Source organism: Rhamphochromis sp. 'chilingali', assembly GCF_963969265.1.
Source record: "Rhamphochromis sp. 'chilingali' genome assembly, chromosome: 7".
Taxonomy (NCBI): domain Eukaryota; kingdom Metazoa; phylum Chordata; class Actinopteri; order Cichliformes; family Cichlidae; genus Rhamphochromis; species Rhamphochromis sp. 'chilingali'.
The window spans coordinates 33,949,786-34,238,143 of NC_137934.1; the positions used below are offsets into that span (position 1 = coordinate 33,949,786).

A 288,358-nucleotide genomic window follows, 5' to 3' on the forward strand; every position below is an offset into this window, starting at 1 on the left:
TCCCACTTAGTCAAAGTGATTTAAACAAACTGCTACACTTTGCCACCCTACTTTTAAATATTTTTACCGGACTACACAAGACATCTGCCGTAATTTGCTTGTTTTGAAAATGAGTCGCAAAGAATAGCGCCGTGCGGCAGGGGGCGGGAGAGACCTTCAAAGCTAGGCACGCTGTATTAATTGAGGCTATTCGCTAGTACGCGAATAGCCTCAACTGGTTTATTAACAATCCCTGACTTCCAACGACGGATAGTTGACAGTGGAGGTTTACAACCGCCCTTCTGCAAACGTCACCTCAAGAACTTTTTAACGACGTGATTGGTCAGGTTACAGCACCATTGCCAAATATTTCCCATGACACTTGAAGGCAGCAACCGTGGAATCCTAATTGGAGTCAGATTTTGAGCTCGAGGAGTGGCTTCGACTTGTGCTTCCCGAGACACCAGAGTCATCTTCCTCCCAGATGGACGAGTGAGTAGTAACGCTACTGTAAACAACCCGGTGGAAAACAAAACAAACACTTTGGAAGATTTTTGACTTGACTATTTTCTTTACCGAGCTGGAGCCATGTTTGTGGTGTATTCGCGGACTTCACTTTGAGGTAGGTGAAAGAAACATCTGGGAAGTTTTGGTGTCGTTTGGTCATGGTGGTTAATTTCTAGAAACAGTCGTTTACACATATAAGGTAGCTTTAGTCTCTGTGAGACCTTCATACGTTTGGACTGTCACAATAGCTTCTATAACAAGTGACACCGTCTGCCGTTCAGTCAGACAGGGGGCATGTGAGGGCTTGCTCAGGTTTAACTGACTCATTTCCAGCTTTCTAATACAGAATTTCCTAAACATGACCAAGGCTGTGTCATGAGTTTAGGGAAGAAATGTAGCGTGAGCCAGTACACGGACCAAACAAATGGTAGCTTTAGGTGTTAAATCGTAGCACAAAAAAAACCCCCAACAACAACAAAAATAAGTTTTGTTTTTTAAGTAGTGTATTGCTACAGCTTTGGCTACATGGTGAAACCCACTCAACTAGTTTAACATAAACAGTAATTACAGGGCAGGCAGCAGTTATGATGTTGAAGCTCAGTTTGCTATTTAAATAGGCTGCGACCCATTTTCCCATGTAGGGCTGGGTTTAAGTCTCTAATGATGGTTTCTGGTGAGCTTTCTTCAGGGGAAAAAGAAAGAAAGAAGCTGTTAGCACTTCAGAGAGCATCACTTAATTGGAGAGAGATTGGCTGGGCGTATTTCTATGGAAATTATTTTTGGATGTCACTTTGAGCTCTCTTTTTTTTCTTTTTTCTTTTTCTTTTTTAATGCATGGGTGAGTAAGAGGCTTCCAAAGAGCAGCGGTGGGGTGGTGCTTTCGTTTGTAGTTGTCCACACTTTCTTTGCAAAATGCAGCAAAATTAGGAGGATTTGTTGTGTCAGCTTTTTTTGTATTATGGGAAATTAAAAGCAGTGGGCTGGGGGTTTTTTTTTCTTCTTTTTTTAAGGATGTTTTAAAAAATATTTATCACTGGATCTTCAGCAGAGAGCTGTGGTTAAAGGCTATGGAGCTGCTGCAGGACTGCACATTGCTCTTATAATTCTTCAGAATTATAAAAATTCATATTTAAAGCAGCGTTTGACAAATGAGATCTAGATTTAGGCCAAACTGGGTGGAAAGTGAAAGAAAACTGGACTTATTTGGCTGCTCATTGTGATCAGTTTTGGTTTTACTGTGCCGCACTTCCTCCTGATTGTCATTTACTGTAATGGAACATTGCACATGTATAGTGCTTGATCTTGAATGTTTTCCAGTCAGCTGATTTTTTTTTTTCTTCATTCTACTCTCAAGAAAATCTGATGGCTTTTTTTTCACCCCCTCTTCTTTTAAGCTTTAAAAAGTAAAATCTCAGTTTGACAGGTATTGCTAAAAGTGCGACGCAGAACCGACTTTTAAGTTTGCTCTCGATTGTTGGCAGACGTCATGGTCCCTGCATCGGAAACGACTTTCCCTTTGGGATCCGTGTGCACTGCAACACTGTCAAAACTTTAGAGCGCATGATGATGCTTTCACCCAAAAAAAGAGGGGGAAAAAGGAAAATGGTGCAGTCAGCTGGAGTGCCTTCTCTGAAAACAGTTCAGTCAGTGAATGAGGTCATAGGATAAATGGATCCATTCAGGCCAACAGGGAGGCAAACAAGCCTAGTACAGCTCAGTATGTGCAAAATAGGTCAAAAATCAAGAAAAAGAGCATCAACGGCAGCATGATCAGAAAGACAGGAGGTGTGAAACTAGTAGTTGGATTTCGAGTTTCTGTTTGGACACGGTCTTGGGAACTGGGCATGAGGAACATGAGCACTTTCTCATTGTTTTGAATGTGAAGGGATTTTTCTTGGCATACGATTGACACTGAGTAGGTGAACATCATTTTGAATGCAGTAGCGTGCCCATTGCATTGTGTGCACTGTTCATGACAAATCCCCAGTCATTTTTTAAGCATGAAAATCAAAGAGCATGCCACAGAGCAGTGGTACCCAATGCAAGCTCTTCCCCTTCGAGACAGTGTCTGTGTATTCTGTTTATTTACCACATATTGCAACTTGAGGAGAGATCGCTATTGCTTTGAACAAGTACGTGAACTGACAGCTTCCACAGAACTCCTGGCAGCATGTGCAGCTATGAAAATAATTAAATTATAAAGCTCTGCTGATTCAATTGTCTCCCCATCTGTGTCTCGTCAAACACCCTTGATTGATTGTGTTAGTTTTTGCTTGTGAGTTGGTTTTTGTTTTTTTCTTTACATGTGTGCATGACAGTGAGTGTTTTCTCTTGCACCTCAGCTCTGGTTTCCAGATAAGAGGTGGGACAGAGATGGTGCGACAGCTGAACCCATGCATAGCAGCATGCGGGCGTTCTCCATGAATCTGTTGCATGTATATTTCGTGTCAGTTAGTTCCCAGATTTTTCTTCAAAACAAAAAAAGCTTGGCTCACCTTGAGCCGAGGAGTTGACAGGAATACATAATGTGGTTCAGTCTCTGGCTCCTTATAGGACTGCTTGGCTGACTGTCATGTTTGGCAGCTTTGCTCTGCAATGTGCATACGACAGAGAGCATTTACTCCATGTGCGCCTCAGGTAGGCTTGTGTTTGCGTTTACTTAAACTGTGCCATGCTTTTGTGCCGTTCTCTCTGAATATAAAATCAGAGAGATTAGAAGAACACGACTGAAGAGTAATGGAATAATCCACATTATTTGGCGTGGAGTGATAAGAGCTGAAAATCTGAATGCTGACACGCGTAAGAGCTTCCATACTGAATGGCACAATTACCTCAATTTGAAGTTACAGCTAATTAAATGCTTTACTTTTTTTCCACAATAGTAGTAACAATAATAATACTACTACTAATAATAATTAAGGAAAGAATCACTCACATTTGTATTTATCATTAGTTTATCTGCTAAGTTTGTGTCTGTGTCAGTAACATGAGACCTGATTGGCTAGCTGATGACAGATTCTGGATGGCCCACAGGAGGTCCTCCTGAGCCACGGTGTAAATATTTCATGGCAGGACCGAAATAGTTGTGAGAAAATGAACCTGATTACAAAGCTGTGCTGTCATGTTGTTGACTCTGACTCTCATGTTTAGCTCTGCATGTAACTGATATAGTATATGACATATATTTTGGGAAACGGCGTAGGGTAGAGACATAATTGAGCTGCATGCACAAGCCCAGTCAAACCGGTTTGCTACTGGCATATTTTCCTTTGAATGAATTCCATTCTGTGTGTTCGGCAACAGCTAGCATGCAGGTAAATAAGACAACCTGATAATGGAGATTTTCTTTTACTTTGAAGTCATAGCCATAGATGAGAAGTAGCAGGATAATAATTTATATATTATTATTCCTACATAAGTAACTCATAGCTAATTAGGAGAATTTTACTAATGCATTTTCTTGTCTAATACATTTCTACGTGCACCAACGTTCACCTCTTTGTATAACAATTGACCTGGCGTTTGGTCAGCTGAGGTGGTGGCTTTAAAGTCACATGGCTTGCTCTAGTGGTCGTGGACAAGGATGAGGAAATGTCCACCCCAGGGGTCACTTTGGTCCAGCCTTCTTAATTCAGACAAGTGGATTTCTTCGGATCCGCAACAGCTGAGATACGAGAAGCTTTGGTTAAGGGATTGTGAAGGGGTGTGAATTTATTTTTGGCTTTCTGTACCTAATACATCTCTATGTTGTCCACTGTGGGATTTGCCAAAAGAAATCACAGAGAGTCATTCTAATAAAAGATGTGTCTTATTAAAATGAACACTATTGTCCAGGTAAAACATTTTTATATGTTAATAGTAGAATGTGTGTACATCCAGACTGCATGCTGCAGAATGATTATTTCATGCGGAGTCAAGCAAATAGCCTTAGGGTTCACTAGAGCCACTTAAAGTGACTATAATTACCTCGCAGGTCTGGCCTAATTGGAAGTGACACATACCATCAGGTGGATTAGATGTGCAGGTTACCAATGGCTAAGTGAGAAATATAACAATCATTTGAACATGCCAGCCTCGCGGACTGCTCTAACTTAAATCATATCAGCTCTGTAACAGCCTGCTGTTAATCCGTCTTCACCTAAACAAAAGGTCTCCCAGCCTTTCACCTGGCCATCGAGGTCGACGTGAACGCTGAGAGGATTAAGTCCTTTGTTTTGCTGCTACGAGTTAGCGGGGCGCACGCAGGGAAGGCGGCCTATCCGTGGGGGTTTTCTTTATTTCTTTGAAATTGAGACACCGTAGCTGTGTGCGTTATGTGTATGCACGCGAAGGTAGAGAAGATAAAGGGTGCAGTGCTGAACGAGCTGGGTTTGCTCCTGAGAGTCATTGAGAAGCTTGAAATGTCTGTCGTGTCAACTTGTCTCGAGTGCATCAGAAGGGGAAGAGGCGACAGGTATGTGAGCCAGGGTATTGGATTGTCACTTGTCTTTGACCGGGAGCAACAAAATGTCCAGTTACATGTCAGAAAGCATGTTAATATACAGGAAACACTGTGGTACTCTGAGGTCCTACATTGTACACATACGTCTCAACAGCTTACAGTTAGTGTTTTTGTGGAATTTAAAGTCTTCAACATATTGTAAACAATAAAGACATCCTTTTTTTTTTTTTAATGCATTAGTGCTTTAGTAAGAAAAGGTTTAGTTTATTTACATTACTTTTAACCTTTTGAAAGAACATCTCTGCTCTCTAGCTGAGATTAAATACTTCTATTCTTGTAACCAAAGTGTGCTCAAGTAGCCATGGAACATTCAGAAGAGGAAATCTCTAAGTTTAGAAAGTAAATGCAGCACATCACAGATGAAGATATATTAGTTTGTTTGTTTATTTATTTATTTTAATGAATCCTATGAAACCACATTTAGCCATTCATAAATTACTTGTTAATTCCTGAATGGAGCAACCTAACAAACCAAATAGTATTGCAGACAACACAGCAGAATGTGGTTTCATTTCCTCAGAGGGCTGAGGGGGTTGAGGGGGCGGGGGATAACTGGTATGGTCTCTTTGGGGGATGGGGTCACAAGCGTGCAAGGGTAATTATAAACCTGTGATTGTTCTGATTAAAAAGAAATGCCTGCATGTGTGTGCTTTTCCTGTGGCAGACACACAAATTTTAACCCAGTTCATGAAAGTAAACCGCTTTGTTTTAATGCAGAGCAATATTGCTGTTCCTCCAAATTTAGTATCAATCAACAAGTCAAGTCATGTTAATGCTGTAGTTGTGAAACTGTTGCAGCCGTGCATGACTGGATTTGTTTTACAAATTTATTGTGCATTTGCTCATGACAGATTTTTTTTTTCCCCTCTCGGTTTTGTTTCATTGACAGTTTTGAAGCTGAAAAAAGTAAAAGATGATTGAGAGTGCAAAAATGTTAGACCTTATTAGTTTAGCTAATGTCATGGTTAAATGTAAAGTACACGTTGTCATTTCAGGGTAAATGTGGCAGTTTAGGAGTTGGACAGGAAATGCTTGGTCCTATTTTGGAATTATAGTTGTTGGGTCTGGTTTCACAGACTGGAGGGTTTTTTTTGTTTTGTTTTGTTTTTCCTGCTTCTCATTTGGAGTTTCTCTTTCTTGTGTTGTGTGGTCATTCGACTGTTAAAAAGGGATCTCCACAGTGAGCCAGTGAGATGAGTTCATGTGTTAGTTGAGTGATCTAACCTCCAGGTTATTTGGCCCCGTTTCAAAACACAGATCTCTCCGCGGTGGCACTTTAGCTTATTTCTTTGTAGTAAAGGACATTCGTGCAATTTAAAAAGTGGTTGTTTCAGATTTTGCTTGAACAATTTGTCAATTTGTTGTTAAGTCACTTCAGAAAGGTTTTTGCTAAATGTGATCTGTTGAATAATTCAAACAACCAAAATGGAATTTTTGCCATCTTTTTTTTTTTTCCCCTCGCTGGCAGCAGATTCTCTTAAATGATAATTTTCTGCTCTTTTACATCATTTTTGAGTAGATGAATATTTTTTTCTAATATGCTAGGAAATTGATTTGTTAATCAAAACCTAGTCAAGAGTAATCCGTTTTACCGGTAGTAATTTGGAAGAAAAAAAAATCAGTACCGTACATTTGAATGGATGAGTGTGTCCACACTTATGTTCGGGACTGTGGACGTGACAGAGTATTGAGTTGTAGTTTTGTGGCTCAGCATGAGTAAGGGGGAAGGGGAGAATTATAACTGGTTTGTCATCCTTCTGATTTAGTAAGGTATTTCAGCCTTGTGATTAAACACACTGTGATTTCTCGCCTGGTCCCGCCTCCCTGCAGGATGGAGTCATCATGTCTGGACCTGGCTCTGGAAGGTGAGCGGCTCTGTAAGACCGGGGACTACCGAGCGGGTGTGTCCTTCTTTGAGTCTGCCATCCAGGTTGGAACAGAGGACCTCCAGATCCTCAGTGCCATCTACAGCCAGCTGGGAAATGCCTACTTTCACCTTCAAGAGTATAATAAAGCTCTGGAATACCATCGGCATGACCTCACACTCACCAGGTGAACATTTTTAAAATATGGTTGTTAAACAAATCAACCTAATCTCTTCATTTTTAAGTCTTTTGAGTTGATTGTACAACTGTTTTGACCTTGGTCAGCCTACACACACACACGCGCACACACGTATAGTCTAACAATACATTCAGGATTAAGTGCTACAACTTTTTTTTTTTTTTTTAAATCACTATATCTCCCCTCCTTGATTAAACTGCTAAACTAGACTCCAGTGTATTACTGCTTGCAGCTGCAAATTACTTTCTTGCCTCTTGTGTTTTCTATCTAATACACATAAGGAATACACTGATATTCCAATCTAATTATTTCCTAATGCTTATTTTTTTTTATTTATTTATTTTAAATCTTCATTACAATCCCAGAACAATTGGAGATGAAGTTGGAGAGGCCAAAGCCAGTGGTAACCTTGGAAACACATTAAAGCTTTTAGGACGGTATGATGAAGCAGTGGTTTGCTGCCAAAGACATTTGGAAATCACGAGAGCCATATATGATAAGGTGGGTAATGTTTTATTTATTATTTCAACACAGGCGGAGCATCCCCCAGCTGTTTTTTATTTCAGCAACATAAGATTAAATTATTTTCACTGTTTTGTCATTTAGTCTGTGACTAAATTGCTCATATACTGTGATTACCATAAATGGATCCAAATTTGTTACAACTGTACCACGTAACGTGCTGTGGAGCCACAGAACACTTCGCGCACACGTGACGACTGCATTGACTCGGTGTACCAGCATCTAGAATAGTTCTGCAGGCTGCATGCAAGCACCAAAGTCTGGTGTCTGTGTATTTTAAGTATGTAATTACAGCGCCGGTCACTCTGGTTTCCGTCTGTGAAAATCTGTTGTGCGTGTTGTAGGTCGGGCAGGCTCGAGCGCTGTATAATTTCGGAAACGTTTACCACGCCAAGGGCAAGAGCATCTGCTGGAGCGGAGCAGAGCCAGGAGAGTTTTCAGAGGAGGCAAGGATAGCCCTGAGGAAAGCTGCGCAGTACTACGAGTGAGTTGGCATCACTGTTTACCTCTAAGCATTGATTTTGCTTTGTTTACTGCAAAGGTCCCAATGAGATATGACTAAGACGCTGAACTGTGCCACGGTTGGAAGTTGCTTAAAAAATGAGCTTGCCAGAATGGATTAGATATAGAGCTTAAGACAGCTCTGAGGTGCTAGGGTGGTGTATGGTTTTTTGTAATAAAGTTGTTTAATAATCATTTCCATTGCCTCACATTTCACTGACTAACATCAATGTCTTTGCATCAGTGGCAGGCGATATTTATATAACTGAACAGTTTGGAGTGGCATTGAAACTGTTGTGTCCCATGCAGCTCTAATCAAAATTGTCATTTTTGATTGTTTGCTATTATTTCATTATGCAATGACCACCATGCACATGTAGACAAAGACGATTTGTAGAAAAAATGGTATGTAATCTTCCACTGATCCATTCAAATGATTTAAAAAAAAAAAAAAAAAAAAAAAAAAACACACACACACAAAAAATAAACTGTTGCTAAAGTTACTTAAGTTGTTGGGTGGTTGTGCTATCAAGATGTAGGTCATAAGATGGTCCATCAAGAGTTTTTTTTTTTTTGTTTGTTTTTTTTTTGTTTTTTTTTAAAGTAGCAGACAAGCTCCGATTGGCATTAAACCCAAGTCGAAGCAAATCTTCGTCTGGCTGTCCAGTGGCCGGCGCAGACTGATCAGTTTCTTGTTGACGACTAGAAAAACAAAAGGAAAAGTGTCTTTTTGTCAAATCTCAGTCAGTCATCACAGAATCACCCAGGAAACCTAAGACAACAGCCATGTGTTTCTGCCACAGTTTTCAATTATAAGTGAGCATTTTCTTGTTATTGTGAACAAAGAGCAAACCTGCACCTGGTGACGGAGCTAGGCGATCGAGCGGCCCAGGGTCGTACCTACGGGAACCTTGGAAACACTTACTATCTGCTAGGAGACTTTGAAAACGCAGTAGCTGCACATGAAAAGGTAGGTGCCGAAGTACTCACAACGCTCTTTGATGCTTGTTTAGGAGCTTGGCCAGTATTGTTATGATGCTTAACTCATTCTTTAATAAGATAAGAGTAACATGCACCCTTTTTATTCGATAGCGCCTTCTCATTGCTAAGGAGTTTGGGGATAGGTCTGCTGAGAGGAGGGCCCACTGCAACCTTGGCAATGCACACATATTCCTCAAACAGTTTGACGTGGCGGCCGGTCATTACAAGTGAGGCTCATCATCTTTCTCACTTCATTTGTGGCATGACAGAAAAAAAAGAATGCTGAAAGCGCACTTTTTACTTTTAGGGCTTCTCTTTGTTCTCCTCTTTGTACCATAAATGCTACATTAAAACCTTTTACACATGAACAGACAGCTATAAATGAGTTAGGTTTAAACTGATTCTTGTTCTCTAAGTGATTTACACTGGAGGATGAGTTCATCCCAGCAGCTTAGGAGGAGTTTTTTTGGCTGCACTTCCTCTCTAGTTTTTATGAGCAGCATAGTATTTTTTAATGACTTACTTACAGGAACACTGTCAAATGTTGTAACTTGTCAGTCTGTCATTCCAGCACTTCCTTGACATGGATGTCCTTGGAAAATGAGAACAAAGAGAACAGAAAAGAGCAGATAACAATCATTGTCCTGCACCCGCCCTAGACATTCTTTGACCTTCCTCCTCTTCTCTTTCACCCTCAGGAGGACTTTGCAGCTGGCCAGGGTTTTGAAGGACAGGGCTGTGGAGGCTCAGGCCTGTTACAGTCTGGGAAACACCTACACGCTACTGCAGGACTATGAGAGAGCTATCGATTACCACCTCAAACATCTGGTCATTGCTCAGGATCTTAGCGACCGGTATACCACTGAAAGCCTTTTGTTGTTGTCAGCTTTGCTGCCAAACTGTCCTCAGAAGTGTAATCAGATTGTGCACTTAACATGTGGGTGGCCGCTGTGGTGTTAAAACAAACATCCAAAAGGAAAAAAGTCCCAAGGAGCAGCATTTACAGTCATTTCATGTTGTAATTGGTTAAGTGTTTATAGATGAGCTTTATATAAAGGCTCTGCAGAATATTTGGGAACAATGGTTATTTTATAATGTGCAAATGTTGTGTTGTTTTTTTTTGTTCTTTTTTTTGAGGGGGGTTGATTTTCTTTTTAGCCTTGTAAAAAGATGTAAAAGGGTTTAAAATAGGCGGTGCTGAGTAAATCTTGTAGAATGTTTTTTGGGGTTTTTTTTTAAACTAGCTGTCATTAATATGTATAGATTTTAGCAAATTGTGCGTGGAAATGTTAAATACCCACTATTGTTGTGAAATACACATGAGCTAATTTTAGTCTCAGCTGTTGTAATTGCAGTGTGTGATAATTTGATGTATGACTACCCGTTATTGCATAATTTCACATGAAGTTACTCAGACTGTTCTGTCTTGCTGCAGCGTCGGTGAAGGAAGAGCTTACTGGAGTCTAGGAAATGCCCACACAGCCCTGGGGAATCATGAGCAAGCCATGCAGTTTGCTGAGAAACATCTAGAAATTGCCAAAGAGGTGACTGTTTACAGTTTTCCTGCTCTTTTAGGAGTTTTATCGGGCCACACCTCCATCTGCTGGTTGAGTAGGGAACAACAGGAAATAATTGCATATGTATTTGTAAAGCCAGATGTAGAAATAGAAATATATCGTATGCTCACAGTAAACTGTAATGTTGTCATTGGTGCAGACCGGAGATAAAAGTAGCGAGGCCACCGCCAGGATGAACTTGTCAGACCTACGGTTGGCTGTAGGCCTCAAGTCCAACCCAAACTTTCATCCCTTCCTCTTCGGCAACACCAATGCAAATAGCTCTGCTCTGACAGGATGCTACCAGGGTTACCCCAGCATACCAGGTAAATCTGGACTTTGTTAACCAGTTCATTTTTACACTTCTGCATGTGTGTAAATGTGCATGAACAAGAGTCGAGTCCTCTTTAACACCAAACCCATGCTGCTAAGATTTAGAAATCCATTTGCTTGTGTCCTGTAGCTTTATGCTGTGATGCTTCACTGAATCATTGTTTTTCCAGAAATGTGGCCACACTGGCTAATTTTTTTTTAATTTTTGTTTCAGGGACCAAGTATGCATCCTTGAACAGAAGTAAAGAAGAGAACTTGGATTACAGTCCAATTTCCCCCAAAAGTCAAAGGGGAGATTTGCCAGCACACCCGGTACGTAAAACTAACTGTGCTCAGTCTTATTTCAAAACTGGCCATAACAAATGAAATGGTCCAAACTCCTGAGCTTTAAATTAGGCTAGCCAAATTTTTAGTTTTATTAGTTTTACTATATTCACTATTTTTAGGAGACAAAGTGGAACAGAGTAACAAAAAACAGCTGTTCTGACAATGAAAACACATTAAATACAAAAAAAAAAGAGTTAATTTTACATGAAAAATGGTCTGCAAAGAATGGTACTTTCTGCTCTGTTCACCCAGCCTGTGCTAGGTAAAAAAAAAAAAAAAAAAAAAAAGACTGATCTTGTAATTCTGTCAGTAAGAAAGTCGTATGTTCTGTGTGTTTTTATATATACAGGACTGGGGGGAAGATGCGTTCTCTGGGTCTTCAAAAAACAACTCAGTCAAGGCTTCCAGTAAGCTTTTCCCCTTCCCCTGGACAAAAAGCAAAAGGCAGAAGGATGACAAATCCTCTCTGGAAGACCAGCACAAAACCTGCACCAAGGACACGGAGCCTGAGCTGGAAGCACCAGTGCCTCAGAAGGTATGTGTAAGTTAAAGCAGGCAGAAAGACGTAACCCACTCAAAACATTTTTGGAATCCTCGCTGAGCTTCTGGTCAGTGATGATTCAGCCTAAAAGTTCAAAGTGAGCATGTAGCCTGTGACACAACCTCACGCAGATGCCTTCCCACAAAAGTGTTAATGCTGTGGGAGGAAGTTTCTGTGTAGCAGCATGGAGTCATAGTTTCTGTCTTATGTTCATTGTTGTTTTTCTTCCTACTGCTTCCAAGTACTTAAAGGGAAACGGTTTGTCTGTACAATACAGAGTCTGTTAAAATACAGGCCGTTTCAGATTTAAGTGAATTTGTAGCAAAATGTAACACTTGTAGTAATAAACTGTAAACTAGTGAATCTAAGCTTTTGTCCTCTGTGCCTGCAGCTGTCTTGGAGTATGTTGATATCATAAGACAAGAAAAATTGCTACACAAAAAAGGGGCTTTCTTTGTAAAAATCATCCACTCTGCTGCTAGTACAATTATCCCAAGTTGTGATTGGTCAGATGCTGCTAGCAGCACTCTGGGAAACCCTGGGCTAAGTTGCTGAGTTCATAACCAGTTATATGTAACTGCTTATCCTGATTCAAAGATATCCTATGTATGTTGAACTCTCTTTGTAGTACAGGACCCTCACCAGATGAAATTAGATGTGCCACCTCAGAGAATCTGTTGTATATTCAACTGCATCGCAGTTGGTGTAACAAACTGTGTGCACCAGATGAAGAAAGGCTGTGTTAACAAAGGGAGCCGAAAACCACTCAGGATACTTATCTTATTGTATTCATAGCTGTTTATAGTATATTGATGCATAAGTATCAGTAAACATCTACTCCACTCTCTGCCAGAGTGTAAAGGTTCATCTCTTGTCACACTTGCCTTTTAGTCAGTTTTGCCTCTAAAATGTTGGAAAATAGAGAAAGTGTTCATCAAAATTTCCCAGAACACAAATGGCATCTTTATTAAAATGATTTAATTTTCTGTCAAAGGTCAAATTAACTAATTGTTTTAGCTTTACTGTTTTGTTTGTTTGAGTACCTCCGTTATCTGCAGCGTTTTCTGTTGTTATTAAACCTGCTTCATTATTTATTTATAGATTTTTAATGTTTTTGTAGCCAGAAACACGGGACACTATCGGCGAGGACAGCTTTTTCGACGTCCTTTCTCGTTTCCAGGGCAACAGAATGGACGAGCAAAGGTGTACCCTGGATGGCAACAGCCATCTCCCTGCCCATCCCTCTCCCTCCTCCGTCCCACCTGTAGCTGAAAAGAAATGTGAGTCAGTCTTGTGTCCTTACTGATGTTCACGCCATATCTAAAAAGGTGCCAGGTAATATACGAGTGAACTACAGAGAAGGCACTCCCAGTGTTGGCGTATTGTGGTGTGAATGTCACAGAATTATCCTTTTACATGTTGAATGTTGCTTTTCCTCATGGCAGAGATGACCTTAAGTGATTCTCCACCCAAAAAGCTATATTTGTGGTTTTATCCTTCAGTGAGCACAGTGGCGTTTATGAGCCTTTTTGTTATCATTGCACTCATCTGTAACGGCCATGAGTCCCAGCTTATCACACCCGACAGTCTCTATGAAGGGCAAATTCTTTTCAGCCAGCTTTCAAACCTCCGAGGAATATTTGAAGCGGCACACTTCATTTGGGTGGAGGATTGCTTTAAGATACTGCCCTCTTTTGACGTGTACAAAGTCAAGAGTAAATGTTGGGTTGAGTAGCTAATTGCCCAACTAACAGTTAACTCACTTCCATTGGTTACTCACACACATAATAATTATGTCTGTTTGTAGCTGTTTCAGAGCGCGAACGACTATACCAGGATCCTGGTCATTTCCTGGAGCTGCTGGCCAGCTCCCAAGCCCGCCGTCTGGACGACCAACGGGTCAGCATGACCCCTTTTCCTGGCTTACGTGTCAACACCTCCAACCAGCCTTGTACACCCTCCACCTCCAACACAGATCAAGTCCAGTCACAAGGTAAAGAATGCAAGGAAAAGCCCACTTTTATCCTTTCATTACTCCCCATAATATCACGTAAAGGGTTTCTGGTTTTCTTCCTAGTCCCAGTCCCCACTGCAAATACTACTCGCACACCCTCCCTGTACGGTCGTCTCGAGGCCAGTTCTGAGCAGCCCGAGGGGGATGATGTCTTCTTCGACATGTTAGTCAAATGCCAGGTAAAGAAAATTCATTGCATCACGTCCTGCCTTGTACATGCCCTTAAAGTTTTCCATGTGATAACACTTAGATTCTGGGTCTATGAATTTAGGTCCCAGGAAGTAGCTTTGATAATTTGAACATGGTTGGATAATTCAGGATTATTTATACTAAACAAGAGACTGCTGTACACCGTCTTCTCATGCTGACTGTGCTCCAGGTTAAACAAGGCATTGCCATTTCATTGAAAGTGCAGGGCAGTCCTTCTTAATTGGCACCATATTACCCAGTTCATTCCACGAAATATCCAAGACAAAAAGGGACTCATGTATGTACTTTTCAACCAAGTTGGGTATTTGAAAAGTGAGTTAATGTCTAGGTGTGATAGGCAGTGTAATGCAGTCAAGTGAGAATTTTCATGGGCTATGGCGTGGCAGGCCTCCCAGCCAAAACAATCTACTGGACCTCAGAATAGAAAATATTAGGCCACTCATTTCTAATTTTTATCAGTTTCCATGCTGCACCACTACCCTGGAAATGAGTTTCCTCACTTACCAGTTTCTGCTTTATGCCTAATAAAGTATAATCAGGGGTTAATCAATTCTGATACGTGCAAAGCATCACTAAACACTTCAGTTGGTATAATTTAACTCTCGATTGTGTTTTAGGGTTCCAGACTGAATGACCAGAGGTGTGCTGCTCCACCACCTACAACTAAAGCATCGACTGTTCCTGATGAGGATTTTTTCAGTCTCATCCTGCGTTCCCAATCCAACAGGATGGAGGAGCAACGGGTTCCACCTCCCTCTGGAGTAAACCAGTCCAAACTAGGCTGACGCTGACCAGCGGGTTTTTTTTTTTTTTCATATTAAATGAAGTAACAAGCTCTGGCGTTTTGCTTTTGGGTTTGTTTGTTTTTTTTGGTTTTTTTTTTTTTACATTTAAGGAGAGTTTGTAACCTGTAGGAATTCCTGCCTTTTTGGACTGCCCTGACTGATTTCCTGTGCGATCAGGAAGAATACAAAGCAATCCTGCGAGGAAGTCAAGCTCTCAAAACTGGCATCGTGACTTAAAAATCATGTGAAATTTATGATTACAAGACTTGGGAATTTATTTTATTGAAAGGTCACAACTTTTTTTCTTTTTTCTTTTTTTTTAAATATTGGTGATGTCACTGGTTGGCTGCTTATATAAGAGACCTCTCTACCAGTGATGTCTGTTTACTCTGGAAGTTTGCATAAAGTCACTCCTGCAAACAGATGGTTGTAGTGGTCACTGGTGGCTGGATTATGTATTCCAAAATCATAAGCCAAAAAGAAAATAATGGATTTTGGCTTCGGTTTCAAGGCTTCAAGTTGGATGGCATATTCGATGAAAGGAAGATGCATTAAAGCAGCGTGGAGTGTGTGTGGTCTGTTTACAACTTCATTAAATGCAAGAATGGAACATCTTTGTTTGAATTGATCTCTGACCTCTCCAGCAGTAATTTGTCAAAGGAGCTCAACTCTTCTCTTGGTAAATAATCCACTGCTACAGCACCGTGGAGCCATATACAATATCTGCTTGCGGATATTGCTTTTAAAGACACAAAAGACTTAATTATTTTACTGTGCTGACAGATGTATGGGTTGTCTTATTACCGTGAAATGAAATGGGATTTTTTTTTTTTTTTGAATTGTAACAAGATTTTACAGAGGATTAACTAATGTGAAGGGTAAAATGCTACAATATTAGCTTTTATACTAATACCTTCTCCTGATGATGGGGAAATAAAATCATTTAATACACATTTCAACTTATTCATTGAACCTTGATTTATTACCTAGAATTTGCAACTTCCAGTATGACGTGCTTGATTTAAAAACAACATTTTCATACAGTGTTCATATGAAACTAGGAGAAGTGCATCACAGTGCTTCACTTCTAACCAGATGGGTTCAGTCAGGTTAAAAAAATCCCTGTAGCTGACTATAACAGGATAAAGTGCACATTAATTATAATTTTTAATGCGTTTCCACAATGAAATCATGTCACGCCTCTGAAGTCAGCCTCTCTTGAGTTCGATACTTCCTGCATCTGAAAGGAAGGTGGGGGGAGAGTCTCTGTTACAAAAATATGACCAATTTTCACTTGCACCTCAAGTTTAATTACCAACAGACATCTCTAGTAAGCGGTGCAATATCAACTAAAGAGCAAAGAAGTGCTGTAGAGCAGAAGTCTAGATTTACCTGTTGTTGAAGCAGTTTAGGAAACAGCTATTGTTCTTGTCAAGTCTGTATGCCCCAGAGTTTGGCAGGTCTTTACATTCTGACAAGAATCTCTGCAGCTCTGATGTTGGGGTTCCACTCTGCTGCTGTTGCTAAATGATGCAAGTCGGAGAGTGACAGTAGATACAGAGTGCATGCTTGTTAAGCGTTTCAGACACCATTTCAACTATTAAGGCTTTCTCAGAAACCTTTTGTTAGACCTGCGCTTAAAACTTTCTTCTGCAGCATTCAAAGCAGAATGTGCATTTAAAAAACACAAAAACCAATGACAGAGTTAGTAGAAAGGTAGCAATACCTTGATGGTGTCATAGGTGTCAGTGATGAGTGTGATGAAAAGGCTGAGGATCATGTAGATAAAGAGTGACACGAAGGTGTAGAGGTAGACCCTGCTGAACATCCACACCAGGCTGTTCTTCTGCTGCATGTTCTTAAAAGTGGGAAACATGTCGTCTCCATTGATCAGCGAGAACAGACACTCTGACACAGTGTTCAACGTCCGGAACTGCAAAGACATTTACAGAGCACCACGTTAATTTTTTTTCCCCACTGCATTGATTTTAAAAAAGTTAATTTGGCCTCAGTAAAGTAAAGCAGGCCTTTTTTGTGTTAAGTACAATGCTTGTTACCTTCTCATGATACGGGCCTAGGACAATCCAGCCACAAAAACAGTAACTCAGGTAAATGATTCCCGCGCAGCAGATGAAACGAATAACATTTGGGAAAGCTGCCCGGAGTGTCAGGATGAGGATCTGGAAATGAACACATGGTAATGCATCTAAAAAACACATGTGCAAAAGTGTGTGAATCATTCTCTCTTCGAGAATATCTTCAGGTTTACTGGGTCTAGTTTTCCCACAACTGGCCATTCAGAGACCTTAAAGTATTCTGAGGTCCTATTAAGCTTTAGTCTTTCACACACTGCCGTTATGCACAAAGACAATAAGAAAAGCTGCATCTTCTTTTCAGACCTATGAACAAATATTTCTAATTATTTAACCCTTTCTAATGAATAAAAAAGGATTTTATACATGTTTAATCATGTCTAGAGATCTATTAAAACAAAAAATCTACTACTGTGTGACAGATTTACATTATACTTCTTGAAGTATCCCATATAACGGATCACCCCCATCCAGACAAACATGGTGCCTGTGCCAAGGAAGATGCTGCACACATCATAGCTGGTGAGCACCTGGAAGGAAAAAAAACATGAATGATGAACTCAAAAAAATACTTGTAGTATCAAACAGAAAATAATAACGGCTAGCACAATTGAAATGACGAACTTACTAAAATGTTATTACCTTTGTTTGGATCGCTATCTTGAGAAGGGAACCAATGATAGTCAGTGTGTCGCTGACGATAATAAGGATATACCAGCTGTTCACAAACTCTAACTTGTCAGACCACGACAGCTCTTTGCTGAAGTGTTTCCTGCAGTAACGGCTGTACTCCTGTTTAAAAGAAGAAACGTGGGTTGTAATTTGAATCACTAAAGAGAATTAATCACTACAGGTTTTTGTTTGTGATCTAAACGCAAGCACGTAAAAAACTAATAACCAGAATAATGAAGATCAGATGATATTAGAACTGGATATTATTAGTTCTGAGAATGAGATATTATGATAACATATGTAGGGAGAATTTGAAGGAAATGAACAGGTGACACAGAAAGGTGGACACAATGTTCCCTTTGATTCGTAGTTTTGGTACTGAAGAGTGGTGAGAAAAGTGTTTATGCAGGACATTATCAAGTCAAAGTTGAGCTGAACTTCGGCCATAAGAAAATTTCATCTTCATCTTTATCATTTTCTTCAAGTCAAGCTCAGCTGTAATCCCAGCAATTCAGCTGATCTCAGTTCCAGCCCACATCAACTGATATAGCACATTTCTACAAATCCAACTGGCTATGAAATACAGAGACTGCTTGTTACAGTCAGTTGGATTAAGTGGAATTTCTGGTACAGTGGGGGTAGTGCGTTCACAGTCTAGGGATGTCCTGGCTACCTGCAGAGAGCTCTGTTATCGATGGAGGTACAGAGTATGTGGTACAACTGGTCTGTGAGCTGCTTTTGCCTGTGCTGTTGTTGGTCCGTCAGTCAGCCGTGGAAAAGAGCAAATTTTCCGCGACCTGAAGTGTTAGAACAATGAAAAGTGGCCACTGCGTGATAAACGCATGTACCATCTGCTTAAAGCACAGGTGGGATTTTGGCGGAGTGCATGCACGATGGGTGAAAACCCCTCTCTGCTCCATGTCTGAACAGAAATGTGCATGCAGACAGACACATTTGCGGGGACTGTAAATTCTGCTTTAACCTGTACACAGCTCGTGTGCATGTGCAACCTGCTTTGCACCCACCTCTTATATCCTACCTCCCCCCTTTTCATCTTGCATCTGACTTAATGTCGTATCCATTTTCCCTGATGACTGCTCTGCTCTGTTCTGGAGCTTTCTTTCCACTGCTCTCCTTGTCTCTGTCTTTCTGTGTCTGCTCACTGGAGGGTGGAGAGGTTGCAGAATACAGCTAGCTACTAGCTAGATACTCATTTTCCTGCCACAATAGTCATAAAGCTATATAAAAAAAAACTAAAAAGAAATACTTTTTAAGTATAGACAAGTGTTACTCATCTAACCCAAAGTAAAAACTGACAACGGCAAGCTCTTATCTGCCGTTATACTACAGAATAATTGTTTTTTTAGTAAAAGCTGCACTAGGCTGAAAAAAAAAATCCTGCAGTTGTCCCCTCTCTGTCCTAAGCCCCTCCTACCAGCTGAGCTCAGGCAGAAGCAAATACTTTGTATGAGCTAAGATAAGTCTGATTTGACTTCAGCAAGGATTAAAATCCCACTCACCCAGACACAAGTCCTCTGCTTAACCCACCCAACTGCTTAAGCTGCCACATCCAACTTCCTCTATAGACTTTCAGGACCCTAATCTGCTCTCTGATTGGCCAATATTACTCCCACTTCACTTCACTAGATCCCTTCACTTGAATTACAATATCTTTTTTTTCCAATGATGCCAAAAACATGTTGCCGAGCCTAGTCAGATGTAGAATCAGCTGTGAGCGTTCTCTTGCACTTGTGTACACAAAAATGTATCAGACAATCACAGCCTGTTTTAGGTCTGAGCAAAAGCAACCGCTTTGTTTTACTCACGAGCTGCAGCTGAATCCCAGTGATCACCGAGCGCGTGCACAGGGCGAAGGAGATGATGCACATTATAATGATGAGGCAGTCAAACAGCACAGTCAGGTATATGCTTCTACCATCTGAAAGAGGACAGGAATTCAAAATTTTCATCAAAATTAAAAAAAGAAAATCTCCAACCAGATGATTTGTACAAACTAGAATCTGCTCATCTAACTTACATGCTCCAGTTACTTTCCATTGCCTGCATTCATTGATGTCTACTTCGTTTTCCAAATCAACCTTTATCTGGCCACTGTGAGCTTGGTTGTTGAAAGTGATCTGTTAACCAAACAGTCGTATTTGGAGAAGAGGAAAGAGTAAGCACTCCAGTCTTAAAGCCACACTTGATAGCCAAGCATTTATCTGCCTGGCCTCAAAGATAACATTCATTATATAAACAGCAACTGCTGTGTAACTAAACTGCTCTAATTTGTTTACCCGAATGAACTTCAGAAATAAAGACTCTCTATACTTTGTTTAGGTACAGAGTCACAAGTAGTAACTGTCACGGTGAAGGGTTAGCGTTAGTGATACAACACATCAGATACATCGTATAACTGCTAGTAAGAGTCAAAGTCTGACGTGATCCACTCATGCTCACGGAGCCACGAAGACAAGTCAAATGACATACGATAAGAGTGAAGTCGTAGCAATCTGGCAGCTCTCGATGTCTCACTGTCTGCAAATTTATTGCCTTGAGAACAAATGTAATCTTGACAGATATTAACCTGGAAGACAGAGCAGGCACATGAGCTGACAGGAGGATTTAAATGCATATACAGCAACAACAGCGAGGGAACAAAGTCAAAGAAAACATCGAATGTTTTTTCCGTACCTTATGAAATCCAATTTAAAATGTGGAAGCGCTTCGTGTACTGGCTGGGGATAAACTCTGAGGCACTCTAGTAGAGACAGGCCACAACACAGACAGAAATTAACAAAATAAACCCATTAGACCTAATTGGATTTTTTTATTTTTATATCTGATTCCATTGTCTATAAATTAAACAAAGTCAAATGTGTTTTCCTTTTTATGCTGTTCAAAGCTTCCACTGTTTATTTCTCAAAACCACCTTCATGACTTTGTGTCCTGGAGCTTTTCCAGCGGTGCTGAAGGAGTTACCAAAAGTGCTGAGCACTTGTTGGCTGCCTTTCCTTCACTTCACGGTCCAACTCATTCCAATCCCAAACATCAGTTAGGTTTGGATTTCAGTGAAGGCCAAAGGTATTGATGCAGCCCTCAATCATGGCGCCAATCGGTCAAACACTCATTACAGAGCCTGGAGGCATGCTTTTGCTGACTGAAAACAACTGATGTTTCCACTATACACTGTACTGGGGAAATACTTCAGGAGGCTGAGGTAGTCAAAGTGTTACCTTGAAAACAAAATAAGCCACCAGCAGCTCCTTGATAAATTATCCTCCATACATTTTACCTGACCTAATGCCCATTTACTGTGCTTCTTGGACAGATAACATCTCCTGTTATTAGTCTTTCTCAGAGGTTTCTTTGGAGCAATTTGCAATTTGTGCAGGCTTCATCAACTAATCTGAGGTGCTGTTAAGTGATGAGATTACTTTAAAGGTGCAGTGTGTAAAATCTCACCACTAGATGTCAGTAGACTGCAGATTACAGTCAACTGAATTCTGTGTTCTTACTACTTCCAATTCCAGTGCATAATCCATGCTACAGTGGCAGCTGTAGGATAAGTGACTCTGGCTGCCATTCCTCTGTAGTGAGTGTAGTCGTTTAGTCCACTGTTTATCTTAGCTGTCAATATGTGTCAGTTATATATTTACTCTGGAAGAGGCTTTAGTTAGTTAGTTTTCTATAAGGCAAACCCAAACATCACCACGTGACTACTTCATGAAGCTGGTTAGGTTAAAATGAAGGCACTGTTGTGCAAAGTTTATCATTTTTGCTAACAGTGTCAACATCATTCTTTGTAGTTTCAGCACCTTATTTTTTCTACACTTTAGATAATTAGATATATAAATAGATATAATTTTATATTATTACAAATTGCAAAAATCTTTGAGTCCTTGTTTGAGTCACAGTGTCCAATCTTTCAGTTGGCTTATGTGTAAATCAGTGTATTTTAGCAATACTGTTATGAGTCTTTCCTGTAAATATTAATCATGCTTACCAGTGTCCACATGAGCATCAATTTCAAAGGTCTCATTTGAAGGGTAGATGGTCCCGTTCCTGTAGAACTCCTGACACAGTAACAGCGGGGTGTAGACACTGTGCTTTTCCTCATATTCATGATTGCTTAATGTGATGTTGTGCAGAAGCCGATACTGAAAATGAACAGTAGAAAAAGGTAGTTGACATTTTGCTAACATTTTACCACAGGAGGTTTATGTAACCGCCATGTTATTTAAAAACACATTTACTATATGAGCCATAATCAACACAACTAAAATACTGGTTCATGCGACATGACCAAAGTCCAATCCCATGACACGCTTAGCCTGTAAGACGCTTGGACATACGAGGATACAGAATTGTAAAATTCCAGCAATAATTAACAATAACTAAGGCACATGTAAAGCTGTGTTTTCAAACAACCAAAGTAAACCCATTTCACAGCTTCTTAGTTTATTTTCTTATTTATAGATAAGTTTTAGTCACCTGTTGAATGACGTACTCAATGTGATCATAAACATCCGCCTGTCTGTAAAGAGCATACGGAGCTATGCCTCCGTCCACATAGTCTTTCAAGAAGAGGTGCTTGAACGTCATCAGATTTTCATCCTTGAAAGTGACAACCATCTGGTTGCTTAGCCCAAATAAAACCAGCTGCAGTAGGGAAAAATTATAATATAAATCTTATAAATTATAAGTCTTATAAGGACAGTAGATCACAATAAAATGAACTGATCATAATTGTTTGGATCATGTTTGAGAATACCGTGTACCTGGATGGTAATAATGGCGATTTTGATGATCTGCAGTATGAGTTTCCATGGTTTACGTCCACGAGCGTGGTATTTCTCGCAGGGGTTCATGAAGTAATACTTGATCTTCCTCCTGAGGCGCTCCACTTTTGCCACGTCTTGCAGACACTGGTGGTGCTGGTCCTCCCAAGAAGAGGGGTCATTGGTCTCACGCACATCATACAAGTCACCGGACTCCTCCATATCTAGAGTTATTGACATCTGGGTGATATGCATGCAAGCTCCTTTATGAGTGTGTTTGTGTATAGTTTAGAGTTCATTTTATACTTCAGATACATGATGAATATTTTTAATGTGCTATACGGGATTAAATGCAGATTGTAACATTTTTGTCCAGCCTAGTGCTATTCATGAAAACTTAAAAGAATTAAAACACAGGCTGGGAAATAAATACTAGTCTTGATTTTTGTTTTGTTGATCCTTAAGAATGAAGAACAAACCAACATACTTGCCACAAGCTGAATGCATAGCTCTAGCTTTCACGTGATTAATGACTAGCTAACAGCTGACTGGGAAGGAAGGAAGAAAGGAAGGCAGTGACTTCTAGCTTACTTGTACTGCTGAATAATACAGACAGCTCAGGTTTACAGTCACGGTCGCCTTCCAGCATTGCGGGAACATGTAAGCTATTCATTACTCCTCGTGAAGGAGTGAACTCATACCCCGTAGATCCGGGAAAACAGTACATAACGTACATTAACAGATACTTACCGATATCCCGAAACAGGTTAATCAACTTGTAATTGCATCCCAACGCTGCGGATCCAACGACGCGCACTCGGTGTCAAAATTAATATATTCCTCTCAATTAAAAATCATAATTAAAACTGTTGCTTTGATTAGACAATCGCGAGTGACCTCACTGACTTCGACTGAACTTCTAAAGCACCAGACTTGTCTTTCCGGTAAACTCCTTTAACTATGTAAAATACCCAGGTAACTTTTAACCACTTCGCGAAGCCTCGTTGAGCTGGAATGTGATTAGCTCGTGCGAATGCCAGTCAATGTTCTCCCGCCCGCTCTCTTGTAACCATTGGCAACCCAGCGGTTCCCAACCCACTGGTGAGCAAAAACAGTGAGTGCGAAGAAGATATCAAGAAGATAGAAGAAGGTATCAAGCCTATGCGGTGTAAGATCACGGTAATATTGATTCATTCTTCTGTAAAGGGGAAAAGTTGCATCTTCGAGCATAAAATAAGCTGCGTATCCAATGTTCTTTTGATGACTTTAGCTATTAACTAGCTACACGACTAACTTAACGTAACTAGCCTGTAATAGCTAATGTCTTCTAATTTGTAATGCCTAAGTAAGCCTTAAAGAAAACAGGACGTTACGAGTTATACTTTATGATATTAAATCGAGACTTACATATTCTGGATTATACTGAGTGATAGCTATGTGGATATGATACTGGTACTACAGTGGACTAAAATTAAACTGACTAAAATACCATCCATATTTCAGGAAATAAATGAGACTATCATTAACTAGGAAACGCATAAAAACCTAAATTGACCATTGTCAAATAATACAAGCGAACTCAGAAAGTAATCTGTATTGAAAACAAACGTCAAAATGAAACAAAAAACTTTTTAGAAACTACAAAACTGTAATAATATTTTATCTTCGTGAGTTAGTGCATTTTATGGGCCCAATACTTTCCAGTTCCCTTTTTTGTGTATTTTTGTTCCAGAAGGAAATATTAAGTGAAATAATGTTAGTAAATTATTATTGTAAGTGCACACCCATAGTTTGTTTTTAACAAAATTTTCATTGAAAAATATTTGAGCTTGTTAAATTAGATGCTGTTAGAGGATATATAAAGTTTCCTAATATTACACAAAGCAGTAAAAACGTCCTCTTGGCAGAGCATATTCGCATCACTAAACATTATTTCCAGTGGGCAAATTATGTTGTTACTACTTTTGATGATTAGACTACATCCATCCAGGTCACCAGTCTATTACAGGCCTAACAGAGAGAACTAGTTAACCTAACATGCATGTCCTTGGAGTGTGGGAGAAAGCTGGAGAACAAAGGAGAACAACAGACTACACATAGAAAGGTCATGGATTTGCACCCAAGACCTGCTTGCTGTGGGGCAACAGTGCTAATTGCTGTAACTTCATGTTGCCCAATTAAATAAATTTTATTGATATGCACAAAATATAACACAATACAATAACACAAGTGTATAATAAAACTTCCTCTATCACTGGTTGTAATCTGTATTATAATTCTGATTAAGACAACTAAACAACAACTTATTATTGTCATAATAATAACTTTAACATGTATTATTTGGGTAAGTTGTTTAAATTAATATAAGCATTTATTCTCAGAGTTCACCAGCTTTTTTTTAAGTAAGCAGTGCAGTTCCCTTATCTGCCACAAGATGTCACCAGAGCTTTTGATAATGACATCAAGATCGCCTGAGCGGATGAGTTCTAATGCCAGTGACAGTGGTGAAAATTAAATTGAAAATTGTGTACAGAATGTGTTTGGTTGAAAAAAATGTGTAAACTTCCTCTCTTCCCTTTATAAATCTGCCCAAAGAGCAAAGATGGCACCCAAGAGGCAAAAAAGTCCATCAAGAAAAACAGGTGTTAAAGGAAAAGGTGAGTCCTGGAGTATTAATTTCTGAATTTAAATGCATTTGTTTGCTTTTATTGTATATGTCTCTGTATGAAAGATGTTCTTTCATGACATGTAAATAAAATAGTAAACGGATTTCCCAGAGCCAGGGTGATCCTATAATCCTTGATGCTTTTGAATTGGCCATTAAGTTTATGTTGAGGGATTCTTAACTCATGGTAACTGAATTACTTTTAATTAGTTTTGTAACACAAATAGCTGAGAAAAAAAATCTCAGAAAAAAAAAGCTATTTGCATTGTTTTAATTTGGTCTTGAGTGTAATGTTAGACAGCACAGTGACATTGGTGCTTGCAGATGGTTTCTGCTCAGCTGTGATTCCCCATTCTCAGTGTTTGGTTTACATTCACCATGCCACAGCTGAAAACCTGCATACAGTTAAATACTATCAGCACATCATTTTATGATGAGGTGATGGTGCCATGTCCTTGTTAAAGATTATTGTTCTCAGAGTTGTTCCTTTTTAAAATATCCTGTGTTACCCATTCCACCTGTCTCCAGCTTATAGCCCCGACAGTGTAAGTCTACATTGTCAAAACAATCTAAACAGGCTTACTTTTGTTTTTGATTTACCCTAACAACTAACAGTTACTTTCTATTCAGTCAAGGACAATCTGACACCTTCACCTATGGAAAAGCCTGGTAAGAAAAAAAATTATTTGTATTTTTTTTCTTTTGAAGAGAGAAAATTAAATTCGAACTCCTTATTGTGTTTTTACTTTTGCAAAAAGCTGGCTTTGTTCATTTTTCACCACTGTATTTTTATTCTTGAACTCAGAGAGCCTGAGCATTTGGCTCTCCTACTTATCTCCTACATATGTGCTGACTTTCAGCACAGCATATTAATCAGACCCTTATTATTCCGTTTCAGGTTTACCAGTAGCAATGCTCAAGTCAAAAGAACAGTCGCATTTTGAAGTAGTCCTATAATGTGAATAGTTATATATCCTTCATATGTGCATTGTTCTGATATGTTCTCAAGTGTACTGCTGTGTAACCTCTAATGCAGCGGTCCCCAACCTTTTTTGCGCCACGGACCGGTTTATGCCCGACAATATTTTCACGGACCGGCCTTTAAGGTGTCGCGGATAAATACAACAAAATAAAACCATTACCGAAAAAAGGAAGATTTATTCATAACGCACGTGAAAAGACCCAGGAAAACCGAGTTAACGATCAAAACGATAATAAAATAACACTGAAAACCAATAAAAACCCTGAAAACCATACATTTCACACCTGAGCCTCAACTCGCGTGGCCCGGTACCAAACGACTCACGGACCGGTACCGGTTCGAGGCCCGGGGACCGCTGCTCTGGAGCTCTTCTCTACTTGGCTCTGTGTCCCTAGATTTGGTTTTTTCTTAGACATACCAACCCCAAAACTTGTTTTTGATCAAGTGCTTGTAGCCATCAGCATAAGTAATGTTTCAATTTAGATTAGGTGATTGTGAGTAAAAAATATTTTTCCTTTCAAAATTTGCTCAGTTTTTTTGCATTTATTTATTCCTTTTAATCTTATACTTCCAGCAGTTTAAGTCCAATTTGTGAACGTGACAAAATTGAACATGACCTAATTAGGTTGAGCCCAAGCCAAGCCTGGGCTCAGCCTAAAATCTTGTCTTTGCCATAAAACTAATGGTAATTTTTTAGGAACCAGTTTAAAATCTTTGTGACAATAACAACACATTGGCCTTCTAGTTCAAATATAAATGCAGGTTTCTGCACATTGTGTGACATTAAGGATACGCTGATAAATGTATTTTGTTCAAGCTTAAATTCTTCACTAATATGAGCAGACTGGAAAACAAACTGTGCTAAAATTTCAATGCTCTGAGGTTTGGTATAAATATCTTGTGGTATGCTTTTAAAAATGCCTGGGTAAATTATGCAAGAGAAAAGAAGCTTAACAAATTAAAAATAGCTTTTTGGAGCAGCCAACAAATATAATTTAATTGCATTCTTGAGGGCTGTGGAACGCTGCGCATCACACTCTTTATGTCTCCCAAGCAAATATTTCCCATGAATACAAATGCCTTGGTTGACACATGACTCTGTGAAATGAAGGGTGTGAGTTTCCACTACAATGATTTGGCGTGAGGCCTAAGTGGTGTGAGTGGAAAAGGTTGACACACCCAGCTGGGAAGTGGTTACTTAAGCTGTACTTGAGCATTCCCAGTGTCCCCTTAGCAACCTTGTGGAAAGACTTTGAAGCGAGAGACCACAAGCAGGATGAAAACTATCATTATACAAAGCTTTGTTTACTGTACTATGCCCTGGACTGTGCTTGGCTTAGATATAGTAGAGTCTGAATGGATTGTTTATTAGGAAAAGCTTTGTTGTGGCGATGGTAAAGTACTTTGGCTTCGTATTATAACAGTCCTGAATAAATGTGTGTAACTGCACTTTATGTCTTGAGGGATGCCCTATTGGTTTTTACACATTCTGATACAAACGTACGCCTAGAAACATTTAAACATTGTGCACAGACTTCTCATAAGGACTGATATTTGTAGAGTCAAAGCAGGCGAAGGATGAGAGGCGTTCGCTGGGTCTGAGGGATGTTAAATTTCTTCATTGGAAGGTGAACACGAGGCTCTGCGTGGATGTACGCGTGCCTTATAGTTTGCTGTGACCACAAGGACTTGTCCCCATGGACAATGCACTGCAATGCACCAATTCTGCACACATTCTCCAGGCCCACTCCAAGCATATTTGAATAAATACATGTCAGTGGTCTTTGCAGCTGTTGTGCGTATCCACAAGCCAGTAAAATCCCAACATTTATACCAGAGTTTGCTTATCTGAGTGTTTACATTGTTTTGATATCAAAATCATTATTGTTTGATTATCTGATACAGTCTCATTCAATATTCTAAAACATAAGTAATTGGTTCTGAATTATTTATTATCATTATTCTCACTATTTTTATTATTATTTGTGGTAGTAGTAGTATTAGTATTAGTATTTATTTGAGCCGTCATCAGTCATCAGCTTTGCTTTTAGGGAATGAAGCCCAAAAGCTCGTTTTATCAGATAACTTCCCTATTTTTCTTCTCTCAATTGTTTCTGAACGCTCCTGAAGATCACCCTGATGACATCTACCCCATCGTCCTGACAACAGCCACCCAGGAGCTCTTTGAATGCTGCATTGATGAGGATGTCACAGAGCAGAGCCCTTACAAGCTGCTGGAAAAGGACGACATCATACAGGATATTAAGACAAGAGCCGCAGTGTCCGATTTCCACCCTGTGAAGCAGTTTGTGCTGGTTAGGCGCTGGTTATGCATTGTTGCATAGTTTACTCAGACAACAGCAGCCAGACACTGTGATGATGCACAGACCCAAGTTAAGAGCTGTGGGAAAAGACAAAGCAACCAGTTTAACTTCATTTTTTTCTCTGTCTGATCTAAATTCTTTTATGCATTTATGACAGAACTTTGCAACTTTAGTCATCTACAAATGAGACACCAGTTTTCCTTTCAGCCATTTCGTTTTTTGTGATGTTTGTAGGGTTTTGGGCATTTTCACATTCACTCTCAACCAAATTACTGGAGAAGTAGTTTGTACTGTGATGTATTCTAACACTCTCATAAAAAATTAATGCTGTGATTTTCACTTTCTTTTGACAGGACTACCCAGAGGATGAAATATTGCTTGTTTTTGATGTAGATTTCACCTATGGACAGAGTTTTTACCTGGTTCTCACACCAGAAGCCAAGGCTAGAATATATAATGTAAGCTAACAGTTTTGGTTACAGTAACAAGGTTCTCTTTTGTTAATATGTTTTTTCTTTCCTCAATACATGTTTGTTATTAGACAGACCAGGCCAATAATTAAAAAATGTATACTGATAAGCAGTAACATAACAGAAGTTTTATATTATTTAATTTAAAGGTCGTTAATTGTTTCTAGTGCTTTTGTGGCACCAGTTATTAGTAATAGTGACAGGTCATATATCATCCGGGGTGTTTCGCTTTCCAGGCTATTTTTCCGTAAAATTTAAGACTTTAAGTACTACTTTATTATCTTTCCCTAGCATAAGCATTTTGCTGTAAGTATGAATACATGTAAAGATTGCTAGTGTGTGGTGTTTTTTTTTTACTGTTATTTTGGCCTTTATATTATATATTCTTACAATTGTATTTAGGTTCTGCAGCCCCCACAACCTGAAATAATAGTGTTGGAGGATGATGTCAGTAAAACCCCAGAACCAAAGCCATGGATATCTCTCGGCAGTGAGCTGGAAGTAGATCAAGAGTCTGTCAAAGAGACCAGAGAAAAGGCACTGCAGTATATTCAAATTAACATTAAATGTTTATATCTGATCTGATTGCTTTGCTCATGAATTCTGTTCTGTCTCTTCTGTCATCATCAGCTGTGCTACAAGTTTGACTTAAAGCGCAGACCGGGGTTACCTGTCTGTTTTTCTGACCGCAACAGTACAGAGGCTGAGTGTCGCTCCGTGGCGTGTCCTTCCTACCAAGACAGCAGATTCAGCATCAAGCAGATGCAGAGGGACTGCGGGATGCAGGCTGTTCCCAAACTGCAGAGCAGCACTGCTCAGACGGAGCGGTAGGCCAGCAAATCAGTACACTTAAAATGGATTTGTTCTGTAGGGAGGGAAAGCACGTGCAGGTTTGACTAGCCTGATAATAAGACTGCATCTGTTTCAAATCAAGGAAGTAAGATGAAATCAATTTCAGAAATATTTTCTGCTTTCTCTACATACATATACAGTGGGGCAAAAAAGTATTTAGTCAGCCACCGATTGTGCAAGTTCCCCCACTTAAAATGATGACAGAGGTCAGTAATTTGCACCAGAGGTACACTTCAACTGTGAGAGACAGAATGTGAAAAAAAATCCATGAATCCACATGGTAGGATTTGTAAAGAATTTATTCGTAAATCAGGGTGGAAAATAAGTATTTGGTCAATAACAAAAATACAACTCAATACTTTGTAACATAACCTTTGTTGGCAATAACAGAGGTCAAACGTTTACTATAGGTCTTTACCAGGTTTGCACACACAGTAGCTGGTATTTTGGCCCATTCCTCCATGCAGATCTTCTCGAGAGCAGTGATGTTTTGGGGCTGTCGCCGAGCAACACGGACTTTCAACTCCCGCCACAGATTTTCTATGGGGTTGAGGTCTGGAGACTGGCTAGGCCACTCCAGGACTTTCAAATGCTTCTTACGGAGCCACTCCTTTGTTGCCCGGGCGGTGTGTTTTGGATCATTGTCATGTTGGAAGACCCAGCCTCGTTTCATCTTCAAAGTTCTCACTGATGGGAGGAGGTTTTGGCTCAAAATCTCACGATACATGGCCCCATTCATTCTGTCCTTAACACGGATCAGTCGTCCTGTCCCCTTGGCAGAAAAACAGCCCCATAGCATGATGTTTCCACCCCCATGCTTCACAGTAGGTATGGTGTTCTTGGGATGCAACTCAGTATTCTTCGTCCTCCAAACACGACGAGTTGAGTTTATACCAAAAAGTTCTACTTTGGTTTCATCTGACCACATGACATTCTCCCAATCCTCTGCTGTGTCATCCATGTGCTCTCTGGCAAACTTCAGACGGGCCTGGACATGCACTGGCTTCAGCAGCGGAACACGTCTGGCACTGCGGGATTTGATTCCCTGCCGTTGTAGTGTGTTACTGATGGTGACCTTTGTTACTTTGGTCCCAGCTCTCTGCAGGTCATTCACCAGGTCCCCCCGTGTGGTTCTGGGATCTTTGCTCACCGTTCTCATGATCATTTTGACCCCACGGGATGAGATCTTGCGTGGAGCCCCAGATCGAGGGAGATTATCAGTGGTCTTGTATGTCTTCCATTTTCTGATGATTGCTCCCACAGTTGATTTTTTCACACCAAGCTGCTTGCCTATTGTAGATTCACTCTTCCCAGTCTGGTGCAGGTCTACAATACTTTTCCTGGTGTCCTTCGAAAGCTCTTTGGTCTTGGCCATGGCGGAGTTTGGAGTCTGACTGTTTGAGGCTGTGGACAGGTGTCTTTTATACAGATGATGAGTTCAAACAGGTGCCATTCATACAGGTAACGAGTGGGGGACAGAAAAGCTTCTTACAGAAGACGTTACAGGTCTGTGAGAGCCAGAGATTTTCCTTGTTTGAGGTGACCAAATACTTATTTTCCACCCTAATTTACGAATAAATTCTTTACAAATCCTACCATGTGGATTCATGGATTTTTTTTTCACATTCTGTCTCTCACAGTTGAAGTGTACCTCTGGTGCAAATTACTGACCTCTGTCATCATTTTAAGTGGGGGAACTTGCACAATCGGTGGCTGACTAAATACTTTTTTGCCCCACTGTATATATAAATTATATATGCTTTCAGTGAATCTGCAACACATTTCATAACATATTGTTTTAAAAGTAAGGCAAGTTCCATGTTTTATTGTATGTGTTGCCTTCTGTCTATTTTACAGGGCGGTTCAGAGGAATGTGTTTACCCAGTATGAACCAAGAGAGCTAAGAGAGAAAGAAAAAGAAAACATCCTCAGGTCTGAGAAACTGAAGAAGTTTGTCAACTCAGTGACCCCCAGGTAAAATGAATTCTTATGGTATCGTCGTTTCCATCTGCTTCTTAACAACCCATGCTCAAAATATCAGCCATAGATAACTCAATCCCATCCAGTATTATGAATGCAGGAATATTCAGTGGAAATATGATGATGGTGTATTAAGACAATTGTGTGTACTTTATTCCTCTGCCGAGGCGAGAGAGAAAAAATGTTTCCAGCAGCGTTTGTTTGTTTGTCTGTTTGCTCCGCTGTCTGTGAGCAATGATACATAAAAAGTACCGGTCCAAATTTCAACAGGTACATTTTCACTTTGCAGGGTCTTGCATGCCCTTCAGCAGGCACACATAATGAATGTGTTCACTGATGACTTTAAGGCCTTGGGCATAGGAGCAGAAGCTTCTGACCAGTTAGTGATGGTTTCTGAAGGTCTGAAGCTTCAATGGACCTTCACAGACGAGAAGCGCGCCATGGGCAAGAAAATCAGCAGCGTCAGCTGGCACCCTACAATCCATGGTGACGTACATAGACTTCTACAGACATAGCATAGAGTACATTTATGATAAAGTCAAGATTTGTGTACCATAGAAACTTTGGACATTCATTAACATTGGAAAATAATCGTTAGAACCCTGACAGGTCACATTAAAATCATCATAATTCATTTTCTTTCACTTTTTAGTTGGAAAAATTAGGTCACTATTGACCCCCTGCACAGACCTGGGCAGGCAGGAGTTCGCCCAATTCTTGTTTTTTCAGCAACAGCAGCTTGTGGCGAGAAAGTATACACTTAGTGGGCAATGATATAAATATGTACAAATATACAATAGCCTGCCTAAAAGAAATTGAACTCCCTTTTCCTGTTATTTCAACTTCACTGACAAGCTCTGTAATATCTGTAATATCAACGTGTCACCTTAAGACACACATCGACGTCCACAAAACCAGAAAAAGAATATCAGTGTGATCAGTGCACATGCATTATCAATTTGTGGCTTCTATGTAAAGTAGAAATTAGAGTAGATCTACAGATTTTTCAAAAAAGGCTTTGTAAACACAGGTCTGTTTTCCTGTTGCTATGTAGCTGATACATTGTGGGGTGTGGTGTTTTTTTGTCTATGTGGCAGGTCTGATAGCTGTGACTTTTATAAAGAAACAGGAGGAGCAGCTGGATAAGTCCACTGTGTACATCAACAGTCCTGCTTTCATTGTCTTCTATGGCTTCCCCGATCAATCTAACCCCCGGGTATGAGAAGTAGAGGAGAGAAACCCATTAACGGGAGTCGAGAAAACATTTTTTTTAAATGTATGTGTTTGAGAGTTAGCTCTAAGTCTTTGCCCTTTACTGTAATTTTTCTTCTGCTGTAAATTTGAAAAGATCTATTGATTTGAGCCAAGCACTCAATCAATATAACCAAGCTGCTAAATCGCTCAAAAGTAATATGAGTTCCATGTGTGCCTTCAATGGTGCATGTGTCATGATTTGGTTTCAGCCTCTGGGACCAGTGGCACTTTGACAAGACATATAAATAACATAAATAATTAATATTTTCTACAAAAGGGAATAAAGCTAAAAAATGTACTGCATACTGTCTTTTTCCCCTTATGTCTAGTGTAGGCATATGAGAGACTAGAATAAATACATTTTTGCATTGGGAAGCTCCTTATACATGGAAACCTCTGCTTGGAAATATGTGTATGCTCATTTTTATGTGTTTTGATTTTTTTTATATATATATAGTTGCTCTTGGAGTGCCCAGATGACATTTTTGCCTTCGAGTTCTGCCCTTCGAATCCAAATGTTATTGTTGGTGGCTGCAGGAATGGCAAGGTGCTCCTTTTTCACTCAGCGTCTCAACTTCACAAATCAAAACAATCAGTTTCTCATCCCATGCCCCCATTTTAGTTCAATATAAACATGGTATCGCATGCTGTTGCCACTCTTCTGTCAGCATTTAATATGATATGTTTGAGGGTTTTTTTTCTAATGTATATATTTGTATATTATTATCTATAGTCTCAGGCTCAAATGATCATCACCACTAAACGATTTTATGTTGCTGATGTCTCAGGTGGTGTTGTGGGACATTTCTTTTCACATCCCGCACTTACAGGGAACACGGCCTAACAGTAAAAAAGCCTCAGACTCCGACTCTGACACTGACACATTTGTAAGTACCCATACTCTCTTTGAAATAGTCACAGTGCTGATGCAGTGAGACATGCTGCTCTGTACAATGTTAGTCAAGTTACTTGAAAAAAGTAATTAGTTACTTTTGAATAACATGATACACAACCTGAACACATAATAAAGCAATAGACCTTTCTGCCCAATAATATTTTTTCTGCATAATCCAACATATAAATTTGAAATGAATTTTGAATCAAATGAAAAAGTCTCTTTTTTAAAAATTGTTTTACTAATTTTAATCTTTTAACTTTATGCACATTGAATCATGCAAAAATTAAATGATATGTAAGTTTTGACTTTGTTTTGTTTTAGCTCATTTCAGTGTAGCTTTTATAGTTTTAAAATGTTTTGTTTTACAGTTTCTTAAAGCTTCCGCTTAAAGCCTAACCTGCACTGATATCTTCCAGCTGTATTTAAGTAGACACTCGTGTCCTATCATCTCTGGCCCAGATTTACCTTGGGTGTTTTTATTGCCACTACAGTGGAGCAGCTGCCTCCAGCCTTCTCCTTACTGCTTCCTTCTCTTTGCCTTCCCCTCTCCCACCCTCTGTGCCTCCTTCTGTTCTCTTTGTCATTGTTAGCCCTTTATTCACCAGAGTCAACAGCACCCACTCACATACGCCAGCTGTTACATAACTCTTGTTTCTTGCCCCCACATAGAAGATAACACACAGTGAAATCAGATCACTGCCCTTCCTGCTGTTTGCAGTGTAAACAGTGGCAGTTGTATCTACTAGAACGCTCTGTTAGGTGATGTGAAAGCTGTGCTACACCACCACCTGTCACTGGGTTGTCAGATAAATGAAGAATTACATTTTAAATTAACATCTTCTCTATCTACTTTTTTTTTATTCGCTCCATTGCACATAATAAATCCAATTGCAGGTCCACAAAACGACTAAGATATATGTTTAAAATTTGCTTGCAATACTATGAGGAGGTGTTTTAAACAAATTAAATAATCATATTGCAGCGATTTTATGTTTTTTAAGTGGCTCTATTGTGCCAGAATGTATTTGAGTGTATTTATCTGTGTGCTGTTTGTTTTTCCATGCACACATCGAAGTCGTCATTTGCATTTCATTATTCTGCTTGTGCGTTTTACAGTGGTTATTCAGCTGTGTACAGTCTTTGTGTCTAGATTGAATTTGTGTGTAGACTGAATTGTCAGAGCTCACCATACACATTACTGTCGCGTGTCTGCTTTCCCTACAGGACTTGGGTAACAAAAAAGAGAACAAGACTCCTGTCATGAGCTACTGTGCAGTTTCTTCCATAGAAAGCAGCCACAAATCCCCAGTTACTGATGTCCAGTGGCTGCCGAAAACATTTGAGGTACTGAGGGACTGAAGGGCAAAGGGGTTGGAGGGAATTAACAACTGTTGGGAATTACTTTTTCCACCAGGCGCACATGAGCCTACTCTGAGCCCTTCCACAAGGTTACTGCTGTTTAGCGTGTGGATAAAAGGTGTTTTTGTGTGACTACACAGCAATAGTCTCAGAAAAGCAATCTTTAGATCTCAGCCTCCCTAAATTATATCTAATACAAACACTGTGTCGTAATTCAACATACTAAAACCCCCAATCTCAAAATGGTAACAAAACACACACTTCAAGGTCAGGTCTCATACTGGCATACTGATTTCTCTGTCTTGTTTTGGAATGGTGACAGGTTAATGGCCAATTCACTATAAACAGGACTAAGAGGATGTAGGGCATTAGTGGGAAGTAGATAGCAAGCAGAGCAAATGTTACAAATGAGGGTGCGAGCACAGAAAAGGAGCAATGTAGAATATATGTTCAGAGGAAAACAAACCCCACAATCACAACGTCAAAAGAAATCAAATCTAAACTTATATTTATCTAAAGATATATTTTCTGCAGTAAGACTATGGTATTTTGTCTTTTACAAAGAAATCCAATATTAAGTGTGCACAGAAAATTACTAGCCATATATGTCCAGATTTGGTTTCCCACTTGTGCCTATCACTTACCTCTATGTAGTTACTTGCAGTAAATCACATCGATCACTTTCAGTTATCTTGATAAGTAAAATAAGGCAATCATCAAAGTGCCCCCAGGGGAAAATCCAACCACCCATACAGCTTCATGAACCAAGACCAAGCCTGATGCAGACATTTATTGATTTTGTAACTCCCTCTGTTTAGGTGACCAGGACAGGCGTTCCAGTTCAAAACATTTCTAACATGTCTGTTCAAGTTGTCACCTGCTCCCCTGACTGGTAAGTTCTCTACAGTTTAATGAAAAAAATAACTCCTGATACTTTTTCTTCTTACTTTTCACTGCTTGTCAGTATGTACTTTGGATGTTGATTCTAAGTGTGATTTTAGTGGCTGATAACATGTGTGTGTTTTTTAATACATACAGTTATTTGCAAAGTAGGCAAACAAAGGCCTCTGGTTACCTGATGGATACATTATACACTCACTAGATCCACTGTTTGCTTTATCACGTCCCCTTTCTCTCTCGCTGCCCTTGTTTTGAGTCTCTCTGGATTGTTGACATTCTAATGAAGGTCAAATACAGGGGGGAAAAAAAGAAAAGAAAGAAAACCTTTGGAAGTGAACAGCGTTTAGAAAATGGGTTTTAGTCATTTTCCCTCATCATAACTGACTTGACTTTGCCACACCTCTACATGTGCATAGAAAAAAGGATACATAAAATATTATTATGAAATTACAGCAAAACCTCGACAAATTTAGATAATAAGCAAAACAACCCAAATGGGAATACTATACTACTTATGCCGTAACATGAGCTAAATAAATACATCATAATTTAAGTTCCTTGGTGTATATATTTGTGTAATTCCAAATCAAACTGACTTATAACTAACGCTGGAAATTAAACACAAAAGAAAGCAAATACAAAGAATATAAGAAGTAGAAGTATTTATTGCTGAATTGTAAAAAGAGTAGAAACACAGTTGCAAGATACAGAAAAATTCAAGCAGTACCAGATCTCTTAGAGAAGATGGAATTCTAACTTCAGGCTAATGCTAGAAAGTTAGCAAGCTACATACCTAGCTTCGAGTATGGTTTTGGTTTTACTGTCTGTAGTTGGCAGACAAATTGTCTGGCTATTAGTGCCAAGTCACATATCAATTAAATAATGAAACACTACAATTTTGTTCAGATCAGTGACTTGGATTAACAAGACATAACAGCTACTAGCTAAGTTTAAAACATAAAATGTATATGTGTGAAAAAATCACCTATAAATTCTTCATAAAGATGAAAGGTATTTATATAGAGTTATTTTTTTTTCTTGTAGAGTAGACTGTAAAGATGCTTTTTAATACTGTAAAGTTGTAAAGCTTTCTATTGGTGAATATATATTATGGCACTCAAACACGCTGGATTATTTTTCCGGTTTCATCTTAATTCTATGGTGTAATCTGTAGTCATTCTCCTCTGGTTGAACATACTGAGCCAATAATATATTGAAGAGCTGTGCAGTTGGTTAAAATATTGCCTTTTGTAAACCACGTAAATGAGTGTATCTGGCAATCATTATATTTCTCAGGAAATAGCTATGCAGTCTAATTCTCACTAGTGTTTTTATGTGTTACTTCATTTTGCATGTCCTGTTATTCAGTTTAGATATGAAGTATCAATGTGAATACAGACTGTGTTTCACACTCTGCGTCATTAGACTGGCGCTAAAGGAGTTGCAAATGACAGAAAGATTTCAAAACACTGCTCCTGTTGTTTTTGGCAATAACCACATTTATATATGCAACAATCATGTTTGAATATGAACATTTGATGATAGAGAATTTTGTTAATTTTCAGGTGGTTCTTAATTCCACATTATCTTATTGTGTCTCTGTCTAAAGCAGTGTCATGTTTTGGGATCTGCGAGTGCCAAAACTACAGAACCAGTTTCTGGCCGACAGGAAGCAAGATGTGGATCAGAAGACCATGATGACACCCTATAGCATCCCCACAACTTTCAAACACCTGGACCGGACATGGAAACCACTCTTCAGGGTACTTTCATGTCTGGGATGCATTACAGAGCTTGTGATTTGTGTAGAAAGAGCTTTTTTCTTCAACTTCCAACCATAAGAAAATCAACCATAAGAAAAAGAATGATTCGATGTTTAGTGTTATTTTTACACATCAGTAATTATTCTGCAGACAAAGATTTGTTACAAGAAAATAAGGAAAATGGCTTAAATTGAATAACTATTTAATTTGTATTTACGTGTGCATTGGATTTATTTAACTGGGGTTTAGGTAATGATTTCAGTGTGTAGATTCTTGAGCATGCTCTGTGATTTTGTTTTAGATAAGGTTTTCTTTTTTTCTTCAAGTGATAAAAGCCATCTTCTTTTATGCCATGTGTCAGGTTTCCCTGCCAAAGATTGATACAAGTGGAGAGTATGCTCCTTTGAAGTTCAGCCTAGAACATTACACCTGTAATAGTAATACAGGTAGGAACACAGGTGAGCAAGAGCTTTTACCCTCGAGGCTGCAAGGCTTTGTCTGTTTCAGTCTGCTATACTCGTTCTCTGTTTTCCTGCAATCAGTCACATTACTTAATTACACAAAATACTTTGTGGTTTTTTTGTTTGATGCCAAACGTTTTAGGAAGCTGACTCACTCACATGCTCTTTCAAATCAAACCGATTGTCCATAAGAGATGTTGTTTGATCCCCTGCTGAATTTGTTGCTTATTGGAAAAAAAAGAACAGTCTCTAATATTCATGGAAGCTTCAATTTAATGGAGAGAAACAGAAAATCAACCAAAAATCTAGAAAAAAATACATAAACATTATAAATTGATTTGCATGTCTGCATGCGGCAGACAGATTAATTCAATTTTATTTATGCAGCGCCAAATCACAACAACAAGGTGCTTTATATTGTAAGGTAGACCCTACAATAATACATAGAAAAACCCATCAGTCATATGAACCCCTATTAGCAAGCACTTTGGCAACAGTGGGAAGGAAAAACTCCCTTTTTACAAGAAGAAACCTCCAGCAGAACCAGGCTCAGGGAGGGGCGGGGCCATCTGCCTTGAGCGGTTGGGGTGAGAGAGGGAAGACAGGATAAAAGACATCCTGTGGAAGAGAGCCAGAGATTAATAACAAGTATGATTCATACAGTCAATCAGTCAGTTACAGATACTCCTGAATCTGTTTGTCCCATTCCAACCTCTCCACCACCATAAGTAAGACCAAATAGCTCTCCATGGATGTCAGGGGCAGGACTGCAGACCTGTTGAGGCTGGAGTTGGCTACAGTTGGGACCACAGACACCAAGAGCACCATTGGTAACGGTTTGGACAATGGACAGAAATCTTCCGGGTCTCGCAAAGTCCCCTGCTCAAGAAGGCACATTTACAGGCCCATGTCAAATTTGCCAATGAGGATGTAAATGGGAGAAAGTACTGTGGTCAAGTTATTGTGTTTGTGTTTGAAGGAAGAGAAATGCTGCATATGGCACTAAGAGCATCATCCCCACAGTCAAGCACGGAGATGTAAACATGCTTTAGGACTGTTTTTCTGCTAATGGTTCAGGGCAAACTCATTGCACTGAGGGACCAATGTAACGTAACGTAAAATCTTGGACACAAACATCCTCTCCTCAGTCAGAACACTAAAGATGGGTCATGGACGGCTCTTTGGTCATGGATCAAATTCTTCTTTCAAAATCAATTTATAACTTCTATATAAAGTGTTTTCTGGATTTTTGGTTTATATTCAGTGTGCCCTCCATTAAAATTAAACTACCATAACAATTAGAGAAATGATTTCCCCATTGTAGCTGATAGTCTCATTTTCATTGTTGTCCATATAACAGTTTTGATGAGGAAAGTATTGAAGCAAAGCTCAAGCGCAAACTATAGAAAGATACACTCACTGTGTCTTCAAAATATCAAAGGTAAAGAGCAATTATTCTTTTATGTGCCTGAACAATTCTTATAATATCTGAATGGCACAGAATGTGTTAAAAACTGAAGTAAGTGAGGAGGGCAAACAGTGAGCATCACAGACATGTCTCCTGACCTCTTTGAGGGAGTTTTGGATTCTTGAGTTCTCTTTTGGATGGCTGAGCACAGTGATCAGTGGGGCAGGGCTCATTTGGCCCTGAGCTACTCTATTTCTCTCTCTGTCTTGTCTCTCCTCAGGTTTCATGGCACTTTATTAAGCGATACTTCCAAAACAAGGCCGCCATAGTTGCAGACCATTGGCTTTGCTGACTGTCAGCTCTTTGCAATATGCTGCTCAGACTCCTTGAGGGCCAGAAGATGATCATGTGTGTCCTGGCTGGTCAAGAAGAGACATGTCTTTGTCTGGCTTCCATAAACACAGCCTTGGTGGCTGGTTGTTATAGAATTAATATGCTTACTAACTCAAGCAATAAATCTGCTTCTTTTTTCATCAGCCCTCAGGGAGTCTGTTATTACGATTTTAATGAATTCCTGTGTGATTAATACTGCAGCGTTACCTAAGATATCTGACTCACATTGATTGAGGGTGGTCTTTGCTGTCTGCTTCTGTGCCTTTTGACATTTTTCTGAACATTTAAAAAGCTACAATATACTTGTTAACATGATTTTTCACACTGAAATAAATTGTGAGCAGGCGCTCATGGGGATTAAGCAAAGTCAAACACTGTCTGTAGCTGTTCCTGTATCATCTTTCGCATATCTTTACACACATCTTAACTGGGAGAAAATAGATTTAGAAGACATGTGGTTTGGTAATCTGATCTAACCTTTAAGAGTGAGAGTTGATCGAGAGCGGTCCACAGGTAAGGGGCTGTGAACAGATAGACCCACATGATCTCTGGCAGACAGTCAGGCTTTTGTGATGGAAAAGGCTTCTACCAGCTTAACCTATTTCAGCCCCTCCACCTTTTACCTCCTGTCCCTGTTTTCTCCACAGGCTTCCTTCCTACCTCTACCTCTTGTGCTTTTCTTTCTCTCTCCCTTCAAATCCACTCTTACCAGCCCTTTCACTTCGGCTGTACCCCCTCCCCACCTCACTTGCTTTAGTACTTCTGTCGTCTTGTTCACGGTCAAATTACAGCACCACTGCCGCGGTTCAGGCTGTTATTTCCTTCATTTGAATAAAGCAGATGTTCTTTTTCCTAAAATCTGCTAGTTTTCACCTATTTTTCTTCCCCTATTTGAGTTTATTGAAATATTTGTACTTGTCTAGTAACAAGGCGCTGAGTATTGTGAACATTTTAGTCCCACGTCAGCACCAGGCTCCCTCTCTCAGGTCACTGAAATGTTAAATAAATAAATAAAAAACAATGAGTTGAACTTTTAACCTGTTCTTACTTTACCGTCTCTTCCTGTTTTGTCTTACATAACAAGATAATGAAAATGATGGCGCAGAGGTCCTCCCAGAATACAGTCAACTCAGAATACCCTCAGCCAAGACGCTCAAGACCCTGAACGATGTCAATACCAAGTTTTATGTTGGAACAGAGGTAAAAATTCTGTTATTTTCTTCTAAATAAACTGTACACTCTCTATATGCTCATGTAAGGCAGAGGAGCACGAGCCAAAACATTTCATTATGGTTAAATGTGGCTACATTGTTTATCTGTACATGACAATAAAACTTGAAACTTGAAAATGTCTTCAAATGATATCAACATAGAGCAAGTAAAAAATACAGTTAAGTTCTTGACTGCTTAACTTTTAACTTAACTCTTGACTTTACTCAGCTTGTGAGCAAGCTGGACTTCTTTTTGTTACATTGAAGTTCATCTCAAGTTGGCATAACCAATAATGAATGATTTTTTTTATTAGGTTTTTGCACATGTTTTTGTCATGCCACTTAAGGAGTGTACTATACTTTACAACTTAACTGAAATAAGGAAGACGCATACATACATTTATAAACAGTTTTATGTTCATTTTTTACAGGAAGGAGAGATTGTCTACACTGACTGGAAACTGGAGGAAGATGAGTTTGGACGAAAGTTCAGTGAGTAGTCGGGCTTGCCGCGCTCTGTTTTTTATGGCTCACCAGTGCTCAGCTGTCAGACTGACAGCAGTACGTTGATTCATAAAACAATTACACCCAATTTATTGAAATGACTTTGATTGCTACTTTCACATTAAATCCACTATTTAGTTTGGTAACCTGGGCAAATGTAATGACCATAATGTTTTACAGGGTTAATTGCTCCTTTGCATTATGATTACCCTGGAAGGAAATTACTGTCAAATAAAACTGTGCATATTCTCCATCTGTCTCACTTCACTCCCAGGTGCCAAGCCCCTGCTCTGTTTTAGAACTCATGCCTGGTTTGTGAACACAATGCAGCGATCACCCTTTTTCAAAGACATTCTTTTGACAACAGGAGGCTGGAACTTTGCCATCTGGAAAGAGGGTGTGATGGTACTGCAACAGAAAACATTGATTACCTCACATGACGTATGCATACATCACATAGAATTGAGACAATTCAAATTACGTAATTTCTTGGTTGCTGTTTTGATCATTTAAACTGCAAAACTAAGCAAAACTATTCACACTTATTCAGTTGGTCACAGACATAGACTGTACATAAAAAATGGATGTAGCAGCCATGTATGGTTTGTGGAGCCTCAGCATTAGCAATCACGTTTTTTTGTTTGTTTGGTTTTTGGATAAAACTGTCAATTTTGGTTTTTGAAGCACGTCCAAATGGGAACCATGCACAGACTAATTCGTCCTAAGTAACACACAAGTAAAATACCACAAGTTCAGTCGACAAAATTGGAGCACATAATTCAATAATTAAAATGCTTCAGAACGCACAAAATTTTTTAAATACTTCTTGTAAACCACAACATCCAGGGTGGCCCAATCTTCGTGGGACCAAGCTCTGAGCAAGAGTACAGTGCGGCATGCTGGTCCCTCTCCCGATCTGCGGTTTTCTTCATTGGGAGAAATGATGGCAGTATTGAGGTGTGGAACCTGCTCCTAAACACCAGCGAACCTACACACGTCCATGAACACGTCGCCAGTACCAGAATTACCTGCATCAAACCCTGTATCACCGCCTGTGAGTTCTTGGCTTATATTAGGTGCTCAGGACAGATACGATTTTTGAACCTTAAAACTCATTTAATGGACTGTTTTGTACTTACAGCCAAACAACACTACCTGGCTGTTGCTGACAACCTTGGAGTGCTACGTGTTTTCAATGTGCCAAAGGCCCTCCGCTCCCCGGTTAAGAATGAGGTAAGAAGACTGTGAGCTGTCTGTTTTGCTTGGACCCTTGTGTAATGTTAAGAAACTGCGGTAAAAATGTGTTATTTTTCTTAAAGGTATTTAATGGCTGCTACAGTATTATTGACTGCTAACTAGTATCTTTGTCTTGTTTTGCTTTGTTTGTATGCAGGATTTAAACATGCAGATCTTCTTTGACCAAGAGAATGACAGGCTGAAGGATTATTTGGAGTGGGAAGAACTGTGGGCGAAACCGAGAAAGGAGGAAGGCGAGTCCAAGAAACAAGTGGTGAGCATCCATCCATCCATCCATTTTCATCCGCTTTGTCCGAGGCCGGGTCGCGGGGGCAGCAGCCTAAGCAAAGAGGCCCAGACCTCCCTCTCCCCAGCCACCTCCTCCAGCTTATCCGGGGGAATACCAAGGCGTTCCCAGGCAAGCCGAGAGATATAATCTCTCCAGCGTGTCCTGGGTCTGCCCCGGGGCCTCCTCCCGGTGGGACTTGCCTGGAACACCTCGCCCAGGAGGCGCCCAGGGGGCGTCCTTGTCAGATGCCCGAACCACCTCAGCTGGCTCCTTTCGATGTGGAGCAGCAGCTGCTCTACTCTGAGCCCCTCCCGGATGGCCGAACTTCTCACCCTATCTCTAAGGGAGAGGCCAGCCACCCTTCGGAGGAAGCTCATTTCTGCCGCTTGTATCCGCGATCTCGTTCTTTCGGTCACTACCCACAGCTCGTGGCCATAGGTGAGGGTAGGGACGTAGATCGACCGGTAAATTGAGAGCTTCGCTTTTACACTCAGCTCTCTCAGCTCACAAGTGGTGAGCAGTAGGTTTTAATTCTAAACTGAATTCCCAGAAGTCTCAAGGTGCCAGTTTCCATCAGTGTGACTGGAAGGTGGCTCAACAGCAGCTGAGAGGGAGGAAAGATGTCCTGTCCTGTGTCCAGTGTTTGTAATTTCCTAGATCTGACAGTTCAGACCATAGTGACGCACAACGAATGGTTAGATTTGAAATGAAAATGAAGGACGAGAAAGGATAGGAGAACACTAAAGCTTTTCTTTCCCTGTGTCCTTTGCCATTTGTCTACAGTGAAAGTGTCCTTGAGTTAAACCGTGACTTCCCACAAAGCTTCCCTGCATTGGTGATCAGAATCTTCAGCAGACTTACAAAAGTTTTAGTACTGACCCAGCTAAATATGTGGACGTATAAAGTTGACATTGGAAAAGATGAAGAAGGCACTCGTGTATCTCTTTTTGTGTCTCTCTCTCATTTTCTATCCGCTTATGTTTAATTCATTCACATCGTTATTTGATCCCAAGCACTGGGGATAGGGTAGTTATTGACAGGCAGTGCCTGACAGTCTGCCTGCTAAGTATAGAAGCAAACTTAAGTGGCTAACTGGTTCTATCTTAGGCTGCATGGCAGCTACCAAAAAAGTTTTGTTTTGCTTTAGTAATGTCACTTGGAGTGGATACTTTCTCTTAATTCCTCTAAACAGGAATGAATTTTCATGTTCACCTCCAGCTTCTTTCTGCTGTTGGCTTTAAAACATCTACGGCAATTTGAATTTAGATGGATGATAAGGACAAGGCACAGCTTAAATATGATATGAACAATACTGTCAGGTTTACTGTTGTGGGAGGAAAGTATCAGGAATTTTCCACACAGTATCCTAATTTTCCTTTTTTTTTCTTTAAAGGACTGTGCCCTGCATGCAATACACAGATGCAGGGCACAGTCCAGATTTTACTAGAAAAGTGTCATCTTATTTAATATTTGCATCCTTCAATAAAATTTCAGTTCAGTAAAATTCAGAGGCAATGTAATTTTCTGCCTCTACGATGGGAAACGCTGAGATCTTGGATTAGGTGCTCTATTGTTTCGTAATTATTGTTTATGATGAAGCTTGTTTCTCTGGCTTTGTCTGCAGGAGCCTGACAAGCCAGTCACATTCCAGGTAGACAGCGAGGAGGCGGACTTGAAGGAGTACAGTGATTACCTGAAACTGGAGGAAAGCATCCTCGAGCATACGGGCCTGTAGCCACATGCTCCAAAAGCCTAGGATACCTAATATCACACCCCTTCATACACACATGCACATAAATTAAAAGCTTTTTTCCTTACATATATTTATTAATTTGTATAAGTTTAATGTAAATAAGAAAACATTTTACAATATGGAAACCTGTTCAAACTGTTCAACACATTGCCAGTGTTCGTATGTTTGTGCCTATTTTTGCAGTATTTCTTGTAACTTACATCGATTTTACAGTATACATTCACATTGTCCTTGGGTTCAGGCTTCAGGGTCAACAGATTATTTTTCATCCATTCATCTAAGATCGAGTTACTGGGTAATGCCATCCATTAGTGCCCTCCTTACCACCACTCCCTAAGGATACAAAAGTGATCTGACCTTGACAGAAAGTCATTATATGGCTGTTTAATTTCAGTAAGTGCCGTAAGAAATGAATTTAGAATCTGGTGTTTTGTGGACAATTTTGAATAAAAACCCAATGACTGTGGTCACTATCGCAAAAGCTGTTTGTCAGTAATCCTGCTTGTAAGTGATCATTATGGCTTAATATTGTGTCTCTGGGTCTTTACTAAGTCAGTAATTCACACGGCTGTGAACCAGTTGGAACTGGTGGCTATAAGGCCGACTACATTTTAGTAGGGCAGCATAAAAGGAGTCAAATGAAAGGATGCACTCTTGCTGATCTATGAATACATGTACACAGCCTGCACAGCACCAAACAGCAGTAAGCTGAAACTAGCTGGAACAATAAATATTTACCTAAAGAATATGTGGAGAGCATATTTTCCAAATAATCTGGCCAGATGGTGAGAGTCATAACTCCAATTAAATGATAACACTAGTCTACCGACAAGTGGATTGGATGGCTAACAATGTAATAAGATCATGGTATGCTAATCATGTGTGTATAGCTTGCCCTCATTGCACAAGTAATCAGCTAATGCAGCAATAACGTCTTGATCTAAACAGTGGCCAGATGTTAGCATTATGCCTAAAGCAGTCTCCCTAATGGTCCCGCTGAATGAATCCATTGTTTCCAGTGAAAAGATTCTAATCATTTGTCAGTTTGTTTTTTTTGTGCACAAAAGGCCATGTAGTTATGTGCTAGTTAACGGCTGTCCAAGAATTCCAAGGCTGTTTTGAGAGCGCAGGAAACTGCACCTATGGCCTTAAAACGTTGTAACCAGAACCACGAGTGTGGTGTGTTACTGTACAGCACCTCTACAGCTAAAAATTGGAATGTGTTCAATATTTTAAGTAACACACTTTTACCAGAATTAGAAGATTTTACTAACTGTGTATTATTTTAGAAAGTAGGCTACTGAAATGTAGCACACATGGAAACCAAACATTACAGTATAAGTTTGCAAAATGGAAACAGCTGGTTTCCCTTTCATAAGTAACTTTGGAACATTTCCATATGGGGAATAGATCAAATAGATTAAATCTAATTAAATATATCTTTAATAAATCCAAGACTGTAGACTGTAAATCCTTTAGACTGTAGTCCTCACAGCTTCATTCAGCCATGACTCAAAAACATAATACTGAAATGAGGCACGGTGGTTAGCACTGTTGCCGCACAGCAAGAAGGTCCTGAGTTCAATTCCAACATCAGGCCGGGGTCTTTCTGTGTGGAGTTTGCATGTTCTCCCCGTGTTTGTGCGGGTTCCCTCTGGGTACTCCGGCTTCCTCCCACCGTCCAAAGACATGCAGCTTGTGGGGATAGGTTAATTGGATAATCCAAATTGTCACTAAATGGTAAATGGCCTGTATTTGTATAGCGCTTTTCTAGTCCCTAAGGACCCCAAAGCGCTTTACACAACCTGTCATCCACCCATTCACACACTGGTGATGGCAAGCTACAATGTAGCCACAGCCACCCTGGGGCGCACTGACAGAGGCGAGGCTGCCGGACACTGGCGCCACCGGGCCCTCTGACCACCACCAGTAGGCAACGGGTGAAGTGTCTTGCCCAAGGACACAACGACCGAGACTGTCCAAGCCGGGGCTCGAACCGGCAACCTTCCGATTACAAGGCGAACTCCCAACTCTTGAGCCACGATCGCCCCATTCACTAGGTGTGAATGAATGTGAGTGCAAATGGTTGTCTGTCCCTGTGTGTTGGCCCTGCGACAGACTGGCGACCTGTCCAGGGTGTACCCTGCCTCTCGCCCTATGACAGCTGGGATAGGCTCCAGCGCCCCCCGCGACCCTGAAAAGGATAAGCGGAAGCGAATGGATGGATGGATGGATGGATGGATGAGCCACAGTGATGCATTATAATATCTTAAAGTTTGTTTGTTTTTTAAATTCACTTCATCTTAGAATTGTGTCAGAACTCGGATTGTAGTCATTACTGATGAGTGTAATCTGTAACCCAACCGACTTTAGTCTTTGTTGCAGCAATCGTTAAAAATTGCTTCACCATGTAACAACGTGAGATTCTAGATCAAAGTGAGTGAGGGAAAGTTGGATATACTGTCATGTAAAAAAGAAAGTTTTCTTGGGATTCTGCACACTTGTGAGAAATTAAGTCCACACTTACTGCTTCCATAGGATCTAAGAGGGTAAGTCAGCCAGGTGCTGCTAATAACACGGCACTTAATTAACTGATTATCAGCAAGTACAAAACTTCTGGAACAATGTCCTTTGGACAGATGAGACCAAAATGGAGAGTTCTAGCCATAATGCACAGCACCATGTCTGGAGAAAACCAAACACAGTATATCAGCATGAACACGTCATACCAACCAAGCACGGTGATGGATGTGTTATGATTTACACTTGTTTGCAGTCTTTAAGTCAACCATGAACTCCTCTGTATACCAAACTGTTCAAAAGTCAAATGGGACTGTGGAATACTTGAATATCTGTCATACAAACAGGGCCGCCCATTCGACTTCACTAACGACAAACAAACTGTGTTCTCTGTGCTCTGTGCCATGTATATGGATACATGGTGTTTCTGAAATGCTGGAAAAAAAGTCTGATATTCAGATTTTTCTCCGTGTGCAATAAACACATGTGGACCATGACTTAAAAAATAAAGTTATATTTAGCATAACACAACTCAGTCATTTAAAGATAGCAACTAAGGCCAAAAACTGATCAACAAAGTGTTTACTGAGTTCAAAGACTCAGTAAAGGGATTTTCCCCATAAATATCTGCGCAATATACTGCAACAAGAGGACTCGCCCCCTGCTCGTCATTAAGACAGAACGCAGTGATGAAGAAGATGGCATTGACTTTACTTTACTTTTAACCAGATGCTAACTCAGTTTTTTACATAGTCTTTTACTAAAAGTGATAAAGCTTGAGGAATCTCGTATAAGAAATTTAATGTTAAAAAAAGACACACGATGGAAGGCAAATCCTAGTTAAAAGCATTGGAAATAAGCAGTTAAAATAATTTTACAATGAATTTGTATTAGGTTATGAAACTTTTGCCAGTTGTGTTTGATTCCAAAATGGTCAAGGGCTATGGAAATCACAAGAAAAGCTAAATTAAACGTCGAATCCTCCCCCATTGTTCACAACATTTATGAGAATGTCGTTTCCTTTGCAGTATCTTGCAAGGAGTACCTCTCAGCTTTCTGGACTCCATTAGTTTCACTCCTTCATGGGGATAAAATAAGGACGCCTCAGAGCGCTGGGTCCACCACAGGTCAGGGCAGCGCCGCAAACCTATAGTCCCAAATTGACAGCCGGTGTTCTGCCAGAAAAAAGGCCGGAGGGACGGAGAAGGAGGGGGCTATAGGGGCAGCTGTCTATTGCCAAGTTTTCACACTGTGTTCGAGATGCCTCAAAAGGAAAGAGAGAGTGCGAGGGTTGAGAGAATCAATGAACAACACAAGCACGAATGGTTGAATTCAGGGGGGAGAGGGGGAAGGAGACTGTTAAAGAGGAGAGAAAGATGAAAAACAGACACGATTCTCCTTAGCAGAAGTGAACCGGGGTCGACTTCACCCTGGCCATGACTCATTCACATGGACGGTCCTGTCACGGAGCGAAGGGGGTGGAGGACGGTGAAGAATGGGCTGATGTGAGGGTGCACAGCGACAGGCGTCCATATGGCCCCTGAGGCACCAACAAGGTCCCATGACAAAAGGGGGCTCTGCTCTCAAGTCGCGTCCTCCTCAAACCTCTCTGGGAATTCTCTTTCGCAGTCCCCCCTTTCCTCTGCAGAGCCTCTCACTTTTCTGCCAGCCCAGCAAGCAGCAGAGGAATGTGCCTTCTGCAAACCAGCACTCGCTCGGAGATTGCCTTTACACTTGCTGGCTAGTTATTATTGTAATGGCTGATGCAAAGAATGTTGTGCAATTGAGTAGGCTTATGTGCTATGTAAACATTTGCGGCATTTGAGGTTCTGCAGACGTACATAGAGATGTTTGCAGGGTAAGCTCTACTGCTCAGCGTTTGTCCTCTAGAGCATTCGCTACAATAGTCAGCAGCATGGCCATAAACCAAGTGGCATGAAGGGCATTCATGATGTCAGCTTTTCCTCACTTGACTTCTTCATCTAAGTCCCAAACAAGAGATTTCCCAAACATAAAAAGCGATCTTTAACTAAAGGGGGGAGTATGGGGGGGGGGGGGGGGGGGGATCTATACAGAGCGGATTGCCCGTAGTCCAGTTTTTATTACCAGTTCATCAAAGTTCTTAAGCCAAGTCCTGGGATACAATGAGCGCAGGTGCTGTGCAGGAGGGGCTGTAAATCTGACCAGGCGAATTAAGCCATTGCTTTGGCATTGTTCTGTTTGGCCTCCTATCTGTTTTTGCTCCGGAGGGTGTTGGGTAGATTGGGGTGTTGGGAGGGACATGTGAGGGCCTGCATCCACAAATCTCCCAACATGGGAGGCATCCTGCAGATTTCACACACGGTCATACGAGTCGGACCCCAGCTGCAGAGGAGGATCATGCAGGACAACGAGAAGGGTTAAAAGATATTAAAAGAGGGAGAGCTGGAGAAAAGGACGGTTGAGAGAGAAAGCCACAATTGCCTGTGAGATAAAGAAAACATTTAATTGACTGAAACAAAATTTCTCCTACTTGAGATACAAGCAAATCAGAATTCTGTTTAATCTCAAAGCAGCTGTGCAATTGCTAAAAGTATCCCCAGGTAAACTGTTGGGCTTTCTTTCTGTAAACCATGCCGCTGTTTCTCTTTAAAGCCTCTGCCAAGCTGGTGGTAGGTTTCATTAGTTGACCCTTGACCTCATAAGAGATCAGGTGACCAGGGCAGTGCTGTGGAATGCTCCCTCTTGACTCCTTTTCATTTTCTAATTTCAAAGCTCTCAACACTTTGGATCCTAGTCATTCTACCAGTGCCTTCTGTTATCTACAGCAACATGTAGAGTGTGTGTGTGTGTGTGTGTGTGTGTGTGTGTGTGTGTGTGTGTGTGTGTGTGTGTGTGTGTGTGTGTGTGGTTTTATAATGTCCTGTACGCACTCAAGAAAAAGAATTGTATTTATTCAATCCAGTTTTCGATTCCAGCTGTTAAAAGGATTGTTGTTCGTAGCTTTATCTAATTAGAGAAATGTCTTTGGCCTCAATTATAGCATCCGGGACACCAGTGTGAGATATATTTTAAATACAATTTCATCAATGGGATCATTAGATGGTAGGTCATCCAATAAACCTTTCAGTAAACTTATAAGTCTTAAGTTCTGTTTCTACTTTAAGCTAAACAGAGAAGCTAGTGGCAGAAGATTCACAAGGACACTGTTAACCTGCTAATGTTCAGCCGGTGAAGGTACAGTGCATTTAAGTCCACCACTCTAGAGGGGAAAATAAGCATGTCTGTCCACTGAAACTATGTTTTGTGAAGATATCCCCTTTTTGTCTGCTACTAAAATACTGAGAAATAACCAAAATCTGCACTGTGTTGGGATTGGCTAATCTTAGCAGGTTAAATGAGCTACAAAACTAGAAACTGGAGCATTTAATTCAAAGGTCACATTAACCCAATATAGCAGTGGATGTACTATTTTAGCATGTTAACATGAAACATTACCATTGTAGAAAGTTTTGCAGTGTATCTGACAGTTGCAGCTGTATTTCTATAAATCAAGCTCTAAAGCCTTTTCACTGTCTGTAGTATTACAGTGGACTCTGAAAGTGTTTTAGCTAACTATGCATGACTATGGCTACTAACGCAGCTAACATTTGCTTTCTGACAGTGCTAAAAAAGATCCACTTATATACCAGAGCCTAAGCAAAAATAATGAAAATAATACTATCATGGGTTGTATATAAGTAGAGTTTATACATATTGTGCTTAAAATAGTAAAATAGGATAAAAAATAAAAATTAACTAAAAAGCACTGCTTTTGTCCAAAACCATGTCCTAGGTATCACCAACAATCATTGATTGGCTGACTTCAGTACTGCAGCTACTGGATGTAGGGAGGCATTTGATCGTCAAGAGGTCTGAAAGTGATCAACAGAATCTTAAACTGAAGCGTCAGTATTGAACTGAACCCAGAGTAAACGGAACATAATCTGTGTCACATAGAACCTTTTACAGGACCTGACGAGAAGCCTTGCAGCACCATCTGGGCCATAAGTGATCCAGGGATGATTACTACATCACTTACAAATGCTTTAAAATTAGTCATTGAGTTATCCACTCCTCACTGTTCTGCGATAGACTAGTGCCCTCTTCGGCACCTACAATGCCTCTCATCCTTTAACAACTACTTTCACATTCCTTCATTTTTTAAAATATATTTTGTTAAATGCAGTTTAATTTTGGCTTGTATTTTGTCGTGGTGAATGTTTCGACCTTTAAATGTGTCCTTACTTGTGTCCTCTTGTGAAGAACTCCTCATGCTCTGCCGTGGAAGCCTCTGAAAGGGGATTCTGACTCTTTTCTTGAACCTGCTGTGACTGCCAGCAAAAACGTTCATCTCAACCACTTAAAAGAAAGCCACTTTAGTTAGGCAATATTGATAATATTTCTGTTCATGCTGAAATGTCATTTCAGACCATCATTTAACATTGACTTGGCAATAACCCTGTCTAAGATGCAATTCCATGATTCCATGAACTGTCAGTCTGTCAATGTATAATAAACACCACGAAGGCCTGAAAACTTTGAGTCTTCTTTTGACATGTTGTCATTACTAATGACCTCAAAGCAAACCAAACGTGCACTTAGCCTAGCAGAAACTTTGCTATCTTGAGCTAAAGCTAACGTGTTTTGGGGAGATTTTTAGCTAGGCTAATTGTAAAATAATGTCAATGCTATTCATGCCAAGTGTGAGATGAGAAATTAATTGAACTTGTATTTGTGCATTGACCTAGACTGTTGCCACGATTGTCTCACGTCCAAAATGGTGGACAAGTTAATGTCACATGATTTGAGGTCACGTGTCTGCAAAACCTCAACATGCAACTAGTTAGCTTAGCTTAGGACAAAATGATAAACCAAGCTCAGAGTTAGCCCCTTATAGCTGAACTACTGATTTTTTTCTAACCCATGCCATAAATATATAATGATTACTTTTCCTATAGATGATGGATTCACATTTATTATCTCTGGACCAAACCAGGTTAGACATTTGTAGGGACTTCTGACTGTAGCTTCTTATTTAAAAATGTCTGTGGCAAAAAAAAGGTGCATTTTCCCAAAATGCCTAACTATTTCAACAACAAGGGGCCATAGTGGCAGGTGGTCAGCATTAAGGAGACATCAAAGACCTTATAACCTCCCTATAGACATCACCTCAAGCAGCAGGGGAACTAAGTTTTACTGCTGACAGCTGGAGAGTGCTCTGCTGACAGGAGGAAGGTGATAGCAACTGTATCACTCCACTTCCTCTGCATGGATCAAAGTTATTGCTTCATATCAGAGTGATGTTAAAGGCTGCTCGGAGCATGCACCACTATTAAAGGTGTGCCACCTGCAAGTTTATCAAACCAGTGAGGCCCAAATCTTCTTACTGAGTCCGAGCACAGCTGCTGTCAGGGCCTCTTTTCAGTCTCACCTTTCACATTTTTTTCTCTCTATCTGTCAAGCAGAGCAAACTCTCATCCTGTCCTCACTCTCAAAGGAGACCGCTCTCTCCTGGAGGAGCGGGGAGGGAGAGAGGTGATGAGCAGCTCACCTCTAGGAGGGATTAGCCTTATTAAAATGAAATCGTCTAGTCCTGAGTGACAGAGCTATGGAGGTGCAGGAGGCAAAGAGGCAAGGAGGAGAGCGCAGAGGGTCTGCGTTGTGTGAGGCCCAGCCCCCGGAGGATCTGAAGCACCGCTTCCTCTGTGTTCTCCTTCCCTCCAGTCTTCACTTTCACCTCTCGCTTTCTCTCTTCATCTTCTCTCTCCTTTCCTCTCGTCTTCTCTCTCATCATCAACCGCGGTCCAGAACAGGCGGATCTGTCAGCGCTGCGTCAAGAGATCTGCCCTCAGTCTCTCAGATGAACTGCCAAGTACAGGAGAACAAAAGACCTCCAAAAACACACACACACACACATAGAGGTAAAATGTGTTTAATAGTCCTCCTATTGAAGGGCACCATGTATGGAATGTGTGCCCAGGGTCACTGCATAGAGGTTCCCAGCAATTACCCAAGCTTTAGCTCACTCTTGTTTATAAGGAGTCAGATGTAAAAGGCATGGACATACATGTGACTTTGTAAAGGGTGCCTAATGACATGTACACAGTGGTAATCCTTGTGTGGAGAGCAGCTCAGTGGTTGAATCAGAAGACCAGGCCATACACCATATTTGTGTTCATTTTCAGCGCTTTAACAGGTTTAGAGGAGAGAAACAAATATAATCTTAAAGTGACAAAAACAGAGGAACCAAACTCATACAAGAAGCCATATGTTTTCAGCTAAAAGGGGGAAAATGTGGCCAGGGCACTTTTTAATGACAGGGAACCAAAATAATAGCTTAATTGATACTTAAAGTAGACCTATTATCTTATACATAAAGTACAAGGATGCATAAATTAGCCACGGCCAGCATTTCAAATAATGAGCATTAGCAAATCTGCAAGGCGATGTGCTTAATATGGTCATCTCAGGCACAGCACGCTCACCAACCTGCAGTTGAACCCTTCTGTTTGCAAGTGGCAGCCAATCAGAAGAAAGTTTACTTCAATGGAGTTGACTTTATTTCAGGTGGTGGATGGCCAAACTAGTAGGAAATTCATAATCACTCAATAATTTTAGTTGTCTAAAAGTTGCACAAAGTCTAACTAAAAATTCTAACTAAGACAGAGGCATCTGTCTTCCTTCTCTCACCCCAACCGGTCACAGCAGATGGCCCTGCCCCTCCCTGAGCCTGGTTCTGCCGGAGGTTTCTTCCTGTTAAAAGGGAGTTTTTCCTTCCCACTGTCGCCAAAGTGCTTGCTCATAGGGGGTCATATGATTGTTGGGTTTTTCTCTGTATCTATGAAGCGCCTTGAGGCGACTTTTGTTGTGATTTGGCGCTATATAAATAAAATTGAATTGAATTGAATCTTTTATGGAACCAGCCAGTCTGTATATTAGTAGTCATCAATACACTTATTTTCTTTACAAATTGCTGGAAATGGTCCAGCTAATGATCTTGTGGTTTCAAAGGTGATTTACAAATGTACTTTGGGAAAGAAATATCCAAAGGCAGGAGTTGTTTTGCAGAAAAAAACATGATCAAAAGGGCAGTGCCCCCTAAACCCACTGCAGCGCCTTTCAACAGTTAAACAATCCACAAAGGTAGAAGAAGGTCAGACGCAGAAATTTTATTGGTTTGCTTTTTAAAGAACTGATCAACAAATTAGATCTGAACAAAGTGTCTTCAAGGTTATCTGAATGATTATTCAGACAATGCACTTATAAGTTTCAGCACAAGTGCATGAAAAGAAAACCTGGTTAAACTCGAGCATGTTTTGAATCTAAAAATGGTTTTATGAATGTCTTTTTATATATTGTATGTAAATAAGAACCCCCCTTGAGACGGGCCTGATGTTAGTTTATTGCCGGAGCGGCCTGGGAGTTATTTTCTTTTTCATTAAGGGTCATTGTCCACCCCCTCCTGCCCCCACAGCTGATCACAAACAACTTTAAAAGGTTGCGTGGATGATTTCAAAGGTCCAATCTTGCCAAAAACCACAGCTAACGCTGAAAAAAGTCTAATTTGAAACAAAGACTGTGTGTTATGTGGTCGGCTAGTTGACTTGTGGCCACAATGTTGACTCAAAGGTCAGCAGAGATTAAGGGAGCAGATGAGGAGGAGAGGAGAAAAGGTCTGGTTTCACATGCAGGTGGCTGTCAAGGATGTTTACCTAGCAAGACTCGTATCTCTTCTCTCCAGAATTAGAAATGAACAAAAGTTCAGTTCAGTTCACTCCGACTGCCTGATATCAAGTGGCGACCCTGACTATCCAAACAGGCTCGCTGTTATTATGTCTACCTCTGACTTCATATGGGATTTCACTCCTGCTTTTATTGGGACTGAGGGAACAGATTAGCAAGTTGAATGTGGACAAAGTACTTTTACAACAGACGCTTGTGCCATCAGAGTCGAGCACCTGAATCTAAATATAAAACCTTTTTTCCAGATGTGTAAAGTAAAAATGTGGAATTCAACAAAAGCAGATCCTTTCGCATTTACGCTTTGTGAGTGAACTACACAACACCCCCACCCAAAAAAAACCTTGAAGCCAATGGGATTGTTATTTTCAGTGTGTAAAAAAGTATTTGCATTTTCAGACTGTCAGTGAAATATTTGGCTCCATCTGCACAAAAACTCCCAGTGAGAACAGACACTGAAGATGTGGGCGTGCAAACAGGTATGTGTACATTCTGTACCCTAAAGCTTTCTCATACCTGTTCAGTGCAGCCATAAAAAACCCACCATATTTACAGTGGTGACATCAAAGAAGCCTGAAAAACCATTTGATGCTAAAAGGCCTCCGGCTGCTGAGACTTCTCACGCTGGAGCTGCCCGTCAGCGACGTTCCGCCTTTCTGTTTGAATTTATAGCTGCTTTGGAAAAATATTTCAAAATAAAATGACATTTAACTATTTCAGTAAACTGCTCGCTCTAACTTGAGGCTATTTGTAGGCGTCTCGTGAATGTCACTGGAAATGCCGGGTGTCGGAGCCGCAGTAAAAGTGCAGTCTACTAGCAGTGAATATTACTGGATGGCTAAATGCAGCTGCATCCCGGGAATGTCCCTGTAGCTCAGAGTATTTCTGGGAGATTCCCACAAGCCAACAAGGGCAATTCCCCGGCTTATTTATCCGTATTCTACTGAGGCTGGGTTACCCTGCTCCCACAGCAAAGAGGTGAATTTGCAAAACATAAAAATGTCTCCTAAAGTTTAAGCTTTTCCTGTTGGGTTTCTATAAAACAATAGCAGTGTTTAAAACAGTTTGGGAATTATGGCCACAATGTCAAGTTATTTCAACAACTGTGACGTGATTGCTAGGCCACATGCTCGACTACCAGATGTATTTACACTAAAAAGCAAAAAAAAAAAAAAAAAAGTTTTGTGAGGTTTTTATGAATGAATTCCACGTTTGTGTGTGAGAAAGGCAAGATGCTCTCTGTGCCACTGACAATGCCAACCACAGGTAATTGTTTATTTTTGTGATGGTATTTTTTTCTGTTTCTTAAATTATTTTTATTCTGAAAAACTAAAAACTACAGTACTGTGCAAAAGTCTTGAGCCACCAAGAAGAAAGGGAGGGAAAAGACAACAGCAGCCACATGTGAACGTAAAATAACATACTTTATTATGACCATACATTTCTCAGGATCAATACAAAGCACTTCTCTGTTTTTGTTTAGCGATGCTTTGAATGTGGCACTTTTTCCTCCAAAGGACAAAGAGGATCAGACAGAAATGATTTTTGTTTGTTTGTTGTGTGGAAGGAGAAGGAGGTCAGATAATGACTCCGTCGCTGCACTTGCATCTCCATGTTAGCTCTGAAACAGACTTGAGTTCTGCCATTAGCGTCCCAGTTTACTTTCATTCTATTTGATTGTTGAGTTGAAACCATAAAAGCATGTGTGCTCTCTGTGTACTCTTTGAGTAATAATTTGAGATCCTATTAGGGAAACTGGGTCATTGTAAGGAAGAATGCACGTCAGATTTAAAGGACAATCTTTACATTAAAAAAAAAATCCTTAGCTGATTCTACACAATGGCTTCTATAAATGAGGCCCTGGTTCTTTGTGTGTTGCCTGCACAGACAGATGGTTTGAAAGGAACCCTGCTGAAACCCAGTTTCAACAGATCCGCTCAGCAGCAGCCCAGCTTCACCGTGCAGCAGCAGGACTGTGCAAAAACACCATGCAGGAGGGCAAACAACAAACTCAATGTATAAGTGAAACAATTTTGAAGACTATTTTACTTATTCTTATTCTGTATATTTTAGGCTAGAAATCCTCCTAAAATAAAATTAAACCAAAAGTGATTTAGCAAATATACTAATAACAATAACAGTGCAATTAAACCATTTCAATCAGTAAAAGCATTTTACAGTTGTTGCTGGAGTTTAAAAGAAAAAAAAAATTGTTACCAGTTTCTGCGTTTCATAAACTGCCTGCCTCTAAGTCCTTTGGAAAAAAGCTTGGACAATGCTGTCTTACAAAGGAACGGGGGTCAAACAAATGCGCATACGTTACAAAATAATCTTATTTTACACATAAATATGATATACAAAGGCAGATGAGACAGAGCCTTGCTTATGTCAGTAAAGCTTTTGACCATGCAACGTTCAGTACCTTAAAAAAAAAAAAAAAAAACGCCAAAAAATCATTAGCACGCCTTAGTCCACCAGAGACATAAAACAATGTCAAATATATACACAATATCACAAAAATAACAATATCACTTTTTTCTGCAAGAGCACGATTGTACCATATATTTTACAGCTAAAGTTGTACCATTAGTCCAGCACATTAAGATGTGTACAGGTAGCTTTAAGGGAAAGAAGCAACTATTGCTACACGGCAACACTAGAAGGTCATAAGAAGTATTTAAATACGCCATTGAAATATAAGCTGTAAAAATAATATATTCCGAATACATTTATATAATTATATACATATACATATAGGTTAAATACTGATCATTCTGAATCCCTGGATTGCTGAAAACGTCCTTTGTCTTTTTAAGCAGCTAGCTATTTTGAACTAACTGGATGAGCCCGCCATTTTTATTTCCGCTGCTGATCTACATGATGTGCTTCACATTGTTTATTTCACTGTTTTTGACCATGTGTTTTTTTAAATTAACTATTTTATTTCATTTTTTTTCTTTAACAAAAAAACCCCCAACAACTTAGAAATAACCAGCTTAGAAATAACAAGCTTCTTTATGTTCTTGCATCAAGGTAGATGAGAAAGTTGATACCACGTTCGCATCTTTGCTAAACTATATTTTTGTTAATTATGACCTGTAACATTTTAGGATTTTTTTTTTTAATTTATTCATGTTTTTTACAACCAAGCTACTCTATTTTCTCAAAAACATAGCTATCTTAGCTACACTAACCTTAGCTATGCTAGCTTAGTGCAGCTAACTGCTTTCTGACTCTAGCTTATATTCATTTACAGACATGAGGGTAGTATCAATCTTTTCATCTAATCCTGGGCAAGAAGGTGAATTTACCAAACCTGCAACACTACATGAAACACCAATTCTGCTTAAAATCAAAATCTGTTCAAAATGTATGTTTAGCCGTAAGCATAGGTGTGACTTTGAACATAGAAGAGGTTTAAGTGGCAGCAGTTTCTCCCCTTAGTTCAGAACAGACTTTTTACTGCATGATGATAATCTACACTACTGCCTGCCTATTTAGTGCATTGTTGTTGTATAACATTTAGTGTTTTATACCTCAATAGAAAAAGCTCTTTACTGCCTTAAAAAGGAAATCCACCCTAAGACAAAGTGTACACGTTCCTCCAACGATCTTGGTTCGTTTTACTAAATTAACCACCATACAAGGTTTAAAGTAGGTCTGAAAGTGACTAAATTTGCGAGATTCAGACTGGGCCAAATTTTGCTACAGAGCCCCAGAGTTCAGAAAATGGATGTGTACCTGCTGAATTTGAAATACACTATAGCTTTTTTTTTTTTCTTTTTGTAAGAAAGGCTCTTGAAAACCCATTCTCAAGCGTTATCTACACAGGCCCAGATCCTCGGAGGTGATGTGTTATATTTCAGGGTAGACTTTCCTCTTGACGTACCACCTTCACACAATTAAGGCACCTTTTAAACCCCTGAGGGGTAATTGGGTTCTTCTAATAAGAAGAGAAGCAACAATAACAACATGGAACACAGAACTGGACTAAAACAAAACCACACAACATAAAGTTTAATCAGCCAACAAAATAAAAGGAGAATATTGCGGAATGTTTGTGGATATGGTACAAACGCCACAAGTGCCCTGTTACATTTCTTATCTCATCTTCTAGGATTTTGCAGCAGCAGTACCGTGCACCATGCTGGCATGGTGACGTCACAAGACCTCCATGGCTGTATCCCAAAGCACCTTCAGAGATAAAGAGATTCTGTCACAAACCTTATCGAGCTTCATGGGGGTGCGGGTGGATATGTCTGCGTATCTGTGTCTAGGAGTTAGTATCCCACGTTGAGCTTGTTTTTGTTGAGCTCTCTCTCCAGGTTTCCTATCAGAGTGTCGATGCTCTCTTGCAGGTCCCTCAGGTTCACCCTGTTGCTCAATACAGGACTGATATCTTGGATCTTCATGTAGGCCTGGTAAGTGTGCTCTTTGGGTAGCCGAGGTGGCAGGATGTGGTTACACACCTTGTGTTCTTCCTCCTCCTCCTCTAATGGGTGTCCACTGTTTGAGCTGTCACTTTCTATTAGCTTCTCCTGCTCCTCCACCGCCTCCCGTGTTTCCTCCTCCTTTACCACCTCCCTTCTCTGAGGTTGCTCTTCATCTGCGGTATCAGACACAGGACAATCAACCTTGAGCTGTATGCCGTCTTTTGCTTCCTCTTGCTTCTCCTGGACCTCCTCAGTTGCCTCGATGTCTTCTGAGGGAACGTCGTCATAGTCTGCCTCTTCTTTGCTGGAAGGTAACAACATTTCAGAAGGGAAGTACGTCTCACCACAGCCACTCCAGTCACCAGCATAGCGGTTGCTGGGGCTGTCCAGACGCCCTGGTTTGGGTCGCAGAACCCCCACCATCTCTGCTCCAGTGAGGTTCAGCACCTGAGGCCGCTCTTTTCTCCGTCGCAGAGGGGGGGCTGTCCGCAGGTCAGAGGAAGTTGGAACCAGAGAGGGTGCTGGGGGCTGAGAAGAGGACTGGCCATGTGGGTCCACAACTAGAGGAAGAAAGAACAAAAAACAAAAACAAAGAAAAAGTTAAATATAAGCCAGCTGGTTATTAAACAATCATGAAAATTACAAAAACACAAAAATAAGAAAAGGTCATATTTTCTCATTCTTTTGTTTTCCTCAGAGGGAAAAGTGGTTGTTGTTCTTCTTTAATAATTACGTTATTTAGACCAGCGGTCCCCAACCCCCGAGCCACGGACTGGTACCAGTCCGTGATTCGTTTGGTACTGGGCCACGAGAGTTGAGGCTCGGGTGTGCAACTTATGGTTCTCAGGATTTTCATCGTTAACTCGGTTTCCCTGGGTCTTATTTTGAAAGAAATATTTACAAGTTACCATAGCGACCAAGACGGCATTAAGGGGTAGCGAGGAGGATGTTACTCTCAATGTTATTGGCACATTTCAGGAGGACACTGCTAATAAAGTTACACACTTACACAGTGAATTCGCGTTCATTGTTATATTTACAATATATTTGTGTCTTGGTTGTATCATTTTATTTTGTTGTATTTATCCACGACACCTTAAAGGCCGGTCCGTGAAAACATTGTCTGACATTAAACTGGTCCGTGGTGCAAAAAAGGTTGGGGACCGCTGATTTAGACTGTATACTTCTAGTGGTATATTAGCTTTATAAGAGCTGCAAAGCACAGCTTATGGCTCACGTATTATTCACTTATATATTGTAGAATGCAGCTGACTGAATCCCCCCCCCCAAAAAAGCAGTAAACCTCAGAGCGAGATACAGCGCAGGTCAGCTGATGACGGCCTGGAAACAAATCTACTGGAGCTTACAGTACAAATGATTTCCCCACTGCACTGCTACACCTACCAATTCATACTTCAGCTCCTGAAAATGACTCTACTTTTCATTTTATTTCTCCAAATAAATAAATGCATTTTTTTTACATCAACTGTAATCTCTTTGCTTATTTTAAGTCTTCAGTTCAGCATAATGATCATGAGCACTGATCATAAAGGGCGTGCTTCAGGGCACAGCCAACTTGTTAGTGACAAAGTGCTATCATAACAGTCTGAACTTCTCGACCAGATTAACTTTGCTGGCTTAAAAATACAACAACAACAACCCCCCCCCCCCAAAAACCACACCAAGATGCACAAGCTGATCTTTTATATACAGTCTGTATATGCAGCATTTTTTTTAAAGTATCAGCATGTTTATGGAAAAATACAATGGTGCGCATTTCATAAACTAAAATCCATCAGATTTCGCAGTACGGGAATGTGATGCTATCAGCGTGGCTAGACAGGGCTGGATGAGAAAATGTGATTTTCTGTGATTGAAATGAACTAAAAACAAACAAACAACACACATAACAAAAAAACACAAGCCTTGTTTTGGTGCAGCTGATTTCTATTTAAAAGACTCCCACTTTAGCGGAATGACCCTCTGTGAGGACAACATAGAGAACAATCGGTTCATCATTAGGTGAACGAACATGCTGAAGTCACACCACTGCACACAGTGTTTTTGTTGCTTCCTGTGCTGTTATCGAGTAACCAAACTTAAAAATTAACTAAAGCTTGAACCTTAAGAAAGACTCCTCTAAGTGGACTAGGTGAAGGAAAAGTGAGCAGCCAAACACAACCACAGTCTGGTTACCTTTCTGCATTTATCTCAGTACCTACATTTTCTGGCTCCGCTAGCTTACTATATTGGAAAAGAACAAAAACACAGTTAGGGCTGTAAGTCCATGTTCAATAGATACATTATATATTTAAAAAGAAATGCTAAATTTTATTTTGAGACATGACCTTGAAATGACTTGTTTTCCTTTGTGCGCGTTCGCCTATTTCATCCAGCTGACGATAAACAGAATTTTTTTGCACTTGTCTTAACTAAGTTCACTGCAGTTCATTCATCAGAGTGGCTGTTGCTGCTATAGTGTTTACGTGGAGTAGCTGCACACTTCGCAGCTCCCCCGAGGCTAAAGACTTGAGCAATTATCACCTTAAAACAAACAGAAATTATCTTCCTTTCAGAGGCGCTGTGTTATTTAATTCCAGACATGATTCACTGATGACATGATTAAAGCTATTAGCTGTCAGCAGAGAAAATGAAGACGGAAAGCAGGCGAGAATACGATCATATTTTTTTTTTCCTTTCTTGGACAGCTTCACAATGTTTACTTGTTGTAATATATTAAGATTAGACTTAGTTGTGCTAGGATGAGTGTATTTTTACATCTAAACACAATAAAAAACCGAAATGGACAAAATAAAACAATAAACCCACAGCTGATTTTAATGATAAATTAAAAAAAGAAGCAGGGCAAATTAACTGAAAATGAACATGCAGCTAATTTTGGATTTTAAAGATAACACTGAAAGAATCCTCTTGCCGTCACTTTGTCTGTCTAACCATCTGCTCACATCTTCTCACACATACAGTTGGAAAAACTTCTTCATGCACACTCATCACCTCCTCAGCCTCTTCAGTACACACACACACACACACACACACACACACACACACACACACACACACACACACACACACACACACACGTCCTGTAAGTAGTGTCAGTCAGGCTGTGGAGGCCTGAGCGACAATGCCTTGGAAGGTTTGGTATGTGTGTATGAAAGGCGTGAAGAGGCAGCTCAAAATATCCCACAATGATTGCGAAATGTACGGGTGAAGCTTCAGGGGCTGAGGGGTAAGGTTCAGCCAGGAATGTCTTTAATTATACAGTCCAGGCGCCCTGTACTCTGTACTGGGGAAGCGGATGGAATGGAAACACTGCTGAGGGTGTAAATGAAGGCTTGAACCTGGACTAAAATGCTCTGTCAGTGTCTTTATAAGTCATTAAAGGCAACTGCGGGGAAACAAAAAAACCCAACAAAAACCACAGTTTTTATGCTTTAATTTTTAAAATTCCAAATGTAATCCCCTCTGCTACCTGCAATCATAGGATTCACAGATGCTGACTAATTAAGCCGCTGGCTTACATTTCTTTCTCTGTGCTCCTTCTCTGGGTGATGTAAAGCAGGGTGCTAAGCTTCAGTGGTTTACACAGAATGGGTTCAACGTGGAGGATGCAGTTAAAGTTAAGAGGCTCAACCAGACGCAGAGTCACTTCGTCTTCAGACGCACATCAGCAGATCTGGTTAAAGCTGCAGGCTGCTTGGGAGGAGCTCCGAGGATTGTATAATCATTCAGGAGGGAAAGTTTGTCTCACAGGATGTCGGAGCCATTGGGAAAAAGGTTTTTAAAGACGGTGAACATGTGCTTTTTCAAAACTGTATCAATGGAAATGCACAGAATAACACTGCACTCAGAAAAATGTTAAAATATAGTGAGTTGGATTAGTTTCGGGTTGGTAGTCATGCATATGTAAAACACACAAAACAAAACAAAACAACTAAGCTGTCCGCCCGTCCCAGGGGCTCATTTTTTGATTTTTTTGGAGTCTTCGAGAATTTAAATGCATCAGCAGCCCCTGCATGGCTCACTTGATTATTAGAAATGTGGTGAACTCATAAAATCAAGCCCACGAGCTAAAAAAATCAGATTAGTTCCCATAACCAATGCAAATATCACGCCACACACACTTGTCTCATCATTCTCCATCCTCTCCTGGATCATCTATGGACTTTGCCATATCTCACCGCAAGCAGACAGCTGCCGCTGGCAGAGAGCAGCTGTGCAGGCAGACAGATGACCTGTGCTGAGAGAAGCTGCTGCTGACTGTCCTTGATTGTTAATTTATCTAAAAACAGAGGGGGAGGGGGGGGACCACGCCCCAAATGTTTGGTTCACACTGAGGCTTTACTGGCTTGGCTCCGATTGGCTCAACCCATCACGATGAAGCACTTGTGGAGGGTTTCATCTCTGAGGAGCCGACAGATGGTGGCCTGTGGCTATCAGCTGCACTTGTGCCAGTGGTGGAAAAACCTCAAGGATCAAAGCAGCCCAGTCCCTTTAACAGCCCTTTGTAGAGCTGAACCGCAGGGCTGGCACTGATTTGTACAAGACCCTCAGGCAAGAGAGACCAGTGTGCGCACGACCTGACTGTAGATGTGCTGCTTTTTCAAGTCACGCCATGTGCTCAAAACGTCTTTAGAGAAAGCGGGACGAAAACAAACAAACAAAGGTCACAATCACCTGGCCAGAGCTGGAGCAGGTAGTGCAGTACTTCGATGTGCTTTTTGAAGTGTAGCGCGCTGGCCAGCTCCTCAGAGTCGATGAAGACTCGGTTGGTGTGGCAGGACGCCTCCTGACGCTGGCTCAGCAGCACCGGGCCGAAACACACCGCTAGGTTCTGGCACGTCATCTTATTCATCTCTTGGTAGGATGCCACCAGCTTCAGGTGGTCAAGAAGCTTCCGCAGCATCATCTGATCCAGACACACACACACACACACACACACACACACACACACACACACACACACACACACACACACACACACACACACACACACAGATACACAAAAGCCAGACAAATAAAACATGTTATTATTATGATTAGTAGTTGCAGTTGTACCACTAGCAGCAAGCCAAAAACTGCTTTAAGACACATCTGCAGCAGTAAGTTTATCTTAAAAAAACCTGAAGGTTTTATAAAAAAACCAGAAGGAATATTATTATCAGTAATATAAGGCGTGTTGGCAAAGGAGCCGAGTGCAGAATACTGCAAATGCTACACTTTTAAAACTAAGAGAGTAGTTGTATTCTCACAAAGCATTGACATGCTTCTTTCAATGAATCTGGTGACTCTGTTCACTTGGACCAATAGCGTACGGATACAGAGTTTCAGCAACTATTCGTTTTCACTTTTATGTCATTCTACTGTGGATACGATGACAGTGCTTGAGGTGCAAGGCTGCACGACATCACAATTATCAGCCGAACAGTGGTAATCTGTAGCATTATGATTATTACCATGATTATCTACCCACAATATGCCCTTTCAAAGCCACCTCTGTGACAGTCCTTTAACTCCTGTGCAGAAGAATGTGCACTTTTTTTAAAATTGTCCTTACCCTCTCCACCTCTGGCAGGTTTTCCAGCAGGCTGACGGTGTGTTCAGAGTCGGCCTGGTCATTCTCACACCCAGACGCTCCCATCCGCAGAGGCCTCGCAGCCATAGACTCCAACACTGCCTCATATAGCTGCTTGTTGATCAGAGGGTAGGGCAGCTCACGTAGATAGTCCTTCAGCACTCCTGACGAGAGAGCGAAAGCAGGGCATGAGAAACTCAACTGCATCAGGATAGTGAGTTTAACATCCACGCAAACAAGCCCGTTTCATGTTCTTACACTAGCCGTTAAATACGCAGGCGACTTTTAATACCTGACAAATTGCTAACGATACCTCTTAATGAGGCGCTGTCACCGAGAAATAAAAAGCTTTTCTTCTCCTCCTCGTTTAAAAGCACTCAACCTGCCACATTCTCTTGGCTGCAGATTCAGGTCCCATTGTTTTCCGGGGTGATCCCGTGGCGTCTACCGAGAGGCCAGATTGAGTCGGGTGTGACTTGGCAGCGTCGGGGGGTTGTGGGGTCTGCTCTGGCATCTGTGACGGCGCATTCGCACCTGTGACTTCAGCCTCTCAAAGTTCAGACAAAAGCTGGGGGAAAACATGAAACCCACGCTGTCTGTCCCCTAAGCCCCTGAAATATCACTGGCATGTCTTTTCATCAAAGGCAGAAATAAAGAGAACGGAGGAGGGGCAAAGACGGGAATTAAAACAAAAAAAAGGGATCCTGGCCGTGTGACAGATCTTTGTGGTGAGTGTCTGCTCTGTTGTGTGCATGAAGCTGGATCAGCTTTCAAGGAAGACCAGGAGGGTGAAGGGGGGGTATATTGTGCAATTAGCAATATTTGTTATCTTCCCAAGTAGTGCAAACGGAATAAAGGATGAAGGATAACCAGATAAATACAGGTGAGCTATATTGGCGCCCAAGACAAATACTTTTATTTTCTTAAAGATCTTTGCTGCTAAGCTAATAATAATAATTTAGCCTGATAAATTCCTGATCCTTTATTTTAATGCAACAAAAGCATTCATTTGTCTATAAACCAGGATTAAATGTCTGCAAAAGAGGCTACAAATACAATGACTCTGATGTGCAACACACTGAATACACACTAAAGTCCACACTGCTCATTGACAAACTGCTGCAAACGTTTCCTGCTGTTCCCGTCACGCTGTGCACCCTTATATTCGTACAGCTACATCTGCTGGTGCTCTGCGACCTTGTTTTTCAGTGACTTATCAGCTGTTGGGTTCCAACATGTTTTTGAAGCCAGAGTACGAGATCTCATTCCCCATGTTGTTGGCAACTTCGATTGCCAGTGATCCCTGCTCTTCTTGTGCTAACATGCTTATCGGGAAACGTCTTCGCTCCGTTCAGGTTTACCAAAAATCTTATATGCAGCTGAGGCCAAAAACCTATCAGCTTGTGGGCTGTGTGTCAGTGTCTGCTCATATGCTGCTGTCTTCTGTTTACTGTATGAGGTGCATTTGCATTGACATCACGGGCGTAGTTCTTGTAGTGTCTGAGAGTGACTGTTTTTTTCTTTGGTTGTTGTTTGGGACAAACTCAGAAAGGGCTTGGTGCTGCTTGTTTTCTTTATTTTATGTTGGCTTACTACAATTAGCATTAGCAGTGGAAACATGTCTGTTTCGCATGGTCATATTTTCCTTATATATTACCTTTTTTCTTCACGTACCTCATATTCAGCTGAGCATCACATATTGGGTTCAAAGAAATCAGTTCAAGCATATTGCTGAACCCTTACTGGACTCTTTTTAACTTGCCAAGCAGCAAACATGTAAGTGGGAAATACAGTCAAGATGGAAGTGTGTGCAGACTGAAACACCTCAACCAATTTTCAATTTTCAAATTTGATATTATTTACGTAGTGCCACATCACAAACAACGGGCACTTTATATTGTAAGGTAAAGACCCTACAATGATAGAGAGATAACCACAATAATCAGGTGAGAAGCACTTGGCGACAGTGGTAAGGAAAATATCCCTTTTAACAGGAAGAAACCAGAACGAAGCTCGGGGCGGGGCAGCCAGTTGCTGCAACTGGTCGGGGGACAGTGGAGGGAGACATGACAAAAAGACCAAAAGAGAGACCACTTAGGACTTTTTCAAGGCTCCTGCTTCTGGATAGCTTCATCTTCTCCTGGCTCACCTCCAAACTCCCTCTGTCAGTGAATCTCTTACCTTCTAACAGACAGGATGTAGCTAGCTAAGCTAGAGAAATTCACATCCAGCACCTTCACAACAGGTCTTGTTCCCCTCTTCTACATTTAGACAAATAAACGCACTTCTTCTTATTCCTGTGTTAAGCTCCTGGTGTTTGTGGATGACACTGCTGGGCTCAAACGTATCCAAGATTGAAGCAAGCCTGCATAAAGATAGGAGGTTGTGCAAGCTTCCGTTTGATGTATCAGAAATGCAAGTCAAACTTCAAATTTCAGACAAATACCACGGTTAGGTTCTTCAGGTTCCATAGACGTATGACATGAAGCACAGTATTTAAAGTCCTAAGGAAGTTCAACCTCCCAACGGAGCTGCTGTCCTAGTTCTGCTGCGCTGTATTTGGGTCTGTGTTGCATCCTTCAGTTAACTGTTTTATATGGCTTAGCCACTTAATCAGAAATGAGACGACTACAAAGAATAGTCCGGGCTGCTGAGAGGATTACTGGTGCTCCCTGATCGACCCTCGAGGACCTGTACTCTTCTAGAGCAGGAAAAAAGGGCTGGAAAAGCTGCAAAAATCATTTCAGACCTTTCACACCTAGGCCACAACCTCTTTGATCTGCTGCCCTCTGGTCAGCACTTCAGAACACTGAGCACCAGAACATCCAGTCGCAGGATCTCACAAGACCTCTCCAAGTTTGGTAGTCTCAGTGTATAACAATGTGGAAGTCTGTCTTTTAACATTTAGTGTTACCCGTTGGTATTTGTGGAACATTTAAATTCTGAAGTAACTTTAATAATTGTGATTTTTCTGTTGCGTTCATGTCTTGGACATTTTATCCATTAGGAACATTTCCCTGTGGCAACAGTTCAGTTTGACTGCTTGGGGTTGTTGTTCACATTATTGAACATGTGGCTGTATGTGCGTGATTATAGGACAATAAATCCAGGAAAAATCACGTGTGACACAATTAGTGAACACGCCGTGACTCTAAAGCGTGCAAGAGGAGCAGCTCTTGGTAGAACAACAGATAAGACGACACTGTATCTATGTCAACCACGAGCCTGTTTCCAAAGCAGTGACACAACTGATTAAAGTGCTATAAAAAGGAACACGTACTTCACTGCTTTTCTTGTCCACCTTGTTTGTTTTTTGCCTCTTGTCTTCTATTTACAGCATACTACAGTACGATTCATAGTAAATCCAATGAGCTTCCTTAGGGCCAGTAAGAAGGACAGAGGGCCCAACTTAACGTGCTCACTTTATAATCCCACTAAGTCCTAAATCTGCTCTTTAAGGGAGCATTAGGATTACCACTTTTCAGTCTATTTCTAAACAGCATCGTCAGAACATCAGAATAATGTGGACAAACTAATGTTTCAGTATTAGCTAACAGCACCAGAGTTTCAGGTGCTGTCACACGTGCATTTTCTATTTTCCTTTGCTGCAGTTATATACAAATAAATTGGATTAGAGAGTGGAGGGAGGATCTAAAGTCAGTTTAGTGTGTTACAGTACAAAGTCTATGATTAGCATTGTGATTAGTATCTGCACAGTGGCACTCAGCACCAACATAAACACAACACTGATCTATTTTAAATTGTCTGTTTTACATCACAAATAAAACCAATCAGTGATCAAAAAGGCAAAAAATAAAAAAAAAAATCTGTCCAACAGCTGACAATAACTGCTTCCTTTTATCTCTGTATGTTACCACAGAAATAAAAAAACTGACTGACTGAGCTACCATAATGAAACTTGTGACTTCTTAAAAATTTCAGAAGAATCTCTGGATTTTGGTGTGGTGGTTAGCAGTGGTGCCTTACAGCAAGAAGGTCCAGGGTTTGAATCCATTCTGGGGCCTTTCTGTGTTTACATGTTTCTGTGTCTGTGTGGGTTTTCTCCAGATGCTATGGCTTCCTCCCACAGTATAAAAACATACATAGGGTTGTGAACGTGAGAGAGAATGGTTGCCTGTCTGTCTCCATTACTGGAGACAGCTGGGACAGGATCCAGACCCCCCAACTGAACAAAACTTTGATAAAGACATTAATGGTCACTGTTGACTTTTTTTTATCCACATGTCACCATGCAATGTATTCAAAAAATGTATTAATAAACTTGCTTTCATTTTAATGGCCACAAGGGGGCTACTCCTCTGGCTGAAACAAGTAAGTCAGAACTTATAAAGGTCTATGAGAAAATTATTTCTAACTTGATTTCTAACTCAAGTATTTTCACAATGAAGGTTTTTAATATTAAATAAAGCCTGAGCATATTTAAAGTAAAATAAATCCTGTCTTCAGCTTCTCAATCAGTTCCATCCCTTACTTAGCCGAATGCTAAACTCCAATGTTCAAGCTGGGAAAACAAACCAAAGTGGGCTTATTTCGGTTACGACCTCAGTAAACACTTTCCTAATGAGGTCGTGGCCTCAGCCCATAGATTTAAGTCTTATTAGAGTAAAATTGCTGATAACAGAGTATTCTTTGTAAGAGCCGAGTTGCTACCATGTTGGTGTGCAGTGTCCTTGGTTCCTCAAAAGTTTCAGATGAGGGATAAAAAAACCTACCACGACAACAGGTGATTGTGGCTATGTCTATCTTTTATATACAGTGTCGTGCAATGTGGCACAATTTTAGCATGTTAGCATTATACATAAATGCATAGGAAGTATGTTTTAGCATGTTAGCAATTATTTGTGGCAAACATGCCTCATAGAGCCAAGTCTAGAAGCAACTTAGCTTTGACCGAAAATATTGAATATGATACATTAAGGAATTATTATTACTTAATTATGATTCTGTACAGTGTGTCTCTTCATAGAAAAATAATAAATATAGAATATAAAAATAAAACAGTAAATATGATTCTGACAGCTTAACATAAACTGAGACATTTTTTAAGTTTGTTCCTTGCCATAAGTATTTTCTCTGAACATGTAATGTTCAACACTTCCTGGCATTAGAAATACGGAAACACTCTGTTTATGAGACAGCCAGCAGATGCTTAGTAGGCAAACAGCTCATACCCAAACAAGGATAATAACTTACTATCTCAGCCCTCCAATCTCAGGTAGATCAAAACATTGACAGATACTACTCAGCAGGGTTAGACTTTAACAGCGCTCTGGGGAAGCATGCTCTTAAACCCTCATAAAACTGCCCTGCAATTAAACGCCCTCCCTGTGCCTGTGAGCTAGCATAGGTTCAGTATAAAATCTGGTATGAGCTGAATTTGATCAGGGTATATAAACAAAAGACACATTCACTCTCTTTAACGCTTCCCTAGGCATGCCGATTTCAGCAGCAGATTAACCGGAAATGCTGTGTGAAGATTCCCCCCCCCCCTTCGTCAATCGTTATGGAAAATGTTACAAAGATAACCACAATCAGCTTGTTTGATCACACGAAAACAGACCGTCTGGAAGCAAAAATTAGCAATATATTTTTATCCTTATCTCGCTAAAATAAAGCTTTTATTTGTTTGTTTTGTGTTTTTCTGCATCTGCGAATAATACGTGCTGGGAGGCGCCGCCTGGCTTGCTTTTTGCTGCCATTATTACAGAAAATCATGCAGAGCCCTCTGACCTTCCCTGCACTGCAAGGAAGACCCAACAACAGCGGGACTGTTACACATTAGCGCTGCCCGATGAAGCGAAACAACTCGTGTTTTTCTTGATATGCAACACATGAAAGCAGCACACACATTTAGGCTCTTTCCAGTTCAAAAGCCAACTGGCCAAAACTGTGTACGTGCATGTGCACATGGGCTTGTCTGACGTGAGGAGAATGGGGCCATTCAAGTAAATCATTAGCCTGCTTTGACTCGGTGCTTTGTTTACTTCTGTGTGTTAGCCCCTGTTGATGCCCTTTTTCACGCAAACAGACACACACAGCTCTCACATATATGCACATATGCACGTATGCATGAGAACTGTGGTCGCAAGCAAGCTGACAACAAGCAAGCTGACAACAAGCAAGCTGACAGCAGGCGCACGCTGCGTGTCTTTTTCACTCAGATTTCAACTGTCGGGTGGGGGGGACTGGTATGGCTCTGCACCAGCACTATCTGCACTGCGCTACATATACTTTCCCCACCTCCACCTACATGTTTGGCTGATAAAGACTGCAGAAACAAACACTTAAAGAAAAACATTAACAAAAACTGAAAGCACCTCAAAGTAATCTGATACAAGTTTTTTTTTTTTCCTTGCTCACTTCAGACTATTTCAGTGTCCCAAATATGCCACCAAACACTACAAGGGACACAATGCACTGGGACATGGCTCTACCTTTGACCTCTTGTTCAAACAAAGCGGAAGGTCACTCCTCTTGTCAGTGCTGCAGTCAGTGCCTCGCCTGGAGAACAAACAGGGGGTTTGTTCTCCGTCCTGCCCCCTTCTCTGCTATCCCGCACGCCCCCACGCCACTAGGGGGGCCAGAGGAGATTTGTGTTTGTGTACTGCCTTATGTAGTAACACAAAATGTACAGTTGCTGCTTCAACTTTTTCACTTTTCCAAAACTGAGCAGACTCCAGCTCTAACTCTAGAACCACGCGCTCACACGGTACACGTGGATTCATCACAAATACGCCTGCTTCCAGTTTTCAATCCCACCCTGCAGTTTAAGAAATATTCTGACAGCCCCACCGTTCTAAAACTCTTCACCAAGTGGTTGCCTGCCTCCCCGGCCGACCCAGGGTTCAGCTAATCCCCCGTGCGTGAGCCAAATACCATCTGTGTTTGTTCGGCAACAAAGGGGGCACTTGTTAATGACTTTCCATGTCTTCACTGGAGTACTGGCAAGGGTTGGGGGTGCTGGGGGGCTTGGGGGCAATTTAGAATAGCAGGCTATGGAAAAGTCGACTCAGGCAAGGGAAATTGAAGACCACAGACTAAAAATCAATGCCAGTGCTCCGAATGAAAAAGGGCAGAGGACACACCAGTTCCATTAGTAGAGGAGAAGTGACTTTCAAGACTTTGTTTCCACGTTGAGACCAAAATCTTCTATTAGATGGATTTAATCATAATTTAACACATGTGTGGCAAAAAATGTTCAGGTGCTCACAACCGCACACTCGCAGGGGCTTCAGGCAAAGCTACCATATGGGCCTACCATAGAGGGCACCGATCCCCCCATTATCATGTCAAACCACTGATTGAAGCCTTCATTCTTCAACAAAAGGGATACCAAGAAGAAAGAAGAAGAATGTCATCAGGATGTGCTCAGAGGCCTTTGTAGAGTTTAAAGAGAACGGTCCAGAAAATATCCAGTGAGGAGCAGTTCTGAAAATAGATGCTGATGTCAGAGGCCAGAGGATGATAGCCAGACTTCTTCCAGACTGATAGGGAGGCAGGAGTAATTTAAATAACCACTGGTTACAACCAAGGTCACCTCTGTACGCATGGCACGTTGAACCTTGAAGAGATGGGCTACAGCAGCAGAGGACCACACAGGATGCTACCCATGTCAGCTAAGAACAGGACACTTTAGATGGACTCAGTAAAAGTAGATATCAGAACAGTGGAAAATGTTGCCTGCTCCAATGAATCTCAATTTCTGCCACAACATTTGCTTCATAGGGCCACGATTTGGCATAAACAACACAAAAGCATGGAGCAGTCTGTCAGTCCTGCATTGTATTAGTGGTTCAGGGTCGTGGTGGTGTGATGGGGTAGGGGATAGTTTCTTTCTCTCACTTTGGGCACCTTTGGGACGTGGTGGAATGAGAACACAGATGTGCAGCAACTGTGTGACTCTATCGTGTCGATATGGATCAGGAATGTTTTCGGCACCTTGTTGAATCTTTACTACTAACAGTAGCAGCAAGGTGTATCTAATAAAGTGTACACTGTTTTTAAATGAAATGAAATGTGAGCATTTTGTGAAACATACTGTGAAGCAAAGAACTGTGATTTGAAACAATGGAGCGCCATGCGCGGAGCATGTTTTGCAAGCTTAGGATTGAACTCTGACCCCTGGATAATCCCTTTCACTACCTCCATTTTTAAATTAGCTGTGCGACGCGCCAGCCCTCTTAGCTCCATTAGCTGTTCGCTAATTAGCCTCTCGTCTGACTCCATAACAAAAGACTCCAAGGTTAGTTTAAGGCTTCCACTATGAATTAAAATTAGAGCAAAATATATGTTTTTTTATTCCGTGTATGTTGGCTATTGAAATCAAACAGGGTGTATAATATAACAATGCTACAATCAGCTTTTAAAACTCCTGTTATTGTGTTTTTTATTCTGCTGTGCTTTTTATCCTTTCTTTTATTTTTTCTTACCTTATGATCACTATATCCCAGAAATCCCTGCTTTTTTTAAAGCACACACCATAAACCTCTTCATCTTCAGCTCTTTTTCTCTCTATGTCCTCGTCCACTCACTCAGACCCATCTGCAATGGCAATTCGCCTGGCAGAGCAAATTTAGGCAGCGAGCAAAAACCAACAATCCTTTTTTCTAACCCGCTCAACTGTTAACTGTGTGCTTTGCCCTGCCATGCAAACGCATGTGGATCAAAGCAGGCATGATAGGACGACGCCTATACAGGGCCTCTCCCCAAAACCAACAGCAGCCCCTAAAATGCCCAGGGGTTTCCATGGTCCTTTCCTCCTTTTGTGGAAGAAAAAAAAAATCATGACCAAGTCATTTTCTACAACTTTGCCGCCCCCTCCCCATCTCCCCAAATCTGCTACACTTTTAGAAGTAATACTCAATTCAATGCCACAGCTGATTTTGGGGTTTCTTTTTGTGAGATGTGTTCACTGTTTCCATTTTTCATTTCAAGGGAGCAACAGAGCAGAAAAGAAATTCAGCTGACAGGAATCTGAATGGAGTTTAAATTAGAAATGTAAGGTTTGCAGTTCTGCTTGTTGGACAGTCAAACAGCTTCAGGGGGACTTTTTTGCATTTGACAAGATAAAAATCCCCACATTTGACGTGATTTAAAAGGTCCAAAGCACAAAAACTGAAAGAACAGTCCGAATGCGTGCAATGATCTGATTTGTTTGACTTTGTGTGTGTGTGTGTGTGTGTGTGTGTGTGTGTGTGTGTGTGTGTGTGTGTGTGTGTGTGTGTGTGGCCCTTCCTCTCACACTGATCTTTATGTTGCAGGGATTTGATACACACACACATAGATTCTTATAAGATATACACAGGTGCTGACCTATTCGCCATGGCTACATTCAGGAAAATGTATTGCAGTGGATCAATACTGAAGCTGGACTCCATTACATTAACACCCCATTTGTTTTTGTTAGTTTTGTTCCATGAGTAAAAACTCTCATGAATTGTATTTTTCTTGTTTTACTGGGAGTCATGTGTACATGTCAAATGATTAAATGAGATGCCTATTAGAGATGCCAGTTTTAGGTTTGTGGTTAGTATTTACTTAATGACAGCTATAGAAGCAGTTAACAGCTGTCTGTTAACTTCATTGTTAGTTGTTCCTAGTCCTTAGTCATTTCTCCACCCTTATTTTACTCAATATTAACTGCAACTTGTTATAGAAAAGTGGGCATTTTATTTAGTTATTAAGCTTCCAAGGGATTGGAAAAGTAAGAAATTGTGGTAGTGCCAAAACTGAGATTCCTTTATTGGCCACTTGAGGCAGACAGAAAATTATTAAATGTTAAATTGCCCAACTTTACAGCAGAAATAAACATTTTCATTGTCCTGTTAAAAAAAAATGTTTTGGTCTCTATCGTGAATTTTTAGCTTTGCCATACATATGCAGGGTTGTGAATTTGTCTATAATTTGCCTGTTTAAATTGTATTAAGGTATTTTTGCCATTGTTAATAAGGGCGTGACTGTTTTGAATTGAACCAGCAGGTGTAGTTAATAGCTGCCTCAGCTACTATAAGTAATCTGTTGCCTTCTGGAACATTTTTGATGTAATTTTCTATCAAATAATTGCTGTGGGACTAAATGTACTCATGTAAGTTGAGTAAAACTGCATTTTTGACTAACATTTATTTAGCGGTTATTAGCAGGTAGCACTATCTTTGTAATGTACATATTCATGCTACAAATGCTTGCTAACTAAGCAAGCGAGCATTAGCTCATAGCTTAGCATTTCAAATTCCTGTCCAAATATGGTCACTTGTGGATTTTTACTTGGGTTTTGTGAGTGAAAACTGAAGAACTGGTTTTCAAAAATCCTGTTCAGTCTCTTTTTAAATTAGAAACTGCATACATTGCTCATTTTGTAACTATCCTGCTAAGTATAAGTAAGAAGGTAATTTACAGATAAACAGACCAAAACACACCAGTGCTCTCTGGAAACTTTGTCAGGTTTGAATAACACCCTTGTAATTAAACTAAGTGTGTTTAGTAATCTTATGCCTTGTTGGCATCTTCTCTGTTTCCTGGTGATCATTTTACCTGTAATGACGTTTATGTCTGGATACGTGTTTTCGCACAGCTCCACAGCGTGGCTGTCTCTCTCAAACGCCTCACGCAGCTCCTTCTTTACTGCTGCCGAACCACACAGACGGTAGAGACCCACCACCTGGTAACATAAACACACACACACAAGTAGGTCAAATAAACACGCATGGCTCGAGAGTCAAACAGTTGACAGCGACGTAGACATTTTTACAGCCTCATCGATCAAGTTCTACGTCTGCACTCAGATAATGTCCTGGAAGGCAGCCATAAGTACTTTCTCAGAAAACTCACACGTCACAAACACCAGTCTGTTTTATCTCCAGAAAAGGGCGCCTCAATTTAACAACTGACCAAAAACCAAAAATGTATATGTTTCTAATAACACTATAAGCACTCACTTTTTTAAAGACACAGGAAGATGACTTGATGTAACAAAGAAATGCTGGACTAACAGAAAACCTTAAACTTAACACGTTCCCTATATTATCTTTTCCCCTCTACTTTCAGTTACTTTACACTAGCATCTTTATGCACTTTTTATTATTGTGATTTTGGATCCACTGTATCCATAGTTTAATTCTTTCATTCCTTTTCCAGTTATTCTGAACACATATTGCATGTTTGTGTGTAGAGGCTGCTATCCAGTAAAGCCATGAGAGAAATGTAGGCGAGACAAATAAATCTGAAATGAATGACCACTAAAGTACTGGCACTCTCTGAAACATGGTTGGAGACAGCACCTTAAAAGTCAGCCAACTGTCTCTGTGTCTATCTTTATCAGTCTAGAATTTGATAACAAAAGCCAACATGAGCTAATAAGGCCCAGTCGTCAAATGCTTGAATTTACAGAACACCGCAAAAGCACATTTATTGCTTGTAGTTTCAGCTTTTATAGTCAGAAGACTGAGTCTCTGTTGTCAACAGCAGTATCTATTTAAAGTTTGCTATGGTTAGCCACTATACCACAAATGGGTAAAATACAGCCCCAGGGCTCAAACCAGCTTGCAGCATCCTAAGAGGAAAACACGACAACCCCTAAATCTCAATGAAAGAAAGCATTATGCTAATGAATCTTTAGCAATGGGTCTTTACCATCTAACTGTAATAGAGAGAGTATGCAAACAAACTTACAGAAACTACAAGTCTAGAATATCAATTCAGAGGTGGCCATCTCGACATCAGCAAATAAGAATTTAAACAGCAAAGAAGAGAAACACCCTTCAATAATTTTAGGAGTGTTAATGTTTCATAGTTTGTTCACGAGAGAGAGAGAGCTCTGAGTACCTTCATTTTTGGCAACACACAGGAAACTGATCTGAGTAAATAAATGACTAAATAAATAACTACACATATCAAAAGTTAGGGATCTGATTTGATTCTGTTTGGTATATCAGAATATTTCGTTTTTAAATCACCAAATATTTGTATCGCTGTTAGAAATCCTTCCATTCAGCCCATTCATTGATGCACACACAACGTTTGGAGTAAATAATGAAACAAAAGTGCCTTAAACTAACAATGAAAGAGTAAGTCTTCTTGGTTTTTGTTCTTTTTTTCTTTTTTTTTTAATGAAGACTTAGGCCAATATCCTATTTTACCACATTTAGCCAAATTTAAAGGATTCAATATAAGTCACTATTATGTCTCATGCTTCAATTCAACTGTCCAGTGTTTGGCCCTCTGCTTACTGCGTCTTAGCTCTGCTCAATCCAGCACTATGTATTGACAGTCAAACCAGAGGAAGAGGGATGTCACTGCAAAACCCCTTAGTGGAATAAAGGGACTAAATGTGCATTTCCTCCCTTATTAACTTTTCATCTGTAATAAGACAATTAGATCATTTATAGACTGGAATGAAAAAGGAGAAAAGCCTGTTCAGGCAGTCTGCCTGAGCTGGACTGTGTCAAAAACACTTTAAGATGCAAGTCTCACCTCTTTGGAGCCATTTGGCAACACCTCCAGGTAGTTACTTCTAAAACCCTATCTGAGAAAACACAAAGCTATTCATAAACTTTTACTTTAGTGGTCACCAGGACGTAAACACTGCATGTACAGAATCATTGTTATCAGTCAACAAAGGTCACTTTGTACCAAAAATAAGATTTAAAAAGGTTTTATTCCACCACAAGTTATACTTCTACTATATATGTGCACCTGTGGACCCCAGAGCTATGCATACTCATCACTCCACATAACATTATCCTAACATATTTGCAACAGTCATGAGCCTGATGAGTCTCTCATGATATTCTGCTGCTGTAATAAATCATTTCCACAAAACTGACAATTGCAAAAGTAAAGACTTAAACACAGTATCGTAAAAGCAAAATTAACCTCCCACTCTGGAGACAACATGTTGAGGACCATTTTCCTGGACCATTTTCTCTTTATGAAACCTAACAGTAATACATGACACTAAATTAGCTGGCAAAGTGAAATGATCTTAGAGTTGACATCCTCATGAATGAATGGATAAACACTGAGATCTTCTAAAACCCAAGTGACAGCTCAGCATTAAAAATGAAAGGACTAAGCTATAAAGCATTTATGTTTCTTTACCTAAGGCTCCAGACTGTGACCTAAAGAAACTTGAGACATCTGATGTTTGTAACTCGGCACCAGCGCTCTCCTTGTTATGCTGGGATTAGGCCCGGCTACAGACATACCATAATTTCTCCTACATGTGTCTGTCTGGTATGTGGCATAGCAGACCAACTGGTGTGGTTGCCCTGGAAACGTGTTAAATCAGTGGGCTGTGAATGGCGGGTTGGGTCCGGTTCCTCACAAAACACACTTGCACACACACCGCCGGCCTTTCCGGGCTCCAGCGTAGGAGCGCTATAATGTCTCCCCCATCCCTCCAGAGCAGCTATTTGTGAACTCTCCTCGTCGAGTCCAGCAGCGTTTTTCTAAACCTCACACGAGAGGGAGTGAGGAGGACAGATTAGGCAGGGATTTGGCTTTGTATGCGAGTAAACAGAAGTCACTGGGCACAATGAACAACAAGTCCATTCAGAAAAAAACAAAAAAAAAACAAAAAAGCGAAGGCTCTCTCTTTGGGGCAGAGCTGAGTGCAGGCGGGGAACAGCTGTTAGCAAAAAAAGGACTTAAGAACTGTGGCCTCTGGGCAGCACAACAGGCACCACTAGCCAACCCTATATGTAGAAATGAGATCCAGAGGAAAGATGATGTCTGGTGATGTGGAGGGGTCAGAAGCTTTTTTTCTTGGTTTAGGAATATCTTTAATATTTTAAACAACAAAGAGTTAAAGGACAGAAAGAAAAGTGCATTTAATTGACTTTAGGGTATTTATGTGGGCGTATTCTCTGCATACAAAGACACACACATGATGGGAGATGACATGGGCAAAACTTAATATGCTAATTATTTTATCAGGCAGTCAGCAATCAGTAATATTTTTTTGTTTATAAAATATAAACGTAATTGTGAAAAATACCTAATGACATTTCATGTGTGTGACATAGTATTAATCAATACTAAGTAATACTAATAATTAAAGCACAAAAAGATCGAAACTTTCACAACAGCTTGTTGAATTCGGGGTCATGGTAGGGATAGAGCCTGTCTCACCTATCACAGATTGTTGTGTACACCCTAGACAGATTACGAGTCTGTTACATGGCTAACACAGAGAGACACACAACCACCACTCGCCCACATTTACACCTAAAAATTTTAGAAACATTAATTTTCCAAGCATGCATGTCTTTGAGCTATGGGAGGAAGCCGGCATGCCCGTAGAAGAAATATCCATGCATAGGGAGAACATGAAGTAGTAAACTTTATGCTGCTCTCATAATTGAGTCTCTTAGCCACAATAATTACAACACTTGTGTCAAAACAAAGTGTCTTAATATTTCCAGCTTCTGGGCCTTGAGTGTGGATTGAAGGAAGTATTAAGGAAGCACACAGTTAAAGACTGTTGTGTAAATTTACCATCATCCACTGAGAAAATAAAATCACTTAAAGCAAAAAAAAAAAAAAAATGCTCTTAAAAGGTACATCTCAAGTTGTAGAAGGGTTTTTCTTGTCATGTCAAGTATAAAAAAGAGCTTGTCGATTCATTCATTCATTGAGAATGGAAGTCAGACAACAGCATCAGAAAATCTGTCTCACTCTGCCTCTCACTCATGGGATCGGCCTCCACAACCCTGAATCAATAAGCAGTTAAGAACTGAATAACCAGTTAAGATAGCATAAGTAAGATTGTTGCTTATATCATCACTGCTAGATGACATAAACTGTCATTTTCGAAAAGAATCTTCATGGAACAATTACGTAATCAAGATCTATGTATGAAAGCTCCAAGGCACTGCCTTTAAAGGACAGATGAAGTCACAATGATTAAATGAAAAGTCTGTTTAAAAAAACCCTTCTGTTCTGTATAAAGGCATGCATCTGAATAGCTGCTCCTAACATGTCCCAATATCTGTGTGCATCATATATGACATGTATAAAAGCTCTTTTTAAAAACACATCCCCCTGTCTTTAAAGCACTCTGAGTGCTCCCATACATAGCATGAGTTGCAGTCTTTTCAAAACACTCACAAACAACCAGCATCTCGCAGAAGCCCAGAGGACACACAATTCTAAGAGACTTTGAGAGAAAGTCTCCATGAAGCCATTTGAAAAGGCGCAATGCTACACATCTAGCCATACGTGCTTTGGTGACACAACCTGCAAATTCCTCTGGGATCTGGTGTCATCCTCATCGTGAACTCTATCTGCCTGCAGCCTGGAGGAGCCCTTACACTTGATCTCAGACTGATAGCATGTACAAAGGCTGCTCTGCATCTTTGTGAAGAAACAAAGGCAGCAAAACAGCTGCGAGGGACAGACGACAAACACTGTCAGACTGAGTGAAGGAGAAGCAGAGACTGATATCACAGCACAGAATTACAGAGTGAATGAGGCAGTGCTTACCATCAGACTCACATCTTATATTTGTGTATACCGCACAAATATCCCTAAACCAATTTAACACTGCACTTTAACACTGTCTGACTCACAGAAAGTGAAAAGTTAAAAAAGAAGACTAAAACGAAGCTGTAGGTGATTGAGAGCTGTATTTCTCTTCCTGTTTAAATGTCAGTGCAATTCAACCACCAGTCAGGCTTTCAGACGTGTTGCTAATATGCAACCTTAAGTTTTAAGCCACAGGCTTACTGGAGATGGAGAGTAAAAAACTGTTTACTGGAGCTCAAATGAATAAATTTCTCCAATTTATTATAAATTGGAAGGTTTGCTGCTACTACTTCTGCTGTACTGCCGTAGGTGGTAGAAGACAGAGTCTAATATAATGCACAGGCACCAAAAGTTTGCCTATTGAACCTTGCATGCCCCTCTAGAGAGATCAGTCAAGAACACTCTAGAGGGGCAAGCAAGGCACTACCATTGGCCCTTGCATGCCCCTCTAGAGTGATGAGCCAAAAACAGTGGTCAGACGTTATTATTGCTGCTGTCTCAGTTCTAATTAGGAGAAACGCTTCTTCCTCTTTGTGCTCTCTCTATGCTGGCTGTCAAAGGCCTCATGAACTCTCATTTCCTCTGTCACTCCTGCTATGACTACAGCAACCTCTTAACTCTGAGCCTCTTTCCCTGAATAAAAGAGCCAGTTGCCTCAGGAAGCCAGAAACTCCGTGACATCATTAAGTGTGCTACGTCTCCTCTGTCCATTCAGTTCATGCCAGTTATTGAGCCTTCCTGATGGCTGCAGGGTGTGTGCTCATTTCATGGAGCTAAAAAGATGCTGTGAATGTGGAATTATTCCTCCAGCCATTCTTTCCCTCCTATTTTAAAAATTATTTCTAAAATTGGACATTACCAGCCTTATTTAAAAATGAATCTGACTCATTAGAGAAGAGGATTAGACTATATATATATAAGCATGTTTCAAAACAGAGATATTGTACTTTTATTCTTATTTTTTTGACAAAAATTATTTGGGGAAAACGAGAACAGAATTACACTCACCTGACAGCCTCTCTTCTCGATTTCATTGATGCATTTGCTTATAAGAAGTGGTACCATCAGTCCTGAATTTTCCCTCTCCACCACTCGCCACACCTCCACACCAAACACCTGTGGCTCCCTGTCTCCATCTGGACCACCGTTCAATGAGTTCTGCCACTGCTCCATCAGACTCAGCTTGACATAGATAACTCCACGTGGCTCCAGCTTTACCGCCAGCTGGTGGGAACGTGTCACTCTGAAGAGAGCAGGCAGTACCACTGTGCCATGGCAGCAAACACGGTTGCGTCTGGGTGTGGGCTCCCAGCTGAACACTACCAGCTTCAGATGTTGGGCATTCTCCAGCTCAATGTTGAAGGTGTGGTCCATATCTAAAAAGGTTGTTCGGCAGGTGAGGAGAGCGGTTCGTGCTTTGTTAACCGAGTCCACCTGGATGGCACAGTAGACATCTCTAGAGTCAATACGTGGGGGTTTGAGGTCCTCTGCTCCATAAAAATGCAGACTCATCAGTCCTGAGATGTACTGGCTGCACTTGGGCTGCTCTGAGAAGCTGTAATGACGGAAAGCATCAATGTCCAGCTCTGTGCCGTTGATTCTGGAGTTTCCACCTCCTCCTTCTGTATCCTTGCCTTTTCCTCCCTTCCCCTCTCCAGACCCATGTTTGCCAGATTTGGCCACCAGCTCTGGCGAGTCACCATCGCTGAGGTAGCCACCTTTACTGGCAGACTTTGAGCTACCACTGCTTTTCTTCTTATAAAAGCTGTGCTGTGTGGACACACTGCTATCCAGGTGGTAGCGTGAGATCACATTACGGCTAGCCTGCCCACCCCCAGATGAAGCTAACCGAGGAGGCCCTGAAGTCTGCAAGACAACCTCTGACCCGCTGCCATTTGCTTTTGGAGAATGGGCCCTCGGTTCTAGCTGACTGCTTCCATTGCTGCTGCTGTTGTTTTGGGTCCCCTTGACGCTGAGCTTACGGCTTAGCTCTGGGAGTTTCTTCATCTTCATGGAGATCTTCCTGACGGTACGTGGGGACTTGATCTTGTCTGGGAACGACCAGTTGATTGAGCTGCTCTTCTTGGCCGGGTTTGGGCTGGAGGGAGGTGAAAAGCTGGCGGTGTTGGGCAGGTCAAGACAATCTACAAAGGAAATGACAGGACAAGAGAAAATGTGATTATTCTTTCTTTGTATTTTCATGTTTATTTAGTCATTAAGGTTGTATTGGTACCACACAGGTGCAGGAATAGGGAGTGCAGAGTTTGTGTAGTATTGAAAGAAATAGACAGGTAACCATCAGTCACAAATTCTTTAGGTTACTGGTTCCCCAGGATAATTTTACTTAGATATAGACAGGAAAAAAAATATTTAAAATCAAAGGCGTGAACCATAATTTACAGGAAAGTGCTACACCCTCACAGCACATCATCAAGTGATTAGGTTTACATGAAACCCAGTAATCCAGTGACAGACACATATGGGAGGCAACGCTTCATATAAACACTTCAGCACTTTATAATACAGCTACAGTCTATATATGTAGACCCAAGCTATGTTCAAGATAATTAACGGTTATGATGAAAAGGGTTGCTGAAACGGATGTAATATTAAAAATTTTAATATCTTTCTGAGGTCTCTTTGCAATATATTGTATTAATTCAACTAAGCACGATGGAAATTTTAGTGGAATCTCATTACGCTTCCAAAAGAAAGAAAAGCAGGGAAATGTCTTTCCGGAGACACCAGCTGCTTCAGGGCTGAGGTAGAATTACTCAGTCATTATTCAAGCTGGAAGATATCCATTTGGGGTTGACCTTGTAGGCAGCTCTCGCCTACCTTGATGTCTAAATGAACATGAAGATTTCTGTGTCTATAGAGTGTCTGACAACCACTGTTTAGTCTACAGGACTTAAGCTTTCATCATGATTTTCTTGTATGGCAAATAATTCAAATATTTTGGTCTATTTTGGAGAATTTGCAGTAGAATTTAAGTTCAATACGGACACAGCTGTTAAGGCTAATGTGTTACCAGTTACCATTTTTGGTCTCTTTACTTGCTATAAACTTAAACAGTTATTCCCTACCAGTCATTGGTACTAACATCAGTCGCTCTGTCTCCTTTCTGTCCTCTGGGTCTGTCTGAGCCTTCTTGGTTGAAATAGCTGACTGTATCTGAAAGCAATGCCAATGACTGACAAAAACCCCAAAAGAATTAGCTGCAGGCTCTGCTATTAGGAACTCACAACACAAGCCACCCATTTCAGATCCAGGAATCTGATTCATAGTTCATTTGAATTTTGAACACTTTCTTGTACTGACAACAGCCCATTTGTATATTCTTTCTATTGGTTTGAATTCAGGTCCCCACAGCCAAACACACTGTAATCTTCCAAGCCCCAAAAATCTACCTGGCAAAAAAACGGAACGAGCTGACACAGAGTCAGCTACGATTTGAGTGATTAAAGTGGAATATGTCAAATTATGAGCATCCTGCCTAGTCTGCCCTACAGGAAGCTTGAACCTGACTTACATAACTATTTTCTGCTTTCAGCACTCCTTTAACAAGATTTCCTCCATGGCTTACCTGCCTTTTTTAACTAAAGAGCTGATACCTCACTGCATGGGTCATGGAAGATTAAAGCTGAAACACATGATTCAGAGAAGGAATTTACTTTTTGAAGGTCTTTTGATGAGTGTTTTTAGATCTGGCCTAGATATTAAGCAACACGAGTGAATAGCTCCTCAGTGTTGGCACTGAGAAGCTATTCAACCCATTCACACTATATTGTATTGAGTTGAGACTCCTTGTTTAAGCCACTAATGTAGTTTTGGCTAATTACTTTCTCTGAATAAACTCTGGAAACAAATAGTGATGTAAGAGACAGAACAAATATGGAGAGAGCGACAAAGTGAACAGAGGAAGAAGCAAAGAGCGCCTGATCCTGCCAACTTCACCAGTTCTATTTTTCTGAGGGAACCCGCTGTGCTATTCTGGGGTGAGGGCCCACGGGTGAAAAGAGGGAGGCAGAGGAGGTGCAACAGGATGGAGAGAAGGGTAAGATGGGGGGCAGGAGCAGGGCAGGGTGTAGCCGACAGATGAGGGACAAAGGCACCCCTTGTCCAGGCACTCCGAGGTCTAGATGGACGACTGGAAGGCTGGCAAGCCCACTGGTGAATGTACAAAATGAACACGGCTGTTCTCTCACATTCCTCATCAAACCATGTTTACACTCCTTTTAGCCCAGCTCAGTAGCCTTCCTTGTCACAGCTTCCTGCCTATAATAGACATAGAGGTGCTCTAAGATGGGAAAAAACGGGTGGAGACCACTGGTAGTGCAAATACACCAAACATCAGGGGTAGTATACAGAGAGCTTTTGGGAGGAGTTTAGAAGTGAAATTCCTCGTGAAAAAACTATTTTGTTCTCTTATAATCTGATTTACAGTGCGGATCAGATAGAGTACAACTAGAACCCGTATTGGATTGAACCCACGGGTTTTTGTATTTGGTAAACATGCATTTAATACAGGCTGTACATAAACATTGAGAATTGTCACTTAATTTACAGTAAAAACAATCCTGTCTCTTGTTTAAAGTGGTAACAATACAGCCACAGGAAAACAACACATGTCAGGCAATATCCTTGCTAAAATAGGCATATGACTATTTGTTTTACAACACTTTATATAAGACTAAGCATATATCTGATTAAGGAAAGTAACTGTACCGTTGCTGTCGAGACAATGCTTGTACTACTAGAACCAAACATGGTATTACATTAATTATAATATTGTAGATTCTGCTAATCTCTTAGTTTGGGCAGCCTCAACATGTTCAAGTTAAGCTTGAAGGCAAAATGCACCAGCGTCAAAAGATTAATATGAGAAATATCTGAGCAAGATTATATAAACAAGGATATTTTTAATAATTGTGTAGGAGCATCATGATTAGTGTTTATAATATCAGTGATTTTTAAAAGTGAAATATTGGCATTGTGTTATTAACACAGATAGCTGATATTAGCTACACTTTTATGCGGCATCCGTGCACACGTCTTGAGTTTTGAATTTGAATGAAAACGTTTGTTTCTAATCAAACTGTCATCCCAGTAATTATTGAACATGTGCCAGTGCAGTAAGGACAGCTGTTGCATCATTGCTGAATTAAAACACAGGACAGTAGAAACACAGCACCCACGTTTTATGACCTACATTAGCTCATTTACCTCACTAACAAATGCCTTCACCTTCTAGAGCGAGAATCATCAGTTCTCTGCTGCTGTCACATTCTTTGGATAATCAACATGGACCGAGGCAACACACACTAATCCTAAAGGTAATAACACTTGCACTGTGTGACTGTGGCACATACACACACATGAAAGCTGTGTCTGTAGCCTCTGGCCTTGTGGCAGCAGCCAGCAGGGTAACGTGACACCTCACAAGCTTAGGTTCAGGGGCGATGACTTGACACCCAGCCCTCCAGGGCAATGTTCTTAGGTCAAAGGGCAAAAGGTCTGCATTCTTCTGGAGGACACCTGAGCTGGCTAACTGTGTCAACCTCCAACATTTTATCATGGACATGCACCCACCGTATTACTGTAACACAAAGCAAGAGTGCTTTCATAAAAACACGCATAAGCACATGCCTTTCCTGATCCTGCTGCCCTCGGCCACTGACACCTCTTAACAAAGCTCAGGAATTTATGGCGATGCTTTATCACAGTACTGGCACCAGACAGGTGTAAGAATAGGGAGTGTAGGGTGTGGGTGCATGCGAGGGAAAAACAGTTCATTGCCAAATACACCTGACAGCAGACATAAGATAACCAAGATGGAAATAATAGCGAGACAATATGAAGTGTCTTGCAATTAAACAATTATCAGGCACCTGGTCAGCAAGAATGTGAGACTGTGTATTAGCCGTGTGTGTCTGACAGTGAACATGAGAGAGACTATTTGCTCTGCATATACTCTGATAAGCCTTGGAGGGAGACAATAATCTGGAGTTCAAGATTGTAAAATTGCTGGTATTCACTTGAGTGCATGTGCCCGTACAAGCACGTCTGCCAAATGTGCATGTGTTAACTGTTGAAACAAAAAGGACCAGGTTGTGCTAACAAACAAGGGGAGTGTAAATAAACTGGTGAATGGCATACTTGTCCTGTAGTTTCTTTACCCGGTGACCGAAGCTCAGCTTTAAGCCGCTTCCTCTCCCCCTTGGCTCCAAATCATTCGGTGTTGGAAGGCCTTTCAGCGGCTGCAGGAGCAGGGCCGTTTCATTACAATGGTTACAAAACCTCTGCTAATATATCCAAGCATGCAGTCCTCCTCGCTAGCACAACATGGCCCCCTGCCAAAGCACTAGCCTCACTCGCCTACTGCTGCTGGCCTTTTCTTCCTCAGCTGTAACTCAAATGACAGAGAGGCTGCTAATTCTAGTCAGCCTGCAGCCACATCGGTCTCACTACACTGCCTCGAGTGAAAAACATACTAGAAGATATGTGGTAACTGTTGACATGCAACTCCTTTTTTATCTAAAAATAGACATAAAAAAAAACCATGTACTGCACAGATATAATAAATGCAGTAAAAAAATATCAAATGCTCATCACATAGGGTAAGTGAAGAACGTTACTCAGAGACCAAGTGATTTGATAGCAACGTATAACACAGCTAAAGCAAGAATGAGAGAAAATGCCGCTGCTAGCATCAGAATTAAATTTCATTCATGGACTTAGCCACCGTGAAATCACCATTTCACTTGTGGGAGGTTTTTTTTTGAAAGTTCAATGTTAGCATTTTGGCAGCCACCATATTTTGGAAGCCTAGAAGTGACCATTATTGGAAAAGAGGGCAGAATGCTAAGTTATCAACTAAAGCTAGCAACTAGAGCTGTACCATACTGTCCACAATAATGCCGTGGTTATCAATGATATGGGAACATAATGAGTTCACACTGACTGGAAGCAGCGTGCTAGCATACAATGATGATTTAGTACCTACGAAGGGAGCCACCATGATAACCTCCAACAAAGCGTGAGAGAACAAACAAATTATTATCATTTGGGACAGAAGCAGAAGAACACAGAGTCTTCAGTGATAGTAGCTCATTGGATAAAAAAGAATGGAAAACAGTTCTCACTTTGTTTGCCCTAATGCTACTGCTGCTTTACGATAGCTCCGGTAAGTGATAAAACATTATTCAGTGGGTTTTTTTCTTCAACATTGTCATAAATATAATTATCACAAATGTCCTTGAAATATTACGATATGCTATATCTCCCACCTCTTCTAGCAAGCTTGGTTAGCATAGCCTGTATAGTTGAGTCATACACTGTGCATCCCGATTCAGGCGCTACATCCTTCACATCTGGAAGCTGCTTACAGCATAGCAAGGCAATGAATGTGGCCCACAAATAGGCCCTTATTTTCCCAGGTGGATGCACTGGGTGGATCCTTCATGGTCCGCTTGATCCCAAGATTGGTAACTGTTGGTTTTTTTTAATGTTTAAAAAAAATAGCAATGGTTCAAGCAAAGTGGTCTAGGAATTCTCTTTTAAAAAGTAAGTATTGTATTTCATATCACTCAAATATCCACCAGTACAAATGTTGAAATAACAAAGAAGCGCTAAATTTTGCTAACAGTATTGGTTATGCGAGTTGCTACTTGATGCAGTTCAGGTCCTACATGCTTTAAAATAATTTACTTTATAATGTAAGTGGTTCAAAAGCTGACTTTAATTGTACCTGGATTTAATCTTAATTTATACCAATAATACATCTTGGTTTTCACTCAGCTAGTTTTTAAAAATTAAAATGATGGTCAAGAGGTATAGCACAGTGACTCAAATTTACATAGGTGAAGCCTAAGACAGCCACCAGCTACCGTCCACCGTCTGCTGACACAAACAACCCATTCGGTCACAAACAGGAGCTGAAGTGTGAGAGAAGGTCAAACGCTACACTCAAACTAGCTATCCTGTTTAAGGAGCCTAATTATTTTATTGGACAGCACTGTGTTCATGGAGTCAGATAATTAATTATGAAGCAATACAATGAATTTATTCCTTGTGAGGATTTTTTACTTTTAATATAATATATGAGCTTTGGTTTAGACTTGTGCTTGGAAAAAAACTATCAAGATTAAGACATTACATAGGCTCTGGAAAATTGTGATGGACATCTTTGAAGTTTTGAATTTTTGTAGTTGGAAGAAAACTAATCAAGTTAGAAAAGAGTCGTAAAGCTTTATGAACTACCTTTGTGTGACTTATGACCTCCAATTTATGTATATTTAGTTACAGTATATAAAAATTCTGCTTTCACTAATGTTTTCTCCCCTAAAAACAGAGACCAGAAAAGTTTTCCACAGCTGCTCTGGTGCTGAAATGAAGAACAGAGCAGAAAGAGAGAGCTATGAGAAAACTATGTGACCTGAACTTCACATCTAACATCCGGCTAAGGAATCTGTTCTGGTTTTGAAGTGCGGCCCTCACAAAGTTGTTGACTTCCTCCAGACCCAACCATGCAATCGTCAGCATAGATTAGGTTCCCAGTTTCAGCTCAGAGGCGTGAGCTCTCTGTAACTTGCAACCAGGGCCAACTCTCAAACTCAACTGCCAGTGTGACCAAAACATCCCCCAGAAATAGCTCTGATCCCATTCTGAGTGGTGGCCAAGTCAGATTCCCCAAACAGGCGCTAAAGGGAACAGCAGATTGGGAACACAGCAAGCTCACCACCCCCAAAGTCCATCAATCATTATTCTCCATACAAATAGAGCATTGAAATGGACAAAAAGTCACTCAATAGGCAGCACACGAGGAGTCTGGAGTGTATCCGGTGAGAGGGAAAAGAACCAGCCAGCCGAACAGAAGAAAACCATGGTCGCAAAGAGTCATCTACATCTGCACGGCTTCATTAATTCAACAGATGCCCCTATTCACACTCAATCAATGAAGGGACTGTCAAATTTCTAAACCGGCAGATAAAGTGGTGTCTGTACGGTCTCATTTTCACAATGAATTGGAAACAGAAAACAGAAAAGATGAAAAAAGTTGAGAGTGACAGAGAGGCTGGACTGAAGAAGTCTGGGGCAGCACTCTTCTTGAATTTTTTTTTTTTTTGTAGTTAAAACCTTTGTAAATCCTAGATCAAAGAATATATCGTAAGTGGCACGGGCACATTTAGAAAATGTGGCCAACCAACCCATTACGTGGTAACTTAAACACAAATACAGTAGATGTGATAAAAGATATGGCTCATGGTGGCGGTTATAGTGATGTTACTACCAACAAACATGTGTCTTTGCTGAGGTTTAGTTAAACATATTATTACCTATAAAGAGCCACAGTAACATACAAATTGCTATAACTAGGTTGGAGGAGGTTTTAGCCCTTTAAAATGTGGAGTCCAAGACCACATTTTTAATAACGCTGGGAGTGATGGGAATGGTCACAATGGTAAAGCTGAGGCTTCAAAACCGCTCTTCAGAAACCAACAGCTGATGCTACAGTAAACCCTCTTATCCAAATATAGTCTCTGTAAACTCCAGAAATAAGCAAGACAAAACGGTCAGTATTGGGATTCAGAATTCTAGACCACAAACCAATATTCAACATGATGGTGGTGATGCCAAACATTTACACACAATCTATAATAAACACTGAAAACAGGTAACAAAAAGCAACTTCAACTGGCTCCGTTCAGCAGAAAAGAAATGTGCTTACCAACACTTCTAAAGCTAGACATTTCTGCCTGTTCACAATCTTTCAGCTAAGTTGACCTGAAGGGTTTGAGAGTAATCAATCAATCTTCCGACTCTGCAAAATTGGGGAACGGCTGCAAGCAATCGACGGCAACCACATGAAAAAAGTGCCGATGCGTTTCCCTCAAAGCTATAAAATGCCAAAGTAAGTAATATGTTAATCAATATTCTTCCAGATTCAGCAGATACTTACTGATAATTGTGTGCTATAACACAGACTAATGCACTTAGCGTTTTGAGGTCAGTGATGAAGCACATCACTCACCCAGGAAACAATGTTTGGTCATTATCTAGGCTTATTTTGAGGAATGGAACAGTGGGTGAATTGAAGGAGAGCTGTTGCCCTTTTTGCTGCCCACCATCCCCCAACACTGCCTACCAGTTTAAAGTGGAGGAGTGCGGTGTCATTCTGCAGCCCTAATGCACATAGCAATTTCTGAAGGGAGAGGAGGTTTCTAACTAAAGATGAAGAAAGACAGTGAAGCTAAACTAAAAGTCCCACTGCATCCACAATGAATAATCAACCAGTAGCCAGTGAGTGTTTCCTCTCTGATGACACGTACTCGAGCACGTTGCTCTTTTTTTTGCGGCGGAGTGTGGGATGGCGTCGACGAACCCACAGGAATCAATTGCAAAGTCAACAGGCAGCAGAGAGGGAGGCAGTTCCGGAGCGGGAGGGGGGACAACAACACTGCTGTTCTCTTGTCTCGTTTTCAGGCAACGAGTAAACCAACAGTATCGCACATCTTCTACTGACTGCTCCCAAACTGCATTACGGGATGTAAATGAGGAACAGGTCTTTGAATAGTAGCATGTTGCCAAACATTGGAAAAAAATCTACTGAACAATGCAGTCCGGCCTCCACTTATGTCCACTCGTCTGCTTATCCAGTTTCCTCTGTGCTGCAAAATGGCACAATGGGTCTGACAACGAAAGGTGCACCAAAAAAAGAAGCTTACATTTAATTAGTGCAGCATGATTAGTGCTTTTCCTGGGCTGGTACACTGAGCCTCATTCTGATTTAATCCTAATCCTACAAGGAAAGTCTCTCAGGGCAGAGAGTTTTGCTGAGCCACATGTGATGTCAGCAAGAGCCAGGATGAAGGAGTTTATCATACGCCAATCAAAGCCTGTGTCCTTGTCAAGAGCACATTTGTTAGCCCTCACCGAGAGCTCAGCGTCTCAGTGATCATGACTTTAACTCTTAAAAAGCTGGCGTAGCCGTGGAGGGAAAAGTTTCTGCTGAGCTTGTTAAGACACCTTCACCCCTGCTGTGGAACTGTTGCTGAGAACGCTAAAGCTGAAGCATTAGATTTCCAAACCCAAAGCATCTAGCCTGTCTTTGTGCTCACACAGCTAGAAAAAAATGGCTGTTGCGTGCCACAGAAAAGCGTTGTTAAAAGTTGTAATTATAGGCTCAGCTCAAGATGTGCCAATTGGTTCAAACTACCATGTTGCCAGATCACAGAGAACAAAAAGTCGGAAGTTAGAAAAAACAGACCGGGGCTTATTAAGAGACAGGGAGCCGTGTGCTGGCTGTCATCATCATGTCGTCGCTGTAGAGCAGAGTTGTCAATGACTTTCAAAAACACGAGTAAATAAAAAGCGCAGCAAGTGAAAAAGACAGAAGGCTACGATTCATTTATATCTGCAAATAAATCTTTAGGTCTTGAATTTGTTTTCTGTAGGAGAGGTGTTTCAATGAGCCATAATATACAAAGTTCACTGTGTGTGTGTGTGTGTGTGTGTGTGTGTATTAGCTGGAATAACAAGTAAATTGATATTCTTTCCTCTCAGGAATGAATTAGCCAGGAGGAATGAATTCCTCTGTCTGTCTAAGTTTAATTTATGAGGGACACTGATGTGCAGCGATGAGATTTGACAGCCGTGGCTCCTGTCTGCGCCGATCAAAAGAGAAAGAAGAAGAAACTCTCCTTGTCTGGCTCCTTATTACAAACTTTTGACTTATGTTAATTGAAAACTGGAGATTTTAAAACCTTGAGTTGCCAATTTGGATGATTTAATCACTTTAACCTATTTGTGATCTTGACCAGTTGGTATGAAATGAACTTAAATAGGATTTTGAGAGGAATTTCAGATTGCCTCTCTTAGTGCACCTTTTTTTAAAATTACACACTCCAGCACTTATAGATGATATAAGAATTTCTATTTGTAAGCAGAGCCTTTACAGAGCTGGGAAAAATGTTGAGCTTAAAAAAGTCTGTTTATCTGTTGACTGGTAACATTGTCAACACTAACCTTGATTAGTGCTCAAGGTGTGCACAACTGCAAAAATCTGCCGAGAGAAACTGGCAAAGCGACAAAGAGTGTAATTGCCCTTCAAGCATCAACCACAGAAAATTGGTAGGGAACAAGTGAGTAAAGAAGCTGATGAAAAGCAGGAAGTGAAGTTAGAATGTGGGAAGGTGTGGGTGTCTTTTTTTCTGCCTTACCTGTGGGTCTGCTGCTGGAAGGCCCCCCTTCCTCCTGAGGTTTGCACGCGAGCATCTGCCTGTGCGCATGTAGTACCTCTGTGGAATGCACAGCATTCCCCTGACTTGCATCTCCTGAACCGCCACCGAGGCTTTCCACGAGGGCCTCTGGCCCACCACAGCCGGATCCATCTAGGGACTTGCCACCATGAACAAAATCAGTCCCTTTGCTGGACCCCCTCTGGGGTTCAGCTCGAGGAGGGGCGGTCAGCCCTCGGGAGCGTTGATCAGAATTGTTTTGCTCATCTTCCTCAGGTATGGGATTGTACCAAATTTCCCCTTCGTCATCTGCATCGTTTTCCTCAGCTGGGTCCATGCTATGAGGGTGAGGAGACACTTTTGCCGGACTAACGCTGACCTAAAACGACACATTTTCTTGTTAAACTTTGCCAGAAAACTGCTGGTTGCATTTCTGCATTAGTATAAGACTTAATGGGAAATTAGGCTTATTTATCTAGTTAGCTCAACTTAGAATAAATTTGGAAGCATCTAGCTACACAGTTTCAGATTCTCAGATTCTCTTATTATATCATTTGTGGGTTTATGATGACACATTATCTTTGGGACTATTTCTTTGTTTGTAGCCTTAAATGATTTCGGATAGAGCCAGGCTAGCTGTATTCCCCAGTTTCTGTGTTTTTAGCTAAGCTAACTGGCCAACTTTTGCTTGATCTATAGCTCATCTTTTTAAAAAGAGAGACCTCGAGGCTAACCTGCGGCAGCTGCAAGCGAACCGGCCTAGGGGGTGCTCCCCTTGAGGGCCTCAGATGGTCTGGGGAGGGACTAGGAGAAGGAAGTGGCTGATGGAAACCCTGGCTGCCCTCCTCGTCGGCTCCCAGCATTCCCTGAAGCTCATCCTTAGTGCACTGATTCTTCCCAAGTGAGCTCTGCTGCAACCAGTTGCGCTTCTTGGAGACAGTGATGGTGGTGAGCTGTGGCCTCCATGATGAACTCTCGTTGGTCCTGCCCGCCTCTCGGCTATTAGCACAGGAGGTCTGGACATTCTCAATGAAAGCTGAGGGAAGCAAGAGTGAAGAGAGTTACAGCCCCATGCCAGCAGACAACTAATTTTCATCCTGATCACTATCATTTAAGTAATTTCTTAACTGCATTGAATTACAGGAACTGATCTCAGGCTATTCATGTCATGACAAGATGAAGAAAACATCTGTATCAAAAAACCACAGGTGAGGAAATGTGATATTTTACTATAAGCTTTTAGATTTCATCTCGTCTCTCTCTCTCGTCTGTGTTTTGAAGCCACATCTTTGATTTGTCTCATTTGATTTCTCTGCTTTATGACTTTTGGACGGACCATCGTTAAATAGCTTTTACACCCAAAGTCAAACTTTCAATCACACCACCACAATCCCCTGCAGCACCTCAGCTTTTTTAACCTCATCTTTAGGATCCTAGTTCATGTGAGCTTCAAGAACGTGTGGGTTCTGAATTCAAAAACGAGATGGAAAGATGTGATAATTGCTGGTGTTACAGCTGTGAAAATAAAGAGGACAGGACGTGTGGAGAGGCTGATGGTGATATGTGCACAGTGTAAAAAAGCCAAATAATAGAGAGATGACTCAGTGCCTCGATGGCCCAAAGAAAGGAACAAAGGAGCTACTGCAAGAAAGTTTTCTCCAAGCAATCAAAAAACACCTTTGCCTGTAAATCAAATGCCACGCTTTTTTTTTTTACAAAGGTTGCTAGCAGATGCAGCCGGAGAAAAACAACTTGTGCGCATGTGTGTGTGCATGTGTGTGTGACAGGGAGAGTGAGGTGCTGAGGGCAGGGTCTTGCTTGAACTTGTACAGCAAACTCGTGTAAAAGACTGTTTTGATCCTCAGCAGCTAGCAGACGAGCCCCTCCGCATGCTATAATGACAACATCTCTTTTCCTCAAGGAAATACATTTCCATGCATGTCAGGCTATCCGGCAAATTATAGACTTGAGAACATTTTCACTTTACAAAATCGACTTTAACAGTATATACACACTTGACTGTAGTATAAATATCATCTAAGAGAGGACATTAAAATCACATGCCATAACTTCTACTTAGTAAACAAAGTTTTTCATGCTCATTATTATTATTATCATTGTTAACAAACTTGACATTAGGACAAAGACACAGCATTTGCTTTTCCCTGGAAGTCAACCAGGATCTCTGAACAGTGTCTCCCGCCTTTCCAGTGATCTACGCCATTATAAAGCAATTGTTGTCCCATAAACATCAATTATGTAGTTCCTCTCACCAAGAAAAAAGTGGGAGAAATAACTACTTGGAGAAAACCAATCACATCGCTCTCTCTTCTCTTTCATTTCAATTAAAAGTGGCCCCCAACCCCCGGGTACTGGTCCGTAAAACGTTTGGTACCGGGCCACGAGAGGAGGTCCTCTCTCGGGCCACCGGTTTATTAAAAAAACATTATTTTTAATAACAATAAAAATAACATTTTTTATTTTTTTAAATCGTTTTTATCATTAACTCGATTTCCCTGGGTTTTTTCCCGTGTTATGTATAAATCAATAAATCTTTGTTTTTTTTGGTACCGGTTGGTTTTATTTTGTTGTATTTATCCGTGACACCTTAAAGGCAGGTCTGTGAAAATATTGTCAGACAAAAGACGGTCCGTAGTGCAAAAAGGATTGGGGACCGCTGCTATAGGATGTAAAGCACATTTTAAATTTTTGTAGTTTTTTTATTACTGTGTCTGGAACAGCAACGTGTTTGCGTTAGCCTGGTTTGGGCTCTTTAAGGGCCTGAAGTTTAGTCGTTTTAGCCTGTGCTGACTGCCTGGAGAAAGACAAAAGTGTACTAAGCTAGTGGTGATGCACTGAGCCCCACGAGTTAATGCGTAGACCTAAGCAGCCAGCCTCTACTAATCTGCTATGGTTTATATTCAGATGTTATGGCAGTTCCTTATTAAGCTTTCAACTGAGCCTGCAAGAAGTCTTTTTACTTATATTTGGAAATTTATGAGGGGAAACCTTTTAGAAAGTACACTACAATGAAGGCGCCGACTGTAAGCTATAGTTTACAAAGGCGTGGTCTTCAAAAAGGATTTTTTAGCACCACGAGATGTTCAAAACTTCAGCCTCTTAAGGCTACAATTGTTAGTTTGCATGAAAAACTCTAAATTGACCAGATGAATTTCAAAAAATGGGAATACACACATAGATTGTAGGAAAGGCAAGAAAAGGATTACTGGTGTGGAAAAGACATGATATGAGATGGGAGGAACATTTAGGCAGAATGGAGGAACGATTATAACGACCAATCCAAAGCTGCACAGCTCACTGTGTGCTCAACCTGGTACCGTAAGACTACAGAGAGGTGAGACAGTTGTGCACAAAGATTTTGTCAGCATGCCATCTTCTTTAAGGGGTCTTTCATAACTGGAAGAGGAAGCGAGTTCTGACATGAACAGCATTCCAGACCACAGCTCCAGATTTACAGCCTGGCTGCTGTCTCCTCGCACTGTCACACTCCTTCACATGAGTAACACCTCGCCCTGGCAAACAGCAGCCTGCTGCGTTGACTTAATAAGTGAGACTTTAGCCATTTTCACTCTTGTCACTCTTGCCTGCCTTTTCCTCGCAACTTTTTTACACCAGCATTTCAGTATTTGAACTGCAGAACATTCAGTCTTGATATTAAACACACAAAGGAACTTGTGGGTCTGCCTTCCTTGAATGACAATCTTCATACCACGATTACACTTAGGGTGCCAAATGAGTCAAAAACATATCAAAATGAACAGAAAACGTTGGGCGTTTTGTTTTTCTGATGGAACAAGAGATGCAAGGATGCATCTAATTTTAGGAATTAGCATTTCTACCACAATATCCTCAGATTTGTCTGCAAAATTTGCCTGCAAAATTACAGAGAAGGTTAGCAGCATTAAGCTGTTTCTATACTTTGTACCTACTGCTATATAGAAAATAAGCTTTAGATTTTTAGCTGTTTGTTTGCCATTACTTTTGTTTTAATGTTCATGCTCGATAAATGGGCTATTACTGTTAACTGCATCCATAAATAAGCCATTCCTCATGATGACTGGGTCTTGAGCTTAATGTCCTTTATCTCTGTACTGAACTATGAAAAAAACACTATCATCGTTAGCCGTTATTCTCCTCCTGAAGCAAGAATGTTACCAAACCTTATGACAACCACCCTGAAGGTGACCACTGGCCGTGGGTTATTAATCGCTAGAGGAGTCTTGGCCAGGCTTACCAACTGCTTTTTGAGTCGTGCTAGAAGCAACTGAAATAACCATCATACTACTACATAACGCATTATGAAACAACAAAACAGCAGCTTCATCTTTCACCAACATTTTACAGCCTTCTGTTACAGAGTACAAATTAACAGACCTGGAAAATAATTCTTAGTTTAAAGTCTGTTTATTCAAAGTAAGGTAGGAAAAGATTTTTTGTCTTGTGAAAATTAGCATTAGTGAATAAGCCCCTTTCACTCATTCCCACTTACATTGCCACATAAAGCAAGACAGCCTTCCAGAAAAACAGCTCTTTTCCTCTAGTAGCACCCAGTTGCAAAATATTTCCATACCAGAGCTAACACAGCCTGTCTGCCTCTGCCATCATTGTGTGTAGATAATGTATTCATTGTAAGGCAAAAAAAAAAATCACACCTCTGACCTGAAAGTGACAGATGGTACACGGGTGCATGTCTGTGGGTGGAAATTAAGAGAAAAGGAGAGGTGGTGCATGCACTGAAAGGAGTGTCGTGTTTGTCTGAGGTGCTGCAAGGAATGCACCTTCCTAAGAAAAAAAGAAAAATCTTATTTACTTGATGTGCTGCTGTGGACCTGTGCCATATGAGCCTGACAGTAGACCCAATTATATTCATGCCTAAATCTTCTGAGTGGCTGAATCATTTCTCTAAGACAAAGCGCTTGATCCACTTTCCCATAGGCTGTTCTTTTATTCCCTAAATTCCTTCTTTATAGAGGCTCCTCTTTTGATATGTGCAAAACACACCAGCTAGTTCTCACCTCCGTACAGACAAAACTTTGTTGTGAATACAGTTTCAGAGCCTCCTTCAGAGGGAATCTTTTGCGGTGTGCCATAGATTACTGCTGACCTTCATTCATATGCTAATGATGATTCTTGGTGTAGATTTTTCTTTTTACAGGCAGGCAGCGCTGAGATCATCCAGGGTTGCATCACATGTCAACACTTGTATCCTGCTGAGGTGTCCTGGCATCGTAGCCTGTTCCTAATGCCACTTCCACTTCGGTATGCTGGCTTGAAATCCAAAATCTTTTCTATGTAGTGCTTGTTTTCCTGTCTTATTGCTTCTGTTTAAAAGAAAAACTGATCAAATGCCCCCGAGGAAGGACGCTGTAAGATAATTACCCAATTAAGCTTGAAACACTTGCAATCCTAAGACAAGTCCCTAAAAGTAAGCGAAAGGCCTTTCAGGAAAGCTCTTCAGCCCTTAAGCTGCCACCTAATTATTACAATCTACACCAATCAGCCACAACATTAAAACCACCTACCTCTTTGTGTAGGTCCCCCATTCTGTCACTTAAACTGGGGTTTCTCAAACCTTCAGGAGCAGGAAGCCCTTGTACAGAAGAACATTTTCAAAGGCCCCTACATAAAAGTAGAGCCTGATTTATTGGCAAGCCGATATCTCTTGTTATTACCATTTATAACAACCAATAAATAGCTATTTAAAAAGTAATGAAATGACACTAGAAACACCGTTGTTATGACTGTTGAGGTTGCTTGTTCTCTGATATAAGCAGAGGCAGGCAGATTGTAAACCATTAAAAACAACACATGACAGATGTTAGGGAAATCTGTTCGTTGTTTGTGTTTCTGAAAAAAAATCTCAGCTGACATATTGGTACATCCTATTTTTAAAATACCACGGAAGATTTAATCAAATATCATGAATCAGGTTAAAACTTCTATATCAGTTGGTGCTCTACATAAAAGCCTTTAACATTCTTCAACCTAAATACTTCAGACACATCGTGTCACGTTAAATGTCTGCCCTTCTCTTGGCAAGCTCACTCTAGAAAAATTGATTTTCAGTCTTAATTTCAGGTTTCTACTAGCCCAAAGAAAACCTGGCTAGAAGTTAACAACCCACAACATTTACCAGAGATCTGTAGTCATTCTCTGTCAATATTATGGTATCATCTGTTATCTGGCCTTGAATGAACCTCAGTTTGACTGCTGTTGTGCTTCACAGGCAATCAACAGATTGTTATGTCGCTGATAACCTGCAGTTGGACTGACCGTGCCTGGTAGAAAGACTTTAACGTAGCCCAACAACGTACAGGTTAACATAACATTTCAAAATCCTCCCCATGAATGCCAGTGACCAAGGATTTCCATTGCATTGAAACAGTATGATCAATGGCATTTATTTCAAATGTCATTAGTTTTAATTTTCACTGTAGTTAGTATTGTTTAGCTGTGATCATCCTCATCTTAATGTTTGCCCCACCTCTGCAGCAGATACCATCATCTGACTCACACAACTCATAAAATCATCCAGGAATGAACCCAGATGCCTCAAGTTTCTCCTTCATCACCTGATCTGTCTTTAGAGCTACCATCTTCCATAAATCTGTCCACATACAGACACCAGACAAGACAAATCACTGTGAAAAACCAAAAACCCAGCAGCTCTGTAACAAGGTTTCTGGCATAATGCAGAAACCAAACGCCGCATCGTTCTGACATGACTTGACAGCAGTCGAGTAATATTATATTACACCTGCACTCCCATCTAAGCTTTGGAGTTAGGAATTCGGGTTAAGCAATGCTAAACAGTATACCTAATTCACAGCATATTAAATGTGATGCTTGACACGTTATTCTTTTAAAGAACAGTTCTGGAGTTAAGGAAATGTTGGTCTCAAATGTTATTGTGAACAGTCTCATGTTAATGCTAAAGGTAATGACATTGCAGTTAGCATAGCTTAGGACAGGAACAAAGGGAAAACAGCTAGCATGAATCTGCCCATCCACAGTTCACTTACCAGCATCACTTAAGCTCACTGATTAAAACATTACATCTGTTCATTTGTTTACTCTGTACACTGTGCATTTATTAAATTATCACATCAGAAAACCTGATGAAAAACAAGATATCGCTTAGCATATTTCATAGCCTACTCTTATAGACCTTACATAACATTGATTACTGGGATTTACAGGTGCTTGTAGGCAGATTTTGTACATGAGAGTCAGACTAGCTGTTTTCACTAAATGCATTAAGCTAAGCTAAGCAAACTACCTGCTGATTGCAGCTTCATATTTGAACTTGTTATATTTTTCTGCTTCGGAAAAATATGACAAGTTGGTGAGTGTTGGAGGTTACTGGCTGCATCCAGGAGAAATTGGTGGATAAGAGGCTGCTGCACCATGATTGCTTTGGTTGCTAGCATATTGCCATGGTCACCCATAGTTTATGTGGGAGACAACACTTGCAGTTTACTTTATGAACTACAGTAAAAGTTGAAAAAATACAACACAAACTGGAAACAGAACAGTCACCTTCAAAGTAAACTGCCATCAACCTTCAAAACCAGTCAGGAAATTCACATTTTTCCCTTGCAACAAGTGGTTGCCAGATAGTTGGGGACTGGTTTCCACACACGTGTGACCGGGGACTTAGAAACACTTGACTCAAATGAACAGAGGGCTTAAAAAGAAGTAAAAAAAAATAAACAGTCTGCCTCCCAGGAGTGAATCTTCTCTATTTGTGTTATCTATGGCTCAGTCTCAATATCAGCTTTGACTGACACACCACTCCTGAGCTCAGTTCTGGCTAAAACATGACACCTGGATACTGAATGCCTGCCGGCACACCTGCTGCTCCACTGCAACTAAACACAACGAAACTATAAATCCTCACACTGCAAATACAAACATGCACACTCACAGCATAGATGTGCAAATGCATGCTTGTGTGCACAATATCGCACACCCACACATAAGGAGTGACACACAATAATGGACACTTTTCTTTTACAAGAGTAATTAAAGGACAAGTCAGGACAAAAATAAATTAGCTATAGTGTAATTCAGACAGTATTTTTGTGCTACGATTTTAGGCTGAGGTTTAATTTCCAAATAATACTCACAGGGGAGGAACTGGTCTATTTTTAGAAAGTCAGAAATACATAAATAATTCCACGAACCAAGGATTACCAATGAATTCAATTAAGAGCTTTAGGCCAAAAAAAGCATTTAACAGGAACTTTGCAGCTTTGGCATCTCTTTCTTTCTTTCTTTTGTTTTTTTAAATGGGTCTTTGTATGGTGTGGAGGCCCACAAGGGCAAGATAAGCTCACGGCTGACCTTAATAAATATTTAATCACTCTTCATTTTGTTCATTCATGGTGGTGAATTAAGTGACACAATGCAAACATGTTAAACAACAGGAATGGCATTCTAAATATTCAATCCAAGGTCTCTTTAAAATGCAAGTTACCATGGAGCTGTCCAAAGCAAATGACTGGGGAGGAAGGCAAGATGACAGCCCAGCCCCCCTTACTCTAAAACAAACACACACACACACACACACACACACACCACTACCACAGAAAATAACTGCAGTGGCTTCTCTCCTGCTTTTGGATTTCTCTGGCCACAGCTGTGGAAAAGTTCAGTTGGGAAAGCTGAACAAAATGGGGAAAATATGAGATTTGGGTGAACGGGTGCATGGAAACTAACATCTACAAGAGCTCTGACTTTATTTTTTAACTAAAAGACCAGAGAGGAAAGAGCTGTAAAGTTGGAGCTATGCTAAGCCGACAGAGGAGCGGCCTCACGGATCACACACTATTTCTAGCAGTCCGGCACACTGACAGTCAACACCACCCTGCACACATGGCACATCATCGTCTTACTATGGTAAACACTGTCAGAGACACACACACGCACATTTCACAGGCAGGCATGCTGGAACACATGCGCCGCAACATAGGAAACTACCACAGGAGGCAAAAAATAGAGGAGAAATTAAAAGGCATGGGCATGTTTTTGATCCATAGAGCACATCCTGTGCTGCTAAATGCCAATAAAAGCTTACCACACAGACACTTTCTGATTAATCTGGTATTTGATTGCATGAGGGATGATGACAACACGTGTCACTCGGTAACGGTTGTTTTATGATACAGATGTTTTCTCTGTCATCTAAGCACAATCAGAAAATCATTTGATATGTTCATAATCAGATAATCAAATGTCATTCCAGTCAATAGACACACACACACACACACACGCACAAATCCCACCACCAACACCACTAACAATGCTCTACCAGGAGTGAGTTAGTTGTTACTGAACTACGCTGTGAGTAATCCGACCTACGGCCTGATGTGCTATTAATCTGGTGTTAAAATGCACCTAAATTAGTGTGAAGGATAGAAGCCCGCCACCGATTAGAGTCTTAAAAAATAAAAAGGAAAGCAAGAGGTCTGAGGTGTCTCGTCCCTTTGCTTTGCATCCAGAAGAGGAGGAGTGCGGGATGGACCGCCACCAGAAGGAGTATACTATGAGTGGAGGAGGATGATAATTATCAGAAGGGAGGAAGGAAGGTGAGAGTTGTCTGTTTTAGAGGATCCACGGGAGTTGAGGCCATGCCGTGTAGCCGTCCTACCTGGCTGCTGCTGCTGCTGTTGTGACTTGGCCTTGACAGATTTACCCGCTCGGCTGGATGTCTGGGTCCCCGGTTTACAGCCTCCTGGGTTAACCTGAGGACAGGACCGGTCATGGCTCTTGTCTCCACCGCGGGGCAAAGATGAGCCTTCAATGCGCTGCTTCATTTCAGAAGACAGCATGCGGCCTTTGTGCATCCACTCTTGCATCTTGTTGACAGTGACACCATGACCTTTGTTGGCCGAGTTGGCCACCTGTGTCTGGAGTTCAGTCAGCTCCTGCTTGTTGTCGTGACCCTGATGTGTTGCCGTCTCGGTGTTGCTGTCTGAGGAACTTGTGATGCTGTTGATGGAGCCACTGCTCTCATTCAGCTTCCTGTCCCGTTCTTCTTCAACGCCATCATCTTGCAGCAGCTCCTCATTGCTGACGGCACTGCAGAAAACCCGAGATTCAGACAGCTCACCCGCTCCTGTGCCTCCTTCACCTGGTTCAGCTTCTTGATCATCACAGATTTCAGCACTTTGCGTTCCACAAGCCTGAACACTCTCTGAGAAGGCGTCCTGATACCTAATCTCTCCATCACTTGTAGAGCGTGACAAAGTAGGTTTTTTGGTGAAAGACAAGTTTGCCATGCTCTTACTCTTCAGCCTGCCTTTAAGTCCTACCTCTACAATCCCAGTGAGACAAAGCAGCAGTGAGTCGGTGTCTGACACCTGCTGAGGGCTTTGGTCCTCTCCTGACGACCAGGAGTCACTGTCCCTGTTTTTCAAAGACAACCTGGAGCACAGGCTGTCCCTGGACGGGCTGCTACACGATGAGGTAGCCTGCTGCTCAGTTACACCACCGATCTGCTGGACATCCATGTTGATATCATTCATAGCATTGATAAGAAGGTAATAAGCCTCTTTCAGCTGGTTCCTAAGCCTGTCTGTTTCCTGGGCACTGTTACTATCACCAGCCTGTCCTTTATCCTGACCAGGCTGGGTGAACTCTACAGTCTCTGCTCTCTCACCGTCAGTCATTGGTCTGATTGTTTCGTAGAAGGGCAGAATTTCATTATCGTAGTAATCGTCATCTTCGCTGTCTAAAGGGTATGTGAGTGAGGGCTCTGTGGCGCACAGGGATGCCATGTTCACGTCGCATATTTCTAACTCAGTGGGGAAAAAAGTGGGACTCAGTAGACCACCTTTAACGTCCCCGGCATAGTCAGGATCGTAGCTCTCAATATTTCTGATTACAGAGTTTTCTTCGGTGTTCTTTAACATGCGGTTTGGGCACACGCGTGCGTAATTTCGTGCGTTTGTCTCCAAAGTCGGTCTGCTGTCAAAACTCCAGTTGGCATTGCTTTCACGCACGGCCAAAACAGTCCCTACCATGTGCCGGGAGCACTCTCTGTCTTTGGGCTCTCTAACCTCACCATCAGCTCCTTTAAACTGGTCCTCTGATGGTCTCCCATCCCCTACATGCGCCTGTACCTGCGTTCTGCTTAAAACTGGATTTGAACTGTCCCCAAACCCGATTGAATCTCCGACCGAAATGCAGTGTTTTCTCTGCACATGCGGTTCAGGGAGTGGAACACCCGCGGTGACTCTGTCAGCGGACCTGTGCCCCGGTTTTCTCCTATCACCCTCCCAAAAAGCATCCCCCCCAAACGGCAAGTCTCTTTGAAGTGGGACCCCCAGGAGCTCCTCATTAACCCGAACCCTGCCCCCGCGGCTTCGCTCTCGGGGACGTGAGCCGGCCAACTGCGCTGAGCGACTCTGCGCTACTGCTATATCCCCGTCTGTCTGCACCACAGCGCCGTCAATATAATTCTCGTACGTACTCATTCTCTCTGGCATGCAATCCAGATCTGCGAACAAGACTATGGAGCGAGCCTCATCGGAGTCTCGCTGCGTTTGCAAAACTTTTTCTTTACCTTCTCGGCCCCCATTCACCGCAGCGGCAGCAGCAGAAGAGCCGTATCCACCGCCGACCGTCGCTCCTTTCCTGGATTTCTTCCCCCGGAGTTTCGCTAGTAAAGTCCTCCGCAGAGGATCAGCCATTCCTTTCCTTTGCCCCCCCACCCCTCCCCCGTCCCCCACTAGTTAATTCCTCCCGGTTTCTTTTTGCGCAGTTGCTCCAAAAGGAAAGGATCGAGTGGGTTCTCCTTTGCTCGCCGCGGTCAAAGCTCGCCGGGTGGACGGGCTCCTCTCCATTCTCCACTGTCACCTCGGCTCTGTCGACCCACTCACTCCAGGCTCACTTCGCTCAACTGCACCACCTCTCTCTCTCTCCCTCCCCTCGCTTGCTGCCACACGCACACACGCACGCACACGCTTTGGCTCTTCCTTTCTCTCTAGCGCCTCACCTCACCCTTTCCTCATGTTTGCATCTCAAGTATTTGAAGCATTTTTCTTAGCTTTAAGTTCAAGTAGACGAGGCTTACCTTGAACGTGATTTATCCGAAGAATGTTATATGGATGCTTTTTTGTGGGGTTTTGTGTGTGTGCGTGTTTTTTGTTTTATCCAGATGGAGTATCCAATCCAAATACACACAAGAGGGGTTCACTGGTGAGTCTAAATTGCCCAGAGGTGTGAAGCTATCTATCTGTCTGTGTTATCTCTGAAACACACTCGCAACCACACCGGCAAACACTCCAATCCGGTCCCACTGCATGGCTTTGGATAATGTGAAGCAGGGCATACATTTTGGACTTTTAACTATACTTTATTAAGTTTTAGAGCTTACATTCAAACTCAGAGTTTAAGTAAGTAATAGAAAAACAGAAAGAAATCCTGTCTTTTCAACGTCTACTTTAGAAAATTGGGGGAAGGGATTTAGCAAGAAAAGAAAATTGTTTTTGATTAACAAAAGATTTATGTTTTCAAATTGCAAGACAGTCTGGGCAAAATTCCAGAACATAGTAGTAGAACATAGAAAACACATTGGATATTTGCACTGAGACTACTTTAAGAAAAAATTGTGTCATTTTCAATTTAACCCTCCTGTTATGTTGGTTTCCAGGGACACCAATTATGCTCCTGGGTTAATTTGACCCGGGGCAAATTTACTCATCCAAAAGTGTCAGAAACACTGGCATTGATTATTTTACAATTTTCTTTTATAATTTTGATTTTTTTTTGTTTTGTTTTCTGTAGTGATGCAGATGACATGTGACATCTCTTCTGTTCTGGGTCAATCTGACCAGCAACATAACAGGAGGGTTAATGGCAGCAACGAACGGGGAAGTTGGGACGGGGTAGCAAAGGCTGGAGAGTAAGAGGTGTTAAAAAGAAACAAATGGAGGAGCATATTGCAGCTATTTAGATTAACAGTCCACAGTTCAGTGACTGGGTATAAAAAGAGCATCTCATAGAGGCAGTTTCTCAGAAGTAAAGATGAGTGGAGGCTCAACAATCTGCAAAAAACTGTTTCTACAAAGAATAATGTTCTTTAGATTATAATTGTTTGTATCCTGTGTGCAACAGACAAGGCCAGAAAATCAGTACTGGACTCTGGTGATCTTTGGGCCTTCAGGCGGCATTGCATTCTTGTGGTTCACATTTATTTTTACCGAATGAGGAAATTTATCTACATTTGATATTTCACCTTTGCTATTTTCAGACAAATATACAGATTTAAATGACATGTAAATGATTTTACAGTGTTTCAGTTACAGGTTTTCTTGTGAGGAAATGCATTTATGTGGAAAAACAATGGTTTTATACAAATGTATACCACTGACATATTACTGATGCAGTCCTGTATGTTCATTGATAAAAATGCAGTACAATAATTTAAAAAAACCAGACAAACTGTAAATCTTGGTCAGAGTTGCCATAAACTAAATGTAGTGAAACAAACAAACTCCTTGGGATGAAGCTGCAAATGTGCTTTGCATCTAAACACGAGTATGGCTCCACACATCACAGAACTTCTCCGTTTTGGTGATACATGCGTATAATTGTAGCGTTTTAAGCTTTACGTGCAGAGCCACGGCGCGGGTGATGGGGTGTGAAGCGCAGCTCTCGGGAGCTCCTGCCTCTCTGCTAAAATTCAACACATATTTGTCCCCAAAATGTGAATTAAATTCAGTTGGAGAGCAGTGAGCCAGGACTTCAAATTACCGCCTTCGCTGGTAGTTGTGAAGGCATTTCAGCAAACAGCAGGGAAAACAACAACTTTCATCTCATGGGAAAAATGTGCTTGACACTCTGCGAAGAGAGAGGGAAAAGAGAAAAACACTAAGCTTAAGAAGATGACGATGAGGTAGCTACACAGTGTTACTCTTTAAAAATGAGCAGGATCGCGTGTGTAATGGGGAATTTGTCTTTTCATTGCTTTATCTTTACTTTTACACACATAATCCCTTTTTTTATCCTCAAAATGATACCAACGTAAATAGCCTGGCCTGCCTGATGATGAATCACTGCCGATTACTGGACTGACACTTTTATCTGAAGTGTATCTTCTGTAATCCTCTCCTCTTTGACCTCGCATCTAACCCCTGTCCCTGCTCGCGGGACAACCCGTGTCTTAAAAGCAGCCGAAACAGCAGTGAAAGGAATGAAACATACTTGACTTCAACCTTAAGCCGTTTGTTTGCTGTTGCCTCTACTTGGAATGTGCAAGAGGATGAGCTGCTGAAAAGCTGCAGTGGGTGTATAAGTGCACAAGCGCTCTGTATATACCCCTCCCTTTAAGACATGCACATACCCCCTCCTGCACACACACACTGACTGGATCTGAATCCATTGTAAGCCTCTTGGCATCACTGCACCTCTGTTTTCTAAAGTCTACCCATGATTGAGGGCATTTATTGTCAGAGCCATTCATCAGCAGGGCCCCAGCGTCCACACTTTCACGCACCCCTCCACCCACCTCCACTACCCTCACTAAAACATGATAAGCATCTGTTATGGCCCTGCAGGAGCCGCGTAGGCCCTGACGCCTCGGCCTGCCTCCCCGACTGACTGACTAGACCCTGTCTGGGCAGTTATTTACAGGTCAAAACCTGCAGGCTGCATATTGTGTGTTTGTGTTTGAAAGAGAGCTAAAGAGAAAGCAGGAGACAGATGAGGGGGGTTAGGGATAAGAAGCTAGAAGCACAGCAAAGGATGCAGACCTCTGAACTTTAAAGAAGGGCAGGAGTTATTCAGTGGGCTCACTTCAGGGCATGAGCTATCTCTTCTTTGTGACAAATTAGTGCAATTTTCATATTTAAAATGTCTCGCATTCTTCGAAATGTGCTTTTGATTCCTTTGTACCAGCAGCAGTGGCTGCCCGTAGGCACAGCAGTGTGAGACTGGAATGCAGAAGATGGTTATCTGTTACTCAGTAACTTAATTAATGATTATTTGGGTCATCATTTGATCTGAACTGAGTCAGAAAATAGTGAAAAGTAGCCGGCATTATTTGGCATGAGCTAATGTTTAAAAAGTAGATTTTACTGAGAAGAAAAAGGGATGGAAATATCAAAGTTTTAGCAGTACTTTTAAAGATTTGTTTCAATTTAGTAATGAATTACTATAATATTGGTTACTGTTTCACCTCTAGTGACCCGTGCATTGAATATAAAACTTGTGAACTTACAAATTAGACTAAGAAGATATAGCCTTTTAAAAGATTTAACTAGAAAACATTATATAAATAGATCATACTGGATCTCAACGGTTTGCCTACTGGTCTGGATGTCACACTGCCCACCCCTATGCACTCCCTCTAATAATATGACCATATAATAATAAGTGATGCCTGATATGATACATGTCTTCTTGTCTCTGTCTTCTTGTGTTTATACCCCGCTCTCCACTTAACCATTAGTTATTATTAAGCTCTGGCTCTCATCCACAGTGTGTTGTTTTCCTGAGGTTTCTTCCTGTTAAAAGGGAGTTTTTCCTTACCACTGTTGCCAAGTGCTTGCTCATAGGGGACCGTCTGGAATGAACAGGGCTATAACGCTCTGCCTGTCTTCACAAACAGTGAAAAAACATACACTGCATTGCATTTTCTGACATAATCAGAAACATAGGCACTGCCATTTAATTAAGGCCATTTCCACCATACAGTTATAAATACTTACTCTAGCACCAAATCTGTCTTAAATATGAACAGCACCTGCTGTTTCCGTAGCATTTTCTAAATCTACAGCATCCAACTGGTTAAGGAAATGACAGCATTTAGTCTTCCCAGAAAGTAGGGCAGAAAAAAGACAAGCACACTATTGTTTTTTTTTCTTCACTCAATTTGATGACACTGCAGATATGTAGAGCCTTATCCCACCACACTGCTTCACACAATGAATTAAAGCAGATTCAAAGGAACCCAAAATAAAGCACGTGTTATGGGTTGCTCAGCGCGCTGACTCGACGGTGCAGGAGGAATGGAGAACGTTTGTTGACCTTTTTCTGTTCTGCCTCCACCAGTTACTTGTGCCTATTGTGAAGGCAGTAGCAGAACATCTGCTTAGCTGGCCTCTTTTCAGGAGGCCTGGCCAGAGAGCGTACCAGGAAGAAAAGTGAATGTGTAAGTGTGTGTGTGTGTGTGCGACACAGTGAGGAAAATAAAAGGATTGAATGTGCATATATGTGTGTACGTGCACGCACATTTGCGCATGCACGCGAGCGTGTGTTGGGATTCGGAGCTTTGCAGCTGTTGGGGCTCTCCTCCTGATGGCTGCCCATTGTTTCCTCTCTCCGTGTCTCTGGCTCTCTCTCGCTCTCTCTGTCCCAGCCTGTTTATGGGCCTTCCCCCTTTTTTTTTTTTCAGTGCACACCGCAGCTAAATTTATGCCCTTGGACAGAAGCCTTTCTCAGGGTATAAATTAGGCTGGATGCTCCCTGTCAGAGTTGCAGTGCCAAGACGCTGCAGCTTTACGTTTCAAAGAATCACAATATTGTCACAAGCATTCCTTTACAGTTTATTTTACTGCTGAGGAGGACCTCTTATGGTGCTTCATTATATCCGCAGCACAGTCTTGTCAAAGTTGTGGGCATATTGCAGCTTTAATCATGTTCGATAAGCAAAACCTTGTGTTCCATAAAGCGCAAGTTAATTGTTGTCAGGGTGGAAAATCCATTTATACACTAATTAGATGCTCTTTTATGAGATAATCAAGAGTAAATTAAAAGGGTCATTTTGCAGTGGAAACAAATAAATAATTCAACTTCTTTGGCTGGGAAAAAGCGCACTTGGGAAATGCTAAACTGCTTGGTATATACTTTAGTTTATAGAACGATCAAACAGAAGACCCTTTAATCTTTGGGCTGAGCCAGGTTGACTGTCCCCTCTTCTCTCCTGAGTCTTTATGCTAAGCTAAGCTAAGAGCTTCATTGTTACCAGACAGTCATTAAGCTGGTTTTAAGCTTGAAATGATGAAAACATCCACAGAAGTGATGCATCTGTGCAATCAAGCTGGGGACAATCATTATGAACTATAAACTATTAATTACGCTACAATAAAAGGACAGTATCTGTGAACTGGTTGGTGTAAATATAAGCCTTTAGTATCTCCTGATACTTTCTCTGGAACATAGATAAGTTCTTATCAGACATTAACCTGACTGAAACAGTTGAGATATTGACTGAAATACTATTGGATATATACATATTGAGGAGAGTGAACACACAAGCTGCCTTAAAGATACGATAAACATAATGAAATTGAACTGAATGTAAAAACAAAAAGTTTTGCTGTCATGTAAGTAGAACACAGTGTCACAACAGATCAGCGCTTTGTGGTTAATACATGTGTTTAGACATACTTTCACAATATTCACACAGAAAAAAAGCACAATCATGAATGAAGAAAAAAAACTGTCTTTGGTCTGATTGGATGAATTAAGGACAAATGGCCAAAATGATAGGATACCCATAGATAGCACCCCCCAAACACACACGCACAAACAGAGAGAGACTGGGGAGACTGGGCTGTCTTTGGTGTCTGCTCCGCGTCGTTATCAAGAGACAACTTCTGACATTTATCATGACAAGAGCTCAGTCTTCTTATCTCTGCTACTGTTCTCTATCACCGGAGAAGTGTGAAAGTACGTTCCTGTCCCTGACAGCTTCACGGCCGTCTTGTCATGCTCACTCTGTCAGATCCAGCTCAGAATCACTGTATATTATCCAAGCTGTATTATCTCTCATCCAAGGTTCTACACTTGAGTTAAGATGGTGCTCAGTGTCTTGAAAGCTAAATATATTTTCAGTTTCTTTAGTCAATCCAATGTGTAGCAGAAAAATAATCTGTCTATAAACTTAAATGACAGCTTTGCTTGTGTATTGTGGCAGTTTATTTGTTTGAGTCTCAACCCATAAAAGAATCCCACGTCTTTTAGTTTTTCAGATTTCAGATTGTTGTCCTTCTTTACTCTGCCGCTATAACCTTTATTTGTCTTTCTGATGACACTGCTCTTCTCTAAAAACCTTCACAGATGTTCTTGGTGGTATAAAGGAATGGAACTTTTTTTTTCAAGCTTCAAACATCTTTTGGAAATATTCGGCTGCAATCAGTGGTCAGCACCACAATGTTACTGTAAACTGCAATATTATGTTACAGTCTGACCACCCCGTGCTCAGGCTATGAGAAAAGACGCCGTGGTTTATAACAGATAAAGCCTGATCAGAGTAAAGCAGTAATTTTGCTCTTTTATAGTTTTCTCTAAAAGTATATATTTTCAACAATTTAATATTAATCATTAATGTGATCAAAATGTACATTACTGTGTAAAGGTTTTCAGCCACACATCTTTTCTTTATACTTTTGTAGGAAATGAGGAATGGTTGCAGGGATTCATGGAAATGGGCAACCATCCATGGAAATAAAGCGAAACATCATCTGTACAATTCTAACAAACTTAGGAGTCAATAATTGGTATGGCAACCCTTATTCTTCAGCGCAACCTGTCCCACAAAATATTGAAATTTATTTAGTTAGTCCTCAGGAATAGTTTTCCTTTTTTTATTTTATTTTAAATGACATTATAAATCTCTTCTTTGGATATCGGGCGCCTTTTTGAGTTGTTCTTTATCAGGCTGATCCCACATTCCTTCAATAATGCACTGATCTGAGCTCTGGGGATGCCAATCCATGGCTGATAGTGTTCCACTGTGTGTTTTTCTATCCAAGTATGCTTTTTCTACACTAGCAGTGGGTTTGGGATCAATGTCATGGTTACAAATGAAGCTGTTGCCAATCAGACCCTTTCCAGGTGGTATTCCATGGTGGATCAAAATCTGATCCCCAACACCTCTGATTCATTCAACCAACCAAGCATCCATCCATTTTTTTATCTGCTGCTTATCTGGGGCTGGATCTCTTCCCTCCCTGGAGGAGGACACCCTCTAGTTCCCTAATATAAAGAACCACCACCCTATTCTACCATACCAGAGGCACCATTCCAGATCTCCATGTGACAAACCCACAAAAGCCTGAAAGAACTGAGGGTGAATCTCATTGTGGAAAGGACCACAATCCAACACAGCGTCCTGTGTTTATTTGTCAGTTTTATTTGATCACAACACTGTTTTTGGTTCTTCAGGTTCAGCACCTGAATCCTTCTGCTTTTTAGCTGGACTCCAGCACACACACCTCTCTCTGGACTCCAGCTTCGCTATATTATAAGGGAGAAACCTCGTTAGTTAATTCTGTGCACCAGTCCCTCCAACCTCCCTGACACTGCCCCTTGAGCTCACTACACCACCCCTCCCTAACAGCTGAGCCAGGGACCACACCTCCGCCACACTCATCCACTCCAGAGACCCTGCCACCAAGGAATTGTTTAACTGCTTTCGTGACCTCCCTCCCAGTGATGGGGCAAGTCATCTCCCTCTTTCCTGTTGCTTTCTCTACAGAAGGTAATCAATGGGATTGAGAAGATCCTTGAAGTATTCCTTCTATCGTCCATCTGTATCCTCAGCTGAAGTCAACAGGAGACCACTCCCACTGTACACAGTGTGAATAGAGCACTGCTTTCACCTTCCAAGTCACCTGACCATTTGACAGAATCACTTCGAGGCCTCATCCAACTCCTCAAACACCTGAGTTTTTGTTTCAGCTACTGCCAGAGCTGTACGTAGTACCTGTCAGCTTGATGGTTCCGTCCACCTCCAGTTTCCATCATCTGGTTTGGGGATTACAACCATGGCAGGCACCAACCAACCTTTAACCATAGCTGTGCACAGCCACCTAAGCAATCAAGGTGTGGAAGACGGCCCATTCAGACTTGGTGTCCCAAACCTCCTTTGGAATGCTTAGAAAGGTCTGCTGGAGGTAGAAGCTGAAAATCTCATGAACTGGAGCCAAGGCTAGATGTTCCCAGTGCACCCTGACTACATGTTTTGACATGCTGAGCCTGTCATGTATCCTGATCAAACACGTTGCCTCTTCAGATTATGCCCAACCAGCTCCATGGGCTAAGGACTATTCATCAGGTCCTCTGCCTTGTGCTCCCTCCCCAGGCCTTACGCCAGAGTGGAGCAAAGCCTGGACTCTTACATAGGACCAATTCTCCTTGGAAGACTACGAGGGGGGGGGAAAGTCAATTACATAGCACCTGGGATCACATTGTTACACAAATGCCACCACTATGGTAAGGTGGTGATTCATAGAAGTAATCCTGACCTCCCCTGTACACAGTGATGGTGATTTGAACCAAAATGTAAAATTTAAGATTCATTACTCCATAAGACCTGTTGCCATGATTTCTAGTTCTTTTGTGATGGCATACCTCAGCCCTTTTCTCCCCTTCACTAAGAATGGCTTGTTGACAGCCACCCTGTAAGTGAGTCCAATTCTGAAGAGTCTTTGGCAAACAGTAGATGAATCAATAGGAGGGCCTTGCTGCATCTGTTGGGTTCTATCTCAGGTGTTTGGTGGATTTTTCCCCTTTCTTAAGGACTTGACTTTGACAAACTATTCATGCACTGTAGATAGATTTTCTTAATGCCTACCGCTTCTTCTTCTGTCTTCCACTTCACTTCACTTTAGTTTCCTAATTTTTTAAAGACATACTGCAGACCATGCAAGATATGGCCAGGTTTTTGCCCATAAAGAAATGAGGGGTGGCTCACGGTTTTTGCACAGGACTTTACTTCAGATCAAGGCAGAAAATTGTATTTGTTTCCCAAGTCTTAGGAGATTTTCTCTTCTGCTGAACATCTGTTTGACACAATTGGCCACACCAGATTGTTGGTGTGAAAAGCAGCTGTTTGCCTCTAGAAAACATCCAGGGATGAGTGGAGCTTTTAGGGACGTCGGTGAGTGTGTTGACCAGCATGGTGTGGAGAGTGTAAATAAAACCATAAAGTCTGCCACTATAGCAGCATGACACCGTGGATGGAAAAGTGAGTCAGTCCACAGCTTTGGTCAACTGTGAAAGATCTCAACAAGTAATGGAAGGATTGCGATAAATTTCTCTAGACATTTACAACTCCTAAAAGGAAATTTACTTTCCCTCTGTTGTCACGAGCAGTCACAACTTATGGATAAACTATTATAAAATATTTTAGATCATGCAGCTACAATATCAGTTAGCCTGAGTTGTCTTTTATTGCGTGTCTGTGTAAAAAAAAAGAAAAGAAAAAAGAAAAAGCAACCACCGCGCTATCATGCCAATCATAAGATGATGAACCTGGTATATATATTGTACATGTGAAGTTGCATTTAGCTGCTGTTAGGTGTATTCTTTCTCTCATTGGCCCCAATTTCCCAGCAGCACCAGACATCAGCCATGGTTACGTTTACATACAAGCTGCTACATTGTGCTGACAGTGTGAAAATGTCATAAGTCAGGTAGCAGCAGCTGCTGGGAGCCAGCTTAGTAAAGGCCCCTGAATACTCGGTGGTCATGATGAGGTCTTGACCTTCCAGTAAATGTGTCAAGAGTGATCTAAGGTTAGAGTGACACACACTCCTCAATGAGCAGAGTGATCCAGGGAACAGCCGTAACTGGAAATCTCTTGCAATTTAACTTTACATTAGTACTGTTTTATTCCTTCAAATGACCACAAAATGTTATATTCTTAAAATGCGATTTAGATATTGAGAATGTTAAGTGAAGTTTTGCTGCATTCATTCTGTTTTTGTTAAAAGTGTGTAACATAACACTAATATGTTCTCTTTCATTAAAGATAAGAGGATAAGGTTAGCCATGTGTGACTGCTGGCGGGATGAAAAATGCTTTCCTGTGGTAAAATGATCTCTATAAGACAAAGAGGCTCAAGTCAAAGAATGCTGTGGATATATCAAAGACAGAAACAATTCAACAGCATCAAAAAAACCTCACAAAAACTAAGCTGGAATTGTATTTCTAAAGGCAACGCATTGCAAAACATCCATCTCCTGGGAAATTTCCAGACTGACAATGAGATGAATAATTCCTAAACACTGATGGATATGACCTCGCTGGTCTTTGCTCATTCAGTCAGTACAGAGAGGGGTTATTTGTGCGTAAATACAGCTGATAAAAATCAGTTCATCACTGCTGTTCTGCAGGCCCTGGTACACATTTCAGACAAGGCCAGGCACATACCTGGAGGCTGGAATTTTATCAGAAGCATATTCACCACTATTTCATGTCAACCCATGATGACAGATAGACCAGGAATTCCTCTGATCACTAAACTGTTGCAAAGTGGAAACTTTTTTCCCCAATTCTCAGAAAACCATTATATTTACTCCAATGGCCACAGGAACCTAAAAAATGGATTGTGAGTTTTACAGTCTGTTGCTTTGATAACACAAATCTAAAAAACTTAATGGCTAAAAAATAAACAAATAAGCTATTCAATAAATACACAGACTTTGCAACTTAAAAGGTAAATGACTCTTTTCAATAAACAATTTTATTGCCTCAATGGTTTATGTTGCCCAGAAAGCTATAAATATACCGTAACACTGAATTCAGAGAATTGCTGGAAGAAATAAAAGATCCACAAAGAAATACGTGTTCCAATACTCGACGTAGTCTAAATAAACATATAGGAGGTTATTTCCTGTTGTAGTCCCTGGTACATGACACTGAATCAACAGTTTGAATGGAACAAGCACCTCAAGAAAACTGAGACGACACAAACTTCCAAATCAAAGATTGCCACTCCCTTTTTGACAGACACAACATATATACACAGCTCCTGATTGTAACTTGAGTAGCCAGCATTTATGCAGTCACACAGCTGACCTCACCATAAACATTGATGGAGTTTCAGTGTAGCCTAAAGGCGACATCTAGTGGCCATAAGCAGGAACAACGGGGGAATGGTGCAATTTCAGATTTCAAAGAACAACACACAATCATATTTTGGTGGTGAATGGGCAGTGAGTATACAACACAAAACAAAGTACAGACCAAGTAAACCACCACAGCCAAACATCACTGTTATTATACTTAATTAAATTTATAAAACAGGAAGTAAACACACTTACAGGTCAACATGTTTTGGCCTTCAGGCCTAATGGCTATGACTAAAAACAATCCTGGTGAATAATTGAAGTCCAGCAGAGTCAAACAAGCACAATCTCACAACGTTAATTGTTTGGAAATGATCACTTTTGTACAGCTGTGATATCCTTTATCATTGTGCCTTTAAAATACCCCCTTAGCTTGTTATTAAGTCCAAAATCACAGCTGTTAGCCTTTAGCCTTTGCAATGGGGCCATCAAATGATGTTTTTTGATATTACATGATATACAGTGCTTAAAAGATTTATTAGACCACTACCCAGAGTAAGGCTTATACCACAGCTCCCCCAAATGAAAGATATTGGAATTACCAAAATCATTTTATGTTTCTGTAACAGATAATCCATCTTTATTCTGAATTATATTTTTAGTGTTAAATACATAACTATTTTTTCCAGCAATTTTCAAACTGTTTTACTGAAAAGCAGAAAAAACCCAGTAAATTATTATTTTTGATTAAGATGCCACCTCAAAGTTATTTACCTGCACTCCTGAACAGAAACAATGGTGTTAGTGGTTTATAATTTGGGCCTAGTAGCAGGATCGATCATTTCTGACTTGTTATTGTAGTTCAGTGTGCCGACTCAGACTTGGGTATAAAAGTGTGAATTCAGTTTGTCATTTACCTAAAAAACTACAACAAGTTTGAGCTTTAAACAAGTTTTTCACAGATGTTCTTGTGCTTATGGCAGCTGGTCTGATAAATTTAAGCACTGTTAACAATGTTGCAAACTGAATCAAATTAAAAAATTCTTATGTGCTCACAGTCTTGAAAAAACAAACTACTGCTTCAAATTATAACATGTACATACAGATAAAACAACACTCTATGATTGCATGCTCTAATGCAGTGAATGCTCCCTGCTGATGGAAAAGATTTACATTGCAGACAATTTCCTGGGTGCAGAAAGTTTGGTCCTCACTCAATCTTTTGCCTGAGGATCCTTTTCTCTTCTTCAACAAAGTTCTTGTCAGATGTGGCTTGTCCAAAGTCCCTCTTCCTCTTCTCCTTCTGCTGGAAGGTCTCCACTCGCCGTTTCTTGGCAGACAGCCCTGGCTTCTCTGACTCCTCATCTGATCAGCAGATGACGAGTTGGATGGATTTGGGATTTTGTAGAGGGACGGAGAGTAAAACATAATCTTTATTATTATTTCTCAACAGCACATTGTTTAAATAAACAAGTCCACATTTTCCAAGCAGGTGCAAAGCAGAAAGCAGAGCAAACGCCCTCATTATTTTACTGTATTGCACTCATTTGTTACATATAGTTGGATGGAAATACGTAGGTGGAATGGTGCAGCTGATATTATGCTTCGCATCTTTGGGTATTGATTAAACACACAAAGACTGGCCTGAAACAGATGTTTACATTTATAATCTGATACTTTTATTTAGTTTTTGGTATCATTTATTTCACATTTTTGTGGCAGCAAATCAAATAAATCTTTGTTAACAACTTCCAGCTCTTCTCTGAAGAAGTCCAAAAATCCTCACACACAACTTTTTCAACAAATTGAAAACGTTAACACAATGTTCACCTCTGGTATCTACTGTATTGCCCTTGTTTCATTTCCATGTAGTTCTTTTGCTTATCACAAGTTCATACTTTCTTGCTAATTTGCCAAATTATCAAATAACATAGGATTAAATACACATCAAAATTTATTGGGATTTTAAAGCCTGTGGGTATTGCACAACGGTATAAAAGAGCTGTGATGAGGAGAATGAAACTGAAACTCACCAGAGTCTGAGGGTTGCTCTTCTTCAGGTAGAAAACGAGCTTTGCCTGTATAAGCTTGCGGTGCGTCTTCCCCGTTGTCCTCGTATACATTGGACCACTTTATAGCCATGTCCATTCCAGGGGGAGGTCCTTTCTTCTTCTCTGGCTCTGCAGTGTAACTTTCAGGCGGGGGCACGGCATTTGTCTTCCATGGCTTAAATTCTCTGGCAGCCTTCAAGGAAAAAAAAGTGGAAAATTGGTTTAGAGAAAGTCAAACAGCAAAGGTGATCATAGCTAGTCTCCATAAGAGATTAAAGACAGTAAACTCTCTTTAAAATAAACAAGAAATATAACTATTATAATATGTGAATCACTCAATCACTTTATAGACTGAGATTATGGCTTGTGGTGTTGCTGTACTGCACTATGTTATAATGAAAAGTCTTCCTAACATCGTTTCTATTGGCCTCATTCACTTGCAAAGAGAGAAGACAGAAAAACATCTTTCATGCACCAGAATGACATCACACATGTGCAAGACTGTGGAAAAGTCTCAAGCTACACCTCAATTCTTTAGATGTTGCAAAATATTTACAGCGATTTATTGGAACATGTGTAAACACAAATGAAAATACGGCATTCAAGTCAAAAATGATGCTGAAAAGCATCAATATTAGACAACTTTAGCTTCCTTTTAAATTCTTTAAGTAGCCTAAAGTCCAGCCTAAAGTTTCTTGAAGTCCACATCAAAACACAATGGTTATGACTGTAAATGACTGTAGACAGTCACCATTGTACCTCTCTCCTGACCACCTCCAATTTAAACCAAGATTTTCAAGTCTTTCATCCCTCCCTGTTTTTCAGTCCGGTTCTTGTGTAATCTGGCAAACCTCAACCTTTTCTCCTCCTTTCCTTCATTAAGAATGGCTTCTGGACAGCAACCCTTCCACCGAGACCATTTCTGATGAGGCTTTGGCAAACGGTAGATGGACCAACTACAGGGCCAGATTTCTCTCTCAGGTCTTGTGTCAGGCCCTTGCTGGATTTGTTTTCCTACTTGTTAAGAACACGATTTTCAGATACAGTTCATCAGCTGTAGATAATGCCTTTCTTTTTTGTTTTGTTAGACTTGCCACTTATTTGAGTGGCCTCAGCTTCCACGGAGTTTTTAACAACACTCTGCACACCATGCCATCACATTTTTAGCTCTTTGGTAATCACCTTATTGGTGCAAAGACACTATTTTATACTGTCAACCTGTGCACTCTTTGGCATTTTCATAGGGTCATCCGAAGAAATTAACAAATAATATGGTTTTTCAACAGGCTGATCGTAACAAAGTGCCTAAAAACTCTATTTAAAATCGGTTCTTTGCCAACTGTAGACACAAGATTGGTTCATCCGCTTATGACCAGTGTTGGGACTAACGCGTTATTAAGTAACGCGTTACAGTAACTACGTTATTATTGTGGTAACGAGCACGGTAACTAGTTATTATGCCAAAATCAGGAACGCGTTAGTCGTTACTGGGATTTAGATAGGGTCGTTACTCGTTACTTCGTGTGGTGGCATCGCAGAGCTTCCACAGATTCAGTAACATTAGCAAGTGGTGGAGGCCAGCAGGTGGATGAAGGAAAAGGGACGCAGAAGGAAAAGAGACCCGAGGCGGCCGCCGGTCCAAGTGTGAACTGAACCTCAGGTAAGAAGTTATGACCTGCAGTCTCTCTGGGTCAGATATAAACCAAGTTTAGGTGGAGTTTATTTTCGTTATTCTGACTTTTTCCGTACTGCGTGCTAGCTAGCATGACGGAGTTTCTATACAGCTGGGTGGGTGCTATGAAGTTAATGATGTTGAACTTTATTTTGTTCATAAGTTATTAGAGTTGCCAACCGTCCCGTCTGGTATTCAGAGAAAATATTACGCGTTTCTTCTTGAGGTGAAAAGGAACAGTTTGTCCCGTAATTCAGCTACAATGGAAAAGACACAAAGCTGGAGTTATTCTGTGTCTTTGCTGCACAGCTGCCTCTTCTTCTTTCATTCTCCCCCCTCCCTCTCCCGTTTCTGCTTCAATCATGAAAACTGATCAATGATCAGCTGATCGGCTCTCGTTTGTTTATCGCCCACTTTGCGCCGAAAGAGGAAACCAGCGGATGTCGCGGTATACAACAGCAGCACGTTTAAGCTTGATCAGCTATTGTTAGAGTTTATTTAATATTAATTTCTAGTATCAGCTGATGTTTGCTGGAGCCACAGCTGTAAACCTGCTGGTCATGATATGGTTTGGTTATCTGGTGAGAGGGAAACATGAAGATGAAACCAGGAGATGTCCTTACTGAATCATCAGAGCTGAACAGGTGATGAAGAAACAGGTTTACCTTTTAGGTGACATGAATGAGTTGAAGGGAAGTTATGAACTGTTTCTGAGAGACAAATAACCCCAGGATACTTTTTTAGGTAGCTGACAGCTGGTAACTGTGCAGGTGCAGATCTAGCAAAGTGTTGCCAGGGGGCCAGGTAGGGCATTAACAGGGAGAGGGGGGCACAAAGAAATACTTTTCTTTCTTATTCTCATTTAAAATGTCTAGCTTTTAAAAAATAATTATCTGAATCTTACAACAAATGATTGATAGATTGATGCATATATACCATCAAAACAGTGAACATCACTGTCACAACAGTGTTTATTTTCATTCAAAGGCTTTATGATTTTTCCTATAATGGTGGGCTAGTCAAAATGCCCGGGCCAATTTTCTGTCCCAGTCCAGCCCTGTATGCAGCTCATCTGCAGTCTGGTGTTACCTACATCTTCCTATTCAGAAGGCAGAATTTCCGAGTTCTGAGTACAATCGAAAGCACCAAGACTCCAGTTTTTGTGTTGGATGTAAAAGGCGCGCATGACGCTGTGACGTAGGCTAGAATCATGGCAGCAGTCAATGACGGTCCAGGCGTGAGATTTCTCTCATGGAAATATGCACATTATCTTTTCCTTTCTATTGGTAGGTGGCACAGTGCACTTGTGGCAAGTAAGCAAGCTAGAAGACTGGCAAAGTTATGGAAGAAACACATTAACAAGAGAATTCTGAGTAAAACCAAAGTTACTTTCCCTAGTAACTAGTTACTTTGAAAGTAACGAGTAACTTGAAGTAACTGAGTTACTTTTGAGAGAAGTAACTAGTAATGTAACTAAGTTACTATTTTAAAGTAACTTACCCAACACTGCTTATGACACACCTTGTTTGGAAGAACTATTGCTGAAGACCACTTAGAAAGGCTCTATGGAAGTAAATTATGAGGAAATGAATATGGCTCAATACTTCTGCACAGCCTGTACATATGAATGTCGTTACAAAAGTCTGATAACGTCTCCAACCAACCACTGCAGATAGAGCTACACTGTGTGCATCAGCAAGCAAAGAAACAGCGACCACTACTGGGAAGCCTGAGCTAGCACAGGTGAAGCCGATAATCTGCTAATTGTGGCTCGTACAGTGTTTACACTCATCTAGCACATCAGAGCGTGCTTGTTGTGGTCATATTAACCGCAGTTCAACGTGTATTTGTACCTCCTCCGGGGCTTTGACCGTCAGGCTGTCCCAGTCTATTTGCTTATTCAGCGGGTTATAGAGGAAAGCGGGTTTGGACACGGAGCGAAACAGCTCGTCGGGTTTGGGTAACGGAGCTCCGCCGGCATCTCGCTTGGTTCCCGGTAGAGAGGACCGAGCGCTCCCCTCGGCTTCGGTCCCCGCTTTCTTCTTTCGGCTTCCCCCCTGGTCATCCGAATCGCTGTCGTTGCTGCTGTCGCTCAAATCGTCGTAGCTCGAGAAGAACCCCAAAGAGCCCGTCTTCTTTTCTTCTGTCATTTTTCTGAGGCTACAAATACTCTATTGAGGAACAAGATACTGCTGTAAAACCCACGCGAAAATGAAGCTAGATCCGCTGACCCTAACTTCTTCAAGATCTACTCCATTTTGAATGAGCCTCCAAAACAGTTGTAAAGCGAGTAGATGGTGTCGTAAAGCCTGTCGTGAAGCCATTTCCTAGCAGGCTGGTGGTAATTTGCAATTCGACCAAAAGAAAATAAATCTTTCCGTCAAAGTCTTTCAGTATTTGGAGTTTATTTTAATGTTAAAATTGTTTCTGTATAATATACTCAGCCACAGTTATTATGTAATTAAATACAATTAATGGGCTGTTGTTTAAGCTCCATTTTCCTCTTTTTGACAGAGAATTTCTGCCATCTGCTGGAGACATTTGACAACTGCAGCCTCCGTACCGCTTAAAAAAGGGAGGTCTCCAGCTGAGGTGTAGTGCCAGAAAGTGAGCGTGTTCCAAATAGTGAATGTCGATGTTTCTGTTTGGCTTTATTTATTATTATTTATTTATTTAATTAATATAAAAAGGAACAGGATATTCAAAGGGATATATACACAAAATTACCTGTTTTGCAAGTATCTTTCTGACTCTACGTTATTATACCTACTTTATGTTACAGGGTCAGTCCATTTTAGGACACTTAAGATATCTTTATAAAATATGCAATGCTTGTGTCAATGTCTTGCATTTTCTGTCGTCTCATCTTGCTTGAAAAAGACACTTCAAATGTAGGTGACACTATAAAAATGTTTTTACCTGCATATATAAAAGATATGCAAAAGTCAATTTGTCAAAACTGCAAATTCTAACCCCAGTGTTCTTTATTGAAATGTGTTATAAATTATAGGCCAACAACTCATTCACAATGGTTTAAATACAACCAATTTTACATACAATATTCAACTATAACTGAGCAAAAGTGATTAAATAGACTGAATTCAAGAACATGTAAGTCCATCTATCTGACCATCTTCATCAGTTCTTACAGTACATATCGTGCACCTAAATGTGTCCTTTTGCTCTCTCTATTATTCTTTCCTATACGATAGTTGCCCTGTGTCTCTCTATTTCATCTCCACCTTTCTCCTTCACTTATTCTCTGGGAAATATTAAATTCTGCCGCTTTTCACAGAGTAAACGTCCATGTCATAGATATATCTGACAGCTCAGGTGGAGCACACGGTCCATCGGGAGGAGGGTAGCTTTATTGCCAAGCATTCAAAAAAAAAAACCCTGAAATCTGTGTTACAGCTGACCTGCACGGTTTGCAGTAGAACACGAAACATTATTTACCGTCAGGTCCTGACCCGTCTGTGCATTGTTAAGTTATGCAGTAAACGTGTGATGTGCTTAAATGTGCACATCCAAGTTTTCCCCCCACTACATGCCTTCTAATGCTAGATATCTATTAAAATAACTATATATACTACAAGATTGATCATGGCATTCTGACTTTTCCTAGTCAATATATAGCTGTCAGATAGATCAGATTTATGCCTTAAATATATATATATATATATGTGTGTGTGTGTGTGTGTGTGTGTGTGTGTGTGTGTGTGTGTGTGTGTGTGTGTGTGTGTGTGTAAAAAAAATAACATATGTAAAAAAAATTAATAACAAGCTCACTACATCAAGCCAAACCTCCTGACCCACACTTCAACCACCTAAAAGGTTAAGACCTTCTTGGCCTTTCTTCTGATGTGTTAAGAGCATTTGCAGGCTCTAAAGTCAGCTAGACTTAAAGGGGCCAGGCATGACCCCTCTCTGTACAGGTCAAACACCTGCCACACTGCATAAAATAGACAAGGAAACATAAATCTAGCAGATATATTAAGCCAAACCTCCACCAAGGTGGCTCAATCACTGGGAACAGTATTGTATAGAGTAGGTAATGGATAATAGCTATTGATTAGTAAATAACTGGACACTAATAACTTGAGCTTTTTAACCCTTAACCTTATTAATTTCAATTCAATTGAATTTAACATCAAATAAAAACAACAGTCAGCCCAATGAATATCATACTTTAAGGCAAACACCTTAAAATAATACAGAGAAAGCTGTTTGGTGACAGTGGGAAGAAAGAAACCTCCGGCAGAACCAGGCTCAGCAAGGAGCAAACATCTGCCAGGACCAGCTCAACATGAAAATTTTGGGTCAACTTGAAAAAAAGGCAGATGTGAAATGAGGTGAAGACATTTTATGAAAGTTTGACCTTATTTGAACTCAGAGAAGAGGTCAGAGGTCAAAAGTAGCGTTACAATTCCCATATACCAACCCCTATCCCTAGACTGTAAAAATAAATATTGGTGCAAGGAAACACAGCTTTATATAGCATTTCTATCACTTTGACCTTCAGATTAATCCACTGACCTTGAAGTAGAGGTCAGAGGTCAAATGTGACATATTTTACATCTTTATATAGTACTTTCAATATGTCGCCAATACACACCGTGCTTGTAACAGTCATATTTCTAAGTTATAAGGCTTTTTGTCCATTTTTGCCCAATACATGACGTTAATCTTGAAGACATCAGAACTCTTTGTTTTCTGTCACAAAGATGTTTGGGAAATGTGAGAGAGCTTGGCAGCTGAGGACATTGTGTAAAGTTTGAACCTCCGAGTCCTTTTAGATTGACCTGAAATCTTGGATTTCTCACACACTCTTCTTTAAAAATCCTAAACAGGTCCGTGAGGCTGTGGATGATATTTTTGGACTCACACTTCCACAAACTGCCTTTTCCTTTCAAGTCTCTCTGCTCTGAGGCGCTGTAAGAACCTAAATCAATACATGAATAAAAAGCGTTTCTCTTTCTTCAAAACAGAGAAAAGAAAAGAGATCATCCAGCTGTTTCCAGATGAATGTCTCACATCCTGTCTAAACAAGACAGGATGTGAGACATTAAGAATTTGACTTTTTTAAAAACAAGTCATTAATTTTTCCATCGTCAGTTTTTTTGCCGAGTGAATGCTTACTGGTTTCCTCTTACATGTTTACAGTTTTTTCACAGTAACCCCAGTACTGCTCTCCTATGACATCATTCTTTGGTCTCCCATGAAAACTGAATGCACTTTGGGGATGCAGGTATTCTGAAAGAGAGATGATGAATAATCCAGCAGGATGGATACCCTCCTATGGCTTTTGTAACTTACTCTTCTGCGTCTTTTTGTTTTTGCACAGGGTGCCTGACTGTGCTGTGAGGAATTCCGCATGGAGGTGAGAAGCCACACCTCTCCAAGGCACTGTTTAATCTAGCCATTCATAATATCTCACGTCTTTACTGTATCCAAAGACTCTTCTATGCCAAGGTGGTTTCCTCAGACAGCACCTAGCAGATGTCCTCTCTTGCTCCTTTTTTCAGATAGCAGGATGCCTGCTAATTTGAGCTAGCTAATACTTTTCCCCTTTCATTAATCCACATTAGCTGACCACACAACAGATAGCTCTTATGCAGGACTCTGAATTGTTGCATCAGCTGCATGTGTTTTGGTCTACTCGAATGCATGCCTAATAATTGCGAGCATACTTTGGATCTTAGTTGTAGAAATCCTGTTCTCATTTTGGATAATTAACCCACAATCACCTTGTTGATGTTACCAAACAACACCTGGAGGAAGAAAAAAATAAGTAGTTTGGTGATCTGCCCATAAAAGCCAGATGCTTCCTTTCATCTGAAGAGCTTCATTTGTAGTTGGTCGTAGAGCATTATAAAGGAACTCTCTTGAATATTTTCATCGTCATCCTTCAGCTCTGCTTTTGAAATTGTCTTATATCAAACTTGAAGATTTTAATCAGACTGTCAGTGCAGCTAAACACATTGGTGACCTGTGAGCTCTGTTCGTGTACTGGGATGAAGGAGTGACCTTAAAAAGGCCAATGGAAAGAACAGACACGCCAGGATGACTGCCTGTTTACAGCACACATGGTACCTGTGTGAGTGTGTGTGTGGAAGTTACCAGAGAACCAGCGAGTAGTTCTTTTCATGCACTTTTCCATAATCTATGAGATTAAAGTTTGTAATGTCCTGAAGGCGAACGTTAGATGTGATATTACCATTCTCACAAGTTTTATGGTTTTTCATACTGATGAAGATTTAAGATTCGAAGCGTTTATTGTCATGTGTACAAAGAAAAGCATTTCTCTGTACAATGAAATTCTTTCCCTGCTGTCCACACACAGATGCCGGTTATTATGTACAACTAGATAAAATACAAATAGCATGAATAATTAAATGGAGACAAAAGTATTAAACAGATTTATGTGCAGAAGAGCTTAAAATGCTGCTTTGATACGAGAGATGACCTGATGTGCAAAAATGATTATTACTGTTAAAATAGGTCAGCTGTTCAAGAGTCTGATGGGGAAGGAGGATTTGTTGAGTCGAGATGAAGACAACTGATACAGCACTAATGTAAACAATTAATAAACAATTAAATAACAGAAAGTTCTTGTTTGTTTTTTTTTGATCAACTTTAGAAATGTGTGATTTTTTTACTGTGGGTTCCCAGGAAAAACAAAAGGTTTCCATGTTATAATAATAGGACCGTCTGTGGAAGTGTTTGTGTAATTTTACACATTGATTTCTTCCAATTTCAGCATTTTTAAAATGTGAAAAATGAGACATACTGTTGAAACTACACTTCTTTTATTAAAAATCTCAGGGATTAAATGTGTAGTTAAACTTCGTTACACTGACAGGAAGGAGAATTTCATTCATGATCAAAGTGCTCTGTCCATGGCTCACAGTGAAAAGTGAGTTTAACATCCTGGATGTTTTATTTTTGTATCACATAAAAGCATCACTTCTCACTTATGTTATGGAAGCAGCTAGATCGCTAGACTCCTGTCATTTTTTTGTACACGACAGTGCTGGGATTTATTTTCATTACAGTCTGAATAGCAAAGCTCAGGTTTGGATCCTGTAACGTGTTTTCTAATGAAAACAGATTCTACAGCAATAATAAAAAACTAGTGATTGACATGTTCCAAGAAATGCCACACAGCAGTTGAAATACAAACGAAATAATCACAGCATTTTAACTTAAACTCTACCTTTCTTCTATAGAGCAAGACAACAAAAAGGAAAAGCACAAATCTGACAAAGTGGGACCTGTAGAAATGAAATATTCATGCTCACCTTATCTTTGAGCATAACTAGATATATCTATCATCATCTCCTGCTCTTATCTTCTTAATCTGGCTTTCCACTTGAATCCAGCCGTGATACAATTAACTGCAAGAAAGCTGACGTGGAAATAACATGTGGGGTCATGACAGGTCTTTTTTTCCTTTCTCATTTTTTCCTGGGAGAAGAAAAAGAGGTGCATCTGTTTTAGTTGGAAGTCTAGATCAAACATTCTTGTTAAAACATGTTTTTTCTAAATTTATAAACTCTGATTGTGCTTGCGCTGGAAGAGTTTGCATGCACAGACTACTTCTCGAACATCCTGAGTGTATTCTCTGCTCGCCTCACTCTGTGCTTTTATGCCTTTTCTTTATCATACCAAGCAAAAAACAACGACTCACACCTTCCACCATTATGTGTTTTCTCTGGTTACATCTTTGCACAGTCAGTGGAGATGTCAAACTTGAGAGGTGGCATTCTCCTACTCATTTCATAAACTCGAAGCTCTGTTAGCAGCGGGGCCCGTAAATGGGGTCCGGAACAGGATCCAACTAAACGCGAAGAGAGTGGAGGAAAGTGAGGGAATAAAAGAGAAAGGAAGGGAGAAAATCGTAGGGAGAAGGTGTGGGAGATCTGGGTCAAAAGGACAGTTTGGAGGCGTGTGAGGGTGGGCGCTGGGGTCGATCATCCCCATCACATGTTCTACAGTGTCCTGCAGCGTGGATGGCTGTGGGCTAAACACTCACAGCACACTCGACCTCATGTCCTTCCTGATGGTTTGATTTTCACCGCTCTCCCGCCTCTAAAACCCTAAAACCTCCAGAACATGCCCACACACACAGACACACACCTACACACAGAGGGATGCGCGGACCTACAGACTTTCTCTACTGTACTCTGAGGTGTTTTCAAAAGCACAAGTTTACGAGGGACAATTAGTGAGTTCTGGGGGTTTTTTCCACTGCTTTACAGCTTAGGTTAGATGTCAGAATGATAAATGTTACCTATGAGGTAACCGCACTGTCAGCTTTTGATTACAGGGCTTCATTGTTTCTGTGTTCAGCTGCTTCAAACCATGAAGAAAAATGTAGATCTCAACATTTCAGCTGCATTCTTGTTATAAGAGAAATGTTCCCCAAAGTTGTTTGCAATTCATTCCAGTTTTACATTTACAGAGGATCAGCATGTAAGCTGCAGTGCATCGCATTTGGATATTTTGGTCCAGTTGTGTGGCCTCAATTTTTTTATTTAATTAATTTTTTTTTTTTTTTACAGAAAACATGACCCTGCAGTGAATCGTTTCCTTTTCCAGATGTTAAGTTAAGATATTTTACTAAAAAACTAAGCTTAATGATAGCCTGGGATTTTTCACTGACATGGATATATTAGCACGTCAACAAATACTGGTCAAAACCTAGTTTTTCTGCTCGTAACAGCCAGGAAAGGCCTAGGGTGGAACAAAAATAAACATGCAAGAGTTTTTATTTTTGTCTTTGGGGATGATTTTGTGGGGGAGATTCAAAGCTGTCTGCAAAACACATTGACCACTGCATTAAAAGCCCCCCTGCCTAACCCTGTCTGTATGTTCTGCACATGTCACAGAAGAATGCTTTGAGCTGACGCCAGTAACATTTACTCTTCAAATGCTTAATTCGAATGGCTCCGTTCAGCGCCGTCTGCCAGTCTTGTCTGCAAACAAGAGAGAAGAGGACAGGGTATCAAGAATACTCAGCTAGCGCATAAACACTGCAGCAGTCTCCCCTGCGAGAGGCATTATGTAGAGCTAAATCAAACCATGTGTCATCTCAGGGCACTTTACATACTAAAACAGAGAGAGAGAGAAAAGCAACAATACTCTCACCTTGAGAGCTTAGTGACACTGAAAAGACTTGACAGGAAAAAGACACAACAAACCTCAGACAGGCTTTGACTTTTGTGTAAGTTTCCCTCAGCTGGATGGAATTAGGAGGAAAGAGAACAGTCGAGCAGTGAGAAACAGTTAAATAATGAACACTGGACGTGTCGTTGGGACCAATAACATGTCTCAAACACCTCATAGTATCATACTATCCCAACAAGGCACTTTGCTATCAGACTGCTGGCCTGCTTGTGGTTCTGAAAGTTTCTATAAGGAGAATTGGAGAGCCGTCAGCTTTCAGGCAGTGAAACTAGTTCCCAGTTTAGATTTAGGAGACAGGTCTTCTCTCTACTTTTAAGATTTGCCCCCAGACTTTCCTTTTTCATAAATCTTATAGTTAGGCTAGGTGTTCCTGAATTATCCAGACACGGGCTGATGTCAGCTCACTCTGCTCCCACCATGTGTTGAACAGGTTCCCTTCGTTCAGTTCTTTCTGCATTTATATGCGACAACTGCACAACACTAACTCGTGTCTTCTCTTCCGTATAGTTCGTGTTTGTCTTTGTCTCCCTGTGCTCTCATTTTTCTTCTTTTTCCTCTAATCCCATAAATGGTCTTGGAAGATGGCTGCTCCTCCCTGAGCCTGGTTCTATCTGGGGTGTCTTCCTGTTAAAAGTAAAGTTTTCCCTTCCACCATCGGCTCATTGACCAACGTTATTGATGCACTGATTTGTTTGAGGTTTCTCTCTAATTTTGTAAGTTTTTTTTATGACTTCTTGTGAATTGGTGCTATACACTGGAACTGAATGAAATGGTATCGATCAGAAACATGTGGCTCCACTGCCAAAGAAACAGACTATGCAAAGTTGATGACACACAACTGTAATGTGTGCTTAGTGCATCACAGGACAGATATGAATCACCTGAGATAGACACAATTACAACTTTATCCAAAGTTAAAGTTTTAAACCTGTCCTTAAAAAAAGAGAGCTGGTGTCAGCCCCCCAAACCCAAACCAGGAGCTGCTTCCACAGCAGAGGAGCCTGATAGTCAACGACTTGCTGTACACTGAGAGGGATTTTACAGAGAGCTACTGAAGAGAAGCCAAAATGGGAGATGCATAATATGCTTCAATTTTGTATTATTTTGGAGGCTTTTCAAAAGAGCTTCTCAGAATTATAGCATTAAGAGCTAAAGGTAAAGCAAAGAGTTTAACTCCTGATAAATACCTTCTGGAAGTTGCTGGATAACTTTGGTACATGTGGAAACAAACTGGAATCCATAAACCATCCCAGCTTGGCTCCAATGAGCCAAGTGACACGATCCAGTCTATGTGATTCATGAAAATGTATTTGTCTTTGACAGCAAACCCATCTAAGAGTAAGCACATAACACAAAGAAAAGTTTTGTGTTCTGCTGCTGAAAATGTCTACAGTGCTTACAGTCAAAATCCATTTTGATGGTCAATAAAGAACTTTTCAGCTGAAGAAATTAAATATATTTACAGTGTAATAGCAATTATTACATTTGCATACGTATGCATTTCTTTGCTGTTCTTCAGTAGTTTGGACCATATTATAATGTGCATGCAGTACATATAATAAATTAAATAAAAACATATATAATATGTACATAAAAAAAAGTAAATTAATGTAAATGTAAATTAAAATTTAAAAATTTTAAGGGTTAGAGTTAGCATTTCCCAGCTATTCAGTATTAAGTTATATTTAAGTTAAAAGTTTGCTGTTGTCATTGTTAAAGCCTCTCTTCTCAGTGCAAGACTCAACTTTAATAAAGTTTAACATAACATACGTCAGGCTAGTTACTTTTTCTTTTTGCTTTGTGTCTTTAGTCACTTTATTTTTTCTTTTTTTACACGCAAACTGATTTTACCAACATTCTTTTTGTGTAGATATTTATAAGTCCTTGCTTTAATAAGGTAACGGCACATTTTAAAAATAATCTTGTCTTGCTGTTACAACAACTTGTAGAATCCTTTTTTAAAAATACATTTATGACTCTGCTCGGATTAGCTGGTTGTTGCAATTGTGTTTTAAACACATTTTAGTGAAAGAGAAGCTAAAGATTGCCCTCTAGTGGACAAACTGTGCCACATCAGCACTCATAACATGGTTGAAGGGTGTTTTCCCACCTTTTCTTTACTTTTATTGTTTTCATTTATTGTCTTTCATAAATATCAACACATATAAATCAGTAAATAGCTAATAATAGCCAATATATCTGATATGAGCTGGGCTCCAGGTTGTACCTTATCTTATGAACTTGGCTGCCACAAATATTAATCTTACCTAATTTCAAATCATACCATGAGCATCTTACTTGTCAGTAGTTCAAAGAATTCCACAGTTTCAATGATCTGTATGCTGGCACACAATCGCAAGATGGCACCTGCCACAGTTCAGCTTATTTCTGCTAAATGTTCTCAATGAAAGCTAACATATAGCAAAGATATTTATAGCAAAGCTCTTGGAAACCTCACCCAGGGGGAGAGGCTGATGGTGCCCAACCTCATACATGTAGGAAAGAAATGACCTGTTGATGTTATTTGCCATCTTTGGACTTGGAAACTCTGAGAACTGCTGGGTCATAGCTGGAAGACCCAGCCCTCATCACTAGCGATGAGCCTGCACATGACAGTCAGGTCAGTTTAAACAATAGTTTATGTTCTGCTCTCTCTGCAAGTTTGATGTCTATGAAGAAACTGATAAACCGGGCTGGTTCCCTGAACCGTCAATTGGACAGTATCAATCTTGTTATCTAACAGTCTGCAAGAAAGCAAATCAATATCAAAATATGGTTTTGTTAACCAACAGATCTTGTGCTCTTGTGATGGTCAGGCACTGACCTGGCTTTCTGCACTGTGTTTTGCGTGTGATGTCCTGCTGTAGGTCTCCTGTGTGATGGGGCATGTAAGAAAGGGATCGGAGCAAATTTCACACCTTCAGGGCAGCTCGGTGGGGGGTTGGCTACAGCTTGATGAACAGGGTGCACCTGGCTGAGAGCTGAGGAACCCCCGGCCTCTCTGGTACAGACAGAGTTTACAGATCAAAGCGGTAATCCCCACTTCATCCAGTCACACGCTCCTCCTCCTCTTCTTGCACCTTCTCCCCCTTTAAGTCTTCGTAAGCTTTTCAACTCTCCCATGCAGAGTTCGACAGTCTGCAAAGTGAGCTCTATTTAACACTCCTCATCCACACTCCTCAGCTTGAGCAACCTGTTTGCTGCTGATGCCCAAGTCAAACCCTAAAGCCCTAGCTGTGGGATTTTCTGACTCATTAGCTCTGCTCAGTCAAGTGGAGGAGCATACAGATTCCTTCCAACCAAGTTCATCAACCCAACCTGTTGCTCTGACTGCAAGGCAATAAGAGAAAGGGGGCTCTGGCCATCGGACCCTGCCGCGACTTTGTTTAGTGTGAAATGAGATGAGGAGGAGGGGGACAAGGAGGACCAGGAGGGTAGACGATGGAAGTGCTAATCAAGTCATGTAGATCATCCTTGATGCAGTTGGGTATGGGTTGTAGGGCAGCACCAGACCCTAATTCAGTGCAGCGTATTTAACACAGTTCAGCAGTGTAGTTACCAGAGTGTTAACGCCTGTCAGTTACACGGCTGCTCATTTTGGCAGCAGGTGTCTGTATGACCCTGGGGCTCCTGTGGAGATGCTGTCCTGTTGACCTGAACTGTTTGAGGGAATATGATAAATATGACCGAAAGAACGTTTTTACCATTAGCTTCATTTTTTAAGATGCATTGTTCCAAAGTGATAAAGACTTTGTTAAGACCAGTTTTAAGTTGTACCAAAATTGCACCCAGTTTTTGTAGTGCACACTCATGTAAATAAGCATGTGAGTTTCTCTCTGACGGTTGCCTGGCAGATTGATAAGATAAGATAAGATAAGATAAGATAAGATAAGATAAGATAAGATAAGCCTTTATTAGTCCCACATGTGGGAAAATGTTTTGGTCACTGCAGAAAGTACAAGTTAAGAGCAGTAAAAATTAAGAAAAACACAATAGAATAGGACAAGATAAAATAGAATAAAATGCTTTGTCGTGGTAGGAAAAATTGCACTTGGCACTATTGCACATCAGAGAGGCCATCTGCTGCAACTGGTTGGGCTGAGAGAAAGAAGACAGGATGAAGGACATGCAGTGGAAGAGAGCCAGAGATTAATAACAAATGTCTTGTTATTATTATTATTGTCTCCCGAATCCAAACTGGAAGCTGGTTCCACAGAAGAGGGGCCTGAGAACTGAAGGCTCTGCCTCCCATTCTACTTTTAAATACTCTACTCCCCAGCAGAGATGCTACCACCCCAGCAGACCACACCATACAGGATTGGTTAAGGCCACCACAGAGTCATAGAAGGTCTTCAGGAGTGGGCCCTTCACTCCAAAAGACCTGAGTCTCCACAACAGGTACAGCCTGCCCTTTTCTGTAGAGGGCTTCTGAGACCAGTCCAGGTTATTGTTCTGATGACCTCCAAGGCACCAGCCTCAATGTCCATACCTTGGATGTTTAGTGGTTGCAGTGGAGGATGTTTGTGCCTGCAGAAGTCTTCCACCTTGGTTTTACTAGTGTTGATCTGGAGGTAGTTCAGCTGGCACCAGTCCACAAAGTCTTGGGTCAGTCCTCTGTACTCCTTGTCGTCCCCATCAGTGATGAGGCCGACTATTGCAGAGTCATCAGAGAACTTCTGCAGGAAGCACTGGGTGGAGTTGTGGGAGAAGTCTGCAGTGTAGATGGTGAAGGAGAACAGAGCCAGAACCGTTCCCTGTGGGGCCCCCGTACTGCAGACGACCCTGTCCGACACACAGCCCTGAGTCCTCACATACTGTGGTCGGTCAGTGAGGTAGTCCAGTATCCATGTGGTGAGATGATGGTCCACTCCTGAGTTCTCCAGCGTATCCTTCAGGAATGTGGGCAGAATGATGTTGAAGGCACTGGAGAAATCAAAGAACATCATTCTCACAGTGCTCCCAGCGATCTCCAGGTGAGCAAGGGAATGATGTAGGAGGTGAATGACAGTATCATCCACTCCAGTGCCACACTGGTAGGCAAACTGAAGTGGGTCCAGTGATGAGCTCATCAGGGGCTGAAGCTGAGCCAGGACGAGCCGCTCCAGGGTCTTTGGAACTCTCCTCAGCCTCAGGTTGAAGATGTGCTCTATCGCGCTATACAATTGATCTGCACAGAACTTGACAACCCTTGAGCTGATGCCATCTGAACCCGCTGCCTTCCTGGCCCTGATGCTCCTCAGTTCCCTCCTAACCTGGATGGTTGAGAGAGACAGGCTGGAGCTGTGTGTTGGTTGTGCAGGATGCAGTGGTTGGGGGTGGGGAGTAGCGAGCAGGGTGTGTGGAGGTGGTGTGAAATGACTGAGGTGTCAGAGGTGGAACAGCAGCAGTGGGGGTGGGTTAGTCTATGTTGAAGACTGCCTCCTGGATGAATCAAACCTGTTAAAGAAATGATTCACTTCATTTGCCCCCCATAAATACAGGGGAATGGGTAAAAGGGTGAATACAGCACATAGAACGTGTTTTGAGCACACGGACTGATTAAAAAGTGCTTTATAAGTACAGTCCATTTCCAGTTCAGGTTCATGGTGAGTCTGGACCCTGTCCCAGCTGTCATGTGGTGTGTGAATGACCACGGCAGACCCGATGGCATTTTCATGCTTTGGATCCTTTATTAAGACTTTCACGGTTGCTGTTCACGACACACAGAGCTGCAGCTCTCCCGCTGCCAGCCCAACATACGAACAACAACAATCACAGGACCCAGTGCAATAAGTCGGCAGGACATGATTGCAGATGCTGTGCAGGTGCATCCGCCTTCCCTGCATGGCACCGCCGGCCACGCCCCACCACAGGGTGAGAGACCTGGACCTTCTTCCTGTGAGACAACAATGCTAATTCCTTAAAATGTTTCCCCTTTAGAACGATAAAAACAGCATCAGCATAGTGTTCAGCTTTTAACAAATTTATTTTTAAAAACTTCTTCATACAGTGGACTACACTTTACATATTTTAGTTTTTGTGGAATCCATTGCAACTGCTGACTCTTTCCTCGACAAAGAATGAAGCTGGAAACTGTTCAGTCCCACCTCTCAAGTCTAAAGGTAGTAAATATTTGAAACTCATGAGATAGCTTTTTAGTGAAAGATTGACGGAGTGCTAAATCTTTGATGCTCTGCTTCTCTATTAAAAATGTTCTAACTTTGAAGGAGTAAAGTCAGAATTTTGACTTTTTTATGCCCCTAATCCTCTTCTGTACATTATGGTCCATGGCATATAAGTGCAAACCAACTCAGCAGTGAGTGTTTACTTTTAAATTCCAGGCAGCCAGACCCATATTAGCTCACTGTGTCTCTCTAAGCAAAGGCAACAAAATACCAAAGCAAATCTTTTTAACAATGCATTTTAATCCCAAAACAGTCCCAAATTAGTCTTTCAGAAATATACAGAGTCCCTCTGTTGGACATTTGCAGGATGAACACGAGCAGCCTGTCAGAGACTCTGCTCTCATGAAGAACAGACATTGATCAGCACTCACGTTACTGCACAAAACAAATCCTTAAAGCTTCCGTACAGCGGGGTGCTGTTATTCAAAAACAAAGCTTGAGCAGCTGAGCGCTCCTTCTTACTCTAATAAATAGTCCTGAAAAGTGCTCCGAGGTGCTGAAAAGATTAATTACTTTTCCCCTAGTGGGCACACTTAACAGTTTCCTGCCTTTTTTTTAACCACTCCTTGGCCTTGGCTTTAATGCCGTTCACAAATCTTTGCCTTATATGTCCGGGCACTCATGCCATTTTAGGATGAGGAAACAACAAAACAACAGGCATGCACAGATATAGCAAAGCGAAAGAGGCAGATCAAGTGTCCATGGCTCTTTTTAGAGCAAGCAGACAGAGTACCTGAAAATAATAACAGGGTTATTTAATCTTTAACACCTTCAGCAGCATTCAACACGGAGAGGAAATTGATGCAAAATAAAAAATATTGCAACTTTTAGTCGTTGTTGTTTTGTATAAGTGCGTTCTGCCTTCATTTCCTGTGTTCTCCAGATAAGAGGGCAGCAGGCCCTCAATAAAACAGAGGGCACAGATGATAGTGAGGCAGCCACAGGCTGTTCAATTAGGGGAAATGGTTCACAGATCTTAACGTATCTCGCTGTCTTGGTCAACAAAAGAGCTTTTTTAAAATCTTCCCTTTTTAAAAAAAAAGTTTCTTACTGACTTCATGTCATTGTATCCTCAAAACCAGTGTACAATCTAATTTTTCCAAATACCAAAGGTTTGTCTGTAAAAACATATTTACTGACTCCCTGATTGTGTTTGTGTGCATACTTGTCACATCTAAACGTTTCAGATCATCAGTATTAGTAATATTAGACAAAGATAACCTGAGTAAATCCTAAATGCAGTTTTTAAAATCATGATTTCATTCATTCAGGGAAAAAAGCTATCCAAACCTACCTGGATAAAAGCGGTTTTGGGAAAACCTTCATAGTGTCTCTTAATAGATCTGATTACATAATGTGCCCATATTTGACACAACCACTGGCTTGGCTGGTTAGTGTTTGGGTTTCCATGCTGTCCAGTGTCCAACAGAGCTAGTCAGTTCAAAACAGTCTGGAAGTCATGGCGCGGTTGACCCCGGGTCTTCTTCTGTCTAGACTGCTTGGATAAAACAATTATTTGTTGTTAGGTTTGCAGCAGGATGTGTTCCCAGAAAAATGTTGTTTTAATCATAAATCCTTCTGGAAGACAAAGAAGTAGAACAGATGTACCAAAATAGATGAAAAAAAATGTAGAGGTGTCCTACTGAGCCAAAAGAACAGAGCAGGGATCAACTACAGGAAGATCCCAACCATGTGTCGGGATGCCAGTCAAGTGGAATGAGTCATATATTCACATTTTTTGTCAGTGCTTTTGAATTGTGTGGAATGTATTAAATCATCTGGGTATGATGGTTATTTACAAGCTCTAATTAAGCCTCAAAGGCTTTCCAGAAGAGTCTCAGAAACAGGCATTTGGGAACATTTCAGAACATCATTCCAGTCAATTCAGATAGCCGCAAACAATTTTTTAGTGTTATGTGATGTGCTTTCCCTGCCTGCGGCATGCGGCCCCACGTCCACATTATCCTCCCAATCATATAAATGCTGAAAAAAGAGTCCTGAATATATGTTGCGTGCTTATTTCAAGACTCAATGATTTGCTGTAACAGTGGAAAACATTTTAGCTGTGTGCTATTGTGTTATTGAGCATGTGGTGTGCCAGTGAAATGTCATGCATGGGAGCAGGCCAGTGGATGTGAGACTTAAACAATAGCGCTGGTGTTCTAATGACGTCATTTCACAATTTAACAATGGAGCTTAATGACGCTTTTGTAATAGCTTTTGGAAACTAACTGAGGTGATTTTCAACAAAGCAGACGATGTGTGTTGGCACGATCAGTGTATTGATTGGTTGGTCCTTTCAGGGGATTTATTGCTCTTCATATGTGTGGTCACGTTTGTCTTTCACAAATGGATTAATATCAAGGGTTCTCTAAAGTCCTCAAAAATCTTCACATCAATCCAGTGCTGAGAAGATGAATTTGAACCATTTATCTCATTCGTCCATCAGCAAAAGCACAGACCTCATTCTAGATCAGGTAACCCCTGGTGTCTCTGATTTATGGCCATTCAAAAAGTATTTGATTTGAGTCTTTCTAGCCAGTTAACACTGTAGGAAATTCTTATTCTCACATCCTGTTAAATCCAAGAAGTGACCTAAGACTTTGATGTCTTTGTAATGCTGTGTCTGGCAGCCTGGACAGCATGCACATATGAGGTAATGATCACGAAGTCGTATGCTGCGAGGCAGCCACACCAAACCTGGCTGTAACCCTGATAGAAAACGCATGAGGTAGTGCTGATTGTCCGTCTGTGTCTGGAGCCTGGCTTTTTAACCTGCACACTGGCTGACAGGTGGCACAGCGTTGCCTCAGTGGACACTGAGCCCACAGGGTAGGAAGTACGAGCTATTTTTTGCACTGGTGACAGACACCGTTGACACAGGGAGAAATGTTTGAGCTATAGGACTGGACATATAAGGAACCTTGTGATCCAACCTGCGCTGTTGGGATGTAGTGGAAATTTACTGAGAGATATGTGTTTTATCACATTTTAGGGGTTGTGTGTTAGCGTATGCTTACTGTTTTTGCCTCAGCTTTACTGCTCTGATGACGTCCTTTTAGCTACATTGCACACTTTTGATGCTTCACATAAAAACTGGTGTTTCTTCACTTTGGTGAAAAGGCAAAACCCCTCAATGGCCAAACAATGTCAATTATTCCCTGGGGCAAGCTTTATAGCAAAATAATTTAGCAAACACCAAGTGCTTGGAACTGTAACTCCTTAAATGGCTACTTGAGGCAAGCACCAACATTTAATCGGCTCCTAAAGATGTTAAAATGCTGACTATTACTGAAGAAATGGCTTGGGGTGTGACTACTTTCTGGAAAAATTGGATGGTTCCTAGGCTTCCCTGAGCCAGTTCAAGTCTCTGAGCTAGCCCTCTCTTCCCTATTAGTGTCTTTGCAAATGACTGAAGCTATAATGCACTCATCTTGATGAATGACATGGCTTGTTTTCTGGCTATTTGTACTGTCCTGCATTAACTATGCAGAGCACCTACATAGTTAATACGCCTCATGCTGACATTCCATCTTTTATGTACAGTCTATGGTTATGGTTTCCCTTCTTTTATTTCATACAGTTGGGGCAGAATATACACTATTGTGAAAAGTATTTGCTCGTCTGCTTCACACATATGAACTTGAGTTCCCATTCTTAATTCATAGGGTTTAATATGATGTCCATCCGCCCTTTGCAGCTATAGTTTCATCTTGTACTGCTTTCCACAAGGTTTAAGAGTGTGTTTATAGGAATATTTGACCATTCTTCCAGATTTGTGAGGCCAGACACCAATGTTGTACTAGAAAGCGTGGTTCTAAGTCTCTAATCTAATTCATGCCAAAGGTGTTCTAACAGTCTGAGGTCAGGACTCTGAAGCCAGTGTTGATAACAGTCAAGTTCTTTCACACCAAGCTGGTGTACAGTCATGTTAAAACAGGAAGGAACCCCAAACTCTTTCCACAAAGTTGGGAGCGTGAAATTGTCCAAAATGCTGAAATATACCAAGACTGGACAAGTCTTGGTATGTTACTCTTAAGAGTTCCTTTTCACTGGAGCTAAGGTGCCAAGCCCAGCTCCTGAAAAAACAACCTCACCTCTACCAAATTTTACTCTTGGCACAATGCAGCCAGACATGTACCATTCTCCTGGCAACCACCAAACCCAGACTTGTCCATCAGATTGCCAGACAGAGAAGTGTGATTCATCACTTCAGAAAACACGTCTCCACTGCTGTACACTACTGCATATGACGCTTGTAATGGTGGTGATGCAGCTTGACTTGGATGCAGCTGCTCAGCCACAGAAACCCATTCCACAAAGCTCTCCGCACTGTTCTTGAGCTAATCTGAAGGCCACATGAAGTTTGCAGGTCTGTAGCGACTCCTGAGAAAGTTGGTGACCTCTGTGCATGATGCACCTCTGTGAATTCACATGGCTTACCACTTTATGGTTGCTTTGCTGTCATTCCCAGTCACTTCCACTTTGTTTTAATACCACTAACAGCTCACTGTGGGATATTTGGTAGCAAGGAAATTTCATTCACCAAGTTCCTGAGAGCAACCCATTCTTTCACTAATCTTTGTAGTAGCAGTCTGCATGTCTAGGTGCTTGATTTTATACACCTGTGGCCATGGACGTGATTGCAACACCTGAATTCAATAATTTGGATGACTGAGTGCCATTATAGTGTCTATCTGTTCTAAAAACAAAATAACAGATTGAATCTGAACATTTTCTTATTCACAACAGCACTTCCACAGTATGATATTTAATCTACCTTGCCCTACTTTTGGCTCCAGTGTTGATTCCGGTCTGCTCCTTGTTCATGTCTACTTCTTCTCCTCCCTGGGGATGTTATTGTGGAAACCAGGGACCACAGTGGGTCTTCTTCTCCTGCAGCAGTAAATGTATGTTGTAACCCCCCCCACACACATCCCGTCACTGTAACTGGGAACAATTTTCTGTGCAGTTGTTTCTAATCTTTAGCAGAACACATTGTTTTTGTGTGCTTACTCTCCCACGAAATGAACAGTGTGTCTGTTTTTAATTGTTTTTCACTTGAATATTTGAGTGAGTGCGCTTGGGCCTCACAGAGGATCTGCATAGCTGCAGTTTCCGGCACAGGTAAGGAGCAAAAACTGAGGGCATGAGCTAAAGTTCTCCTCGGGCTGGTCCTCAGTTACAGAAACAGATACATTAATCACCAAGACACTCGTGTAAAAGCAATAAAGCCTGTCACTGCCTAGTTTTGTTTTGTATCTTTCTCTGAGTGATCTGTCATTGAAACCTGAGCCAGATAGTATTTTACCACAGTATTTATTTAAATCCATATGGGGGACCAGATGTTGACTGTATTTCCACAGAAAAATGTTTTTGCTTAAAAACAACTCGTACACACATTGTGAATGGATAATTTAAAGTCAAAGAAAATTTGCGAAGTCATAGAGGAAGCACTCAAAAAGCCAGGGAGGGCCTGTTCATTTTTATACAACCACTCTGGCCAAATCGAGTTTTGTGCCAAGTGTTATGAAAGCAGGAAAGCAGCAGGACCAGACGGCATCCCAGGTCGTATCCTAAGAGACTGCGCATACCAGCTAGCTCCTGTGTTCACTGAGATATTCAACATCTCTTTATCTCAGTCGGTGATCCCCACATGCTTCAAAGAGTCCATCATTGTTCCTGTCCCGAAGAAATCCCACCCTGCTTCTCTCAATGACTATCGCCCTGTAGCCCTCACCTCAGTAGTGATGAAGTGCTTTGAACGCCTGGTCAGAGACTTCATCATTTCTTCACTACCAGACACACTGGACCCACTACAGTTCGCTTACCGTCCAAATCGTTCCACAGACGATGCCATCTCTCATCTCCTCCACACATCACTCACTCACTTGGACACTAGAAGGGGGAATTATGTTAAAATGCTCTTCATAGACTACAGCTCTGCATTTAACACCATAATTCCCTCCACACTCACCACCAAGCTGGAGCATCTGGGACTCAGCTCATCTATGTGTCAGTGGATCTCCAACTTCCTAACTGGCAGACCACAGGCAGTAAGGATGGGCGGACATGTCTCAGCCTCCACCACTCTCAGCACTGGAGCCCCCCAGGGGTGTGTTCTGAGCCCCCTGCTGTACTCTTTGTACACATATGACTGTGTGGCCACTACCAGCTCCACCACCATCATCAAGTTTGCTGACGACACCGTCGTGGTGGGCCTGATCTCTGATAACAACGAGACGGCCTACCTGAAGGAGATTAGGAATCTGGAGAACTGGTGCCAGAGGAACAACCTCCTTCTAAACGTCAGTAAGACAAAGGAGCTGATAGTGGACTTCAGCACTAAGCAGGAGAGGAACTACCAGACCCCCGTCATCAACGAGTGCCCAGTGGAGAGAGTGGACAGCTTCAAATACCTCGGAGTTCACATCACGCAGGACCTGTCATGGTCCTGTCACATCAACACCGTGGTGAAAAAGGCCCGACAGCGTCTCTACCACCTCAGACGCTTGAGAGACTTCCAACTGCCCTCCAAGGTGCTCAGGAACTTTTACTCGTGCACCATAGAGAGCATCCTGGCGGGAAACATCTTAACCTGGTTCGGGAACAGCACCATGCAGGACAGACGAGCTCTACAGAGGGTTGTGCGGTCAGCTGAGCGCACCATCCGCTCCGAGCTCCCTGACCTGCACTCAATCTACAGCAGGCGGTGCTGGACCAAGGCCAGGAAGATCGTGAAGGACCTCAGCCATCCCAACAACAGACTGTTCTCTCTGTTGAGGTCAGGAAAGCGATTCCGCTCCCTGAAGACCAACACAGAGAGACTGAGGAGGAGCTTCTTCCCGCAGGCGATACGGTCTCTCAATCACACTACCACACAGTACTGACCCACACATACAGTTCTTACACACACACTGGACTTTCTGGACTTTGGTTTTGCACAACACTGGTCACTATATTCTTCATTTCCGGTTAATACTTGTACAGCTGCTGTTATTGTGTATATATTTATTTATATTTAGATTTCTTCATACATTCTTATATAGTTCTATATTGTGTATTGTGTATTTTGTTGTACAGTTATTTTATTTTCAACTTTAATTTATATATTTATCTTTATCTTATTCTTCCCAGTTAAATTTACCCTTCATTCTAATTTGTGTTGTACAGTTATTTCATTTTTAACCTTAATTTATATTTTATTCCTTCCTAGTTAAATTTACCCTTTTTAATTTTTCATATTTATTTCCTTTCTTATTCATAGCCTTTTCCTTTTTTGTTTTCTTTAGGTCACGAGCAGTTGTCCAAGCATTTCACTACATATCGTACTGTGTATGACTGTGTACGTGACAAATAAAAAAAAATAAATTTGAATTTGAATTTTTATGACTCACAAAGCACCTTCTGCTAAAAACCATAGGGCTGGGTTAACGTGAAAGGTAAAATAGGCCCGTGGTCGTAGCAGACATGTGAAATATTTCAGTACCTCTTAAAGTGCAGGAGAGGCAGCATCGAACTGGTGTGAAGTCTCTTCTGGGTTGGACACTTCCGCCTGTGAGACAGGAGAATGTACTGCTTGACCTGGCTGGTAATACCACAATGGTCATCTGCTGTCCCCCGTTTTCACTCTAACACAGTTGTGTCAAACCTAAGGCACCGGGGCCAGAACCAGCCCATCAGAGACTTGAATCTGGCTGACTGGACCGCTTTGGAGAATGTGAAGGAGTGAATAGAACTGACATTGAACTTTTAATTGTATTTTTATAGGTTTTACAGCTTCTTCTATTAATAAGCCCCCCCCCCCCCCCCCCCCCCCATACACCAATTAATAGATGTAAAAAGATGTTTTTCTGTAAGTTTACACATTTATCATGTGATTTCACTGACCCGTCCACTTGAGTGTAAAATGAGTTTAACATCCCTGCTACAGTACATGCGGCATCTCCGCCTTCTGTCTGTCTCTTCAAGTATCTCAGTAAGATTTATTTCCATGTCTGTAAAGTGGACTTCAAATACTTCACAATACTCTAAAGCTGCTCAGCTGAGTGAGCTTTCCCAGAATCATTGAATATGTTTTATTTTTTTCTTTCTCTTAGCCAAAGCAGTACATGTGGTGTGTTTAAAAAAAATAAAATAAAAAAGAGAGAAAACAAAAATGAACTTTTAACAGTGAGATGAGAAGATGCACGCTGCACTCTTATCTGTTCAGTAAATTGGAAGCTCCAGCAGCAAAAAGCCAGCGGACTTTGTTTAGACTGGAAAACATCCTAATGAGCTAGAAAGTTAATATTTGGTATGACCACCTTTATTCTTTAACACAGCCTGGTCTCTCTTAGCCATGCTTTCTTATAATTAGTTTGAGGAGTCTTCAGGAATAGTTCTCCAGGCTTCTTGAAGGACATTCAAAGCTCTTCTTTTGATGCTGGCTGTCTCTTTTGTTCCGATCTTTGTCAAGATGATCCCACATAGCTTCAGTAATATTTTTATGTTTTTGATTTTTCCATCCAGGTATGCTTTTACTGCACTGGCAGTGTGTTTGGGATCATCATCATGCTGAAAAATTAAGCTGTTGAAATGAAGCTCAGATGCTTTCCAGATGGTATTGCAAGTGGACCAAAATCACAGTGCTGTGTTCATAATTCAGTCAGTTTAAACAGGATCCCCAACACCACTGGCAAAAATGCAAAGCCAAAATCCCAGTTTTAACCAAAGATCTCAAATGTGGATTAATCTGATTGTTAAAACCAATTGTCAGCGATTTTCAGTTCAGTTCATCCTTTTCTTCCTGTTTGCCTTCATTGAGAAGAGCTTTTTAACAGCCAGCTGTGATGAGGTTTCAGTGGATCCACCTGAGGGCCAGATGGATCACTCAGGTCCTGTGTCAGGTCTGTGGATTTTTTTCCTCTCTCTTAAAGACATTGCTTTCAAAAATTGTTCATCTGCTGTAGTTTTATGCTATAGTTTTGTTTAGGCCTGCCACTTCTACTTTACTCTCCACGTATTCAGTTTCCTCAAATTTTTTAAGGAGACATTGCACACGTGCAGCGATATGACAGGTTTTCGGCTTCAAACATACTTTGGGAATCACAATGCTGGTGTAAAAATACTATTTTATGCCTGTCAAACTGTGCTTTTCTTTGGGATTTTTATCGGATTCGACAAATTAAATGGAAACAAATCATGTGCTTTTAGTAAAAAAAGTGCCAAAAGATAGAAAAAAGTGTGTTAAAATGTGTTCTTTGCTTAGTTGTCTGTCATGTGTAGATACAACACGGTCCATCTCCTGATTTAAATGCTTTTTATGCTTCAGTGATTCATAGGTCAGTGTTAATTAGCTTAAAAATTGAACAGAAAAAAACACAATTTCTCTGGAAATGGTCTGGTACAGTGTCCAAAAAACTGGAAATGAGACATCGTCCAAAGAAAAATCCTGGAGAACTATCACTCACTTTAAAAATGAAAGAAATTCTGGCTCATTGGATGCAAAATATAAAGTAATGAAGAGTGACTCAAGACGCAAGACTGCATCTCTTAGTGCGTAATCCTGCTGGGCTGCTTCTTTATGCGTAGTTTGGATGCTCACAGCAACTTCATACTTTACTTAATCTTTTCATCTAAATCTTGGCATTAAAGAAAATAGAGGTATTTCCCTAAATGTCAAACACATGAATTATGATGATAGATGAAATGCCAAACAGGATTTGGACACATAACACATGACAGTACTGGTGAACCATTAGGCTGAGCAAGATTTCTCTGACTTTCTGAGCCACGATTGTTCAATACATCATCCTTGCATAAAGATTATTATCAACACTGGCTTCACTTCACACAGAAAATATATATGATCAGGACTAAATTACTGGCAGCCTAATAGTATCACTGGAGATAAGCGTGAACATGCCTCTCAAAGCCGTCCTTTCAGCCCTCTTGAGAATTTAAATGGGATTTTACATGAGGAACTTTGCAGTAAGCAAGTATAAAGCCACTCTCTGTTCCACAGCCAGCTCCTTGGAGAATTCACGCCAGAGAGAGGATCAGCTCCAGAGATGAAAGTGAGGTCAAGGTGTCTTTTTTTTCTTGCCCCCCCTCTAAATCAGACTTTGTCTCAGGCGGCTCCTCTCCTCTTCCCAAACTGAGAGCACACAGAGCTCTGGAAACTGAGCAATAAAGGTGATGAAATTCAATTTTAAAAATTCAATTTTACTTATGTAGCGCCAAATCACAACAATAGTCGTCAAAGGGGAGAGAAACTGTGCTGGGCAGAGTCAGATCAGGTTGTCTAAGACATTTAAGTACACACAGTATACTATATTTGTTGAGATTGATCTTCAACTGGAGTAACATTGTCTTCAACATATCTGTCTTTGTTTTGCACTGCTCTGTGTTTGTGTGGATATGAAATGGTGTCTACACATGTGGCAGACCACTCACTGAAAACACACCGTACAAGTACATGTACTGCTCATTGACTGGCTAAGGCCGCCCCTCCAGTAATACATGGAGATGGTAGGATGCAAAGGTGTGGTTCTTCACAGCAGTTAGAGGGAGCCCAGTCAGAATCAAATGGGGAAAGAATGGAACCAAACACAGACAGCATCTCGAAAACCTGGGCTTCGAGGTTTACCTATCAAATCTAAGATAGTTTGTAGGTCTCTTTTGGTCTGATCATCCTTAAATGGAGCAGGGAAAACCCAGATTTAAACCCCGCAGATCATCAGATGGAAGCACAAAGACACTTCGCATCCAATCTGAAAAAGATTGAGAAGATCTGCCACAAATAATAAATGGAATAAACTGCCAAGATCCAGTTGGGAAAGCCCTTCAAGACGTCCAAGAAGACACGAGCTGTAACGTAGTGTAAATCCAAGCTTAAGGACCCATCCAGTGGGCCCTTTAGATTTTCTCTAGACATCACATTCATTTAATTTGGAGCATATGCATTTCTCCTTTCTTCTCTTCAGCAAGAATGATGGGGAAACCATCATACTTCCTTTGGCTGACACTGGTCAGCAGGTGATTTGAGAGCTGCAGAGGAAAGCGGCTAAACGCTAAAGTGCATCAGGTATTTAGCTTACATGTTTCTTCCTTCCTGTTCTCAGACATTTTTTTTTTCCCTAGCAATAAAAGCATAATTCAAGCATAGACAGTGCGGTGGTTTCCTAAGAGCTGTTAATTGACAATGTTAGGAAAACCATAAATTATTTCACATCTGTCTGAAACTCGAGTAATTTATGACGTTGCAATATATGATTATGGTTGCATGTAAATGCCTGGGGTTTTTAAAAGCTGACAAACACGCTTGTTTTTTGTGGGCTTGGTTGACTTCTGCTCAGCGTCTGCAAAACTAATTGCACGCAGGCAAACCCATGATGCTGGCACACAATCAGAAATGAGAAACGACCACTTTCTGGCGCTTTCTTTACATTGAATACACGAATAAACCCTCCATAAATGATTAAAGGCCTCGTGAGTGTTTTGTAAATTAAAAATGATCCCTTCACATAGAGTTCAGACGAACCATCAAGTCGCCAGGCATTGTTTCAAGAGTTTACACCTTAAAATCTGCCTATAGTCCCTACATGAGCTTACCACTAAATTAAAAGCTACACATGACGCTGCACCTCCCTGCGCAGTATGTGTGTATATATGTGTGTGTGTGTGTTCCTTCTTTAGCCCACTCGACCCCAACCCAACTTTCACTTTCCCTGCACACTCTTACACTTCCTCCCTGCCCAAACACCCCCTTCACCCTGGACTCCCCTGGCCCCTTTCTCACTGCTTTCCCGTGATCTCTTAAGCACTACAAACCACCTCACTGAATACAATCTCTCTCTCTCACACACACACACATGCACACTCGTACATGGAACATTGTTTCCACTATCAACTGCTCTGTATTTCACCATCTGTTACGCACTCCCCCAGCTGTTGCCCACACTCTCCTTGCTCGGCAAAATAACAGCTCTACGAGCCGATGACACGCACACAGGACAGAAATTACACAGGGCCGTGTCTGCTAATTAGAGAGAGAAGCCAGTTTAGCATCTCGTCAGTCTGCAGGTAGAGTCTGCTGTCAGACTGGTCGCCCTCCTCCCAGTTAAATTCATGGCAAACTGATGAGCCCTTTACCTAATGAGGCACACTTAACCAACCGTGTCTGGATCATTATGTTGAGAAGAATGTGCTTACAGTGGCCTCTCAAAAGCACATCTTTTTTGAGCCTAATGGCTGCTTACGTTTTTGCTCTACGCTCTACCAAACCACAGAGATTTTGCCGTCTTATTTTTCCTCTTTAACCACCCATGGTTGACTCTGGGCTTAGAATCATTCGTGAGGCCGAAGGTTTTTCACGCTCCTCACGTTTCCAAGCTGGTGTGTTACTATAAAATGTTCAAACCTTAAAGACAATACGCTCTCAGAGCAGCAGAATATGTGATTTGGATCCTGGCCTTCCAAGGGGAAGTTCTGGAAATGAAATCATTGACAAGACATGAGCATGCAGGTAGGGATAGTCCATGCAGCTTCTGGGAGCGGTGCCAGCAACAGTGCTGCGTCCAAAAGACTCCAAATACCATGCTGCCAGCATATGCAAAATGTATTTTTTTAAATAAAACATGAAAAGCTGTGATTTTTTAATAAGTTCATTTGAATTGACACGTGCAATCTGTGCATTAATACTTGATCATCGTCTGTAACCACACACTGCTGTGATGACGATCCAGCCTGGCCTTTTGTGCGCTTCCAAGAAAGTGAAAAGTGTTTGAGAGCACTGGTCTAAACACTAACTGGTCATTTCCTTGGATAAGTTATTAAACTGTAGGAGAGGAACACTTGTTTTGAGGGTGGGGGCAGGGGGTCTCCATGTACGCTCGTCTACATCTGCCCGTTCCTCAGGAGAAAGACAAGCGAGTGTGAATCTGACTCACTCATTCGGGCCTAACACTTTGGTGCTCAGCACACAGTGGATTGATTACTGCACATCTGCACATGTAAAAGGGGAAAAAAATATGAAATTCATCTTAAAAAGTGTGCTGCAAAGCGCTCTGCATGCAAGTGAAGATATTTTATGGTAAATAATTCTGGTATTATAATAAAAGATTTTAAAGGACCGCTGACGCTCACAGCAAGGCGGGCTCTAAATCTGTGATTTTATCAAGGTTTTATTAACAACCCGTGACAGAGTTTGAACCTTTTCCTGCCAGTCAACAAGCTCAAGCAGCCCTGTGCTACAACCTTATCATGAAGTTTATTTCTTCAACACGTTGATTCATAACCTTCTTGGAAAAGCAGCACCTCTGAACCTTTCTCTGGAAGTTGAGAGGAAGTGAAACATCTGGATAGAGCATCGCTACCCGAAGATGCTGAGTAATAGCAATGCCAGAGAGAGACTCCATCCCGTGTGGGCTTCCTCCTCCTCACACTGTCTTTGATGAAGAAGGGGGACAGCGAGTAGACTCACTGCTGCAGGCACACATCCGCAGCACAAAGGGCCTCAGACACCTTGTTTACAGGAATCACAAAATCCTTATGAAAGTCGTCGTTTGCACTGGTTGATGGGCTCTCTTGGAGTTTTCATGCCACTTTGACCTCTCTTACCTTGCTCCGTGTTTGGGCATTCTAACTGCTCACTGTCACTGCTGTTTAACTGTCTTCAGGTTAAAAAACCCTATGTTCTCCACCTGGAATTAGAGGCAGGAAAAGCTCCGTGTCTCCCAGGCCCCTAAACTGCAAACCATATGGACTCAATCCCGGTCCAGGCTGATCTGAGGATGCAGACATCTAGAGGAGGATGCCATGGCATGTGGCGGGGAGGGTGTCGTGACAGAGCTCTTCTTGTCCAAGGTTATTGGGTTAGTCTGAGTGGGAAATGGTGGAAGTGAGTTGGAGCTTGTTTGTTTGGAAAAATCGATGGTTGAGATGAGGAAACGGTGTCATTTTCAAGGAGAACTCTGTGCAGCGTTAGGACAGGGAAACCGCAAAACAAAGGAGCATTTTTGGTGCCGGAGCAAATGTGTCATTATAAACACTGCTGGAGTTTATACACCTAATAAATCTGTGCTTGTGTAAATCTCGGGAGAAGGAGCAGACGCAAAATCAAAAGCCCTCAGACTATATGGCATGCTACCTAAGCTCATAAACCACATTCACATCTAACAGTCTAACTCTCTCGCTGAATCATAGCGTTTTGTTTTGTTTTATGAGAGTGCATTATTGACTACATCAAAATTCTTTTTTTCATCATTTGTTTAATCCTGTGCTACAGTCAGGAGGCAGTCAAGTCTTTATATATACAGCACACTGTGAGCACGCTACAGCATATTTTCACTTTTCCAGCCAATGCCCAATTTCAGTTTAATGGTCAATGTATAAAAGATAAAGGTTACTTACTTAAATTGAACTAGTGGATTTAAGATACTGCATGCTATTTGTTTTAGTAGTATTGTGATCATTATTTCATTGATACTGGCTTTCTACTTTGAATGTTGGATGTGTGATGTATGTTCAGAAACAGGCGACCATAATAATCCCATTTTCTGTGACGATTTCCTTATGAATGTGCATCAAGTGCACTTACAACTAACTCAAGCTCACTTATTCTGCCATGTAAAGTGTTAGTGATACTATTAGAGCCGCTTCAAAATTAAGCTCTTTTTAAAACTCAGCTTACACGCAGTGTCATATATGTCAAGTAAAGTAATTGCATAACATTTTGAACTGATGCCATCTGATGTTTTCTGTTTTACGTCATTATTTTTTGTGTTGGTTTGCGTATGTCTATGATTTACAATTTTTACGTGCATTTTATAACGTTTTATAACTAAACATATTGAAAACGTGCAGGGTAGTGCAGCACTCAAACTCCACTCAAAGAGTGACTGAAGGGCTCAAGCCAAAACTCCGTCCGTGATGTCACGAGTCAGTAACCGGTGAAATCCAACACCACCAGCTGGTAGGATGGGGTTGTGATGGGCTGAGTACGGGTTCCCCTCGCATCAGTGCAAGTCAAGGCACATAGCAGAAGCCACCGCCTGGAGGCAAAGACGCATGGAACTGAATCTGCTGTGTTGGAGACCAAGAAGAAGTCGAGTGCTAATTCTGTGAATCCCTGAGAGCAGTCAAGTTTACATTGGTGCATACCGACTCGCTGCACTGCAAGTCCTTCTCTCCCCCCTATGCAACTGTTGCGCGTCTCCACTTTGGATAGAAGTAGCTTGATCACTGCGCGCCGCAGAGCGCAAAGGAACTGAGGCTTTGGTTTTGAAAGAGTTTGGAGAGACCTCTCCTCAGGACTGCAGCAGCTACGATGAGGAAACTCTGAGGTGGCAGTTATCTCCGTCCGCTTTATGCTTCCTTTGGCTCTTACCAAAGGTTAGCCCATGTGCAGGTATCCCCTTGAGTGTGATTCTGTTTTCACCCAGATCTCTGCTGCCTGGACAAATGCATACAAATGCATTTAGGAGCTCAACGGACAAGGAGTGGACACGTTTCCGCGGCAGCAACGTAAGTGGTCATTTGGTTAAGTACTCTGCAGATGTCAGACTATCTATGCGCTGAAGCTGTTTCCGGAACAGGTTTTCGCTTGATATGGCAACTGGGAGACTTATTTCTGTTCAGGTTCTTTGGCGTGTTTCCCTGACAGGGCGCCAGTTGACCAAACAAGTTTCAGCAGCTGAGCTGCACGATTGTGGCACCAAAACGTGGCACAAACTATTCAGAATTTTAGAAAGTTTAAGCACGAGACGACTGAGCTTTGCTGTAGTTTTTCTCTTTTTAGGATGTCTTCAGCTCGATCCGTTTGACCTGTTTGTTCTGCATATTAGCTTCACTCTAGCTGTGCACGGACTGCTGCTGTTAAGCTTTACCATCCCCATCTGATACCTGTACTTTTCCATACACCCATGCATTTCAGCTTTGGAAGTTGGCTTTGATCCCACCATGTGAACATGCAGTCTAGGATCTGCTACAATATCATCTTTTTATTTGGCACCCACTCACACAGCTCCAGTAAGCTGAAGAATAAACAGTAAACCATGGAGAAAGGGGATGAATGAGGCTGTCTTGTAAGTAATAATGCTTATTCTGCAAGTGATAAATTAGAAGAAGCACAGAAGCAAATGTGAAGGACCCAAGAGGAGCAAATGTGTCCATCTCTGTAAACGTGTTAAGGCTTTAGATGAACACCCTTAAACCCTAAACATTCCTCATGGGAGTGTGCATTATTGACATCTAGCATGCAGGTCTTGTTGTCCTGCTACATTCAGCTGGGGTCTGTGGAACATCAGAAATGTGCACTTCTTGAAAGAAAGAGTACTTCACAGGAAAAGCATTATCTTCTATCAGAAGTGAGTCCAAGTTGCCTGTACTCTATTATGAATCTCTTCCAGATATGATCTAAAAACAAAATCTGAGATCACAAGACATTCTGTTATTCTCTGCTGATAGCGGTTGCTTGATGTAAAACAAAGTAGAGTTGAAACCCTATAAGAGATCCTTTTTTTTGTCCTTGGTAGTGAATATGAGAGCCTTATGGGGAAAACTGAGGTGACTGGGGATAAATGTGGCCTCCCTTGAATTCACAGACAGAGTTAGTGTGTATGCATCAGTGGTTAACTGGCTCCTGAGCTCCAGACAATCACCCACTGTTGCAGGCATTGCTGTTCTATTGCTGCCAGTGCTAGAACTATAACACTGCAGAAACACAACCACTCACATACACTCTGGCTGAGAGTGCATGCTGACTCCTCAGCACAGGTTGTTACCTCCAGGTGGTTGATAATGTGAGCAGAAGTTTGCTATTGTCAGGTCAATGAGGCAGAAGGACAAAAAAGCAGAGAATATAAAGGGTTTTTCTGCCAGCACATTATTTGTCTTTTTACAGAAGTTTATGAACATTTTTGCAAATGGTACAAATTTCAGTCCATTGTTAAGAAATACAGAAAAACATCAGCAAGAATTCATACAGGAAGTGAAGTGCTTTCATTTGAAAACGTTAATTGTTCTGTAGTTTTACCCAGTTATTATGTTTTTCAGTGTACCACATGTCTACTGTGCCTCTGAGTGCATGAGGGATACTAAGTTTTACTGTCACTACATAAAGTACAAACTGTGTAGCTCCCTATGAGGCTACCCCAGTACATGTTACATTCTGTAGAAGCATTATAGGGTAATGCTTCTACAGAAAAGCCTTCCTGTATAAGTTGTAGTGGACTGCATGATAGGATAAGTATTTATGCAAGAAAATGTCAAACTTTGCTTTCAATATAACTGGATAACAACAATACCAAAGTTCCCACCATCTAATGGTATTTAGCAGCTACTTATGTTTATCTGCAATGGAGCTAAGCAGACTCGAATTTGTGGTGCTCAAATCTGAGATAATTTATGAACCCTTATAGACACAACAATTTAACAGCCTGTGATAGACGGGCAACCTGTGCAGGGTGTATGCTGCCGCTCATCCAGTGTCAGCTTAGATGTGCTCCAGTCCCAAACCAAGCACAAGAAGTTAGGAAAATGGACAGATTGACAGGAAAGCCTTTACAAAAACAATGTCCTGGCTCATCTGGGTAATCGGCAGAGCTCACTATAAATGCCTTTAATAAGACTTCCACGTCCCACAGCTCAGGTTACCCTTTTTGAATTATTCTGTGCTACAATCACAGCCTCTCCACCTTCGTGCTGGAGTGTACTCACCTTCCCCAAATCACCGGCTGCAGGGATTTTGGCCTGTCGGTGTGAGTGAGTGTATTTAACCCTCCTAACATCTGAAGGTTTCTCTGCAACAGGGAAAGGGCAAATAAATAAAAGCCAGTGGAAGTTTACTCACGGGCCTTTGTCTGCTCACTGTTTTGTGAACTCAGTCAATCTTTACACTGGTCTGCCGTGACCTCTTGACTCCGAGTACCATTGGAGTGAGCTGACAAATGTTAGCCATGCTCATTAGAGGAGAGACATGGCACGCTCCTTATAGAAGAGTCCACTTAGATTCATGATGGCTTGGAATCATTGGTGGCTTGGAACAGTTAGGAAATCATTATCATTTCTAGCCTTTGCAAACGCTCCACTATTAGACAGTTCAATCCTGGAAACCTGCTGATTTGTTAATCATTTTTGCTGATGGCTATTTGGAGAGAGGACAACAAGCCTGCTTAGTTATACCAGAGTGAAGTTAATATGATAAGGGTACAGGTACTGAAGCTGTAACCCAGCCAGCGGGAACACTCTTTGGCAGTAGATCAGTGACTTCATGGTGTCCAGGAATGTTTTTTGTTGAGATTGAAAAGCAAAACATGCAGGAACAGAACACCTGATTTGCAAGAAAGTGATGCACTCATTTGGAAACATTTCAACTGGTTTATACTGTAACATGCTGGGTGATGCTGGGTCTTAACAGATCCTCGGGGCACTGCGTCATTTTATGTGTTATATCTGCTATGACATCCATGGCATTTTTAGACTGGGCTCAGCTAAGTCACACAACAGTAGAGGTTAGGTAAACGCTCCAAGGTCATGCTCTATAAACCTCAATCTTCTGAATAATGACTCCTCCAAGGAGTGCCAAAAGAGCTTCAGCAAACTTCAGGGGTTATGAAAAGTGGGACGGGTGAGTCAGGGTTAGTCTCATCAGGTTTGTTTAGATTGTCCTATTCAGAGCACCTTTTTTGCCCAAAGCGAAGTCAAACACAGCAGCTTTTGGATTTTTCACACCAACGCACCTCAACAGCAGTTTTAGTGCTTCCAGTTTCTTGGAGATCCTCTAGAAGTTTCATTTCAGAGCTGTGTGTGTAGATTAACAGCTTTGCATGCTTCGCTGTTACTTACTGATTTGGTAAATTAGACGTGTAAACAATGAACCGTGAAAGCCGCTGCTCACCTCCTGACTGACAGTAATGATGAATGTTAAAAAAAAGGAAAAAAAAAGATTCCAGTTCCTTATGAGACTATAAACAGAAGTGTAATAGGTTTGCTTCTATTTGCCAAGCGTAATTGAGCTTTTTGCCTCTCCATTTGACTCTCAGCCTTCTCCCCAGTTGAATGAACCATTGTTAGGGATCCAAGCTAATTTTGAAGGGGAGAAAGGAAAGATCTGGTACTGCTGGAATGATTCATTGCAGAGTGGAGCTTTAAGTTGTGATTATTTATAGTCTTGACATGACACCCACTCCCCACATAGTGGTATTTCCCTTCGTCAACAGAGCACTGTTTGGGGAGCTTTGTCTTGCTTTCAGGGGTCTTTTCCATTAACTGCTAGGACGGGGAAACGTGCCGTAGCGGTACTGTCACATATAAGGGAATTCACCTCTGATGAAAGATTGGATGTAGTCTGTTTTTCTTATTAGTCGGATACATCCCTTCCATTCTGTTTGCATGTCACAATAAAGGTTAAAGCACCAAACCAAGGTTCAGCAAGTGGGGAAATGGTCACCAGTTGTTTCTAAAAATGTGATGAAGCGATAGCCGGAACGTGCTCAGTGACAGAGCCTCAGAGATGCTTTAAATAGCCACGAACAAGAGACTGTGGGACAGACAGCAGGACAAAAAAAAAATGTCTGAATCAGCGTCACATGGATCCACACACTCTAAAAAGGAACATTAAGTGATTTATTTGGTTTTTTCCCCTCTATCTTTGGTCTACTTTTAAAAGCTGCCAATGTCTAAACAGAACCAGCTACTCGTTGCCCTTATAAATGTCACTGTAATCCTCTCACAGTAGATGAATGACTGTATTCATATGTCTCCCCCCCAACTTGTTTTTTTGTAACTTTTTCCGACTTTGGGAATACGTCTGCGTTACCAGCTGTGGAATGTCGCACCACATTCTCAATGGGGAACAGGTGACACACTCATTCACGGTGTCTCTACTTAAAGGCAGCCCTTTCCTTTTCTGTTCTTCCCTTGTTGTCTTTTTAATCTTCCCCCTCTTTTCTGCTTTCGATTATATTTTATTACTCAGTTCTGCAGGGCAAGTATGGCTTCCCGTCTGGGAGTTGGGGTGGGGGGTGGGGGCTCTCTGTCAGAAAGTGACTCACACTGGGTTAATCTCATGCTCACAGGCCACCAAAAAGACTTGTTTGTAAGGCGCCTGTCATGCTGCTTGAGGCTGTCAGTCCCTGCAGGATTAAGGTGTGACAGCAACCTTTGACTGATGGCGCCCTGCATATTAAAATAGCAGGACTACTGTCTCTTGTACTTTGTACAGCCACCACACTGTGTCAGTGTCAGAGAAAAATATGACACCAGTTGCCAGAACAAGTTGTATAAGCAGCTGTTACTGTTTTCAGGGCTGCTGATGTGATTTGGTTTGAATGTCCAGCTTTACTGTAGATCTGTGGTTCTGAAACTGCGAGGAGCAGGGCCAATGCAGGCGGGACGACCAGGTGAAAAATGCTGAATGAATATGACTTCATGAGGGGATAAATAAGCAAACGGTGATATTGTGCTGGAGCTTTATTTAAGTTGGATTCTTGTTTTTATCGATGACTGAAGGAGCGTATTCCAGAAAACCTTGATGATAATGTCCTGTGAAGTATTTTGTTTGCGTTGCCTTTAAATCAAACCTTCACTAAAACTGGAGTTACTGCTTCTTCTTTTCTGTCTTCTTTTTAAGCTGCTTCTTCTTATACTTTTTATACTTTTTCCCCCCAGCTTTACTGGTGACAGTGTTAGCAAATGTTACCTTACCTTAGATTAAGACTTTATAACACATGTTCGACTGCCTGATCTGTAGTTCTGGACATTTCTAGACACATCAATGTATATGCACCCTATCTGCATTTTAGTGGACAATATTACTGGACAAGCTAAAGTTAACGTGAACAAATTTACCTAATTTGCACGACATTTTTGCACAATTTTGGGTAGGAAGGTTTTACAGTGATGCTGAGGACCGGCTGTTCTGTGTTGTCTGCTGTCCTTCCTCTGTAGCTGTCTGGTGGGGAGTGCCATCTAGAGGTGGGGGTCAGTGAGGGTCAAGAGTGGAGTTATGTGACTCTTGTGCAGCAAAATGACAACATGTAGTATGATTAATATATAACTTACTGTTTCATAAGCCTGTTATAGAATGGAACATATTTCTAGCTTTTCAGGATATTTAAGGTTTTTGGTAGAGGAGATCCAACTTGAAAAAGATGAAAAGGGAGGAGCAACTCCTGTGTGAATGTTGGCTGGGGCATTTGCCTCTTTATGGTCCTTGCTTTGCCATAAAAAGCATCAAATTGTTATTAACCATGTGCCTTGGAGATCAAATCCATCATTGTCTGGAAACGATAAAACACGATGCTCAAATATTCTTTTCATCGCTTTTCACTACGTCTTCAGGCATAAAAATGTCAAAGTGGAACGGCTTTTGAAACGGAGCAGTCACATTGTCTTTTAAGGGGCTCCAGCTTTCGTTTTTACTTGTTTCGACTAGTGATATCTACTCAGTATCATCTACCACAGGAGAGGATGAATATGTTTTCTTGTGAATGAATCATTTATCTGATGAATCTCTTGATTGTTTAGTGTAAACGAAAGGATTCATGTAAAAGCAGACCTTATCAGCTAATTACTTGACAAGGACTCATTTTATTCTCCTTATCTGGCTGTCTGTTACCTCTCCAGTAGCACTTTTGCTGTCTCGTTGCTCTCTCCTTCTTCTCTTCTTTCTCAAAAAACTGACACTATTTTCAGAACCAAAATGATTATAATGTAACTTCAGCTCTCATTTTTTGAAGTGATGATTAGATCACAAGCATGTTATTTATTATTTACATAGCATTAATTATTATTTGAACTCACCAAGCAGTATCAGATTATGTAAAGTGTTTCTTAAACTGTGGCAGCTCACATACTGGGGTGGTTTGGAAGCTGAGCGTTGACTATATTGCTTCTGTAAAGTCCTGCTTTGTGTACTTTTATTATAAATTTAAAGACTATTGCAACATAATAGTATTCAGTTTAATTCGGTTTTAGTTATATAGTACCATACAACAACAACACTCACTTTAAGGTGCTTCATTTTGCTTCAGAGAAAACCCCAGAAGTTAGGTGACCCGCTATGAGCAAACACTTGGTGACAGCGGGAAGGAAAAACTCCCTCTTAGCAGGAAGAACCCTCTGACAGAACCAGACTCAGGGAGAGGTGTCGATCTGCAGTGACCGGTTGGGGGTGAATGGATGAAGACAAGGCAGAAGACGCACTGTGGAAGAGAGTCAGAGATTAATAATAACTAGCGATTAAATGCAAAGTGCTCTATAAACACAGAGAGGTGACTTAAGAAGAAACACTCTGTATGATGGTAAGTCCCCAGTAGCCTCGGCCTATTGCAGCATATCTAAGGGAGAGTTCAGGGTCGCCTGATCACCTTAACTATAAGCATTCACAGCCATGCTAATTACAAATGGCCATGCTCCGCTGTTAGCATCAGTTAGTGTATCTTTATTAAATAAAGATGTGACTGTATGTTTAAAAAGTGTCAGAGAGACAAACCCAACAACTAGTCATGAAACTGATCTTTGTTTTGTCCATCTAGGTGGAACTTTCTCCTGCTCCTGTCAGTATGCTCAGCAGCACTCTCTGGAGAAGATTACGCAGCTCAAGGTAAGCAACAGAACACTTATGCATGACTAAAAGTCAGCATTTTTTTTTTTTTATTATATGAAAGCATTTTATTAGATGCCCCCCCCCCCCCCCCTGTCACTAGGACATGTGACTCACTGACATTTGTCATATAGACGGTATAAAAGCTCCTGTCTGTACCCCACTCAAATCAATAACAGAAAAGTGATGCTATGTAACACTTGCAGGGGCCCTATTGAAGCCGATCAGGTGTGAGCCAGGTTATTCACATTAAGTGAGTGGGGTGTCTGCTATTTATTGCATTCATGGCTTGTCAGTGACTCTGTTTTAACATTAGCCTCCTGTTACCTGACATAAAAACCTCCTGACTGAGATTTCAAATAAATTCCATGTTATATGGTGTGGAGATTTTAATTCTTGGGAGAACACTGACATCATATTGGTACTTGGTGATGGCAGGTAGCCGGGTATATTTGGCCTAAAACTAAAATGTTAAATCAAGACAGCATGCTACATATTGCATTGTGAGTTTAAAGTCATTAAGTACAAAACAAAACACAACAACTCAAATATAAACTTTTATTTCAATGTAGGCTAGACACAGAATCAGCAGTGATTAGCACTCGCTAAGCAATTGACATTGCTGGATCCCCCCATTCAGTGCAGCAGCCCCAGTTCCTGATCGCAACTAGCTGGATAAAGAGTTGTTGAATCTTTTTATGGCTTGCACAATAATAGTCAAAGAAGAAGTCCAGCAGCAGCTGCAGAAATGGGACCAAAATGCTAAAGAACAGAGGCAAGACAGAATGACAGAAACAGGAAATAAATACAGAATATATAAACTGACACACAGTTGTTAAGAAAAAAGATTTTTCTTCCTATAGCCTTGAGGCGACAGTTGTGATGAATTGGTGCTATATAAATAAAATCAATTTGAATTGAACTGTTACTCAGAAAAATGTAAGTATCGTCAATAAATGAGCCATATACAAACCGATATATGAGAACCGATATATACATATGCAAACTTTGGCGTCATTCTTCTCCTATTAACATATTTTTAAATGAAAAGAAACACGGTTACTATCAGAACACATAGACTAGGATTACATGCGTTTTTAAGTAGCGTATCTTTACATTTACACTGTAAGCATATCTTTCCTGGAAAAGTTAGAAGCTAAGATGAAATAAAACCACTGGAAGTGGCTTAAATGCACATCAAACTACTCATTCTTGTAATGCTTCCAGTAATTACATCAGCTGATGCCACAAACTCTTTAGGGATCCTAAAGAACTCGTTAACTGGGATCCTTCAGAACGGTTCCTACAGAACTCCTCTAATGTTTACGATGCCTTGTTCATAATACAGCTCAACCACATCACACCCTATTTCTGCTTTTATCTTGGAGCACATACAGTACATATAGGAACAGCAAGTGCACACAGGAATTCCTCTTTAGCTGCTCTTCTGATCACTTTTAACCTTCTTCCTTAACATGCCCGCTCTTGCTCTCAGGGCCGTGGCATGCATTTAAAAGCGGCATAAATAACCGTTGTACCTTTGTTTCCTCCCTCTCTGTTTTTTCCCCTCCTGCTACATTTCTGACTCAGTGCTCGCATCTCTATGGTCCATCAATGAAAATACTAAATACACCCATAATGTAAAGTACATGGCAGAAATGCACATACAATGGGAAGAGGAAATCTTAGCTTGGCATGTTTTGGCAGCTGTGCCTCACCTGGTCAGGTGTTGGGGGTGAAGTGATATTCATCTTTATTTTTAAACAGAGCAACAAGGATGAGAAGAATTGGAGGTGAGAAGAGCTGAAGTTAGAAGGTGATCATAGATAGAGTTGTTATTTTTGCTGGGCTCTGCTCTATCAGTGGATCTACATTGATTTGGGATCTTTTAACTATAATCTCATCTCTCACCCTGAGTCTGACTTTCTTGAAAGAGTAAAGTCTTGTTGAATTAGGCACTGAAGCAATAATATAAAAATATGTCATATCCTGGGGTCTGTTCCACTATTGCAGTATTGTCTTATCTAAGGCTGACCTCATGATTAGTCCTCACATAGACTGTTTATGTGCCTTGTCTACTGCCTCTTGCAGTGTCCCTCCCCTTATGCCATCATGCAACGCCATGTCCCCACGTATCACGGGTGATACGTGATGGCCCGCTCCAAGTAGAATCAATCCATCATAATGAGGGGAGGAGGAATGAACAGACAGCGCAAGAGCACCTTGTCTTAACGTATGAGACAGATTAATTGGGATCTCGTCTGACGTTACCTCAGGCAGTGAATGTGGAGGACATCACAGTGAGCGCTCAGATCTTCTGCAGACAGATACTCCTCCTATCAGAGCTGCATGACTAAAAATGCTGTGAAAGCACATTGTCTTTATCTCTGTAGTCTTCTTTTCTTTACCTCTGCTCTGGCACCCAAACAGTATGACAGAAATGGGTTTCATCTGCTTCTTAACAGGTCTTAGAATGAGGTAAATACAAGCTGAGATAAACGACAGCACATGTATATGAAACAAAATTAAAAATTAAGTGCACCCTGTGATTCAGGAGCTCAGTCTCATATCAGTGTGGAGGAACGTTGGCCCGACCTTGTTTACAATGTTGCTTCAGTTCCTTGTTTATTCTCTTTTATGGTCCCATCATAACATTGATTTTTTTCTTTTTCAGCCATTCTGTAGTAGATTTGTTGCTCTGCCTTTATTCTGTTGCACAACATAGTGGGAGGCAATATTGGGTTGTTAGGCAGTTGGCCTGCATTGGGCTCTAGAGTTCATGGTTGACTAAAAGAACAAGACAAGAACTTCATGGAAATCGAGGTTCCTGAACGTTCTTGTTTAGTTTTGGTCAATTAAGCCCAAATCATCACCCTTACACAAGTTTGTGCTGATATGCTGTGTTTGGTTCACACCAAATGTGGTACTGTGCGTTAAGGCCAAAAGACATTGGTCCAGAAGTCTTGCGTTTTGTTCAGATGAAACTTTGGTTTTTAACGGGAAGACATTTTCTCCTTGAAACCATTCCAAGCGAGCCATATTTCTTCAGTCTTTTTCTAATTGTATTGTCATAAACTGTAAAATTTAACACACTAACCGAGGTCTATATAGTTTCTCTGTGCATTGCACAGACTGACCTCCAGGAGTATTTATCCACTCCTGGGAAGATGGATTCCACACATTTGTTTGAAAATTACCTCAAGACCCTTCCCAGAATGATGCGCAGCAACAATTACTGACATATATTTTTAAAATGTTTGGCTATTTGCCTCTATTGGATAATAAATACAGATGAACTCAGGAAGAGAGAGAGAGGGGAAGACATGCGGCAAAGGGCCACGGTCCGACTCAAACCTGCTGCTTTCTGGCCATGCAGCATGTGGATGCTCACGCTCTTAGCTAAACTGGTGCACTGACTATTGCTCATTTAAGATAATTTCTGATGTCGTTCCTCCTTGGCAATGTGTTAACACACCTGAATGCTAAAGACCTACAAAGTGCCAAAACATCTGCTTTTCACAGAGGTACTCACACTTGTTGCTGTTCAGATCATCAATTGCATCTGATTAGCTGCTATTAACCCTCTCAGTTCCTATGGAAGCAGTGTACTTACTTCAGCATGCTGGCTTAGTTTTTGTTACATGAATAATAACGTGGTGTAATATATCATGTTTTATTGCTTTTCCAATACCTGCTAAGAACTATCAAATTTTTATTATATCTTAAACCTTAGTGTTGAAAGAGGGTGCACTTTTTTTTAACCTGACTACAACATTATGGGCAAAGTTCAAACATTAAAAAGATCATTATTTCCCTGCATCTACATATTCACACCTCTAGAGGTCAAATGCTCAGTTTAGGATTTTCGTATTTTTCTAACTCTTCTAACTCTTCACCGAAGTCTTTTCGATAGCAAGCGTATAGAGCATGGAGTTATTAAGGGTATACAGAATGTTCTGAAGGATGCACTTTATGTCTGTGTCTCCAGGCGTGTACTGATCCCACTTTTTCTCTCAGGAAATTGATTCTGATGCCTTTTCTATATGCCGAGTAGCAACAAGCACAGACCCCACTCTTCAGTTCTCTTTTTCAGACTAAAAAAAGCTTATAACACTTTAAGAAGACAATACTATAATATGTGGACACTGGTTTAGTTTGTTTTTTGTTTCCACTCACAGTAATTCTACATTAACTGGCCCGTCTATCAAGCTGGTATTCCCAAATACGGTGGAGTCGTTTCTTCAGTGGAACGTAGTTTGTCAAACTGTTGCTGAGATCTAAACACTGAACAAACGCTTCTGTGTGACTGCTGTCTTCGTCTGCCAGTGCACTAACAGATACCTCCATGCTTTCTCTTGCATGTACACAAATAAGTGAGGCCATCATTTGCAATTCAGTTGATATTTAAAGTTGAATTATGTGTGCAGCATCCTTTAATCACAATCATGTACTGACATGTATCATCGCCAGTTTGCTGTGTTTTTTGAATGCAAAGCTCGACAGAATGTGCTCTGTATGCAAGTTCAAAAAGGAGGAGGAGTTTCCTGTATTCTGCTTACATGCTTATCTTGCCCCTGCTTCTCATCTGGGCTACAGCTGCATTTCTGTTGCTTGAAAAACATGGATTGGATCATTGGCATCATGCTGACATTGTTACATGGCCCTAATGGCTCACTAACTTTTCTTAGTCATTTAACTTCAAAAAGAAAATAACTCTTGTCCGGTCCCAGTTTGGGTTCAGTACAGGCAGTATCTCTAGTTAGGGCTGGATCAAATGACCCCAAAAGCATCTGTTAGTTCTGCTGCTGCAGGCTCTGGATGCTGGGACACTTCCAATGATGTGATAAGCACTTCTTCTCCAGTCCCTTCTTTTCACTCCTGATGTCACTCCTTGTGTTTTAGCCTGATTATTTGGTCAAAAAAAATAACAGTTTTGTAATTATTTCATATTTAATGCCATCGAATTAAAATCTTTTGTCCATGAGCAACATGTTTAGGCATCTGTAGAAGATTTTCATCATTTCATTTTTATTTGTGAATCTGTAAATGCGAATGCAAATATTTTTCTCAGTATTATTAAAAGAGAGAACTATCAAGGTTTGCATTCTTAAATAGTTTTGAAAGGAATAATATATAAAAAAGAGAGGCTGGCTGATATAGGACTTAAAACTGATACCGATATTTGATGATATAATAAATCAGATTTTTCGATATACTGGCCAATAGCATTTTTTCCCTTTTTGTACTGACACACAAAGCATAAAAAGGTTTTATTAACATTTGTTAAGTTAACTTTTATTCGTGCACTCTCTGCCTAACTCTGCTCAGATCAGCTACCAACAGGGACGTTGCAGAGTGCCCTCTGGTGGTCAGATTACACTAAATTAGCACTGATAACGTGGTTAAAGACTCATCATCCTTTTTTTTTTTTCTTTACTTTTAGCCCGCCATCCAATTTAAGGGTTATGCCACAGCTGCCCTATATTAAAAGTTTTGGTAATTCCTTTATGTTTTTATGTAATGGTTTGTCTACTGCAAGTTTGAAAATGTGTTTTTAATGCTAAAATATAATTGTTGTTATCCATGAACTTCCAAATTTGCAGTTTTACAAAAAACAGAAAAAAGTACTAAAGCAAAGTGTTACCAAATCATCAGGATGCGAAGTGAAAGTTATTAAGTTGTATTCCAGAACAGAAAAATTAACTTTAGCGGTTGAATGTTATGCTCAATTAAGTCCAGACTGCTGGCTAAAATTTGGGTATAAAAATGTGAATTCAGTTTTTTATTAGCGTCACATGACACATTTTTTTTAAGCTCTGTAAATGCCGATGCCAATAGATCAGCAAAAGTCCTACCGATAAAATAGTTCGATGCAAGTAAAAATGCAGGCTTTTAGTACCTGCTGAATAAGTTAACTCCCCACTCTTCTTGTATCAGAGATATATTCTCAGCAGGTTTCAGTTTTAATTCTTGAAATAAACAAGGTTTTTATTAGGAATTTAAGTTGAAATGTCAATGTAACCTGGTGTTGGACCGCCAGCTTTGACTGAACTGCAATTGAATGTATTAAAACTGTTTTGAAACATTTTTGCGATTTGTACATTTTCATAAAATTGTGCAATTCATTCTCAGCATATTAATCTTATAAATATTTCTGTCTCTGTCCTTTAGGAGTGGATATCCTTTATCGATTGGGGCTTACAACTCAAAGCCACACAGACGATACCTACGAAAGGACAAGCTCACAGCCTCCCACTTATGCAAATGTTCCCTCACCTTTCGATGGCCCCTTTTCTGGATATGGGGTGTTGCTCGACTCAAACTCCCTCTATGAGGCGCCAGTGCCCAATCTATTCCCTTCAGAATTTGGCGAAGAGTTCTCCGTTATAGTTAGCCTAAGCTCCTGGCGAGCAAACAATGCATTTCTTTTTAGTATCAAGGACGGGAGGGACCGGTTGCGTTTTGGCATTCAGTTGCTGCCACGCAGAGTGGTGGTTTATACTGCAGAGAAAGCCTCCATCTACTTCAACTACAACTGGCAGGATGGGCGGCTGCACCCTTTTGCTGTTGGGGTTCGTGCACGTTCAGTGTCCTTCTATGCGAATTGTGGAGGGGTGCAACAGTGGGAGCAAACCCTGGGGAGATCTCAAACACTGGGGGAATCTGGGGGTGTCTTCACTCTGGGAAGGATGAACTCCAAGGCGGCACCATTTAGTGGTCAAGTCTGCCAACTGGATATCTATCCCTCAGCCCAAGCTGCCGCGCACTACTGCAAATATCTTAAAAAACAGTGCCGGCTGGCCGACACTTACCGATTACATTTCCCACATTCTGATTCGGATATTGTGGTGAATGACCCCCCTTCTAGCCATTTGACAAAGTCTCTTCTTGGAGTAGCAGCTACTCAAAATACACCCATCGGATCTACAGCAGCCATTAAACTATCCCCAGATCGTTTGGTCATGCAACATTCAACTCTGAGCCCACCAATACGACCTCATCTGGGGGACCAAGAAAACATTTCCACATTGAAACCATTATCCCACTCTGCCACATCATCACTCCAGCTTTATAGCCCCACCGTAACTACGCCAAGTAGTCAAGCAGCTCTGGGTTTTGCCTATAGCACAACAACCACCACTACCAAAAATGTGTTGGCTAAAGACACTACGCCCCAGGAGGACACTGAACACTCTGAAAACAGCACAGAAGAAGAGAGAAATTCCAGAAAACAGCCAAGTCCGGATGCCACTACAGGTGTTGTTTCCCTGGTCAGACAGAGCCAACTAAAGGAAGAACTCAGGAACAACTCCATCACAAGCTCTAGGGACTCTGGCTCCACAAGCCAAAATTTCCCAGAGACTCCTCTGAGAGCCAATAGCACTACTTTGTACAGGGAGAATCAGGTGGACACCTCAGAGCAGCATGATTTGGATGGCAGCTATGATGACGTAGACATGGGAGAGTATGATTATGGATACAAGGAGCCAGAGTTCTTCTATGACTACCAAGATGGTTTACATGGCCCCAAAGGAGAGCCTGGTCCTCCGGTAAGTGACTGAATTTGTGAATCACAAGCAGAGAATTAGAGCTTATAGAGAGCACTGATGTGCAAACCAGTGCACTGCTATGTATATTTTAGAGTCAAATTCTGAGTGAGCCACAATGTGGCTTGATTACACTCAGGAGACATGCAAAATGTTTTGGCAGTGAAATGTAGTGATTTAAAGGTGATGGCATGTCCAAGCAGTGTGCTTTTTTCCCTGTATCTACAAGTTGTTAAGTACTGCTAGGTATTTTTGCTCTTATGTCAGAGGATAAATCTTTGGAGGACTGGAGCTATACCCCTGGATTTAAAAACAAAAGAAGAAGAAAAAAAAAGCACTTGATCCAGGCCATGATGTAAGCTAGTGGCTCTGGACACACTTGTAGTTCATGAGTGTGGCTTATGTTTCCATGTGTGAGATGTGTTAGGCATTCTTGGTGCTCGGTATAAACATGTGAGTGTATAATGATGCAGAATGCCTGGATTCATCTTTCCGTACTTACAGCGCCTGCAGACCTGTAGGGAGAGACACATCTTATCCAGCATCGTTGTTTCAATTTATCTACATGTCCCAGAGCCTAATTGAGCTATACTGCGGTATTTTGTCAAAATCACACTCCCATGCTGCTATACTTCTTTCTCAATAATGTTTGGAGGGAAACACATTTTGTCCATATCATCTTCGCACTCTCCTACCCTTGTTTCCTTTCAGGAGACCAAACATTAACCAAATGTTATGATTCTCGTACCCAAGGGAGAATCTTCTAACATGGTTAACATTGTCTCATGACTTGAGATGTGCTTCCAGTGTCCTGTCATGGACAGGCTCTTTTCTTGGAGAGAAACTAAAATTAAAGATGGACTTTAGTTCTATGGGAAAATCATTTTTCGAGGCATAATCGAGCATTGTGAACATGACACAGTTTAAGCCACAGGGCTTTTTCCAGCGGATCGTATTTTGGCAAAAATGTTTAATTAGCCACAATGTTTGTCCTTCGGTGCTGTTATCTTTGACAGTTTGTGTGTCTTGGCTACTCTGACCGCTTAGATGCAGGCATGTTTTGAATGCTGGGTCAGCTGAAGGTCAGTGGCTAGCTCTTTGTTTGAACTTGAAGACAAGCTGGCCTGTTTCCTCAAGGGAAGTATTTCACAGTTTTTCAGCCACATAACTGGACGAGTACAGGTGGCCTCCTGCACTCCCTTTAATTTGTGCTTTAGCATTTTTGCACTTTTTTTCATTAAGAAAATTCAAAACAAGCAAAGAAGCAGCAGAAGAAAGCGTGTCTTACTTTCCCCTTTGTCTATAATATGATGTATATGATTTCTTTTACTCACAGTGACAAAAAAAAAACCCAATTTAAAATGACTCGCTGCTTCAATATTGGCCCAATTTAATGACACAACATTATGAGTAGGTTGACCCCACTGCAAAAGTCATGCCCAAGCTCTGAGGAGTGATGGGAGATTATCATTTTTAGCGTTCTCTGAAGTTTCAGAAGGAAACCAAGTTTTTCACTGACAATAAAAGCACTTTGAGAATATTAGGAGTTTGCAGTTATTTCAGTTGGAGTTGTGCAAGTTTGGACTACTCTGCTGTTAGAGGTATTTGAAAATGAGACTGTGATTGCCAGTCCTCTTCGAGACAGTGAGCTAATATAGTAACATGGAACTCCACAGCATGTGTCGGAAGTTAATGTTGTCTTGACTACTATACTCGGACTTTCATCAGCTTTACACTTCACTTCTCTGTAGAGGTTGGGTGTCATGAGCACGTAACAAAGGCCCCTGCTTTCTGCAACACGTATGGATGTGGGTAGTTGCGCATGGAGTAGGCTATGGATTGCATTGTTTTTGTAGCTCGTTCTGAATTAGGATGTAGCTTTGTTCAGTTAAGTGGGCCACGGGGTTGGCTGGACTTTGGCTGAGCTAAATCACTGTCAGTTTTGCTACTCCTTTGCCTATGACCTTAAGATGATGTTGCATGACATAAACCTTTTTATTCTAGTATTCCCAGAATATTTTACTTCCATACGAACGTCTTTGGTCCGGGCTTTGCTAAAAAACAAAAAATCAACAAAAAACCTTTACTGTATTCTTCGGACTATAGGGCGCACTTAAAATCCTTTAATTTTCTCAAAAATCGACAGCGTGCCTTATAATCCGGTACACCTTATGTATGAATTCTGGTTATGCTTACTGACCCCAAACCAGTCTTATGTGGTACATGGCGCTCAAAAATCTATCAAAAAATGTTTTAGTATGACTTTGGTAAGCTATGAAGCTTGATGGATTGTTGGAGCATTACGGCTACCATAGTCAGGAGCCTCGTGGAGTAACCTGGGTCAAACTCAGGTCCCAAAGTCAAATGAACACTGCGGCATCACTGAGAGTTAAAAACTGTCTAAATTCTGTCATGAAATGAAAACAGAATTTATTAAACTTAACAGAGTTAGAAGTTAGCAGGAAGTTAGCTCCTAGTTTCCACCTAAACATGATATAGCATGTTCTGACTGAGAGATTTGTGAAAAATATTTAACGTACAGCTCTGCTGTCACTTCAGACATAAATGAAGACAGAAAACGAAACAACAGTGACGTTTGTAGGGTTACTGAAGTTGGACTAGCTGGTATATAATGATGAGCTACGTGATCGCTAGTGACACAGCTATGTTGGCATAACATAAACACAGTGAAGCTGGAGGATGAACGCTAACTTTTTTCCACTCGATAAAAATTAACATGAAGGTTCCCAATGGTTAGAGACAAATGCAATCGCATGGCAGGATGCTGTAAACGGACCAAACTTCAGTCGGGAGAACAACTAAGATAATCCATCCACAATACGAGGTTAGTCATTAATATACTGCAACAACTTGGGAACAGAGCAGCTGCCAGAGAATTCAACATTAATGAAACAATGGTGCGGATGTGGAGGAAGCAAGAAGAATGAGTTGAGTAAAATTTGACTTATCTGACTGTTTTGTTTTGCGTAATGCGCCTTATAATCCAGTGCGCCTACAGTATATGTTTAAAAGGCAACGTGCTTTTATAATTTCTTTCTGCCCACATCTCTGGTTTGCTAACTTGGCCCCACATGCTGATCATTACCGGCTGACCTTTCTAGAAAAACAGCACTCAACAGCACCATCTGGTGGTCTGATAAAATGTACACTTTATATTTGTTGCGTGTGTAAGATATTGATATTTGGTGTCTTTATGCTTATACGGTATTGCAATGTAAAACACTGAAATGCTGTTGTACTGTTCTGCTTTCATGTGTTTGATTGGCCTGAACAGGTCACTGGTTGTGTCCAATGTCTCTTTATACATTTTTTTTTTTTTTGCTTTTAGCTATTCCATGTGTTAATATTGAAATATATGAAAGTTGAAATCAAAGCTGATGCTTGGTTTTTGTATTTATCAGGTCCAGCTTATCCCAAATAGCTCTTAGAAATTAAAAAAAAAAAACAATCCCAAAACAAGAACTCGAGTCTCGGGAATAAAGGAATCTCACCAAATCTTCATTTATTTTATTTATTAATTTATTATAACTTTATTTATTCAGGAAAAATGACTCTTATAAAAGAAAATCCGATTCTCAAAGAGTGTCCTGGCCAACAGCAGTATAAACAAAAGACTTGCATAAACTATAACAAACACATAAAAAATTGTTTTCACTGAAATACAGCCAATTAAAAAAATAGAATACAGGACTGGAGTGAAATTCACTCATTTATTTCCTCCTTCCCCTTTGAAAGTAAGTTGCTGTGTGTAAACAACGTACATTGGTTTGTGTGAATCAACTCAACTTTATCGCAGTGCAGCAGTTAAAAAGAGTTCTTCAAAAGAAGATTCATTTTGCCCTTCAACTTTCAAGAAAATTGACCTTTTCACTGGACACTGTTGAATATTTGACCCCTATCTTGGCAGCACAGATGAAGCCTTTGAATACGGTCATTTTAGTCGATCAGTGCCTCCGTTTCTTTAGGCCCTGTTGTTGTGGCGAAGGCGGTGGTGTGCTCACACTTTCCATGTCTCTGTATGTGGGAGTCTGGAGGAACAAACAGCTGTTTCTTTATTTATGTATCCCTCTCTGCCCATCTACTTCTCTGACAAGAGATGCTCCAGAGTGCCCTAAAAACACTGAACAGTAAACAGTCTTATCATCTAGTTTTGGGAATATTAACATTGTTTTGGGGGAGAGAAGGAAATGGTGTACAAGTATTTCTTACATGTGACTCTGACCTTTTCCCAAAACATTTTAAATCTTTCTACACAGCTAAACAGAGTGAATTTAGTGCATATGTCTGGCACACAGCCCTGTTAAAAACTAAGTACACCCTATTCCTTCCATAGATGGAAGGTAGCAGCTAGGTGCTAATAATGAAATGTGCTCGATTGATCGATTATCAGCAAGTGTGCGCATCTTTAGCAGAAAAGCAGAGGTTTTGGCAGTCTGCTGGTCTAGAGCTTTCAAGACTACACAAGACCGCAATTTCCCCCATGTTCCAGCAAATTCACCTCATGGCCAGACCTTGCAATGCTCAGAGAAACTGCAAAAAACCCAAGAGCTACATCTCAGACACCAGAGGTGCCAGTTAGCATGTTAAATCTCATGGTTATAGTATATATCGAAAAGGACTGAACAAGTACAGCTTGTTTAAGACAAAGTCTCTTATTTCTAAAACGAACATGGCAGCACAGCTGGGGTTCTCAAAGGTGTGTTTGAATAAACCAGAAGAATCCTGGAACAAAGTCCTTTGGACAGTCTTTGGACTGTCAGCACGGTGGAGGAGACGGTGAATGCTGGGGACCTTGCAGTCAATGATTTGACCTTGAAGGCCTCTGTATGCCAAAGTATTCTAGTCAACTGTCAACTCTGTTTGACAGCTAAAGCCTGAGACTGGGTCATAACAGGACAATGATGCCAAGCACAGCAGCAAGTCTACAACATAAAGTGAAAAAAAGAATGAAGGTGATTCAATGATCCAGTCAAAGCCCAGACCTCAGCCTAAGTTGGATTTTCTGGTTTCTACTTAAATTTTCTAAAACTCCTTTCCACACATTTGGCTTATAATGTGAAGCATTTGATAAACAGGATGTAAGAGAATTTTGAAAGAGCACATTTTTTTAAATAAATGAACAAACAAATAAATAAATAAAAGAAAAAGCTGGCTCTACATTTGGACTGTATGAGCTCACTAAGTTTCTAACAAAACAAAACAAAACCTTGAATGATAAAATATCATATCCTTAATTACATTTGTTACTTAAAGTAGAACTGAATGCACATGCTTATGTTTCCTATTAACTGCTTTAACTTCTTGATTTCTAAGCACAGGCAGGATTTGTTGTTCTGCTTCCATTTTGGCCAATTCAATGCTGTTTAGCCCTGTATACTCTATGCATATACTGGATGGTGATTAGGAATAGTCTAGTCGGAGAACACCGGTGTCTGTCTAATAATGAGAATGTAACTTGCTTTACTTGATCAGGACTTTCTTGATTGCCATTTAGATGCAAACATTTGACTCTTTTCTTTAAACTTTGCAGCTTCTACACAAATATGCCTAAACAGTGAACTACATGTTATTGCTTGCCATTAATGCACTGTCTTCCCCCCTCTTCCCTGTCTCTATCTATGTCTCCTTCCTTTCCACATTTCTGGTTTCTTTCTGGTTTAGGGTCCTCCTGGTCCCCCTGGTTTACCTGGTCCTCCAGGAAAAAGAGGCTCTCGGGTGAGTAATCTCTGCAAAATCACTCCTCTTGTGCTTTTCCGCTAGTCACCACCACATCTGCGACCGTCGGGAAAGCAGTGCTGACAGACAGTGTTGTGGTTAGTGTGATTAAATCCACTCTGATCTCAAGACTACTTTGTATACATCTGCTAAGGCTGATGATGCAACGCCGCAATCACGCCACAGGCCCTGGAGGCATCTTTTAAACAGAACAAGGCGTGTTTTATTTTTAGTGTCGGACGGAAGGTATAAATAAGTCATAAATAAGAATAACTTCAGTCCCGTCTTTGCTCGACCATGCGGAGACGCATCATCATGGCTAATTTAACTGATGGAATGGAAATACCAGCTGCACTTAAAGAAAACATTTAGCATAATTAAGTTGATTACTTGTAGATTTCAGCACCTGCTTCTTAACCACATCAAGCAATGACTCCCGAGTGTCAGCGCCAATGCATTGATTATTAATGGGGTAAAACCATGTTAGTTTATTTAGGCGAGTGGCCCTCTGTGGATATACTTATGTGCCTATGTGTACATGATTTCCTCTCTAAGATTAGCCACAGTTTTTCAGATGTGACAAAAAGGCAACATGCAACACTCACATACAGGAGTTTATAGTTCCCCAAGATGTTGAAGCATTAGGTCAGATGGCATGATGTTAGTTGCAGCAAAAGATGAGCAAGGTTCACAACTATGTCATAGGACTTGGTGCTGTTTTGCCTGAGCCTCAGTTTTGGCATTGCTGTTACGCCAGATGACTGATTCCACTTGAAGGGAAGGTTTTAACTTAAGTCTGCATTTTAACAGCATGAAAAGCATCCTTAAAGAAAGACAGACAGGCTTGTAGACCCTAAGAGGTGGCATTCAGTTAAACATGTCTCCTATTACAGGATTGTAAAACACATGGCTGGTACAGAGCATACTTATCACCCTGTAGGCTAAGTCCAAACAGGACGAGGCTTTGGACCATTATGTGTTGGAAAGCTGAGGGCAGCGCACTCTAACTGTGTCTCTGCTGTTTCTGCACAGGATAATGGACTTTGTGGTCCAGAACCGTCCCTCGTCAGATGAACTCCTTGACATGACAACATGGGATAATGAATTACAGACATTGCTGATGTTGTTGTCAGTGCTGTCAACTAGTGTGAACTATCATGCCTGCAAGTGCAAGAGGCAGCTCTGGTGCTAATGTCATATTAGCGCTCAGATGTGTTTGTGCAGAAAGATGATATTGTATCCTATAACAAAGCTGTGCTGGGGGGAAGAGGCGCTGATTATCATAGCAGCTTTTGTCTTGCTGAGTTGCGTTTCTTTAAGGTGGACCTTAGTTGACAGTATGCACTTTCATTCAGAAGACATTAGGCACAGCACTGAAAAGTTGGAGCTTCTTTTTTTAGCTCTTGTTGTAGTGCAGAAAAGCCTGGTAAGCAGCAGGGGTACAGATGTGGAGGAATGCAGTGCATTTATGGTGGATGTGCGAGTGTGCATTTGACTGTGCACATGTAGTGTCATAAAATAAATATATTGTTAGTGCTTATTGTTACTTGTTTTTAATATAGTCTAAAAGGGCCATCTCTGAGTAGAGTCTGAGCCAAGAGTACTGACAGGAAACTGCATGCTTTTGCAGAGCACAGGAGCTGCAGGCAGAAAGTGAAACTAAGTAGAGTGTTTGATCGAAACTTAAAGTGTGCGTGACGTGTAGAGGAAGTATATAAATAATCAGACTGGCGGCTCCTTTTTCAGACTGAAGTTGATGTTGTCTCTCTGCTCAGTCTCCATATTCCGGAATATGTAAAATTAAAGATCATTTTTTGAGTTAGACCACTTTGAGCCGTGTCTTTCTTTGCCGTTAAACAGTACAAAGAACTGGATTTAATAGTAGCTTTAAGCACATGTGGTTGCATAACTGTTTGCTTCCATGATATACTGATTTGCACTGAGGGCGAATGTGATAGAATAGATTTATTTGTTCATTTTAAATCTAACGGTGTGTGCACTTCTGAAGAAACTGCAATATCTTTGTGCAACTTTCTTGTTTCATCACTTTTATTTTACATTGCTGTGGAACATGTAACTATTCTGAACTCATCTCAAATTGAGCTGTTGACAGCAATGCACAGCAATTTCACGTTTCTCTCCTGTGTCTGTTCCAGGGTCCCCCTGGTCCACATGGAAAACCAGGACAGCCTGGACCACCTGGACCCAAGGTGAGCAGTATTCTCCAATAGGAGAAGGAGTGGGATGTATAAACAGCACTCTGTAAGAGTACCACACAGAGTTCTGGCTAGTACACTCTCTATGGGTGTGGAGAACGTCTCCTCACAGCCACAAGGGGCACCACTGAACCCAACACACAGGCCAGGGATGTTGTTCAGTTATACTCTGCTTTCACACGCTTTCATTAAAAAGATCTAGCCATATGCTTTTAGTCACCTTGTTTTGTAAAGAAGTGGAAAACCCATGGCTAAGTGCTGGTTTGTTTGAAAAGGACTCGTCACATTAGTGGGTTTTGATAACCATGTCGTCACTGCTCTCGTAGTTGGGGTGCTCAATCCATTGGCTGTGGCTGTGGATAAGGAAATAATGTGTGGTGTAAATTAATCGGAAGCTTAGTGATCGGATTTTGCTGTTTTAGCCGACTTTTCAAAATGTACTTTAGGAAACTACTGAAACGAGGAATTGGCTTTAATGCACCATCAGTGCATGTGAGTTATTGTATAAAATACGTTGAGAAGACAGTTGTACCAAAAAACTGTATAAATACACTCAACCTGCCATTTTTTATTTTTATTTATTTTTTATTCTTATTGGCAGTAGATCTAATCATGCTATTCATCAGTGCGGCGTCCTGATTTCATGCTGTCTTCTCCTGACAAGGCCACACACAGCGTTTCTTGACATAATGGCTAGTTCAGTTAGAGGCATGTCAAGAGTTTGTTTTTAAAGGATAGTTGTACACAGTTGTTAGAGTCTGCGCTTTGCGTCCTTGAACATTAAATCAATCAAGCACATCAGCAGTGATGTCACTAAGTGGCTTAGTTATCTGAGAAATCCTGCAAACTCATGGAAATTTACTCTTCTGTAGTTAAAGTTTTTACTATATAGCAAATGGCATCAATTATAGCGACTGACATGCTGTTCCCTGAAGAGAAGAGAGTGTGTGCAAGAGGAATTAAACACAGCCAGATGTAGGCAAGCATGATAATAGCAGGCCTGTATATTGACACCGTGCACCAGGAGGAGACAAAGGTGGTTGTTTGTTTAAATGATACCCTTAGCTTAGATCGTTATTACCTTGGGTTTAACCACAGGGCATAATTGTGCCAGTCCTGGCTCATTAACCATAGCACTGATTTCATATAAAAAGGGGGAAGAAATCCAACAGAAAGCGTCACTGCTAAGCTTTTTCCCCAGCTTAGGACCAGAAACATCGGTAAGGCTGAGCGAGAATGTGGGCAGCGCCATGCACATGTTTGTGGTGGCTGTATTCCTTACTGTCTACCCACAGAGTGGCTGCCAAGACCAAGCAATCAATCAACAAACACTCCCGCTACAGGAGTCAAGCGAAGCACGAGTGGTTGTCCTACCCATCCCTCTTCATTGCTGATTGCCAAACTTTCCGCCTCTTCACTTTGTTAGTACACGGAGAGAAGAATTCTATTTATGAGACTACCAAATGTTGTTTTTCTTCCTTGATTGTTGAAACAGCACAGAGAGGTGGATTTATTCTGTATCACCTCTGACCTTGCTGAGACGCTGAGATTTGGCTAAATTCCACTGATCAGCTATTATGCAACAGCAGGCCACCTGCCGGCTTTCTGTTCTATCAGCGTTTACTCCCACACTCATGTGGAAAAATAAAAGAGTATCTAATACCATAGTGACCGGTCAGTGAGTCATTCTCAGCCCTGAAACCCTTTGCGGAGGCAGGGAAGCGACTGAGAACCTCTTTGTCTCAGTTTTGGAAAACATCTCTTGTTGAAATGTGTTTTGTTTCTAGGACACTGGGAATATGGTTACTGACTCTGAGCCAATCTTACATTTTTGAAGCCTAATCTGAAATGTTATAAAGATAAGCCCTTAACCTGAAAGAGCCTGTCAGGCTGTCGACTTTATGCTCAGCCGACTGTTTTTTAAACAGGAAGGAACTGGTTTTATGATATGGCAGGATTTCTCTTCTCTCACTCGCTTAGCCTTTGTATGCCTCATTGGGTGTCAGTCAAAACTATGGAAATATGATGCTTAAAAACACAGGCAGGTAATCTTTATTTGCAGTGAGTGTAGACGGATAAGAAAAATGTAAAAAATGGGATTTACCAAAACGCTTAAATCAGGGGTAGGCAACTCCAGGCCTCGAGTGCCGCTGTCCTGCAGGTTTTAGATCGCACCCTGGGTTAACACACCTGAATCAAATGATTAGTTCATTACCAGGCCTCTGGAGAACTTCAGAAATGCTGAGGAGTCATTTAGCCCTTTAAATAAGCTGTGATGGATCATGGACACATCTAAAACCTGCAGGACACCGGCACTCGAGGCCTGGAGTTGCCTACCCCTGGTTTAAATGATCTTCTTTTCCTTCTGAACCAAGTTGTGATGAGTGGCACAACCATCATTTATGTGGCACTCATCAGTCTATTATTAGCAAACAATGAATACCAGTCACATTTAAACAGGTTACTTATGCAAAGAGAAGGCTAAAATAAAGATATCATGCATACAGAAGGGAATTCACAAACTGATTTAGAAAAGGCAGGTACTTATGCAGTTGTGGTAAAAAGTTTACATAAAACGATCGTGGGAATGAATGTTGTGGTGATTTGGGGCTTTTAGTGTTTGTTTGTTATTTTTTTAACCGTTCTTTGTCCAGGGTGGAATGACTACAAAATCTTGAAAGTCTGGAAAAAGAAATTGCTGCTAAAGTTTGAATTTATTTTGGATTTCCTGTAAAAAGTATTTAGAGGCACCCCCATTATTATTGGATTAAATGTGCCTTAGCAAGTTGCAGATCAACCAGATGCTTTTTGTAGCCATTAAGAAGCTCATGGCATAATCCTGGCTGGATATTTGACCATGTTTCTTGGCTTGGTAGAGTTTGTTTACAGTAGTTGGTTTTGTGGCACAGACTTGCTTTTAAGCACAGTCTACAAATGTTTAATAAGGCTGAGACCAGGGCTGTAGGAAGGCCGTTCAACTGTGGACAAATCGCTCAAAGTTTGTGTCATTTGACCCTAAAACATTTCTCTGGAAGATATCTAGCTTCTGCATGTGGGCAGCAGCAAGTTTCAGTCACGCTTGAAGATGTCAGTCGCCTTTCAGTCTATTGTGATGTAAATCTCACTTCACTGTGGACAGTGACACTGGTGTTCCAAGAGTTTCCAGTTCATGGCAGGGCTTGAGCTACCCTGGGAAGTTTTACTTGTGTACAATTGTTTGATCTTAAAATCTGCAGTTTTATAGAGATATCGCCAATTAGTTTCTGGAATGGCCTTCCTGACACCGATTTCTGGTTGTTTATGTTTGTAGGTTTCCAGTCATTGGAATAATCACACAATCTAATCAAACAGGTTCAATTCAGTCAGTTTTCTTTACATTTAGTTCCTCCTCTTACTCTCCGGTATAGTTCAGTTGTAGAAACATTCCTCAATGTGATCTATGACATAAAAATAAATAATGCAAAGAATGGAAAATTGTGACGTTAGAATGAAGCAACATTCCCTTTGTATAGTTGAAAGCATTTTGGTGCCTGTCTGTTCACCTCCACATTTCAGTACATTTGTCTCTAAAAAAGAGGGTCTGTCATGCGTGTTCAGCTCATCATGCATGTAAAACACATTTATTAAACTGTCACAAAATATATTTGACTCACTCGTTTTCTTAGTATCCAAACCCAAATATTTTTCACAGTGTGCAAAATGTTGTGCTGTATTGCTGTTCCCCCTGCTTTGCAGGAACGGCTAACTATTCCTCACCAGGAAACTTTAGTGTTGACAACAGCAAGTTGGAATGTCAGATTAAGTATTGGCGCTAAAATTATGTGACAGTCTACTGGCATTGCATCTTTAAGGCTGTCTGCTGTCTGGAGAATATTACTTTTAGTTGAATCACAACAGAAAAGATGTTCTGACCTAAATCTATTTCATACTGGGGAGGAAAGGCATGAGACCTCTGGCTGTTAAAGAGCAATATTGCTGTTCTGGAAATCCCTGCTTTGCTCCAGCTGCTTGTTTGGAGTCAACTGTTTCTTTCACTTTAATAACCAACTAACTAAGTAAAACAGACTAAGAGCTACAGTATGTTTCGTCTTCATTAAACCCATCAAAGACTCACAGGTGATGCTTGTCTATTACACAGATATGTGTGTAAGTTTTTGAAAATTGCCTCTTTACACTGCTACAGCAGATTATAAATAAAACAATCAAGATGTCAAATTACTTATGAACCCCGGCTGAAGGTTAAAGCCTCTGACTGTCATCCTACACCAGATGGCTTTGAATTTGGTATGCTTTGCTTTTTCATACCATACAAAATGCTGCATGCAGACCAATGAAAAAAGGCGGTAATCAGCTCCTTCCTTCCTTCCTTCCTTCAGCTGATTTTCAGTTTTTAGGATCTAAAATTACTTCTAAATTTCCCAGAATGTATCTAATGAGTCATTCTTTGTTATAAGTCTTTGCAGATGTCTTTTATGTGAGATGAGCATCAAATTCGGCATCAGACTCACTCCTTTACCCCCAATATTGTTTTTCTGGTTGCCACCACCTAGCCTTTTGCTGACAGCTATCTTAAGGGTTCACATACATTTTTATACACATACAGTGTAAATCAGGTAATCAAGCACTGTAGCCTGCATGTTATGCATGCTTTTTTTCTGCATACTTATTTTTGGACCTCTCAAAATCAGAATCTTTATGTATACTATTTTTGAGGTGTGGCAATATCTGGATGTGCGTGTCAGCAATAGATTATAAATGCACTGAGTGCCTGACATTATGACCTTGTGACCCTGTTTCTGTTCTAGGGTTCAAAGGGAGACCCTGGGCTGTCTCCAGGTCAGGCTCCACCAGGAGAGAAGGTGAGGAATCTGCCACTGGTCTCTGTGTCCGGCTCTCTGTCCCTCTGCTCTTTGCTATGTTTGTCTCATGACCTCACGAGTCGTCACCCCCACCATTTCACTTACTGGCAGCTTTTGGTTTATGATGTGGGATTCTTTTTTTTTCTTTCTTTTCAATGTTGTGAAATGATCCCAAAATGTTGACACAGTTCATACAGTAGAGTGAGTACTAAAGATTATTCAGCAAGCCCGTGACAAGTCACAAAATACTAAACAGTTTTCATTCATGATGATGAAAAACAGATTTTTCATTTAATTTTACGAGGCGTTTTCAGCATAAATTCATTTTCAAATACTGCAACAATGACTTTGAGGGTATGGTTTTCTTTATCCCAATGAATTCATTCTACATTGACTTTAAAGCCTTTTTTATGCATTTCTGAGTCATTTTATTGTCACTGATTTGTCTGACATCATCACGGCTGGCCTTTGCTTAGTCTATCATCTCTTCTGTCTCATTTTCTTCTTCAAACATGATTACAGTAATGATATTCCTGAGAAGCACTGCTACATTTTTTTGAAGTGATTAATATCCAAACATATCCGTCTTCCCTCAAGTTTAAGGAGCTTCGCATAGCAAAGTATCATAGCTCTCTTTAAATCCTCGCTGGGGTAAACAGATTAATGTGAAGTTTCAGTAGGGTTCGTCCAGTATTACTTACAAGTTCATTCGTAGTGCAGTGCTGTTATCACTCTTGTACCTCCATGAGACTTAAAGATGTGTGCAGCTGCGAGTGTTGTTTCACACTGTTCAAAATTGAGCCAACAAAAGAAAGGAATGCTGGGAGTTATTTAAAACACTGAGGAAACATTTTGGAAATAGCAAGGAAATCTTTTTGTTGCCCAGATGCAAATTTAGGGTTAGCAGAACTGGGGTAGATCCATCTATGGGCATCTTGACAGTTTGGTGAACATGAAAGTGAAGAAATGTTGCAACAGGCTAGTCCATTTTGCAGAAACCTCATTGCATCAATTCATAATGATACTCATTAGTCTGTATGGCCTTGGATGCTGGTATTCATGCTCCTAATGACATGATGGATAGTTTCCTGGGGATCTCCTCCCTGATCTGCATCACGGCATCACTGAGTTCCCGACAGTCTGAGGTGGAACATGGCGGCTTTGGATGGACTAAAACATAATGTCCCAGAGATGTTGTGTTGGATGTAGGTTAGATGAGGCCAGGAACTGTCTGCATGCTCTCACTAGATGAGACCAGGAGGAAACCATGGGACGTCTCCATGCTAGCACAAGGCTAACACAGAGTCACAGACAATCATTCACACTCATATTCACACCTACGGTCAGTGTAGGATTGCCTGTTAACATAACCCATGCATGTCTTTGGACCATGAGAAAAAACTGAAGCACCTGAAGAGAAGAAAACATTCAAATTACGCACAGAAAGGTCACTGCACTACCATGCACTGCGATTATAAAAAATCGGGGTGTTTTAATTAGAAAAAATGCTGGTTAAAATCTGTTAGCCAAGTTAATTTCTCATATGCACGCTCAACTTACCTTTATTTAGTTTTTTTTGGGTTTTTAAAATCAAAATAAGAATATTTTGATCTCTATATCATTAAATCTGAATTTTCACTGTGTGGGCTTTTCTTGTAAAAGTGATGGCGAATTAATAAACAGATGTTTCAGTCCTTACTAATAATGTTTAGCAAGAAACAACTCAGCTGTCCAAATGATGAATCACAGTGTAATTCTCTTGTTTACTTTGCGCTGCTACCTCTTTTTGTGTATGTGTAAGTCAAGTGTGCAGTATCGTAACTGAACTCAAGCAAGTGTAAGCTGAGTCTTCTCTGAGTGAGCACAGGATTAAACCAAAAATGCTGCTCCCCTCTAAGATGGCCAAGCTCTTGACAACAGGACTCAGTCACATCCATGACAGCGACATAAATAACAGATTTAACAAGTGGCAGCTGAGGTAGCACACAGCGGGATTAGCCGGCCACAGCCACAACAGGATGGACGCGAACAGGCAACATAAGATCCTTTTTATGAGCCAGAACTCTATTCTGAGATGTGAGGAGAGCGATCATGTTCACGTTGGTGTTAACTGATGCCTAATTTTATATCTAACTGGTCAATCACTGCCTATTTTGCTTGCTCTGGCCGCCCACATTTCTCATTTTAACCAGAAAAGCTATTTCCTTTTTCTAATATTGCATCACTTTCATGAAATATTCATTGGTGTAATGCTTTTATGAAGCTTTAGTATTGAGTTAAACAATATTTCATTTATGGCATTTAATAATGACTGTGCATGTGTTGTACTGCTTTCTTTTTCCTTTGTTTTATCAGGGTGACAGAGGATCTCCAGGTCGTCCTGGACCCAATGGATTTCCAGGCTTACTGGTAACATTTATTCTATAAAACTGCTTGTGAGATGAGAGCATAAAAGACTTTCAATCTGTGAAAAAGTACATGTTTATGTACTGTATAATGTCATTTTGTTGTTTTATAATTCTTTAAAAAAAAATCACTGGGAGCACAACTTTTATCTTACTTTTACCATTTACTGTTTCCTTTCAATCCTTTGTATTGAGGTGAATCAGTGTGGCCCATGTCATCGCTGCTTGCCACAGTTCTCCGTCTACAGTCTGTGTTTCTTTATATTTTCATTATAAACTAACAGAAAGAAATATATGAGTCCATCTTTTCTTGCTCATTTTCCCCTCCTATATCTTTACTTTACCGTGTGAGGTCGATCCTGTTTCTTCCTCTCTGTCTCAATCAGAGCTTGAAGCTGACTGTTAGGACGTAGTGCTGCTTTGCTCAAAGCTAAACCTGGCTTTTAAGGTTTAAGGTCAGAGGTGATCTGAAAGAGGAAAACGACCTTTCCCTGGACCGTGGGATCAATAGCATAGTCAATATTCCATTCCATTCCATTCCATTTCAATTCAATTCAGTTGTATTTATATAGCGCCAAATCACAGCAACAGTCGCCTCAATGTGCTTTATATTGTAAGTTAGACCCTACAATAATACATTCAGAGAAAAAACCCAACAATGATATGACCCCCTATGAGCAAGCACTTTGGCGACAGTGGGAAGGAAAAACTCCCTTTTAACAGGAAGAAACCTCCAGCAGAACCAGGCTCAGGGAGGGGCGGGGCCATCTGCTGCGACCGGTTGGGGTGAGAGAAGGAAGACATGATAAAAGACAAGCTGTGGAAGAGAGACAGAGATTAATAACAAGTATGATTCAATACAGAGAGGTCTGTTAACACATGTTGAGTGAGAAAGATGACAGAAAAGAAAATGCTCAGTGCATCATGGGAATCCCCCAGCAGTCTACACCTATTGCAGCATAACTAAGGGAGGATTCAAGGTCACCTGATCCAGCCCTAACTATATACTTTACCAAAAAGGAAAGTTTGAAGCCTAATCTTAAAAGTAGAGATAGTGTCTGTCTGCCGAATCCAAACTGGAAGCTGGATTCTAGGAACAACAAGTAAGCCTGCAGTGCGAGAGCGAAGTGTTCTAATGGGGTGATATGGTACTGCCTTGGGTACCAGACATCCACTGTCATGCCATGCTTTAAAACAGAGAATTTCATAGATGCAGTGACGGGTAAAATCAAAAGCATTGATACGTAATTATCAACTGACAGACTTAAATTCTTTTTAGGCTTTATAGTTTTACTCAAAGCCACACATCGCTGCTGTTGTGTTTGAGTTTTTCTTGGCATGACCCCATGAACTCAATAGATTTATTCTGTTATAGTAGGTGGTCCTGCTCCTCACATGGCTGTATCTACAGGTAGCTTCTTGATGAAATTCTGAATCTGGTTTCCACATAGTTGGCCTTAACCTTGAATCCCAAGAGGCCACATCAGTGTTTGCAGTAGCTAAACTTAATACATCCAGCACACCCCCTGCGGCCCATCAGGTATTTTAAGAGGAAATGACTGGCCTACGCTCTTTAGCCCTGCATGGAACTTTTATTGGGCGTGAAGGTCATATGTCACAACCTCGGAAGTACATGACAGAGACATTGATACTGTTCAAGAAGCCCTCTTTCTTCCCCGAAAAAGACACTGACCTGGCCCTGACCTTGTGTTTTGTCGCTGTAAACATCTGTTGTTGATAATCACGTCAAAAGCAAAAATAAAGCGCTTAAGAGGAGAATAGCTCTGATTTACTCAACAATAAATCCTGTTTAGCTTACAAAGAAAACGTGCTTACTTAACTAAATGTGGGATTTTGCTGTAGCCCAGGGCTGGCTTTGGACCAGAGTCACTAAACTGTTTCCACTTTAATCACTTTCTGCAGAATGAACATTTTTTTTTGTGTTTTAATTGAATCACTTTGTTTTAAAACCACACAGAACTCAGAAATGTGCTGTGGATGTTTTTATAAACTGTCCTGATGTAAAATGGGACACCGACTTGTTAAAACTAGATGGCACAAACTGAAAGAAAACTGTTTAGAGCAAATTTCTCAAACAGAGATGTCACATGTAATAGATTTTGTTATATATTGTTTCATCACATGTCCTTTGGCCAGTCCCAAAAAGTGTGCCTGCCCACAGACTTTCCCACAGAAACATGAAGCTCAAACCATTATTTTCACTGATACAAAACTGCATAATTTCTCATGTTTACACAGGACATGCAGGACGTGCATAAGGTTACCGACCCAAGTTGAAAGCATTATCTATGACTTGGGAAATTTTAAAGTAGTAACACAAAAACTGCCCACAGGAAATCCATCCCACTGTTTTTTTCTTTACTTCATTAAAGTGATTAACTACCCTTCTTTTTTCTAGTTTTACTGTTGGCTCTTCTTGTTTAGTGCACTGCTTGGGGTCTGTCCAGTGGGGTGGTTGGTTAAACTCTTTGAACCTGACACATAGATTCATGGTTTCCAAGTAGTTGAATCCTACTGAAGCTGGTAATCCCCTGACTTCATCCGCATGCTTTGTTTCAACACTCAACATGATATTTTGATTAGACTGACTGCTCTCTAATAGTTCACATTCGGCGTACATATTCTTAATTTAGCATTTAGTTTTTATGCCTTTTAATGCTGCTAGCAGGGCAGCTTAATTACTCTTAGTTACCAATTTTTCAGTTGAAATTTACTAAAAGTACTTGTTTCATTTTACTTTTTAAGGGTCCTAAAGGTTATCTGGGTCCACCTGGACCACCAGGAGAACAAGTAAGTAGTTATTTGTGTTCATGGTTTGTGTTACAGCCCAACAAAACTAAAATTGTTAAATTCAAGGTAGCTGGATTCCGGCTAGTACTTTGTCACAAAAATACAAATAGGAACTGGGTTGGTACACACATGCAAATGAACGAATGCAAAGATGAGTGTGTGACAAGCCAGTTATGGTAGTCCTTCAGCTGTCCCTTATAGTAGCTGGTTCTTTTTATGGCTCTTTTTATCCCTCTTAAAACTCTTCACTTTCTCAAACAACGACAATAACAAGAATGAGTCACATAACAGTGAACAATGAGCTGAAGTAAAAGCCAGAGTGAGATAGTGAGGGATGGGGTGTATTGGAGGGGTGCTGAAAGGTGCAGTTAGTAGACGGAGCTGTTGGGAATGAACAGTGCTTGTTTTATTCCTTAGCTGGCACTGCTACTAGAAGTCTGCGTTTCTCCCCTTTCACGTTATCCGTCCGCTAATCTCCCTATTCACCGTTCATTCTCTCTCTCTCCCTTTTCCTCTCTCGTCACTTTAGGGCATACCAGGACTTCCTGGGGAAGCTGGAGCTGCAGGTTACCCTGGCAGGCAGGTGCAGTGAAAAACACACAAAAATTGTTTCTCCATCAATCCTTGCAGATTCCTTTATTGCTCTATCGAGAACTTTACTAAGAGAACACAGCCACAATAATGTACACTAATTTCTGCTGACCTATGCACATCAGATGCTTTGTAGTCAACAAAGTCTCCCTGTTTTTCTTTGTAGGGCTCAGCCGGGCCACAAGGTAGCCCTGGCCCTAAAGGTGTTCGTGTAAGTATAAGGTGTTTTCTGCTATTTTTTTTTCCTTTAGTATTACTACATTGAACTCTTTCATTTCCTGAAAGGATTAGGACCAGAGTTTCAGGCTGGCTCCACAGTGACTGAAATGCCCCAAAATAGGAGAACAGAAGAAAGACAGTAGGTAGAAGAGGAACAGATGAAATCAGAAGGGGCCAAATGAGCTAGCTAGAGAATGGACTTAAGAGGAGCGTTGCGGTCCCAGGAAACAGGATAGCTAGGATCACAGTGTCGGACCGAAGCTGGCAGGGTGAGAAGGAGCCACAGAGGCAGACAATGTGCTGAAAAGAAAGATGTTTGAGCAATGAGAGAGGGTGGAAAGGGATGCAAAAAAAAAAAAAAGGATGACTCGGAAATACTGATTACGTTGTATGCTAACTGACATACAAACCTGAATGCAGCCAGTCTGAATTGTAGTACAAATACTGAGCAGCTTTAGGGTTTTTTGCTCGTATTTTGACAGTTTGGTTGCAAAAATGAGGCTAAAACCAACTTTTTAATTTCTTATGGCTCCAACAGATTTGTTTTTGGTGTATGTTAGCTTGTAATGCAGGACCAATTATGATATGAGAACACTGTTCATGATTTAAAATCAGATTAAAGATCCTATTTGTTTTTTGTTTTTTTTGTTATTGGTACAAAAATTTAATCGATCATTGGTCTCAGATACTGATCCTGTTTGCATTTTTACTCACTGGAAAACTCCTTGAAATTACCTGTAACACTGATGAGGAATCTGTGCTCAGACTGTTCCTGAGCTACATTTACCTTGAACAAAGAAGAGTTTGGCCAGTGAAACCAGCTATTTCTCCCATGTTTCCCACAGGATGCATCAGGGCCACACATGTCTTTTAAAATCCAGAATTAAATTTTAAAAGGATAAAAAAAATCCTCTGACTGTGTCATCTATTTTTACCCAATTAGGCACTTTCATGTGGTGGCTCTGTACTCCAGACAAAGATGTTCAAGCTGCGACCGTCCTGATTGTTATGAACTGATTTCAGTGGCAAATCGTTTTTCCTGTGCTGCCATCAGCACAAAATAAGTTATTCATGTTAGCCAAGATGAGCGGACATGACCCACATCTGATGCAGAGTGCAAAAAGTCAGATGCAGGAAAAGGAAATCTAGTCAGTTTCCAAAATAAAAGACTATGCGCAGCTCTGTTGCTGAAATATTATTAGTGCATTTGAAGGCATTCAAGAACAGTGCACCAGACAAGCTACTATTCTTCTGCTGTCGTTATTTCATAATGACAAGTTAATGTAAGCATTGTGCTGTGTTAATGCAGCACAGAATTTTTACTTTGTTGTGATGTTTTTCTCATTTTCAGGGTTTCATTGGGCCTCCGGGCGATGCTGGCCCACCTGGGCTGGAAGGGGAGAAAGTGAGTGATGTTTGTTCATTTCCAGTGTGCAATTTGTCAAAGTCTCTATAAACATGACACATTTCCCATCACAATTTTTTTATTTACCTCTAATAAATCTGTAAATATCTTATCTTTCACCTCCATTTATTTTCTGTTTATTCAAACTTTTCCCCCCATCATTAGGCTACAGAAAAAAATATTTTCCATTTAGGCAGTCAGTAATTACTGAACACATTGCTTCATTCTTGAGAGGTCAAAATCTAAGAAATCCCGGTGTTTGTAGTTTTGTTGTGGCTTTTTCACATCAGCTTGTTTTATGCCAAGAGAACTTTATTCAACGTGATGAAATGCATTGTTAAATCCTCACCTAAAGTAGGCTGTATTGAGAACCTGTGCGACTTTAATGGATAATTTAAGCATCTTATTTTATGGGCTTATTTTGTTTTACGGATTGCGGAGGAGATTAGAAGAGCTGTGGTTGCTTAGGCTCATATCCTCTCTAATTCTCTTTCCAGTCATTTCAATTTCAATCCTAAACTTGCGTGAGAAATCTAACTGCTTGTTTTTCTTTTCTAGGGCATACCTGGACCTGCTGGAAGACCTGGCCCCAAAGGAAGACATGTAATAATGAATCCATTTTGGTTTTTGCCATACTTAACAGTTCCCTAAATCTATACTTTTGCCCATCACGTTGATGGTAAAAACTGCTGCTATCCAGCTCATCAGGTATACAGTATGCCAGTATAAAGCAGTACTGCATATCCACACGGACCCCAGAAGCATCCAAAAGAGGCACATTTGTATCCTGCTGCTGTGAATGTGCTAAAGCAGCAGGAGGCAGGTTTGATAGGACATCAAGAGAAAAGAACAAAGAGGACTATTACACATGTATGCATACATACAATACAGTGTTCAAGATATAGCAAATTACATGCATCTTGGCATATTGTCTGCAAGTTTGTTCCAGGGTGGCCTTGAATAAAGTTACACTCAGAGACAGATGGAATGTCTAGGTTGGGCCCGCACACTGTGAAAAGTTAATGTTTTAAAAACAAGCCTTCGCTTCTCTGTATTGAAGTTGCCAAGCGGGCAAAAAGCCCAGTGACTGTTTTATCAATTTTTTTTTTTCTTGGAACAGTGATGTCTGGCTAATACGCCGGCTAATCTTGCCTCATTAAAAAATGTGCTTTTGCACATTATGTCCATGTGAAGTTAATCTTGAATAATTACTTTGGGAAATTGCACGTTAAATGCTACATGTAAAGTCAATTTTTAAAAAAAGTTTGCTATGCCACGCACGACAGAAAGCACAGAGCCGTTATGGAGAAAGCAGAAGAAAAAAACTACTCTTTTACCTCTGTGGAGGTGCTACTCTCTGCAGATTGAGGGTAAAGTTAAAAATGGTAGTCCCGACTTTCTTAAATTAATTGTGGATGTATTTGCCCCGTAGGGTGTCATGGGGGATGCTGGGGAGAGGGGGCCTCCTGGTCCAGATGGAAATGAGGTGAGAACTTGTGCCCGCTTTTTGTTCAGTATGTCCAATACTTACTTCAGTCTTCTGTCTTCATCCTTGAACTCTGGCTTCTTCTGTTTGTGCTGTCTCATTAGAGGTAGCACAGGTGGACAGTGTCTCATAATACTCAGCTGTAAAATGTACAGTTATATGCGTATGAATAATCCTAGCTTTACTGAGAGTTTTTTAGGGTTTTTTATGATCAGATGACATAAATATGCTTTGTTACTCCTGTATTGTTTTGAGAGTGAGACAAACGTACTTATGATGTTCCTCCACAGGGCCCTGTTGGTGGGGCTGGCATAAGTGGCTTTCCTGGTCTAAGGGTGAGTCTGTATTTTTTTTTTTTTTTTTTTAGCAGCAACATGTTTTGTTTGATTTAGATTTGTGAGTCCGTTCTTAGACCTGTGACTCACAAGGCTCAGTTTTGTCAGTTTTATCTCAGGCCTATTGTGTCTTATTCCACTTGTCTTAGTGCTTAGATTGGGATTGGCTCATGAGCCTCACGACTGACAGTAGTTAGGAATTTTCACGTCGCAAGCTAATTCTTGGTTAGATTCCCTGTATCGTTTAATACGGGTTTTGTTTTCCTGATGGCAGTAGTGTCTTTTCTGTTGTTCTCTTCCATTGTACGTCAAGATATGTGGAGCTGAGGTGACCTGAATGCAAGGCACAAAAACAATGTAATGAAATAAGATAACATGCCTTTATTTAGGCAGGTATAAAAAGTCCCAAAGTTTAAAAAGTAAATAAAGGACCTACAGAGAAATCGGAGATGCACATCAAGGAAAATGAACGGACGTCTTGAGGCAAGTTTACAAATACTCTCAGAAGTGCCCGGGGAAGACAGATGGGTGTGGACACAGGTGATGATATCTACCAATAGGTGACAACTAGACAAGGTAAGACAGGAAATAAAAGCAACACAAGGGAATAAAGGCTGACTTTCAAAGTAAAATAGGAAAAACATGTAAGCAAGAAGACTTCACCCTAACTAAATCAGAGGCAGAAGAGACTTAGGGAGGAATGAGCAGAAAACCACTGAGGGGAATAAAGGCACTCTGATAAACTCAAAACAGAGGCCGAAACCCAAGAAAACAACATTCAAAACTACAACAATACAGGCCCACTGTAATACAATGAAATCAGGAATAGGAACTCAATAATTTCAAACTAGGATTATTCACAGAACCAGGACTGAAGCTTTAAAGCTAGAGAAACCCAGAGACACTGTAAATCTACCTCAACTATGGAGGTCATCTGATTGGTTCATTTGATTTATTTGTTTGTCCGCTACCTCAAAGAGGTATTGACATATTTGCATACAAAGTGCACCAGAGGTGGGGCTTGGCCCAATTCAAAAGGTGATTAACTTCTGGAGATGATAAGGATCTGGATCCAGGAATCTTTGGAAGGATGTTTTACTTTTCTGAGCTCTTCTACATCCAGAAAGTTAATTCATGCCTGATGTGGAGGAAATTTTCAGCTTTGGTGTCTCGTCCTCCTCTTGTTGTGTTTAGTAGAGGCCAGGTGACTGTCAGTGGGTTTCTTTTTGTTTATGCATGTTCATGCTTTAACCACTGGTAAGGCCATAAGTAAGGGACTCGTATAAATAGGATGTGAATGTGATGAGATTCACAAGTCAACATGGGCTTACATGTTAAAGAGAGCCAGACATTGGAAACCTTAGTGAAAGCGAAACTTGCCACATGCAGACAGGGTGTAGAGAATAAAGAGAATATATAGCTGCCTGCTTTGTTTTGTTTTTTTTTTTTAGTCTAATGTCAGGTTGAGTGTAGAGTACTGGAGCTGAGCTTGTTGTTTGCTGTTAAAGGGTAAAGTGAGTTACAATAAAGAGGTTAAAATACATTTAAATTAAGGAAAGACCATCAGAGGCCTAAAAGAGAACAAGCTTTTTTTCCATTACTGCAGAATGCAGTATCGTGTGTCTATAGTTACTTCCAGATGTTCACGTCAGCCACCCTGATCCAACTGTATACAGCACCTGTCCCGTGCTTTCAAGTGTCGTTTACACTGGTTTGTGTTCCTCGTATCTTTGAATTTATTGGGGATTTTTGAGGGGTCACTGAGTGGCGCTAGACACAGCTGGAGGAATGATTTCTCAGCATTCACCTCAGCTACTGGCTGTAAGTCACTGATCCTACTGAAACAGCCAGACAGGAAGTATGCACACACCATCTTCAAGTGTTTTGGTTAAAAAAAAAAAAAAAACCCAAACCTAATATCATGCAGAATTTTACATGTGCTATGCAAAAATAAATAGTTGCTTTTGATTATATCAGTTCTGCTAGCCATGGCACTTGCTGTGTTTAACTGATGACAGGTCTCATTCAGAAACTGCAGACCACTTGGTGTAAAAAGAAAAGGATGTGACACTGATTTACACACTTGTATGTGTGTGAATGGGCTTTCCTTTCCTTTCCTTCCCTGTGCCTATTTAAAATTAGCTCAAAAAGTAAGGAAATTTGTGTTTTGTTGATTATTCCTTTGTTGCCAACAATGCTTCTTGGCAAGATATAAGGGAAATAAACAGGCTTTTCAACAGTATTTAATAACAAAGAAATACCTTTTGAAGTTTGCACGAATTCCTACCAAAGAAAAACAGTAAATTACATTTCTGACCAAATGAAATCAAGGTGCCACCACGTTTTGTTCCTTCACAGTTGTATCTGACGAACTGCGCTTCACTGTGTTCAGTGATGTTCATCATAAGCTCCGATGTGAACGCTTTAACACTTTCAGGTTGTGTTGTCCGGAGCAATGTCAAACGCTACTACTCAAATGAAGTCAGTGATAAGATAGTTTTCTGCAATTTATATACTTTTACTCAAATGCAAAAAAGGAGAAGGTAACTGACTTATTAATAATTAAAGCTGATGCAGTTCTCAGACAAGTTATGGCCAGTAAGTACTTTTGAGTAATCATACTAGAGAGCCCAAATCCCCGCACCTCTTTAATCCAGCCTTTGATGTAATAAATCATATTCACTCAACTTTCCAGCTGGGTGATTTTGACGCTGTATGAATCTCGCAAAGAACTTTAATTTGACATCTAAAACTCATTTTCACGTCTCACTGTCAGTCACACCGTTGAGGCTCTCGTTGTGCTCACTCATTTATTTAAAAGCCTATTGCACGTGGTTAGAACCTTTACTCGAGTAATCGCAGAGAGAACATAAACAGCAAGTGTTCCTTCTGGTATGCACTTGATGTCTCTGCCAGTGTGTGACTCGGCAAAATGTGATGCAGCCCGACACTTTTTCATAGCCTGAAAGAAAAACAGTAGGGCGAGATGGAGACCAGAGTAGTTGTAATAATACCCTTGTTTTTTCTCTTTACAATTCTTCCACCATGTTTTTTGTTGTTTTTATATACAGTGGGGCAAAAAAGTATTTAGTCAGCCACCGATTGTGCAAGTTCCCCCACCTAAAATGATGACAGAGGTCAGTAATTTGCACCAGAGGTACACTTCAACTGTGAGAGACAGAATGTGGAAAAAAAAAATCCATGAATCCACATGGTAGGATTTGTAAAGAATTTATTCGTAAATCAGGGTGGAAAATAAGTATTTGGTCAGTAACAAAAATACAACTCAATACTTTGTAACATAACCTTTGTTGGCAATAACAGAGGTCAAACGTTTACTATAGGTCTTTACCAGGTTTGCACACACAGTAGCTGGTATTTTGGCCCATTCCTCCATGCAGATCTTCTCGAGAGCAGTGATGTTTTGGGGCTGTCGCCGAGCAACACGGACTTTCAACTCCCGCCACAGATTTTCTATGGGGTTGAGGTCTGGAGACTGGCTAGGCCACTCCAGGACTTTCAAATGCTTCTTACGGAGCCACTCCTTTGTTGCCCGGGCGGTGTGTTTTGGATCATTGTCATGTTGGAAGACCCAGCCTCGTTTCATCTTCAAAGTTCTCACTGATGGAAGGAGGTTTTGGCTCAAAATCTCACGATACATGGCCCCATTCATTCTGTCCTTAACACGGATCAGTCATCCTGTCCCCTTGGCAGAAAAACAGCCCCATAGCATGATGTTTCCACCCCCATGCTTCACAGTAGGTATGGTGTTCTTGGGATGCAACTCAGTATTCTTCTTCCTCCAAACACGACGAGTTGAGTTTATACCAAAAAGTTCTACTTTGGTTTCATCTGACCACATGACATTCTCCCAATCCTCTGCTGTATCATCCATGTGCTCTCTGGCAAACTTCAGACGGGCCTGGACATGCACTGGCTTCAGCAGCGGAACACGTCTGGCACTGCGGGATTTGATTCCCTGCCGTTGTAGTGTGTTACTGATGGTGACCTTTGTTACTTTGGTCCCAGCTCTCTGCAGGTCATTCACCAGGTCCCCCCGTGTGGTTCTGGGATCTTTGCTCACCGTTCTCATGATCATTTTGACCCCACGGGATGAGATCTTGCGTGGAGCCCCAGATCGAGGGAGATTATCAGTGGTCTTGTATGTCTTCCATTTTCTGATGATTGCTCCCACAGTTGATTTTTTTCACACCAAGCTGCTTGCCTATTGTAGATTCACTCTTCCCAGTCTGGTGCAGGTCTACAATACTTTTCCTGGTGTCCTTCGAAAGCTCTTTGGTCTTGGCCATGGCGGAGTTTGGAGTCTGACTGTTTGAGGCTGTGGACGGGTGTCTTTTATACAGATGATGAGTTCAAACAGGTGCCATTCATACAGGTAACGAGTGGGGGACAGGAAAGCTTCTTACAGAAGACGTTACAGGTCTGTGAGAGCCAGAGATTTTCCTTGTTTGAGGTGACCAAATACTTATTTTCCACCCTAATTTACGAATAAATTCTTTACAAATCCTACCATGTGGATTCATGGATTATTTTTTTTTCACATTCTGTCTCTCACAGTTGAAGTGTACCTCTGGTGCAAATTACTGACCTCTGTCATCATTTTAAGTGGGGGAACTTGCACAATCGGTGGCTGACTAAATACTTTTTTGCCCCACTGTACTACCTGCATTTTTTTTTAGGAATGGCTCTATTTACACTCAAAGTACTTGTGAATGTGTCCATGAAGGTAGCAATCATGATATTGAAGACAGACAGGAAATGATGGGCATTGCAGTTCAGTAGTTTGCACCAAAGTCATTTAGCTATACTGGACTGTGACTGTGTCAGGAACTAGATTAACTTTCTAGATTTATACCTTCTCATCTATTCTTCTGAAGTTACTTTGAAGTTAGAGTGAAATTAGCTATTGGTATATGTCTTATTGCAGTAGCAAGGAATAACAGCTGTCTACACATAAACTACGTGGTGAAAAAAGGGACACCTACACGTTACACCTACAGGAGATACTTAATCGCTTTAACGGCATAAGCACATAAGCTACCAGAGGAGGCCCAACCCTTTTTTTGGTATGTAGCCAATCAGATTTGGTGTGTGGCTAACAGAGGTACATGCTGTTTGTGGCCAAGTCTAAATTAAAATGCACTAAATCTTGTCTGGGTCTGAATTGGAGGCATTTGAAGTGGCGCGCTTAAATGGGATTATGATGTCCTGGGTGTAGAAACATTTCTATGTCTAATTGGATTTTCTGAGGCTACAACGGTTGTGTTGAAACATGATGTACAGGAATGCAGCAATCTGGATTTGATCGAGCCTCGAACCAATTGTCTTCCCCACGTGGCGAGCAGATAGCGGTTTGGATGACGTTTAACCACCTGGCAGACAGGCTTCATCTTGACAGCAGTTTGAGGAAAGGCTCTGTGTGGGATGTTGATGTACCCTGTTGTTTCAGCTCGGCCAGTGGACTCTGGAGTTTTTGGGTGGGGGCAATGGGGGAACATTTTCTATCTGTGCTTTCCCCCTTCTTTCAGTGCATCATTTTTCATGTGTCCACTGTTAAAAGCCTCTTTTGATGGAAGGCATGTGATTTGTGTGTGTCCTCCTGCGATACCACAGCGGAGCCTCAGCATCAAACACTGACCTTAAGGGGTCCAGATGGACTTATAGTTTAAGCCACATGTCTTTGATGATGCAACATAGACAGTATTCTGTACTACTTATTACTGATTTTGTGCATATTGGTCAGACCGACACATTGATTGTTTTTAGTGGTTGGTTCTTTAATTCTTTTAGGTTTGTTTTTCAGTAACATTATTGCTCTCAGGCCTTTTCTGCAGACGAGTGGTGCAAAATTCTGGATTTTATTTTGGTTTTGTATCCATCTGTATTCACTATGCTTTTGTTGGTTGCATCAGACATTGCTGCTACCGAGCAAATATGGTATTGCTTCCACTATCTTTAGGCATAGAGGGGAAAAAAACCCAGAGTAACTTGTAACTGCTGTGTCTGTGGGAATAGTATAGCACGTATGCTCTCACACATACTTGTGCATATACAAATTGTTGTCATCACATCAGTGCTTCTGACTATTACTGCAGACAGGGTGAAAGCTACCTGAGCAGCCTGTCTGCTGTTTGGTCCAGCCACACTTTCTGGCCAGTCTCCCCTCACCTCTGTCAATTAGAGTGGATTGACTGTTGGGGCCTGGCAACCCAAACCGCTGCAAAACAACTGGATACTCTGCCAACACTGCTTATGTTTCTCATAGGGTTGTGGCAAACAGGAATGTGCTGCATGTCAATACAATGTCAACAATGGATCAGAAATATTTTGTGCAAAACTGCCATTCACTATCAAACAACAATGGACTCATATTACAAGTACTACGTGTGTGTATTTGTGATACATATTTGTGATTAGGGATGGGTATCGTTTAGGTTTTATCCGATACCGGTGCCAAATCGGTACTTTTGAAACGGTGCCGGTGCTCAAACTGTGCTCAAACCGGTGCTTAAAGAATGGAGAACACAAAATTGGTCCAAAAACCTCTCATGTTCAGCTGTTTTTTGTAAAAATATAACAATGTTAGCCTTTTCTGCAGCTATGGGGCATATATGGTATCACTCTTGGCTGGAAGCAGTGCTTAAACAATGGAAAAAACACAAACTTTGTCCTAAACCTCTCATGTTTAACTGTTTTCCACTTTTTCTTTGGTCATTTTAGCCTTTTTAGCCAGGGTGAAGGGAGTATCTGCCATCAAACAAGAGGACATCCGCATGTAGCTATGATGATGTTTGCTAGTTCACCTTACATGCATTAATGTAATAACGTGGTTAGCCTACTCAACGTAAATTAGCTACTCACGCAGAGAAGAACGGCTGCTGCCACCATCATCCGTCATCATTTCTGCTACACTGGCAGGGCTAGGGGCCAGGACTCTCCTCTTCGTGTTTTTGGGGGATGTTGCATAACAGGCAACCCACCCGCAGTAGATGTGCTCGGTGTGAGGTCTCGCGGCAAGCTATCAAATACGGCGCATTTCTGGGCTTTTAAAAAAAACGCTATGCGTCGCCAGGTGTTTCATCGGATTTGAGGTGTTACCTCCTTTGACAGTATCACAGTATCAGCTTAAAGCACTTGTTGCAGGCTGCTGAGTTTGCATATTTTGCTGTGAAGTACAACCAGACTTTTGACCGCTTCGCCTTGGACATTTTTAATCTGTAGCTCTGCTCTAACAGAACGTACGTACCTGGCCCCGCCTACTATCCTCGGAAACGTAAAATGATTGGCTAGAATCTAAAGTGTATCACAGCTCAGGAAAAAAAAAGCACCGAAATAAAGCACCGAAATGTGCGCTGCTTTTCGGTCTGGTTACTACCGTTTATGTCAGAACCGGACACCGGTACCCATCCCTATTTGTGATACATAAATTCCACTGTGTCCTTCTCTTCGCAGGGAGACCCAGGGCCCGAGGGACCACGAGGACTGCCTGGTATGGTGGGACCTCAGGTGGGCCTGATATTTGCTTCTACCATTTTTTTACATCTTAGGAGAATCCTAAGTGATTGAATGTTAAACTTTTCCTTCCCTTTGTTCCGCTCCCTCTGCGACAGGGCCCAACAGGACGAGCCGGCCTGCCTGGATTGAAAGGTGATAAGGTGATCTAAATATTTATATTATTGCAGTGCATCTGTGTGTAATGTGTGACTTGGACGTACTATATAAGATCCTTGTGACATTTTGCTAACACATCCAGCAAACTCAGTCCTATGTATTAGTGTTTAATCATTTTTTCATGTTAAACGCTGATATTGCTCCAGTGGTTCTTTACAGACTCTTCATTTGCTTTCACGACATTGAACTCAACCTATCAAACTAAATTTTGATAGTGCTGGTGCATTAAACAGCCTCTGTATAGTGTGTGCCGTTTTTTTGTTTGTGGTTTCTTCAGATTATTGCGGCAGTGCAGTGTTGTGTTATATCTCTGTTTGATACTATGAAATCTAGGGTGAAACCGGACAAAGGGGCGAGCCAGGAGAGATGGGGTACCAGGGGGATAAGGTAAGCGTCCTTACAAAGCATAGCACGCCATGTGACCATGCAATGTGTGTATCTGCTGTTACCAATAGGTTCTACCTGTGTTTGCTCCATTACGGTACATAGAGATTGATTAAAAAACAAGAAAAGTCAACCACAGACTTTGTGAAATCAACTCAAAAATGGTGTGTGTTTGTCTTTCAGGGTGCTGCTGGTGCTCCTGGTCTTCCTGGGCCCAGAGGGAAACCAGGGCCACCGGTATGTCTGTGTGAGTGTGTCTGAGTGGGCAAAGTTATTCATGCTTGGAACATGTATTTGCATGTTCGTGGATGTTTTGCCATGCTTTTTGGATTCAGTTTATTTAGTCATACTCAGAAAACATTACCTTTATCTTAGATTTTCTGGGAGGGGAGATTCAGTGATAGGAGATAAATGTGAAATTAATGTCTTTAAACAGCTCTGGGTTTGCTTATCAGCACAAGCAACCATTAGAGCAAATTAATCTCTTTTAAGTTAAAACATTACAAATTCCCTGCAGGATGATATCTAAACAAGTCACGTAATGAGAATAATGACATTGTTAGCCCAGTGTAAAGAGGAAAGAAAAGACAAAAAGCTAACATGTAGTTAGCAGTCTACATGATTAAAGGGTTTTTGCTATTTCCTGTCATATGTATACTGTTACAGTGCTGGATAATTATATTAAACACAGCCAGTGCTAAATAAAGAGGTTAGCATGTGTAAACGTAATCCCTTTGGCTCAATCTTTGGTTTCAGGTGGGTTTTTTCAGCTCTTGTCTCTTGCCAGCCAATCAGAGATAAGTTGTGGTTTCAGCAAACTGCTGCATCTTTGACTTACTAAGAACTGTTACTGAAGCGCTTAGAGCGATTATTCCACACCAAACCCAGACTGGTGCCCAGCTGTCTGTAATATTAGTGTGTTAACATAATGGCAGGAAAGTTGCACAAGTTAAACGGCTATCTGTAGTGAATCAAAGCAAAGAAACAAACATTTAAAATGGAGTGACAGAAACTGCTTGGAAAATCTTTTGTCAACCACAGATTAGCAAATATGAAGTAACATTATTAGTCTTTATTGGCTAATTTTTTACTTTTTACTTTCTTTTTTTATACCCTGTCCTGTCTGACAGTTATAGCAAGCAGAATCATGATCTGAGTGCTTTAGACTCTCTGTAGGATCCCCTTGGTGATCTAACATTTGAATACATCATCAAAGTGGTGTCAGTGACTTATTTCGGGATTATATCCGCACAACACAAGAGGAGCAAATTGTTCATGTCTTTCTTCTCTTTTCGTCAGGGTAAAATTGGAGAAATGGGTGTGACTGGATCACCTGGGCCTCCAGGACCAGAGGTAAGGCATACATGGTTGTGCATTTTTTCATCACAATTTTCTGACAGATACTTACCAATGCATATTAACAAATATATTTCCTCATATGTGGAGTCCCCCAGCACTTAATCTTGGACCAATTTTGTTTTCTTTATACATGTTTCTTAATAGTTTCAAAGGAATCTCTTACCATTGCTATACAGATGGCACACAGTTGTACATTTCTGTTAAGCCCTAAAACCTTAACAGCATCTCCCGTCTCAGTGAATGCTTCTCTGCCATTTCTAAGTGGATGTATTCAAATTTCGTTCATCTCAATCCTGGTAAAACAGGTTCTTGACAGTTTCTCTAAGGAGATCAGTCAGCAACGTTAGAAATCTGCATCTTTGCACATCTTTGAACGACGTCTGAGTTTTGCATCTTGCATCTCAAATCTCATCCAGTCATGTTTCTTTCATTTAAGAAATGTTGCAAAAATCAAAGACTCATTCTTTTATCTGGAGCTTTTAATATACACTTTAATTTTCTCCCACCTATTACTGTCAGTCACTTGCATCTCTCAGTCCTCCAAAGCTCCTCTCCAGATGGTGCAGAACATAGCTTTTGTTAGCAGCCTTGCTGCTATCTGACGCTCACCAATCACAGCTATTATTGCTTCCGTTTGCTGGGTCCAAGTGACATTCAGAATCCACCTTAACATCAAATTATTAACATATAAAGCTCTACATTGACTGGCTCTTGCTTATATCAGAGCGACTGACTTCTTATTTTTACAGGTTAGTTTTCCATTCATATTTTCCCATTTATGTATCTGTATGTTGGAACATGTATACTTATGGTTAGCTTTTATTCAAACTGTGACACACTTAGTAACTCTGTGTTTTGAAAATTATTGTACAAATAAATTATTATTATTAATATTTGTTGCGCTTGCACGAAATAAAGGGGAGTCAGAGGCAGCTACTGTTAAAAACATGATCTTCACTGAGGCCAGTATTCAGCAGTCCAGTATAAAGTATGAGAAGGTCAGAGTAAAATGTTTCAGCTTTTGTCTTCTTAAAATATTGACTGTAGTATCTGACAGCATTTCTTTTTTTCTTTTTTTTTTGCTGTATTTTGGTTCAGTGGAGTATGCTGACTAAAGTAAAGACAGATTGAGGTACAGCTACTTTCCTAATAGAGTGTGTAATGCAATGGACACGTTGCCAAGAGAGTGCTTCTTTTATGGCTGCTCCAAGTCAAACTTATGATAATGCAAAGACAAAGACAGCATAGGGGGATAAGGTAGCAGGTAGCAGATATAGGATTTAAGCTAAATCCATGTGGCTGTAAAATAAGTATTTTCATTCACGGTGCATATACTGCAAATGCTGGCTCACCTTAGATTCAAAGGGATTGTTATGGTTGTTATTCCGTTTGCTTTCACACCAAATTATCTACCAATTTAGAAGATAATGAACAGCTTAATATAAATCTTAAAACAGAAACGGATGACTTCACAGAGTCTTATACTGCTGAGTGTGTCTGTGTGGGCAAAGTCGCTCATATTAGGTACATGTATTTGCATGTTTTGTCATTCTTTTGTTCCTTTTTTGGGCTGAGTTTATTTATTCATACTCAGAAAACATTATCTTTGTCATTCATAATCCCTGTAATTGCTAAAAATTGTAATTTGATGTTGATTTGAATTATTAAAATTAGCTATAGATGCTCTGACAAATAGAGACTGAATTGGTTTTTTTGTCATGGAAGAGGCAAGTAATTATTTTACATTCTTTAATTTTTTAAGTCAATAATCGACTTGCTTTGCTTAAAACGTTGTTGTTGGGGTTTTTCGTGATAACTGTATTAGTAGTAGTTCCATTAAAAGCTTAAAAACAAGCGTTTTACTAGAGAGAAAGAGCAGCAGCGTGGGATTGTTGTTGGAGCTTTTCGCAGGCATCAACTCATCTGACTACAGTTTGTGGTTAAATTAAAAACTCCTGAATACGTACTTGGAAAATCTTCTCTATGCTATGCTAGCTCTCCCACTAGCAACAACATAGCACTGAACTGAATGTAGCACATTATCTTGCTAGCCACAAGCGTTTCTAAGTCAAAACTATTACATTTCCACAATGTTAATATGTCCTTAAAATTTTCCTGCTCTGTCATGGTCTGCCAGCACTCTGTCTTTAGGTGTTATGCAGAATATCTCACCTTCTGTTAAAGTGTTTGTTAATACTGCACAGTATGTGAAACACATCGACAATGTCAAAGTCAAGCTGCCCAGAATTGCTACGTCATCAAAGGTCACAAAGGCTGCAGCTCGCAAGCACATTTTATGAGATGAGTGATTGTGTCATGGCAGGCTTGCCTGAGGGAGAACATTAGCTCAGCAGCAATCCATCATTATTTTTATACAGTTCTGTCTTATACAGGTTAATGCAGAGGAATCAAAACATTTGGCTTAATAATAATGTTCTATAACAATATTCGTTCTCTCCTGAATTTGCAAGGGGTTTCCTGGGGACATTGGAGCGCCGGGCCCAAACGGACCACCTGGTCCAAAGGTACAACGGCATCTCTTTTTCCACTCTCTCGATCCATCCACTCATTCATTAATTTCATCCAGTCATACATTCACCTGTGTTTCAGGGTTTGCAGGGTGAGAGAGGACCCCAGGGTCCGCCAGGGCCTAAAGGAATACAGGTGAGACAATTTGACACCTAACTTATCTTTCCAGGTTCTCAATTCACTCAGAGAAGAGAAGTGGAAACTATAGCTCACTGAGGAATTTCCATTTGATCAGGCAAGATGAATTCGCACACTCCCTCTCATTTAACATCTATTCATATTTCACAGGTATAGCTCAGATCTCAGTTTTTTTCCCCCTGCTATATCTCTCAGGGCATGTTCCACCAGGTGAAGTCATGATTCACCAACAGGTGCTTATGAAAACAAGGCTGAAATGTTTTCCAGCCCTGTAAATAGAAACAGAATCCACTGGAAAGTGTAGAGCAACACACAGTTTTCTATTGTGCTTAATGTTGGAATATTGATCTGGCCTCCATACACAACGGTGTAGAGTTGGCTAATGTATTCTTCTGTCACACACGGCAGAGTACGCAGACAAAGGTTGTTACTGGTGGTGGTCAGAGGGCCCGGTGGCGCCTGTGTCCGGCAGCCTCGCCTCTGTCAGTGCGCCCCAGGGCAGCTGTGGCTACAATGTAGCTTGCTATCGCCAGTGTGTGAATGTGTGTGTGAATGGGTGGATGACTGAATGTAGTGTAAAGCGCTTTGGGGTCCTATGGACTAGAAAAGCGCTATCCAAATGCAGGCCATTTACCCAAAACAATGATGTTGAGAAATAACAAGATATATACATTTTTTCTCTTTATTTGAGTAAAATTTAAACCTTTTCATATCCAGTTTGCAAGACCTTGTAAGAAACTAAGATGGACACTTTATTAGGTACACCTGTTCAGCCTCTCATTGAAGTAAATATCTAATTAGCATGCCACACAATGCTTTTAGAAATGTAGGCACAGTAAAAACAAAAAACCACTGAAGCTCAAACTGAGCATCAGAATGAGGGAGAAGAGTGGGTTAAGGCCAGATGAGCTGGTCTAAGTATTTCGGAAACTGCTGGGATTTTACACACTATGGTTTGTAAGAAAGAAAAAAGAAATCTAGTGAGCGGTGGTTCTCCTGCTGACATCAGACAACTGCAGAATCATCAGATTTTCTGTAGGTGGTATGACCGGGAGTTTTGCTGAAAGTCTGAGGTGTACAGAGTAAACAGGAATTAAGTAAGCACAGCCCCCTGTGGAGTTCCTGTACTGTAGACAAGGGAATGTGCCGACATCACCAATTCAGACAGAATTGCCTTCATCTGTTAGCGATAATGGATGCTCAGAGGGGAAATGTTGCATGCAACAAAAAAACATGGGTAGGAGTAACACGGTGCTACAAGATGACCCCAGAGTTGCTGGCACAATGCTACAGTGGAAATCACTGCACAGGGACGTTTGATCATTAATAAGGGTTTTCCACTTTTTAAAGGTTTGATGGCTCACTTTTGATTGAACCTATGCTTAAAAAATGACTATTAGTCATTAATCATGATAATAATAATGTTAATAATTAATAAAAAGAAGCCCTGAACCATCATGGAGCTGAAATCATTTACCACTAAGAATGGAAAAAAACTCTCCAATTGTTATCCTTGCACATGCTTTCTAAATTTTGTTAAAAGAAGAAGTGATACATCAGTGTGCTAAACTTCCTGGTATTATGTAATATAATAAAACTATAAGTTCTAACATCTGTTTGTGAAGAGACATAAATGCTTTATACAATTTTCAAATCAGTGTAACACGTTTTTATTTACAGCTTTTCAGAAACATGCCTTTGGAAACTTTTGATTGAACAAACTTTGTTTCTGCAGGGCGACGAAGGACCACTCGGCCCACCCGGCGGGCCAGGCCCTACTGTAAGAACTCCCAAATTCATACACTGAATTTGCACTCAGCCGCACACGTAACTCATGCTAAGCCTTTTGTAGGTGGTTCATAAGGATGAATCACCTCCGACTGGATGGAATAAAATAAGCTTTGCCATCATTCGATCAGCATTTATACTTACGTTCACGTGTATGTGTCTGTCGACCTTTAGGGGAGACCTGGAAGGAAAGGCCACATCGGTGAACCTGGCTCCGAGGGTTTACAGGTGAGATCCCATCACTTAATCACCGTATACGTAAGTGCATGTTTGTGGCAATTTCAAATGCCACATGACATCATCATCTCACTGAAAAATCTTAAGTGTTGTAAAAATGGCGTTACATTGTAATATAGTCAACTGTAGACTTTTTCCCTACTCTTTTATTTTTTATTGGCTGTAATGTGGTATAATAAATTTAGTATTATGTACATCAAGATTTTATTGGTCTCATGCTTTCCTCCCCTTGCGAGGTGCTTATTGCCTAGACTTATAATGCTGTAAACATGCCCTTAATTATGAGAGAGCTGCAGTTTATTCTGGAGTTTGTTTTTCTCCAAAAAAACATCATCATACATGATGGCAATCATACATGTAGTCCCATGGTCTATGTGTGTGATCTTTTTTGTACTTGTAATATCCTGTGAGAACCAAATCAGTGATCTGTTTAACTACAGGAAGCTAACCAGCACATTGTCTGATGTTTACTGCTTGCAGGGAGAGAAAGGGGACATGGGAAATATTGGAAAAGTTGGACCACAAGTAAGTTTCTTTCACACCTCTAATGACATTAGCTAACAGACGGTGTACTGTGGATTAGTAGTTTTCCATTGGATCCCTTTATAGAGAGTGCAGGGCTGTGGTATAGCTTTTATTAGATTTATACTGATGAAGTGCTTCCAGTAAATTAACTGTTCTCTGTGGCAACTGTGGAAGTGGTTACAGGAACACATTCTCATGCATCACTATTTTACTGACCTACTTTTGAGGCTAAGAAATTTTGGATCTCTCTTCTTGCGATCCAAATACCGTACTGTTTTTAAATCAGAATTGGTGGAACTTCTCAGTAGAACAGATATCCTCTGTGGAAGTGATCTCATTTGTGTTGTCCATTTTTTTTATGGCTCAAAGCCTGTAAAAGCCTTTTTGACACGCTGTTGTGCATGAATCATACTTACAGAGAAATTATTAACACAGAAATGTTGGACTGTTTATCGATTACCCAAAAACATCTGTGTCAGGACTGGTTGTAAAGAAATCAACTAACTGCAAAAATCACACTTTCGTGCGTCTGTCTTTGGGTTTTATACTTGACACAGATACTGTAGAGAAATGCCGGGACATAATTGTAAGATTCTCGTACGCACGCAACTGTTCTGACCATTCAAAGTATGCTGGTCTTTCCCGGAGGCCCCTTAATGCTAATATTTGCATTCTGTGCATAGTGGAGGCAACCAAGTGGGACTGCTGGACTTTGTTGCAGCACTGCACATATGAGAGCAGTTACTGAGTAGAAGGGCCTTTGAAGCCAAACAGGAACCATGGGGCTCTGCAGAGTGGGGAAAAAAAACCCTCTAAAACATATGGAGGGTCTAATGAATGCCATTACATCACTTTCCAGATAAATTAGATATCTAAGATGCTTAAAAAAAAGAAAACTTCCAAGCCCTGAGTCGATCCAAAGGGGTTTCAGTCAAACTGTCTTCACTGAGTGCATCTATATCACCCTAAGGCAGTGGTGTCAAACATAAGGCCCGGGAGCCAGAATTGGCCTGGCAAACACTCCAATCCGGCCCACTGGATGGATGTCTTTGGAAAATGGGAAGGAAGGCTTTTAAATGTATTTTCATAAATTTTACAGCCTGTCCTATTGATAAAGAACTCCTCCACAGTCATTCATAGTACAGTAATGAAGTAACAGACAAAATTACAGTTCCTGTTTTTTTAGTATCTACTGCAGAAATGCGGGGGTTTATTTTATTTTTTTATTACTTTCTATCCAAAGTAAAATAAATCAATAAAATAGAACATTTTCTATAAATTAAATAAAAAAGCTGCCAGAACTTTTTCTGTAACTTTACGTGTGCAGTTAGACTATTTTACACAGTCAAAAAGGAGTCTGGGCTGCCTAACATTAAATTGGGCTGCATGCGGCCCATCATGTAAAATGAGTTTGACATCTATGCTCTAAGGCCTCCCATAAACTGTTCTCAGTTTAATTTTGAGTTTTTAAGATCATAGTTTGGCTGATTTGAGGTTATCTGCTGATTGTTCTGTTTTCATCTCAGTCTCCACTTCACAACTAACTTCACCTATGTTTTGTGCGTGTGTGTGCGCGCGTGTGTGTCACTGACTCAGAGTGTACTCACATTCATTTAAAGATCCTTCTTAAAAAGAATTTCTTATTAAAATCTAACTTTGGCTGTATTTCCTCCTTGACTGTAAGGTCTTATTAATGCTGTGGCTCAGAGACCAAATGGCCTTAAAAACATTGCCGTTAAAGCTCTCCTGTCAAGGCCTCACATGGAAAAACTTTTGAAGCCATGTCTTTCTGTTAAGTGATACAGGGCACCACAATATCCTGCTTCACATCCCAATTAAGAGATTTGAGGTCAATTTAAAGCCCCCCCCACCCCCCCCAGCCCCCACCCCGAGGTCATAATACGAACTTTCAGGCTGTTAGCCTGTTAGGCCCAGACAAATGGAGAAAAAACATTTTAAAAAAAGTGTCTGTCATCATGGTCTGTTTCTTGTCTGCCACTTTGGTCTAAGCCTCGGACTCTCTCTTCCTCTACATTTAGAGGCATACATATATGTGTCTGTACGGTGAAAGTAAGAACAGCACTCCCAAAGAGTCTGTGTCAGTGTGTTAACTGTGTCAGTCATGGGAACCACACAACAGCCACAGCAGCAGACTGACCACAATGGCTTTAGTGGTTGGCCGGCGTGTTCTGCTGTCGGGCAATCGTTTGAATTATTACACAGAAATCTGGTGTTGCAATGCATGCACTCTTAATCCTGAGGCTTCAGTCTGATTTGTGATAATTGCACATCTCACATCGTTCCTTCCTGTTTATTCTCACTTTACATACTCGCATATTTAGAAACCCGAGGACAAACTTTTTTTCTTTTTTTTTTTAACTGCGCTTTTCTGCCAGAATGTCAAATCAGCCACTGAGACATTTTGCCATTTTACTCCAGATTATCCAGTGAAGCAGCTGGCACCGCTTCAAACTATAGCACCCCCACCCCCCACTCTCCCGTCCCAGCATGACTAAACTGGAAATGGTTAAGCTCTTCTAATAACTTCCATACTTACATTTTCTGGTGGTTCCCCCACAAGGAGTCATTCGCAAAATAGCTTTTCTTGACGCTGAGTGCAGTGTGAACGTAGTACGTGAGCCACTGCAATTGTGCGATTAAAACATGTGTTATTTGTTACTTTTTTTTTCTTTTTCTTTTTTGCCAGACAACAGTTTAGTTTCAGCAGTCACAACAAGGTTGCAGCCATTTGTTCTGGCTTTGTTGAATAACGGCCCAGTATCAATACCACATGGGTTGTGAAGTGGATTTGGAATTAATATTGTTATAGCATGGTTACTGGCACATATTGATGTGTTTACTTTTCCTTTGTTTCTCTCAGTGTTTTTAGTTAAGCACTATTTCCAGGAAAAACTCGTGAAAGTCGAGATGGTAAAAATGATCTTCACCCCTTCAGGTTTCTCTTCATCTTTGCAGCGCCTGCATTTTTGCTTATGTAAGCATTAGATTGTAATTTATGACCTCTCACATTCCAGGTGTCATGACTAGTCGGGAAGTAACCCTTAGATGAATGAAGATTGGGTTTTTGCGCAGATATAACTTCTCGTGATGTGTTTCTGTTTAACGCTATCCCTCTCCTCTCCAGGGTCCAGCAGGCCTGATTGGGATAGCTGGGGTGATAGGAGTTCCTGGTGAAAAGGTGAGGTGTGTGTTTCTCTGTCATTAGGCTGTCAGACAGCATGAGCTGCCTGCCTGTCAGTGGCAGACCTATATAATTAGGCCATGGCTTGAGGCCCACGAGCCCCAGAACACGTGCTTGTATAAACACTCAACACTCTCACATCCTCATCCATAACAATATTGTCAAATCCACATCACCACTATTTCCTTTAAACCCTCCTGCACTCTGCCGAATGTCAAGCTATAATGAAAGTGAACATTTGATTACAATACTCTTTAGACAAATTTGCTTGTCTACGGATGTTAGAAACTCCCAAAATATAATTGTTTCTGACACAGTGCTTTTTTAAAAGTTCTTTTTCCACCTCAGCTTATGGCGAGTAAACGTGCACAGCATTACACACCTTTTTAATCTCTGTACAGTAAATTGTTCCCTCCCTCTATCTCAACCTGCATCCCCTTTTCCTTCCTATCCAGAAGGCCCGTTTGTCAGAACATGTTCTTGTGGTGGGAAGCCATCTGCTTGTCAGATTCTTGCTTGTCCTCCTACTCCTCTTACACAAAAATCCTCCTCCTGGTTCAATCTGTCATCACCAGCTGTATCCTGACAGCCTAAAAATTCTTTTCACATTATAGATATATGGATAATATTTGTTTAATACTGCTCTAAGTATTTCCAAAACAGTTCCATACGAATAGTCTGATCCCTGTGTGAGACAAGGTGGAATAACAAGTGTTACAGAGGTTAAAAAAAGCCCTTGGAAGCTTTACTGATCAGCTGGGCTTACCTTTGGCTTTTATTATACTGTGCAGAGGGCCAAAGACAATATATATATATTAGTATCTGCTATTTGTACACCACTGTCACATTTACCTTCTACACTTAAAGAAGCTCCTCTCCACTTTCATGGCTTTTATTAAGTAGAAATGTATGTGAATGCGTGTTGAGGTTTTAGGTCATGGTTTAATGATCAACTCTTCCTTTTCCTCCAGGGTGACCGGGGACCACCAGGTCCAACAGGTCCAGCCGGAGAGAAGGGGCCCAGGGTAAGTGCAGTCACTCAGGATATTCTGGAGCTCTCCGTTTCTTGTCTGACAGCTCACAAACCTACGGTAAAAGGGTTAATAGACTAAAACAGTAAACTAATGGCTAAAGATGATGAGTTAAATTCGAACCACTAAGCGATGCTGGCTGTAAGCTTTGGCAGATGTTACATGTTTTAGTTCCTGGAAATGAAGGCAGACCCTCTAGAGACCCAAGTTCCAGATTACTCCGTGTTGCAACTTCTGAAGGTACAAATGTTTGCAAAATAGATCTTTCCACAGTGTTGTTATTGAAGGTGTTTGCATAGTGAAACCTTTCACTGTAAATTTGCAGTAATATACTGACAGCAGCACAATATAGAGTATTGCTGCAAATAAACGTGCAGATACTATATTCTTGGAGATTACGAGAATCTTTTAGCTCTTTTAGACACCTATCTAATCTCTAGATAGGTAATATTATCGAATGTACTGAAGGATTAGTTAGAGCTACCCACAGGCATGGAGAATCTGACCAGTGTAGCAGACCACTAACAGTCATTCACAGTTTGTACCTCATTGTAACACTAAAGAGAGCCAAAACCTAACCTAGCTGTGTATAAACTGAGTAAACATAGTGCCCATTGATTGTGGGTTACTGAGACTGAGTAAAAACAGTGTCCAGTGCAGCAGTGTTTCTTATATGTGCTGTAATGCTGCATGAATCTTCAAGAGAAGCTGGCCTACATCCTACACTGTCCAGGGGCCTTGGATTGACTCCATGTCTGTGGCTTTGGGCCCCAGGCCTGACCTAACTAATCTGGTGGCAGTCAAAAGGCTAGCGTGCACATTTGGCTAAGAAGGAGAGAGATGTTTGTGAGCTGCGAGAGGGATTGCAGTGATTTGTGTGAACCAGTTGGTGGTGTAATGTAGCCACATTAACGAGGAGTGGAGGTTGAGTTTAGAGGCTTGTGCTGTGTAATCATCACAGATTACAATGATCTTATCCAGAAATTCTGTTTCTGTTCAAAGACAATTTGCAGGATTAGCATTTTCTGGAACGTGTTCTAGTCTTTAGTGACTTTCTTTGACTTTTGGGTGTTATTCCCTCATAGATAATTATAGGAAAATACTGTAAAATGTGGGTGAGAACCACAACACCGAACAGCCTGGAGCCCATTCTAAGACAACATAATATGAAACACAGTTCTGTTCACCGCTGCCCCAGATTAGCTGCTGATCCCAAAGCATAGTGCAGATAAGCCTGGATATTTTATGTCGTGTTACCGCTTTTACTTTTTAAAAATGATATCAATAAAGAGTGACATGTTTTCCCCTTTCTTTTTGGTGTCAGGGTTATCCAGGGTTGCCAGGGAGCCCAGGGGACATCGGCATGCAAGGTGCACCTGTAAGTGGAGCAACAAAAACATGCAGGATTTTAACCTCATGCATACCTCCCTATATGTGTATTTTTTGTCATCAATTTCCTTTGCTGAGTACTTTTTGCTCCCTGTGTATTAATGAATCTCATCTTCTGTACCAAGTGTCTCGGCTGGATGTCTGTAAATACCTAAATTGCAAGATTTTCTTGGGCCCTTAAACTGTGCTGAAGGATCACGCTCGTCTTTGTAAACACCCAAAGTTTATGAGGGCTATTTGATACATCAGTTTCCCCCATTCTCACAATTTAGCGTGGAGCAGTAAACAGTGCGTCTAACTGGCTGAAGATCATTTCCACCGAGCTGTTTGTGCAGCATGCCGTAGGTTCACAGCATTAGTGATGATGTGGTTAGAAGATGCATAGTTATTTTATCTAAATATTATAACCATAACTCCACCAAATATTATGAAAACCTTCAAACTTTATTCTTATTTTTTCCCTTCTTCTTATAATTTCCTGGTCTATGTTCTCACTAATTTCACTTCTATATCCACACTGTTTTTTTTTCTGACAGGGTCCACCGGGACCGAGGGGTAGTCCAGGCATTGCTGGGCCAAAGGGTAGAAGGGTAAGAGGAGACTGTAACATTTGGGCACAAGCTGCATCAGTCCCTTAAAAAAAACTTCCCTCATCAGACCTTTGGTTTGTCTGTTTCACATCACATCTTCTTTCCCATAAACCAGAGCTTGAAGCAATTAAAAGACATGTGGATGTCGTTCCACATGGCCCAAGCTTCTTTATAGGTGCAATTACAACTGTTTCACAAGCACCATGAATCTAGTGTTAGAAGACATCATTGTAAGGTCAAACCAGTGAGGTGATTTAATGCTGGTGGGACATCGTGTGGCAGAGAGAAGAACAACACCTACAGGTGGCAAAAGAACAGTTTCTGGTTTCTGTGCTTGTGATTTTCTAAGAATTTAAATTCTGCAGCAGCAGAAATTAAGGAGGAAGCAAATTTAAATCCTGAACCAACTTGGCAGATATACATGCCACGGCATGTCCTGCTATCTTTTAATAAGATTACTGCAGTCCTGTGGTATTAACAGAAATCTGTTTGCCCTCAAAAAAAAGATTGGAAACAAACTCTTTTGTTTTGTATCTTGACATTTAGAAAAGTCCCCGAAGAATCGTTTAATTGTTAACACATAAGCAGCTTTTCCAAATTTCCAAATGACTCAATGGTGTTTAAATCAAGACTGAGGTTGGAGAGGTGAACAAAAGGAAAAAGAATATAACGATAAATCCTACAAGGAAGATAAAAGAGCAGAGTGACACGAGAGGCTCAAGCAAAATAGCAGCAGATTTGTCCTCAAAGGAAGAGATATAAAAGGAAGACTCAATGGAGAGATAAGCTGAAAGGTCTAAAAGCATGGACAGGAGCAAAAAAAAAGAGGGGGGCTGAGGGTGTCGGTGTTATAGATCGTTGTCTCTGTATGGTGGCGCTACAATGCTGTGAAACCCCTGAATCTCTGTGGGGGTGGGAGGCTGCTACATCAGGCTGGAACACCTCCCCAAACAGACAAACAATACAGACTAATTACTTTGCTGGTGGTGCTGTTTCATTACCCATAGTTGGCATGTGAGAGCTTAGATGCTCAACGTACTGTTCTTTCTTTGTTGAGTGATGTTCAGTGGTGTGGCTCGTCTTGTTTTTGCACAGGGACCCCGAGGTCCAGATGGCCCACCGGGAGAACTGGGTCCTGAGGGCATCAAGGTAACATCATGGTATAGATATAGTAGGAAATTGACACTAATTCCTGTGTGTTAGCTGAGGCTTTATCCTAAATCTCGTTCCAAACGGTGGTATGTTTTTCAGGGTGAAAAGGGGGAGATCGGACCTAAAGGAGAGCCAAGCTTAATAGTAAGTAGTCTTTAGGTCAACGTGTTTTCACATCTGTATAAGAGAGAAACAGGGAATGCTGTGTGTTTTACATATACTTGAAGGCCTTTGAGTACATTTACGTAGCTTAATTTGTCTGAAGCCAAGAATAATAAAAAAAAGTCATAAAATATGCGTCATCCAGCTTCATCGGACAAGCCAACAAGCACGCCCCCCTTCTTGAAGATGCACATTCACTTCGTGGAAAGGTCACGAGTGCGTCTGATTTCAAACAGCATCAAGAACAACAACGGCTTGCCCGGTGCACAAGCTCCATCAGACTTTAAGCAGTTTTTATCTTCAGAGGGAGGCTTTGGTCTAGTTGCAAATGTATTGGATTAGACGCAAATGTAATTCGCCTGTGCTGCTGGCGGTCTGTAGTAAAAGAAACCTGATCTCAATAAGCTGAAGAGTAGCAGGATGAAAGTAAACATTTGGGCTGTTTTGCGCCATCATGCAGTTGAAGATAAATGAACAACACATTTATTTATTCCTCCTGCAAAACACTCACATTTTTGTCTTCATATGGGAGAAATTCCCTAAAACTCGATGTTTGAGCGGTCAATGTCAAACATCCGTCTTTCTGCTGTGCGGTAGTAGCTGGAACTGCATCACCATCAGACATGGTAATGGGTTTGATTTGAGTTAACCTAACGTATTTCAATACACGTTAATCATTCATATGTATATTTTTCTTCTTGAAGGGCAAGGCTGGAAATCCAGGAGAGAGAGGCCCTCCTGGGAAGCCTGTGAGTAATATTTCTTTCCTTTTGTCTCTTAAAGCTTTTTTTTTTTTTTTTTTTTTTTGAGAAGCAACAGTGTAGAATAGTACTTTAAAGCTATCATGAAGAATCTTTTTATTTGCACTAACAATACACACTCTGCGCTCTTCATCAGCATGTGATGATGCGCTCCTTGCTGCTCGTCTGGCATGACTTCAAGGTTTCGCACGTTGCGCGGTACTAAAATTATTATGTCTCAGTTGCTAACACAATTTCCTTCTTTTATATTTAAGAAATAAGGAGTAAATCTTCACTACTTTAAGCCCGTTTACAGTGTTCAAAGTCCAAATAAGACATTCATCCAGACCTGTTTCATTTCATTTAATCACAGCCATCCATTTTCTTAACTGTTTATCCAGTTCGTGGTTGCAGATTAGATAAGGGTTTATTAAGAGAAATGGAATGCACCTTTCTACTCTGTTTCATCACTCAAAGTGCTTTGTATAACATTGCTCAGTCACCCATTCATTCCAGCACTTTTTTCTATGTCTGAGTGCTCGCTATATCTAACATTCACACGTTCACACTCCAGTGAAAGCATGGAGGGCAACTCAGGCTTCAGTATCTCACCAAGGATACTTTTAAGCATGCAGAGTGGAACAATTATACTTCAGTGTTTTTGATCAAAGAGCTGTGACCACAGTAAATACTCAGTGGGATATTTGAACAAATAGATGCAGCAGGTCACGCCACAGTCAGACTTTTGGCAGATTTTAGGAGCCCTAGGTTGTTGTTTTTTTTGGTTTTTTTTCCAACCCTTTTTTGGTCTTTACAATTAATTATTGATCAAATGATGAATTGCAGTTTTGATGCATTGCGAAAGGCTGCAATAACTGATCAACAGATGGCAAAAGCATGTAAACAGCAGAGATCAGTGGCACAATCAAAAATGGCTCCATGTGGGCTGGTTAATTATGGAGTGATGATCTTCACAGCAGTCATATCTATCTGTCTAGCTCGCTACTCTCTCTCTCTAATATGTATGTATGTGTGTATATGTAGATAGATATAGATATATATGCTGTTTATCACCTTCATTTCTTTTCGTGCTGTTGTTTGGCTTGTCTTCATTTACCACTGACAAATGAGCTTCTTTACTTGCCCACAAATCATGTCTTGGCTGAACATTTGACGCTTTGGGATTGTTGGTAATCATTCTTATCAGACAAACACCTACAAAGACGCGTCTGGGCCTGCGTTCTCTCTCTCAGTCAGCCATCGGTACAGTGAAACACTCGTTCAGTACATTCGTGCCATCCTTTGGACGGGACATCAAGCACAAACTTGGGACTTGTTTCAACCTGTGTGCTTTCCAAACACAGCTTGCATCCTCACCTCACAGCGAGGAGTTTCTGCTGACAGTAGCTTTTGTCCCACTGTTGCTGCTACTGCACTCTTTTAAAGGAACTTTCTCTACCTTTCCTTGCTGCTGCCAAAGATGCAGCATTGTTTCAATTTTTCCAACTCTGACGTCTTAGCGCCATCTTGTGCCCAATAAAATATCTCTCAAAACTTGTAACTCATTCTAATTCCTATTTTCTCTGTGCAAAAAAAAAAAAGAGAAAAAAGAACCAATTGAGTCATAGCGAGAAAACGATGCTATCTGTGATGTCATGTCCCATGAAGCTCACAGTCGAAGGCAGTTCTGTTAAGTTAAAGCAGCTGACAGTGGTTGTGACTGCTGCTCATAAATCTTTTTGTGGTCCACGCTCTTTTTTTAGCCCATTACTCTAACTGGCTCTTGTTTTTAAACAGTAAGTGAACTTTAAAAATTGTCATTGGCTTTTGTGCTTTTTTGTACTTCTCCCCTTAGTTCATTTCACTCACCTCGTGTACAGTTTGAAAACATATTTTTCCCTTGTGTCTAACCTTTTCAGTAGACGGAAGCAATGCTACAGAAGCCCTAAATTAACAGCACTGGGAATTAACAAAATCATTTTTTATGTTTCTGTAGTGGTTAAACCACCATTGTGCACAAGCTCTTTAATCAAAATGATAGTAAATGGTAAATGATGTTATTATTTCTGGATTAAGATGCCAAATTACAGTTATGTTTCCATTCAGGAATGCCAGTAAATGATTTTTAGCGGTTGAATGTCCTTTTGACTGGGACTATTGGACTTTAACCAGCTATGCTGCTCTAAATTAATATCCAAAGGACTTACCTTATTGAATTAAATAGTAAATTGACTTGTTTGTATAAAGCACTTTATACCTCATGTCTCATCACATACACACTTTTTTTTGTGTCTAAATACTTTCTTCGATAAGTGCACGAGAAGTAACTCAAGGTTCAGTATCTTGCCCAAGAATACTTTGGCACATAGACTGGAGTAGCCAGGGATTAAACCACCAACCTTTAAATTAGCAGATGACCTGCTCTGCTTCATGAGCCACAAAACTTCTGATGTTGCAAATTTAGCTCACAGGCATAAAAACAAATGCCATTGGTCACATAATTGGAGTGTCTTGGCTATACAATGTTTGGACTACGACAAACAGAGTCTCATCCTGGAGTTTCTGTGTTGTGTCTGTAGCTGTCAGGCAACCTTGAAATATTAAACTCAGCCATCGCGTGTGTGTGGCCACACGGGAAATTGTGGTGATAATGATGGTGGTGTTGGTAATGACGAGAAGCCGTGCATGACTTCTGTTAACTACACAGGATGTTTGAGTGAATCACCACTGAGCTCATGATTATGTTTCCAGGGAAAACCAGGTATTCCAGGCAGCACCGGGGAGAGGGGAGCCCAAGGTGAACCAGTAAGTATGCGCTTTTTTCCTGCTGCATTGATGTGGTTGTTACAGGAAACTGCAAACAAACCGCATGCTGTGAAAAACACCTTCAGCAGAACATGTAATGACAGCGGGGAGAACGCGCTCGCCCGTAGATGCTCGCACGAGTTTCGCGAGGGAGAAGCTGTTACAGTTTAAATCACACGAGAAGCTCTGATCTTAGCAGAAAGAGAATCATTTCGGGGGAGGGAGTATATATTTGATACTCTTTATTTTCTTCCCTCTTCTGCTTTCACCACACCTGAATGCTCCCCACCTTGTGCCTCCCTTTTTGGCTTAGTCTTCAAATTCTTAATTTGCCTGGAACTCCTTCAGTCCCCACAGGGGCAGGAGGAATGTCAAACAGTCAGATACAGATATTTATAAGGGTGAGAGCTTTCTGTAATGCTAGATGCTCGGTTTATGTTATAGGTCTCATCTTGTGTGTTTGGCTGGTCTTCAGTCTTTTTATTTCAGACTCATTCAATCTCATCTCTCAGTTCTTTTTCTAGACTAGACATATAATTAAAAGTTGGGGCATTACATGCTAGAATTTTTTATTATATCTATTTTGTTCTATTTTGTTTTAAGTTCCTGATGTAGAAGTTAATGAGATTCCTGAATCATTGTGTTTGTGTGCTTTAGCCATGGTGGTTCTTTTTCTTTCAGGGACCCAGAGGACCTGCTGGAGAGGCTGGACCTGATGGAGAACAAGGACCTGAAGTACTTTACATTAAATGCTCATGATGCTTTATTGATTATGAGTATTATTTGACAATCCTATCCAAATGTATACAAATGAAATATTGCCTATGGTTCTCTTTCCCATCATTGTAGGGTTTACCAGGCTTAGAGGGAGAACCAGGTGCCATTGGAGAGCCAGGGGAAAAGGTTTGTACTGTCTTGTTATAATTCTTGAACCTTTGCCTTCTTCCTGCTCCACTAATTTGCAAATCAATGGGCACGCTCATTGAAAGTGAAACAGCGGGTGATGCAAATATGTAAGTGTGTTCTGACCTCCAGCCAGCTTCTTGTTGTGGTTTGTCTCCCTGTAGGGTGATGTTGGGCCTCCAGGAGCTGAAGGGGAGCAGGGGCAGGAGGGAATGAGAGTGAGTGACTGCAGTTTGCTAATCCCTTCCTTCCCTGTGTTCGGGTAACCCTAACCCAGTTGTATATTTACTCACCCCCCTCATTCTGACAGAGATGTTTTATCCGCTTGCCAGAAGAAAGTAGAAATACAAGAGTGTTTGTGTGATGTATAAACTATATATATATGTAGATGGAACAGACTGCTTTAGTTTCATCTTCCCGTGTTGTGCACAGAATTAGGCAGAGCTTTGAATGACTGGCTGTCCGTGGGCAGATTTTTTTAACATGACAGGGCTTAACTGTGCAAGATCCATTCAAAAACATTGTGTGTTAGATAAGTGTTTCATTAAGTCGAGGCTTATTGCAAAGAATGGCACGATGCAGCCCATGAGTACTGGATATAAGCTGTCAGCAGCAGAGGGGCCAAGCGGCTTCTGTCAAACATGCACGCACTTTATGCCCCAGTCTCTATCTTCCTTTCATCATTTCATGTATTTTAAGTTCCTCATATGTACTTAAAACTATTTTGATTATGTAAAATGTGTGAGAGGAAGCGAGCTAAATCTGCAATCCTTTTCTATCAAATACTTGGATGGAAAACAAAAACCTGGATCATATGTGACATGTGGCAGTATGGTTGTTTCCATGGAGATCTTACCAGTGCAGATGTTCTATGAGGTCTAGGTTTTATAGTTTAAATGATTATATTGTGGATTTCAACATAATTTGAATTTTTCATGAATCTATTTCCATTTTAGAGAGCGCTGCATGATTTTTGCCTTTTGGTTACGCAAAAATAATTATCCCTTAATGTATTTTTGTTTTAAACAAACACATTATAAATACAAGATAAAGTCTAGTTCTCATCACATTGAAGTGATGTGCAAGTATATTTGAGGATGCATGCATGCAGTAGGTTGGATTAGGTCGGGCTGGGAGCTTTTTTTTATCACACGTAACCACAGGTTACACAAATTATTAAACAATCTTGTGTTACCAAGGGATGTGAAGTTGTGCAGAGTATTATTTAAACTTGCCGAGGATTTCCAGAAGCAGCATGCCTGTTACTAAGAATCAATGTCTATTTCATAAACGGCTCCAATTAAAACTGAAGTAAAAATTCATAGATGCATTGTAGTTTTCTTGGCACTTGAGTTGAGATGTAATAGGAACTGCTGATTTCTAACTTTTTACAGCAGATGTATTTAAAACTGTTTTTATGTTTTAAGGGTCCTCCCGGTTCCCCTGGTGAAGACGGACCTCAGGGAAAAGATGGAGCCAAGGTTTGTTGACTTGTGTGTTCTTGATTATTTCTGATCAAATGAACCAGGGAGGCAAAAGATTTATTTTAGCAGGACTGACCCTATGATAGTAAATCAAAATGTTAGAACATCCGCAGATTAGCTCAGGATTCCAAAATAGGTCATCCCAGTGGTACATTGAATCTCATTGCATTACTTAGTATATCCACTTAATTTCACACTGGATTTGAGTATGATATTAAAATCTACGGAAGCGGGTGAAAGTAATGTTAGTTTGCCCCAAATCTTCCATCTTTCTAGTGGTAATATAATAAAAGCTTATTCTATTGTTGCTGAATTGTCTTTACTTTTACTCTTTTCTTGTGTGCCTGTTTTCCTCTTTCTACGTCAAATTGCCAGGGTGAACCTGGAGAGCGTGGGCCTTTTGGGGAGCCAGGGGAGAAAGGGACAGAAGGGGATCCTGGACCCCTGGGGCCACCTGGAGAGCCTGGGAAACAGGGCTTCCGTGTAAGTTAATATTGGTCCCAAAGTTTAACTTTCAGATAATACAGCAAACTTCATGTAAATGAGGGAAATCTAGAGACACATTTCTGTAAATAATACCTTTGATTCCCAGTAGGGGTCACTCTGCTCTTCAATAAAAACGTTTTGCTACTGGGTTGATAAATTTACCTTGTCAGAGATTTTGGATGTGTAGCATGGTCTGAGAGCTGCAGATCTTAGGTTCTTGGTGTTTGGAGATACAGATCCAAGTCTAGCCATGGGTGACAAGGAGCAAGAAGGTCACTGTTATCTGGAGGGAAGGACGCAGATTCAGAGTGTATCTAGTGTATCAGTATCTGCTGGTTAGTGTTTAATCTGAACATCGGGCAATAAAGTGAGATAGAATCCAGAATATGACAGAGTCTGTTCTGGGATAATTTAAAACGTATTTTAAGCAATATAATTTACTGGCAATCACTTTACAGGGTCCAGAAGGAAAAGTGGGTCCCCCAGGAAACAGAGGACGGCACGGAAAGAAAGTAAATATCCTGATCAGCCAAGTTCCATTTAACACAAAGGGCACATTTAACACAGAGAGCCACTGAGGCATCTAGTCTTATAGTTTATTTTTAAAGTAACCTGCTTACAATAAAACGAAAACAGCAAGATTTATTAATAATACTAATTTTTATGTCTTTTAATTATATTTACAATCTTTTACAGGGAGAGAGGGGTCCTCCTGGTCTTGCTGGGGAGATTGGCGCTCGGGGAGACATCGGCCAGCCGGGCGAGCCAGGACTGAAAGGTGCCAGGGGAACTCGAGGCACATCTGTAAGGTCCCATTTCTTCTTCTACTACTGTAGGTGTTGAAGACTGCAAGCCACAGTTTATATTGAAGGTGTGGCCTGCAGTCTATGATGTTTGTTAATTGAATCTGTGGAATTGTATCAGCTGAACCTTTAGCTATAATGGGCTAGAGAGGGGAAAAAGACACATCTTGTGTATAATTAATTCTTTATACTGCTGAAGTCAATCGAACTCAGAATTTTAAAACCAAAGCAAACTGTTAAAACCAAAGCAAGAAGATGTAAGAGATGGCAAGCTAGGAGGATGCCAGACATTTTTTCAGCTCCCCTTTCAGTAGAACCACTGAGACTACTTTGATATAGCTGTGGATCAACGATTTATAAGCCTGCCAAAGATATATTTATCTGGAGAAGACCTAAAAAGCAAAGCAGAAGCACCATGACTGATTCAAGGCCTTATTTCGCATTTTCTGCATTGCTTCCAGGGTCAGCCTGGAGTCATGGGGATAGACGGGCAACCAGGACTTCCAGGATACCCAGTAAGTTTTTCTTTTCTAAACTTGGTTTCATGAAAACAGTCTTTTTGTCTTCACTCGTGTATACATGAATGTGTATTGTATAACCATGTGGGATAAACACACACACACACACGAAAACTTAACAACCATATGTGCACATGCTCAGAAACGCACAAAACCCCATGAGTACAGTGCCCTGAGATTTTCATGCCAGAACACTTTACTCACAGTTATTGAAGAAAGAAGGATGACTGACACATCAGTCATCCTTCTTTGCTTTTCTCGGTAGCCTGAGATATCCTCAAAAACACTAGATATCAGAAAATATCTTTACAAATTCTACACAAATAGAGCCTAATGCTTGTTGCTAATGTTTTTTGTGAATCTGTGTGTGCATGTGTGCTTTTAGAGTCCTTCAGACTTGATTGAATCTGACATAATATATGGAATTTTGTTTATCCCTAAAAAACAGTTCTGATTAAAAGCCAGCATAAGTGTGGCAGCCCCATTACGTACAATAGTCAGGTTTTCTTTTTTTTCTTTAGGGGCACCTTGGAAAGCCTGGGCCCGTTGGCCCGCCAGGACCCAAAGGTGAAAAGGTAATTTGATACCTGAATTTGTGACTTATGTCCTTAACTGGATTTCTTAGGTTATTCAGAGTTCTTTAAAGTACTAAATTATCTGCCTGCAATCTACATCCACTCATCTATGATTGTATGTTTGCGTTTGCTACATCCCAGGGTTACCCAGGCGAGGACAACAGGACCCCAGGACTGCCAGGGCCCTTAGGTGAACCAGTAGGTCTTGCTTTCCTTTAAACTCTCCATTCTGAACTCTCCTTGCTCTGCTTATCCAAAGCAATTTAAATACCAGATTGAGACTGGATGTAAAAGTTAATCCTGATCAGCTCCTGATTTTAGCACCAAATGCACTCATTGATAAAAAATGAATGTTAAAGTTTCTTATCCTAAATCTGTCATGTGCATGAAGCGATTATCAACCTTCTGTGTCTTAATTACTGACTGAGAAGTTAGAGACAAAACGGCTACCTCACACACAGGGCACAGCTAAAGTTTTCTTCCTAATACCTAAGTCACCACAAGGATTCAGCATATTTCACAGTGACTCATTCTTAAACTAATATCAAAGGAGGATCAGCATAAAGCGGCTTTAGAAACCCCGGAGTCATGCAGTCATACAACAGTTGTGTTCTCTAAGATGCATTTCCCCTGCAATAGTCATGATGACTACTGACAGAGGCTACACTGCATGAACAGTTGGAGGTATTGGCTGTCTGCACGTCAGTAGTATTGAATTTTCAAGTTGGCACAGAATTGCAGTGTATAGTATAAGCAATACAATGCCAGCCTCTGCTTTATTGTACCCTGTAATCACGTTCAGAGAGATTCATGTGTTTGATATGTGGGGAGTGAGTCTGAGTAGGTGCCCAGCTCACCTGAAGCTGTGCAGGTAAAAGACAGTCATGTATGTATATGCAGTATGCACATTCATGTGTGTGCATTCATTGTCTACGCAGGGGCCTCCAGGGGAACGAGGAGAGCGTGGAGAGTCGGGGGATGAAGGCTATCAGGTAGGAACGAACCATTAAACGTCAGACACACGGCACTCCGCTCAGTCTGCTTGATTGTTGTTTATACTCCACGCTGCCCCTTTCGCATGAAGAGCAGACCACACATGTTGGAGAGGATTACCAAAATCCGAGCAATAAGGCTGAGAAAATCTGTTGCTTTTTCCCAAGAAGTACACACACTTGAGCACAAGTTCACGGTGATGGCAACGTATTAACTGGGGGGGTCTGTGCTAGTCTGTGAACTCGTCTCCAAATTCAAAAATCTTCATTGTCGTTAACATATAAAACATTTTGGTTTTTAGATGCATTTGTTTTTGTTGTATTATTCTGTAGTTTCCTTAGACAGGACAAAAGACAGACTGGTTAGTTAAGTAAATGGATGAAATAGCTTAATTCGGTGCAGTTATAGATAATATAAAAAAATCCTAGTTTTGATACTATGGAGCCTCTGAGTTTTTACTGCAGGTGGAAAAGAGGCATTTGGGTATAGACATTAATTATGCTTTTGGGCTCCCTCTTTAGTAAAGAACATGAGAATGATGTGTATGTATTATTCACAAATAAAAAGTTACTTATCAAATCTGAAAATTATGTTTCAGGGCTATATCGGTACCCCTGGACCTCGTGGGGCTTCTGGACCACAAGGCCCACCGGTAAGTCAGTAAACAGCTGCCTAAAAATTTACAAAGAACTAAACCGAAGTTTTAGACTGAAGAAGGCTCGTGGATGAGAGCTAAAGAAGACTTAAAGAAGTCTGGTTGCCTTTTTATTTTCAAGCTTAAGACTACCATGACCTAATGGCAGAGAACCCACACAGCCGTAGCAACACTATTTAATCTGTTGTTTTTTTACATTTACCCACAGTTAAATATCTCTACTGTGTGCTGGCCATATTGTGGTGATGATAAATATATGAAATATCTAAATGTGTTCTTTCAAAGGGTGACAGATAAGTACGTCTTTAAATCAAAACTTTTTATTCAGTTTGAGAGTGTGATTGTTCTCCTAACAGGAAAATGCCTATTAGATTAGGATCTATACTGTGGGATATACTGTATATGCTGTGGAGTGTTAAAAGTGACTCGATTAAGAAGTAGGGTAAACAAGGATATTCCTTATAATCATAATATTGCATATCATTTTTATATAGATCTACACAGCTTGATAATATTTTGCGTGTTTATATTCTACTTACTTTATAGTGTATTCTTCCTTCGCACAGGGATCTCCAGGCTCCCCCGGAGAACCAGGCCCAAAAGGAGAAAAAGGAGCTCCGGTGAGACTTGACACCATTCACATACAGCATAATACAGCTTTTCAATAATGTGAATAGTTTAGGAAATCACTAAATTTGGTCTCTTCTCTGTGTGGAATGATTGATTTACACCTGACAGTAGAAAATGTACAAAACCAGATGCAAACAGATTTAACCAAAATCCCCAATTTGTCATTTTTTTAGCTGTCACCACAGGAGCATGCTGCTACAGATGTTTAAGCTGCTTGTCACGCTAGATAATTTTAGCTCAGCTGTGGTAGAATTCTGCTTACTTCATCGAGATAGAAAGCAGGCGGTTGAAGAAAAAAAAGATGCTTGGAGCAATGAAGTTTGGACAGCAACCAGGGAACTGCAGCTTTTCCTTACACCCTGAATGCACCATTAAACTTCTCAAATATTTAATCTGATGTTTATTAATGGCTCATTGCTTTTTGTTCTTTGATACTTAAAATGCAGATACGTTTTACTAACATGTGCTACCTTGAACTAACAGGTTTGCTTGCTTAGTCTCATGTTCTTTAGAGCCCTCAGTCTTCACAGGCTTTCTAATTGCATAACTATGCATAACTATGATTTCCCTGTGCAACAGCTTTGACGCTCCTTGATCAGGTTCCATACGGCCTTTTGTAATCTTGAAGTGTCACAGACATGACTGACTCGCCACCACATGCGAAACAGCTTGTATAGAAGAGTGATTATATAAGCAGTTCACATACTATCCAACCATTTCAGTGGATTTCGCCAAACTCGAGTTCAAATTAAGTTTGTGCAATACCTTAACATGGAACTTGTATTTCCATATGCTTAGAAGCACTGAGAACTTAGCAGCCTGCCAGGAAACACTGCCTGTTTTAGATTAACAGCTTTGATAAAGCATTTCTTAAACAATATCTCTCTGGGACTATGAATAAATCACTGTCACTGGGTTGATGTTTTTAGCTGTTATGGTTTTAAAGTATCCATAAAGGTTTTGAACTGGACATTTCTTGCAACAGTATTCAGTGATTTTCACTAAAATCTGAAACATTTCTCTGTGAAGTATAGTAAAAATCACATTTTTACTGTGTAGAGAGTGATATACTAAAACATTTGTGTTTTCTTTTTAATGCACATGTTATTTTTCATGTTTATGTTTTTCTAGGGTTTGGCTGGAAAGAAAGGTGCAAGAGGTCTGGTTGGAGCTCCCGGCATTGAAGTAAGCATCATATTAGCTCAGTTAAGTGAATGGCCTAAAGAGAAGCAGCCGCCTCTTTACATTAGCTGAGAACCTTCTGCATCATCAAATTATTGCATATGTCTACACGGTTCTCATTCCTTTAAAAGAAAAAAAATCACAAGATCAACAGTGATCATTGAGAAAATAAACAGATGTGAGCTTTAATTTAAAAAACTTGATAAGCCAAAACCCAACATGATTGCAATAAAAATGCAAAAACTAAACTAAATCAAACTATGAGGAAGGCACTAAAGACAAAAGTAGGACATCTGGGAGCAGATGATTACACAAAGAGAAAGACAAGACTAGACATACAGGCTTAGGGATGACTGACAATGAGACACAGTTGGAAATAAACAGGCAGGAAAGGAACAAAGACAGGAGACAAAACCCAGAGCAAGACACACAAGAAAACCAACCTTCAAAATAAAACGAAGTAACTGAAAGACAAAGTAACTGACAAATATGAAGACAGAGAAGACCAGGATAAATATTTTACTGTAATTTCTAACGATCCAGATGGTGGACTTCAGTGCTTCAGGCTAAGCATCAGAGGAAGAATCACAGGTGTAAATATAGTCACGAGATTATTGACGGAAAGTGATGTTTTACGAAAAGATTGATGGTATTTTTAAATGCCCCTCTGGCTGAAACTGACACTGTCATTTAACAGGGGCCGACTGGTTTACCTGGGCTCACAGGAATGAAGGGTTATCCAGGCCCTGATGGCCCCCCGGGACCAACTGGCTTAGCAGGACTCCCAGGAAAACAAGGTCGACAGGTAATCGGTGACATATAGACAGCAGCGTTTCCTTGGTGTTGGGATTAACATTATAGCAAACGCTAACTACGGTAGCCTTAAGTAATTGATTAGCTTACTATTTTAGGCAATTCAATAGTCTCACATTAATGAAATATATTTAAAAAGCAGAGTTCAGTTGAATGTTTTTTACCATGAGCACTGTTAATGTTGGTCGCAGAAGGAGTCGAAAGACGTAGTTGCACAGCTAAACTGTCAACAGGGGAGTTCCTTTACTGGAGACTTGCGGCGTGCTTTCTGTAGCACCACAAAAATCAACAAATGGGACTCATGGAATTGCAAGTGACCAAAGATTTACTCCAGCTCCTTCCATCTGTTATTGTATGAGTGGGACTGGAGACTTGGACTGATCATTAAATGTCTTGTTTGATTTGATTGGCCTCTTCATTTTGGGCCTCTCCAAATATATATGCAGCCAAAGTGGACTGGGATTACATGCGTGCAAAAGGCCTTTTAGCCAAGTTGGAAAGCCAAGTCCTACTGGTCTGGCTTTCATTTAGATAATGTTGTATGAAAGTCTAGTGAGGCTAATTTTAGCCATTGATGCTTTTCAGATGAACTAAAACTATACAGTTTCCCATTGGTAACATCCCCAACTGCACTGGTGTTGAAAGAACGTGAATAATCCCTTAAAATTATATCTGTCTAATTTAAATATAGTAACATGTCTTACATTGCTGTGTAAAAAAGTAATGCAATGATTTGACATTGCATCACTTTTTACTTTCAGCTCCACAAGAAGGCAAATTTTCAGGTCTGCTGTAGTAGAGGGCCGTTGTTGTTTTACTTGATAAAGGACATTCTTCACTCCTTAACTTCAAGTCTTTAAATCAAACTGCTGCTTAAAAGCGGCTGATTCTGAGTCTTGGAGAAACCCTTTCAAATAATTTTCAGCTTTTCTGTGAATCAGTTTTAGTTTTTCACTCAAGCTGCCAAGAAAAAACTGTCAGGTTTCATAAATCCTTTTGTCGTTATCGTCTTTGCCCTTTGTGCCTAAGTTGGCACAGAATTCACTGTGACATCATAAATGAAATTTTTGGAAATAACTTAACAATTCATGCTCATGTTAAAAAGAATCACAACATTAATTTCTAATATGATAAAATGATGAACCGATTATGCATCACATGCCAAGTACCAGATGTCCATGGATGTTGTTATCTTGGTTTAATCTGGTCTGCAATTCGTGACATTTACAGACCCTCTTGTGTGCAAATTAGTTGAAAAGTTAAAATCCGTCTCTTTCGGGCTCAAATTCAACAAATTTATGTTTACCTTCCAAGTCATTTTCTTTTGATTAGAAGTTAAAATGATTTCTAAATGGCACATAGCCCCTTTTACCCGCATTCCTGTATGTGGGGAAAGGTGAAGGGTAAATTGTTCAGACCTTGGTTTATCTAAGGGTTTGCCACACCTGCATACTGTGGGTTTCATCCAGTAAACCACTGGTGGTGTAATTCCACCGAAATTCCTAAAGTATCCTGTCTCTTCACTGTCAGCCACATGGGAGGCAACAACTCACTGAGTGTGTTATTCTAAAATCTCAGGCTCCCTGCTGCCTCACCTACACTGCTGATGGAGCAGGAAACCACTGTGGTCTACAAAGTAAAAAACAACTCACTAACAGGTTTTCTGGACAGCCTTTAGACATACGCTGTCGAGGACCCGTGTTCTAAAATTGCTTCAACACAACAATTTTAGAATTTTGTTTATATAATGAAACACTGGAAATAGTGTTCATTGTACTCTATAGCAGCTAATTGTAGTAGATGTCAATATTTACCATCAGTAAATAACCCTCTCCACTAACACTCAAGTTCCAAATGATTTTTCCAACATGCATTTATACACTTGTGTTTAGCTTTTGCAGAGGACTATGCTTGTGGTTTTGTCTGCTTTGTCAGAAGTTTGAGTGTCATTTGTTTAATAGCAACATTTAAACAGAAGAGGCACCCATAAGATAGACCTCAAATGTGTCACTATATATGTCATTTACTATTGTAGAGTAGTGTTTTAAACAGTGGCATAATGTTTTGTGGATTTTGTGTTGTGCCTTTTGAGGAAGCACACTAACTTTAGTACCTTTTTAACCTTGGCAAAGATTTGTTCAATCATCTCTTGTGTGTATGTAGGGTCAGAGGGGCTCAGTGGGACTGGAAGGGCCTGCTGGACGGCCAGGTCCAATGGGAGAACTTGGACTTCCTGGACATTCTGGAGAAAGGGGACCGCCAGGTCACAAGGTGGAAATGTTAATCATTATAAAGACCCATTTTCTTTGTGAAAAAGAAAGTCATCTCCGGTGAGATAAAATGCTACTGTGACATGCACCTAAACTGTTTAATTGACCTTTTATTGGATCAGGGAGAACCTGGCCTACCAGGAGACAGGGGGGGCCCTGGAATCAAAGGCATGAAGGGAGCTGCAGGTGACCAGGGAAAGAAAGGAGACCCAGGACCCAAAGGGCTGTCTGTGAGTACATGCAAGCAAAGTCCTAAAATGGAAGTCAATCTTTAATAGTACTTGAGAACGTTTGTTTTAAACTGTGTGGTAGTTCTGTGATTTATTATCAAAGTTTTGACATACAATTAGGCCTATATATAAAAACAGCTGTAATTCCTTAACAGTTAATTTAAAAACTTTTTGATTTAAAATCCACTGCGGTGGTGCACAGAAACAGTCTCAGTGTGCAAAACATTTGGCTCTAACTGTATGTTTGAGGATCAGTTCTGTTCATCATGGACAGTGTTTAGAAGACAGGATTATGACTCTGATGCAGGACAGGACTTAAACTTAAAACAGTGTTTATTGCTGGTGTTTCATGGGTAAAACAAACAATAAGAGAGGCATTAGGGAGGCTCAGAGAATATATAGACACGCAGCAGGTAATTAGGGAGACTGGAAACACTGGGGAACACAGCTGAAACTCCTTTGGGAAAGCAAGACAAGGGAAACAAAACTACACACAGTGACCAAGAGACGAGGGACTATCAAAGCAGGACAGGAAGTAATCAAAAGACGAGAATATCAAATTCTAAGACTTCACAACGAGGCACAGGGGAGGCAAGAAGTGTGATAACGGATGGGAAGCACAGACACATAAATTAACTAAATGCAGAATACTAGACACAAGAGGACAAACACAGAGGGAGGAATAAACAGCCAGGAACAAGGAATACAACAAAATACGCTAAATAAATGAACTGTAACCCCTAAACAAACCAAAACTTCAAGCTCCATCTAACTCACAATGCTGGGGCCCAGGACCAGGATGCTGGTAGCTGAATTCACATTTAGAGACAGTGCTACAAAATCAAATTAAGTAGCTCCATCGCATAATATTAAATCAAGATACAATATAGATTTTTTTTTAATTCTATGCCTGACGCATTTTGTAACTCTTTAATCTTCACATTTATACAGTTTTTATTTCAGCCTGTGTGTTTTTCACAGATACTTGTCATGTCTTTTTTTTTTATGTACCCGGTAGAGTATATACATTACTTTCCACTGGAATGCACTTGTTGAAATATGGCTTTATAAGCTTATATACATTCTTTAATACCTCTCTAAATATAGCTTCAGGGACATATGAAGCCAATCTTTGGTGAGGTTTCAATGTGTGCCTGACACTTTTCCAACCTGAGTAGAGTAACAAATTATCTGGGCGAGACTAGGAATGGAAACATTCCACTTGGTGAGGCCAAGTTATGTAAGATCCTCACACTCCAGGGACCTGAAAAAGAGGTGCTCTGCTTTACTTATGTAACTCCCCGAAGAAGAAAAAAGAAACAGCATTTAATCCCTTGCTCTCCCCTCCTATAGTTATCTCCACTGATGCTCCTGAAACTGAGAGGAGACTCAGACCCTTGGGTCAGATCCCTTTACACATTTTAGTCAATAGAGTCTCTGGGCCAGAGTCACCGGTTTCAAAGTGGAGCTGTCTAAAGAATGTGGAAGACTGGCTGTACAAACACTGTCTGCCACCCTGGAAGGCATGTGCTTAGACACAGGATAGGACGCAGACATCCATCCCCTCACAGTGTGTCTAGGTCATGTGAGTGTGTGCACTGAGACTGCCGCAGATTGACAGAAAGTCTTCTGTGTGTGCCCCAGTTCTTTTGAAATAGAAAAGAAGGGTCTTTATAAGGCTTGCCTAGTGTCCCTGTTGTGTCTGGTATTAAAACTGGGTGAAAAATCAAGTAAATCAACCCCACCTCCACACACACACACTTGCCTTTTTTATCTTAGTAAGGACATCTAATTGACATAATGCTTTCCCTAGCCACTTACCGTTACCCTAACCATCAAAAATGCCTAACCCTTAGCCTAAACCTAACTGTAGCCCTGACACTAAAACCACATTTTGTGCCTCAAAAATGCCTTCAGACTTATGGGGCCCAGAATTTGGGCTAGAGATTTGCTATTGGATGTTCAGTATACTAAATAACAAATATCAAGTTCCTTTCTTCTCCATTGGAGAAGAAAGAAATAAACAACTTATTTTCTATTGTCAATAATAAGTGTTGGCTTTATGTTTTGCATGTGTCTTAAGACCTATTTGTCTTAGGCACCCACCTTTATGAGTAAATCTCCGTAATTCTACTGAGGATATTGTTGAGAGAGTTGCTGTCAGCCCCGATTACATCACATAAGAGAATTTTTTTTTAAAAGAGCCATCTTCTGCATATTGTGTTTTTTGTTTTTTATAGGGGGAAACTGGAGATTTGGGCATGATTGGTTTACAGGGCTTACCAGGACCTAAGGTAAACAACTGAGTGGCCAACATGTATTAAGAGCATATAGAAAAACGATAAAAAATAACAGGAGAGTAGGTTAGAATAAGAAATAACAAATATCTTTTTCCTTGAAACAGGGGCCAACTGGTGATTTAGGACTGAGAGGTTTCCCTGGTCCTAAAGGTCCTATGGGTACTTTGGTGAGTTTAATAGAAACTGAAATAGGACCAGGTAGGCACACAATGGTGCTTTCTTCAGAAGTACTGCTTTAAATCAAATCCCACTCAGGAAAGAACTTTCAGAAATATAAATACATTTCTGTTTTGTTCCCTGTTGTCAAAGTGTTTATGAAGAGAACATGAATGTAGACACATGTGCAGTACACCTTGAAGTCTTTATAGATGTTTTTACTGCTTTTTCAGCAATGTCACTGTTTGTTCCAGGGCTTCACTGGACCTCTAGGCCCTGAAGGAAAAATGGGTCCAATGGGAAAACCTGTAGGTTTTTTTTCTCATTTTGTGTATGTGTGTGTGTAAGACTTGTACAAAGAAAAAGGAATTATTACACTCTGACATTCAGACTTTCACTGTATGTATTGTTTAATTTCCAATAAAGACAGTTAATTGATAATACAGATTGGAATACAGTGCTGTATGTGTCTTTATGCTATGTTATCCTTTTTTGCAGGGGCCAAGGGGTCCAAAAGGAAACGGTGGTGAAATGGTGAGATGAAATCAAACCCTTTAATCAAAACCTGGAAAGTCTTCTGTATTATTATGTCATGATTGCACTCTGCCAAAGTGTCAAACATTCCTGACTGAGAAACACTCGGTTGTCTTAGCGGCCACCTCAAAGCCGTTTGTGCGTGTAAAAACAGAGCTGTAGATGATGAAAGTTACATGAATGTGAGCTAGGGTGTAGTGGTAGTTTTGTTTCTACGGCTTTCTTAAAGTGTCGGTGCTGTATGACACTTTAGGCTAAGGCTATGGCTGAGTCATAATGAGCACGCTCTCCTGGAGCGCAGTGTGGGGCCCTCTTGTGTAAACAATGCTGAGGAAGTGCCTTGACAAAATGTTAGCAGGGAAAGCCGCAGTGTAATCCACACAGTCACTTCTCGGTTGTGGTAGTTAGTTTGTCAGTTCTTTGCAAATCCCTCTGCATTTCACCCTACCACACGCAAACACACTGTACTCAATGGGCCTCTAATCCTAGGCTTTACTCAGATGCTGTTAAAATGTGCTCACAATATGGTATGGATATAAAGGACTTGAGATCCCACTTACAGACATCATGAAGTTCAGCTGCACCAATGTTTTGTCCCTAGTCCACCAGAGGGGGCAGTATGTGTGTGATACTACTGTCGCTCTACAGAGCATCTCAGAAGGATTCAGTTCAATTCAGTCCAATTCAATTTTATTTATACAGCGCTAAATCACAACAACAGTCGCTTCAAGGCGCTCGAAGGAAGATGAATCACGAATCTCTTCCATTCTGTTCACTGTGAGGCTGCACTTATTTAATCTATTTTATTTTTCGTCGTGTGTGTTATTTATGTAGAAGTGTATGTGTATCGTAATCATTTTAGCCATTTTAATGCGTATTTTCTATGTGCCTGACTCTTTCAGGGGCCTCAGGGACCACAGGGAAGCCCTGGACCCAGAGTAAGTGCTAACTACACTATCACTTTACAGAATGATTCCTACTGTATACACAGAACTACTGTATATACTTCACTGTTATTTTGGATTATGAACAATTATGAATGAGAGTTTTCACAGGTCAAATATACAGAAGTGCAAATGTTTTGAGTCACCTCTCATTCCTTTATATTTTATTAGAAAATAAGAAATAGATGCGAGGATTTATGGAAATGTGCAAACATGCATGGAAATATAGTATGAAAGGCAAAAACTCAGTTTGTGGGCTTTTAATGTGTTTGAAAATCAATATTTGGTATGACCACCTTTATTCTTCAGCACACTCTGAACTTCATAAAGCTTCTTGAAGAACATCCAAAGCTTTTCTTTGGATGTTGGGCTGCCTTTCTTTCTGTTCTCTGTTGAGATGATCCAACACTGCCTCAATAATGTTGAGGTCTCTGGGGAGACCAGTCCATGTGTGATTGACATCATTGTGTGTATCCAGGTATGATTACACCGCATTGGCAGCATGTTTGGGATCATTTCCATGCTGAATAAGGTCAAAAAGCTTTTGATAATCAGATGCTTTCCAAATGGTACTGCATGGTAGATCAAAATCTCTGCCTCCACCATGTTTTACAGTTTGCTGTAGATGCTCCCTGTGGTACCTCTCTCCTGACTTTCTCCCCCTACATATTGATAATGATTTAGATTCAAATTTGGTGTTGCCATTGTTTTACTGTGTCAGGTCTTTGTTGGATTTTGTCCTGTTTCTTAAGGGCATAAGTTTCAGATACTATGTTAAGTTAATAGCTCACTATGTTGTTGCAAAAGTGCAGAAACATTTTATGCTGACCATACTTTTCCTTCTTCTTCACCTTCTTCTTGAACTCCTTCTTTTTCACCTCCTGAGTCTTGGAGAAACCCTTTCAAATAATCTTCTTCTTCAAATTCTGTTGTTTTCATGTTAATTCCGTTGTTTTTATTGAAATTCCGTTGTTTTCATTCAAACTGTTCTATTCATTCTAATTCTGTTGTTTGTTTTAAACTTCCATTGTTTTCATTCAAATGCTTTTGTTTTCATTATAATTCTACTCGTTTTCATTAAAATTCCGTCGTTTTCATGTTAATTCCGTTGTTTTCATTCTGTTTGTTTTAAACTTCCATTGTTTTCATTCAAATTCCATTGTTTTGATTCTAATTCCGTTGTTTTCATTTCATTCTTCTTCTTCTTCTTCACCTTCACCACAAATTGTGTTTTGGGGACGGCAACAATTTAAAATTGGTCTACACATAACACTAGATGCTTCTTTGATGCTTTAATGATTCAACAAACAGACAAAAAAACAACGTCAACAAAACATTCCTCCAAAAATGTTCAAGCGCAAGAACTAGACTAAAAATAAGTGAACAAGCAGCCAGTGTCGAAAGAAAACTTCTGAAAGATTTACAGAAAGCCTGGAGTCCAAATCTGTCTCCTTGGAAGCAAAATGTAAAGAAGTGAGAAGTGACTCAAGACTTCAGAGAATGACATGGCGAGCTGGGGTTAGGGCAGTTCTGTGGTTGTACACTCTACCATTTTCCTGCAGTGTACATTTTCTTCAGAGTCCATTGGCGCATACATGACAAACCAAAAAGTGAAATGATGGCAACCACAATGAGATCATTTCTGTGTGTGTGTTACTCATTTTGTCCTTTTCTTTCTACCACCCCAGGGACCCCCTGGCGCTCCTGGTCCAACAGTAAGTATTTTGTGTAATGCAGACAAGATTGCCTAGACAGCAGGAGTCTTGCTTTAATGTAAAATTCAGATGTTGTAATGATGTACAGTTCTTGAATATATATTACCTAGCCTGTAGGTATTTATATCTCATTGTGGTTGGGGGGGTAAATGAGTTACATCTCTCTCTTTCTTCTTTCCTGAAACCTAAGATATGTGCTTTTTCAAGCTTAAATAAACGTTTTAGTAAAAAATAAGTAATACAAGCCATTTTTTTCTGAGTGGCAGGGTATGAACGAACCAGGACAAGCACCTGTTTCCTGTCTTACTCTAGATGAGCCAACAAATGGTGTATGTCAATAATAACTAAGATCCCTGTGATTGTTTTTTCAGTAGCACTGACAAAGCCTTTTCTGGCGTGGCTACTCTTGTTTGTCCCAGATTCTGGATATCATGCAGCTTTCTGCTCTCTACATGACCTTTTCCTGTTCAAACAGTTCCAAGAACCCCCCTAAAACAACTCAGCTGCCTTTTTTGTGTACACACATTCAGTGATCGCTGTGGTGTTTATACTGAGGGGAATTTGTTAATTTTCCCGCAGCCAAAATCAAGAATGTGGCTGTTTATTGATCCAAGACTTATTTTTCTGCCCTTGTGTGGTATTAAAGTGTACACTGACGCTGTTAAAGTTTTCTCACTAAACTGGACATGTCTTTCTGCTGCCATATTTACTTTAATCAATGAGCAAGCTGACAGATTAAAATCTTTCAGTTTAATAATGAAGGCACTGAATTGTTTTCATTGAACTGAATATGGTGATTCTTAATCCACAGAGGGTGTTATATGACGACTTAGCAGTCTACAGTCCATCCGCTTCCAATGATGCCCTGAGGACTGAGGTGAAGCACTTTATAAGGATGGGTAGAGAAGTTATGGATTAGTAGATTTGTGAAGTCAGGTTAAAACTTGAGAGTTCACAGTGTTATCATCCTCGTACTTAACTAGAGTTTCCAGAATATGGAGATGAGCATGCCAGACCAGAACACGGAAGTACTTAAGACTCTACAGTATTTGAGCAGTGTGATCGAGAGCATCAAACAGCCTCTCGGGACAAAGGAGAACCCAGCTCGTGTCTGTAAAGACCTGCTGGACTGCCAGCACAAGTTAAAAGACGGTGAGTGTCTTCACCCATACATGGAAGACACTATTTTGCACAGGTAGCAGGTCTTAATATTAATATTCTTCTCTTTTCAGGTTGGTTCTGGGTTGATCCAAACCTGGGCTGTACGTCTGATGCCTTCCAGGTGTTCTGCAACTTTACAGCAGGGGGACAGACTTGTTTACATCCAGTGTCAACTGATAAGGTAACACTGAACGAGTGGGGGAAAAAAGGACACTTTTACTCTTACTTTAGACCAGGGGTGGGCGACTCCAGGCCTTGAGTGCTGGTATCCTGCAGGTTTTAGATATCATCCTGGGTCAACACACCTCGATCAAATGATTCGTTCATTACCAGGCTTCTGGAGAACTTCAGGACATGTTGAGGAGGTAATTTAGACATTTGAATCAGCTGTGTTGGATCAAGGACACATCTAAAACCTGCAGGACACCAGCACTCAAGGCCTGGAGTTGCCAACCCCTGATTCAGACCATAGTATTTAACACTGACAGTACAAGAAAAGTTTCATTTTGATTCATTTAGAGTTAGTTTTATTTTGCTATACTGCATTATGCTTATATTATTTTACTTTGCACACTGAAACAAAATTATTCACAAAATTATAAAACTATGACAGAGGGTTGTACTTCCTTGTACTCTCTTTAGCCAAGGAGTTCTAGTTTTGTGTCAGCTGAGCAAAGAACACCTTTCTAGGCTGCTTAATCTTTCTCCAGGTTGTCTTTCGCATACTTCATTCTAGCTTGAAGGTGTCTCTTCTGAAGAAGTGCAGTATTTCTTGGTCTCCAACCTCTTAGTCCATTCCTGTGCAGGGTTCTAGTTACTGTCTTAAATACTACTTCTTGACTTGGCTAAGTAACTCACTGCTGTCTTGGCAGTTGCTCTGGGGTCTTTAGACACATCTCTCACTGGTTTTCTTTCCAGATTCTTTGAAAATGTTCACTTCCTTCCATTGACAGGGTTGTTCTGTACTGTGTGGCTGTCTCCAAGTTTCTTGATGATACTTCTCACTCCAGCTCTTTGCATATCCATCTCTTGCTTTGTGAGCATCAGCAGTTCTTTTTCCAAGTCTAAACTGGTTTGTTTTCCTTTTGACATGATGCTATAGTGTTCACAATCTACACCGTCTGTGCACTTTCTCTCTCCAACAGATGGTATTTGACATAGGAAATGTCCAGATGAAGTTTCTCCATTTACTGAGCAGTGAGGCTAGCCAAAGCATCACGTTTCACTGCCTGAGTTCTCAACCCTCCAGCACCGCAGACAGCTTCAGCTCCAGTGGACACAAAGAGAACACCAGGCTTCGGTTTCGTGGCTGGAACAAACAGATGTTTGAGAAAGACACACTACTTGAACCACATGTGCTACAAGATGAGTGCAAGGTAATGTGGTGTTTTAAAAAAAAAATGTGCCTTTGTTTTTGTCGTTAGGGCAGTTTGATTTAGTCGTGAGCATTTTCTGTGGTTATTCTTACAGAAACCCGCACATAATTCTGCATATCAATAGGACTGTCTCGTGAAATTATGACTTGCTGGGACTGATTTGAAAATGTAAACTGATATCCTGATGATATGCTCTGATATATTCTTTATGCTGGTGATAAATTGTTGGTTGTAATTAAATAGGTGACAGCAGAATTTTAAAGAACTTCCTAAAGATATATATATTTTTGTATTTACTAAAAGTCATTACCACAAATAAATAGAATCTGCTCCCCTCCCCCATTTGTCCTGTTCCAGATCCAAGATGGCAGCTGGCACCAGTCACGATTCCTCTTCCATACTCAGGACAGTGGTCAGCTACCAATTGTAGACATAGAGGAATTTCCCACTTCACAAATCAACAGTCAGCGAAACGTAGAAATCGGTCCAGTCTGCTTCCTCTGATACCAACATCCCTATCATCGAAGCCACTTTTATAAACCACTTAAATCCGCAGATTTTTAAAATTTCCTACCAAAGAGATGCTGGCACAGCAAGGCAGACTGTATCCCTGAGAGCTTGTTGCATTTGCTGGAGAGCTTCAGCAGGACTTACTGTGAGACTAACAAAAACCCAACATCGAACGGCAGGCAGCTCTACCTGGGAGAAATCAGTCTCTGTGGAACACCCATGCCAAAGAGGACAGTGTATACTGATATTTATCTAATCAATGTGTAAAGTATTTGTTTAGTTTTCACTCAAAAGGTGCATTGGGCCACTGCATATGGACCCATTTTACTTCCTGATGACGGGGGTAGGGCCTCACATTGCAGCAGCCTGTCCAAAACCCAAAACTCAAACCTGCCATTCACTCATGTTCCACCCCTTCAACTCCCAAACACACCATCCTTGGAAGGGGTCGAATCCAAAGGATCATGCCAGGCCTCTGCAGAGGGCACTGTCTAACTAAAGGTGCAATAGCATATGGAAAATGTGTGTGCTTTAAATATTTCATTGTCCAATCAGAGGCTATATTTGATATTGTTTTTCATTATGTTTTTGTCTTCGGTCCCATCCAGTCGGACCTGTACATCTTGACAGATGGTACTCTACCTCTACCTGCTTTCAAAAATAGTCAAATTAGTCATTTTTACCTTTTGTTTTGTATGTACCGGTTACATCAGAATTTGTTATGTTGTTTGAATGCTTATGTTGATTTGGTCACTTCTAATTTATGAACCATTTTTTGATACACAACATATTTTCATAGCTTTTCCTACTATGTGGTAGTTTCCTCAGGGGAAACCTATCATTGGTGCTGCAACGTTTCCTGTGTATATATTGACAGCATACTTCAATGTTTATTTATAACCTGGTTTTTTTTTTTGGTTTGTTTTTAGATTTGGTATTATTATTTTTTTGGTCACATTACTGTACCACAGTAAGTTATACTCTCAGAGAACTTGCTTACTTGGTCAACCACAGCTCGGTCTAGAGGAGTATTTATGTTTGAAGTGTGTGTGTGTGTGCGTGCGTGCATGCACACCTGTGACTGTGTGTTCATCATACTGCTTTATAAATTCATTCAGAAGTCAAATGCAGCTACGGGAGGACAAAATCAAAAAACACAGAAAACAGTCATCATACTCTTAAGTTATGTTACCATTAATTAAGTGTAATTATATAAAGTTTGTGGAGGACAAAGTTGGATGCAAATGTGTAAATAAAAAATAATTTTAGAAACAAATAAATGGGACATTTTATCCACATGTGGTTTTGTTACCTTTTTTTTGAATGAAGGACATACTTGTTATAAAGAGTGGTGGAGTAATACCTCATTATCAGTTTCAGATGTGCACAATAACAGGTTGAGATCTGCACCCAGTGTTACTTAAGTAAAAAATTTCCCCCCTAATGTTACAACCATAAAAATACACTGCTAAAAAATATTAAAGGAACACTTTTTAATCAGCATCAAATCTGGGATATTAATCTGGTCAGGTAAGTAGCAGAGGGGGTTTCAGCTGCTTTGGTGTTAATGAAATTAACAACAGGCACACTAGCGGGGCAACAATAAGACGAGCTGCACAAGAGGAATGGTTTTTATAAGTGGAGGCCACAGGTGTTTTCTTTTCCTCGTCGTCTCTTTTGTTTTTTCACAAGTTTTGCATTTGGCAAGGTCTGTGTCACTGCTGGTTACATGAGGTGATACCTGGACCCTACAGAGCTCGCACAGGTACTTCAACTCCAGGATGGCACATCGATATGTCCAATGCCAGAAGGTTTTCTGTGTCTCCCAGCAGTCTTAAGAGATAAGGAGGAGATTCCACGAGACAGACTGTTTCTCTAAGAAAGATGAAATAGTTGTAGAAGGACCTTAACCCAATAGCAGGACCTGTATCTGCTCCTTTGTGCAAGAAGGAATAGGATGAGCACTGCCAGAGCTACAAAATGACCTCCAGCAGGCCACTGCTGTGAATGTCTGACCAAATTATCAGAAACAGATTTCATGAGGGTGGCGTGTGGCCTGACATCTTGCCGTGGGCTCTGTGCTCACTGCCCAACACTGTAGAGCCCTAATTGCATTTGCCATAGAAAACCAGAATTGGCACCTCATGTTTCTTACAGTTGAGAGTAGGTTTACCCTGGACACATCTGCCAGACGTAAAAGGGTCTGGAGAAACTGTAAAGAGTGTTAGGCTGCCTGTAACATCGTCTGGCATCTCGACACATCTGCCATTAGATATTAGGATGAAATCCTTGGAGCCATTGTCAGATCCTATACTGGTGCAGTGAGTCCTGGCTTCCTGCTGGTGCACAACAATGTGGTGAGAGGAAGCAGGCAGTTCCTGGAAGATGAATGAATCAACATCATTGCCTGCCCCCCCACGCTTGCCTGACCTGAATCCAATAGAACGGCTCTGGAAGTTCTGTCAGTTTGCTTCTCACGCTGTTCAGCAGCGCAGTCATGTACAGATCTGAGTGAAGCTCCTCCAGGGTACCATCTGTCATGCCATTAGGAGCATGCTCTGATGTTTTCAGCACGCCCCAAAATGGACTAGTCTGCTGTGTCATTTTTTCACCTTTTGGGGTATCAGTTGATATAGCATCCTTTCGTTCGTTTACCCAGTCCACATCAGTATAAATATCCAGCGCGATTTTTTTCCCAGTTAAGATCTGATGAGTTTTCAAAGTCTTTATTTAACTTTAAAAAGTGACACTGTCATTTTATAAAACGAATTCAATTAATTCACAATGATGCAGCGGTTAATCACAGTAATAGCGTCCGAATGCAGTGGCCTACTGAGGCCCTTCTGTGTGGAGTTTGCATTTTCCTCTTGTGCCTCTTGTGGTTTCCTCCCACAGTCCAAAGACATGCATGTTAGATTAAGTGGTTATTCTAAATCAAGGAGCAAATGTGAGCATGAATGGTTGTTTTTATGTTTTGGTCATACAATAGGACGACCAGTTCAGGGAGTGCAGGTAGTATAGACTCCAGCTTCTCTGCGATCCTCAATTAGAGAAGTGATTAAGAAGATCGATGGATGGATGAATTCACTTTTCTTTCTAAACTGCTGATCAGTTTTTTGAGGGATGTTGAATATGGTGCATGGGCATGTACCCTCTTGTTCACACACACACAGCTTAAAGAAATCTTCTTTAATTCATATCACTCACTCCTTTAATAAACACAGCCTATATAAACACACATAGAAATCTCGTGAGAAAAGAAACTCAAATAAGTGCTGGAGCTTGTGAGAGGGTCTGATGTAGCTACTATCCTGCCCAGCGACCCATTATTGCTCTTACTTCTTGCATATTCTATTATCCGTGTCTATTTTCAATCTATTTTAAGCTTGGATACACTGGCAGGCACAGAGACCAAAAATAACAACAAACAAACAACAACAACAAAAACAGTGCTGGCGAGCTGATCATGGGATGCATTTCTGACGCGCAGACACCGAGAGGCGCCAATGAGCACATTTTCCAACCGGAACTTGTATCCACGTGCTGGCACCGGGGCGGAAGAGCATTTGTTTTGATCCCGGCGTGTCGTTTCGTCCGCGTGCAACTACAATTCTCCCGTTATGAGCGCAGTAATTCTTCCAACAGCACACATAATGTCATCCGCGGAGAACAAAGTCGAAAATAGCAGCACCGAAGAAGAGGAGAGAGGGAAGAAAAGAAAGATGTCTCTTTCCAGGTAAGCGATTTAAACCGACTGCAGCTCAGCCACAAAACTAGGACAATATTTTGCGTTTGCTGTAAAGATTGTTTGCTCAGCTTCACTTCTCAGAGTCGGCATAATCCTAATATTTGTTAACCGAGTAGCAGATACATCTGCTGTCCCATACCAGATGCTACTTATCGTAATATGTTTATGCTAGGCAGTTATGAAGTTAGCAGGCTATTAGTTAGCTTCAAGTGAGACCACCACAGCCAAACTCTTCACTCTGTTTCTTCTTCGTTTATTAACACTTACTTTAACCTTTTAGTATATATTAAGTATATCTCCTAAAGTTTGTCACACAAAACATTTTCTGGCTCAACTACAGGTTATGTGTGCGTGTTGAGCACCGTTACTTGTTAAACACACTCACAGTTTGACGTGTTGTATGTCCTGCAGTTGTGGTGTTTGCGGATCAGAGGAGGCCAAGTACAGGTGTCCAGCCTGCCTTACTCATTCCTGCAGGTGAGATGAATATCCTCTGATTAAGTGCTAAAGCCTTAGCAGCAAATACACACAAAAACGAAGCTGCTTATCCATAATGTGGTTAGGACTAATTGTGCTTTTGTAAACCACTGGGTGACTTCACCTCTTTAGACCTTTATAAATTCAAAATGTAGAAGTTTATTCTCTTATTCTTTCATGACCTTCTTCCAGGATGTGGCTGTTATTGATTTATTGATACTCTTTTAAAAATTTGTTAATATACAAATATTTTAAGTGGAATAGAAAGTGACCTTATTGTGAAGTAATTTAAAACTGCAACACATTTTCACCTTGTAAAGTGTCCCACTGGTGTTGCATTGTTTGCTTTCACCTATCAGAGAGCACAGTGTGGTGCTGTGGAATAATAATAATCCATGGAAAAGGACAGATTTTGGCATCTTAAGTCATCTATGTCAATTAAGTTTTAAATACTGTCATAGAATAAACAGTACTTCTGTATGCATGAGTGTACTGGACAGCATTCATAAGTGAGGTCCAATCACATTTTAACTCCAGCTCTCATACTCTGTTGACTGTATATAGAAATGGCACTTATTCCTCAATGGTTAATGAGGTATGTGGTGGACACTCTAAACTGTATTTGGGCTGTGATCATTTCATTTCAAATTGCACCTGTGAATGGACCCCCAATTCTGAAACCTTTGTCATTACCTCTTTTCCCTTAAGGTAGTGCAGTTGAGAAGCAGACATTTTGACAAGTTGTCCAAAGAAACTCATGACAGAGTTAGCGGGTTGTGTATGGCAGTCCTTTGTAAACTAGTTGCCAGAGTCTGACCCATAGCCAATAACACCAGAGGTTCCCATTTTTTCAGCCAAGCAATTAATAGTGCTGTGGTAGTTTCAGCTTTTTGTCATTGGCAAAAAGCTGAAATGACTACCTTCTAGATTGGCCATTGCACTGATGGAAAATGGTTCCAACATTTTTGAAGTTAACTGTTCATTTAATCACATCGCACAATCTTTTTTTATTAATTTATTAGGTCCAAGATTTCATGCAGGAAAAAAAAGAGACATAACATTTACAATGTCATCACAGACAATTTTGTGTTTGTAGTGTTAAAGCTCCACTGGGATAGCATAATTCTGTCTTCCATTTGTTTTCCATCGCTATTTAAAAAACAGAGGAAAAAATACCCGGTAACCTAAGAATTACAATCTTCCACATCTTCTACCCTTACGTGCAGATAAATATTATCGATGACTGACAGATGGCCGTGTTTTTGTTTTTACTTTCTGAACTTTCCTTTGATTCATGTCCAGCATCAGCATGCCTCAGAACAGCATGCCTCACAAAATCTCAATGGTCCGTTGCCCATTCTTGGAATTCTGTCGATGCTAAAGCATTTACAACTTCACCTTCTAATACTGAATAGTACAAAAATTATATTGCTAAACATTTCTTTAAGATTTATCTGACGGGGGCTAACAAATGTGCTTTCCACTCTCGTATTGTTGCCTGTTGTTTTGGGCATCATTCAGCATTCCTTTTACATAGTTTCTAGGAATACAGTCTCTGGTATGACTTGGGCCAGATATCCGTCTTTCAGCAAGAGTGCGAAAACTGGCCTAGTCATGCTCAGGTGAAATCCCAAGGTTTTTGTGTTTGGTGTGAAGGAGTGTAAGTTTTTATATTTAACCCCCCAACGCCTCGTAGATCTCCTTTTATACATGAGCTTTTAAGACTTCTGCATCATCAGTTCAATTCCCAAAAAACCCCAAATAAACTGCACAATATATTTTTAAACAAATGCCAAACGTGTAGCAAATATGATACAAATCGAAACTAATTTATACAAATTAAGATTTTTTTTTATTGTATTTTTTAACGTCAGAAGGTTAAATAAATACTCCTTTTTTTTTTCTTTTGAAAAATTTGGATTTTCCTGGCAATTATTTCATGGTACAAGCTTTAAAGGGTTAAGATCTTTCAAAAACAACACTTGAAGTCATGACAGAGAGCATGTTTAGCCTGGTTATCAGCTGCAGCTGGGAACATCATCTCAAAGATAAGAGCAAGCCTCACTCCAGAGCATGTCCACTGCAATTGTGAATCCATGAACTGATTTATCTGTAAACTTTGGAAACTTCTTATTTTGGACTTAATATTTGTATTTATTTTACTTTTATTCTGACGGTCCTTTTGAGTTGAATTCATGTGTTCCCTGGGTCACTATTTTAATTTGCTGTTGGATGAGACAACAGGGTGATTCACAGAGTTGAGCAGGTGAGATACTGAAATAATCGTTGAATGATCAAAGAGAAATTGACAGGTTAGTTGACTACCAAAATCATCTTTAATCTTGTATTATTTAAAAATGTCAAACATCCCGCGTCAGGCAGTATTACCCAATGTTCCTTTGGGTTATTTTAAAAAACAAAAAAACAGTACAGTTTGTTTGTTTTTAACATTTTTCTTTGGCTCCCTTTCAGGCAAGGATTTATGGTTTACATTGACTAGCACAATTCTACATTCTGTTTTTATTTACATTTCACACAGTGCCCTTTTTTGTGAACTGGCTTAATCATTCCAACCTAAACTCAATTTCCTTCGGGGTCAACCTTTGGGATCAATAAAGTTTTATTGAATTGAATTGAATAAGGAAATGACTGCCTACCATGACTGTCCGTTTATCTTTTGTAGCTTGCCGTGTGTGAAGAAGCACAAGGAAGTTTCAGGATGCAGTGGCGTTAGAAATAAAACAGCATTTGTGACACTGTCACAATTTGATGAAATGGCACTTCTCAGTGGTGAGCAGCCTCTTTGCTGGTATAAGTCATTCTATTAATGTGTGTTATCATAGAAATGTGCTATTTTCTCATTTTCATAATTACCATTGGCCCTTTGTCTCAACTGTAGATTACAGGTTTCTGGAGGATACTGGCCGATTTGCTGATGGTGCCACCAGAGACAACCTCGTCCAGGCTCCTCGTGTCACTGTCAAAGTAAGCCCTGTGTTGATAGATTTAGTGTGTTGAATGTTGTTTTGTTTTAAAATTTTGGGCATATGTGAGCATGAATTCAGAATGGAGTACAGATAAATTCTTGTATTGTTTTTAGTAACAAACACTAATAATTGTGGCCCATTCTAGCTTAGATTTCCACTGAATTCAACTCGTTCTGCCCCTCAGAGTAAGCCCAGTAATAAAATATTTGGGGGAGATGTATACCTTTATTTGTTTTATGATGTTACAAACATAAAAAAGATTTAAATATGAGTTTTAAATGTTAGTATAATAAATTAAAATAGGGTGGGTTGCTTTGGTGAGGACGTGTGCTATTTAAAATAATGGTGCTTACTAGAACCATATACCTTTATTCATCTTGTCCTAATAGACTGGTTCAATAGTGTAGTGGTTTACATATTTACCTAACAAGCAAAAAAAAAATCCTTTTTTAAATCTGGGAGAAGACCCAAATCCCTTCATAAGGAAGTGTGACAGTTGTCAAAAATCTGCCAAATCAAACATGTGGAGCTACCTGATGAGGAGAATAACAGATAAGCACAGTTTGTTGGAGAACTGTTTATGACCCCTGGTGAAACCTTGTAGAAAAGCCAAAACCCTTTAAAAGTGTGGAGCACATACACTTAGTTGACACTCTATTAAATACACTTTGCTAGTACCAGATTGAACCAAGGTGATGGAAGCATTCCTCCAACTCTGATTCATAATTTGTAGCATTAGGCAGCTGCTGCACATCTGTGATGAGAATCTCCTGTTCCACCACATCCCAAAGGTGTTCTATTGATTTGAGACCTGGTGCCTGTGGAGGTCATTTGAGTACAGTGAACTCATCATCATGACATTGGCGTGAGATAATTTGAGCTTTGTGACATGGCTCATTATGCTACTGGAAGCAGCCATCAGAAGCCATCAGGGAACACTTGGCTCAAAAAGGAATTCACATGGTCAGCAGCAATACACACATGTAAAGATCCTCATTTGATATTCCTCACCATCACCATGCCTCCTGACATCGCACCCACATTAAACGCAGGGACTGAACCCTGGGGCGCACTGGCAGAGGCGAGGCTGCCGGACACCGATGCCACCGGGCCCTCTGACCACCACCAGTAGGCAACAGGTGAAGTGTCTTGCCCAAGGACACAACGACCGAGACTGTCGGAGCCGGGGCTCGAACCGGCAACCTTCCGATTACAAAACGAACTGCCAACTCTTGAGCCACGATCGCCCATAACAGAACACACACACATTGGACAAAACAAACAAATGGCCAACTGTACCCTCATACATACAATAATAACACTGAACCATTGAACTTACAACCACTTGCACTTTATATAACTAACTACTGCATAATTTATCCATATCCATCTCAATGATCTCAACTGAGATCATTGAGATGAAATGCTGGATAGACAATCATACTGTACAATACAATAATTATATTTTTTACAACTGTTTATTAATACTCGCAATTGTATATCTACAATCTGTATAGTTTTCATATTTCATATTTCTGTATAGTTTTCATATTTTTAACCATATTTATAACCTCCATTGTACATTGTAACATACCTATAATTAGAGCTGGGCGATAGAACGATAACGATATGTATCGCGATATAACTTTTACTCGATAGAGAAATTAAGCTATCGCGATGTACCTCGCCGCTCTTGTCCTCTTAAAATAAAAAAAATAAAAAAAAATGTAAAAAAAAAAGGTCAGCCAATCCAAACTAAGTAGCGCAGAGCCGAACCAATCACAGCCGCAGCGTCACGTCGCGTGACTTGTTACGTACAGCACAAGTGCCAAGCCGCACGTGTGTTTGTTTGGGAAGCAGCCAGCGCGTAATGGAGCCAGCGCGTAATGGAGGAAATGAGTGTGCCGACTAGAAAAATCAACCGAGCGTGACCGAAGAGAAAACAGATGATGGTTCCAATGCCGGAGAGATTGTCGAACGGAAGAGCCATAGAAGTTCCGTAGTGTGAAGGTATTTCGGCTATTTCAAGTCTGACAAAAAACAGAGTAGCGTGCACTGTAAATTGTGCCGAAAGCAAGTCTGGAAATACAATAAACTGGTGCATGCGTCACACTGTGCGCCACGTTATTGTTTCGGTGAAATGAATTTCTACAATACTGTTACTGTTAATTCTACTCTCTGCAGTGTTTAAATGCTTACATATACACACAGTTACTGTCCCTCCACACATACGACTCGGTTCTGCTTCTATGCCCCAGCTTTGTTTACTTTTTCCCACCGAGGCTTCTAGACTTCTGATTGGCCAACATTTCTGCACGGTTAGGAATCTAGCGCCACCTGCTGCTTTGGCATGTTCATAGCAGCGTTTTCCTTCATTTCTGCCTTTATGTGTGGACGGGATTATTTTTTTAAAACGAAAACGGAAAATCTCCGTTTTCAAAAATACCCGTGTACGTGTGGACGTAGCCTCAGTCTCTGACTGGAAGCGCTAATTCGTCATTCGGCTTTTGTCAGACTAAAGTAACTGTTAAAACTGTTTGAAAAGCTAAGCTATACAACAAGGAGAGATTGAGAATTTCCTTTTAGTTCTCAGTTTATTTGATATTGACAAAAGTTAGTCAGTTTTGTCTGTTATTCTGTAAAACAAACTAAGATTTATTTTTAGAATTAATATTTTGTTTCTAAGTGGAATTGACAATTTAGTCTGTTTCGTTTGTTCTATTTTGAAACTTAAACGCTTTAGCGGCTGCCTTTTGTGTAGTTTGCAATATTTGCCTTTATTTATCTGAAAAAGTCTCATGTTCCTTAAGTACATCTACCCTGTTGAACTTATTATGGGAAATAAATATTTAAATAAAAACAAGCTGCTGATTATTTCACATTTTACTTGTGAGCAACGGCACATTTAAATCTTACAAATATAGTTATTTGGCTTATATCGTGATAGATATCGTTATCGCCTGAAATGAAAAAAACATATCGTGATATGAAAAAATCTCATATCGCCCAGCTCTACCTATAATAGACCCATATTCTGTGATATATCTATATTATTGCTAGAGCACTTCTGGATGGATGCAAACTGCATTTCGTTGCCTTGTACTTGTGATTTGATTTACTGATTATATATTTGGGTCAATGCGCAGTTCAACAGGTGTACCTAAGAAAATGGTCGATGAATGTACCGATATGATATATACATCTTAAAGTAATAATAGTGTCAGATCCACATCAGACATATCCAATATCCCATAAGTGTTTTTCTCTTTGTGCTTTTATTGCTTTGCTTGTGTAATTTGTGGCTGCAGTTCCGCAATTTAAACATTTTTTTTTCTTCAAACCACTGACATTCTTTTGTGTAATACTTCATACCAGCTATTACCTGTTCTTTTACTGCAGCCCAATTCAAGTGGCATTTGATAGCTTGAAGTAATTTGTGTTCTTTTATGGGAAGCAGTCACTGCTTCAGCTGTTATAGATCAATCAAAATAATGAGGCTTATTCTCAGGGAAAGATAAAGGCTTGGCGCATGATGAGCTCTGGGATTTGGGTTTTTCTCCAGAACATTGCAAGTGCGGTAATCTGTTACTGGCCCTGTATATCCGCACCTTTTTAATAAATCTTTTTACTGTCTCTTACTGCCAATCTGAAGTGATAAAGGAGCCAGAAAGGAAATGCTTGTCTTTTCAAATTTAGATGAGGGCAGTAGGAGTTCAGGCCATCTTTGGTTTGATTGCTAATGAAACTCACACAGCTGTAGTTATTGGCGTAAAACAGATGTTTGGTAATTGGATGTATTTGTACCGTGACAATACCCCCTTGCCCCAACGACTTTTTCACAGAACTGGAAGGTCAGCCTAGGATCCAACGTATCTGTTATTTACTAGGAATAGAGGCTGTCTTCAACACCATTTCCTGTTTCATTGACAGCTGTTTTGTTAGATGTATGTTGCAGAGATATTTCTTAAAGTCTACTAGCTGTTTGGTTCTACTTGCTTTGGGATCTTCATAATGCCTCGAGGGACCCCTCATTGCTTTATATTTCTCTATGAAAACAGAGATTGACAGACCACGTGACTTTCACGCGTTGCATTTTAGGTACGAGTGGCAGCAAATTCAAAACACTGCATCAAGCGCTAGCATTTCCAGCACCATGTTTACATTTTATTTGCCCCAAAAACGGTTGTGTACAAAACGAAGGAGAACACGGCAGGTCCGTACAAAGACAGACTTGACGAAAGACAAAAAAAGTACGAGGTAAAAATCAAAGGAGTGAAAGGGTTAGATAGGGCTGCTCAATTAATCGAATTTTAATCACGATTACGATCTGGGCTTTCAACGATCATTAAAAATGACTGAGCCGATTATTAGCCCCTCCCTCGTACTTTACTCTCGCGCTGCTCCGTGTGGCAAATCGAGCGCACCTCTCTGCATTTCGAACACGTGTCACAACAATTAAGAGCAGCGGTCCCCAACCTTTTTTGCGCCACGGACCGGTTTATGCCCGACAATATTTTCATTGACCGGCCTTTAAGGTGCCGCAGATAAATACGACAAAATAAAACTAGTACCGGTACCGAAAACATTATTACTAACACACGTGAAAAGACCAAGGAAAACCGAGTAAACGATAAAAACGATAACAAAATAACGCTGAAAACCGATAAAAACCCTGAAAACTATACATTTCACACCTGAGCCTCAACTCTCACGGCCCGGTACCAAACGACTCGCGGACCGGTACCGGTCCGAGGCCCGGGGGTTGGGGACCACTGATTAAGGGGACCCGAGGGAAGCGGAAGCTCGGAAAGCTAAGCAGAAGTTATTTGGAGAGGAGAGTGACTGCCGCTGGTTGAAAAGAGGTAAAAAACAAACAAAAAAAAAACAACTTAAGTGGTGTGGAAACATTATGGGTTCGCGGAGTCAGACGTGGATCAAGTAGACATAGTGTGTAAACTCTGCTACAGTGTCGTAGCTGCACCACAGAGCAACACTGCAAAGTTCACTAAACATAGATGTTTACATTTTTCATTTATTTTTTATATTGCAAACATTTGCACTGTTATCAGTATTTGCACACTATTTTATGACAATCTTTAAAGCCATTATTCAATACATTGTTATTGTTAAATAAATATCGTCAAATAATCGAGATCTCAATTTCAGTGAAAATAATCGTGATTATCATTTTTGCCATAATCGAGCAGCCCTAGGGTTAGACCCATACGAGCATACAGAGTGGACTAAAGATGTTACCGTGCTGCACAGCTTTCATCACGCACATATTTATAACTATATGGTCCCAAGTGTGAGTGCATACACTCACAAAATGTTTAGTATCTTCAGATCCCTGCAACAAGCCCAGGTCCAGTTTACTTTGGTGATTTGGACTATTCCATTTTACAGCTATTGTTAAATTTTTTTTTCTTTACCTCCTGTACAGGCCAACGCAATTTATTTGTCTTTTCAGGTTGTAGTATTACACAACATTTTCAGATCCAATAGAAATAAAAATAAGTGTTTCGTAATTCATTCAATTTATTGTCTTTATTTATAACTGGCATTATTGTTTTATTCTATTATAGAATCTTACAAGAAAAAGGCAAAATTGTATTCCATTGTGCTTTATTAGCTGCTTTGGTGAAAAACAAGTCAACTGTGCAAAAAAAAAAAAAAAAAAACCCATATCAAAACAACATACTGGAAAACAGTTATTCATCACTTGATTGCTTCAATACAACACTTGGGCACATATATGCAGGACTTTTCGTGGCTGTTTTGATCTCGCTCTCTCTCTTAACCGATCAAATCTGGCTGTGGTAGCAGCTTTAAACTCGGTATGACCCAGGTTGATAGAATCGCATTCCAGCATTTTGTAGGCTGGTTTTCCTACAAAACACAACAAACATTAGCCCGCAAAGCCACAGTGAACAAAGCAGCATAGCGCAACGAATTCAAATCAATATAAGACTTATTTGTAACCTACATCAACAATTATGTTATGATAAATTATGTAATGACTACAACAGAAGACTTACATTTGTGGAAATGCTTGGAGCGGACTAACATGTGAGCTGGAGTGTGCTGGAACGTTATATTTGGTCTTCGAATGACTGCAATCCAGGCCATCCGTCAGTTCTTTGTTACTTCGGAAACATGGTTGGAACAATTTCTCTTCCACGACAGAATCAGATAAAAACCGTTACGCGTCGGCTTCCCGTGGCTATCATGCGACGAGCTTTTGCAGTTAATAATACAACAGCTTCTTGCCATTCTTTGTGTTTCTTTTTATCGCTGTGTGACTGTTTTCTTGTGAAAGCCTGCGTGCGCTAGTACCACTTGCCACTCGTACCTGCAATCCTTTGCGGTTTTGACGTCACATTTTCGATCTCTATATGAGATGAGATTCTAATAAGCAGTATTTGGTATGACAGTCTTTAACGAGCATGTCTGTGAAGGTTCGTAATCCACTGTGAACGACCATCTTTGAACAGAGGCGGTGGCTTACGACTCCAACTGTCTGCCATCTATAATCCAGTTTTGAGATCCCTTCCCAGAGGCCTTAATGCCCACTCACATCCTGGGCTATATGACCTCAGTAAATCACGTGGCAGGGTGGGGCTAGGTGGGTTCACCCGATAGCTTGGCTGATTGTGACCCACACCTCATTTCACACCTTGGGTCATGTGATTAGGTAGAGGATCAATAGGAGGTCCATGACCCTCTTGGGGACACTCCCATAGGGTTTAAAATCTGGAACTGTCCACCAATTGCTCTTAGAACTAAAGAAGCTTCTTGGATGAAACGTCTTCAAGAAAACTTTAAAAAGTCCAGATGCTTTTCTTTCCAAGCTCCTTAAACTATGATGACCTGTATGACTGAGAACCTTCACAGACGTATGACAATCTTTAATATTCAACATAGTCTGAATTCTCTTAGACAGGCTTTCTCATAGTTTCTTCATGATTAGTTCTCCAGGCTTTTTGAAGGACAAAGCTCTGTCAGTGCGCCCCAGGGTGGCTGTGGCTACAATGTAGCTTGCCATCACCAGTGTGTGAATGTGGGTGTGAATGGGTGAATGACTGGATGTGTAATGTGCTTTGGGGTCCTTAGGGGCTAGTAAAGCGCTATACAAATACAGGCCATTTTGGATGTTCTCTGTTCTCTTTTCAAGATGAGCCACTTCAATATTTGTTGAGGTCTTGGCTTGGGGAAGGCCAGTCCATGACAGATTGTGATTTTCTATCCAGGTATGATTTTACTGCATTGCCAAATGTGTTGGGGATCATTGTCATGCAGAAAAAAATGAAGCCATTGACAATTGGATGCTCTCCAGATGGCATTGCATAGTTGTTAAAAATATTTTTCTATGTTTATAATTCCATCAGTTTAGACAAGATACTCAAACCATGCCAGGGCATCTGCCGTTTACAGATGGCTGTAACTCTCACTGTTGTACCCCTCCTCCCTTTGCCCTCTTCTATACATAATTACAATTTGAACCAAAAATGTCAAATTTGGATTCATCCTCCCCATGAGACCTGAGTAGATGGACCAACTGAAGGACCAGATGTGTCTTTCAGGTCCTCTGTCAGGCCCTTGTTGGATTTTTTTCATATTTCTCCAGGACAGTTTATCATAGCTTTTTTTAGTCCTGCCACTACTTCGTTTGTTTTCCACTTTCCTCAGTGTACGATGTGCCAAGTTTTCATCTAAGTGTTATTTGGGAATCACCTTGTTGGTGCAAAAATATTATTTTTATTCCTGCTTTGCTGTGTTTTCTTTGGCATTTTTTTTTTAATTACACTGCAAAATGGGAACAAATCATTAGGTTTTATCATTAGGTGGCAGACCACTAGTAACAAAATGACTAAATGGAAAAAAAGGGCTAGCTTCTTGGAACCAAAATATAAAGAAATGAGGAATGGTTTAACACTTTTCCACAGTACTGTAGAACTAATGGGAATTATCAGGATACTAGAAAATACTGGCTCCCAATCTTGTTCATACAGATGTCACTCACAGGTTAGGGTCAGGTGTGTGCTTTGGAACTCGTTTGTTTATCTTGACTTCTTTCAGCTGTGTGGTTTTGGTTATTTAACCATTTTAACTACAGCTTATCATTTCAGTCGTTCATCCATTCATTCATACTTTTTTGACAGCTATTCATTTCATGGCATGTAGTGAATCTTTTGTATGGTTTATACATTATGTTTCGGTACCAGTTTAACATAAATGTTTACCTATTGTATATTTATTGTATTTAGCCAACCATTACCCACACTTATTAGTTGACAGTTTCAGCTGTTGGTATAGATTTGGCATATATTCCCATCTCCCATCCTTCATGTATCCTGGCTGCAGAAGTACCACGGGAGAACTTGTACCCCTGCTTGGGAGTCACTGCTGTACAGGGTTGTTCTACTGATGGGGCTGCAAAGACTATTTTGTCTTTACATTTTGTATTCTAAATTGTAAATGTATTGAAAAAGACCACATATAATTTTTGCTACTTGTGCTTAAAATGGCAATAAATTAATGATATAGTTATTGCTGATTGACACGATTAATTTAACTTTACAATGAAACTATATCATCTTTATTTTTCTGTTCTTCAGTCTAAGAAACTGGCCTCTAATGCCAGGAAGATGAACATCACCCTGAGATTCCTCCCCATCACCTTCTCTAAGAGCAGAGAAAACTCCACCTTCTTCCTTACAAAGTAAGCATACACCTGCTCAAATGCAGAAAATATCATTATTGTTAATGTTATATTTTGAATTCTGTTGGATGGAGTTAAATGTCAGTGTATTTTGGAATATATCTAAGGTAAGTTAGTAACTTTCTTCATTTTGTAAAGTAAGGCCCTGTCATTATCTTGACCATAATAAAGGATGTACAGGATGAAGATTTTCCCACACACATCCTATACAGGGTCCAGAGAAAATAAAACTTGCTGACACACAAACAAATGTGATATTAATAGGTAACATAAGTGTTTAGAGTTCTTTCAGGGGAATACCATGAAAAGCCTTACAAAGACATTCAGGCACTGTTGAACATACTGTCTAAGACAGCACTTTAGTGTTTTCTGGTAAAGCCCTGCTTAATCTGCTGCAAAATGAGCTTCTGATTAGTGCTGTTTTACTTTACCACAGGATGGCACTCTCGTGAAGTGTTTTATCTAGACTTGGCTTTTCACACGCTTATCTCATGGCAGTCTTGTGCATGGTGATGAATCCTGAATCTCTAACCATGTGTATGAAAGATTCATTCCCCACGAGAGTCTTTAAATCGTTAATAAAGGAGTTTATAATATACTAAATGGGACATGAGCTGAGATGATTACCATGATGTTAGAGCTTGCCAGACACATATGCCAGCTTGTTGCAGAGAATCAGTGGCATCATAGTCCATGCTGGTGGACACCTTGCAGTTAATTTTTTCCATTCTTGCCCAGCTTCTATTGCATGACACGGCTCAACTCGACTCAGTAATTTACATAGTACCCATTCCTGTTTAGGGGCATGGTAGGATGGTTTTAAATCCTTGTAAAGGCTGAAGGAACTGAGGAAAAAAAGACTGCTAAAAGGAAAAAACTGGAAGGTTTGAGTAATTTCATGTCCCATGTTGCACATCCTATGTTGCACATATGTCGCTTCTTTCTGGCCTGTCAGCAGCCTGCAGTGTTTACATGTTGCCTTTTAGTTCTGGCTTACATGGTTTAGAATCTCGACTGAAGCAGTACCTCTTTTGCCAGGTACGATGTGCTTTGCACAGTGGAAAACCAAAACCAAATGGCATGCAGGGAGACTTTCAGAAAAGTCTCAGCTTATTTAATATTGCAGACTTGAGTTATTTAGACACGAAGGTTTTATTGTTTTCTTTAGAAATAGCGTGTATTTAGTTTTTTGTTTTTTTTTATTTTGGTCAAATTTGTTCAAATGCGCTGGTTGTCTTGTCATTTTTGGCAGCTATTCTAACTCCCTGGACAACCTTGTGCCACTCATTTTGCAATTTCTTTGAGGTTTGGCCCTGGCTCTCTAATCCCACAGTGGAAGAATAAAGAAGTGGAAGAGGGGGGGAAATTGTTATTGAACTGCACATTAAAGTTTTACGAGTCTTGAAATGCCCAGGGACAACATTAGGTGCCAATCAGGATTGCCACTAAAAGAAACCTTTGTCATTCCCTCCAGCTGGTTTTATGTTGTTACTTTCCCTTTCACCACCCTCTTTTCCATCTGTAAAGTCGACTGCTCTGTCATGTCTGTGTCTGGTGTTCTGCAGGTGCTGATTTAAGTGAGCACATCACATCAGCTTTGTCAGGTTCTTGTGGCAGACTCCAGCTTCATACTCTGTGTGTTCAGTTCAACAGTTGTCAGATGTTTTAGGGTTTTTTTTGTTTGCACAAATTTTTATCTGAAGGATACAGATATGATATATTTTCATCGTCCTGTTAGCCTAGCATCAGTAGAGGAATCACCAGCCAACTGTCTCACTAGATTTTTCAACTAACCGCAACACTGCACCATTTACAGGCTACCAAATAGACACAAGGGTTGGGGTAAAGGTATATAATAAATAAATGGCAAAGGGCTGAGAGAGAATTTGTTTCAGAATGTACCAAGTACATAATATAAAAAGCAGATGTGTGAACAGTGTGAGTGCAGCTGGTTAGCGACATATTCATGCTACGCACTCACAGTGCCAGAGAAGGATCATTACTGGCATACAGCTGACTGGAGGGTTTTCATGCCTGGTGGTGGTGTGTGTACGTGTGAGTGTACATGTATATGCGGTGAGCTTGGGAGCACGTGTCTTTTTGATTACATGTTTGTATGCAAAATAATGGCTGTGCAGCTACTTTCTTTCCACCTCTTACCCAATGACTAATTTAAAAAACAAGGCAAGAACAGTAAAGAAAAAACTTGAGGCTGCCTCTCACTCCAGTCCTTAGAGGATAGTAGCTGACATTTGGCAGAACATTGGGTGTAGTTGTATTAGGATAGAATTATGTGTTCTACAGTCTCAGCCTGGCAGGTCAGAGAATTTTCCTCACAGATGACTTGAGTGGACTGGACAACACATTGCAGAAGCAGTTATTGCATGTAATAACTGAAAATATTTCTATAATAACTTGGGATGATTAGTAATATGAGCTGCAGCAGTTTTCATGCCCTGTGTATTACTTTCCCATATATTGGGTTGGGAGAATCATCCTTAATTAACCCAGCTTTCTGGGTGAGAGTGGTCCTATATTTGCTCCCAGTTATTGACAGGTGTTGAACAGTGAAATCCAAAATGAAGTGTTTCTTATTGACAGTAGAAGATAACATAATAGCTTTGTAGACGAAAGCAGTGGTATCCCATATGTGCTGTAGGCTCAGTTAATGTACTATAAAGGTATTTTGAATGCTTGGCATATCTTGTGTTGTTTAATTTTTTTAAATTGCGTTAAAGAAAGTCCATTCAAATTACTTAGCATTTTTATCTTCACCAAGGAGGTTGATTTTGGCAGCTCATGTAAACTGTAAACACGATAGCTCGAAAAGTTTAGAATGAATTCTAATAACATATAGAAAGTATAGTATAAATATTTCAATTCTGTGTCACATTTGACCTCTGACCTCCTCCTTCAAGGTCCATAGATTGATCTGAAGGTCAAAGTGATAACAGTGCTATATAGAGCTTTAAAACTTCCTCTTTCTGACTGCCATTGTTTGTACTGACAACATAGGGGCATGTGGAGAATGGAGGGGATCCAAATATGACTGCTTCAAGGTCAAATAACATCAAACTTAAATGTCATATTCTCTGATCTCACTTTAACATTTAGGGTCTGCCTTTTCTTTCAAGTTGACCCCAAAATGTGTTATGCCTAGGGCTGCTCGACTATGGCAAAAATGATAATCACGATTATTTTCACTGCAATTGAGATTTTTATTATTTATTTAACAATAACAATGTTTTGAATAATGACTTTAAAGATTGCAAATACTGATAACAGTGCAAATTTTTGCAATATAAGAAATAAATGAAAAATGTAAACCTCTATGTTTAGTGAACTTTGCAGTGTTGCTCTGTGGTGCAGCTATGACACTGTAGCAAAGTTTACACACTATTGATCCACGTCTGACTCCGCGAACCCATAATGTTTCCACACCACTGAAGTTTTTTTTACCTCTCTTTTCAACCAACGGCAGTCACTCTCCTCTCCAAATAACTTCTGCTTAGCTTTCCGAGCTTCCCTCGGGTCCTCTTAATTGTTGTAACAAGTGTTCGAAACGCGGAGAGGAGCGCTCGATTTGCCACACGGAGCAACACGAGAGTAAAGTACGAGGGAGGTGCTAATAATCGGCTCAGTCATTTTTAATGATCGTTGAAAGCCCAGATTGTAATTTAGATTAAAATTCGATTAATTGAGCAGCCCTAGTTATGCCTTTTAAAGAAAGTGTTGTCAAGAAAAAAGCGAAGGAACCGGCTGGTTATTATTTTTTTTAATAGATTATATAGTAATCAATATCCACGCTCTTCTCTATGAACTACTCCTACAAAATAAAAGCCTGCACTTTGTGCTTGTTTTTATTGCATTACAATTTTTGTTATGGTTTATATGAAAAGAACAAAGAAAACAAATGTATAAAAAAAATAATGCTATTCTCTTAAAAGAAAATGATTCCCAGAAAGTGAGCTGTTTTGGCTGAGGTTTGCACTCTGGGTGCTTCTTGTCTGTTACTGCTTTTCGTACAACCAGTCCTTCGTCTTTCCTTCGTCTGTGACTCATCTCTTTGCAATAGGTCACTCAACTGAATGGGTTGTATTCTGGTTATAATCATATATAAATAAAAAGTTGCCAAGTGCCTATGTTATTTTGCAGTTAAGTCACTGTCTTGCAGCAATTACATCATTGCACACTTGCTTAAGTTTTGGTCATGCCATGGTCTCCAACCACTGTTTTCCTCAGTGTGGCTGTAGCATGATTGGAAGTTAAATTGATGGTTATAAGGTTATCTCTGGGAATGTAAAACAGCAACAACATAATACTAAGTGTTATTCTACTGATGATTTGACAAGGTCCATAGACAGATCCACAGCTGTAATTTGATGGCAAAAAGAAAAGACAACCAGAAAATGAAGGCACACAAGAAGGAGATATGAGCAGCTGGTGACGTGCTATGCAACGTAAACGAAATGCTCGACTGAGCTGGAGCACTTGCTGGGTTTACTTCATATGACAGGAAATGGAAATTACAGATTTTATTTTAAAATTTAAATGTTATTATGTGACAATAGTGTGCAGGCTCCTGAGGAGTTATAAGCTTAACTTTAGATATTGTTAAGATAGTTTTAAGCAGCTCTGGTATTCCTCCACCCAACATTTCCAAGGGAAACATCCCTGCTGTTGCAGAGCTAGTAAGATGAAAGTGCACCAAAGTACAGACTGTTTTTGTTCTGGGTGGGTTAATTATGCTGCTGTCTGGGAGGTGAAGGACATGAGGGTGAGGGTCACAGTAGTCAGTTGTCTGGAACAGCAATACTTTGAAAGGTTATATGACTTAAATCTAATTATAAACCAAGTCCAGTGTAACTGACCTATCAATGATAACCTGAGTTACTGTGGACAAAGAATGATTGGCCCGATATGCCAGGGTTTGTTTGCAGTGCTATACTCTTTGTGATCAGTTAAGTCAGGTGGCTCGATGGTGTATCGTATTTAAAAACTCCCTGGCATTTTTATTTAATTAAAATGGAAAAAACTAAACCTGTTATAAATAAAATATATAATAGTTCATAAAAAAAATCTAGTCCTCTTTAGATTGAAGAGGCTTTCTCCCAACAAGCCATACCTGTTTTTATTGTTTTTGATGTAGCACTTGGGTGTTCTGGAATTTCTCTGAGCATTGTATAGTCTGACCTTGGGGTGAATTTGCACCTGGTAGGATTTACTGTGATGAATGTTTCACACGTAATACTTCTCACTGTACAACGGTGGACTTTATGACCTCTCTCAGATTGATGGGCAGCAACAATTTATTCTTTAAGATCATTGATGGCATTGTATGAACTAGGGCTGCCACAAACGATTATTTTGATAGTCGAATAGTCACCGATTATTTTTGCGATTAGTCGACTAATCAGATCATCATCCATTGGACGTAAAACGTACAGCTTATTGCACCAGCAGCATCTGCTCTTATATAACTATCATTGGCTTACAGCTTTAAGTGTTTAAGGTATGTGCAAACTAAAAATAAAGACAAGATGATAGTTTATTAAATTTTAATGAAGTTTGCAGATTGTTTCGGTGAAGTTTAATAAACTCAGCCGTCTGCTCCTTGCCATCTAAAATATAACAGGACACCAGAGTATATTCTCGAGCATCTCACACTTCTGATAATCAGTTGTCTGCCTGACGTTTATTCAGCTGTGTAAAAACTATAACTTTAATCTCAGCCAAACCGATTTACTCAGGAACAAATAAAATACTGAAAAAAGCCAAACAATAACATTTTTAAGTTATCTAAGTGACTTATATATCATGTTTAACCTGAGTAGCAAAAGACAGCAGTGGGTTTGAAAACGATCTGCCGGGAGTCCGGTGTTCTCACCGGCTCTAGTGAGCCTGTAACCCCAGTTAGCTAACGACGTAACAGACGTCTCCGAAAACGTCGGAGCGCTTTTGAAAATATGTGGTGTCTTGATAAACTGAGCAGATTTTTGAAGTTTATACAGCTACATTCTCATCTGAAAATATGTTAAACGTTTATTTTGTGACCCAGAAAGAATAATAAGAGTAACATTAAAACTAACTAGCTACCGCCATTGTTGGAAACTGAGCTTCTTCTTCTTCGGAGTTTAACGGCAGCTGGTATCCTTGTACATGCAGTGCTGCCATCTTCTGTTTCAGTCCGTTATTACACTAAATCCTACTACTTATTCCTGCGTCTTTTGGGATCTTACAAAGCTTCAAACGACGCGTCTACTATTAAATTAGTCGTCGACGATTTTGATAGTCGACGTAATCGTGACTAGTCGACGTAATCGTGGCAGCCCTAGTATGAACACACACCTGAATGCTCACGAGCAGCAAACTGCTTTTTATATAGGTGCTCACACTTGCTGATGATCGGTTACTCAAGTCCATTTGATTAAAATGCACCTGGATGCTGGTTATCCTCTTAATTCTTATGGAAGCAGTAAGGGTGTACTTAGTTTTTCATGCAGTACTTCTGCATTTCGACTTTTTAAATTAATTAATGACATAGTGTTATATGTCACAATTTGTATTTCATCTGAGGTTGTATTTCTGTAATTTAAGACCTGACATTGTTTCTAGATTCTGATACAAAAAAACGAGCTTGAAGTGACTGTACTTTCTTTTTACATTGACTGTAACTGTCAGGCAGCAAAAATACTTTTTTCTTGCTATGCGGGTGGATGTTCGTCTAATGATGTGACATCACGTGTAAGCTATGAATAGTGGAGGTAGTTTTTTATCCCTCAGAGGTAGGGCTGGGCCATATTATACCGTTCACGGTAATACCGGTATAATGTTAGGCAACGATAGGAAAATGAAATATCGCGATAGAATGGGAGTAAAACGCGCATGCGCAGTGCCTTTGTTTTCATACGCACATGGCCGATTGTTGAGTGAAACAGATGAACCAGAATTGGTTTGTAAAAATGGTGCAACTTCCGTGATGTGGAACTGGTTTGGTGTTTGTCCATCAGATACACAACAAAGCACATTTTTTTGCAGAACATGCAAGCGGCCGTTGTTATTGTCATATTTGTCGGACTAAGATGCTCTTAAATCTGGGAGTAATCTGGGTCCTAAACTCCGTATGCTTCAGGTCAAACAACACTGCAGCATCACTTAGAGTTAAAAACTGTCTAAATTCTTTCATCTTTAATAAAACGATCAGCATTGCTGCTTTACCAGGTGTAACTATGAAGTTTAACTTCCAGGCATCCATGAAAACAAAAGTTATTACATTTAACGGAGTTAGAAGTTAGCAGGAAGCTAGCGGAAGTTAGCTCGCTAGTTTCGCTAGTTACCTAAGCATGATATTGCATGTTCTGACTGAGAGATTTCTGAAAAAAATCAAACGTACAGCTCTGCTATCACTTCCAACATAAATGAAGACGGGAAACTAAACAGCAGTGACGTTTGTAGGGTTACTGAAGTTGGGCTAGCTGGTATATAATGATGTGCTACGTGATCGCTAGCGACACAGCTATGTTAGCATAACATAAACAGTGAAGCTGGAGGACGAACACTAACACTTTTCCACTTATAAAAGTTAACGTGAAGGTTCTTCATGGTTAGAGACAAATGCAATCGCATGGCAGGATGCTGTAAACGGACCAAACTTCAGTCAGGAGAACAACTGAGATAATCCATCCACAATACGAGGTTAGTCATTAATATACTGCAGCAACATGGGAATAGAGCAGCTGCCAGAGAATTCAACATTAATGAATCAATGGTACAGAAGTGGAGGAAGCAAGAAGAATGAGTTTAATAAAGTTTGATTTATCTGACTGCTTTGTTTCGCTTAATGTGCCTTATAATCCCGTGCACCTTATGGTCCGAAAAATGCGTACTGCACACTGCAGTTTAATGTTGCAAAGCACCTCTTTTTAACTTCAGTGGATATTATACATGGTTATGCTCAGGATATGTCAGCCCATTTCTACTGGAAATGCCTTTTGGTTAAACTTTCAGCAAGGAATTTGCATTTGCACTGTTACATTTTTATAAAGCTTTAATGTACATAAAAACCAGCTTCTTGTTTAAGTGAAAATAAATGGAAGGTTGTCTTTTTGCGCTAGTAATGTTGTGGAGTTGTATTTTGTCTCGCATCAATTATATCGTCGGTTATATCGTTATCGCAAATTTTCAAATATATATCGTGATAAATATTTTTGGCCATATCGCCCTGCTCTACTCAGAGGTCTAATTTACAATTGGTGGTATCCCTAACCCTATACTTGGGGAATGGCAAAACAGTCTCTTTATTTTTGTGTTTTTGGAAAAAAAAAAAGTCCCAGTTTGAAGAATAATTTTCTTTGTTCCCGATTGCCAGCACTAAAAAACAAAATATACATATTATGATTGCCTAGGGTTAAATTTACTCTCTGGTTAGTAATGCCGTCGATGACTTGGCTCTCAGCGGGATAAAGCATTTGTTTGCCGTGCACAGTGGAAAATATCACCGATCCCTTGCTGTGAAGGTGCAGTGGAAATTCACATGCAGAACATGTCGCAGCTGAAGTTTGCCACACTGAGAGTATGGAAAAGGGCTGTAATTTTAGTAACTCTATTAGACCAATTAATGCAATTTTGAAAATGCCGTAATGTGGCAGTGATATTCATCGCAGGTTAGCAGAAACCAAAGTGATGTGTGAGCCGTTGCATGTGATGAATGAGTACACAAATGGATTAAAGCAGGATTTCATGGCAGGGGACGACTATTCATCACTTCACTCTCATTTGCATTACCACTTGTGCTTTCCAAGTTCAAGTGAAACAATCAGCAGCAGCTTTAGTCTGTGTTTTTTTTTTTTAGACTCCAAACGACAGCTTTTTGGCTGGCTTGGCTTGATACAGAGCAGAATCTGTGCCTGCCGCCATCCGAGGCAAACCTTACATCAGAATGGCAAGCTGCATCACTGTTACAAACACTGTCATCACAGTTGGCCGCATATCCGAGGGCCACACATCAGTCTCTTGACTAGGGGCAAAATTCCAAAATGCAAATTGACCAGAAACTCGATTGTGCTATAGATGCAGGTGACATGAAAAACTTGCATTTGGGTAAAATGTTGGAATTGGGTAAAAAGCTTTACATGCGTTCACTCGTTATTCACATAGTTTTGTACTTTGCCAGAAGAACTCGGTTATTATTGCGATGATTCCTGTTTATAAATGAAACTATTAACAAACACACACGCACACACACTGTGTAAGGTTTTGAGCCACCTGCCATTTTGTTATATTGTGATTCCAAAGACCTTCTTGTAATTGTAGTCTTGAACAATATGTCACCAGACTGTCTGAAGTTCTTTAAAAATGTTTCATTTTTCAGTTCAATCCTTGTACCTGACCATTTTCATGCAATGCACGTTTGTTTGTTAGACCATGCAACACTGACGTCATTAAAAAACAACAAAAATAAATAAATAAAAAGGGCACCTATCTCGAGAGATAAGCCAGCATTGTCTATATATAACAGACAACTGGATAAAGATTTAGCTTTAAATTGTTTTATTGGGCATTTCTTACTAGCAGCCTATTGCAACACTAACAGCATGATTCACATTTTGTCCTTTGTGTCAGATTTAAGATTAACATAAGCCAAAGTCGCACTCAAAGTCTGGCCTGTACGTGTTAACATATTTGTGTTCATGACTTTTTGGGAAGGTTAGTCCTGTGCAGGGTGTCAAACAGCTAGAGTGTAAGAGACTCGAATAAGAACACTTGTGATGCGGCTGCATGTAATCTTTCTTTTCTTTGCCTTCTTTCCATCAGCCGCTCTGTCGCTCCACCCTTTGAGGTTGCGGACACAACTATCGCTTTGAATTCTGACTTTAGTTTTTGTATCTTAATAGACAGTCCCCACAATCCTGTCATCTAATTTTACTAGCACCCACTTGCCACTCAGATCCTGGCATCTGCCTCTGACCATCAGAAACACAGCACACATGGTTTCACGTGTAGTGACATTTTTGTTGGATCGGTCCAGTCCTTAATCCAGCCAGATGGATTTCTGCTGCGACTGCCAGACCACCAGTCAGGGTTTCTGCTCACTGCTGTGGATAGCACACACAACACCAATCACTTACTAAACCAACAGTGTGTACTCTGGTTAATGAATTGATCCATCTCCCCCGATCATGCTTTCATTCGTAGTGTCCTCCACACATCAGGACAATTGCTCAGACTCTGTATAAAGCAGTAGCCAAACCTCAAATAGCAAAGGTTCAGTATGCTTAAAACATACTAGTTTGTACAACATAAACTGTTGAAAAGTAAGCTTGCAGTCATAGGGACTATTATAGTTATGTGAAACAGGACCTTTCTTTTCAAACCTCACCAGTTAATGCATAAAGTGGACCTGATTATTGGATTGTCTGTTTCGTTCATTATGCTGCTTAGCGGGTTTTCATATAAAAACAAGTTTAAAAAGAAATTGAAAGATAAAAACACAGGATCAAACGAACCCCAGAGTGATTATAAGGCCACACATTATTATATACACACCACACACTAGGGGTGGGTGATAGAAACGATATACGATAGAAACGATATAAATTTGGCCAACGATGGAGATTTTGACTATACCGCTCTATCGCGATAGTGCATGTTGATGATGTCACCAAGCTGCGCATCGCAGCGGCTACAACCATTATCATCTGCAAATTATGGAGGTCGACAGTCATAGCAAAGAGATGAAGCACTTTTGAAATATGGGGAAAGCCAAAAACTGCGCTTCCTCCTCTTCCGTAACATTGATTCATTAATGTTGAATTCTCTCGCAGCTGTTCTATTCCCATGTTGTTGCAGTATATTAATAACTAACTTCGTATTGTGGATGAATAATCTCAGTTGTTCTCCTGACTGAAGCTTGGCCCGTGTATAGCATCCTGCTATGCGATTGCATTTGTCCCTGACCACCAGAATCCCTCACGTTAACTTTTATCGAGTGGAAAAAAGTTGGCGTTCATCCTTCAGCTTCACTGTGCTAATGTTATGCTAACATAGCTGTGTTGCTAGCAATCACGTAGCACAACATTATATACCAGGTAGTCCAACTTCAGTAACCCTGCAAACGCCACTGCTGTTTAGTTTTCTGTCTTCATTTATGGTGGAAGTGGTAGCAGAGCTGTACGTTTTAATTAGTTTCAAAAATCTCTGTCAGAACATGGTATGAAATGTTTAGGTGTAAACTAGCGAGCTAACTTCCTGTTAACTTCTAACTCTGTTAAATTTAATAAATTCTGTTTTCGTGGAAGCCTGGATGTTAAACTTAATTGTTACACCTGGTAAAGCAGCAACGCTGATAATTTTATTAAAGATGAAAGAATTTAGACCGTTTTTAACTCTGTGTTCGTTTGACTTTGGGACCTGAAATGGACGGAGTTTTGGACCCAGATTACTCTGCGAAGCTCCTCACTACGGCAGCCGTAATGCTCTGACAATCCATCAAGCAGTGTAGCTTACCAAAGTAGTACTAAAACATTTTTTTAACGGATTTCTGCACGCCCAAATCAGTTCGAGGTCAGTAAGCACAACCAGAATTCATACGCACACTCTGAATTTTTGAGAAAATTAAAGGATTTTAGATGTGCCTTATAGTGTGGAAAATACGCTATACAGAAGAAAAGAATATATCGCGATATATATCGTTATCGCACATGCTTTAAATTATATCGCGAAATGGATTTTAGGCCATATCGCCCAGCCCTTCCACACACATTATGTATTTATGGTATTCTTCAAGGCAAAGATTCAATTCGGTGATTAGTTGGAGTGACTGTCTGTTCACAAATATTAATGTGAGCAAAGGAAAAAAAATCCTCCAATTATTTGCTCGCCTAAATCTGCTATTGTGCTGCAATATCCGTCTTTGCTACTCAGACTGTTGAATATCATATCAGGGTTGTTTTTTTTTAAAAGACACTTTTTGCCAAGACGGTGAGTTTTCAGAGTGAGAATAAAGTAAGTTGAATCTGAATTGTGAGTTTGCTGTTTTACTCCCAGATTAGATCATAGGCTTTGTTGGATCTTGTTAAAACTCAGTCTTGTTCCAGTGCTATCAGTAAAAACTGTTAAAGGTCTAGGTAGCGTGATCGATTTTGACTTTTATATGCAGCTCTTTCCAGTTTTTGTTTTTTGTGTGTGTGATTAATAATGATGGCACCTTTCACAGGTATGCATTTTGGCCTGGCCTGACCCAATTGCCTGCATATTTGGGCAAGCCTCTTTTCCATTGAAAGACATGATTTCCATTTGCCATAATGACAGAGTAATGGCATCACACCTGGTGCTCCACCCTCATTTGCTTACACATGGAAACACACAGACACTTGTGCAAGTCAGTCTGACGCACTAAACAAGAAACTTGGCCCAAACTAAGCAAACACATAAATTTCTTTGAAAAATTGGGTGGATTTCTTAGATGCCTTCCAAAGTAGGAAATCACCGCCCAGTCCATTGTCTTCCTGTCTGCTGGGGCCTTCACTTTGCCCCACACCTTACAACCAAGTGAAAATTCAACCTTTTACTCAGTGTTGTGCGCACATACACTGAACAAAAATATAAACGCAACACCTTTGTTACTGCTCCCATTCCCCATGGGATGGACGTAGAGACCTAAAATTCAATCCAGATACACAATATAACCATCCCTCCCAAACAGTGGTCACAAATCAGTCCAAATGTGTGGTAGTGGGCACATCTGCTATATTGAGATAATCCATCCCACCTCACAGGTGTGCCACATCAGGATGCTGATCTGACATCATGAGTAGTGCACAGGTGTACCTCAGACTGCCCACAACAAAAGACCACCCTGGAATGTGCAGTTTTGTCTCACAGCAAAATGCCACAGATGCCACAAGCAATGAGGGAGCGTGCAATTGGCATGCTGACAGCAGGAATGTCAACCAGATCTGTCGCCCGTGCATTGAATGTTCATTTCTCAACCATAAGCCGTCTCCACAGGCGTTTCAGAGAATATGGCAGCACATCCAACCGGCCTCACAACCGCAGACCTCGTGTAACCACACCAGCCCAGGACCTCCACATCCAGCAGGTTCACCTCCAAGATCGTCTGAGACCAGCCACCCAGACAGCTGCTGGAACAATTGGTTTGCACAACCAAACAATTTCTGCACAAACTGTCAGAAACCATCTCAGGGACGCTCAACTGCATGCCCGTCGTCCTCATCGGGGTCTTGACCTGACTCCAGCTCGTCGCCGTAACAGACTTGTGTGGGCAAATGCTCACATTCGATGGCGTCTGGCACGTTGGAGAGGTGTGCGCTTCACGGATGAATCATGGTTCACATTGTTCAGGGCAGATGGCAGCTGAGAATGTCCCAGTTCTTGCATGGCCAGCATACTCACCGGACATGTCACCCATTGAGCATGTTCGGGATGTGCTTGACCGGCGTATACGACAGCGTGTACCAGTTCCCACGAATATCCAACAACCTCGCACAGCCATTGAAGTGGAGTGGACCAACATTCCACAGGCCACAATTGACAATCTGATAGACTCCATGCGACGATGTGTTGCACTGCATGAGGCAAATGGTGGTCACACCAGATACTGACCGGTTCTGGGTCCCCAGACCCCCAATAGCGCAAAAAACTGCACATTCCAGGGTGGCCTTTTGTTGTGGGCAGTCTGAGGTACACCTGTGCACTACTCATGATGTCAGATCAGCATCCTGATGTGGCACACCTGTGAGGTGGGATGGATTATCTCAATATAGCAGATGTGCCCACTACCACACATTTGGACTGATTTGTGACCACTGTTTGGGAGGGATGGTTATATTGTGTATCTGGATTGAATTTTAGGTCTCTACGTCCATCCCATGGGGAATGGGAGCAAAAACAAAAGTGTTCCGTTTATATTTTTGTTCAGTGTATAAATACACACATTTGGTCTTTTTGTTTTTTTTCCTTATCCTGTTTCTGTTTGCATTGGGGAGAAAAAAGCCATCTATGGTATAATGCTACCATGTGGACCCGACAACAGAACACTGCCTGGATTTTTAGTTAGCAGGACGTGTCAGTGGTTTGGACATTTATCCAAATATACAGTTTATTTACTAATTTACTAATTTATTTATTTGACCAGAACTTTGTTGTTAGGCTAGTTGCATTGTTACTATTTAAGTATGGTCAAATAAAATGTAGTGAACTTGTATTTTCCTCATTCCTACCTCTGAAAATACAAATTTAAACTGCTGATTTATTCTGTGTTCTGGGTTTAACTGACAGACTAGCTAAAGTTCCGCTTTACTTTCATTTAAATATTTATCCTGTTCACAGGACATAATTTCATTTACCTATGGAGAGTTTAGTCCACAATCACAATATTCTCCTGTTTTATCTGTCACTCACCTATGTGTCTTCAGCAAGTGAACTGCTCAGCTGTGAACCCATTGTGAGCTCAAGCTCTCATATTTGGACACTTTGTTCCCAGTAGAGTGCAGATGATGCCTTATTCATTCTATTTTGTACAAAGGTGGCAAAAGTACAGACATTCTGTACTTGAGTAGAAGTACAGATACTACTGTTAAAAAAAATACTCCAGTAAAAGTTGAAGTACTCTATCAACTTCTTTAATTAATAATGTAATGGCTCAGTCGATTTTCTTAGTGTACAGGCTGGTGATCATCTGGGCTGCTGCTGAGGTTTACTGCTTTTTGTGGATGTACACAATGAATTCAACCAGATATCAGCAGATGTTTCATAAGTTTTTCTGGATGACTTCCATTGTCTACACTGACAGTACACTGTTATGCTGGCTTTTTTCTAGATGGTTTAATCTCTCTGGCTTGGCTTTAAAATTGAGCTTTCGTTGTTCTGAAATTGAGTGGACAATCTGGCCAAAAGGTCATAACATGACAGTATGCAGTAAGATGGCCTTTATTTATCCCTGAGCAGTGATAAGCTTTGTAGATAACCCTCTCTTAAACCACTGTCAATAGCTCCTGTCATCACTGCCATCCAAGAGCAACCCCTAAGCCCAGCAGTTTGGTGATTAAAACTGTTAATGTGCCTACCTCTATGGCTCAAATTAACCTAACATATAAAATCCTACAATATTGAAAATATAGCTAGTTACAAATAACAATAACAAACAATACAAATAAGGGCGATGGGAGCCCCAGCAAAAAGAAACAATAACAGGAATAAGACTACAAACCGTCAGATTCTGGCTTCTCCCCTAAGCTTAGAGTTACTTGTATAGGGCTGCTAGTAACTCCCACCTCAACTTGTTATTAATAAACAGAAACTGTAAAACCAGCAGAGGGATGATGCTGTTGGTGATGGAGATGAGGGAGTAAATAAGAGGGATCAAGACACCACTTACCAACCTCCATGCTGTAGCTTCACTGGCTTTATACGGTTGCGAGTGAGCCTTCTGCAGCCACTCAGGTAGGAATACATCAGAGGAAAGAGCAGGTTGATGAGAATGGCAGACAATAGGAGGTTGATGCACGTGCTGGTGCACTGATGGTGCTCGTAACAAAAACAAACCTCCATGATGTGCTCCAAGTCAATCTTGGTGAGTAGCAAAGCCCTAATAACAAGGTCTCCTTTGCTCTCCTTACATTTATGCTTTGGGACTTTTTGAGGGTAATGTTTCATCTTCATTTTTAAGATCTGTTAAGGCTTTAGTCCTCTGCTTTGCTGTAGAAGTGTTTGATGATTCAGCTCCACCCTACTCATGGCAAACTCTGTGGTCTTGGTTAACACAAGTCCTTGTAGTTAGGTTTAGCACTCACTATTCTGTGGCATGACTCTGGAGAGAACAGCATGCTGCTGCTTGTGCCATTAGGTTTTATTCTAGTCCTTTCTTCCTCTGCAGCATTATATTTATTTTATGATGATCACTTGGTGTATGATCTGCTATAGTTTGACGAAATAGCTATGTGGAATATTAAGTGTTGTGAATCCACCAAAAGATTCTGTAAGAGATTACTAAGGAATAGATCATCATACATCATGTTATTCTTATCTCCCAAACGGTTTGATGTATTAGGTTTTGTTGGCTTTATCTGACGGCAGTAGTAGAATACTGCAGCTGCTTAGGGAATGATTGTTTGGTTGTAGAGCACACCCAGCAACCCAGAAAACCCGACCACATTTCACAGTTACTGCCCAAAGCATTACCCCAGAAGAAGTGATTATTATGCGATATTGGCCAGCTGGTGTCCTAGTATTGAGTGTATATGTCACGGTTTCCATGGTGACTGTTTTTTTTTCTTCTTCTTCTTCTTTTTGGTTTTTTCATTTGCACGCAGTCACACAGATGGACAGGATCTTGGAAGCAGCCAGATGTATTGTCTTGGACAGATTAGAGCCGTGTCCATGTTGTGCTCTGAAATTAAACAAGGGCATTTGTGTTTGACTGTGAATTGAGTACAGTGAGAATAACAATAACCTTATATGAAAACACTGTTTTTGATGAGCTGCAAATAAAAATGTGCATTTCTGTCTCTTCTAGAGAAAAACTGTTTCTGTGGCACCTGAAGCTCATATTTCCTCAGAGCAGTTCAGAGTTCACTCAGAGGAGGTGAGTAATCAAGTAATAATTACATTTCTTCAATAGTGTATCACAAAAGTTTCTTCTAAATCTTTAGCGTTTAAGTGTGCCCTGAAACCAAAGTGTGTTGATATTGAATTGAAGTTGGGACCATTATTGATCCTTTATTTTCTCTTGCATTTGCCTCTCTATTAACGATGCCTATTTTTGTTGCAGGGTGTCTGACAAACAAACCTTGAAGCAGATCTTGACTTCTTATATTCACCCTACAGAGTCGGACCCTGTCACACGTCAGAAGTGAGCTTTCCCCCCTCACATTTGAAAACAGAACATGTGTTTTTTTTTTTTGGTTCAGTTTGTTTTTAGAAGCTGAGATATTTATTTGAAAAATGATGTAAAAGCTCTAAACGTTGCTTCAAGAAACTGAGTCTGTAAAAGGAAACCACTTCTAAGTGAAGGTTGAGACACTAACAGAGCCACACAGAAATGTGTCTGTAATTAAAGTCTCATCATTAGAACAGGAAAACCAACATGTTCATGTGTACATATTGTGTACACATTTAAAACTGTAGGATAATTAAATTCAGTTTTATTTATATAGCAACAACAATCACACCTTACAGCCAAGGGTTGTTTACCTTACAACAAGGTAAAGACCCTACAATAATATAGAGAAATCCACAGCAATCAGACCCTTTGAGCAAGCACTTGGTGCCAGTGGGAAGGAAAAACTGTTTTAACAGGAACAAACGTCTAGCAGAGCCAGGCTTGGGGAGGGGGGGGCAGCCATCTGTCACAACCAGTTTGGAATAATGGGGGAGAAAGACAGGACAAATACACGCTGTGCAGGAGAGCCAGAGATGAATAACGTAGAGAGGGTGTCTATCTCCCAAAGCCAAACTGGGAGCTGGTTCCACAGAAGAGGTGCATGAAGGCTGCAGGCTGTGCCTCTTCTGTTCTACTTTTAAATACCCACAAGTTCAGGACCTTGTATGTGAGGAGAAGGATTTTAAATTTGATTCTGGATTTAATGGGGAGCAATTAAGAGAAGCCAGTGTGGGAGAAATATGCTCTCTCTGTCTGGACCCTGTCAGTACTCCCTGTCAGTTGTCAAGGGACAACTTTGACAGTACTGAATTACAATGGCCCGGCCTAGTAGACAATTATTCGAGTAATCTAGTTCCCGTGAGCTGTTAGTACCTTTCCTTGCTTTGGAATGTGCTCCTAGATAAAACTTTGTCCTTGCTTTGTGGCAGTGTGGACAAGCAGCAACTGTGCATTGATTCATTTGGGAATAGTACTAGTGACTTGCCGTCAAAGTGAAAACTATTTCTGTGATCTTGGGAGTAATTTCAGGTATGTGATCCCTTGTGTTTAGCGTTACTGATTTTTATAAATCTGCTAAAACTCCAGCTTTATCTTGCAGCAAAGCTGGAAATCATAAACTAATCCGTTTCATTCAGCAATAGAAATTCAGCTCACACCGATTTGTTTAGTTTTTTTTTTTTTTAAACCCATGAATAAAAATAGAAAACATAACAATGTGATAATAGACCTAGAAGTTAACACCTCTTTGATGTATGGCTTGAAAGACCTCTAAGTTCGGGGATAATGACTGCTGCTCAGCCCTTTGTTTTCTGTTGAAAAGTTTTAATGAGCACTTTTTATTGTCGGCAGCGAGTTTGAAGTAGTGTTTTGTTCGTAGATTCTCATAGTTGAGAAAGAGAGCGGAGAAAAGGAAGCCAAATGAATCATTCACAGTAATTATAGTTGAAATGTGGATGGTGGCATTCATACTTAATGGTTTAATGTCAAGTATCCAATTTGACCTGCTTCAAAATTGTAATGCATTGTATACAAGATTTTTGCATTGCCCAAAATTGTCTCGTAAACTGTCACATTAAGCGTCTGAATCAGCTACAGCAGAACAGCACAATAGAGTCTTGTGTTCAAATAGAACCATGGTTTTGACTGTGGGTCTTAATACGCTGTAAAAGCTCTCCTGCTATAAATCATGCTTTTAAAACTGCTTTCACTATTTTCATTATTTTTTGAACTCTGACAATACTTAATACCTATTTTGATCTACAAAAACTATCATTACTTTTCTTGTACAATGGACCCTGGGTGGATGATGTAAACTGGTTGCACTGCAGAGCTATCATTACAAAGTTGCTATTTCTGGGCCATTATATTAACTGTTAAAAAAAAAAACCACACACACACACACATTACTGTTTTTGTTTGTGATTTCCAGGTGAAAGAAAACAAAGGAAATGATATTAGTCTTTTAAAAATGTCCTGATGATCAGAAAAAAGACAAGAATTGGGCTGTAGTTTTGGTGGACATAGACAGCTTCTAAAAGTTGACTAAAGGAGCTCAAAAATGATCCTAGCAATGAGCTAAAATGAGGATGACTAAAACCAAATGGTGTGCTTACAGGTTTTGTCCCACATGGAGTCTAAAAATCTTTGGGTAATGAGTGAATATCGATTTCCTTTTAGACTGCTTATGAAAAGGGAACCGGTGGTCACCACCAACATCACCTAGGTACATGAGCCTGCTACTTCAGTCAGCTCAGCAATCCAGATAATTTAGACTGACTGCAGCAGAATGTGCCTCTCTCGCTGTCTTCATTTTGATGTGCAATTGAGGTTCATGTTTTACTCCTCAACAACATTGGGGCCATTCCAACCATCTGACAACAGTGACAGCCTGGTGGTAAAATGACTTTCTTCAAATTTTAGAAAACCTTAGACACAGTGTGTTTTAAATAGCAAATTTAAACTGCTGATGATAAAGTTAATATAAGTTTTACGTTTTTGTGTAGTCAGGGTTCAGTTCTAGTAGTAAACCCTCATAACCTTTTTTTTTCTTTTTTTTTTTTTTTTTTTTGCCTGTCCCGTTTGGCTCTTTTGCCATCAGAATTGTTGTCTAAAGGCAAAGAAAGATGCCCAACGGATTTACTTTACCAAATTGACCATCCCAGCCTTGCCATAATGGTCCATTTGATTCACCTTTTATTGTTTATTTTATTTTCACTTACTGAATATGGGACAGACTTTACTGGGGGGAAGAAGGGGAGAAAGAAAGAGGGAAAGAGAAACAGCTGAGAAGAGGGACGGGGGAGAAGGGCAAAAACCAAAAACCAACAGAATGAGCAGAAAAAGAAAAAAAAGAAGAAAAAAAAAATGCATATATCAGTCACCTGGGTCACCTGCTGAGAAAGAAAAAAGAAAACAAGCAGAAGAGAACAAGAGTAATAGAATAAACAACATCACAATGATATATGGGAATATGACAGTAAATACTAAATATTAAACATTATTGTGCAGCACATAAGATCAACAGAACACAGTGTGCTTTGAGGTAGGAGCCAAAAAGGGTGTAGTTTGTGGGTGTGATCACCCGTGTGTACACCTGTGAGCATGGACGCGCTTGTTTTTTGTTTTTTAAAAGGTTCCTTCATGTAATGATCTGCTAGAGGGTGTGGGGGGGCCACAGCCCCATCCTCCAGGGCATGAAGCAGGTATGGAGGAGATCAAAACTCCAGACATCCAGAGGCCCCCAGAACACAAGAGACCAAGGAAGACCAACCCTCATAACCTTAATGAAACTGAAAGCCTTGGGAGGCTCATGTTCAATAAAAGATTTTGATAGCTACAGTTCACCGTTCCACAGGAAGTTTCATAAATATTACTGTATCTAATTAAAGTTATCTGTAGAATGTGAATGAGATGGGTTGCCTGTAACGCTGGTGATTTCTGCTACTGTGCTTTGTCACAGCTATGCTCATGTTTCTCAGAGTGGATAGATTGTCAGCTTTTAATAAGTTGAATTTATCTCCCTGCACACAGAAGCTGTTTTTCAAGAGGTAATCTTCTGTGCTGCTCTTTGTTATCGATCAGCTCAGTACAGTTCAGTAACACAGGATGTGGTCGGGGTCTCCGCACGTTGACATACATTTGCTCTTTTTTTCCATTTCCCAAGCTCTTGTTTCTCCCATCCTGAACAGTAGTCTTTGAACAGGGCAGCTTCTTAGATTGCACTATTTCTTATCTGAACCTCTTACAGAGCAGTGATTTGACTCCTCTGACCTAAGCTTTATACTGATAACAGCGATCAGTGCCTTACTGCAAAATCCACATCAAGAGCATTGTGTAGAGGTGTACAGCTCTTTAAATAGAGACGTGACATAGTCTTTGCCAATCTTTTATACACAGGCTCTTTCTAGTTTCAAGCCAGTGAGGTTTCAACTCTGCATGTTCCATTGGCTAGCTGTTCGCAGCAGGCTCAGGTGCTGTGGTTGACAGTACATACAGTGATTTAATTTGCATAGGAACCTCAGTGGGAGCCTATACATATGTCAGTCAGTATACCAGTGTACATTTGGATCACTGCTGTGCCACGCTCAGTCAATGAGCTCTTTGTGTTTTGACCCTTTTCGTCACTACCTTAAAGCTAGTCACTGTGGCCATATGTTTAGTTCTTGGTGTTAATGGGAGTTTGTTTTTCAGGTTGAAGATGTATGTGCAAGCTCGGTTTGATCATGTCAAAGTCTTCATGAAAGTGGAGGGAAGAAAGGCTAACTCTGTCAGGTGAGATGCTCTTTCACTCCATCCCTAGCATCCCCCTCTGTATCTCCTCTCTCTACATCCATGATTCTTCACTGTGGCCCTTTACTTTCTTCGTCACCTCTCTTGCGCACTCTGTTGTTTTTGATTGATTGATCTAAGATATTCAGACTCTTCTATCTTTACTATCTTTCTTTCCTGCATCTTCATCTATGCCTCCTATATCATTCATGCAGATGTATTCTGCTTTGCTTTTGAGGGAAGCAAGACAGAATCTCTGGGAGAAATTCACCTGGTATCACAGAAACTCATGTCGAGGGGAGTTAACAACACAGTGATGGCACGGCAGGCATGCTGAAAACAGTCCATGAGAAAACAACCTAAAGTGTCACACTGGGCAAATTTAAATCTGGTCAGGGGTTTTTGATCTTTACCCCTAAGCCGTAAAAGGCTGATGGTGTAATGTTGTCACCCTGCCAGGTGAGCGAGCGGGCGCGCACAGCTAAGTTTGTGAAAGTGATACCTCGAGAACAAGACGACGTAGGAGCTTCATATTGATACCATAGGTGTATATACTACTGTAGGACAAGGCTATGGGATAGCACTGGTGGTTGTTAGTATTTTAGAAGTCCTCAGCATCTTTTGATCACAGCTTGCATGTGGTGATAATTTTCTTTTTACATCTGTGAATTAGCTAAGTTATTTAAAAATTTGACATTTGCTTCTTAGACTTGGGCTCTCTCCACTTTGCATACCTTTTGTTTTGCATGCGCCTTCTTTTTTTTCTTTTTTTTAAATTGTGCATTCATTTTTTGAACGGGTCAGGGAGAGGTGATGGTAGCACCCATCTGCCTCGCCTACTTTTAGGCTCTTTGGCAGCCTTCCGTTTCTACTTAGTGACAAAGTGAATGATGATCCTTGGTGCTCATTATATTTGCCCCCTGGCTGAGATGAGACATCATAAAACTTCCCATCCTTCATTCTTGTCTCACACACACACACCATCATTTTGCTTTGCAGCAGCAGGTTCAGCTGCACACTTCTTCTCAGGAGATAAATTAAATTTTATAAAAGCATATAGAGGGATAAGAGATTTACCAAGACCCTTACCTTTTTATCCTTAATGCATAGTTTTAAATTCTTCTCATCTCTGAGGCCACAAATATGAACCTTGTACAAGCTAGTGTATTACAATAAGTTCATAAAGGCAGTAAGTTTCCAACCATTACAAATTTCTATAAAGTGTAGCACAGTATAGTATAGTCTACTAGTCACTTTGTTATATACATATAAACTAGAGATGGACCGATCCGATATTACGTATCGGTATCGGTCCGATACTGACCTAAATTACTGGATCGGATATCGGAGAAAAATAAAAAATGTAATCCGATCCATTAAATATCACGAAAGCACCTCACAAAACTTGCAACACGCCGTAACTCGCCTCAGAACGTTAGCACGTCGGAGCAGTATGCATCACGTGATAGAGCGGCTGTGGCATGCGGGACCTGTGGTCGTCTGGATAGCATTTGGAGCTTCGCTAGCAACCCGGCATTTCATCTCCGACAAAGTTATCCCGAGAGAAGTAAAGCAAGTGTGTAAGTCCATCTCTGAATGTTTGTAAAGCATTCCTGCGTTAAGCTTAACAAGCGATATATGGAGCGACTGCTTCTTCTTGCTGCTACTTCAATCATGAAACTGCTTAACGATCAGCTGATCGGCTTTTCTGTCGGGAGTCCGTGTCTCTAGTTTGCTTTTGGCCCACTTCGCACCAGAAAGAGGAAACCAGCGGCTGAACAACAGCAGCACGTTTAAGCTTGATCAGCTGTTGTTAGAATGTATTTAATATTACTTTCTACTCGAGGATCTTTTTCTACGTAGCTGACGGCTGGTAACTGTGCAGGGGCGGATCTAGCAAAGTTTAGCCAAGGGGGCCGATAGGGCGTTAACAGGGAAAAGGGGGCACAAAGACATACTTTTCTTTCTTATTCTCATTTAAAATGTCTAGCTTTTAATAAATAATTATCTGACACCCAAAGTTTTAATTTGATGCAAAATGAATAGAAGTCCATTACTGTATATAGTAACTATTAAGTATAATATATATACCCTAGTAAGCTATAGTACATTTTCCTTTGGGAAGGTACCATCTGTGCAGTCTGCAATTTTGTTGAAGAAAGATGTTGAATCTATTTAATATTTCTTGAAAAATAATTGATTTCTGTGCATCTTTTTTCACACTGCATCAAATTAAGGTTGATTACGTCGATTAAGCATCATGAGGTGGAGTGTGAGGGGTGGTTCCCCATTTTTTATTTATTTATTTTTGTTGCTGGGAGTTGGAACCCTATTAGTTAGGTTGCTTAATATTTACGCTAAGTACTCTTTAAAATACCAGAATAGGGAGGAAGGTGTAGGTTTACAGTTTTTTACAGACGCTAGGACACATTTCTCAATACTTAGGTCACGTTTGCAAAACTCCTCACACAGTGAGCACAACAGAAGTCTATGTGGGCTAAACTGAGGACCAGTTATCATTGTTTTGGCACAAAATGCATTCAATGACTACATCTCTCAAATTTCATGAATCATCTTCTCACTCAGACACAACAACTGCCAAAAATCTTTGTACGTACAGGACATTTTGCATGTGCTTACATACTGTTTTCAAAACTGTTAAACTTATGGCCAAAACAATAACACAATGCAAAACTTGAAAAGACAGCAAAATCCAACAGCAATATTTTATTGAAACATATTTTAAATCTAAAAATGCAGTTTAACCAGCCACAGCTTATTCTCATTGTAGATGAACATCTATACAGGTGTTACTCCTTCAATTTTTCAACTCCTTCAATTCTGGCATGCCAGAAGATTCTTTCCTAGGTGCATTGCCCTAGATGACATAAGATGTGATGTGGCCAAATGGAGAAGACCGAGTAGATTAGCATTACTATTGTATGTGTATCAGTGGATGGTGTGTATACAAATTCTTGTATTTTGGGATTACTTAGTGCAAAAAAATAAAAATACATAAACAAATATTAACGAATTCTGCATGATGTCTGATCCATTCCAGTAACATATATTGAAATTATAAACAGAGATGTGTCCTTGTTTTACACAAGAAAACACTGTAATGCTACATGTTGTTAGTGTTTTTTAGGTCATTGTTTTGTGGGTGACAAAGTGTGTTTGTCGGCTGTCAACCTTTGCTAGTGTTCTGGAAGAATGAGTTTATTTGAGACCTGAATAAAGTGTTTTGGTAGTTGTAGTGCATTTTGAATGTGAAATGAACTGCTTTGCCAAGCTGACGGTCAGTTAGGAGGATTGTGTGAAGAGTTTTGCAAAAGTGACCTAAGTATTGGGAAATGTGTCCTAGCGTCTGTAAAAAACTGTAAGTTTATTAGATTGATCAGTATTGCTGAACTATGAAATATTTTTTTTTGCATACAGGTATAACAGAATAGCTTTAGTGTAGTTGTTGTTTTAAACTTGAGTATGAACTTATACAAAATGCAGCAAGATATTTAAAAAACAGTTTTGTTGATTAAAAAACACTATATCGGATTCATATCGGTATCGGCAGATATCCAAATTTATGATATCAGTATCGGTATCGGACATAAAAAAGTGGTATCGTGCCATCTCTAATATAAACCACGCTAAAATTCATACTCGTGTCCTACCTTAATGTTATTTAAACCTAATACAGAGAGCAGGGACAGCAACAAGCATCTATAATAACAACAAGGGAAAGTCAGTGCTCTGCAGCCATCAGAGCTCTGACTTGCTCAGGCATGGACTCTGAATCCTTTATCAGCAGCTCATACTTGAAGCCTTGTAAGACGATAGTCAGGGTCCGTATGGATTGCACATGGTTTTCTAGCACATGATTCAAGAGCTTTATTAAAGTGGAAGCTTGGGAATTGGGAACCTTTTTTGCATTCTTTAAACCATTCCTGAAGTACTTCTGGAGTGTTGCGGGGTACATTATCAAATTCACCCTGTATGTTTTATCTGAAAGCATAAAGCATCATAGTTTTAATAAAATATTGATACACTTTTTATGAAAGGCAGTGACACAGAAGATGATGGTGGAGTTTTGCCGAGAGCTTTAATAATCATGTTGACGTGTTTCTTACTTTAAAGCTGAGGTGGATGTTATAAACATAAAAGTAAATTCAAAAGGACGTTTTTAGAGAACAAATTAGAGATGGAGCTGTGCTTTCTAGAAGTGTGACTAATGTGTGCGTCGTAACTTTGTTCATTTAAAACCTTTCTTTCTTTACAATGATGCTTCAAATTGCACTTGTTATGTTACAGCATCAACACATTGTAATGTTCCATTTAACATTACTTTATTACATATTTGCATAAATGTATCCAGTGTCGTTGTATCAAAAGTCATTTTTTTGTTTTTTCCCCCCTAAGGCTGTTCTGTTTAGGTGGGCGGGGCACATCATATGAGGTGATCATGTCAAGGTGGAAATAATAGCACAGGAATTTCCTGTTAAGATTTCGTTTTTACATAAATGAATCACTACTTTTGTCATTTTTGGCAGAAGATCATTTCTTTCAAAAGGTCTTATACGTGACTTTTAACAGCGTTTGGCCTGATACACATTTAGTAGTCGTTAGTAATGAGTAACTGAGCAGCATGAACAAATCAATCTATTTGACATTCTCTCCTCAGTATCCGCCAGAACAGTGTTTTAAGTGTCTGTTAATTCAGAGTACAATTTTTAGTTTTGAATCCAAATGAATAGAAGAGGGTAAAATTCTATATTTTTTAGGGTAATAATCTTATTAACTATGTACAGTTCTGCATCTCAGTCTTGTGTCAACAGGTTCTACTTTAATGAGAAGAGAGGCCCTATCTGCGCTTGTATCTTGTTTAAGAGGTTCCAAATCCGGTCGGATTATTTCAACCACAAATAAGCCTCTACTTTCTGAATAATGCAGACTTGGTGGAAAACCCCTAATTTTACAGTGTTATTAATGTTAAGAAGTCATGGATAGAAGTAGTCATGGCTTCTTAGTGGTCATTTGCCACGTCTAACACAAAAGGTATGACTGCGTGTTTTTTGTTGTCTACTGGAATATCAACCACCTCCAATAAAGGAGTTCTTGTGCTAAAATAAGTGGCGCTTGTATAGCCCACATCCTCTTACTGGAAAGGTGAGCATGTGCATCAAGGGAACCATTCACACATTTCTGATGTTTGTTTATGGGGTTGTTGTTTTTTTTTCGTGTTTATTTTTTTTTTAGTCATTCCTCCCATGTGATCCTGGGGATGCCCTCTCCTCTTTTCCCTTACCACTGCCTTTCCTCTCAGTCTGCCAGACGGAGAGGGATGCATCCTTGATGTCTAAAATGGAGCTGCTCTTTTTACAAAGCGAACCGTATTTTTCTGCTTTCTGGGTTTTTTAGTTTAGTTTTTTTAACCAGTATTGTGCTGTTGCCTTAAGGCAGTGATGTTCCTGTCCTGTTGAAGCTGTTCTTTTTCTCACATATTTGTGGCTAGTGCTTTCCTTAGTCCCCTGGAGCTTTTCTATCTGCTCTCCCTCGGCTTGCCCTAATGCTACGTTCAAGTATGTTTCTGCACAGCAGATGCTTACCTCAGGTCTCCTGCTGGTTGCTGAACAGCAAGGCATTTCTAAGGTATTCATTAGGTAATAATGACATTTTTCTTCTTTCAAGTGACTTCAGCTTTTACACAAACACACAGTGTGAAATAGTGTTTGTTAAAAAGCACTGTTTGACTATCTTCAGTTGTCACTTTTGGTTAAAATTTGCTGTAATTTTTGTTTGGGAGAACATGGGCAGACACATGGTGCTTGAAGGTCTGCACTGAAACAGTTTTGTGTTACTTTTTAAACTGAACCTCTGTAGTGCAAACTTTTCCAAACCTGGCTTAAGAGGAGTTACACCCTGAAATTAAGGAATAAAGGTGCAATTAAGTGTATAAAGTGTGCACAGGGATGGTTGCCTAGGACACTGGCTGACCTGTACTGAATGTGGACATCAAGGTAGAGCTATTAGTCAGAGTTAACAGCCATAAGACTTTATGCAGTTCTGACAAAGAATTACTCTGAAAATACGATCTAATTATGAATGTGAATGTGTAGGCAAAATATGAATTATGTTTGTCTTTTTTTATGCCAAAGCAACATTACAAAAAAAGCCATTAAAACAGCTTTTTAAAATTGTGTTTTGGTGTTATAGCCCAAAAAGAAAGAGCCTGATTTGCACATCCTAGTTTTACAGATGGAGGTCACTAACATTTTTTTTCACTTCTTTCTCTTTTTTTTTTTTTTACCCCACTAGTTTTGCATTTGGCTAAAGTCAATGTCACTATTGTTAGCATGAGGCAAGGCCCTACAGAGGTTGTACAGGCAGTCCAAATCCTCCAGGATGGCACATTAACATGTGCCTTTGCCAGAAGATTTGCTGTCTCCCAGCACAGGACTCATCTCCACTCTTTTGTCCTTGAAATCCTTGGACCCATTTTCAGACCCTGTGCTGGTGCGGTGGGTCCTGGGTTCTTCCTGGTGCACGATACTTCCCTATCTCATGTTGTGAGAATATGCAAGTAGAGTAGTGTTGTGCAAATTGCTACTGAAGTATCGATTCTTGCAGTGCCAGAAATGTATGTTCTAGAATCAAATGTCATATTGAAATATCGATATTTTAGTGATTTCAGGTAAACTTGTAGTTCATGATTAACAGGAACACAATGGAAAGTAACTATATTATTGAAATTGTCTGAATGATTGTTAGGAACTACTTCTTCCGCCTGTCATAGTGATATACAAAATATGGCTGTATAAATGCATCAGTGGGCGCACTCACTCAGTTGAGGATCATAGGCAGAGTCACAAACAGCCAAGATGCGGTGTGTGACAAATGTGGCAAGGCCACAAACCTTGTTAAACACAAACAATTAAACAATTAAATTGTGACACAAAATATGATGATGAGGTGAACCGAAGTAGGACGGGAAGGACAGGTGCTGCACGCTGAGTCCTTTGGTGCAGGAGAAAATGTGGAGCTGTTGGCAACGTGTAGTGCTTCTGAATTTTGGAAAGTGACTGACTTCTAGGCTTATTTTTGTGTCTATGTTTAAATGATGTCAATTCAATGCTTCCTTAAAATTACAGAATCCCATTTGTTTAAATTGTAGAGCACTTGAAGTGGAATATGGAGACCAGGTGTCTTAAAAATATACAACGTACTTGCTGTATTTTTTTTTTTTTTACTGAGTGCTATTTTTGAGCTATTTTTTTTAGCAGTGTATTTCCGGGAAACCATTGGGGGGAAAAATCATTCATCTCTAAGATAAGAGATTTACCATCAGAGGTGGAGTTGATAGAGTTCGGCTTGTGCTGATCTGTTGTGTGATTTCAACATAGTTTGGTTTCCATGTCTGATCTGATGACGCCTTCTGTATTTTATACCATTTCCTTAGGTTATTTTTAGGTCAAATCAGCAATGTGGTGGAACAGCTGCAACTTTTACTTGCATTCACATTTTCTTTTCTGAGTGCCTACTTTTTAGCAGTTAACAAAAATGAAAGGGGACATTGTCATTGCGTGAGGAAAAATAACTGAGGTCAAAAATTTTTGGAGGAATCCCGGAAACCTTCTGCAGCCAGCCGCACCCTGTGAGTCAATATCAGTTCAAACAATAAGATTGTCTTAACAATTAACAGCAGTGTTATTCTGTAGAACGCTTGTGCAACTGGACTTGTGTAATTGTATGTTTGCAATAGATTTATATCTTAATCTAATAGTTTTCAACATCACAGTACAGAGATCGTTCCCATTTAAAACCTCCAGTTTCATATTGCGATGGCCGTCCATCCCCAAAACAGCTCAATCTTGCACGTGATCTTGCAATGCCTCGAGCTCTTTGTCATGTTCCTAAAGACTTTCTCCAGTTTATTTTGTTGTGTTGTTCTGCCAGGTAAGGCAACAACTTTTGGGTGTTCGGTGTGTTTCCCAGAGTTCAAATCCACATGAATACCAGGCCCGAAGGTTTCCAGCTAGAGATTTGCGGTGTGACGGAGTGGTCAATGTTGCTTGACTCATCTGTTGTTGGTTTTAATGTTGTGGCTGATTGGTGTATGTATTCAGTGGTCATATTTGCAGTTTCTCTATGTCCTTCCCATTTTACACAGCTGTCTCTTTGCTGATGGGACTCGGCAGCAGAAGGAAAACAATGGGAACCTCCCTGAAGAGAACATCAGTGTGTCCTCTGTTCATTCACAAGAACATTATATAGAGACCAGATGTGTGCACGCTCTTGGCTGAGCCACCCGGTCTTGATCTTCAGAAATATCCAGGATTTAACACTGCAGGGAGCCACTCTCTCTGTTTGCCAGCTACCCCTCTTAAATGGTTGTTTACCAACATGTATGTTTTAATTTAGCCCCCCCCCCCTCCGAGAAAAAATGTAAAAAACATCCGTTAAGAGTAATCTCTTTATCAGTAAGACATAAAAATGAATGACATGGAAACAGTAGATATTTGGTGTGCACATCAAAGTGGATGCAGTCATTGTAAGTATGCTACTTTCTTGCATATTGTGGCTTTTCACACTGGATTCTCCTTTTGATCTGAAACGTCACTTTGTTTTACTTCAGGAAAAAATGTGCTGTGGCTGTTAATATGTAAAATAATGCGTAGTAGTAGTAGTAATAATCTCCATTAATGACCTGTAAATGTCACATTATAGCAGTGTTTTGATCGGTGCGCGTAGTGGGTGGATACCTGGGTGGATCTAATTTTCATGTGATTTTTCCAAAACAAACAATGGCTTAAGTCAGTTACGGTTCGACAGTACACATGTGATGTCTTGTGTTTTGGTGACAGCAACCTAAGCTGGCTCTGTGTTGCTAGCTCATGTCTCCAAGAATCCAGTCAACTATTCAGATCGGTGATTTATGACCATCTCTAATGTGCCACAGGTCTACTTTAAGACAAAGCTAGGCTGATGTCATCAAGTGCAAATAGTTAAAGGAGCGGTAAGAAAGCTGTGCTTGAGAGATGTCGTCGACTCTCAACTAAAGTCAGTTTCCATTCCACGAGACAGGCACTGAGCAGGATCTCGTTTTTCTGCCAAGCCATGACTCAAATCTCTATCAATCCTTTAATGAGCGTCAGCAGTCACTGTGCCTCGGGCGACAAGAGAAATAAAGAGCTGCAGTTGCCGGTTTAGGAGGTCCAACAGTAGTGATGTGACTTTATTTTTGCATGACATCTCTTTGTTATAAACACTCGTTTGGTCTCTTTTGTGCTTTCATTTGATTTAAAATAGGTATCATGAGTTGGACATTGAGAAGAGCCTGAGGGATAACCTGAGCTACAAAACACTGATTGAATATCCTGAGCTGCATGTTGTACTCAAAGATCACTGGAACGACTATCCACTGAAAGGACCAGGTAAAAAAACAAACACACCCACCCTAATCTCAGCCCTTTTTCTCATCTCATCTAACTTTCTGTTATTTTCCCCTGCATGCATGCTTTTCTGCTGATTTCCAAACAACTTTTAGTAACTAAACAACAGGATGAATATATAATGAGTTCAAATACTATGTAGCCCCCAAACGCCAATCTCTCTCCACTCCCCCGATTCCAGCAGCATTGTATCATGTCCTGGTTTCTCCAGCTGAGGCTTTAAGACTTTGTTCCCTTATTTTTCACTATGGCAACATGCTACCCAAAAGGAAATGAGCGTGCTCTGTTCAACATCACTTACACCACCTTAACCTCAACTGCAATTGTGGCCAGAAAGAGGATCAAACATGGCTTATTGCTGAAGATTGACCTCATAAGCTGTGAAGTGAGAATAGACGAGAAAACAGGAGATGAGTCTGTGCTTCTTCTCACCTCTGCGTCACTTTCCACTACTGCTGGGTTTTCAGTGTCGAGAACCATCAGTCGCGTCAAAACAGGACAGCGTGTCACGAAAAGCACGCTCATCCGTTTGGTTCCTGTGAGATGTGTACAGTTCGGTCCAGCTGTGGTTATCGCAGTACTTTCGGTATGATCACAAAAGACCACACAAACACAGTATCACAGTTACTGTCAGAGCCAGACTAGCCGAATGGCGAATGAGATCATTTTTAGTCTGAGTGTGTGCGTGTCTGTGTTTTTAGTGATAAGGCCTCGGTACCACGCTGTTTTCCTATAAGGTTAGCTGTAGAAACACACTGATGATTACACATGCCATGGACTGTGAAGCTAGACGGGAAATGATAACAAGCAATTGGACAGCGTGGCAGCGACTGTATCTGCTGAAGTAATGTTGGGGGTCTGGCAGGCTCCAAGCATGCACCGTGCAGCCAGACAGTTTAAACTGAATTCTATATTTTGTTCTATAAACAGACCTGAAATATGACAGAAGTCTTAGAAAGTACTGTCTGCAGCCCCAACGTAGCCAAAAGGTTAAAGTCAGTTATCTTTGGGTTTCTGTCGCGCAGAGCTCACTCGTCACTTCACTGGAAATGTTGCAATACCACTCTTGGGTGTCAGATCTACAGGGTGGGCCATTTATATGGATACACCGTGATAAAATGGGAATGGTTGGTGATATTAAAGCCCTGTTTGTGGCACATTAATATATGTGAGGGGGCAAACTCCTCAAGATGTGTGTTGACCATGGTGGCCATTTAGAAGTCGGCCATCTTGAATAAAACGTTTGTTTTTTCAATAGGAAGAGGGCCATGTGACACATCAAACTTATTGGTAATGTCACAAGAAAAACAATGGTGTGCTTGGTTTCAACATAACTTTATTCTTTCATGAGTTATTTACAAGTTTCTGACCACTTATAAGATGTGTTCAATGTGCTGCCCATTGTGTTGGACTGTCAATGCAACCCTCTTCTCCCACTCTTCACACACTGATGGCAACACCGCAGGAGAAATGCCAGCACAGGCATCCAGTATCCGTAGTTTCAGGTGCTGCACATCTTGTATCTTCACACCATAGACAATTGCCTTCAGATGACCCCAAAGATAAAAGTCTAAGGGGGTCAGATCGGGAGACCTTTGGGGCCATTCAACTGGCCCACGACGACCAATCCACTTTCCAGGAAACTGTTCATCTAGGAATGCTCGGACCTGGCACCCATAATGTGGCGGTGCACCATCTTGCTGAAAAAACTCAGGGAACGTGCCAGCTTCAGTGCATAAAGAGGGAAACACATCATCATGTAGCAATTTCAAATATCCAGTGGCCTTGAGGTTTCCATTGATGAAGAATGGACCCACTATCAATGTACCCCATATACCACACCAAACCATCACTTTTGTTGTTCCAACAGTCTTGGAGGGATCCATCCAATGTGGGTTAGTGTCAGACCAATAGCGGTGGTTTTGTTTGTTAACTTCACCATTCACATAAAAGTTTGCCTCATCACTAAACAAAATCTTCTGCATGAACTGAGGGTCCTGTTCCAATTTTTGTTTTGCCCATTCTGCAAATTCTGTGCGCCGATCTGGGTCATGCTTGTTGAGATGCTGCAGCAGCTGGAGTTTGTAAGGGTGCCATTTGTGAGTAGCTAATATCCGCCGAAGGGATGTTCGACTAATGCCACTCTCCAGTGACATGCGGCGAGTGCTACGCTGTGGGCTCTTGCTGAATGAAGCTAGGACAGCCACTGATATGTCTTCATTAGTGACAGTTTTCTTGCGTCCACATTTTGGCAAATCCAACACTGAACCAGTTTCACGAAACTTAGCCAGGGTGTAGTTACCGTTGCATATCGCTTTCAACATAACACAAGTTGTTCCCAATGCTTCTCTTTTTCTCTCATGACTCTCATGTACATGTTTTAACCTGTTAGAGTTTTACTATAGGAAATAACTGTGTGCAGTCACCTTATAAAAATGGGATTATATTGTTTCAGCTGAACCTGCATCAGCTTGTGCTCCTTTTGCAGCAAAGAATGACAAGGTTGGCCAAGAAAAGGAAACTGCGACCCAAGTTTCGCCATCGCCACAAAGATCTCCCACAACAGGAGAAACCAACATCAGCAGAACTGCCCAAGAGATGGAACCCCCACCACAGAAAAAGGCAAAGAGAGGAGATGAGGAGCAAGAGGAGGGAGAGATCACAGACAGTAGTGATGAAGACGATAAAAATATCCCATGTGATTAAAGCTGCGACGATGCCAAAGATCCCAATAATGACACGAAAGTGACTAAAGATGAAGTGCAGTAGAAGTCGGTGGTGGACAGTGTTGTTATTAATGAACACAGTGACAGCAGCAGGGATCAGTGAATGATGAGGGGATTACTGAAGAAAGAGCGGAGGTCAGCATGACTAAGGAGGGGGCTCTTAAAGAGCCGATGGCTATTCTCATATCCCTGCCTGTGGAGATGAAAATGAGTCAGCTAATGCTGCTGACAGCCGGGGGATTGGAATGACAGTATCCAGATACTGAGGCTGTGATGCTGCACACGTCACAGGAAGTCATCAGTCTTCTGTCAGTTTACTTTAGTCCTTTTTCAGTATTTGTATATAGGTCATTTTCAGTAGCGAGAATAACTGTTAATGAAATGTATTATTATTTGCACTTAGAATCATTTCAGTTTTTATTTTTATACTGACTGATTTCATAAGTGAATCACTGATAATATTTAGGGTTTTGATATTACTTTAATTTCAAAGCTATATATATATATATGTTAGTAAAATAAATGTGTTAATAACATCTTATTCTGTTAAAAATGTTGTTTTGTTATTAAATGAATTTATTTTAAAAACCATCATCTGTACTAGGATTTGTGTGTTTTTAAATTCAGTTTTTATATTTGTCTGGACTTCTGCTTTGTCAAATAAAATCAGTGTTTGGAAATGTTGGTTTTCATGATACTTATTTCCCCTTTATGTGTAATTCTCATACTGCAAAGATAAAAATATATTTTTATTAACATAGAAAATCTTGTAAACAAAACTCTGAGGCCATCACTGTGTTTGCTGATGTAGCTGTTTGACAGCTGTTTGAGGGTTTGTGATTTTTAAAAAAAAAATAAAATAAAATAATTTGCATAATGTTAAATCTTCAAATTCTAGGGGCACTTGACACTCAAAAATACAAAAGCTCAATGCAATTTATTTAGTTTCTATATGTGGAAACATGTAAATTTGCTTCCATATGGTGGACAACAGGAAAAGCCCAGAAATGACTTGTATTGAATATGTATTTGTAATGTATTAAGTTCACTGGGCTTTTATGGGCTTTTTCACTAATTTTCAGTCTAGTCCTTGTATCTTATTATCCTCAGAGAGCCACTTAATGCTGACTTTGTCCAAAATCTCAAGGGATTCTCCAATGTTGTCTCCACATAACTGATAACATCACAAAGAACCAATTTTATATGCTCTCGTTCAGAAATTCAGGAAACTGGAGAAGTGGGGGATGTAAAAAAAAAAAAAAAAAAAAAAAAAAAAAAAAAACTAGATTAGCAGTATGTGAAAGTCCTTACGAAACGAAAAGGAAAAAAAAGGAGGTCCATCTGAAAAAAGTCTGTTTGGCAGTAGCTTAATTTTTCAGCAAGACAAACACACTGCAAGTCCAGAAAAAGTTTTCCTTCGGATCACAAATACAATAAAATGCCATCAGTCATGGACAGGCCTCCCACTGCCTGGACCCAACATCAGGGAAGCTGTGTGGAATCGTCTTGATAGGAAATGGAACAAAATCAACATCCAAAGAGGAGCTTTGAATATCGTTCAAGAAGCCTGGACAACTATTCCCGAAGACTGCTTAAAAAAATGACAAGCTGATAAAGAGTTAAGGCTGTCTTTAAGAATAAACGTGGTCATACAAACTATTGACTTTTACAATTATTAGAATTGTAGAATTGTACAAACTCTGTTGCCTTATGTACTTTATTTCCATGCATGTTTGCACATGTTTCAATAATTTGGTGCACCCACCTTCCATTTTCCTAGCAAAACGTAAAGAAATAGGGGGTGACTCAACTTTTCTTTAAGGTGAGTATCAAGCCCGGTGTCTAGCAACACTTGGTCACGTTTCGGATACAGTCAAAACATGACTCATAAAAGGACCGCAACTACTGAACAAAAGAAACGGTGCTTGTAGAGATCATGTGATATAATCGTAAACTCCAAAGCTAATTAATAGCTAAACTAACAATAACCAAAAAATGCAGAAAAGAACTCATCCCCGTCTCACTCTCGTTGAGCAGTGTCTCCCTCTGTTCATTTAAGTGAAAACTTCTGGAAACCAGAAAATTGTTCCTCAGTCACCTTTAAAGTTCAGCAGCTCTCCTTTCTGTCAAGCTTCACTAAGATCATTAGTCTCGTTTTTCCATCAACTAATAAAAATTCATGTTGACATGCTTGTTTTTCCTGACACCTCAGGGTGTCTCCCTGTGTAAATGTACTTACGTATATGGTGCCTCCATGTTCTGTATTCTTACCTAATGTTAGTTTATTGCCACACAACAGCGTGCCAGTAATAACTAACCGTGCAGCCCATTGGTGGGGCCCATGTTTATGGATGTATTTTTATGACCCCTTGCTAACCTTTTTTTGGACGTTAACCCTGATGGACGGCTACCCTTTGATGTCTGCCTTGTGATGACGCATTTTCCACCCTTTTGCAGTTAAGGGCGGTGATCTCACAAGTGATTGTGCCTTAACGCTTCAAATGAGTAGTGCAACTTTAGCATCTGTGTTCCAATTTGGGCATACGTTTTGAACCACACGCTCATATCCAGATAAATCTAGAAACACTTTTCCATGTAAACATTATCAGCCCAAAGCATTGTTCAATGTTTTGGCTTACAGCTTTTAATTTTACTGCTGCAGATCTGAAAATGCTTTCTAAAAAAACTGTTTTTAACAGCTCTCTTGGCTCTGTCTAAAAGTTTTTTAAAAAATCTGCCTACGTGTATCGGAAACAGTCGGATTGTCTTTTTTTCTCACCAGTTGCCTGAGTTTAATAGATATGATTCGTTAATTGTGTTTTATACTGACTGGCGCACAAAGCCTACACAACCAGTAGGGGTGTTTTGTCCTTCAACCAAAAAATAGTGGTGCTTTATTAGATCACTTCATACCCCGTACACTGTTGCTGCATTGTAGCTTCTTCCCTACTGTGTACAGTATACAATCTAATATTTAGAAATTGTTCAAGATCTGTTGTCTGAGCAGTACCAAAGACTACCGCTACAGTACAGTACTAAAGAGTGGCTGCTCCTGGCTCATCTGTTTCTTGTTTTTTCTCATGGCTCTTCTTGTGCTGAATTACCATCTATTTTATTTTAGCAGTTCTCTTAATTTTCCTGTCCCAATAAAGTTACTCAATGTGACCACACAAAAGTTGTGCCTTTGTTGCTGCTTGCTGTTAAAATGAAATTGAGGCTGTTTTTAGTCTGCGGATAGCACAGGCACTGGAAATAATGCCTCTATATTATCTAAATTGCCTTTGAAATTTCTGAAGTCGGTTCCCACTTAATTTTTTCTTAATTTGATGGGTAAGGCTCACTTGTACTGCGTGCAGAGCTGTTTTTCTTTTAACAAGACCAGCTCTGGGGATATGGCTCTGCTGTGGTGACCTAAGGCAGGTACTGAAGCATAAAGTCATGCTTCAAGAGCCAGATGTCACACATCTTTGCATGGCACATTGTGCATCCTAAGAGTTACGTTTTGCAAGCGTACTTCACATTTTTAAATGAAATCTTTTAAGCTTATTTGTGTTCCAAGTGAACAGAAGTACAACTAATCGAGGCCATTTGCTTTCCCCAAATATATTATGTGACATTTTGGATCATCCTACAGTAATAATTTACTGTGGTCTGTTCTTTATCAAGCTCATAGAGCTAATGGGAAATCTGAAGCCACTTATTTTGCAATACTACAAGTTTTCTCTGGTCAACAGACGGTACCTTTTCAGCATGTAGAGATGTTGTAAGATGGAATTATGTGCGAGTACTTTAGTGTAATTTTGCACAGAGCCATATTAAGCCACTTTCAAGGATACACTGTGCCTGAAGGCTCCCATTGAGAGAGTTCTGAAAGTGTGACTCCTAGTAACATTTTATGTAGCATGAGCAAAAGGATAGCATAACTCCACACCTAATTAATTCATAGTTCTTGTCATACTGTCATGTTAGACTAAACCTTCCTGCAACTGGAGACAAGATATGAGAGCCACGTCACTAATAGTTAAACAACCAAACAAGCTGAAATTTAGCATTTACCAACATAAGCTCGCATCCTCTGAACAGACACAAATACTGAAGACAGTGGGGAAATAATTATTTACCCCCTGCAGAATTTGTAAGTTTGCTCTCTTTAAAAAGGAGGATTCTGTGTTCAGATGAACAGAATCCACCTTTTGGAATCACAGATACTTGTTATCTATTGAGACACTCATATAACATATATAAAACACCTGTCCACAGAATCAGTTTTTTCCATTCCAACTTCTTCACGAACATGGGCAAAACCAAAGCGCTGTCAAAGGATGTCAGGGGAAAGATTATAGGCCGACATAAGGCTGGAAAGGGCTACAAGTCCATCAGCAGGAAGCTTGATGAGAAGTTGATGACTGCTGCGGTTACAGAGAATTGGAAGAAATGTAAAATTACCATCAGTCGTCCTTGGTCTGGAGCTCCATGCGAGTGAGGGGTGAGGATGATCATGAGAAAAGTGGTAGATCAGCCCAAAACTACACGGACTGATGGACTGATATCTTGCAACAACTACAAGGTTGCCGTGACCCAAAGACCCATAGTCTAATATGGACACTGGATGACTTTCGCGCATTCACGGGCCAATGGAAGGGACAATGTACCATAAAATTTTGAACAAAAACCTCCTTCCCTTCAATGTTACTTAGGCAGAACACTGAAGATGAGTTGTGGCTGCGTCTTTGAGCATGACAATGACCCAAAACATCTCACCAAAGAAAAAAAGAGTGTCTAAAGAAGAAGCACTTTAAGGTCATAGAGTAGTTTAGCCAGTCTCAAGACCTCAGTCCCATATGAATCTGTGGAGGGAGCTATAGCTTCGAGTTGCTAAAAGCAGTCAAAAAACCTAAAGTATTCAGAGAGTTTCTGTAAAGAGGAGTGGCCCAAACATTCCTCCTGAAATGCATGCAAACCTGGTGGTCAGATACAAGAAACATCTCGCTGCGCGTGCCAACAAGGGTTTCTCCACCAACTACTAAGTCATATTTTGTTTGGGGATAAAATACTTATTTCACCAAAAGACAAATGCAAATCAATGTATAACTTCTATGTAACAGGGTTATTTTCTAAATATTTTATTGGTATTCTGTGTCTCTCCATTACAATGAAACACTGTTCACATGAATATGAATAAAAAATAAAAATAAGGCTGAAATCTTGTCTCTGGACTCGCTCCACAGACATTCCCAGTTGTATGCATGCATTCACTTGTTCCCTTTGTCTGTTTTATGTCAACCTGACAGTCTGAACTAACAGAGCATGCTTGATGTCTATTATCCTTTTGGTATCAGTTCTGGGTTATCGTGGTGAAATCATCCTGAGTTTCTTTCTGATTGTACTTTCTGTTACACGTCAGTGTAGGAACTGTGCACAAGCATTATGATTTTTCCATTAGTCCTGCATTTGGTGGGATGTAGCCTTACAGATTTACATCTTCTTGAAATAATAATGCAAATGTATATTAAAACCATTTTTGAGACTATATTTAATCACATGCAAAATGTGGCTGTAATGAGCGCACTGATTTAATGTGATGGGACACAGTGATGATGAAAAAGACAGGATGCATTATTCTGCTGAAAGCCTTTCAGCAGGCGCCTTTCCTTTTCTTAGCTGACAGGAATGGCAGCCAGTGTGGTCTTCTGCTGCTGTAGCCCATATGCTTCAAGGTTCAACAGAGATGCTCTTCTGCATACCTTGTATGTAATGAGTGGTATTTTGAATTGCTGTTGCCTCTTCTCTATATACCCTAGAGATGATTCTGTGGCAAAATCCCAGGAAATGAGCAGTTCTGAAATGCTCAGACCAGCCCA

General features: G+C 40.5%; 7 protein-coding genes across 12 annotated transcripts; 4 read left to right on the forward strand and 3 right to left on the reverse strand.

Moving 5' to 3' along the window:
- Positions 1 to 214: 214 nt before the first annotated feature.
- Positions 215 to 15,762, forward strand: LOC308399406 (G-protein-signaling modulator 2-like). 2 transcript variants are annotated; one of them, XM_080886665.1, is made up of 16 exons: positions 215 to 471; positions 560 to 601; positions 6,818 to 7,039; positions 7,417 to 7,552; positions 7,918 to 8,057; positions 8,921 to 9,044; positions 9,167 to 9,282; positions 9,754 to 9,909; positions 10,491 to 10,599; positions 10,772 to 10,937; positions 11,159 to 11,256; positions 11,621 to 11,806; positions 12,933 to 13,092; positions 13,620 to 13,805; positions 13,890 to 14,005; positions 14,654 to 15,762. In XM_080886665.1, exons 1-16 carry the CDS (start codon positions 464 to 466, stop codon positions 14,819 to 14,821), a joined length of 2,133 nt encoding a protein of 710 aa, XP_080742791.1. In that variant the 5' UTR covers positions 215 to 463; the 3' UTR covers positions 14,822 to 15,762. The 2 variants fall into 2 exon arrangements, with proteins under 2 accessions (XP_080742791.1, XP_080742792.1); XM_080886666.1 differs by lacking the exon at positions 560 to 601.
- Positions 15,763 to 15,778: 16 nt separating this feature from the next.
- Positions 15,779 to 23,365, reverse strand: mcoln3b (mucolipin TRP cation channel 3b). 2 transcript variants are annotated; one of them, XM_080886668.1, is made up of 14 exons: positions 23,118 to 23,365; positions 22,368 to 22,591; positions 22,081 to 22,248; positions 21,593 to 21,746; positions 20,281 to 20,347; positions 20,077 to 20,173; positions 19,625 to 19,724; positions 19,413 to 19,525; positions 17,557 to 17,706; positions 17,343 to 17,444; positions 16,879 to 17,001; positions 16,548 to 16,754; positions 16,214 to 16,344; positions 15,779 to 16,061 (listed from the first exon to the last, which is right to left on the reverse strand). In XM_080886668.1, exons 2-14 carry the CDS (start codon positions 22,587 to 22,589, stop codon positions 16,016 to 16,018), a joined length of 1,680 nt encoding a protein of 559 aa, XP_080742794.1. In that variant the 5' UTR covers positions 22,590 to 22,591; positions 23,118 to 23,365; the 3' UTR covers positions 15,779 to 16,015. The 2 variants fall into 2 exon arrangements, with proteins under 2 accessions (XP_080742794.1, XP_080742793.1); XM_080886667.1 differs by having other exon boundaries at positions 22,368 to 22,607.
- An 89-nt stretch (positions 23,366 to 23,454) lies between these two features.
- Positions 23,455 to 46,805, forward strand: dnai3 (dynein axonemal intermediate chain 3). Of its 3 annotated transcripts, none has more exons than XM_080887742.1 (23): positions 23,455 to 23,546; positions 24,963 to 25,024; positions 25,663 to 25,701; positions 28,145 to 28,329; positions 28,692 to 28,796; positions 29,211 to 29,345; positions 29,439 to 29,635; positions 31,518 to 31,634; positions 31,930 to 32,126; positions 32,738 to 32,856; positions 33,352 to 33,441; positions 33,683 to 33,781; positions 35,017 to 35,136; positions 35,970 to 36,043; positions 37,661 to 37,814; positions 38,176 to 38,260; positions 41,161 to 41,276; positions 41,719 to 41,779; positions 42,066 to 42,196; positions 42,638 to 42,845; positions 42,933 to 43,024; positions 43,185 to 43,301; positions 44,941 to 46,805. In XM_080887742.1, the coding sequence occupies exons 2-23, from the start codon at positions 24,970 to 24,972 to the stop codon at positions 45,049 to 45,051; spliced, it is 2,607 nt and encodes an 868-aa protein (XP_080743868.1). In that variant the 5' UTR covers positions 23,455 to 23,546; positions 24,963 to 24,969; the 3' UTR covers positions 45,052 to 46,805. The 3 variants fall into 3 exon arrangements, with proteins under 3 accessions (XP_080743868.1, XP_080743867.1, XP_080743866.1); XM_080887741.1 differs by having other exon boundaries at positions 37,664 to 37,814; positions 38,176 to 38,272; XM_080887740.1 differs by having other exon boundaries at positions 38,176 to 38,272; positions 44,941 to 46,804.
- Positions 46,806 to 56,761: 9,956 nt separating this feature from the next.
- On the reverse strand, positions 56,762 to 105,097 carry syde2 (synapse defective 1, Rho GTPase, homolog 2 (C. elegans)). The gene is made up of 8 exons (XM_080886291.1): positions 102,835 to 105,097; positions 93,896 to 94,197; positions 93,144 to 93,540; positions 81,931 to 83,066; positions 75,931 to 76,057; positions 65,362 to 65,543; positions 64,482 to 64,713; positions 56,762 to 60,343 (listed from the first exon to the last, which is right to left on the reverse strand). Exons 1-8 carry the CDS (start codon positions 104,876 to 104,878, stop codon positions 59,631 to 59,633), a joined length of 5,133 nt encoding a protein of 1,710 aa, XP_080742417.1. The 5' UTR covers positions 104,879 to 105,097; the 3' UTR covers positions 56,762 to 59,630.
- Positions 105,098 to 115,640: 10,543 nt separating this feature from the next.
- Positions 115,641 to 121,983, reverse strand: cUnh1orf52 (chromosome Un C1orf52 homolog). The gene is made up of 3 exons (XM_080887576.1): positions 121,564 to 121,983; positions 118,021 to 118,231; positions 115,641 to 117,352 (listed from the first exon to the last, which is right to left on the reverse strand). The coding sequence occupies exons 1-3, from the start codon at positions 121,858 to 121,860 to the stop codon at positions 117,198 to 117,200; spliced, it is 663 nt and encodes a 220-aa protein (XP_080743702.1). The 5' UTR covers positions 121,861 to 121,983; the 3' UTR covers positions 115,641 to 117,197.
- A 28,038-nt stretch (positions 121,984 to 150,021) lies between these two features.
- col24a1 (collagen type XXIV alpha 1 chain) lies at positions 150,022 to 234,202 on the forward strand. Its single transcript, XM_080886747.1, has 60 exons — positions 150,022 to 150,570; positions 157,584 to 157,651; positions 163,823 to 165,201; positions 170,881 to 170,934; positions 173,091 to 173,144; positions 177,956 to 178,009; positions 180,365 to 180,418; positions 183,181 to 183,225; positions 183,755 to 183,808; positions 183,983 to 184,027; positions 185,387 to 185,440; positions 185,999 to 186,043; positions 186,873 to 186,926; positions 187,217 to 187,261; positions 194,735 to 194,788; positions 194,893 to 194,937; positions 195,287 to 195,340; positions 195,521 to 195,574; positions 196,637 to 196,690; positions 199,168 to 199,221; positions 199,307 to 199,360; positions 201,099 to 201,143; positions 201,326 to 201,379; positions 201,869 to 201,913; positions 205,059 to 205,112; positions 206,087 to 206,140; positions 207,471 to 207,524; positions 208,072 to 208,125; positions 209,221 to 209,274; positions 209,377 to 209,421; positions 210,144 to 210,188; positions 212,931 to 212,984; positions 213,666 to 213,719; positions 213,834 to 213,887; positions 214,052 to 214,105; positions 215,315 to 215,368; positions 215,747 to 215,854; positions 216,316 to 216,369; positions 216,554 to 216,661; positions 217,122 to 217,175; positions 217,700 to 217,753; positions 217,895 to 217,951; positions 218,692 to 218,745; positions 219,345 to 219,398; positions 219,968 to 220,021; positions 221,163 to 221,216; positions 221,911 to 222,018; positions 224,190 to 224,297; positions 224,419 to 224,526; positions 226,767 to 226,820; positions 226,931 to 226,993; positions 227,237 to 227,290; positions 227,481 to 227,516; positions 228,419 to 228,454; positions 230,149 to 230,175; positions 230,987 to 231,052; positions 231,159 to 231,327; positions 231,408 to 231,517; positions 232,482 to 232,712; positions 233,070 to 234,202. The coding sequence occupies exons 1-60, from the start codon at positions 150,518 to 150,520 to the stop codon at positions 233,214 to 233,216; spliced, it is 5,169 nt and encodes a 1,722-aa protein (XP_080742873.1). The 5' UTR covers positions 150,022 to 150,517; the 3' UTR covers positions 233,217 to 234,202.
- A 2,570-nt stretch (positions 234,203 to 236,772) lies between these two features.
- znhit6 (zinc finger HIT-type containing 6) lies at positions 236,773 to 283,165 on the forward strand. 2 transcript variants are annotated; one of them, XM_080887543.1, is made up of 10 exons: positions 236,773 to 236,958; positions 237,382 to 237,447; positions 240,131 to 240,237; positions 240,347 to 240,432; positions 249,053 to 249,156; positions 265,691 to 265,759; positions 265,946 to 266,026; positions 270,248 to 270,328; positions 279,629 to 279,753; positions 282,227 to 283,165. In XM_080887543.1, exons 1-10 carry the CDS (start codon positions 236,843 to 236,845, stop codon positions 282,475 to 282,477), a joined length of 1,086 nt encoding a protein of 361 aa, XP_080743669.1. In that variant the 5' UTR covers positions 236,773 to 236,842; the 3' UTR covers positions 282,478 to 283,165. The 2 variants fall into 2 exon arrangements, with proteins under 2 accessions (XP_080743669.1, XP_080743670.1); XM_080887544.1 differs by having other exon boundaries at positions 282,260 to 283,165.
- The last annotated feature ends 5,193 nt before the right edge of the window (positions 283,166 to 288,358 follow it).

Coding starts and splice junctions, on each gene's coding strand:
- LOC308399406 (XM_080886665.1), top strand. Junction 7,040..7,416: donor CATGACCTCACACTCACCAG/GTGAACATTTTT, acceptor TTACAATCCCAG/AACAATTGGAGATGAAGTTG. Junction 14,006..14,653: donor ACATGTTAGTCAAATGCCAG/GTAAAGAAAATT, acceptor ATTGTGTTTTAG/GGTTCCAGACTGAATGACCA.
- mcoln3b (XM_080886667.1), bottom strand. CDS start 22,607: ATGTCAATAACTCTAGATATGGAGGAGTCCGGTGACTTGTATGATGTG. Junction 17,707..19,412: donor CTGGGATTCAGCTGCAGCTC/GTGAGTAAAACA, acceptor TCTTTTAAACAG/GAGTACAGCCGTTACTGCAG. Junction 16,755..16,878: donor TAGGCCCGTATCATGAGAAG/GTAACAAGCATT, acceptor ATGTCTTTGCAG/TTCCGGACGTTGAACACTGT.
- dnai3 (XM_080887740.1), top strand. CDS start 24,970: ATGGCACCCAAGAGGCAAAAAAGTCCATCAAGAAAAACAGGTGTTAAA. Junction 32,127..32,737: donor CTGGCACCCTACAATCCATG/GTGACGTACATA, acceptor TCTATGTGGCAG/GTCTGATAGCTGTGACTTTT. Junction 41,780..42,065: donor TGAGTTTGGACGAAAGTTCA/GTGAGTAGTCGG, acceptor CTTCACTCCCAG/GTGCCAAGCCCCTGCTCTGT.
- syde2 (XM_080886291.1), bottom strand. CDS start 104,878: ATGGCTGATCCTCTGCGGAGGACTTTACTAGCGAAACTCCGGGGGAAG. Junction 83,067..93,143: donor TTCCAGCAGCAGACCCACAG/GTAAGGCAGAAA, acceptor TTTCCTTTGTAG/ATTGTCTTGACCTGCCCAAC. Junction 64,714..65,361: donor ACCTGCCAGAGGTGGAGAGG/GTAAGGACAATT, acceptor TGTCTGGATCAG/ATGATGCTGCGGAAGCTTCT.
- cUnh1orf52 (XM_080887576.1), bottom strand. CDS start 121,860: ATGACAGAAGAAAAGAAGACGGGCTCTTTGGGGTTCTTCTCGAGCTAC. Junction 118,232..121,563: donor CGGTCAAAGCCCCGGAGGAG/GTACAAATACAC, acceptor TTTTCCTTGAAG/GCTGCCAGAGAATTTAAGCC. Junction 117,353..118,020: donor AGAGCAACCCTCAGACTCTG/GTGAGTTTCAGT, acceptor TCTGCTGATCAG/ATGAGGAGTCAGAGAAGCCA.
- col24a1 (XM_080886747.1), top strand. CDS start 150,518: ATGCATTTAGGAGCTCAACGGACAAGGAGTGGACACGTTTCCGCGGCA. Junction 201,380..201,868: donor CTGGCTCCGAGGGTTTACAG/GTGAGATCCCAT, acceptor TACTGCTTGCAG/GGAGAGAAAGGGGACATGGG. Junction 227,291..227,480: donor TGGGTCCAATGGGAAAACCT/GTAGGTTTTTTT, acceptor CCTTTTTTGCAG/GGGCCAAGGGGTCCAAAAGG.
- znhit6 (XM_080887543.1), top strand. CDS start 236,843: ATGAGCGCAGTAATTCTTCCAACAGCACACATAATGTCATCCGCGGAG. Junction 265,760..265,945: donor TCAGAGTTCACTCAGAGGAG/GTGAGTAATCAA, acceptor TTTTTGTTGCAG/GGTGTCTGACAAACAAACCT. Junction 266,027..270,247: donor GACCCTGTCACACGTCAGAA/GTGAGCTTTCCC, acceptor TTTGTTTTTCAG/GTTGAAGATGTATGTGCAAG.